The sequence below is a fragment of the Artibeus jamaicensis genome, unplaced genomic scaffold (assembly GCF_021234435.1).
Source record: "Artibeus jamaicensis isolate MK-2021 breed Jamaican fruit bat unplaced genomic scaffold, CSHL_Jam_final contig_3219, whole genome shotgun sequence".
NCBI lineage: Eukaryota > Metazoa > Chordata > Mammalia > Chiroptera > Phyllostomidae > Artibeus > Artibeus jamaicensis.
This window is the reverse complement of record NW_026521761.1, coordinates 108,995-385,976: the sequence shown is the minus strand read 5'-3', so window position 1 is coordinate 385,976 and position 276,982 is coordinate 108,995. Positions and strand designations below refer to the sequence as shown.

General features: G+C 35.9%; 1 protein-coding gene and 1 non-coding gene across 3 annotated transcripts; one reads left to right on the top strand and one right to left on the bottom strand.

The window, feature by feature from the left end:
- Positions 1–33,953: 33,953 nt before the first annotated feature.
- MDFIC2 (MyoD family inhibitor domain containing 2) lies at positions 33,954–204,002 on the bottom strand. 2 transcript variants are annotated; one of them, XM_037139833.2, is made up of 4 exons: positions 203,915–204,002; positions 100,985–101,023; positions 57,887–58,108; positions 33,954–34,213 (listed from the first exon to the last, which is right to left on the bottom strand). In XM_037139833.2, exons 1-4 carry the CDS (start codon positions 204,000–204,002, stop codon positions 33,954–33,956), a joined length of 609 nt encoding a protein of 202 aa, XP_036995728.2. The 2 variants fall into 2 exon arrangements, with proteins under 2 accessions (XP_036995728.2, XP_036995729.1); XM_037139834.2 differs by lacking the exon at positions 100,985–101,023.
- Positions 204,003–217,525: 13,523 nt separating this feature from the next.
- On the top strand, positions 217,526–217,633 carry LOC119045199 (U6 spliceosomal RNA). Its single transcript, XR_005081748.1, has one exon. It is a non-coding gene; the product is annotated as a U6 spliceosomal RNA (small nuclear RNA).
- Positions 217,634–276,982: the final 59,349 nt, after the last annotated feature.

Sequence of the window (276,982 nt, the reverse complement as noted above, 5' to 3'; positions counted from 1 at the left end):
GACAACTTTAAGCATTCCAACATGTGCAACATAGGGAAGCCAGAAGGAGAAGACAAAGAGCAAAAAATATATTTGAAAATAAAATGAAACAAAACTTCCCTAATTTGGTGAAGGAACTAGACAATCAAGTACAGAAAGCACAGAGAGTTCCAAACAAGACTGATGCAAAGAACCCCACTCCAAGTCACATCATAATTAAAATGGCAAAGATTACAGATAAGGAAAGAATCTTGAAAGCAATTAGTTACCTACAGGGGAGTTCCCAGTGTCAGTTGATTTCTCAAAAGAAACTTTGCATGCTACAAGAGATTGGCAAGAAATATCCAAAGTCATGAAAAGCATGGGCCAATACCCAATATTGTTCTACCCAGCAGAGCTATCATTTAGAATCAAAAGGCAGATGAAGAACTTCCCAGACAAGAAAAAAGCTAAAGAGTAATCATCGCCAAGCCATTATTATATGAAATATTAAAGAAAAAGAAGATCAAAACTATGAATAAGACATTAAAAGTAAGAACAATCTAACAATAACCATAGGGGTGGGGGGAGGAGACAATGGGGGAAGGGTGTTCAGGAACTACTATAAAGAACACGTGGACAAAACCAAAGGGGAGGGTGAAAGCCAGGTAGGGAGATGGGTTTGGCTGGGGTTGGCAGGAATGGTGAGGGGAAAATGCGGACAACTGTAACTGAAAAACAATTAAATAATTTTAAAAAACTATGAGCAATAAAATGGCAAAAAATACATATCTATCAACAATTGAATCTAAAAAAAATAAGCAAACAAGAACAGACATAGAATCATGGATACAGAGAACATTTTGATAGTTGCCAGATGGGAGGTGGCTGTGGGATAATGGTTGAAGAGCTGATGGTATTAAGAACAAATAGGTAGTTACAGAATAGCCATGGGGATGTAAAATATAGTATAGGAAGTGGAGTAGCCAAAGAACTTACATGCATGACACATGGATATGAACAATGGTGTGGGAATTACCTGAAAGAGTGTGGCTGCAGGGTGTAGGGGGAAAAGGAAGAAAAATTGGGACATTTCTAATAGCATAATAAATACAGTATAATTTTTAAATATCCCCAAATACTTGATTTACTTAAAAAGTGTCATTGTAAAACATTGAAAAAGAATTCTCTTTTTTTTTCACTAAATGTATTGAATTAACATTGATTAATAACAGTATATAATTTTAGGGTATACAATACTATAATCTGACATCTGTATAATCCATTGCATGCTCACCACCCAAAATCTAGGGGATTTTTTGTTTCCATATATGACCCCCTTTACTCACTTTGTACTACCCCTTAAACTTTCCCCTTTGTAACCACCATGATGTTATCTGTGTTTATGAGTTTGTTTTGTTAGTTCATTTGTTACTTTTACATTTATAATCCACATAAATTTATAGAGTTTTTGTCCTTTTCCATCTGACTTATTTCACTTAGATTGTTACTCTCAAGATCCATGTTGTCACAAATGGCAGTATTTCATTTTTTTAAAGGTGAGTAGTAATCCACTGTGTATATATGTATATATGTGTAATGTTTATATATATACACATACATATACATGATATATATTTTATATATATGGTATCTGCCTTGGTAATCAACCAACAGCCCCTTATTGTAACCATGTTGGCTATTATAAATGATGCCACAATAAACATAGGGTACATATATTTTTATGAATAAATGTTTTTATATTTTGGTTAAATACCCAGAAGTGGAGTTATTGTATCATATGGTCATTCTATTATTAATTTTTTGAGGAAACTGCATACTTTTTTCCATAGTGGTTGCACTCATTTACATTAATATGAATAGGAGAAGATATTTGCAAGTGATACTGTCAATACAGGCTAATATCCAAAAAATACAACTCAACAAGAAAAAACAAGCAATCTATTTAAAAATGGTTATAGGACCTATATAGAAACTTTCCTAGGGAAGGCATATAGATGGCCAACAGAGATGTGCTGTATTAATAAGCAAAATTTAAATATGTAAATTTGAAAATCTAATTGGCTTTATTAAAGATTCATGAATTAGCAAGGCAAAGAGACAATCTAGGAGTTATACAAGATGGAAGGCTATGATGCAAAGGACAGTGGCACACTGAAGTTATCAGAAAGAAAAAATGAAAGTTCATTGTAAAAAAGTAGGAGTTGAGGTGATAATGGTCTCATTGGCTGAGCTGTAGGATTTCCATTATCTGGGCTTCTCGCTGGGCAAGAGGAAAATTTGCCTTCCTCTGCTGGAGCTGTAAATCATCAGCTTTCTGTTTAGGAATGCAAGGTACATCTCTTTCTGTTGGGGTCAGTAACTGACTCTCTCTTCCTCTTGCAGTGTCTAATTTATGTCATCCTTTAGGAGTACTTGATGTGAAGCATTAGGGCATGAGATCTGGCTCTATAGGCCTTCTGGACTTCAATTCTAGTTGAAATTATCCTTAGTAATTTTTACCCTGTAAGTCTTTGTTGTACCAAGTCATTAGAGGAGGGGGTAGAGCAAAAGTGGCTTATGTGGGTAATATGGACAAAGTGTTTATGATGATATCAACACTTGACAGTTAAGCCTTAAAAATTTTTCATCCATATGTTGGCATGATGTGATTTGAACAATATTTTTTGTTATGTCAGTCGGGGGGGCAAGATGACAGTGGAGTAGGAAGATAAGTCCCGCACATCTTCCCAAAACCAAACTGGAAATAAACCTAAATAGGGGAGCAGTCACCTGAAATAATTGAAGACTACCTAAAAAAGAGATTTTAACCACCTCAAGACCACTAGGAAGAGCAGGGTCAGTTAAGAGGCTGGCCCTGTTCACACAGGGCATGGGCCAAAGTGGTGGCAAGGATATGGAAGTTTCCTCTTGGGAGGAGAGAAGCCAGGTCCACAAAAGGGGCTTCCAAGCACACAACACCAGTTCTGGGATCAGGCCGCCATGCAGCATGCAGCAGTGAAAGGCAGCATGGTTAACTCTTTTCGGGAAAGACGAAAACTGCTGGAGACAAAGCCATTATTTTTTTAAACTCTTTAAGGGGTCAAAGCACAGGTTTTGTACTTGTAACCACTCACCTTGGGTCCCGGAAAAGGGGAGGCAGCATGGACTACAGACACACTAGAGAGTCTGGGGTGGGAAGTACTGGGGAGGGATGTGCAAGAGCAGCTGAGGGTTTTTTGATGGCAGGATATACCTGGATTCTGCACAACCATATTGCTTGAGAAGGGCAAGCCCCTCCCAGGCTGAAAGCAATGACTTTACCCTGTGGGATGTTGGCTGCATTCCCTCTCTGGAATCCTGCTTGATCTGCTCTGCATCTTTGTTTTTCTTTTTAACTGGGTTTTTGTTTTGTTTTGTGTGAATTTTTTTTCTTTTATTCTTTCTTTTCTCCCATCTTACATCATAACCCCTGTTGAAGAGACAGCAGCTGAAGGGGTGTCAGAGACTGGCTGTAGAGCAAAGCTATACCATATACTCTTCCTAGAAATAGATGGCACACTCCCTTCATGGAAGAACCATAGAAAAACCCTCCCAGTTTCTGGCAGACCCCAAACATGGCCCCACCCATTAGCTTACTGTGGGGGCAACTTTCGACTTTGCCCTCAAGTCCCCCTGTCCACCACAGATGAAAGTAAACACTACTAAGACATGATCTACATGGGGAGGAGAGGTGGCTAGTTTCTCTGAGGAAAAAAAGGCCTTGAGCCCCTTTCTCTAGAGACTTTTATTCGGTTGTAATACATAGGAATACAGGGCAGCAAGGATCAAACAGTAGATAACATTTCAAGGAAATCTGAGGGCTTAGTCTAAGTCAGAGTCTGTCAGGAAGGGAGTTTGCAGAAACTTTATGGGTTCCTGCTCGGACCCTTAACATATGAATGAAAGCACTCTTAACAAAGCAGGTTTCACAGGATTTTTAGGAATTCTTTGTGATGCCAGATTTTCCCCTTGGGATCTGCTCTAGCAAGGCAAGGAGCTGCACCCCTCCCCATCAGGTTTTTAGGCTTAAGGGAATTAGAACTAGGAAGTGCTTCTCCCAGAGAACCTTGGGACTCAGGCTATGTCACATAGCCAGGGGGCAAGGGTCCATTGCTTGCTCTTTGTTGCAGCCCCCCAAGTCCTTCCATGATGGCCTTCCAAGTGATCGTGTCTGGCTTAGGTTGCCCCTCCTTGTGAGGAGTCTTACCTGTCATGAACTTCCAACCATGCTTTGGGGGCAGGGAGGAAACTGAGGCAGTGTTTGCTACCAGAGATAAACTTTGTCTCCTGTGGCTCGCATTCTGGAGGTCACTCACTTATCCTTAGCCATGGTGGGTAGTTACAATTCCTAAAACCAGAAAGAGAGGTCCCCAACAGCTTACTAGGGCCCCACTCTCCTGAGTACAGGAAAATAATCCCAAATAGATTCAGACTACTGGCATGGGGATAGGTGAACATAACCTCCATTTTCCCTGAAGTCTGAAAGGCATGTGCTGTGGGAGATCCAAGAGTCCTATCCCCACAATTCCAACAGAAGCACTGTAAGAAACAGGTTACAGCTAGTCTAAAGATAACAGCTAGCCAACAGAGACAGGGAGAGATGTATCTGGTGGTGACTTGTGTCGTTTGCACCCCTGGAGCCAGTGCTGACAAAATATAGCCTTACTGAGTAGTTTGGCCCATCCTGGAGTAATGAGCCAAAGTGGATGAATCAGCCACAATCTGTGAACTGCTTGTAGCTTTAAACAGGCTGTCAAGGGATAGATAGTGACAGCACCTGACATTGCCTTACACCATCCTTAGACACATCAAAGCCATATTGAAAGGAGAACCCAGAAAGCAAGCACTAAATACTGCTGAAATGAATCTAATTTCATTCTTTTAATTATTTTATTATTATTCTTTTTCATATCATTGTCATTTAAATTTTTTCTATTTTTGATGACCTATGTTTCTCTCATATCCTAATTTTACTCTTACTTTTGATTTGTTTATTGTTCCTTCCTACTTTCCTTTTCTGATTTTGTTATTCTTTCTCATTCTTTGTCTCTTTATTTCCATTTTCTTTTTTTTAAATTTTATTTAGTTATTTCTCAAGTACAGTTTTTTGTCTATTTCTCCCATCCCAGCCTCCCCCGCCCCGGGTTCCCCACCTCCCTCCCATTTCCACCCCCCTTAGTTCTCGTCCCTGTGTCCTTCCTATTTATTCCTCCAAATCCCTCCCCCTTTTTCCCCTTAAATTCCCTTCCCTCTCCCCTCTGGTCACTGTCCCCATGTTCTCTATTTCAGTGTCTTTGTTTTTATTTTACTTGATTTTTTGTTTTGTTGTTTAGCTTCCTGTTAAAGGTGAGATCATATGGTATTTGTCTTTCAACACCTGGCCTATTTCACTCAGCATAATGCTTTCCAGTTCCATCCATGTTGTTGCAAAGGGTACTAGCTCCTTCTTTCTCTCTGCTGCATAGAATTCCATTGTGTATATGTACCACAATTTTTTGATCCATTCATTTACTGATGGGCACCTAGGTTGCTTCCAAATCTTGGCTATTGTAAATTGTGCTGCTATGAACATTGGGGTGCATAGGTTCTTTTGGATTGATGTTTCAGGGTTCTTAGGATATAATCCTAGCAGTGGAATTGCTGGGTTAAAAGACAGTTCCATTTTTACTTTTCTGAGAAAATCCCATACTGTTTTCCATAATGGTTGTACCAGTCTGCAATCCCACCAACAGAGAACTAAGGACCCCTTTTCCCCACAACCTCTCCAACATTTGTTGTTGGTTGTTTTGTTTATGATAGCCATCCTGACCAGTGTAAAGTGGTATCTCATTGTGGTTTTAATTTGCATCTCTCTTATAGCTAATGATATTGAGCATCTCTTCATGTGTCCCTGGATGTTCTGAATGTCTTCCTTGGAGAAGTGTCTGTTCAAGTCCTTTTTGCATTTTTTAATTGGGTTGGTTGTCTTTTTAGAGTGTAGTCGTGTAAGTTCTTTGTATATTTTGGAGATTAAACTTTTGTCTGAGGTATCATTGGCAAATATGTTTTCCCATACAGTTGGTTGTCTTTTAAATTTAATACTGTTTTCTTTAGCCACGCAGAAGCTTTTTATTTTGATGAGATCCCATTTGTATATTCTTTCCTTTATATTCCTTGCTCTATGGGACATATCAGTAAAAATGTTGCTGTGTGAAATATCTGAGATTTTCTTGCCAATGTTCTCCTCTAGAGCTTTAATGGTGTCACAGCTTATATTTAAGTCTTTTATCCATCTTGAATTCATTTTGGTATATGGTGTAAGTTGGTGCTCAAGTTTCATTTTTTTGCATGTAGCTGTCCAGTTCTCCCAGCACCATTTGTTGAAGAGGCTATCTTTACTCCATTTTATGTTACTGCCCCCTTTGTCAAATATTAATTGACTGTAGAGAGTTGGTTTGATTTCTGGGCTCTCTGTTCTGTTCCATTGGTCTATGTGCCTGTTTTTATGCCAGTACCAGGCTGTTTTGATTACAGTGGCCTTGTAATACAGTTTGATATCAGGTATTGTGATCCCTCCTACTTTGTTCTTCTTTCTCAAAATAGCAGCTGCTATTTGGGCTCGTTTATGGTTCCATATAAATTTTTGAAGTGTTTGTTCTATGTCTGCGAAATATGCCATTGGTACTTCAATAGGTATTGCATTGAATCTGTATATTGCTTTGGGTAGTATGGACATTTTGATGATGTTAATTCTTCCAATCCATGAACAAGGTATATGTTTCCATTTATTTGTGTCTTCCCTGATTTCTTTCTTCAGGGCTGTGTAGTTTTCTGCATACAGGTTTTTTACCTCCTTAGTTAGGTTTATTCCCAGATATTTTATTTTTCTTTTCGCTATATCAAATGGGATTTTTTCCCTGATTCCTGCTTCTGCTGATTCATTGTTGGTATACAAAAATGCCTTTGATTTCTGGATATTGACTTTGTAACCAGCTGTTTTGCCAAATTCATTAATTAGTTTGAGCAGTTTTTGGGTAGAGTCTATAGAATTTTCCATGTACACTATCATGTCATCTACAAACAGTGACAGTTTTGCTTCCTCCTTTCCTATTTGGATGCCTTTTATTTCCTTTTCTTGCCTGATTGCTGTGGCTAAAACTTCCAATACTATATTGAATAGAAGTGGTGAAAGTGGACATCCTTGTCTTGTTCCTGATCTTAGTGGAAAAGCTTTTAGTTTTTCCCATTGAGTATGATATTGGCTGTAGGTCTCTTATATATGGCCTTTATTATATTGAGGAATGCTCCCTCTATTCCCACTTTGCTGAGTGTTTTTATCATAAATGGGTGTTGTACCTTATCAAAACCTTTTTCCATGTCTATTGATATGATCATGTGGTTTTTGTCTTTGCTTTTGTTTATGTGATGTATTACATTTACTGATTTGTGAATATTGAACCATCCTTGCATCCCTGGGATGAATCCCACTTGATCTTGGTGTATGATCTTTTTGATATATTGTTGGATGCGATTTGCCAATATTTTGTTGAGGATTTTAGCATCTATGTTCATCAGCGATATTGGCCTGAAGTTTTCTTTCTTTGTTGTGTCTCTATCTGGTTTTGGAATTCGGATGATGCTGGCTTCATAAAAAGAATTTCGGAGTTTTCCATCCTTCTGGATTTTTTTGAATAGTCTTTGGAGAATAGGGGTTACCTCTTCCAAATTATGGTACATATACACAATGGAATTCTATGCAGCAGAGAGAAAGAAGGAGCTACTACCCTTTGCAACAACATGGATGGAACTGGAAAGCATTATGCTGAGTGAAATAGGCCAGGTGTTGAAAGACAAATACCATATGATCTCACCTTTAACAGAAAGCTAAACAACAAAACAAACAAGCAAGCAGAATAAAAACAAAGACACTGAAATAGAGAACATGGGGACAGTGACCAGAGGGGAGAGGGAAGGGAATTTAAGGGGGAAAAGAGGGAGGGATTTGGAGGAACAAATAGGAAGGACACAGGGATGAGAACTAAGGGGGGTGAAAATGGGAGGGAGGTGGGGAGCAAGGGGTGGGGGAGGCTGGGATGGGAGAAATAGACAAAAAACTGTACTTGAAAATAAATAAATAAATAATTTTTTTAAATTTTAAAAAAGGGGGCTCTAATATGGCTAGCAGCTGATTTCTCAGCAAACATGCTTCAATGCAGGAAAGAATAGCAAGAAATATTCCAAATAATGAAAAGCAAAGACCTACGACAAAGACTACTCTATCCTGTGAGGCTCTCAATTTAAATAAGGGGAAATAAGGAGTTTCCCAGACAAAAGAAGGCTAAAATAATACATCTCCACCAAACCAGCATGTGAGAAACACTAAAGGGACAACTGTACAAAGAGGAAGGAAAAGGGTGAGAAAGAGAGGAAAATAGGTATGAACAGGAAATAATGAATAAACATACATCATTAATAACCTTAAATGTTAATGGACTAAATGCTCCAATCAAAAGACACAGAGTAGCAGAATGGATAAGAAAACATGACCCACGTGTATGCTGCCTACAAGAGACACACCTCAGAACAAAAGACCTACACAAATAGAAATGGAAGGGCTGGAAACAAATATTCCAAGCAAATGGACAGAAAAAAAAGCTGGAGTAGCACCACTCATATCAGACAAAATAGACTTGAAAAAAAAAGGGCCATAAAAAGAGACCCAGAAAGATACTTCATAGTATCCCAGGGAAGAATCCATCAAGAAGACATAAACATTATATACATATATGTACATGTTTACATGTTATATGTACATGTAGTAACACAATTACAATAAGAGATCTCAACATAGACCTTCCAAACAAAATATCAACAAAGGTATTGTGGCATTGAACAATGTTCTAAATCAAATGGCCTTAAGTGATATACATTAAGCCATCTATCACAAAGAATCAAAATACACATTCTTATCAACTGCTCATGGAATATTTTCAAAGACAGACCACATGATAGGACACAAAACAAGCCTCAACAAGTTCAATAAAATTGAAATCATATCAAGCATTTTCTCCAACCACAAGGGACTAAAATGAGAAACCAACCTCAAGGAAAAAAACTCAAAAATACTCAAATTCAAGGAGATTGAATAGCATGCTATTAAACAATGAAAGGGTTAAGAATGAGATCGAGAAAGAAATCAAAAAGTTTCTGGAAACAAATGAAAATTAAGTCACAACAGTTTAAAAGTTATGGGACACAGCGAAGGCATTCCTGAGAGTAAAGATCATAGCAATACCGGCCTACCTAAGAAAGATTGAAACATTTGAGATAAACAGCCTAACTCTACATCTACAAGAACTGGAGGAACAATAAAAAAGACAGCATAGAGCTAGTAGAAGGAAGAAAATGACCAAGATCAGAACAGAATTAAACAACAGAGACTAAAAGAACAGTTTTAAGGATCAATAAATCCAGGAGCTGATTCTTTGAAAAGATAAAAAAAAATCAACAAGCCTTTAAGCAGACTCATCAAGAAAAAAAGAGAGAGGACCCAAATAAACAAAATCAGAAATGAAAGAGGAGAGATTACAACTGATACAACAGAAATACAAAGGATTGTAAGAAATTACTATAAAGAACTATATGCCAGGAAATTTGAAACCTAGGTAAAATGGACACATTTCTAGAAAAATATAATCTTGCAAAACCAAATGAAGAAGGAGCAGAAAGCCTGAACAGGATAATAACGGCTAACAAAGTAGAAACAGTAATGAAAAATTCCCAGCACACAAAAGCCCTGGACAAGATGGTTTCACAATAGGACTTTACAAAACATTTAAGGAAGAGCTAACCCCTATCCTTCACAGAGCATTCTAAAAAATCCGAGAAGATAAAAGACTGCCAAACTCTTTTTATGCATCCTGCATCATCCTAATCCCAAAACTGGATAAAGACACAACAAAGAAAGAAAATTACAGGCCAATATCACTGATGAACATAGATGATAAAATCCTCAACAAAATATTGTCAAAGTGCATCCACAAATACATTAAAAAGATCATACACCATGATCAAGTAGGATTCATCCCATGGATGCAAAGATGATACAATATTTGCAAATCAATAAATGTAATACATCATGTAAACAAAGGAAAGACAAAAATCATATGATCATATCAATAGATGTGGGAAAAGCATTTGATAAGGTACAGCAAAGGGAGCGTTCCTCAACATAATAAAGGCCACATACGAGAGACCTACAGCCAACATCATACTCAATGGGCAAAAACTACAAGGTTTCCCACTAAGATCAGGAACAAGACAAGGGTGTCTGCTTTCACCACTTCTATTTAACATAGTATTGGAAGTCATAGTCATAGCAACCAGACAAGAAAAAGAAATATATGGCATCCAAATTGGAAAGGAGGAAGCAAAACTGTCATTATTTGCAGATGACATAGTAGTGCATATCTATATGAGTCCATAAGGTCACAGTGTAACAAAGGGAAATAGCTATAAGGGGGTAAATACAATGACAGACTTGTGCTTGAGTTATGATGGGAAATAACAAAAGGATATTAAGTTGTTGAATGGTCTAGGTGGTCATTGTATAGTATCTTGCCACTTGTTTTGTCCTCTCTTTTTTCTGAAGGACTTTGCATAGTGATAACCTGGTATGATATCTAGTGTTTATAATAGTAATATTTATTGAGATTTAACCTTGAACTAGACACTGTACTAATTGATTTATATGCACAAACCCAATTAGTCCTCACAGTTACCCTATGAGAAAGATCCCAGTATTATACACATTTTATAGTAGGAGTCAACATAGCTAGAAAAGGTAAGGCTGGAATTGAAATCCACTTGCTTGTCTTTTAAGTAATGCTCTAAAGTGTTCACTATGGTGCCTTTAACAACTGTTAGTGTAAAGATATACTTATTTGTTCATGCTATAACTTAAAATTTGTTTGAACATATGGACAATATATGTGGGTGTTTGTATGTCTGCAAAATATACAGTTGGAAGGTCTCTATATGTACTTGCTGTGAAAAATGTATGGTGTATGTATATGTCTATAAACATTCCCTCACCGTATGCTGAATGTTATATTTAGAAAGATGAACCAGTTGGCTAGTACACATGCTGGGAGGGCCATCCTAGAAGCAGTTTCTGGGGATGTAGAGTATCCCCATTATCCTAGAGGGCCATCCTATTGTCTTATGAGGCTCTTCAAAAACTGTTTCAGCTTCTTCTCCAATGCCAGCATTTCTGTAGCCAGTGGGTACTTTCTGCCCTCCTTTTAGCTGGAGATAGACATAGAAAGGAGGGGGCATTAAAATAATTTTCTGCTGTAGGCTCTGTTACACTTAAGACAACTGTCTTCCTGGAATATATAAATGCCAGCAAATCAGCATTTCTTAAGCTGGAGTATTCTTCCTGGAAATCCTGTTAAAGGACAGACCCTCCCTACTTGTCTCAGGCTGAATGAAAATATAGTGAGCTCATGATTTCCACTGCTGAGATATTAGCATAAATCTCCCACTAATGCACCTCTGCCTGCTAGTGAAAGAGCCACTGCAACCCAAGAAAATACATTAAATTGAGAAGGGTCTAATGTGCACAACTGGTGCATGGCTCTGTGAAGAAAGCTCTTGAAGGGAATTTCTAGGTCTGCAAATACCACTGGAGAGGCATTTACAAATTTTCCTTGATTGGCTCATGAGAAATGATTAGATGCCTCCCTAGGAGTTGCTTGTGGATCAATAATACAAACTTTACAGTGTATAGAGCACTTTCATCTTACATTTTCTTCTGATATTACATGTGTCATCAACCTTGTAAAGGAGACAGGGTAATTAACCCCATTTTAAAGATGATGAAATTGAGAAAAAAGAGGTTCAGTGAATCTGAAACTTAAAGGGTCAAGGCAGGAAGGGTTGTTAGAATTCTTCTAAACTCATGGTGCTCTTTCCTATGAGAACTTGCTGTCTTTTTCCTTTCTCCCTCTCCCTCTGAAAGCCCTGCTCCTCTTCCCTAGGAAGTGAATTTTTTTGGCAGCTAAACATTGCCTGAAGCCTAGAGCTCAATAATTACCTTTTGGTGTGTGTTGAGTGAATGCCACATTAGTGTAAATGAAGTCCTAGTGTGACCACTGTACCTGAAACAGAAGAGGCAGAGTTGCAGTGGCTGGCATCTTGTTTCCTCAGCCACATAGACACATCAAAACATCATGTTGACTACCCTCTGTGGTGACTGTGATCTCATTTTACTGAGGCCTACTAACTTGCTGGAGGCCAGTATCACTAGGATCTTTATCTCTAAGCTCAAGGTTTGCTTTTAAGAAAGTCCCTACTTAAGTATAAAAACGACTATGTCTTAGAGCAGTAAAAGAATTCAGAATTTACTTAACTGCCTTCTGGGTGTTGGAATACCCTTTATTATGTTTGAATAGGGCCATGAACTTTTGCTCAAACTGTTGGACGTAGTGAGCTTACTCCCAGTCCAGAGTTTTTAGGGAAAAGCTCAACTCATAAGGAAGATGTACTTCTTCGTTGGATGGGTGTATGCCAGCATGATGCTCAGTGGACAGTCTCAACAGTCTCGTGGCCTTTATTCTCCTGCTGTCCTTTTTTTCTTTCATCATAGAATAAATTTTTGTTGCTTTACTTAAGCTCGATGCATGTATGTATGTGTAAGAAGAGAGATGATACATAAAGAAGGAGAGGTTTTTTTATATTTTGGGTTTTAAAATTCAGTTGTCTTTGAAGAAAAATGGCTTTAAATATACTTAGATTTTAATCCTACATCTAAGAAATCTAAGTCAGATATCTCAATTGCTCTAAGCCCCAATTTTTCATACATAAATGAGGGTAGTAATATTTCTTTATGTAATTACTAACATATATAATACCTATATACATACATATACATACTAATATGTTACATGCTATATATATATATAATAGCTATCTAAGATATGAAATCTTTTTACAGGTTGGAGTCCCTCTTATACATATTTTATATACCTACATAGAAAAAATCTTTTTGAATCACATGAGTCTCCAATCAAGCAATTGTTCAAGTTCTTGTCAGAACTTTCAGATGTGCTATTCCTCATTTACAATCAGGGAGTCCAAGGTAGATTATGCTGCCCTGTATCCATTCATTTTTCCATAAATTATTAAATATATGCTTAATATGTACCAGGAAATATGATAGTTACGGGGCATAGATTACTGGATAAAAGACATAGTGTTTCTACCTTTAAAATAAAGAGAGAGGTACAAAGAGAGAAACAAAGGCCTCCTGGTTTAAATTTGGGTTTCAAGGGGAAAGAGATCAAAATCTGTGATCTGAATGTGAATTGGAGTTAGCCAGATGAAGGGACATTAAAAGCAAATGGACTTAGGTAGAAAGAGCTCCTTATGTTGGGGAACTGACTGTGGTCCCTGCTGAGGCTGGAAGTTCATGGTGAAAATCACAGGGAGATACTTAGAATTGATCAGGGGAATGATGGGTGAACACTGGCAGTATTAAGAAAGGAAGTGACAAGTTTCAGTTTACATTGTTTAGACAGTTCTTTGGCACTGTCTTCCCACTAGCAGCTGCTGTCCCCTTGTTCCACTCACATCCGCTGCAGCCCAGCGATGTTTCTGTTTTATTTGGTGGAACATGCCCAGAGAAAAAGATTCAGTTTTCTCCTCTTTGTTCAGGTAAAGTGGCTGATGAAGCTGTGTGTGTGTGTGTGTGTGTGTGTGTGTTTTTAATCTTGAGAGGACATTGATATTTTCAACAGAAATCCAAATTTAAAACCAGAGAAATGAATCTCTTTGTGTGACTTTTCTTGCATCAACAACCCTAAGAGCTGAAGGGGCTTCTCCTAGAGAGGGCTGTGGTTAGCCTAAAAGTTTTTGTGAACTCAGAGAGACCAGTGATGAAGTCTAAGCTCTGCTTCCTAAGAGTGTGACTTGATTTTACTTAATTGTATTAACTCTGTTTTTTTATTGGTAAATGGGGACAATAAAAGTCATCACCTCATAGGATTGTTTAATTAGCTAAGATAATGTATGGGAATAAATACATACCATCTTGGAACTCTTGATATTCATTGCTATTATATGGGATCTAAGAAGGGCCTCCCTTCCCCTGAATTCTCCTTCTTTTGAAAACATTATCACAAGGTTCCAGGATAATTTCAAATTGACTTCCTCATGATCTGTATCATGTCATCTATGTTTAGACATTTTCACACTTTCATCCTAAAACATTTTGGGTGTTCTTCCTTTAAGAAACATATACTTTCTTCCACACATATTTTAGCATGTTACAAACTGTTTCAATGTGCATATTATTTCTTTGAAATAATCAGTAATTTGTTGCCAGTGATGGACAATGGCAATTCAAATGAGAGTTCAAGAAAGAGATTTCAGACAGACTGCAGGGACAGGGCCAGGATGGGTAGTCTTCAAAATCCACAGTGACGTATGAGGGGATGAAATGAATGTCAGAGAAGTTCAGTGCTCAGAATTCCAGTACCAAGATTGGCTGGAGGTCCTAATTTTGCCTTTAGAAAGGGGACTGGGCAGGAAACAAATGTCTAATGGTGGTAACAAGTTTTTCAGTTACTATGGGATATGCCCTCAGAAAGCTGGCTTATCTCTCACTCAGTCCCTCACCCTCTCCCCACCACCTCTCTTTAAGAGAAAGTGGTAGGGGAGCTGAAAAACACTTGGCACAGGTGCAAGAAAGCTGAAAACGTCTGGCAGTGCTCACAGGCGTCTTTTTCCACTCGGCACCAAATGTTTTACAGTCTTCGTGAGCCCATATAGATCCTGGCTTCTGCCCAGTCGTTTGTTTGAAACTGTAGGCTCTGAGAAAAGGCTCCGCATTGCAGCTGGCCTTTAAACCATTTTTTACAGCGGGGAGTGTTCAGGGTACAATTGGGATGAGGAAAGCTTGCCTTTGACATTGAACGTAAAAGTAACAGATTGGAATGGGGTGGAGCTAATTCCAAGGAATTGTTGGTCTGTTCATTTTCCCAGTGAATACTAACCTTTTGGAAATTTCACCTCAATCTCAATTATTTCACAGGCTAATTTACAGTGAGCTCCCCAAATGTGACTTTTGCCCAATTTAGTTCAATTTTACTCAAACATAAATCTAACAGTTTCGAGTAATGAAGATGGCAGACTCATTCTTGGAGACGTAAATTTTTTGCTAATTTAGGGCAACTGTGGCTTAGCTCTCACCTATATGTAAGTTCATTATGAATGAACATTTGACTATTTAACATTTACCTATTTGTTAATCCCCCTATAGCCTCCTTTGGTTACATATCACACCTATGGCTCATAATTTCAAAGGACTAATGACTAATTAGAGCTTTGGTAACTATATATTAATGATGAAAAAGCAAAATACTCTAACAAAAGAGTTAATGAAAACTGAAATTTGAATGTAAAAAGTCCCTCTTACTGACAGTTTAGGAAAAAATAGTTATTTGACCCCTCCTCAGGCACTTGGATCTAAATAACTATTCTTTACTGAATACCTGCTGAGTGTCACCCAATCTCCTAAATGCTTCCAATATGTTTTTTTTTTAATTTTACCTACACAATAGTTATGTTGTCTGAGTATGATCTCCACATTTCAGGTAAGGAAAGTAAGACTTAGAAACTTTAAGTGACTTGCCCAAAGAAGTTATTATGAATGTGCATTACAAATTTATTTTCATGGTCCTTTTTAAAAAGTTTTCAGGAACAACAAAGAACAAAATATCCCACAATTCCTAGAGTAAATGTTACACCCACTTTTCTACCCTCAGTGAGTTGTGTGAAATGACTTAACCTGGAATGGAGTTGAAGGTAATCCTGATACCCCAGGAGCAGGGGGGTGTTTCTCAGATCAAGATATTTCTTTTTCAAACAGAGGAATTATTGAATATACAACTGAGTATCTCACATAACTATTAGTTAATATGGAAGTACAGGTTCTTTATTACTTTGGGAGCAGCTTTCTCTGAAATCCAGCAGATACCCAACATCCTCTCTCATGCCAGCATTGTGACAAAAAGGTAGAGCCACCTTGAAATAAGCTAGCCATCACTAGCTTATTGACGAAGTGAATGAGATCCACAAAGTCGTGACTCTATTCTACTCTTCTGAACTACATCAGTTAATAAAATGATCATTTTCTGGTTCTCAAATTGAGAACAGTTACAGAAAAAATATATATAAGAACATAGATATTACTGAGAAGGATAAAGAGGCGGAGAAAGAGAGAGAAAGCCACATGCCATGGAACAAAGAGAAACATAAGAAGGGAATGTGTCACTATTTCCCTGTGGCAGAATCAAAATCTTTTGGATGCTGTGTTGACAAGATTCCCAAATCTCACTCTGTGAGCTAAAGCAGATGGGTGCTCCATGTTGGTGTATGTTCCTATTTGAAGCAGTGTGGTTGTGAAGATGGGGTGAGTCACTTGATTTTCTCTGAAAAACTGTCTTGTGCAACTATGTAAAAGAATTATGCCCAATGAAGTGTATCCTCTACAATGCTTTAAAAATGTTAAGTAAAGGCTTAAGCCAGTAATTCAAATATATTTGCCCTTATTGATAGATGGGTTTCTTTAGTTAATTTATGTTTAAGAAGTGCTGAGTTAAACATGTATATGCAAGTTATTTTTACTGCAGGACTTCTCAGAGCCTTTAATATGCCCTATGTGTTTCCAAGAAGAAATAATATTATACCGCTTGATTTTAGAATGCTTCTTCAACAAGATACCTGCTTAAAACTGCTGTGCTGCCAAACAGCCTTAAGAAAACCCTGGCTTGCTATTGCTTAGCTAAAGAAGGGTCTTACTTTTTAATTGTATTTAGCGTAATTATGGCAAAGCTGTCATTTACATAGATGTTCAGTATGAAGAAATTTTCCACAGTTAATTCTTTTTCTTTCCCCTCTCTTTAGTCCTCTTTGGTTTCTTATCATGCTAGTGGCACATAATTTCTAAAGATTAATAACTAATTAGATTTTTATACAACCATAAATTAAAGATGTGAAAGAAGAAATGAAAACAGTGGGATAAGTCAAAACTGAAATTTGGAGTCTCAGCTCCCACTGAATAATTTAGTTGTAAGCACTTATTGGAATAAGTACATGCAATCATGTCACCTTTATGGGGAATCCTTGGAAAGAATCTTGAATTGAGCCTGGATACCTCGTGGCACACCATATTTCTAATGCACTGTGTATTGTTCTGAAGCATATTTGGCCAAGTTTGCTGTGCCCTCTTCCTGTAAGACAGGGCCATCCACACCAAAGGAAAATGCTAGCATGTGCAAATCCCCTGCAGAGGCCCTTTCTGATTAGGTGTAAAATTGTTTGTCTTTTGATGTTTAGATCCCCATCAATAGATCTCAGAAAAACTTGTTCAATTTTATCCCAAACAGAAGCAATCTACCTTGAAGCTACTGAAACTCAAGCTTCTAGAATTCTCTCTTGTGCTGAATCTCTTTCAAAATGTTAATATGAGCAACCAGGACTTTCAGCCAAAATGGAGGCATAGGTAGACATGCTTCTCCTCCTTGCAGAACAATAAGAAGGATAACAACCAATCTAAAAACAAAAAACAACCAAAATTGCCAGAAAAATCAAACTATATGAAAATCTGACAACCACAGAGTTAAATAAGAAACATTTATCCAGTTGTGTAGGAGGGGCAGACCAGGCAGACAGGGTGGCGAGGAAGCACAGCAAGGCAGTGGCAGTGGCAGCTGGCAGAATGGGTGGTCCCACATTCTCATGTGGCAGACAAAAACCACGAGGGACAACTAGGGAGCAAGCAATCCCAGCCCCAGGCCAAAGCGTGTAGCCCAGGGTTCCAGTGCCAGAACATAAAGCCTCATAACCTCTGGCTGTAAAAACCAGCAGGAGTTGCCAGGGTAGAAGAAACTGCCAGTCTATTAGCAGAGTCTATTTAAAGGGCCCAGAGGGTCCTAGAATGTACACAAACCCACCTACTCAGGAGACCAGCACCAGGGCAGCAACTAGAAGGGTGCCAGTCATTTGCAGGAAGTGGGGGAAGTGACTGAAAATAGGGCAAGAGCTGAGCAGGCAACATTGTTCCCTCTCTGACCCCTCCTGCCATACAGTGCCCACAAAGCAGTGAAATGGGTTGCCCCACCCTGGCAAATAGGTAAGGCTCCTCCCCTTATAATGTAATGGGTGCACCAACACAACACAAGGAGTCAAAGCAGAGCTACTCAATACAGAAAAATACAGGGAGGCTAATAGAGGCCTCCAAATAGAGGATACAAAGAAATAGGGCTCAAATAAAAGAAGAGAACAAAACCCCAGAAAAAGAACTAAGCAACTGAGAGATAGCCAACCTATCAGATGCAGAGTTCAAAACACTGGTTATCAGGATGCTCAGAGAAATGATTGAGTACAGCCACAAAATAAAGGAAGAAGTGAAGGCTATATCGAGTGAAATAAGAAAAAATATATGGGGAATCAACAGTGAAGGGAAAGAATCTAAGATTCAAATCAACAGTTTGAAACATAGGGAAAAAATAAACATTCACCCAGAACAAAATAAGAAATAAGAATTCAAAAAAATGAGGAGAGGTTTAGGAACCTATGGGACAACTTTAAACATTACAACATCTGAATCAAAGGGATGCAAGAAGGAGAAGAGGAAGAGCAAGAAATTAAAAACTAATTTGAAAAAATAATGAAAAAAAACTTTCCCACTTTGATTAAGGAAAGAGATATACAAGTCCAGTAAGCTCAGAGAATCCCAAATAAGTTGGAGCCAAAAAGGACCACACCAAGATATATCATAATTAAAATGCCAAAAGTTAAAGATAAAGAGGGAATCTTAGAAGAAACAAGAGAAAAGAAGAAAGTTACCTACAAAGGAATTCCCATACAACTATCAGCTGATTTCTCAAAAGAAATCTTGCAGACAAGAAGCAGCTGGAAAGAAGTATTGAAAGAAGTCATGAAAGGCAAAGACCTACATTCCAATATTACTCTAGCCAGCAAAGCTCTCATTTAGAATGGAAGGGCAGATAGAGTGCTTCTCAGATAAGGTTAAATTAAAGAAGTTCATCATCAGCAAGCCCTTATTATATGAAATGTTAAAGGGACTTATCCAAGAAAAAGAAGACCAAAACTATGAACAGTAAACTGACAATGAACTCACAATTATCAGAAACTGAACCTAAAAACAAAAACAAACTAAGCAAACAACTAGAACAGGAATAGTATCATAGAAATGGCAATCCCATGGAGAGTTATCAGTGGGGGAGAAGGGGAGGAATGGGAGAAAAGGTACAGGGAATAAAAAGTATAATTGGTACATACAAAATAGACAGGGGGAGGTTAAGAATAATACAGGAACTGGAGAAGCCAAAGAACTTGTATATATGACCCATGGACAAAACTGAGGGGGAAGATTGCTGGAGGGAATGGGAATACTGGATGGAGACGCAAAGGGGAAAAGTGGGGCAACTGTAATAGCATAATCAATAAAGTATACTTAATTTAAAAAGTAAAGTATTTATTAAACTGGAATAAAAGGAACAACTAATTAATGCATAAAGGAGTAGATCAACAAATGAATGTTTTTTTTCTCTTTCTCAAATCAATAAATAAAAATTTTTTTAAAAAGACACTAAATAATGCTGGGAGATACTACTCCCAAATGTGTAAAAGTTGATTGGATCCTAGATGCAAAAAAAAAAGAGAAATCTTTAAAAAGATATTATTGAGATAGTAGAAGAGAAGAAATTTGATTATGGAGTGGTAACTAGATAACAGTCTTATATCCATGTTAAATTTCCAACTAGGATGAGAATTGTATTGTGATCATGTAAGTTAATCTTCCTGTTCTTGGGAGAAACATGTTGAAATAAATAGGGATAAGGTGTCATTATGTCTGCAAGTAATTCTCAAATAATTTAATATTAACAAAACTAGTTGAAAAAATAACCTGGTAAAATGCATTAACTAACTGTGGGGGCAACTTTTCCCTCAAGTCCCCCGTCCACCACGAATGAAAGTAAACACTGCCAAGACATGATCTGCTTGGGGAGGAGAGGTGGCCAGTTTCCCCAAGGACAAAGAAGCCAGGAGATGGCCAGTTTCCCTGATGAAAAAGGCCTTGAGCCCCTTCCTCCAGAGGCTTTTGTTGTTATAATATACGGGAATACAAGGCGGCAAGGATCAAACAGTAGATAACATTTCAAAGAAATCTGAGGGTTTAGTCTGAGTTCGAGTCTGTCAGGAAGGGGGTTTGCAGAAACTTTAGGGTTTCCTGCTTGGACCCTTAACTTATGAATGAAAGCACCCTTAGCAAAGCAGATTTCACGGGATTTTTAGGAATTCTTTGTGATGCCAGATTTTCCCCTTGGGATCTGCTCTAGCAAGGCCAGGAGCTGCACCCCTCCTCATCAGATTTTCAGGCTTAAGTGGATTAGATCCAGGAAGTGCTTCTCCCAGAGGACATGGAGATTCAGGATATGTCAGAATAGCTGGGGGGCAAGGGTCCGTTGCAGCCCCCTGAGTCCTTCCATGATGGCCTCCCAAGTGATCGTGTCTGGCTTAGGTTGCCCCTTGCTGTGAGGAGTCTTACCCATCATGGGCATCAACCATACCTTGGGGGTAGGGGGAGGAAGCTGAGGCAGTGTTTGCTACCAGAGACAAGCTTTGTCTCCTGTGGCTCGCATTCCAGAGGTTGCTCACTCATCCTTAGCCATGGGGGGTAGTTATAATTCCTGAAACCAGTCAGAGTGGTCTCCAACAACTAAATAAATAAATAAATGCCCCAAAACATACTATGTTTTTACACAATTACAGCATTAAGATATTTTTGCATTCTGTATCTTAAAAAGATCTATCATGTTTTAAGCATCAAACCCCACAAAAATGTGGATTGCCCCCATTCTAAAGAAAGCCTTAATTGAATTTCACCACAAAAGGTGGGGCCATATGAAAATTTTTTTCATGGCACACATCTAACTGCAAACAACATAATCAAAAGGCTTAGAACCCTGTTCTATGACTGGAATGTTCACCTGAAGTTTTCACACAGGTGTTCAATGGTAGCCATGAGTGTCCATTTTGTCTTTTTTCCCCCTATAATTCTAGGACTGTAGCAGATTCAAGGACTTCAGTGATGGAAGTTTCCCACCCATCTGTAAGAAGAGTGTTGAAAACTTGGCAGAGAATACCTAAATACTGCATAAGCTTTAAAGGACAACAAAGAGCATGAGTAACCACTGCGTTGTCTCTTGCATTTGTCTTTTGAAGACTCCATTTTCACGGTGAGTAAAAGAATCAAGTTTGGCAGGTCCAGAACATACCAACTAATGTCAGCTTCTAATTGCTCCTATAAACTCTTCCACAGGACATTTAAGTAGGTGATTCCATAGTCCTGACCCACTGATTCATTCCAATATCACCTCAGTACTCCTGCCTGAAACACCAGTTCTGTTACTCAAAGCTTTGTATACTCAAATACCAGAAGATTTCTTAAAACTGTGGTTTTTCTTAACTTGTATGGCCATATATCCACCCATTGGAAAAGAAAAATCCTCATAATGTTGTCCTCATATTCAATGCTAGAATTTTTATTTAGAGAAACAATGGTTTATTTAAAAAGAAATCTAGTAGTTGGAAGGGATTTAACCAGAGTAGTGAGTTGGAAGGTTGTTAGGAGGAGAATCAGAAACCAAAACTTCTGGACCATTCTTGGATGAGTTATGACATTACTAACATGAAGGAAACCCAGAGAAGCTTCCATGGGATTGTAAGAAACAAATGTCACCAATACAGTAAATGTTATCATAAAGCAACTTGATATCTGTCTCTCACCATAGTTTATACTAATTCACCAGAGGAAAACCTTCCTTAGCCCTTGGATGTAAATTCAGGGATGCCCCAAGCATTTTGATTACTCTGCAGCAATAAACAACCTGGAAGTCACAAGCACAGTCTCAATTCATAACTTAGTTTGAGCAATAATAACCATAGTTCTGACTTTTATTCAGTCAATGTCTTTCCTGATCTGGTTGGGGATTGCATGCAGACTGGCCACTGGAGAAGAGGCCTATGGGCCTTTTCTCCTTTTCCAGCTATCATTGCTCCTTCTCAGTTGTGCACTTACTGTAGTTGCAACTTCACCAAGGCAGAAGGGACTGAGGAAAGGGAGGTGGATAAAGAAATGGAGTTAGGAGCATAGAGAATACCTAAGTTGATAGAAACCCTCAATAGTTATATCTTCTCTGAAACCAGCATATGTTTCAGATGACAATTACATTCCTGGCCGTGAAGTTTCTCTAGTCCATTGTTCCTCTGACTGGGAGAATAAAAGCAAGTCTCCTAGAAGTTGGTGTTGCATACCTACCTTTCTTTTTGCTGATATCTCATGGACACTTTGGGTGGCCCTATGAGAAATGGCTTGAGGCAGCTAATTTTCCACAGTTATTTTTCACACTCTGGAGGAACATGCTTTCTCCAATTGAAGGCCCCTTCCCTTCATTCAGTGGCCAAATCAGCTCACATCTCTGATCTCTATGTGGAGTTGACAGAGTCCATTTCTTCTCCACAAAACAGGGGTACAGGTCAAGCTCTCTGAGTGGTCATCAGATTAAGGAAAAGAACAGGTACTTCCACTGTCCCCACTTTTTTACTTCTCTAAGGGTTAAATTGGCCAACTTGACCTTCAACCCTGGTCATCTTGTAGCTTAAGTGGTGGGCTTTGCAATCAGACACACTCCTCAGTCCTCAGTTCAAATCTCCACTCTCATTGTGTTACATTGACATTAGAAAGTTATTTAAACTCTGCAAGCTCACTTTTCTCATCAGTAAAATGGAGGAGTCATTATACCTTTCTCAGAGTTTTTGAGGAGGTTCAATGACATAATACAGAAAAAGATATTCATAGTCTTCTTGACATCTAATAAGTACTTATTAAAATACCTATTGCAATGCATATGTTCCTAATCTTGGAGAAAAGAGTACAGGATCATAACAAAAGGGAAAAATATGGAAGAACTTCCAGTCAAGAAGTTGGCATAGGTAAACACAGCTCACCTTCTCACAAACCACATCAAAATTACAACTAAAATGTAGAATAATCATTACTCAGAACTGTCAGAAATTGAGCTGATAGAAATGTGACAAATGTGGAATTGAAGAAACCACATCCATCCAGGCTGTAGGAAGGGTGGAGGCTCAGAACAGGCAGGTACTACACACATGTGTGGTGGATAAAAATTGGGGAGAGTTATTTTTGGAGCAACGATTCCCAGCCCCACGCCAGGATCCCCAGTCCAGGGTCCTAGTCACATGAAGATAAGTCCCCATAACTACTGTCTGCAAAACCAGCAAGGACTGAGTCAGTGGAAGAAAATTCTGGAGTTCCAAGCAGTTCCTCTTAAAGAACCTATATGTGGGCTTACTCAGACTTACTCCCTCTGAGATTCAGCATTGGGGAAGCAGCTTGAAAGGCACCAGTGGCATAAAGGGAGAAACTGAAGTGTCTGGCATCAAGGCGAGAGCTGGGCTACAGCCTTCTCCCAGACAGAAAGGCAGGCAGAGGCCATAATCTGAACCATCCCCCCATAGAGTCACAGAGCCAGTTGGCTGGTGCCATATCTGAGACTTCATTAACCTGGCTAACACAGTTTGTCCCAAGAGATGCCATGCCACCCAACTAACAGGCTTATCCAAGCTGCTTTTTCATATGAATGGCTGCTCTTGGATCATGCTTCAAAAGTTTCTAAATCCTCTCAAACAACAACAGCTGGCCTCAGTGAGCTCCCAGTCTCAGTACCACTTACTAGTGGCCTCAGGCCTGGAACTAGAAACAAGCAGCCTAGATTCATAGCTTGGCTTCACCTGAGAATCTCTAAGCTGAAGAAAAATAGCAGCCAACTCAGATTGCTTTATAGCTCATGCAGGGTGGCCCCAGAAAAACACAGATAGGGGCTGAGCTTGGCCTGTACCACCCAGGAAAACCCGGAGCCTGCACACCCAGTGGACAGCTTCAGGTCACATCAGAGCACCACATCACTGCCCCCACACAGCTGATCCTCCACAGAGGGAAGATATTAGTAGTCAGTGGTCATGGCCAGTCCTTGCATCTGACTGAACTGGATAAATTCCTCCCATTGACCTGCCAATAGCAACCAAGACTCAACTATAAAAGGAGGGTGTACTCAGCCCAAATGAAGGACACATTTCACGTACCCAGCTTAGGTGATAAAGGAGTTTGTGCCACTGGACCCTAAAGGACACCTAATAAATTGGGTCACACTATAAAGACAGGAAATCCTGGAAACTCTACTTAATACATAGAAACAAACACAAGGAGGCTGTACATTGAGCAGATAAACATGGCTCAAATGAAAGAACAGATTAAAACTCCAGAATAAGAACTAAGCAAAATGGAGACAAGCAATCTCTCAGATGCAGAGTTCAAAACACTGGTTATAAGGATGCTCAAGGAACTTAATGAGAAACTCAACAGCATAAAAAGATCCAGTCAGAACTGAAGGATACACTAATTGAAATAAAGAACAATTTACAGGGAAACAACAGTAGAGTGGACAAAACAGAGTCAAATAGATGATTTGGAACATAAGAAAGCAAAAAAAAAAATCAACAATGAGAAGAAAAAAGAATCCCCTACCCTCACAAAAAAAAAAAAAACACAAAAATAGTATAGGTAGCCTCTGGGAGAACTTCGAATGCTCCAAGATTTGCATCATGTGGTGCCAGAAGGAGAAGAGAAAGAGCAAAAAACTGGAAATCTATTTGAGAAAATAATAAAAGAAAAATTCCCTAATTTGGTGAAGAAAAAAGTCCAGGAAGCACAGAAAGTCTCAAACAAGATGGATACAAAGAGACCCACTCCAAGACACATCATAATTTCATGTCAAGGTTAAAGACAAAGAAAAAATTTAAAGCAGCAAGAGGAAAGCAGCTAGTAATCTACAAGGGAATTCACATAAAGCTGTCAGTTAATGTCTCAAAAAAAAACTTGGCAGGCTAGAAGGGATTGGCAAGAAATATTCGGTCATGAAAATTAAGGACCTACAACCAAGATTACCCAGCAAAGCTATCATTTAGAATTGAAGGAAAATAGAAAGCTGCTCAGACAAGAAGAAACTAAAGGAGTTCATCATCACCAAACCATTATCATATGAAATGGTACACTCTTTAAGAAAAAGAAACTGAAGATCCAGAGACACATGAAAAGATGCTCAATATCACTAGCCATCAGAAAGATGCAAATTAAAACCACAATGAGATACCACTTTACACCAGTCAGGATGGCTATCATAAACAAAGCAACAAACAACAAATGTTGGAGAGGTTGTGGGGAAAAGGGGATCTGTAGTTCATTGTTGGTGGGATTGCAGACTGGTACAACCATTATGGAAAACAGTATGGGATTTTCTCAGAAAACTAAAAATGGACCTGCCTTTTGACCCAGCAATTCCACTGCTAGGATTATATCCTAAGAACCCTAAAACACCAATCTCAAAGAACCTATGCACCCCAATGTTCATAGCAGCACTATTTACAATTGCCAAGAGCTGGAAGCAACCTAGGTGCCCATCAGTAAATGAATGGATCAAAAATTATGGTACATATACACAATGGAATTCTATGCAGCAGAAAGAAAGAAGGAGCTCCTACCCTTTGCAACAGCATGGATGGAACTGGAAAGCATTATGCTGAGTGAAATAAGCCAGGCTGTGAAAGACAAATACCATATGATCTCACCTTTAACAGGAAGCTAAACAACAAAACAAACAAGCAAGCAGAATAAAAACAAAGACACTGGAATAGAGAACAAGGGGACAGTGACCAGAGGGGAGAGGGGAGGGAATTTAAGGGGAAATAAGGGAGGGATTTAGAGGAACAAGCATAAAGGACACAGGGACAATAACTAAGGGGGGTGAAAATGGGAGGGAGGTGGGGAGCACTGGGTGGGGTGGGCTGGGATGGGATAAATAGACAGAAACTGTATTTGAAAAATAATTAAATTTAAAAAAAGAAAAAGAAGGAGATCAAAACTATGAACAGTAAAATGGCAAAATATACCTATCTATCAACAATTGAAACTGAAAGTAAAACTAGGAAAACAAGAAGAACAGAGATGGAATCATGGATACAGATAATTACCAGATGGGAGGTGGTTGTGGAGGAATGGTTGAAGAGCTGATGATATTAAGAAGTACAAATAGGTAGTTTATTGAATAGCTATGGGGATGTAAAATACAGTATAATAAATAGAGTAGCCAAAGAACTTACATGTATGACCCAGGGACATGAACAAAGATGTGAGGATTGCCTAAGGGATTGGGGGTGCTGGGTGGAGGGGCGAAAGGGAAAAAATTGGGACAGCTCTAATGGAATAATGAGTAAAATATAATCTTTAAAATATCCAAAGATACTTGATTTATTTAAAAAGTGTCATTTTAAAACATTGAAAACATAGTCTTCTTTCACTATATTTATTGTAAATGAAATGTTGATATCAATAAAATAATTTATAAATAAATAAAAAATTGTTTATGAAAATAATAGATATGAGAATTAGAGATCCTCACTTTCTGAAATAGTAACGAGGGATAATGAAGAGGCAGGTATATAGATAAGTCTCAAAACTAGGTATGTGGGGCATTGCACAAGTAAAGCAGAGATATCCCTCATGTTTGTGGAAACAAATTAATTATAGCTGCAATTTAGTAAGTGTACTGTATATGCTAAATCTATACTAAAGGCTTTGCTAAATTATCTCTTTTATTACTCACAATAGGGAAGTGTTATAAACCACATTTTAATGTGAGGAAACTAAGGCCAAGAAATTTAGTTACCAGCTCAGTGCATTTAGCTAGTAAATAATGGAATCAGGATTTGAACTCATGTCTGTCTTTAGACATCAACCTTCTTATCTACTATAACATGGCTAACAGAAAGCCTTTTCATGGGATGCACTGGTGTTATAATAGAGCACGAGTTTCCTAATAGCCCAAATACCCCACAGACCACAAGGGAGGGTGCTTGGGACTGTGACCCTTTAGGATGCTCCTCTAATTCTGAGTGGCTCAGTAATATTCTGTCCCTACCCCAAAAGAAATGTAAGCCTTCTAAGATAGCTTTAAATCAAAGAATGCCTTCCAAACTCTCACCTTCCTCAACTTCCAGAAGGAATCTTGAATCACTAATAATTGCTATGTTTATAACAGATAAAACCAGAGGGATTGACAGGTACTTCTGTATAAATGGTATTTGTTATAAAATTTATACTCATTCTAAAGTTTCACAGATCATCCTCTGTTTGTCATATTGCTGTCTTCCTTATGCGGAAAGCCCTAGGTAGGGCAGAGACAAATAAATTTCAGGCAAGACCAGTAATATATGCACTCAGTTTTAAGCCAATGCAAATGTGTGGGAAGTTCATCAGATGAATCTTCACTGATTATTCCTATAGGACCAATACAGTTTGAGAAAATCAGTTTCCATTATTCTTCTCCAAACAGCAGAACTTGCCAGGGGCCTGGAATACAATTTAGGCTATAGCAGATGGGATTTACATTTTGTCCAACCCTGAAAAGTCACTCCTTGGCTATTATTTTTCACTCTGTTGTAAATAGCAAGAGACAGATAAAAAGGTGAAAAAAATGTTGTTTGGAAGATATTTATTCTCACCTACCTAGGGTAATCAAGGGGAGACATCAGCTCCAGATTTGGTTAAGTAATAACTCACATTTGACTTTAATACACTATGATAAACTTTGAGAAATATATATATTTTACATCATAAAATTCTTTACCTCTGATTTAAAGTTTGGAGGATTGGTCTTGCTCTGTGGACAGGATAGATTTAGCATCTCTGGAAATTCCAGAGCAATTTTAAACTACTCTTTTTGATCACTTGCTATAGCTGCAGGTTTCAAAGAGAATGAGATGTTTGGGGAATGAATTGTGATGGACTTATATGAAAATTTATATGGCTAAGAATTGGATTTGTTCCCCTGGAATATTATAGATTATGTTTTATGTTGGAATTACATCAGTGTGCAAAGCAGCAGAAGGCTGGCTTAATGTAGCTAAAAATATACCTTGAGTTTCCACTTGGAATAGAATTCCCCTCTCCCCAACCTGTTTCTTCCCTAATGAAAATAATGGCTTCATGACTCATATATGTGATAGACAGTAGGGAATATTTGAATCTTAAAATAAGAAGAGTTTGAGAAAAGACTAATGGTCCGTTTCTAATTTCTTTTCCATCCATCTTTTTCCTTCAGTTTTCCCTGTCACCATCCTATTTTGAGCCTTTGACAGGCCATGCCTTATAGCCATTGCTCTTTTGTCAGTCTCTAGTCTCTCCCTGCTTTAACTGTCCTGTACAGTGCTACCTGGTCAATCTTATTCCCATGCCACTTTAATCGTGCAGTAGCCTGCCATTCTTCAGAGGCTTTTCATCTGCTCCTAAATAAATTGCTAACTAGCATTCCAGGCTCTTTCTAGACATCACTCTTGCCTCTTCTTTACCCCTATAACCACTTATTTCACAACTGCCATCTTTGTCCATGCTTCTACTAGGTCTTACCTGGAATTGGGCAATAACCTACTAACAGGCCACTTCATCTTTCTCATTCTTGCTTTCATTTAACCTATTGTGTCCCATTATACAAGTACCAATGGTAGCAGGCAGGATGATTTTGGGTGCTACACACTTTTATTCTTGCAACTGTAGTATACAGTCGAAATTGTATACTACATTCTGATTATGTTATTATAAAAATGTTACTATTAGATCAAAGCTATGAATTTATGTTAAGAAGGATAATCATAAATAAAGTGAAGTGAAAGATAACTTCATGAGGTTTGTGGGCCCGTTGAAGACCATCAACATTAGAACCCCATCTTCACCTCACCTCTTGGAGTAGTTCTGCAAATTCATCCCAGAACTCAGTAGTGTAACTGCCATGCCTATATTAACAGTTGTTTGTAATGATGGCAGAGCAAAGGCATTGGCTCCATCCTACCTTCTGACCCTTCTGACCCTCCTGCCCCACTGCAGGTAGCTGCACCTGTATTGCAAAACAGTATGGCAGTGATTCGAAACATTAATGAAACTTTCTGAAGAGTCTGAATTACAAATGATGAGTAGCTTAGCTACTGGGACAATCTTGTTCAATATTCTTATTTATTTTTTTAATTTATAGGAACTTGATATTAAAAGAAGACTCATAAACAGAAAGTGATAAAAGTGGAAGCAAAGAGGGTATTGGAGAGTACTGAACCTAGTGGGAGCTCTGTATATGCAAAATAAGTTGTGGCTTTGTAAATTCACTCTAAGTTTTGTATATTTGAGGAATAATAAATCATTAAAGAGGTTACTGTGACCTTGGTTTCTGCATAGCTTTTGAGATAAAAGGTCTACATATGAGAATGCATTTTTTATTGTGTTGTTGACTGATTAAAAACACTTCATGTTCTTAGAACCTCTTGTGGAATGCTGGTTAGGGATTGGCTCGTGCCATGTGTAAGAGGGATGCTGGAGGCACCTCTCTGGATGGATCCTTCTGACCAAGACTGATTCAGAGAATGTGGTATAGATTTCAAGGCTTACATGAGAACTTCTGCTTCCTGCCCCTTGAATCAAGATAGAACTTGTGTGAGGTGCCTCCTCAGTTGCCAGTGGAGATACGAAGCAGAGAAAATGAGACATGACCAGCTAAGTTCAAGACAATCAGCCCTGTGTAAGCCTGGGATGGAAGAGAAAATGTAAGTATCCTGCTTTGGAGCTAATCTACTAGCCAAACTATGCTGTTCCACATTGTAAAATGTGGCCTAATGAACATCCTGGCCCTGACCAAAGAGGTAAATAGCTCTTTCTCTTTTGCATCCAGGGAGGGAACTGAAAATTATCACTTCTTTAGATTCCTTCTCAAAATGTGGAGTCTTCAAAATTAGAGTCACTAAATTTAACAAATAGAAATATAGGACACCCAGCTAAATTTGAATTTCATATAGGTAAAGAATCATTTTGTAATATAATAATGTCAAATGTAATATTTGGGCCATGATTATACTAATATATCATTTACTATATATCAAAAATTCAAAGTCAACTGGGCATTGGGTATTTTATCTGGCAACCCTATTGCCATTAGTTTTTTCAGGTCAGTTTCATGATGGTTTATTGAGACTGATATAACTGGATTTGCAACCTTGGCATTATTGACATTTGGGGCTGGACGCTTCATTGTCATGGGAGGTTGTCCTGTGTGTCGTAGGATATTTAGTTGCATTCTTGCCTTCTGCTCACTAAACGTCATGAGCACTTTCCCTGTCTCCACTGTGACAACCAAATATGTTTCTGGACATTGCAAATTGTCCCTTGGGGGAGGCAAAAATCACCTCCACCACTGCTTGAGAACCACTGCTTTAGAGATAGTGGCAAAAGCAGGATTGTGAAGCCTGTCAGGATGGTAATCAGAATGTGGCCCTTTATCCAAAAAATGATGCAGGTTGGTCCTGCCTTGCCTGCACTCTCACCTCCTCTTCACACTCTAGACTGCTTCCCTGTAATGTTAGGAGCTGTCTAGATCTGTGTAGAGGAGTAATGCCATATGGATTATAGTCACTAGAAAGTCATTCTCTGTTTACTTTACCTTTCTGTACAGCTCACATGAGGCTACATATAATAACTCTTTAGGTTTAACTGAGATATTTTCTTCAAAGAACATTGCATTTTATCAGAGGTCATTCCTTTGTGTAGTCTGGGTGAATTTAGCATTTAATGGGCAAAAACCTTATAGTCAAACTACCTTACCAAAGTATACATATTATTTTTTTGCTCCATTTTGTAAAAGGGGAAACTTGGAGGCAGTGGATAATAAATTTTGTTCTTCAAACATTTCCACCTACACATATAGCCTGGGAAAAATGCTGATATGTGATATTTCCTATTTGTAAGCCATCTCTGTCTAAATATGTTTTCATACTGCCTTGGAGAAAACTAAAGTGGCTTTTGCTATATTAACTTTGATTGTCCAGCATTGATAATTAATTTTGTAGGCCTATCAGCTATGCGGTAGGAAAGTTTTATTAGCAAGTTAAATGTAACTGGTTTCTTCATTGCTTTCCATATTTTGTAAGCTTTTAGAGAAGCAATGGTTTTATAAAAATCCATTGAGCAAAGCAAAGACAATGTAACTATCTGGTTATATTGCTGTGGAAAAAAAATCTCTGTCTCAGTTCTCTATAAAGGTTGTATCTCCTCAGATATCTCTTATTTAGTGTTATTCTTTAAATAAGAACATTCTTTCCCTAAGAAACCCACCTTAAAGAATAACATCTTTATTTGCAATCACAGGTCTTCATCATTGCAGAAAAATTCTGATCCTTCTCTGATTCTGATATTTGTATTTAATCAATAACCTTATTCCTTTTTCATCTGTCTTACCTCTGCAAGTGCATTTTCTCAGCCATGTACCTCTGTTGTGTAAGAATTTAATTGAAAAAGCCATTCATGTTTGCAAAAAGGATGTTTTATTATTGGTTATAAAGAAAAGAAATTTCACATTTTGTACAACCAACCCTTTTTGTTATAGCACAGTGAATTCTGAAAGTGGGGAAAAAGTTAACAGATTGGAAAGAGAGGCCACAGAAAGACCTTTCAGTATTCTGATCACCTTATAAATAAAATAAGACTTGGCAATTTTTATGTCTTTAGATAATAAGCATCCAATTCACATTTGAAATGCATAATCTTTGTAAAATTTGAGGGTATGTAGACTAGAAAGAATAAGGAGATGGTGATCAAAATATTTAACCACAATATGGCATGACCTGAGCAATGACTCCAAAGACCATACTGTTGAGAGAAGATTGCAAAGGCCTTCCGCTGGTCCAGTTGTTCTTCTTTTAGTGACTGGACCATGGGGATGTGGGTAGGAGCTTTCAGAAGGACCAGGAAGGCTGAGGGTGTGGGGGAAGCACTAAGGAGGCTCAAGGAAGTAATTGTTTATGAGCAAGTCTGGTGGTATTTTAATATTTGAACAATTGAAACAGCTGTACCACTGTATACCAGCTGGACTGAAAAGTAGAGACTTGTGGAGTGGTGCAGTGTAGTTAGAAAACTAGACCACCAGTTAGAGTTCCTGACACTGCCATTTACTTACTGCATGGTCTTGGATAAGTCAGTTCTTGAGACATCTATTTTATCTTACGAAATATGAGGATATTAGATAAGAAGAGCCTTAGGTTCCCTTCCTGTTCTAAGAATATGGTCCTCCCCCAAAATGATCTGCAAGTTCTATGCATAGAGTATAGAATTATTTCAGAGCTTCTGAAAAGCAGGGGCTGGTGTTTCATAAGGAGTGCAGGGTAGACCATGCTCTGTGATTTGTGAAGCTGTCATAGTTCAATAGGACTGAAGCCAGCAAGAACTATCATTGTACTGTGCTGTCAGAAGCAAGACAAGAACAGTTAAATACTTTTTACAGACTACAAATAATTTTTAAAGATTAATAGTTTTCAATGTTTGGAGGAATTTACTGCAAAGTAGGAAAATGTATTAGTTTACCACAGAAAACAAATAAATGTTGTTTTGTTTGAAATTAAGTCAAACAAAAGCAGGCGCTTTGAAGTTTTTGCTGTTTGCCTAGGTTGCAAAAAGTTCCTTTAAATTTTCACTTTGGTGTTCTTTGTTTGGTTATTTATATATTATATAATTTTTTACACTCAGTGAGTGTATTGCAGTATCTCCATGGGAAGATATAAGCACACATTAATAAGTAATGTCTTGCCTACAGAAAGTGAGAAGAGTCCAACATAACTTCAACCTAGATGTATTTTTCTCCAAAAATTATTTTAATTTGGTTTAGTTGACAATTACTTTCTAATCTATACCACATATTTAAAAAACATTTATATGTATGAGGAAGTGCTCAACATAATTATTACTTTAATTATCAGAAGAAAAAATATGGTTTCCAAAGCACATGCTGTATTAGAAAACTCACTGCTGAATATGTACCTGTACATGTATTTCTTTGGGTTGCCTACACACATGATAGTAAAATGAACTGATTCTGTTTTAATATCTTGTGGCTTATTGTACTAACAGAAATAAGGAAAATGAAGAATTGATTAGGTCATTTTCTTGAAACTTGCACATAATTCCCATTTATGCTTGGTAGATAAAGAAGAGCCATTCTACAACAAATTAAGAATATGCATAACCTATTATGGCATAGTCATAGACATATAGTAATATAGTTTAGAATTATAGTACTCTATCAAAGTACGTCATATTCAAAAGTCACTAGAGATGTCTTAAAGACATCTGTTATAATTATAGGAACATGGTTTCTAATTTATTTAATTCCCTTTCCTACCTAAACTGTACATATAAGTGAATTTTAAGAGACTGTATAAATAAATTTTTAATTACAAAATGATGTTATACAATACATTATTAATAATAACCAATAATGCATAATGTTTATGCATGAGTCCATTAGAAAAACAAGCTAATATATGTCAGTTATAAAGAATTCACTAATTTGTCCTGAATCTGTGAATGAAGTTGAATTGATGCTGCAAGCCAGTGAGTACAATAACACAGAGTGGTTTAGCATGCTGTTGTACAGTTAGGAAACATCTTGTAACCTGTGGCACTTAAGAAGTATTTAAGATTTGTTCAATGGTTGTGATTAAGATTTTTTTTTTCAGTGAGCCATGCAGTTGTAAAATTTGGAATAAGATCATTGAGTTGACAATACTAGTTTTCCCAAATAGGTAGAGAATAAAATGATCCACAGCATTCAAGAAATGTGCACAGTCCTTCCATTCCAGCACAGAGAAATCAGTCTTCTGGTAATAGGATTTTCCTGGGCAGCCACAGGCTCTCCCACATGATGGAAGCATCATTGTTAGCGGTAACAGATTTCTGAAATTTCCATGGCCAACTCCAGACACTCGCCGGTCTCATGGCAAGATTCAAAGAGGCTGCAGTCCATGTCACAGCTGCAGTTGCAGTCATTTCGAGAGTGGCTTTCATCTGAGGTGTGGTGATACCTGTGAGATGGGCAGCACAAAGTGGTACATACCATTTCACACGTATCGGGGAGCATCAGGAGACAATCCCAAAACTGGCAAAACAGACAGGCAAGGATAAGGGAGGCACACTCCTCTGTTTAAAGAAAAAAATAAAATTAATAGTAGAACATATGGGGACATATGAAAGGCAGGCATGTGCAGTGGCATACTTGATAACTTTATTAACTCAATTAATTTGTCCACATTAGGTGCAATGTATACCATATTCTCTCACACTCTCCCACCCCCATGCAGTACTTACTCTACTTAAGTAATGATTTTATTAACTTACTGAGCATTTCCTAATGTTTCCGCATAATCAGGTTATTTAAAGTGCTTTCACTTTTCTAAACTCCTTTATTTACTTGGCTTTCAGAGGTGCTGGGAAGCCACACAACCTGAAACCTTGTGCAACTGTCTATAAAATAGCAGGTGCACAGTTGCCACAAAATCCCCAGTGCACAAAGCATTCAGGAGCAATTAGAATTAGGGATGGCCCTGGCTGGTGTAGCTCAATGGATTGAGCGCGGGCCTGCGAACCAGACAATTGCAGTTCGATTCACAATCAGGGCACATACCGGGGTTGCAGGCCAGTTCCCAGCAGGGGAAGCATGAAAGGCAACCATACATTAATGTTTCTCTCCCTCTTTCCTTCCCTTCCCCTCTAAAGATAAATAAATAAAATCTTTAAAAAAAAAGAATTAGGGATGAAGAAGGATACAAATTTCTGGGTTGTCATCACAAGGCTTTCTTATTTGTTTGATGTTGATTTCCATAAATGTACCGCACCCATGTTAAAATGCAAGCAAACAGCACATTTCAAAACCTAGTATCAGCAATTTTGCACTAATCCTAGGTTATTTTTGTATTTTATTTTAATCTTGTGTTCTTTTTCTTCCAGTTATACAAAGCTTTGGTTTTATATTCATGTTAGAAGAATATGTCATTATATTCTAGCAGGGTATAAATCTTATCAATCCTCTTTAAGAAAATTGGTTTAAAATTTACTATGCAGACTTTTAAAATCAAAAAGTATCTCTAAGGACTTGAAGGTAATTGGTAATTCTAGCCAAACAGCTGTGATGGGTTGTAGATTATTATATTTTTGTTTTCATAAAGGGACTTAGTTAGAAGAAGTAGCAGTTCTCTTGTTAAAAATTATAAGTTTTCTTTCCTTTTTGTTAAAAACCATCTCCAAAACACATGAGGATTTTGTAAAACCTACTTAAGTGTTAGCATGACATATCCAGTTAATTAAAATCAATAGCCTGAAAATGGTTGATGGTTACAAGTAACATTCTAGCATAAATTGGAGAAAAATGTCCTACTCCTGATGGGCTTATCAATCAACTAAAGTTAGATTTTCATAAAGATTTATTTTTCCCAATAAGAATATTAATAACTTTTGTTTTTCAGACTTGAGTTGACTGAGCCTGCAGGAGAGACTTTGCTGTCTGAGTCTCTGCGTTGTCTGCTAGAGTGTGCTAAGTATTCTTAAATTCCCTCTGATTTAGTTTTAACAAATTTTCCAGAAAACTTTATATTTTATTGTTCATATCCTTGTTAAACTTTAAGAAAGAAATAAGCACATGGAAACTTTCTCTTAAAAGGAATAAATGTTCTAAAGAAAGCTATTTTAATTTCTTTAAAAAAACACTACATAGCTATATAAACAACTAAAGTGAGTCCTGCATATGGGTAAGCAGAAATCTTCCTTCCCATCTCTACCCCTCTCTTTTGACCCTCCCCCTCATTTCTTCCCAATAAAACATGGTAAAGAACCACAACATAACTTTTATGACTACTTTAATTGCCATATATTATTGCAGGTGCTGTGGCCATTACCCAATATTTATAGTGCAGGTAGCATATTCCAGAGATGAGGAGTACATTCTCATCTCTTTGGCAGACTAGGTGTATTTTTATTCACTTGGAGCCAGTTTCTAGCATGTGGCCAACTCACCCATATTTCATAAGTCACTGAAAACTACCCACAAAAATTCAGAAGTAAATTAGTACAGCACATAGACTCTATTTTGTGCATGCATTTCTTAACAGGGTGAGTTGATGGTGAAAGATCTGGGGTATAAAACCTGATCAAGTTACGCCAATGCCTCTACAGAGAACAGGCTGACAGTGACCAAAGGGGAGAGGGAAGGGAATTTCAGGGGAAAAGAGGAAGGGTTTACAGGAACAAGTATAAAGGACACACAGATAAAAAGTAGCAGGGAGTGGAAATGGGAAGGAGGTCGGGAGGGCTTTGGGGGTGGGCTGGGGTGGTAGTAAAAGACAGAAAACTGTACTTGAACAACAATTAAAATAAAATAAAAATTTAAAAACATAGTAACTCCAATGCTGACTGCTAGTACAGCACATGGCAAAGAAGAGATTCTTAGTAGAAAATATTCCTAGCAAATGCTCCATGATCCCTTAGGCTGGAGGCTCAAGAGACTTACTCAGGGCGTGACCATATAAAAATGATCCCACTAGATCTTGTCCTTTGTAGAGGAGATGTGCAAAGTTTAGTTTGGAGGTAAGTCAGGCTTGTTGCAGGGTGACTTGTCAGGGTAGAAGCTAGTGTTTCCTAGCACAAGGTGAAAAATTGTGAAATAGCCTTATAATTTCCTGAGGGCATATAACATTTCAGTTAAATTCCAATTGCCAAGGTCTCTGCAAGTTGGCAGATGCTGAAGAAAACAAAGTTTTTGCCTAATCCTTTGGTTAAATTGGCATTTGTTTTCTCCCATCCTTCTATTTTGCACTTGAGAATAGAGCCCATGTTTTCTAAGTCACTACTTTGATTATAAAAGGCAGAGCCTCTTGCCCCCCAAACATGGCAACATTAATGAATTTAAAACAGGTTTTTCCCAACTTTCGAGTGCATTCCATACTCTTCCTAAAAGACATATTAAATAATTCTATATGAGCAGGCTAAACTGTTTTGTATACTTTTGTGTGTGTGCAAAAGTAACATGAGCAGTTCAGGGAAAATTTTCCAACTTTTTGAAAACAGAGTTGTACTTCCTTTTCTCCTGAAGAGATGTATTTTCTTGGCCTACCATCTTCATTGGGGCTTTAATGTTTAATATTCACGGTATTCAAAGTCATAGCCCATGATTGCCACCCCTTCTCTCAGCCAATCCAAAGGAGATTTCTGTGCTGTCGAAGGCCTATTTCACATCTCTTATGCAGTTTCTTCAAAACATCTCACACTTACCAAGCCTAAATTGTATCAAGGATCTCCCTCTCCACCATTCCACAAACTTGTCACTCCTCCAGTTTTCTCTGGTACACCTGAACATGCAGAAAAACTTAAAGAAACCTGGGACTCATTCTTGTCATTTTCCTCTTCCTTGTCATACTCTCCTATCCTATTCTTTGCTGTGTCTTGCTGATTCTCTCAAATTCCTCTCTGAGATCCATAAGCTTCTATCCACATCCTCAATCTAGCCACCACCAGCCATCATCACATCAATAGCAATAGCCTCCTATCAAGGGCTACTTTCACATTGAACCCATCTAAAATTCATCAGCTACAATGATATGTTTAGTTATAAATTAGAATAATTTATTCTTTCTCTAAAGTCTCAAATCCTTACCATAACCTGCAAGCCCCTGCATGATCAGGGTTTTGCCTGTATCTCAATCTGCCACCCTACTTTTCTCCTTATTCACTGTACTCCAGCCCACAGGCTAAATTTTAGTTTCTGGGATGCATCTAACTCAGGGCTTCTGCACATGTTCTACCTTTGGTCTCCGTTGCACACTCTCTGCTCACAACTCAAAGTACCTATTTCTAACCCTTTGTGTCTTTAGCTGAAAATAACTTCTCTCTAAATCACATTCTTGCTGAAATGCTCACAGCACCCTAATTTATTTTTCCTAACCACAGGATGATATTAAACTAATTAGTTTCTTCCATATTAGTATGAATGAATGAATGAATAATAACAGGTAAAGTATACCACTGTGGACCAGTGATGGAAAATGGGATGGTGGGAGAAAGTGAGAACCTGAGGTCTTCCTCCTACTGTGCTCTGAGTGGAGTGAGACATTGGTTGGAATTCTCTCTCTCTCTTTTTATATAATCATTATTGTATTTTTCCCATTATCATTTAGTGCCTTTATACTGCCCTCCTCCCAGCAACCACCACATTGTTGTCCACATCCATGAGTCATTTTTCCTTTTTTGCTCCATCCCTCCACCCTCTAACCTCCCCACCCCCAGATGTCATCCTGCTCTCCCTCTATGAGTGTGCCCCCATTTTCCTTGTTAGTTAAGTTTGTTCATTAGATTCCACATATGTGTGAAATTATACAGTATTTGTCTTCTCTGACCGGCTTATGTCACATAGCATAATGTTCTCCAGGTCCATCCATATTGTCACAAAGGGTACAATTTTTGACTTTTTTTATACCTAAGTAGTATTCTATTGTGTAAATGTCCCATAGTTGTTTCATCCATTCATCTATTGATGGACACTTGGGTGGCTTCCATATCTTCACGATTGTAAATAAACCTACAATGACCATAAAGGTGCTTATGTTTTTTTCAAATTAGTGTTTTAGGTTCCTTTGTATATATTTCCAGAAGTCAGATAGCTGGGCCAAAAGGAAGATTGACTTATTCGTTTATAATTTTTGAGGTATCTCCATACTGCTTTCCACAGTGCTAGCACCAGTCTGTATTTCCAACAATGGTGCAAAAGGATTCCCCTTCTTCCACCTCCTCAACAGCATTTGCTGTTTGTTGATTTATTGATGATAGCCATTATGACAGATGTGAGATGATATTTCATTGAGGTTTTAATTTGTAATTCTCTGATGATTAGTGACATTGAGCATCTTTTCATATGTCTATTGGCTATTTGTATATTCTTTTTGGGGAAGTGTCTATTCAGGTCCTTTGCCCATTTTTTAATTAGACTCTCTTTTTGGTATTGAGTTTTGGAAGTTCTTTATAAATTATGACTAAGTCCTGATAGATGTACCAGTGAATATGTTCTCCCATACTCTGGGTCATCTTTTTTCTTTTTTATTATTGTTCAACAACAGCTGTCACCATTTATCCCCCCCACATAAGTCTCCCACAACCTAGCCATCTCTACTTCCCACCCTTTGCCTTTGTTCATGCATTCTTTATACATCTTGCATGACAATCCTTCCCATTCCCCCCCCCCCCAGTTACCGCCACACACCTCCCCTCTGGTTACTGTCAGTTTGTTCTTTATTTCAATATCTTTGGCTATATTTTGCTTGCTTGTTTGTTTTATTGATTAGGTTCCACTTATAGGTGAGATCATATGGTATTTGTCTTTCACTGCTTGGTGTATTTCACTTAGCATAATGCTCTCCAGATCCATCCATGCTGTTGTGAAGGGTAGGAACTCTTGCTTTCTTTATGCTGCATAGTATTCCATTGTGTAAGTGTACCACAATTTTTAAAAATACTCTATTTATTTTTAGAGAGAGGGGAAGGGAGGGAGAAAGAAAGGGAGAGAAACATCAATGTGTCGTTGCCTCTCATGTGCCCCCACTGGGGACCTGGCCTGCAACCAAGGAATGTGCCCTGACTGGGAATCAAACTAGCGACCCTTTGGTTCACAGCCATGCTCAATCCACTGAGCTACACCAGCAGGGCTGTACCACAGTTTTTGATCCACTCATTTACTGATGGACACTAGGGTTGCTTTCAACAGTTGACTATTGTAAATTGTGCTGCTATGAACATTGGGGTGCATAGATTCATTTGGATTGGTGTTTCAGGGCTCTTAGAGGATAGTCCCAGCAGTGAAATTGCTGGTTCAAAAGGCAGTTCTGACCTTTTGTTTCTAGAGAATATAGCAGCTAGGTAGGAGGGAGCAGATTCCACTTCCCGCTACACATGGTAGGAAAACCTGGCTGATCTACAGAAAAACAGAGCAGACAGCCAATAGTACCACAGCATATATGAAAACAGGAGATCAAAAATTATATTGGACATTGACAAAACAGACAGTAAGGAGAGTGCTTCAGGACAATAAGGGCCCAGGGATCAGTACGGGGACCAGGGAGGCTGCAGCCCCAGGCCCAGCACCTGCTGGGCTGGCCAAAGGGCTCTTGGGAGAGAGCTGGTTGACACTCTTTCCCTGGCCAAGCAGGGTCTGAGCAGCACTGGGAGAGATCTGGTTGCTTGAAGTTGCAGAGAGGGGAGTAAGGACTAAGTGGCAAACACACAGGGGCTGTGAGCACCTACACGTAGCCCTGGAAAGAGTGCACCTGAGCCTGTGTGACCAGAGGTGGCACAGCTGGGCAGGCACGCCCACAACCAGGGGAGAGAGAACTTTGTGGAACACCTGGGGACCACACTTGTGGACCCAGAGGGGGAATGTGCACCTCAGGAGGCCTGGAGCTTGCACTGGTGAACCTGGACTGAGCACCTGCAAAAGCCTCAGGAAATTCTTAGCCCAAGACTGTAAACCACCCCTCAGCCTGCTGTAGCCAGCAAGAACAGAAAAACTGGTTTTTCCAGTTTGAAACCAGCAAGTTTTTTTTGTGGTTTTGGTTTTGGTTTATTTGGTTTTTTTAAGTAATTTTTAATTATTTTCATTATTTTTTATCTCTCAATTCCTTTTGCTTCTCTTTCCTTCTTTTTTGTTTTATTCCTTCTTCCTTTCTTTCCAAATTTACCTCTTCTTCCTTCCTTAGTCTGCTTTAAAAAAAATACCCACTAATGAGACAAAAACAAAACAAAACCCAGAACTGTGAAAAGACCAGAGTTGGACCCAAAGAGGGGGCATTCCCAACAGCTGAGACAGTGAGACAGATCTCACTTCGCTATTACAGAGAACCTGCAAGATATTGCATATTTGTATTATTATTTTTTAGTATTGTTACATCTTCTATTTGAATAATATTTTTGTATTCCTCTTCTTGCTGTTAAGTCTTCTTTGCTTGTCTGGTTATATTGTATCATTTGTCAGGTTTCCCCTGTCCCCTCATTCATAGTGTATTGCTAATTTACTGTCTCTCACTTCACCTGTGCTCCATTAGCACACTACTGAAGGTCTGATACTCCCTGTTCTTGGTATCTAGATCTCATAGATTCTGACATATGATTGTTGCTCTAATATTATTGTAAATAATAGCTGTTTCATACTATTGTAAATACTACACAACACCCCTCCCAGATCTTAGCCCACTCCACGGTTTCCTCAACTCTATTACTGTAATGGTTAACTCTAGTCTCTCACATATTATACCTATTTACTATCTTTTATTCTCACCTTACCTCAGAATCTGACCTTCCACATGCTCACTGCTTTCTAGATCCAACTCACAAAGCTTCTCTCTCCAACAAAAGTTTCATCTTCTTTCCATCCTTTCTAAAAAAGTGGCTAGTTGGGTGGTATATCACAGTTAACACTATACATGGACAAAGGATCTCCTATCTCTTCTTTACCAACTGCTATTATAAATAACATAGAATACTTTCTTGGTGTCTTAAACCATTTTGTCCTACCCCTCCAACTGATCACAAAAAAGAATAGGTGGAAGCAGTGAACATCAGGATACCTAAAGGAGAAGACACCACTGAATATCATAGGTATTCTACCACAGAAGTTCATACAATAAACCCAGGGATTCAGACAGGTGAATTTAAGAAACTGAGGCCGACGAGAAGAGTCTCAGAAAAAAAAAAAAAGGAAGGCAAAGAAACAATCCCTAAATGAGAGGAAAGGAGGAAGCCTCAAAAATGCTAAATAAAATAAAGGCAACTCAACTATCAGATATTGAGTTCAATTAAATGGTTATCAGGAAGTTCCATGAGCTCACAGTGAATTGCCAGAAACTACAGGGAAACTACAATGAATTCACTGCAAACTATATCTACATGAAAAAGAAAATAGAAACTATTAATAAGGGTCAAGAGGAAATGGAAAATACAATTTCTGAACTGAAAAACACAGTAGAAGGAATCAAAAGCAGGATAGATAAAGCAGAAGATCATATCAGCGAATTGGAGGACAAAGTAGAAAAAAACAGCCAGAAAGAGCAAGAAAAGGAAAAGAGGCTCAGAAAGAATGAAGAGGGATTAAGAGAAATGCAAGACAATATGAAATGTAATAATATCCAAATAATAGGAACACCAGAAAAGAAGAGCAAGGGACAGAAAACGTATTTGAAAGAATAATGAAAGAAAATTTCCCTAATTTGATGAGAGAAAAAGTCACACAAATCCAGGAATCACAGAGAGTCCCAATCAACAGGAACACAAAGAGGCCCACTTCAAGACACATTATCATTAAAATGGCAAAATTCCAAGAAAAAGAGAGAATCTTAAAGGCAGCAATAGAGAAAAGGAAAATAACATACAAGGGAACCCCAATAAGGTTAGCAACTTACTTCTCAACACAAATGCTCCAAGTCAGAGGACAATGGCCAGAAATATTCCAAGTAATGAGAACCAGAGGTCTACAACCAAAGCTACTTTACTCAACAAGGCTCTCAATCAAAATAGAAGGCCAAATAAGGAGCTTTCCAGACAAAAGAAATCTAAAAGAATACACATCCACCAAAACAGCTCTGTAAGAAATGCTAAAGGGACTGCTTTAAGGAAAGGAAGGAAAAGAGAGACAGAGAGAGAGGAACACAGGTACAAAAATGACAATGAATAATTATCTATCAATAATTCCACAGTGGCTGTACCAGTCTGCATTCCCACCACCAGTGCACTAAGGTTACTTTTTCTCCACAATCTCACTAGCACTTGTTGTTTCTTGATTTGGTTATGATGGCCAGTCTCACTGTTGTGAAGTGGTATCCATTGTGGGTTTAATTTGCATGTCTCTGATGGCTAGTGATGCTGAGCATCCTTTCATAGGTCTTGGGCCCTCTGTATGTCTTCCTTAGAGAAGTGTCTATTCAGGTTCTTTCCTACTTATTAATTGGTTTGTTTGCCCTCCTGCAATGAAGTCATGTGAATTCTTTATATATTTTGGAGATCAAACCCTTGTCTGAAATATCATTTGCAAATATATTTTCCCATACGTGTTGTTCCCTTTTCATTTTGCTGATGTTTTCTTTAGCTGTGCAGAAGCTTTTTATTTTGATGAAGTCTCATTTGTTTATTCTTTCCTAGTTTCCCTTGTTCTAGGGGACATATTGGTAAAAATATTGCTGTGTGGAACATGAAATTTTCCTTCCTATGATCTCCTGTAAGACTTTATGGTGTCACAACTTATATTTAAGTTTTTTATCTATCTTAGCTTAGTTTTGTGTATGGTGTAAGTTGGTGGTTGAGTTTCATTTTTTTTTTTTTTTGCATGTAGCTGTCCAGTTCTCCCAACACTATTTTTGAAGAGACTATTTTTACTCCATTTTATGCTCCTTCCCCCTTTGTTGAATATTAATTGACCATAGAGAACTGGGTTTAATTCTGGGCTTTCTATTCTGTTCCATTGGTCTATGGGTCTATACACCAGTACCAGAATGTTTTTATTATTCTAGCCTTATAATATACTTTGACATCAGGTATTGTGATTCCTCTTACTTTGTTCTTGTTTCTCAAAATAGTTGCAGCTATTCTGGGTCATTTATGTTTTATATAAATTTTTGAAATGTTTGTTCCATATCTGTGAAATATCATAGATATTTTAATAGGGATTACATTGAATCTATAAATTGCATTTTGCTGATGTTAATTCTTCCAGCCCATGAAAATGGTACATGCTTTCTTTTGTTTGTGTCTTCATTAATTTCTTTCTTCAGTGTGGCACAGTTTTCTGAGTACAGGTCTTTTACCTCCTTGGTTTATACCTAGGTATTTTAATTTTCTTTTTGCTATATCAAGTGGGATTTTTTTCCTGATTCCTGTTTTTGATATTTCATTCTTGATATACAAAAATACCTATGATTTCTGAATATTGACTTTGCATCCTCATGTTTTGCCTAATTCACTTATTGTGTCAAGTGGTTTTTTGGTGGAATCTATATGATTTTCTCTTTACAGTATCATGTCATCATGATAGTGTAAAGCAGACAATGACAGTTCTGCTTCCTGATTGCAGATTGTCTGATTGCTGTGGCTGGGACTTTCAATAATATGTTGAACAGAGGTGGCAAAAGTGGACACCCTTGTGTTGTTCCTGGTCTTAGTGGGAAAGCTTTTAGTTTTTGTCCATTGAGTATAATGTTTGCTGTAGGTTTCTTGTATATGGCTTTTATCATGTTCAGCTATGCTCCCTCTACTGCCACTTTGCTGAGAGTTTTTATCATAAATGGGTGCTGTACCTTATCAAATGTTTTTTCCACATCTTGGTATGGTCATGTGATTTTTGTCTTTCCTTTTGTTTATGTGATATATTGTGTTTATTGATTGTGAATATTATACCATCCTTGCAAAACTGGTATGAATTCCACTTGATCATTATGTATGATCTTCTTAATGTATTTCTGGGTGCAGTTTGCTAATATTCTGTTGAGGATTTTAGTGTCTATGTTCATCAGTGATATTGACATTTTCTCTTCTCTCTTTGTTTTGTCTCTATCTGATTTTGGGATTGGGATGATGCTGCTTCATAAAAAGAGTTCAGGAGTTTTCCTTCTTCTTGAATTTTTTTGAATAGTTTCAGAAGTTTAGGGGTTAGCTATTCCTTAAATGTGTTGTAAAATTCTCCTGTGAAACTGCCCAGTCCAGGGTTTTCATGTGCCAAGAGTTTTTGATTACTGCTTCAATTTCATCAGCTGTTATAGGTCTGCACAGGCTTTCTGCTTCTTCTTTTTTTAATTTTATTTAGTTATTTTTCAAGTACAGTTTTTTTGTCTATTTCTCCCATCCCAGCCTCCCCCACCCCTTGCTCCCCACCTCCCTCCCATTTCCACCCCTCTTTGTTCTCATTTCTGTGTCCTTCCTATTTGTTCCTCCAAATCCATACCACTTTTCCCCCTTAAATTCCCTCCCCTGTCCCCTCTGGTCACTGTCCCCTTGTTCTCTATTTCAGTGTCTTTGTTTTTATTCTGCTTGCTTGTTTGTTTTGTTGTTTAGCTTCCTGTTAAAGGTGAGATCATATGGTATTTGTCTTTCAACACCTGGCCTATTTCACTCAGCATAATGCTTTCCAGTTCCATCCATGTTGTTGCAAAGAGTAGTAGCTCCTTCTTTCTCTCTGCTGCATAGAATTCCATTGTGTATATGTACCACAATTTTTTGATCCATTCATTTACTGATGGGCACCTAGGTTAATGAATTTGGCAAAATGGCAGGTTACAAAATCAATATCAGGAAATCAAAGGCATTTTTGTATACCAACAATGAATCGGCAGAAGCAGGAATCAAGGAAAAATCCCATTCCATATAGCAAAAAGAAAAATAAAATATCTGGGAATAAACCTAACTAAGGAGGTAAAAAACCTGTATGCAGAAAACTACACAGTCCTGAAGAAAGAAATCAAGGAAGACACAAACAAATGGAAACATATACCTTGTTCATGGATTGGAAGAATCAGCATCATCAAAATGTCCATACTCCTTCTTCTTGATTCAGTTTAGAAGATTATGTTTTTCTAGATTTTTTCCATTTCACCTAGGTTTTAAAATTTTTGGCATATAGTTGTTCATAATAATTTTTTTACATTTTTTTTGTATTTCTGTGATCAGTTGTAATGTTTCCTCTTTCATTTTGGATTGTGTTTGAGTAATCTCTCTTTTTTTTCTTGATGAGTCTACTTAAAGCCTTGTTAATTGTATTTATCTTTCCAAAGAACCAGCTCCTGGATTTATTGATTCTTAGAATTGTTCTTTAGTCTCTATGTCTTTTAATTTTTGTCTGATCTTTGTTATATCCTCCCTCTATTGTCTCTGGGTTTTGTATGTTGTTGCTTGTCAGGTTCTTGTAGATGTCAGATTAGGTTGTTTATATGAGCCCTGGGTAAGTGGCTCCAAATGAAAATTTGTGTGTTGGCCCTTAAATGGCTCTTTGCTTCTCCAGTTCTGCATCTCTGGTGGAAAGCATCTCTGCCATATTTCACTTCTCATTGTTATCTGTGTACTTTTGGGGCTCTGATGCTCTAGACTTGGGAACCCAGCTTAGGGTTTAGACTCCATTCCTCTCAGGGGGATCCAACCAGCTTCTTAATTATCCTCTGGTGCTGCCACCTGTAGGCACTTAGCCAGCCCTCTCAAGTATCCACCTCATTCCTTACCAGTCAGAGCCAGCCCTCTCAAGTATCCACCTCACTCCTTACCAGTGAGTTAGTACTCAAGCTGTTTTTTCCATCTTTCCGAGGTTATAAGGCTTCTCTCTCACTGTTGTTCAGTTGTTTGTTGTGAGTGATTTCTGGACAATTTAGTTGTAATTCCAGATTTGTCTTGGGAGGAGGTTAGTGTGGCTTCCACTCATTCCTCCATCATCTTGCCTTTCCCCCTTGTGAATTTTCTTTGTATTTTGTTGATGATTTCCTTAGCTGCGCTAAAACTTTTCACTTTGATATAATCTCATTTGTTTATTTTTTCTTTTATTGCCCTTACCAACGGATATATATATATATATATATATATATATATATATATATATATATAATCAAATATTGCCACAAGCAATGTCCTAGATATTGCTGTTTTCTTTACAGTTTTTATGGTTTCAGGTCTAAGGCTTACCTCTTTAATCCATTTTGAATTTATTCTTGTGTCTGGTGCAAGAAAGTGGTCTAGTTTTATTTATCTGAAACTAGATATCTGTCCAGTTTTTTAAACACAATTTGTTGAAATAATTGTCTATAGCCCATTGTATGTGCTTGCTTCTGGAGTCTTTGTTCTGTTCCATTGCCAGTCTGTTTTTATGCCAGTGCTATACTGTTTTGATTACTATAGACTTATAGTATAGTTTGATACTAGGTAGTGTGATTCCTTCAACATGTTCTGTTTCAGGATCACTGTTTTTTCTCTTTTTGGTATCCCAACAATACAAATATTATTATGTTTTATGTTGTACTGCAGCTCCCTTAAACTGTCTTCACTCTTTTTGAGTCTTTTTTTTTTCATTTTGTTGCTCTGTCTGGGAGTTTTTTTGTACCTTGTCCTCACAGTTGCTGATTCAATCCTCTGCTTCATCTGCTTTTAATTCCTTCTAATGTCTTCTTCCTTTCAGATATTGTATTCTCCATTTACTCCTGGCTCTTATTGATAGTTTCTATATCATTTTTTTCATGCTGGTGTCGTTCCCAGTAAGTTCCTTGCAGCTTCCCTGGAGTTCTTTGTAATTCTTACTGACCTCCCAGAGCATCCTTATAACCACTATTTTGAACTCAGTGTTTGATTGTTTGCTTGCATCAATTTCATTTAGCACTCTTTGTGGGGATTCCTCCTTTCTTTTAGATTGGGGTTGTTTCCTTGTCTCCCTACTTTAGGTGACTTTTCTTTTTTTATCTTTGCATATTAAATTGACTGCTTTGATTCCTTGCCCTCATGGTGTGACCTTCTGTGGTAGGAGGTCTGTGGGCCTCAGTGGTGCAAGATCCTTGATTTCTTGGGCTAGATGCTCTTGGGATGCCCTTTATGCCATTTATGTGAGCTTTCTGGATATAATTGGGTTTTGCTTGTTGTTGGGCCATTCTTGGTGGGTTCTTCCCTTGTCCTGACTGACTGAGAGTTAGTTATACTGCCCACCATGACTTCTATGGTGTTATACAGGTATTGCAGAACAGAACTAAACAACCTAGGAAACAAATAACTCCCTGCAAAAATAACTCCCACACCTGCAAAAATAACTCCCACTCATAACCCCATTATTGACAGAAAATGAGCAAATATTAATAAAGTTGTTAGAAGATTGAGACTATTATAAGAAAGAAAAATGAATCTGAGATGACTAACTGAAAGAAAAATTATTTTGAGTGGTTTGATGGAGGATAAATGATAAGAGTAAGGAACAGAAACAAGGCAAAGACAGAAAGAAAAGAAAATTTACATTATAAAAAAAGGGAGGGAAGAAGGTAGAATGAGGTAAAAAAGGGAAGAGTATTACATTAGGTTTAAACAAAAATTTAAAAATATATAGTGTAAAAATAGGAAGCAAATTGGAGAAAAAAGAGCCACCACAACAATATCAACAACAAATCATCAAAAATTTATACAGGTAGAATGGGAATAATAAGGAAAAAAGAAAGAAAGGCTTATGAGATGTCTAGAAGAAAGAAAAGTGATTTTGAAAGGATAGGTGGAAAAAGAATATTAAGAGTAAAGAATGAAAACCAGGCTAAGACCACAAAAATTAAAATTTAAAACAACAAAAAGTGACAGGGCAGGAGACATGCAAAAAATGGCATAGGGAGGGAAACATTAAAATTTGAGATTAGAAGTACAAAAATAGTGAAGATAGAAATAAAATTGAAGAAATTCCACAACGACCACCATATTAACAACCAACCAGCAAAGTTGATAAAGGTGGAGAGAGAATAAGGGTATTTTAAGACTGGGAAAAAGAATGTGAGATGACTAATGACAAAAAAATGGTTTTGAGAGGTAGAGCAGGGACAAATAGAGTATGGAATAGAAACAAGTCATAACAAGAGAAATAAATAAATTTTAAAAGAAAAATAAGAAGATGGAACAAGGTAAAATGAAGTAATTGAATGGAAGATCAAAATATGAGATTTGAAATAAACTAAAATATGAAAACTAATGAAATAATAGGCACAAACTGAAGGAAAAGAAATGAATGCAGGAGAGGAAATAATGCAAATAAAGAAAAGCACAGTGTAATTCATCTCAGTAGGACCCAATGTTTACCACCCTCTTCTCTTTCTGGATCTGTGTCTGGTAATGTCAGATGGTGTCCTAGTCTACCCTAGGCAGCCTATTCGAGGCTATAAGTGATCCACAGTCTGTGACTCCTGCTTCAGATTTGGCTGGTCCCCACTGTTCTGCCCTGCCAGCTTTCCATCAGCCCAGGGCCCAGGAGTGGTTTCTTAATGACCCAAGATGGCTGTCAATACCTTCTCCACCTGCACTGAAGGGGTCCTCTGGTGTGATGGAGAAGGTGGGAACCCTGGGTCACCCTCTGGGGGCACTCTTCAGTCTTAAGGGAAGATGTTAGGAGCATTTCCCTACCCTCTTACAATAGCTGTGGTCTGTCCCATCTTCCTTCCAATTATGTATGGTTTCTGCTGAATTAGCTGTCCATTTCCTGTGAGGGGCCAAACTGTGTAAAAGGGGCAGCTCTTTCCTTATTTTGTAGACAGCAGCTCTGTGTAGGTGCCAGTACTGGCTGTGAACACCCCTTGTTGTGACTTTCTCTAATCTCTCTGCTCTGCTGGTTTCAGTGGATCAGGGCCCAGGGAAGAGTGTAGCTCATAGTGTCTGGTAGAAAGGGCTCTTTCAGAGCTTTCCCCTGAAAATATGTCCCCAGAAGGCGGGTTCCTGAGCCTGGCTTCACTGACAGCAGAGCCTGTAATCCCACAGGTGGGGGTTGGGCTCACCAGTCTGTGAGGGGACCTGCCTGGCTGCAGCAAATCTCAGGTGTTCAGCTCCTGGCCATCCAGTCCCCAGACTTCTGCTCTCTTAATGGAGATTTGGCTTAAATCTCCACTCTGAAGAGCGTCCTGCTCACCAGCCATGCTGGATTGGGCTCCACAGTCCCTTTGGTGATAACCTAGCCCTCTTCATTCTTGACTTGCATAGCCACTGCACAAAGCACTCATGCAGACATGAGTACCAGTTCCGTGCTGAGTCTTGGGTCTTGCCCCAGCTCCTTTTTTTAAAAAGAGTTTCTGTGTGGCCCCCACACTGCAGCAGAAAACCCTGGGGGTCCTGTTCTACATGCACTCCCTCCCCCCCTTTTTTACCAAGTCTCTTAACCTGTAGTGTCTTTATCCCATTCTGAAATTAGGGTAGTGCTGGCTTCATACAATGAGTCTCAGAGCCTTTCCTCCTCTTGAATTTTATGAAATAGTTTGAGGAAGAGGGGGTTTAGTTCTCAAAATGTTTGGTAAAACTCACCTGTGAAACCATACAATCCACAACTTTTGTTTGTTGGGAAGATTTTTTGTTGTTATTGTTTTTTGTTTTGATTATTGCTTCAATTTCAGTAGGTGTAGTCTGTCTATTCATATTCTCTGGTTCTTTCGGACTGCATTTTGGAAGATTGTGTGTTTCTAGGAATTTATCCATTTCATTCACGTTGCCCAGTTTGTTGGCATATCACTGTTCACTATATTTTCTTACAATGTTTTGTATTTGTTTGGTGTCAGTTGCTATTTCTACTCTTTCATTTCTAATTCTATTTATTTGGGCCCTCTCTATTTTTCCCCTGATGAGTCTAAGGAAAGGTTTGCCAATCTTGTTTATCTTAGAAAAGAACCAACTGTTGAATTCATTCGTCTTTTGTATCATTATTTAGACTTTATTTCATTTCTTTCTGCTCTGATCTTTATTATTTCCTTCCTTCAACTCACTTTGGGCTTTGTTTGTTGTTCTTTTTCAAGTTCCATTAAGTGCAAACTTAGATTGTATATTTGAGTTGTTTCTTGTTTTTTGAGTTAGGGCTGTAACACTGAATTTCCCTCTTAGGATTGTTTTCTCTGTGTGTCATGGATTTTGGATTGTTGTGTTCTCAAATTCACTTGTTTCAAGGTATTTTTTTTATTTCTTCCTTGATCTATTTGTGGACCCATCATTGTTTAATTACAGCATGTTATTTAGCTTCCATATCTTTGTGTATTTTTTGGTATTCTTCTGATTGACATCTAGTTTTAAAGCATTGTGGTCAGAGAAGATGCTTGGTATGATTTCAATGTTCTTAAATTTATTAACACTTGTTTTGTTTCCTAACATGTGGTCTATCCTAGAAAACATTCCATGTACACCTGAAAAGTACATACATTCTGCTGCTTTGGACTGAAACACTCTGATTATATCAATTGAAACCATTTGTTGTAGTGTGTCATTTAAGGCTGCTATCTCCTTGTTGATTTTCTGCTTGGAAGATCTATCCATAAAAGTCTATAGGGTGTTAAAATCCTCAACTATGACTGTATTTTTGTTTATCTTTCCCTTTATTTCCATTAGGATTTGCTTCACATATACTAGTTATATCCTCTTGTTAGATTGTTCTCTTTATCATTATGAAGTGTCTTTCTTTATTTATAGTCTTAGTTTTAAATTCTATTTATTTATATATAAGTACTGCTACCGAAGCTCTATTTTTCCTTTCAATTTGCATGAAATATCTTTTCCCATCCCTTTACTTTTAGTCTGTGTTTATCTTTTGATCTGAGATGTATTTCTTTGAGGCAGCATTTAGATGAATCTTGTTTTCTAATCCATTCAGCTACCCTCTGTCTTTTGGTTGCAGCATTTAAGCCATTTACATTTAAGGGGATTATTGACAGACAGGTATTTAGTTCCATTTTACTGTTATACTATTTTCCTCTTTTCTCCTTCTCCCCCCACCCCTTCTACTTCTTCTCTGTCTTCTTTTTAAAGCAAGCCTGTGAACATTTGTTGCATTACTGGTTTGATGTTAACAAGATCATTTAGCTTTTTCTTGTCTGGGAAGCTCTTTATTTCTCCTTCAATTTTAAATGATAGCCTTGCTGGGTTACTTAGCCTTGGTGTAGGTCCTTGCTTTTCACCATCTTGAATATTTCATGCCACTCCTTTCTGATCTGAAATGTTTTTGTTCAGAAATCAGATTACAATCTAATTGGTGCTTCCTTGTATGTAACAACCCACTTTTCTCTTGTGGTTTTTTAGGAGTCTCTCCTTGTCTTTGAACCTTATCATTTTAATTATGATGTGTCTCAGAGTAGGCCTATTTGGGTTCAACTTATTTGGGACTCTCTGAGCTTCCTGAACTTTTGTTTCTTTTTTCTTCACCAGTTACAGAAATTTGCAGTCATTATTTCTTTAAATAGGTTCTTGATACCTTTCTCACTGTCTTCTGCTTTGGGTAGTCCCATGATGCACATGTTATGCTTCATGCTGTGTAAAATGTTTCTTAAGTTCTCATTTTTTAAAATCCTTTTTTCCTTTTCTGCCTTGGTGTTTTTTTTTTTTTCCTGACCTTGTCTTCCAAATCACTGATTTAATCCTGTGCTTCATCTAACTTTTTGTTTATTCCTTCCAGTGTATTATTTAGCTTAGGTAATACATTCTTTATGTATTCCTGGTTCTTTTTTATTGTTTCTATGTCTTCTTTCATGCTGTTGAGTATCCTTATAATCACTACTCTAAACTCTATCTGATAAATTGCTTGTCTCCATTTCATCTAGTTCTTCTTCTGGAGAATTCTCTTATTCTTTCATTTGGGATCTGTTTCTTTGTCTTCCAATTCAAGCTATCTTTTTTTATTTGTTTCTGCATATTATGTAGATCTGCAAAGAGTCTGATGTAGGCCTTTGTTGGACACTGCTTATGACTGGCACTGGTCAACCTGTTTGATGCTCTCAGTGATCCACAGCATGTGGTTCCCTCTGCTGGACCTATTAGTGTGCAGAAACAACCAGGCTGTACACTAAGCCTGAATTTTATCAGCACTGGGCCTATGGGACTATCAGTGGAAGTGTCATAGAGCTCCCAGAGATCCTCCTTAGTTGTTAAACTAATTGATGATATAGCTTCAAGCTGTCATCAGCAGCCTGGCTTAAGCTACAAAGTTGTGAGACAGAGTAATTCCTGCTGGTGGGGCTATTGCTTCCCCTAAGGCTGATACCATTTGGAGAGGAGTGCTCTGCCTGAGAAATATGGCTTCTGTAGTATGGGTTATGATTCAGTACAATGATCCTGTCAGCTGTACCTTCAGTTCTCTCACCAGAGCCACCAACCCCAGACTCTCCTCAAACATCTTCAGTCCGCCCTTCCCTACCTCTGCCAGAGCCCAGAGTAAGTGGCTGCAAACAAAATTTTGTTTGTTGCCTCTTTCAGAGTCTCTCTGAATCTTCAGCCATCTCTTCCTGGAAGACAGAAACCCTGCTGCTGTTCATAGCTGGATGTTATCTGGGTTCCTTTCCGGCACTGGCACTGTAGGCTGGGGAGCCCAGCTTGAGGTTTAGACCCCACCCTTCTCAAACTGAAGCACCTCCCCCCACTGCCCCATTGCTGAAATATCCCTCTGTAACTTCAGCTGCCACTCATGGGAGCCCAGCCAATCTCTCGTGCTTCCTCTGCACTCCCTACCAGTCTTGTTGTGGTGAAGTGGTTTCTTCCATCTGTCCTTCCTTGGTTATAAAGCTTCTCTCCAGCTAGTGTTCAGTTGGTTATTCAGGATGATTTCTCTACAATTTGTTGTAATTCTTGATTGGTCTTGAGAGGAGGTCAGTGTAGTTTCCACTTACTCCTCTACCATCTTGGATCTCCCATTGGGTCTTTCTTCCTGAATTCCCTTCTCCCTGTGGTCCCTGTTAATGAAACTCACTAGTGGTCTGTGTAGTAATGGTTACATACTGCTGGCCTGTGAGCTAATGCCAGTAGTGGCTGGGAGGAGCCAAGGGAAGAGGTGGCAGAGCTTTCATGTTGTTGGGAAGCTCTGGGTGGCCTCCCTGTTTGCTTACTTGGCTTTTCATCACTTCTACTACCTTTAATACACATTCTCTCTTATATTTTTAAACCTGAGTGAAAGAAGCTTTAAGGTAGGTCCAAGACCAGCAGGCTATATGGCCAATGGTGTTATTTAGCCATGAACAAGAAGCTATGAAAAATACTCAAGGTGGTACCATTTCTTTTTCCTATCCATAGGGTGCCTTTAGGACATCAAGGTTAAGTGATTCCCTAATAACATGGAGGACACATGCAGGTTCCACAAGTGTAAAATGTACAAGCGGGGATTGGCTAATTAAGAAAGATTGTCTGCCTTATTAGAAAGAATCATGTTTTATCATAGCAAAAAATATCACAGTACAAGGAGTTTCCACAAATGTTAGCCTCATGGTCATAGTCCTGTACTGCCTGAATTTGTTCCCCAAGCTTTCACTTCTGCCACTGTGGTGCCTATGATGAGGAGGAGGGAGGGACAGGAGGCAGCTTTAGTAGCCAGCTGTCATTTGGTAGGTTCAACTCCAGAAACTACCACCTGCTACTTTGAGAATCATTATCCAAAATAGCAAGAATATGGTTCTTCCAGAAGTGACTCCAGATAAACAATCATCCTTCTTCTTCCCCCAAAACAAAGTCAGAAAAAAAAGGCCAAATGATTCTGGTACAGATTCACTATTCTACTATATTAATAGTTCATGTATTGTCACAGAGAATTTTGCATATAATGAGACACAGGACACAGTGTCTCTGACTCATTACTAAAAGCCTTTGGTCAAAAAATATAAAAATTGGTTCCCATTCCCTTCAAATTAATTTTAAAAATGTATGTAAGGTAGAACTTGAATAAATAAAGTATGACTGAATGCCTTTTTGTAGCTGGGGTATCATCCCTGATGTTATCAATTTTAATACCTACTTAAATATGTCAAGATCTATTTAAGTTCAGACAAGCACAACTAACATTGAAGTCGGTTCTTTAGAACTAGAATGACTAGATTTGGGTGATACTTAGTAAATTTGTGCTTACGTATTTTTCTGAGCAAATGAACTGAAATAATTATAAAATTGATACATTTTATAAGGTGACACTACTGCATTTAATTGTATGAAATTTACTGTGGATAAAATGTAATCATTTTATTCAGTAGTCCATGGTGTAATTAAGACTATTCTTTGAGCTATCTTGTATTTATGATTTTTCTCTTCCACCTGGATGACACGTTTCAAATTCAAAATTATACATCAATTAGGTAAATTCTCAGGATTTGTTGTAAGGAGGCTGTTTTCTAATATCATGTGCATCCCTGGTTTTATTATCCACAGGGATGCTTTTGCAATCCGAGCCTAGAAACAGAAGCAGGGACACAGATAGTGCTCTGGACTTCCTCCATTTTATTTGGGAAAGGGACCACACAGGATGATCCATGGTTTAACAATAAGTAATGCAGCAGGATATAGTACGTGATGTGCAATAAAGATCCTCTTAAATTCCCATCAGAGCACACACCATGAACTATGCTAATGGATGAAACACATTTTACAAAATCTGCATGTATGAGGCTTTTCCATCTTGTTTTAAGTGGGGCAATGTATATAAATAATAGATATTAGCAATTAGGCATCCATTCCTATGCACTCATTTATACATTTGAAAATAAATTAACCACAAACTACATGAAAGTGGATGCAATCTACTCTTTTCCCTTCTGTTTCCCCTGCTGTTTCTGAAAGATATTTCTGTATTTATCTCAGTACGAACAATGACCCAAGCTCTCAATTTCTGTATCCTTAAATTAATTACTATAAAAATTTCTCTAAAATAAAGTGAGTCTGATTTAACTCTTGATTTGCTTGATGATTGTTCTTTCAGGTAATGAGAGTTTCTTATCAGTATTTGTGGGCCTTAGTCTGGGTTTATCACTCCTCTTTTTTTTTTTTTTTTTTAATTCAGGTATCTAAACCTCTCATTTTGATGGGAGAATTTTTTCCAATGGGAAGAAGGATAGTTGGGTTATTACCTATGTTGTTAGCTGAAAACCAGAATGTCCTGGGTGATAGTGGCCTAAGACCAGGCCTCAAGAAAGCAATAGAAACAACTGTCCTCATGGTTCTCTTATACTATTTTAAAGAAAGAGTAATCAGTTATTTCCCTGCATGACAGTCCTGTATATCAGTTACTATTTTAATGAAATAGTCATTTTGGCCCTTCCCTAAGAATGTAAGTGTTCAGGTAACATGCTAGCCACATTGACCCTTCTCACTCTCCCTTGAGCCCTGATAAGACAAATCAGAGTGGTTCTGCAGCTGCATTGTGTTACATAGTGTGAATATGTACAATGGCAATTTCTAAATCTTGGATCAAACACCAAGGTCCATTATGAGTAAGATCCGCACATTCTTGACACTATCTGATAAAATGCTCTGGCATTAAAATATTTTTGCAGAGAACTCTCCTGTGTTGCTTGTTTTCCTATCTGGCATCTCTAGGATGCTAAACCACCAAGAGATATCCCCAAACCGCCAAGGTTTTGGGTTTCATCCCTGGTCAAGTCACATGCAAGAATCAACTGATGAATGCATAAGTGGAACAACAAACTGACATCTCTCTCTGCCCTTCCCTTCCTCCCTGTCTCCTAACTAACTAACTAACTAACTAACTAACGAACTAACTAACTAAGTAAATAAATAAATAAATAAATAATAAAAAATAAAACTATGATCATCACTTAAAATTTTAAAGATTTCATATAACATTTCCTATCTGGAAGCTTTTGGCCTATAGTTTTCTCTGGCAATAATTAGTTGGAACTGAGTAGAGGCAGTGCTCTTCAACTTGCCACAATCCTCAACAAACCCTGTTTACTTTCAGTTTACTTCATTATTCACATTATCTCCTAGTGACTGTAGGCAGGGGTGTCTGTATCTTCTGGTCTAAAGCATCTACAACATTTGTATAAATTACCATGTACATAACAATAAGGAATCTTCTCTTTCTTTATTTTCTAAAACTATAATTATAAAAAAGTAAAAACCAAATAGTATTATATGACAGGTTCTATATGGTTGCTTTATACATGTTATTTCATTTGATCTTCAAAACATCTTACTGAGTGTTACTAGTTCCATTACATAACTCAGAAACTAAGATTCAGAGATAGTAACAAAAAATAAAAGAGTTTATACAGTTAATATTTTCAGAGCCATGAGTTAAACTGATGTGATTCCAAAGATCCTCTTATATAGTTTATTTTAAATTTTTTCCTAATTTTTAAAAAGTAAAGATTAATTAATTAATTAATTAATTAATTTTTAAAGGGAAGGGGAAAGAGAATTAGAGAAACATCAGTGTGTGATTGCCTCTCACATGGCCCCCACTAGGGATCTGGTCTGCAACCCAGGCATGTGCCCTAACTGGGAATTGAACCAGCAACCCTTTGGTTCACAGCCTGTGCTCAATCCATTGAGCTACACCAGCCAGGGTGTAAACATGAATTTAAATACATACAACAAACTATACCTTATTGCATGTTCCTTTGAGAAACTCCTTCTAGCTTTCTTTAAACTTTTGTGTTGTCTAATGTAAATATTAAACACTACCAAATTCTTAAACAGCTTGTTTCCTGTAGAGGTCATTGCACAGTTAACCTTAGTAAAATTCATATTTCCCGGTGCAGATTCATGACTTTGAACTTTATTGTGCTGATCATTCAAATTTATTTAAATTGGCTTTTCAAATAGAATGTACCTTTTTGTCACATGCAGGGATTGTTTGTTGTTGGTTTGCACTGATCAGAATGCTTAGGAAGTGTTATTACCTAGAAGAACCAACTCTTTTCATAGGTTGTTGATGTAAGCATCTTGATATTTTACATAATCTGTATTTATATCTTTCCGGCATTTTGATACCATTCCATTCTGTCTAAACAGTCCCAGATCTGAGAAAAAAAGCCTGCTATTTTTCATTACCCACTTCATAGCCCCACAGCAAGAATGATTACACCTCACCCCAGCTCTTTAAAACACCAGTTTCCAGCTTTGTTACCTCCAATTTCCAGCTTTGAGAGCAAACAATCTGCCAAGCACCTCATAATTGCAAAGTGACCTTGTCATGTGTCATTCACCAGGGTTTTCAAATCAAAGTTTTTCTGCCTAATATTCATGAAGCCTTTTCTCCCCCTCACAGCATATGTGATGATTTTACAGGGGCTGGGGGTTGGGGAGCTTTATTTAGAGATGAGTTGACTGTGAGAAACATACCATCAGTGTCTCTCTGATGAGCTGAAGTATCAGTTTGAAGGTAAGAAAATTTTGTCTGGCATTCTTCAAGGGAGGACAGTGATGCAGTGGATTCTGACAATTTTTTCTCAGTGGAAGTTTCCTTGGTTGGTCCATCTGTGATACTGAATTCGGATACTGAATTTATAACGATAGCATTAATGGGTTTCTCTTCTGCATGTTTTTCATTTGTGAGTTGCATATCTAGATTAAAAAAAAACAAAAACCACATACACAGTCTCACTATAGTTGATACAATCTAATGGTCTAAGAACGGACCTTTGCAGAAAATTTTACATTCTAGATTTTTATAAGAATAAAGTCTTTTAAAAGAATTGGCAGTTACAAAATAGTCTTAGGGATGTAAAGTACAACATAGGTAATACAGTCAATAATGTTGTAATAACCATGTATGCTGCCCAGTGGGTACTGTAAATATCTGGGGCAATACTTTGTAAAGTTTATGATTGTCTAAAGTCACAGTGTATACATGAAGCTAAACAACAAAACAAACAAGTAAGCAGAAAAAAAAAACCCAAAAAACAAAGACACTGAAATAGAGAACAAGGGGATAGTGACCAGAGGGGAGAAGGAAGGGAAGTTAAGGGGAAAAAGGGGGAGGGATTTGGAGGAACAAATAGGAAGGACACAGAGACGAGAACTAAGGGGAGGGGGGGAAATGGGAGGGAGGTGGGGAGCAAGGGGCAGGGGAGGCTGGGATGGGAAAAATAGACAAAAAACTGTACTTGAAAAATAACTAAATAAAATTTAAAAAAAAAAAAAGTCTACAGTGTATACTTGAAGCTATTACTAACTAACATTGAATGTAAACTATAACTGAAAAATTAAATAAATTGAAAAAATGAAGTATTTTTGAGCAGACAATTTTGAATGAAAATATAAATAAGAATGGGAGTATAATAATGATAAAATTGTACACACATTGCAATTTTTATCTATCATAGTAATTTGTAATATTTCTACTGTGGGTTTTTTAATGATGGGTGGAGAGAATTAAGGAATTTATTCACTTGGATCAAGCAAATCCTGTAGTATGTTGTCAGGTTACTGTCATAGTGTTTTATGGATCTGAGGAGAAGTGAAAGGGTCTCCAATGCTGGGCAGTACTTTACAGTAACAGCATATAATCTCAACCAAGTTGTTTTATTTCTTTGTTTCTACAAACCCTGTGTAAAGATAGTGATTATTAGTAAATAGTCTACATACTGATTTCTACTTCTGCTCTTGGAGACTCCAAGTTGCTACCCTTTCCTTTGCTTTTGTGTTTGATAGGTCCCAATTTGGGTATAGTCTATATGGCTTGGGTGGGGTGATTTTTGGACACATGCTGTATTTCCATATAAGCACCTGGAACAATTATTAGAAATGTTCAGGGAACCTTTAGCAAAGTTCTTGATTGAGATTATGGTTTATACAGGCACAGAGGAGGCTGGGAAGGCCCGGGTGCTTCACGTATTTTAAACTCCTATACTGAGTCATTCATTCCCATATAATGCTTGAGGATCTGCAATGTAGCAAGCAGTGGGCTGAGTGGGTATATGGTGGTGATTATGGTGTCGTTCTTGGCTTTCACAAACATCAGAAAAGTTAGTAAAAATAACTGCTAAAGTTACAGTATTGGAAAAGAAGCATCATGAAGTCATATTATAGAGGGAACCAGCCTGGAAAGTAGTGCAGTTAGTTTATTATTTATTTACACTCACTAAAGAAAAAATCCTAAGATTGAGAAAGGAGTTAATAGAAGATATTCTTAAACATATCGCCAGGCTTACTCCTGGGGACATCTTAAGAGCTCAACAAGCAATGGTCCTGGTGATTTGATGGTACTTTTGGGGAGTGTTGAAGATGAATTCTGGAGAATTGCATTTCCATTGATGGCCCAATGCCTGATTAAGTCAATAATGCTCATTGAGTGACTGAAATAAATAATGCAGTTGGCAACTGGGTTTGATTTTATCGTGCTCACACTGTTCAGTGAAAGAAATATGTTCTTGCTAGGTCCATATTCATCATCCTTTTAAAAGCTGCTTTTTAGTTTGGGGCAGATGGAAATCTTTACTTGGTCTTACCTCCTAGGGCAGTGATTTCCAGGCTAGTCTTGAGAGTAAAATCACCTGGGAAACCCTTTAAAACTTTGGATTTTTTTAAAGCTTAGGCAACCCATATCCTTCACCCCTCTCGACAGTCCCTGGGATATTTTTAGTTTCCCAGGTGATTACAACATGCAGACAAGTTTGGGAACTACTGGCACAGGGGTCTTCCGCTTTGGAGAGTGGAGAAAGGAGAGAGAGCAACCCACTAATCTGTGTACAAGGGATTTTCAAAAATCAGTCATGAGCTGGGTGCTCTCCAAAGGATCCTAACTGGTGTGGGAGCTGACAGTATGGTGCACACAATTGTCTTACACCATTTTTGTTTCTTTCAGCATCTCCAAAAAGCCTTGGCTTTCAACAATGTTTAATTTGTATTTCCAATTCCTTATGCTGCTGGCTTTGTGTATCTTAATTGCAGTTTGATTCACCCTAAAAAGGATTGGCAGAAATAAGCATCCAGGAAAACAACTATTGTTGATAGTAATTCATATAATATCAAATAGATATAATTAGCTCAACAGATTGGGAAGCTCTGGACTTTCTCTAAAATAATTAAATTATTTTTACTTGGATACAAAAGTGTCCACTAATCAGCTAATACCACAAACAGAAAGCCATTTAAATCATGCCTCAGAGCACTGTTGAGCAGCGTTGATATTTTGGGCCAGATAACACTTTGTCATGGGAAGATTGTGGGATGTTTAGCAGTATCCCTGCCCTCTGCCTATTATATCCCAGTAGCACCCATCACCTTAGACTGTGCCAAATAAAAATGTCTGTAGGCATTTCCCATGTCACTAAATTTCCTATATGTGGCAAATCACCCAGCTCAAAACCAAACCACTGTTTACATGTGTATACACACACAGTTGCATGCATATATGTCAAGCTCTCTGTGACCACTTTTACAGGGTGGGGCAAAAATAGGTTTATAGTTATAAGTATGCAAAGCACATGGTTTAGTCTTATATTATTGCTTATTAATTATTATATTATCTTCCATATGAACAACTGTAAACCTTCTTTTGCCCCACCCTGTATAATTAATTTAACAAAAACTTTGGGAGGTAAATATTGTCAGCCTCCCTGAACAGAGGGGAAATGTATGAATTGGTATCCTCAGTTAACAGATGAATGAGTATAACCAAGGCTCACTTTATAAATTGTCCAAAAATTCTTCTTTAGCAAATGATATACAACAGGGATTTGAATCCAGGCCTGGTGGATACAAAAAGCCTTGCTCTTATTGTCTTTTACATTATACAACATTTTCTCTGATTTGTTTGTAGCTTTTATCTCTTCTTCCTAGCCAATAAGACTGCATATCAGCAAAACCCTCTTCACCCTAAATCCCTAGATGTGTCAGTTTTCCACAGTGAAGCCTTGCCTACAGATTTATAGACATGCCTCTCATGGAAGAGTCCTAGCAAAGCAAGACTAACAGTATTGCACACTCTGGAAATCCTGACCTTCAGTTACAGAGACTTTCTACTGTGCAGTCATGAACAGCTCAGAAAGAGCTGATACGTAGTGAAACTTGATAAGTGTGGAGATTGCATCAGCTCTTTACTTACATAATTAATTAATAATCAGTTCAAATTATGACACTTAGGCTACATAGAATTCAAATTACTTTTTGCACAAAGTAATTCAGTAACAAAAAGAAGTTGGAGAGGGCTTACTGAAATGTATAAAAACACCCAGAGAATACAGTATATAGCCAAGTGGTGCATGATTCTCTTTTTATTTTTTTGCAACAATTTTAAGTATAGCATTTTGAATCTAAGTAGTTTGTTACGTTAAGCAACCATTTGGAGATACTAGGCTTGTACTGAAAGAATTTTATGGAGAACTTAAACTGCCATTCATAAAGTTCTTTTAATTCTATACCTCTGTTTATACTTTCTATTTTTTTAATTTCCTTGTAGGAACTTTCTGTTGCTCATTAGAAAATCATCTGACAAACATACATATCAGAACCCAGTCTGTTCAGTCCAGAATTCTGACATCTGAAGTGAGTCACTGTTTTTGAGTGAATGTTACTGAAGTCTTCCATCTTTTGTAGATGAAATGCTAACAATAATTTCCCCAGATTTTCTCTTTCGTGTGCTATTTAACATTGTACCCAAAGTATAAAGTAGCATGAGCTAAAAGGAGAAACACATAAAAAGTGGTATCACATCTTCTGCAGAGAAAACTATTTTGGAATTAAATAAGGAACACATGAAACTATATTTGGGATGTTATAGATAGGTCTTGACATTAACATAGAGGGAATAATTTTTAACAGAGAAAAACCCCAATGTCAAGGCAAAAATTAGAAGTTTAACTGTCTTTCTTAGGGAAGAAAATTAAGTGTATCTTGAAAGTCAGTGAAATAGAAAATTCATGTTTGGGCTAGAAGTAATTGCAGAACCAATGGGCATAAACTTAAATATCTTAAAAGACAGACAATTAATTAATCTTTTATTACCACTGTGAAAATCCTATTAATTTTATTCAATTAACATTTATTGAGTAGCCACATGCAATAGATAAACCAATGTGACAAGAATGATTAATTTATTTACTTTAAGTTATTAAGGAAATATTTTAATGATTTTTGGTTTTGCTTAATAAATCTGACTGTAATTAATTTTTTCATTCATGTGTTCACCGAGTGTATATATGTATGTTCATGTATGTATCTATATACACACACACACAAACACTCACATTCAAATTAAGAATAGCATCTTAATTTCTTTCTTCCCTAGCTCCTCTGATTCTACTCTTATTTATCCCTTCTCTTCCTTCCCCTTTTTTTCTTCCTCTCTCTTTTGGTTTAATTCTTTGATTAACCTGCCTTGTCTCTGTTACTGGCTTGTTTTTGCCCCTCTAGTTCTTCAATATATTTATTTCTCAAGACTTTGTCCTCTTATAATAATTTCTTTATTTGTACCCTACCATTGAAGATTATGTTTGTCCACACTTACAACTTAATTATTTTCTTTGTGTTGTTGGCCTCCAAATACATGCAGTCAGTCAGCCACCCCAGCAGGCCACATTTACTGAATATAAACTGTGTGTCTGACCCTGTGCTAGGTATGAGGAATTTAATGGAGTCAGGGCGGGAGGTACAGCTGGGTGGAGGGAGGCAAAAAGGGAAAGATTGGAGCAACTGCAATAGTATAATTCATAACATATAATATGAAATAATAACAAAATAGCCTTGGTCCTCAGGAGGCCTACAGTCATTACAAATAGTACTCTCAAACTTGCAACAGACAATTGGATATTTTATTTGACTTACTAACCAAACCATTAGCATTATTATGTCTCTTTCTACTAAACTTTCATTCTTTTCCCCTAACAAGGTAACTCTATATTGTGGAAGAATTCACAATTTCTTTTTACTTTTCCAGTTTCCAAAGCCTAAAAATATTTTTTGATTTGCTCCATTGATCCACCCATCCAGCTATTTAAAAGTTCTTGTTCATACATTCTTTTGATTATCTCACAAGTCCAGCTCTACTTTTTTTATTCTCAAAATTAACACTTAGGTTTAATCATTTGTGTTCTCAAATCTGAACTGTTTCAGTAGTCACATTAATCTCAACTATTTTGCCAATCCTACCCAAGACATCTTATAAACTGTAATCCAAATGATATTTCCAGCAATGTTCTTCTAATTACATTACTCATTTTAAAAAGCAAAACAGAAGATGGTGGCTTAAGTGAACATGACTCACCTCTTCACACAACCACATCAAAATTACAACTAAACTACAGAACAACCATCATTCAGAACTATCAGAAATTGAGCTGAATGAAAATCCTGCAATGACAGAAGTAAAGAAGAAACTACATTGAGACAGGTAGGAGGGGCAGAGATGCAAAACAAGCTGGTCCCACACCAATGTGTGGCAGATGAAAATCAAAGGGATATCTCAGGAACAAGGGGTCCCAGCCCCACAACAGGTCCCCCAGGCCAGGGTCCCAATGCTAGGAAGATAGGTGTCCACAAGTTTTGGCTGTGAAAACCAGAAGGGCATGAGATTGTGGAAGATAGAAACTGCTGGATTCTCAGGTAGTTTCTCTTAAAACTTATGCAGGGAATTACTCAGATCCTCTCCCTCTGAGCTCCAGCACAAGGCAGTGGCTTTAAAGGTACCAGAAGCATATGGGGAGGATCTAAGTGTATGGCATCAGGGTAAGTGCTGGGGGGGATAGCTTTCTCTCAGATAGAACTGCTGGCAGAGCCCATAGTTCCTTTTCTGAGCCCACCCACCCCCACAGGTCTGGAAGGCATGTGCCATATCTGAGACTCCAACAACCTGGCTGACATTGTTGGCTCCACCCTGGTGATTGCCTGACACTGTGCCCGACTCACGTTTCAGGTCCACTCAAGTTGGTTCCAGTGGCTTTTTCATACAAATGGCTTGTCTTGTTTCATTCTTGAGGTTTTCCTCAATCTTCTCAGACAAGTAGTATCTGGCCTCAGAAAACTCTATACTGCTAAGTGGCCCCAGACCCAGCACTAGCAGCAGCTGGCCTTAGTCCATAGCTTGGCCGTGCTTGAGCACCTCCAAACCCAGCAAAGTAGCAGCCACCTGCAGATCACTTTGCAACTTATGCCAGGTGGCGTCAGACAGAACACAGGTGGTGGATAACTGGGGTCTACACTTCCCAGGAAGCTCCAGAACCTGCACATCCAGTGGACAATAACACACCATGTTGGAGTACCACCACCCAACCACCTCAAGTGACACGCTCAAGGGGCATACTCAGCAGCCATAAGAGCACTGCTGAAGTAGCTCCTGCCCTGTGGAGCAGGCCCCTGCACAGCTAATAGTTCACAGTGGTCAGAGGTTGGTAGTTAGTGGTCATAGACAGCCCTTACAGCTAATTGGCCTGGGTTAATCCCTTTCATTGACCTGCCAACAGCAACCAAGTCTCAACTACAAGAAGAGTGTGTACTCAGCTCACATGAAGGGCTCACCTTGAGTACCCAGTTTGGGTGAGAGGGGAGGCTGTGCCAGTGGACCCTATAGGAAGCTTATGACATTAAGCCAATCTACCAAGCCAGAGAGTCATAGCAGCTCTTCTTGATAAGTAGAAACAAATACAGGGAGGCTGCCAAAATAAGGCAACAAAAAACATGGCCCAAATTAAAGGACAGAACAAATCTTCAGAAAAAGAACTAAACAGAATAGAGACAAGTGATCTACTACATGCAGAGTTCAAAACACTGTTTTATAAGGATGCTCAACAAACTTAGTGAAAAAGCAGATGAACTCAGAGAAAACTTCAACGGAATAAAAAAGAACATGAAAAGTATAAAAAACATGTCAGAAATGAAGGATGCACTAACTGAAATGAACAATTTATAGGGAATCAGCAGTAGAGTGGATGAACCTGCAAATCAAATCAATGATTTAAAATATAAGAAAGCAAAATAAACATCCAATCAGAACAGCAAAAATTCAAAATGATCTCTAAAATAAAAATAATGTAAGGAATCTCTGGGACGACTTCAGCATACCAAAATTTGAATAATGGGGGTGCCAGAAGAAGAAAAAAAATGAAAACTTGTTTGAAAAAATAATGACAGAAAACTTTCCTAACTTGATGAAAAAATAGACATACAAGTCCTGGAAGAACAGGGTCCCAAAAAAGTTGGGCCCAATGAGGCCCACTTAGACATCATAATTAAAACATCAACATTAAAGACAAAGAAAGAATCTTAAATGCAGCAGGAGAAAAGCAGTTAGTTACCCACAAGGGAGTTCCCATAAGTCTGTCAGCTGATTTCTCAAAAGAAACTTTGCAGGCTAAAAAGGGTTGGCAAGAAGTATTCAAAGTGATGAAAAGCCAGTACCCACAACCACGATTACTCTACCCGGCAAACCTATCATTTAGAATCCAAGGGCAAATAGAGTTTCCCAGACGAGAAAAAGCTAAAGAAGTTCATCATCACCAATCCATTATTATATGGAAAGTTAAAGGGTCTTCTTTAAGAAAAAGATGAAAATATGAACAATAAAATGGCAGGAAATACATATCTATCAACAGCTGAATCTAAAAACCAAATAAAGAAACAAGCAGAACAGAAACAAAATCATAGATACAAACAGCACTTTGATGGTTGCCAAAAGGGTGGAGTTTGGGAATATGGGTAAAAAAAGTGAAGGGCTTATGAAGTATAAATTCATAGTTACAGAATAGTTGTGGGGATGCAAAGTACAGTATAGGAAAAGGAGAAGCCAAAGAACATATATGCAGAACCCGTGGTCATGGACAACAGTGTGGGGATTGCCACAAGGAGTGTGGGGGGGCTGAGTAGAAGGGAGCAAATGGGGGAAATTTAGACCAACTGTAATCATATAATTAATAAAATATACATGTAAAAAGCAAAACAAAACACACACCTGCACACAAAAGCTCATTATTAACTGACCAGTTTCCCATTTTCTTATTCTCAATTAACCTATTAAATCAATTGCCAAATTGACTATTGAAAAAGGTGACTTATTGTTATGTTTTTCTTGTGAATGATAAACTCCAGAAGCCTATATAAATATTACTAGAGAAGTTTTTAAGTAAGAATGATTTTAATGTTAATTTTAGATAAAAATATATGGACCATTTTTAGAGCTATAATAATGAATTATATTTTCTCTTGTATTTCAACTATATAGTATTTTGGTTTAGAATTTAACACTGTTATTAGCAATGGTTGAAATCAAATTAAAGCAGTCAAGTGACATCAATGTTATGATACCAAACCATTAACTAATAAGTATGGCTCATGAAAGTAAATTGTTGAAAAGACATTGTAGAGAGGAAAAAAGTATTTTCTCTTGTATGTAAAGATAGTAAAGTTCACACAAATGTCAGATTTTTTTCCCTGGCTTGTGTAGCTCAGTGGATTGCATGCCAGACTGTAAACCAAAGGGCTGACAGTTCAATTCCCAGTCAGGGCACATGGCTGGGTTGCAGGGCAGGTCCCCAGTAGGGGGCTTGTAAGAGGCAACCACACATTGACCTTTCTCTCCCTCTCTTTCTGCCTCCTTTTTCCTCTGTTTAAAAATAAATAAATAAATAAATAAAATCTTAAAAAGTGATTTTTTTGTTTTGTTTTCATCAATATACATAGACTGCATTATTCCCAGCTTGGTAGGTAATAACACAATACACACACAATACCCAAAACATAGGAAACCAACCTATGTTACTGAATAAGGTGAAAATTACTAGAAAGATCTAGAATCACATTTTCTCAAATAATATAACACTATTATTCATGTGCTGAGTGAAATTGAGAACTGGGACTGGCTAAAGATAGAACAAAAGTATTTAGGTATGGGTTTCTCAGTCCTGAAAAAGCATGCTCAAAAAGGCTCTGTTTAAAAAAAATTATTTCAGAGCTGAATGGGATAATTTTTCTCAAGATGATGGATGAAAGCTTTCTAAAACATTTTCCCCTTTTTAGAATGAATGAAAATAACTAATTCATGAATGTTCCATTGCTATATTCTGTTAGTTCTACTGGACAAAACAATATCTTGCATTTATTAAATCTATTTTTTGAGGAAATAGGAATACATATGATAAATACATTGGGTATTTTTTTCTTTGATTTTCAAGTGCCAGCACTTGTTGGGAGCTGTCCTTCAAAGGCTCCACATTGAAGCAGCACTTTATCATTGTTTTACATTGTCTTCTGCGCTACTTCCACTCAAACTCCACCTTGAAAACACCGGGTGAAATGTTCATCAAGAGCCACGACAAGAAGACATTTTAAGTCTTTTCAAACAGCCTTAGTAAATCTCTCCTTTAAAAAACAAAAGAGAAAAATCAAAAGAATATTATTTCTCCAGAAATAATAGCAGTGTGTTCAAGATGAAAAGGAATTAACTGTAAGACAGAACTAAGATAAGAAGGTTGAACACAACATCCCAAATTCCTTGATACCCACAAAGATACTACAAGTCTTTTGGGGCCAAAGCGCGTTTTTTTTTTTTTTTTTTGGTGTAACTCTTCTGGATAATTACCTCAATTTTCTTCTCTCAACTATACATTACACCTGTAGACAGACATAGGCTAAGTGATATATTTTTATAGCTAGATGTAAAGCTGTAACAAGAAGCAATTCAGTCCTAGGTGGTGGTTAAATTATCTTAAGACATGAAAACAGTGTGCAATTATGAGTCTCCATTTCATTTTTATGTAGTTACCTTCAGTTTAATGTTTGTATAAAGTGTCTCAAGAAATAAAGATTATGTTATCTCAGAAAAAATTGATTAGCTGTTTTTATAGCTTGATGCACTTGGATTAGTAATAGGTTTTGCGCTCTGAAAAAACAAATGAAGCCAATAAGGCTATACACTCATGCGTATTTGGTGTTATATATGCAGTTGTGTTTAGATCCAAATAATATTTATATCTAAATATATAGTCAATGTTTAGATATAAATATTAAAACTAAACTATAACTAATCCAAATAATCTCTATATGTGAAAACCATGACAATGTATTCATCCCAACTATTTTAATGTCACTTAAAGTCTCTTACTTATATGGTCTCATTTGAGGCTCACAACAGTTTTGCAAAGAATTTATTATTGCTATAATATGAACAAGGAGGTGAATGGAGGATCAGCCATTTTAGTGGTTTGTCCAATATTACCCAGCTGGTAAGGGGCAGAGCTAGTACTTGAACTTCTATCTCCTGATTCCTATGACTTTTAAACTTTACATTCACAAATTGCTTTATGAAGCCAGGCACTCTGATATGGGATCGAGATATATTCCTGAAGTAGAACTCCTTTATCCCTTTTGACTTTGCTTCCTCCAAGTTGATTGATCTTGCTGGTATTTGATTAGGAGGCACTTTATTTGTATGCTCAAACCAGAATTACTGATTGTGTTTTCCAAACCCGCCCCTTAAAGTCCAGTGTAAGCGTCATCTCCCATGTGATGCTTCATGCAGTGCCCCTGGACTACAACTGACATTAACTCTCCTTTGGAAGCTCCCAGAGGCCTGAGTTGACATCACATAACAACCCCACTTCAGTTTATTGTACTGTGGTTATGTGTGGCTGTATTTCTCTTTCCCTTCCATTTTGAGTTCCTTGAGGAAATGCATGCTCCATTCTCCTCTGATTTCCCAGAAACTAGCACAGTGTCTAGAAGAAAGCAAGTATTTAGTACATTTTAGGATACTGAAACTGACTAACAGATTCAATGTAGGGTATCTTGGCTGTTGGTCGATAATTGATTCATCTTTCCTGGGACAGGTTTTCTGAGCACATTTTCTAGGGTCTTCCTCTCCCACTCTCAATACCCCTGTTGACCCTGGTGAGGTATGAAAATTATAAGAATTTTGCTAAAATTCATATTGATATTTGTTCTGATTTGAAAGCAAAATTTGCATTTCTAAAACTGTGAATAATATTAACAGGCATAAAGAAAATAAAATCCTTTATACTCTACCATTATTAACACATTATTATATTTGTTTTACAAAAAGAAAATGGAAATATCCAGTGTGTGTGTTTGTGTACGTGTTTGTGCATGTGTATAAAATCTGGAATATGCATATACATTATACATATGTTACAATCAGAATATATTCTATTAGATATTACATATATAACATACAATGTTAATATATAATGATACAACATGTAATTTATGATATAATATATAATCTATAATATATAGTAAATATTGTATATACATGTAATAATGTTATATATATATTACATCTGATATAAATTATATGTACAGTACTTCTGAGATATCATTCACTCTAATTCCATTGTACAGGGTCTAGTGCAAGTAACATTCATTTTTTATTACAAAATTGTAGCATGTATTTCTGTAACATAACAATATCACAGTCAAGCACACCATATGATCTTTTAGGTGAAATGTTCAAATTGCTGTCCAACTTGTGCAAGACATTCATGTACCTTGCCAATCACACTCAAGCAGGTGATACTTCCGCCAGACCCTGTATGTTATATGTATATAAGCTTGTGCACTATATACGGTATATATAGTGCTTTCAAAATGTGTCACTCTCTCTTCTCACTCTTTTATGACCTTGGTATAATTAACTTATTCAGTACTCCCAGCAACCCCACATAGTTGGTACTACTCATGCCACCCCCATTGTGGATGAGAACTTGAGAGCACAGGAATGTAACATAACATACTCAAGGTCACACATGGTAGAGGTGGGATTTAAAAAACATTTTCTGTTGTACAATTACAGTCATCTCTATTATTCCCCCACTGCTCTCCCCTCCCCTGCCCACCCCTCCACCTTCTACATTCAATCTCCTCTCCCATTATCTTTCTCCGGGGGGTGGGGTTCCTTTATAAATTCCCATTCACTTGATCCTTTCCCTTCTTTCTCCAGATACTCCCCTCACTCTTCCCCTCTGATTACTGTCAGTGTGTTCTTTATTTCAATGTCTCTGGTTATATTTTGCTCGAGGTTTATTTTATTGATTAGGTTCGACTTACAGGTGAGATTATATGGTACTTGTCTTTCACAGTCTGGCTTACTTCACTTAGCATAATGCCTTCCAGTTCCATCTATGCTGTTGTGAAGGGTAGGAGCTCCTTCTTCCTTTCTGTTGCATAGTATTTCATCATGTAAATGTACCACAGTTTTTTGATCCACTTATTTACTGATGAGCACTAGAGTTGCTTACAACAGTTGGCTAATTGTAAATTGTGCTGCTATGAACATTGGGGTGCATAGTTTCTTTTGAATTGTTGTTTCAGTTTTCTTGGGGTATAATCCCAGCAGTGGAATTGCCAGGTCAAAAAGCAGTTCCACTTTTAGTTTTCTGAAGAAACTCCATACTGTTTTCCACAGTGGCTGTGTAACAGGGCACAGCCATGAGAGGGGCTCCCAATGTGAATTTGGAATGGGGCCCAGAGCTCAGGGTGTTCAGGAAATATTAAGATGCCTCCCCCCAGGTGTCTGTTGGGGGAAGGGACAAATGGAGCAGGGCCATTGAGAATTGTTTTTAGTAGCAACAGTTTTGCAGCTAACCTCTGGAATGGTCATTTAACATATCTATAACCTTAAACTGGTTTCATAGGTATGTTAAATAGCTGTGGCCAAGCTTTGAGCCAGGGAGAAGGAAATGGCTTCTACCCAGGATGTAACTGGGGGCAAGTCCCCTGAGTTACAGCACCTGCGCAAGAGCTTGGAGTTGATTTGCTCCACACCATGGGGCCACACCTGCCCAGACTAATGATGGAAGCCCAGTAAAGCTGGGAGGATATGGAGTCCTGGCAGGTGTAACCGATTGTGGGAGGAGTTGGAAATGGGGCTGCAAGGGAGATTGGCATGGGATTTAAATGCAGACACAGCAGCCATTGGAGAGAGTTACGCAGTTTGAGGCAGAGTGGGGACCCCTGCAGCCATGTGAAGAAGAAAGCCATGCACTTTTGACAGAGTGCAGACCCCCACAGCTCTGGTAGGAGAGGCCCATGCAGCTTTGGGATGCTCCCTTTGGCCACATGGCCTGGGAAGCAAGAGAAACTTTGACTGGAAGAAGGGTGAAAGAACTTTTTGCCAGTAAGTCATGAGAAGGTGCCACATGAGTTTGGATTAATTGGAGATCCTGCTTGGACGGTGACATAGCTGATGGTGCCAGCAGCCTGAAACGTGGATGTGTGCTCTTTTCCTGAGTTACGGTACCTTGAATTAGGGCGGGGGGAAGGAAGCACTGTGGGTGTCTGTGATTATTCTAAAGGACTTTGGTATATTAATGGGGACATTGGGTCACTACTTTAAGTTTGTATAGCTTTAAATACACCTTTCCTTTCCTTTTCACAAATCTCTGGCGTTAAGAGATATCTTTCCTCTGGTGGCAGACAAGCCCTGTAGGTATTAGTATACCGTCCTTGTGAGGGGCTCCTGTTGTTCTGTAGCAGTTTTTGGCATCCCTGGGTGGGCCAAATATTGCCCCCCCACCCTTGGACCTCTGCTCTGTAACAGCTGCACCAGTCTGCGTTCCCACCAACAGTGTATTAAGGTTCCCTTTTCTCCACAACCTCACCAGAACTTGTTTCTTGATTTCTTTATGATGACCATTCCGACCAGTGCAAACTGGTATCTCATTGTGGTTTTAATCTGAATCTCTCTGATGGCTAGTAAGCTGAGCATCCTTTCATATGTCTCTGGGCCCTCTGTTTGTCCTACTTGGAGAAGTGTCTTGGATCTTTTGCCCATTTTCAAATTTGATTGTTTGTCTTCCTGGTGTGGAGTCATGTGGGTTCTTTATATATTTTCATAATCAAATCCTTGTATAAGCTATCATTGGCAAGTACATATTTTCCATACAGTTGTTTCCTCTTTTATATTGTTGATGTTTTCTTTAGCCATGCAGATGTGTTTTATTTTGTTGAAATCCCATTGGCTTATTCTTTCCTTTATTTCCCTTTCTCTGGGGAACATATCAGTGAAAATATTGCTGCATGGAATATCTGAGGTTTTCCTGCCTATTTCCTCTAGAACTTTTGTGGTGTCATAACTTATATTTAAGTTTTTATCCATTTTAGCTTATTTTTGTGTATGGTATAAGTTGGTAGTCGAGTTTCATTTTTTTTTTTTGCATGTAGCTATCCAGATCTCCTAACACCATTTGTTGAAAAGGCTATTTTTACTCCATTTTATGCTCCTGCTCACTTTGCCAAGCATTCATTGATCTTAGAGACAAGGGTTAATTTCTGGGTTCTATATTCTGTTCCATTAATCTATACATCTGTTCTTATACCAGTACCAGACTATTTTGATACAGTGGCCTTGTAATGTAGTTTCATATCAGGTATTGTGATCCTTCCCATTTTGTTCTTTCTCAAAATTGCTGTGGATATTCAATGTCATTTATAGTTGCATATAAAGTTTTGAAATATTTATTCTATCTGTGAAATGTGTCACTGGTATTTTAAAAGGGATTGTGTTGAATCTATAAATTACTTTGAGTGGTATGGACATTTTGATGATGTTAATTATTCTAATCCATGAACATGTTACATGCTTCTATTTGTATCTTCCTTAATTTCTTTCTTCAGTGTTGTGTGATTTTCTGAATTACAGGTCTTTTACCTCCTGAGTTTATTCCTAGGTACTTTTATTTTTCTTATTGCTCTAGCAAATGGGGTTATTTAACTGACATCCGTTTCTGATATTTTTTGGTGGTGTACAAAAATGTCTTTGATTTCCGAATATTGATTTTGTGCCCTGCCATTTTGCCAAAATCTCTTATTAAATCAAGTAGCTTTTTGGTGGAATCTATGGGATTTTCTATGTACACTATCATGTCATTTGCAAACAATGATGGTTTTAGTTCCTCCATTCCAATTTGGTTGCCTACTTCTTTTTCTTGTCTGATTGCTGTGGCTAGAACTTCCAGTATTATGTTGGATAGAAGTGGTGAAAGCCAACAACATTGTTTGTTCCTGATCTTAGTGGGAAAGCTTTTAGTTTTTACCCATTGAGTATGATGTATGCTGTAGGTTTCTCATATATATCCTTAATTATGTTGTGGTATGCTACCCCACTTCCACTTTGCTGAGTGTTTTTATCATAAACGCTTTTTTCTCATCTATTGATATCATCATGTGATTTTTGTCTTTCCCTTTGCTTATGTGATGTATTACATTTATTGATTTATGACTATTATACTATCCTTGCATCCCTGTATGAATCCCACTTGATCATGGTGTATGGCCATTTTAATGCATTGCTTTATGCCAAATTTGTTGAGGATTTTAGCGTTTATGCTTGTCAGAAATACTGACCTGTAGTTTTCTTTCTTTGTAGTGTCTTTATCTGGTTTTGGGATTAGCATGATGCTGGCCTCATGAAAGAGTTTGGGAATCTTCACTCTTCTTGCATATTTCATAATAGTTTCAGAAGTATAGAGGCTATTTGTTCCTTATATGTTTTGTAAAATTCTCCTGTGAAACTGTCCAGTTCAGGGCTGTTGTGTGCAGGGAGTTTTTTATTACTTCTGCAAGTTCACTAACTGTTATCAGTTTATTAAGGCTTACTGCTTCTTCTTGATTCAATTTAGGAAAATTATATGTTTCTAGAAATTTGAGCATTTTGCCCAGGTTGTCAAATTCTTCACGTGTTGTTTTTTTTTTCACAGTAATTTGTTACAATCCTTTGTATTGCTCTGGTATGGGTTATAATTTCTCATTTTTCATTTGTGGTTTAATTCATTTGGGTCTTTAATTTATTTTTAATACATCTGGCTAAAGGCTTGTCAATTTTATTTATCTTTTCAGAGAATGAGCTACTAGGTTTTTTGATCCTCAGAATTGTTCTTTTAGTCTCTATGTCATTTAATTCTGCTCTGATCTTGTTTATTTCCTTCCTTCTACTTGCTCTGGGCTTTGTTTGTTGTTCATCTAATTCTTATAGATGTTGGTTTAAGTTGTTTGTTTGAAATATTTCTATCTTTTTTAGGTAGGTCTGTATCACTATGAACTTCCCTTTGAAGACTGACTTCACTGTATCTTCATTTGTTTCCAGAAACTTATTTTATTTCTTTCTTGATCTCATTCTTAATCCATTCATGGTTTAATAGCATGCAATTAAGTCTCCATGAATATGAATCATTTTCAGTTTTTTTTATGAGGTTGGGTTCTAGTTTCAAGCACTTGTAGTCTGAGAAATTACTTGATATAATTTCAATTTTCTTGAGTTTGTTGATACTTCTTTTGTGTTCTATTGTGTGGTCTATCTTTGATAACGTTCATGTGCAATTGAAAAGAATGTAAATTTTGCTTGTTTGGGATGGTTCTCTCTCTCTCTCTAATATATATATTAGAGAACAATACAGGGCATTGTTCAATGCCACAATATCCTTGTTCATATTTTATTTGGAAGATCTATCCATTTTTGACAGTGGGGTGTTAAAATCTCCTACTATAATTGTGCTGCTGTCAATATCTTTCTTGATGTCCTCCTTGACTTTCCTTACATATTTGAGTGTTCCTATGTTGGATGCATATATGTTCATAATGTTGATGTCTTCTTGATGGATTCTTCCCTTTAGTATTATGAAGTGTCCTTCTGGGTTTCTGTTTATGGCCTTTGTTTTGAAGTCTATTTTGTCAAATATAAGTATTGCTACCCTGGTTTTTTTACCCTATCCATTTGTTTGGAGTATTTTTTTCTATCCATTCACTTTCAGTCTTTGTCAGTCTTTTGCTGTGAGGTGGGTCTGTTGTAAGCAGCACATGTATAAGTCATGTTTTCTTACCCATTCAGCTACCCTATGTCTTTTGATTGGAATATCTGATCTATTTACATTTAAGGTTATTGTTGATAGGTACTTATTCATTGCCATTTTTCCCCTTTGTACCTGTGTTCCTCTCTCTCTCACTCATTTTCTTCATCTTTTTAAAGCAGTCCCTTTAACATTTCTTTCAGTGATGGTTTGGTGGAGGTATATTCTTTGAGCCCTCTTTTCTCTAGGAAATTCCTTATTTCACCTTCCATTTTAAATGAAAATTTTTCTGGGTGGAATAATCTTGGTTGCAGGCCTTTGTTTTTCATTACTTAGAATATTTCTTGCCATCCTTCCTGACTTGTAGTGTTTCTTTCAAGAAGTCAGCTGCTAGCCTTATTGGGGATCCCTTGGATGTTATTTCTTGTTAGTCCCTTGCTACCTCTTTAAGATTCTCTCTTTGTTTTTAAATTTTGCCATTTTAAGTATGATGTTTCTTGGAGTAGGCCTCTTTGGGTTCCTCTTGATTGGGATCCTTTGTGGTTCCTGGATTTGTGTGACTTTTTGCCTCATCAAACCAGGAAAGTTTTTCATCATTACTTTTTCTAACAGATTTTCTATCCCTTGCTCCTCCTCTCCTTCTGGTATCCCAATATGTGTTTGGGATACTACTACATTTCACATTTTCCTACAGTTATATTAACCCCTCTTTGTTCATTTTGAATCTTTTTTATTGCTTATATAGCAGTTTCTGTGGCTTCTTTTCTGCCTGGTTCTCCAGTTTTCTAATTTGATACTCTGCCTTATCTAGCCTGCTTTTGATTCTTTGTACTGTGTTCTTCATTTCAGAAATTGTATCATTGATTTCTTCCTGGCTCTAGTTGATAGTTTCTATGTCCTTTTTCATACTGATATAGTTTGGAGTCAGTTTCTTGTAGGTTTCCTGTAGTTTTTTGCAATTCTCACTGACCTCATTGAGCTTTCTTATAACCATTTTTGAATTCACTATCTGATAGTTTACATGCCTCTTTCATTTAGCACTCTTTTTTGAGGATTCCTCCTTTTCTTTTAATTGGGGGGTGTTTTTCATCTCCCCATTTTTGAATACTCTTCTTGTTTGCTTCTGCTTGTTTAATTGATCTGTTTTGATTCCCTGAGTTTATGGTGTGAACTTCTATGGTAGGTGGCCTGTGAGATTCAGTAGTGTAGTCCCCTTGATCTCCTAAACTTTATGCTTTGGGGATGCCATTTATGCCATTTATGTTGACTTCCTGGATGTAATTGGGTTTTGTTGTTGTTGGGTTTTACTTTGGGTCCTTCCCTCCAGCTGGTTGACTGAGGGTTACCCCATCAATGTCTTGTATGCTATTGTATAGTTGCTGTAAGAACAAAACCACAAAGCCCAGGAAACAAATCTACATTCACTAAAATAACTCCTACCTGAAATGCCACTATCAAGAGCAAATATACCAGTATTAATAAGGGTGTAAAGAGATTAAGACTATTATAAGAGAGGAGAGCAAATATGATGACCTACTGTAAGACCAATGATTTTGAGAGGGTAGAAGGAGGAGCACTAATAAGAGTTGAGAACCAGAGCAATGTGAAGCGAGAAAGTAAAATTTATATCATAATAAAAATGGGAATGAAGAAGGCAAAATGGAGTAAGAGAAGGGAATTGTATAGTATTAGATTTAAACAAAAAATAAAATAAAATAAAGTGAAATAAAGAAAAACAAAAGATAAGTAAATAAACAATGAAAAATAGGAAACAAATTGGAGAGAAAGATCCACCTCAGTGCTGTCAACAACAAATGAACTAAAATTAATATAGGTGGGATGGAAATAAGAGGGAAGAAAGAAAGAAAATCTCAAGAGATGTCTAGAAGAAAGGGAACTGATTTTGAGGTGATAGAAAGAGGGAATACTAAGAGTGGGGAATGAAAATCAGGCTAAAACAGGGAAAAACTAAAATTTTAGAATAAAAGGAAAAGAAAAGGGAAAATAGAATGAAAGAGAAAATAAAATAAAAAGCAGGCTAAGATAGAGAAAATTAAAATTCGAGATGAAAAAAGAGTAGGAGAGGGGAACAGTAAAATTTGAGATTCAAAATACAAAATTAGTAAAGATCTAAAGATACAAGTGAAAAAATGAAAAAACAACTACCCTATCCACGACCAAAAAGCAAAGATTGCTAAAAGTGGAGAAAGAACATAGGTATTCTAAGAGTGGGAAAAAAGAATGTGAGATGACCAGTGACAAACACTGGTTTTGAGAGGCTGGACAGGGGAGAAAAAGTAAGAGTGTCCAATGGAAACAAGTTGTAGAAAAGAGAAAACAAAATTTTAAATGAAAACAATAAACAAAAAGAAGAAGGTAAAATGGAATAAGAGAAGGGAGCAGTAAAATATATGAATTGAAATAAATGATAGTATAAAATTTACTTACTTAATATGCACAAACTTGAAGGACACCAAACCTGAAGGAATGAATATTAAAGAGCTATAAAAAAAGAAAATATCAAAAATCATGGAGATCAATGTGGATTTTTGTCTTGGTATCATCTAATATTTACTACTGTTTTTTCTTTCTGGATCTGCCTCTGGTGATGTCAGATGGTGAACTCATCTGACCTTCGGCAGCCTGTTTTTTTCAGGGATCTAAGGTCTGTGGCTGACTCCTTCAGTTGTTAATTTAGTAACTCAGCAATCTGCAATCGGATTTAAGCACCATGAGGCATGGCAGAATCCTTCCTGGGGTTGGGGCTATTTTTTCCCCTCAGGTTACTGCCATTTGTAGGGGAGTGGGCTGCCTGAGCAGAATGGCTGCTGCCATATGGGGAATGACTTAGCACTGGAATCCCAGTGGCTACTCTCTCAGTTCCCTCCCCAAACCCTCTGTCTGCAGTTTCCCCTCAAGCATCTCTAGTCCACTTTGCACCCCCCACCTTTCTCAGGTCCCAAGGAAAATAACTGCAAATGAAAATTTGTGCATTGCCTCTTTAAACATTTTTTGGCCTCTCCAGCCTTCCATCTCTGACACTGAGCAATCCTGCTGCTTTTTGCCACTGGATGTTAACCATGTACTTTCTGGGCTCTGGTGTTCTAGGCTGGCGATCCCAGATTAGGGTTTAGACTCCACACTTCTCAGGGGGATCTAACCAGATGTTTAAATATCCCTCACATGGGATATATCAGCATGCTTCACATGCTGCCTGTGGGAGCTCATTCAGCCCTCTCCTGTCTCCACCGCTGTCCCTACCAGGCACATTGTGCTGAAGCTGTTTCTTCTGTCTGTTATAAGGCTTCCCTCTTGCTATTGTTTAACCATTTGTTCAAGGTGATTTCTCCACAATTTGACTGTAACTCCAGATTGGTCCTGGGAGGAGATTAGTATAACTTCCAATCATTCTCCTCTGCCATCTTGGATCTGGAACTTGGACTTAACTAAGAAAGCCTGGTGCTAGGTTCATGCTGCTAACCATTATGCTATAGTATTTGTTTACATAAAGATTTAAAAGGGAAAGTCATATTTTGATTTCATTAAATGTAATATATTTTATGTTATTATTATATCACAAGCATTTCCTATATCCTAAAGATTATTAAAAGACATACTCAGTTCTCAGCTCAAATTTCACTTGCTCAGAATAACTTTCCCTTTAAATATAAAGCAGTAGTTATCAATTAGGGCAGACTTTGTCCCCACAGTACATATGGCAATGGCTGGAGACATTTTTTATTGTCATAACTGGGATGTGTAAAATTAGTGAGTGGAGGCTGGGGATGCTGTTAAGCATCCTACAATGCACAGGAGTCCCTCCACCATACCAAAAAGAGAATATGGCTTCAAATGTCAATGTTGCCAAGGTTGAGAAATTTCTATTTAGTAGTCTGAAATCCTCATCACCAGCCACTTCCTTTACATCACTGTTTTATGGTCTTCATGATGCTTTTCAGCTTTCTGAAATTTTTCTTCATGTATTTCTTTACCTGCTTATGGAATACATGTCTCTTCTACCCTTGACTAAAATATCACCTTTATGAAAAGCTTTGTCCATATTAATTAGTTGCTAAAGAGTGCCTGGACATGGTGAGGTACTTAATAAATAAGAAATCAAATAATGAATAGAACTTCTTGCATGGTGAATCATAAATTATTTAACAATTACTCCATTCAATGAAAATGTACATTGTTTCTAAGTTTTGCTATTATAAATGCCATTAAAATTATTTTCAGGAATTTTTTCCCATGTCTATTTGCTTTTTTAGGTTTAATTTATAGGGAAGGACATATTGAGTTAATTACCGAATTTCTACAGCTCTTAATATAATTTACTAACTATCCCCCAGGAAGATCATATCAATTATATTCACACTAGCAGTGATTGGGAGGTCTCCTGCTGTTCTGTGGCCAATTCTAGGTTTTACCAATAAAACAATGTATTATATTTGATACATTTGAAAAAAGCTTTGATTCACATCTCCAGTTTTCTATATCTGAAAAGATAATCTTTCTCTATCATGAGAGGCAGAACGTTTTTATCCATATTTACTGACTTTCTGGAGAATATTTTTTCCATAACTAGGTTCATGAGAAATTATGTGATCTCCTGTATTACTTGGAATTAAACAGCTAAGGACACTCATTCTGTGTTTGTAGACCAATAAATTCTTATAGAAAAACATGTATTAGATGATTGATGACTAGATAGGGGTTTATTTAGCTGGGTCTTGCCTTGGTGTCATCAGGGCACGGGCAGACTTTGGAGGCTCCCTGCCAGCTTCTAGGCCTTGACAGGTGTTTGTCATCCATGAGATGCCTGTCTAAATGTAGCACAGGACACAATCTCTACAGAGGACTTAGTGATGCCACAAATCAAGCCACACTGTAAGAAAGGGCAAGAGAACAGGAGGGAGTGTGCGGAGAAGTAAATCACATGCTATTTATAACTCCTGTTTGCCCACTGTGTATGCCCATCATATTGTGGAACCTATCAAGGATCAACTGGTAGTTTAAGATCCATATTCCTGGTGTCCCAGCTGGTGGGATTTTAGCCCATCGACCTTCAAAGTGGCATACATACACATACCCAGTGGAGCTGCAAATATATTTAATAGGGTTAAGGCACCTATTTACAGTTATTATTTTTAAATGCTAATGCAGCTAATTTTATGCATTTTACAATGTACATAGTTAACATGGCAGTATAGGTATCCACTGTGTGTGTATACAGGTATGTAGATACATAAGGTGGCCTTGCTATTTCCCCCATTTTTACTAATGAAGGTTTATAATAAGCTAAGTTTAGACTGGATTTATTAATAGACTGCTTTTAGTAATAGACTAGGTGAGCAAAACAGACCCTACAACCAAGGGTTCCAGCACCGAAAAAGAGAGCTTCAAAACCTCAGGCTATAAAAACCCATTTGGGTTGTGGTGCCAAGAGAAACTCACAGCTACACAGAAAAATTCATCAGAGAGCACCATGAGGTCCTAGAATGTACCCAAATCCACCCACCCAGAAATCAGCACCAGAAGAGCCCAATTTGCTTATGGGTAGCTGGGGAAATGACTGTAAGCTGGCCAAGAGCTGAGCAAGTGGCATTGTTCCCTTTCAGATTCCTCCCCTACGTACAGCACCACAATGCAGAGAATGTGGTTATCGTGCCCTGGCAAATACTCAAGTCTCTGCCCCTTACAAAGTAACAGGTGGGCCAAGACAAAGAAATGTGGCCCAAATGAAAGAACAGATCAAAACTCCAGAAAAATAGCTAAGCAATGAGAGGATGGCCAATCTTTCAGAGTTTAAAACACTAGTGATCCATTGCTAGGATGCTTACTAGCAATGGTTGAGTATGGTCACAAGATGGAGGAAGAAGTGAAGGCTATGCAAAGTGAAATAAAGAAAAATATACAGGGGACCAAGAATGAAGGGAAGGAAACCAGGGTTCAAATCAGCAATTTGATACAGAAGGAAGAAATAAACATTCAACCAGAAGAGAATGAAGACACAAGAATTCAAAAAAATTAGGAGAGGCTTAGGAACCTCTGGGACAACTATAATGTTTCAACATCTGAATCATAGGGGTGCCTGAATGAAAAGAGGAAGAATATAGGGTAAACAGAGGCAGTCTGGCTTCCTCACCCAGATGTCTGGGAAACTAAGATAAGCTGTGTTCCTATAGCCTTAGGACTGGATCTGATAAATGGTTCCCATAGCCTTGAGTGGGCCCACATGCATAGAATGAAGCTCTATTGTATACTCTCCTGGCACCCTACTGGTTTTGTGTGCATGTAGTATATAAGGGAGTTGGGATTTCCCACTGAGGGACAGATGACATGCAGTGGGACACGCAGCTTGCAGCATATATGGATCACCCACCTTTGAATAAAGGCATGTCAGACATCCCAACAGCTCCATGAATATTTTGTCTGCTGGAATCTTGTGAAACTATCTGGCCTTGAAAGGTCATAACACAAAGAGCAAGGAATTAAAAACATATTTGAACAAATAATGAAGGAGAACTTCTCCAATCTGGCAAAGGAAATAGACTTTCGGGAAGTCCAGGAAGCTCAGAAAGTCCCAAAGAAGTTGGACCCAAAGAGGCACACACCAAGGCACATCATAATTATATTATCCAAGATTAAAGATAAGGAGAGACTCTTAAAAGCAACAAGAGAAAAGGAGACAGTTATCTATAAAGAAGTTCCCATAAGACTGTCACCTGATTTCTCAAAAGAAACCTTACAGGCAAGAATAGGGCTGGAAGAAAGTATGCAAAGTCATGAAAGGCAAGGACCTACACCCAAGATTACTCCATGCAGCAAAGCTATAATTTAGAATGGAAGGTCAGATAAAGTGTTTCACAGGTAAGGTCAAGTTCAAGGAGTTCATCATCACCAAGCCCTTATTATATGAAATGTTAAAGGGACTCATCTAAGAAAAAAAGAAGAGCAAAACTACAAACAGTAAAATGACAACAAACTCATAATTATCAACAACTGAACCTAAAAAAAAAAGAAAACTAAGCAAACAACTAGAATAGCTGCTCCTGTTCAATAGCTGATTCTGTTCAATCACAGAAAGGGAGATCCTATGAAGGGTTATCAATGGGGATGAGGAGGGGTGAAAATGGAGAAAGGTACAGGAAATAAGAAGCATAAATGGTAGGTACCAAATAGGGGGAGATTAAGAATAGTATAGGAAATGGAGAAGCCAAAGAACTTACTATTCATTGATATGAACTAAGTTGGGGGGACAGAATGCTGATAGAAGTGGGGGTGCAGGGTGAAAGGGAATAAAGTAGAGGAAATAATGGGACAACTGTAATAGTATAATCAATAAAATATACTTAAAAAAAGTAACAGACTGGGATCAACTCTCTACATCCCTCTTCATCTGAAGGAAATTAAACTTTTTTATGCTTCTTTGGTATCCAGGGTAGCTAGGGTATGGTTGCTGGAACATTTCCTGCCACAGCAGCTACAGTAGTGGCCTGAGTAGACTTTTTATCTGAATTTCTATAGTGGTAGCAGGATTAACAGACTCTATTCTGGAAGTATTTGGGTGGCATAACACCTCCCAGCAGAACTATTCCTGACAAGGATGTGCAGATGGAAATACATATTTATGTCACTTAAAGCCTACCAGAGACACAAGGATTTGAGCTATAACAATAAATAGAAAAAAATTTCTCCAGCATTTTTGGTAACCCATGCTCGAGCACATTGACTGTGCTTGGTGAAAGACCTGCAGATCATTCTTTGTCCAAGCATAAAATGTTCAGCATTCCAGTATGTCAAGGTGGACTATCCTAAATATATTTCAGAGTGTTAAAACAAGCTAGCACAACGTTAGGTTGAAATTTCAGGTCTTAAAAATAGCAGGATAATTCCATGAAGTGTTTGGGCCATTTTAAGAAAATGAAGTCTCCTTTTAAAAAGTGTATTCATTTGTTGCATTTTTAATAATGATCAATTATATAAAATTATTTTTAAAGTCAAATAGTCATTGTAGTGAAGGTTTCTAAGTTTAAAATAGCCTTGATAGTAATCCTTGTTTGAGCTTCCTTTGAAAACACCTCTGGCAATACAGAAAAAGAAATATGTTTATGATCTAAAAAATAAGGGATTGATAGTCCTGGGCAAAAAAAAAAAATTACACTGTATATTTACCCATTGGAATTGAGCAAAAGATCCAGTCAGTCTGGCACTTATGCTGCCTCTGCTGAGAGTAGAATGAAGAACCTTTGTTTTTCCTGTTTCTGATTCAATAATCAATATTTTGTGTCAACAAGAAAACTGGGCTGCCATCTCTTTTGAAGAGATAGGTTTTTTTAACTGACCAGAGAGCTATAGGTTTTGTCACTCTAATCAACTAGATATGACTTGTTACAAAAACAAAAAATTTTTCAGAATTATTTGAGGTTTTCATTATGTTGCATGAAGAACTCTAAAGAAAAGAAAAGATAAATTTAAGGAGCAAAATATTTTGAGATGAAAGCCTATAGGCCAGATCCAAAGGGACAGGGTGAAATAAGAGATTCTGAAGAAGTCAAATTGTGATTACAGAATTAAAATCTGTATTTGGAGCCCTAACACACAGAATGGACACTGCAAAGAATTTTGAACATAATATAGATAGCAAATATTTCAAACTTTCTCATGATTGAAAAGTCAAGAACAAAGGATTAAAGTTGATAAAATTGATGCTAAATTCAGAGATTCGGGCACACAGATCTCACCGAAAAGATCGAGTTTCATAAAAAAGAAACTAAGACAATTTAAACATAAGTAAGCTTTGTTCAAAGATAATCCTAAAGTATAGGCCTGAGTAGGAACAGTTTTTGAGAGCAAACCTCACTGCCTAAAATCTAGTAAAAAAGAGATCACAGTCTTGGAGAGTATTTTTTTTTAATTTTTATTTAGTTATTTTTCAAGTACATTTTTTGTCTGTTTCTCCCATCCCAGCCCCCCCCCGACCCTGTCTCCCCCCTCTCTCCCATTCCCTTCCCCCAGTCCTCATCCCTGTGTCTTTCATACTTGTTCCTCAAAATCCCTCTCCATTTTTCCCCTTAAATTCCCTTCTCTCTCTCCTCTGGTCGCTGCCCCCTTGTTCTCTATTTCAGTGTCTTTGTTTTTATTCTGTTTGCTTGTTTGTTTTATTGTTTAGCTTCCTGTCAAAGGTGAGATCATATGGTATTTGTCCTTCAATGCCTGGCCTATTTCACTCAGCATAATGCTTTCCAGTTCCATCCATGTTGTTGCAAAGGGTAGTAGCTCCTTCTTCCTTTCTGCTGCATAGAATTCCATTGTGTATATGTACCACAATTTTTTGATCCATTCGTTTACTGATGGGCACCTAGGTTGCTTCCAACTCTTGGCTATTGTAAATTGTGCTGCTATGAACATTGTGGTGCATAGGTTCTTTGAAATTGATGTTTTAGGATTCTTGGGGTATAATCCTAGCAGTGGAATTGCTGGGTCAAAAGGCAGGTCCATATTTATTTTTCTGAGAAAATTCCATACTGTTTTCCATAATGGTTGTACCATTCTGCAATCCCATCAACAGTGAACTAAGGTCCCCTTTTCCCCACAACCTCTTGGAGAGTATTTTGAATTATAATAATAAAGATCTTTTTCAAGCACTCAGATAAGAAAAACTTGATCATGTGAGAGAGAACTGTACTGAGGTTGTCCTCATATTGTTCTTGCACAAAACTAAATGCTAAAAACAGTGATTCAACATTTTTAAAATTTTGAGGGAATAAAAATATTCTTTGGTAATTTTATCCTCAATCAACTTGTCTTCCATGAGGTATGATAAGATAGTCTCATCACCCACTGTCAGAAGAAATGGAACTGGAGAGCATTATGCTAAGTGAAATAAGCCAGGCAGTGAGGGACAAATACCATATGATCTCACCTTTAACTGGAACATAATCAACAAAAGAAAAAAAACAAACAAGATATAATCAGAGTCACTAAAATTAAAAACAATCTAACAATAGCCAGAGGGGAGGGGGAAGGGGACAATGGGTAGAAGGATTTTCAAGAATTATGATAAAGGAGACATGGACAAAACCAAAGAGGAGGGTGAAAGCAAGGGAGGGAGGGGGGTTTGGAGGTGATAGAAGGAAGGGGTGGGGAGAAAATGCAGACAACTGTAATTGAACAATAATAAAATAATTTAAATAAAAAATCCTTCTTAAAATATTTAAAGACATATTTTCATTTAATGAAAGAGAAAAACAATATAGAGCCCAAGTTTTACATGCTGTGGCAAGGAAAGAATAACTGTCTTGAGGGACCACCAACTGGAGCAAAATCAACTACAATGAAAGCCTTTAGGTGAATTTTGGCATTGAAAACTAACTTGGATTAGAGGTGGCACAGCCAGAAATCAGGAAGTGTGCAGAAGTGTTGGAAGTTCTATAAGGATGGTATCTGGGTACAATGTATAAGGAAATCTTTTTATTATGAATTTTGCTCTTCATTATGACAATAACCTGGAAATTACATGTAATGAAAATTCTCTGATAAAACCTCCACTCACAAATTGTTCTCTGAATTTTCCATGTGTTTGTAATGAGCATGAGTTTTCCAAATGTTTAGAATATTTCAGGTTTTCTTAAATGAGCATTTCAGTGCAAAAGGCCTTCATAAACTAAGGAAAATATATATCTTCAGTGAAGAAATATTCCTTCTCAAAATGACAAATTAAAAATAGAAATCTTTAAAATGAGTGCTACGAAGTACTAATGTGATGATGTGGATTAAAAAGCAAGACAAATAGAAATATTGGTGGCAAAGTGTCACTGTGCCTACACTGGTAATTTTATTCCTTGCAAAGTATTATATTACCTTTGTTTAATAGAAGGAACAATGAAAGCAACTATTATATACCTTTATTCTTTAACGATTCCCTAAAATATTTTCAGAAAGAAAGGAGGACAAGAGAATTAGGACATGTTACAGAACAGTGTGGAGCTAGTGAAAGCTTGAATGAGGAGCCCATCTAGAACTCTGTGGGATGCCAAAGAGGTGAGGGTGAGGGTGGAGATCACCATGATAATATGAAGCTGTACAGAGCTTTCAGTTCACACAAGGTTTTCATAGCCTCCACCTTGTTCAATCTGTACTGCCTACCCTCCTGACAATACCACCCCCACACACATTTGCATCCCCCAATTTGTGTATGCCTTTACTAGTGCCCTTCTCTCTGCTTAGGGATCCTTTCTTCTTGTCTTACTGGACTTCTAACTACCACTCACAGCTTGCCAGAAATGATAGTTTATTTATTCAACAAATATTTGTCAACTACTACTTACTATACTTTGAAACTCTGCAAGGTCCTGGAACTACAGAGATGAATGAAACCCTTTTCCTACCCTCATGGACATTTCAGTTTCTCTGAAACCATCCTTGATGTATGAAAAAGGAGGTCATTTCTGTGCTTCTCTGACATGCTATCATAAGGATATCTTTTCCATTTTGAGGAAAGGGGGGCCCATATTTTGTCATTCCTAAATTTAGCCAGTGCTTGACATAAGGTTGAATGAATGTAGGTATGTATCAGTTTACTAAGTAGTAGGTAAAGAAATATTTCAATTTTGGTTCTCTGGCTTCTAGGCCTACACACTTTCCTCTATATTATATTGCATCTAAACACACAAATAAACAGCACTGCTGAAATATTTTCAGATAAGAAGTTTTCAGATATGGACTTCTCTGGTAACTAAATAGAATTATAGAATTTTAGATTTGGAATAAAACATAGATGTCAGGTTCATCTCCTACACACCAATTTCTTCCTTCATTCATTTGTTTAGCACCTATTATAATAATAAAAATAATGAGAGCTAACATTCACTTAACACTATGGGAATCTTTGGCTAAGTGCTTTAAATAAATTATCATTTAATTCTCACAATAACCCATGAGGAAGTTATTTTAAGTTCAGTTTTCCTAGTGAGGAAATGTAACTTAGAGTGGAAAGGCACTGTGCCTTATTCATTATTGTATTCCTAAGCTAGTAAAGATTGGAGTAAGAATTTGAATTTAGACATTTCAAGTTCTTTCTCTCAATCAGTTTAATATGTACAAGAGATATAAAGATGGCTGAGGAATAGTTGTACCTTTGGGAACTTTATGGTCTATTTAAAGGAGACAGATATGTCAATAGAGAGATTTCACACAGGTATTTTTTCTATGGACCTCCAACCTGATTTCCCTACCAGTGTAATTCTCCTCATAGACTTATGGCTGGTCAGAATTACCCAATGAGGCCAAGGTTAAAATGAAGGGAGAGGAAGGACACTGAGATGGACCTTCTATGATAGGAGATAAGTCCATTTGAAACATACGATTATGTCAAGCAATCATTGTTGAGGCATTTTAAAAAATATTTACAGGGTATTGCTATATTAGATGATGAGTGTTGGTTCACATTCCATCAATTGGGTAGTTTAGTCACCTGATTCCCCTTTAAGAGCCTCTATCAATTAGGTTGTCAGAGAAAAACAACAATTGAGCCTGGCTGAAATCCTGTGTCTAGTAGGTAAGTGCCCTGGCTCTATCCCACTTGGTCGATAACAACACAATTTTAACCATTACTATATCCACCCTTTATGATTTAGATTTTTCAAACTGCTTTTATGTTCCATACTCCCTCCCTCCACGATTGCAGAACAAAGAAGTTCTGCTAGTCTCTTTCTCTGAACACCTAAAATCTTAGGTGGGAAAACAGTCAATGAAATGGAGAATTGAAGTTTTGGGTAAAATATTGAGTTTTTCTTAGCAACTGGAGATTGTGGCTCTTTGAAATTCTAGGTCCTAAGCTTATAGAAATAATTTTATGTTGCCATAAAGAGAAAACTAGTCATTTTAGCACATTATTAAGAGCTTGTTGGCATTTGTATTTTTCAAATAAATTATATAAAACTATGCATTTTTAATCATTTTAAATAATTGATATTTATGGATTTATTTGTGTCTATGTACTTATAATTTAGTACTTAGGATGGTGGGGTTTCAACAATGTAGTTATTTACTACAGAAGCATTTGCTTTGGATTAATCTCAATTTATTTGAATGCCAAATACATTTACAGAAGCTCAAAAGGTTGAAAACAGTGACAGAAACTCCAAAAGGAATAATACTTAAGATGGAACCATTGAGCCTACTGTGCCATTTGGACTTCTCTACCGCTTAGCTAATGGATTTAAACCTAAAATGAGCCAGCCATACTTTGTTTGAAGTTATCCTCTAGTGATACAAACAAGTATGAATGTACCAGGTGATTTCAGTTCAGTAATGGTGACAGACTAGAAAGAGTATTTTTTTTCCTTCTCTATAGGAGAGCTCCATAAGTCATCAGAAGATACTAATGATGTTTTAAAAGAAGTATACTTGCTAATGTTAAGGTCTCTCTGAGAGGTATACATTTACAGGGCATAAGCTTCCTGAATCTTACTGCTTTAATTTATACATCATATTGGCAAGAACCCACTTAGAATTTGTTTTATAATACCTAGGACTGTGGTTCTGAAATGCTAGCACTCATCAGAATCACCTGGCTTGATTGTTAAAACCTAAATTGCTGTGTTAGGCTCTCAGAGTTCCTGGTTCTGTAAGTCTGAGTTAGGAGCAGACTTCTAATTTCAAATCCATTAAAGTTGACCTTTGAACAATGCAGTCACAAATCCGTATAGTGAAAGTCAGCTTTCTTCATCCATAGATTCTCATCTGAGTGTTGAAAATATATCCATTAGTCAGTCAGTGATGGAAAAATTGGCATATCTTATGGCCAAACTCTGTTTCAAATGAAACCTGCTTCAAATGATTCTCATTATTCTGTACTATCATTTTAGTCTGACTATTTGCAGCAGGATGGTAATATGTGAAAACAACACTTTGTTCAAAGATTTTTATTTATTTTGCACCTGTTACAAGCCATGAGGCAACTGAAACTCTGAGAGTTGAAGCAACTTACTTAATGTCACACAGCCAAGACTCAAACCCAGTTTGTAGTTAGAACCTTAAAATCAACTGGGATAAGTGAGGAGCATTATAAAACATTGGTGTCCAGTACTTTGGGTCCACATATCCTGACAATAAGTTCGAGTTAGAATTAGACAAGATTACATTTTTCTGAGCAAAAGTTACTTCATTAGATTTCAAGCAAATTAGGTGAGTGCCTCAATACAGAAAGCCTGAAGTTTTCTCCCGCTAGAAAATGAGAAATCTACGGACAATTTCTTGTACTCTGACCTCACATAGTGAGTCATAAAGGCTATTTCCTGGTGCCGCCCTGCCAGGTTCATCTTCGAAACTTAAGTCTGAGATTTTTTTTTCCCAACATGTTACCCAATTTTAAAAGCATTCTAGAGCCGAAACAGATTAACAACATGGTTGCATGCAATCAATTTAATTCGCATACAAATGAATCTTAGGCTGTTTTAGGGTTCTTTCAGTGTATTTTTTCCTCGGAGGTGAATTTGTTATTCTCTTAGAGCTAATTTTTGATCCTCTTTTTATTGTGCTCTATCTCTGATACCACTTCTATCAACCTGACTTTTGACTTGGGCTTTCCCCACAACACTGGTTTTCTTTTCTTTTTTTCTGGACTATAACCTGATATGCTATCTGCATTGCATGTATACAAGAGTGCACTATCTTTAGTCTTTATAGATTTCTAGTGAATCTTAATCTTTTTTCTTTATCACAATAGATAGTATAGAAAATACCAGGTTAGTGTAAAAATCAAATTCCCTTGTGTATCTTTATCACTAACAGAAATAATTGATTGTGGATAAAACTGGATTAGTGAACTGCAAGAAAGAGCCACAATATATTTTCTTCTAAGTTTGTAACTGGCTCAAAGTCACAATTAAAGGCACTGCATGGACCAAATATAGTGCATTCTGCCTCAGTCTTCCAAGCACATTGTAATACCTATGTGCACATGTAGAAAGGACTCCATGCATCAGCTGACTGAGGATGTCTGAGCCATTTGGCTTTATTTTGTTCCATTACCTATCTTGTAAGCCCTTTGGATGGGCTCCAGATGTTCCATAAAAGGTGCCAGTTTTTATAAAGAAAAATGCTTACTTTCCTTGTTGGCAGCACTTAATGAGTGTGTTCTCTGAAGATAGGAAAGCACCCTGCTGAGGATACATTAACACAATGCTATAATTTCCTAAATGCTCACTAAGTGTCTGATTTTACAACTGCCCCTTTACATTGACAGGTGCTGGAGGTAGTAAAGGGGTTAGCTAGAAAGCTCCCTTCCACACTCCCCAGTCAGCCCTCTGAGATTTCACCCCTTTGTTGTTATTGGGGTTCTTTTCATTCATTTCCAAGTTCACACAGCAAATGCCATTCCCAGTTCTGTCCTTTAAAAATAATGCTGTTGATCACATCACTATATTTTTTATTTTCCCCCCTTAACCATCCAACAAAAAAGGAGATAGATGAAAATACATGTTAAACAGAAAAAAAGATGTATCTTCTTTTACTTTCACAAAGGGTGTTAAAACAGACTCATTAGTTTGACTAAATACAAGGTTTCCATGAGGATTTTCGATAAGTGACATGACAATGTTGATACATGTGTTCAAGACAGTGGAGGTTAAAACTATTTTGAAACTATATTTCTATAATACATCTTGTGTGTTGAGAAAGTTGCAGAATAAATATGTGGTAAATATTTTTCAACATATGAAAAGGATTTTCAAGGCAAGGATGTCTGTTCATAAAACACCCTTCGTGTTGTGATAAGATAGCCAACAAAATAAATTTTTTGGAATTTTTAATACTAATATGTCAATATGTTTTTCAATAAACTTTCCCCCAGATTTTCTTGAATCCTCGTCAGTGTAAGAATTGTAATTATATGTCTTCCTCCCACTTTGAAAGTGGCACAAGGTGCTCATTTGCAGTTCTGCTGTTCAAGTCATCACTAGAATAGAAATGTCATGACTCAGTTAACAATGCTTTATTATTCACATTGATCTTTTTTTATAGTGTTCTTTATCTCAAAAACATTGTAAATCAGATATCTACCTCCCACTCTTTTGTTCACATGCAAATTTTTATTATTCTAGTTTAAGAAGGCAATGGTGTGTCAAGAGTCATTGTATACTGTTTATATATTCACCTTCCTTCAAAATTCTTGCTCTTCATAAAGTGAAGATACCAGAAGCATGCCTAATTCCAGATTCTTTATACATATTTGTAAGAAAATTTTGTTTCTCTTTTGGATCAAAAGAGGTTTGATGTTTCTTAAATTCACAAAAATAAAACAATGGATTGAAATATATTTTAGTGATAAGTATTTAGATTTATGCCTTTTAAATAGTACGATTTGTTTCTGCCTTAGTTTCTCCCTCTTCATGTGGCTTTTATGGCAGTAATACTATATTTCAGCACAAAATATATGATAGTTCTATTATTGAAATAATTTTGCAGTGAGTACCATTCAGACAACTATTATTAGTGGAAAGAGTGCAGGGCTCCTAAGGCTTAAAAATCATGGTATCAAATCTTTGTTCCATTACCAACTACTAACGTATTTTTTTTATTTGATGCTTATATGATCTAAAACAATTTAGAAAAAGTGTGAAACAGCAGATTATTTCTAAATTCATCTCTGTGTGGAAGAATATGGTAGTCATATGGATTCACCAACATTTATTTTTAAAAACAGATTCCTTGGGAAACTTTTTTACCCCACCTAACAGATGCATTTGAAGCAATACAATAATTAGTAATTCATTCACTCAGTCAGGAAACATTTATGAACTCTGTATATATAACCAGAGGTATGCTAACTATTGGTAAGATATACAATAATCCATAAGACCTGGCCCCTGCCTTCAGGCTTTCCTCCTCAGTAGGTAACTGGCACTCAGACAGCTTGAACACCAGATGATAAATAGATAATAGAGGTTATTCACACAGTTCTTTGGGTGCAAAATTCACGAATTTCCAATTATGCTTGGTGTAATGCAGAAAGATAGCTAAGAAGAGATGAAATTTTCACAGGATCTCCAATGATTAATATTCAATTGCCAGGTAGCAATTAAAAGCAAACATATTCCAGGAAGAAGAAAAAAATGTTTGTAAAACAAGGAAGTATAGAAAAGCATTTAGCAGAGCATGGATAGGGAGGGAAGAGAAGAGGGACCAGTGGAAATTAAGGTGAAGCTTTGTGTCTTTACTATGGATTTTAAACTGTAGTCACTGGTGTACTAGTTCTTCATTTAGGGGGAACAGACTCCGAAGAAATATGTGGCTTCTCTCCTTGGAAAAATAAACCATGCCAGACATTTGATACACATTCCCCACTCCAAACACACAAACTATATATAAATTCCCTGAATTCCTGTTTGAGACCCTGAAATAAAGTGTTAAAGCAGGAATAAGACAAGATCATATTTTTGTGTTAGAAATTCCAGTATAAAGGATGAATATTGGGAAAGCAGACTGGATTCCAGTTATTCTTATACTATCTCTACTCTTCAAATTAATTTGTAAACCAATTACAACCTTCTCCTTACACTGATTTTCTTTTTTCAACCTGGGCTACTATGTTATCAGTATCTCTGAATTTGTCTATATCTCTTCTCCTTATCTAAGAAATGAGAGAATTTAAAAATAATAAAAAGGTGTGATTAAAACAATTAAATGCTACAAAGAAGGCAAAGATACTTCAGGATGGGAAACAAATCACTAAGTTTGGCAATTTGGTAACATTTGCTAGAATAATTTCAATAGATAGGTAAGGCAAGGAGGCAGATTAAAGTAGGATGAGTGAGAGAAAGCAGAAGTAAGAAGTAAAGCTGACCATATATGTGCCAGACAACACTCTATAAAACTTTAAATGTGCAAGCTTATATAAATCTGCACTGTTACCCTAGGTCAGGGGTGTCAAACTCATTGTCACTGGGAGCCACATCAGTCTCACGGTTGCCTTCAAAGGGCTGGATGTAGTTTTAGGACTGTACAAATGTAACTACCCCTTACCAGTTAAGAGAGAGCTTAGCAGAGCCACTGGGTAGAAACAAGGTACCAGGCCAGATAAAACAAGGTGGAGGGCCAAATTCAGCCCACAGGCCTTGTGTTTGCCACCTGTGCCCTATGAGCTAAACACTATTATTATTCACACTTATTAAAAATATGAGGAGTCCATGGCACAGACAAGTAATATAAATTGTTAATTATAATTGCATATAATAAGTGGCAGAGCTGGGATTTAAACCCAGGAAGTCAGGTTTTAGAAAAAATGATGAGCTTTTAATTACTACTGTGCACTGCCTATTATAAAATGGACTTATTACTAGGTAAATAATAACATTCCTAGTACATATAAAATAATAAGTAACATTGACAACAGTGATTTTATAATAGTACTATGGTAAGGAATATAAATTATGTGCAAAGGAGGAATTGTAAGGATAATCAGTTTGAATTAGCCAACACTACTATTACAATAATGTGCTAAATATCTCAGTATTTTGAACTGGATAAGGTGCTGTCTTTACTACTTCCAAGTTTTAGAAGGTCTTATATGAAGACTTTTATATGTTAATGTTTATAATAACATCTATAATTTTACAATAATGTAAAAATACTGGGTAAAATATAATACTATATTATTTTGTGTTTTACTGTGAATGAAAAAGGCTAGACAAAAACATCTTTTTCTAATCAAACTTGAATTTGAAAAGCAATCCATCTTTAGCATGAGTATTCTTTCCCACCTCTCAGAAGAAACTGTTTGCCTTTTAGCTGATGCTAGGCTGCCAAAAAAAATTATATCTCACTAACAGAGGTCCGGAGACAGTCTCTGTTGTTAATGTAGCACAATAGTTTTGAGGAAAGGATCCCTGGTATGCTTGTTCTAAGCTGCCCTTTCTCTCTCCTAGTCATAGCGAATGAACACACATGGGAAAGGAAAATGTTTCCAAAGTCAATATACTGGTGAAACACTCAAGGTTGCTTATGTTTTTAAACACTGGTGCCAAATGTTGAAAATTTAAAAGTTTTATAATTTTATAATGGAAAATATATTCTTCCCATTAATTATTTTATGAATCATTTGTGTTTTTGACAAATAGCACTAAATTCATCTGTGTTTTGGTTTTCTTTACTAAGATGTACAGCTGGATTATACCTTGAAATTTTTTAACTCATTCAGCAGATGGTATTGAATATCTACTCTGTGCCAGACACTGTACTAGATGAGGAGAAACTTAGATAAAAGATGTAAGTTCATTTTTGAGTAGCTTGTAGTCCAATAGCAGTCCAATGAGGAGACACTGAGAATTCCATGTAACAAATGCTGTGACTTAATTTATAGGGACAGCAGTGAGGGGCACCAGCTCAGGCTCCATAATAGAAAAGATCTTCCCAGAGAAGACCAATCAAGAGTTGAATCTAGAGGGAAATTAGGAAGATGCATATTTTCTTTTGTAAAAAGTATAAAAGTTTATGTGAAAAAAATTTTTCAGTTATAGCACCCTGGTATGCATGTTAGAAGAGCAACTAACAGAGACTGAAGAAGAACAGATAGGACACAGAGAAAAAAACCTGAATGCCAAGGAAGGTGAGTATGTGAAAGAATTCATGGTCACTAGTGCTAGTACATGTGGCAGGGCCATGAAATACTCAGAAAGCTCCTTTTTGGCATATATTGGTGTATCCACTCCTTCACATGTGGCTAAAGAAAATATCCTGAAATGTATTATCTTTATAGCTCACAAAGATTTATATTGGTGATAGAGACTGGCTGGACTCATACTAAGCCTAATCTACTTCTCTGTAATATGTCACCTGCATTTCCCCACCTTTTTGCATCAAGGTAGGGTCATGCAAAAAGTTCTGGTCAAAGGGATGTGGGCAGAAATGGGACATGCCTCACTTCTGGGTTTGTCACCTAAAATATGCCACACAGTTCTCATTTTATTCTTTACTTAATGGGCTTTAGGTAAAGAATGGACATTTGAATAACAACAGAAATCTCTCTTCAGATTGGCTGATAGAAGTTGACCTGTGATAACAGCAAGCTTTAATTTATGAGTCAAGGATTCTTGTTCTTGTTTGTATGTGGATACTCCATCTAAGCAGTGGTTTATCTATAAAATAATTTATCCCATTCCTTCACTTCAGCCTATTTGAAATTTGAAGAAAATGATGAACCCAAAGGCCAAATATTTTTCCTCATTTAAATATGAGGATGCTTTGTGCCCACTTCACCTTGCTTGTGTTATGATCCTTCTTCCATGTTGGAAGAGGAGGTCTGAACAAACAAAGGTCTTTATTAAAATGATAAACACAAATTCTAATACAAAGACTACAGTGTCATCACATTTTGCTACTTTTTCCTTCTGGCCAGAGCTGGACTGACCTCTCTTGAGGGAACAGCAGTCAAGAAGCACAGGAAACCTGGCTTGGTGTATCTTGTCATTGTTCTGCATTTGAAACAAATATCATTTTTATCTTTCCTGACAAAACAGCCCCATTGTCATCAACTATAGGTATATTAAAACCCACAAGGATATTTTAAAAGTGTTTCATGCATGCAAAATATTATTGCCTGGCACAATCCAAATTGGCAAGTGAAAGATGTTTCATTGAAAGAAACAGCAGAACTAAAGAGTGAGCCATGCACAGGAAGGCAATTGTTTCTTTAACATGGGTGAGGACCCCTACCTCTATCTCCTCCACACCCAGAGGACCTGCTAGACAAGCAGCCGTCTGCCTCTCTCCAGAATCTGGCTGTCAAGGCAAACTTGCATTCTTTCCCTTTTTGAACCCCAAAGCTCCCACCGCCTTTCTGAGTGAAAGCTCTCACAGAGCTCCCTTCTAAATTGCATCACGCACTGCACTCTTCAAACTGACAGAACAAAAGATCTAAATTCCAAAAATGTGGTCTGAATGACTTGTTAGTTGTGCTGGATGATTGCCTCTTAGCTGAGTTCTGATAATCCACTACCATTGGACCAGCCAGCCTGGATGATTGCCTCTTAATGGGCTCTGAGAACAGACTGTGGTCATTTGGACACTGCTTAACCAAACCTTTCAGAGTCCTTTTTTAGTTAGTTATGAATTAAGGTTGATTTGTTTAATCAGTGAAACATACTCTAAGCACAGAGAGAGACAGAGAGAGTGAGAGAATCCCCACTACTCTCCCTTAGTGGCAATGAGATTACTTGGACCAGAGGTAACAAAAATAAATTCTCTTCTGGAAGGACTAAATGGGCAGGCCTGCTGTGATGTGTGTGTGTGTGCATGTGCATGTGTCTTTCCATGGGTCTATTTCCCTTCCAAAAATGATGTTACACCAAATAATAGTCCTGTTCTCTTGACAGCTATTTAACACTGTAAGCTCCCAAAACCTTACTGTCTGCTCCTTCCTCCCTGCTCCCCTAACCATTAATGAATGCGTTCAGCTGGTCAGGGTCACTTTATTATTTTGACATAATGAACTGGGGATGTGATTGCCAAGTTCCTGAGCTGACATTGGCCAGGCGATGCCCTCGCCCAGAGGTGTCCTGACTGTATGTAGTCGACACACTGGAAAGAATAAATGGTGATCTTCTTCTGAGAATATACACCATGTGAAATGTTAATGCCTTTAAATGGCTTTGCACATACAAAGTAGCTATTATTACCACTATTATTACAAGGTATAAAATCTCAGAGAGCATCTCCTCTTCACCCTCTATCCTCATGATGAGTGCACATGTCTTGAGTGCCCACTGTATTCATACCACCTCTCGTGTAAGTGGATTCAGTGATGACATTATAAGACAATGACATCAATTATACACAATAATAATGTGAATACATATTGCTTTGTAGACTTCTAATGAGTGTTTATTCCATCATGCAAGCCTCATTTGTTATTATTGGGTCAGAGATTATCCACTTGTCTCTCTGAGTGATTCATTCTTTTGTGTAGAGAAACTGAAAAAAAATGCACATTTATAATCATAATTGGCTATAAATTTTGGGGTCAAAAAGGGATAGGACACTTTTCTCAGAAACTTTGGGTACTAGAACTGAATTTTCTCCAAGCCCCAGCATAGGAGATAGCCATAGTGAAATTGCTGTACACAGGGAAAAGCAGAAACCTGTGGTTTGGGTAGTACTGGTGAAGCTCAAGGGAAATAGGAGCATAGCATGATGGTAGATCACAAAGTCTTTGCATGGAGTAATGGCCAAGGAAAATGGCTAAGTGGCACAGTTAACAAAATGGCTATCTAATATTTCATTTTAAACCACTTGCTAACTGATGCTGGGATGACGAAGCCCTTCTCCCTATTGCTGTCTGACTTTTGTCAAACTTTAGTAAAAATGTATTACACATACTCTACTATTGATGGTATTAAGAAAAATAATAAAGAGATTGAAGTCATGGCCAATGAAGTCAGCTGAAGCCTAGGTAGATCTGAATAAGGCACGGAAAAGTATTCTCAGTGGGTGACTTGGGATTGGGTATGAGATAATTCCACTTTTCTCAAGGATCCTAGACACATGAAGAGAGGGCTGGGCTGACATATGAATTATGCCTCTGTTCATTTGTTAAGTTATTTATTCAACTAATGTTTATTGAGTATCTACAAACTTTACAATGTCTTCACCATGAACTGTAAAGAGATTGGAAATACAAAAGTGAACAGTACTGAAAAGATCCCTGCACTTGGTACAGCTTCTGGTCATGAGTAATGGGATGAACACATATTTATTCTGCAGTATTTTGGAAATTTATATGCATCCTTTCTGATCTTCCCATGGACTAGCCTTTATATTTTTCTTATTTCTCCCTTCTTTTTTTGTATTCAAATTAATTTCTTTATTGTTTCCAAGGTTTTTACATTTTATCCAAGTTATTCTCACATATAATGTCTTCCCATTTTCCTACCTAGTCAATCATATCTCTTTAAAGCCTGCCATGGACATCCTCAGGCTGAAGAAATCTGAATTTTTTAAAAAATTTAATTGTCCTGGAGTGCAACTTGAGCATCACAACTCGCAACAATTGCCACTGTGATTCTAATGTGAAGCCAGGGATGTGAAACATTGTCCAAAAGGGTCTAAATAAAGTCTGACTTGTACAGTTTCCTATGGTTGCCTTTTACTGCAAAATGTGTCTGTCCCTGTAAATTTTCTTCTATCTTCTATTGAAGGAGAAGGGACTTCCTCCTATTAAAGACGATCCTCTGCATCAAGAGTTTGCATCCCTCTCTTTCTCCAGCCACAAGAGGTGTCTTTAGCCACCATCATTCTCTTTCCCTGTGTTTTCAGTCTCACTCTACTGAGTCTTTTGTCCTTCTGCTTGCACATTTAGGTGTACCATAGCCTAAAATTCTTGTGCAGATTTTTCCATCACCCAGTTCCTCACAAGAGTCTGTAATACATACTATTTCATTACTTACCCATTACTTAATCCTTCACAATTGGTTTCTATCCCCCTACACACAAAGAAACCCTAATCTTCCAAACATTATGTAGTACTACATACTAGTATAACAAATATATATTTGTTTAGTAAATAAACAAATTAGTATATGTCTTTGTAATTACCAAATCAATGATCTTTAACCAGTTTCCCTCATTCTTGGTACATGATTAGTCATGCCCATGACTGTCCATGGTTACTTTAATGTAGAATTCTGTTTTTTCTCTTGTTCTGATCTTTCTTTCATGACCCTTTGGATAGCCACTTTTCAGAAGGCAGTGTTACAAGTATTTATGGGTTGTGCTAGGAGATAAACCTGGAGTTCAAATTCAGTCCCTGTCAGTTGATAGCTGTATGACTCAGGGGAAATTGCTTTCCTCACTCAGCCTCAATTCTTCTTTCACAGAAAAAAGATGGGGATAGTATTGTTCTAAAGGTTTATGTGATACTTTGGCAATAAATGTTCAGTTAATGTCAATAAACATTTGCATTTCCAGTGGATACAAGCTCCCTATGGGCAGTAACCATATCCTTTTTTTCCTGCCGTTCCATTCTGTCCTCAAAACCTATAACAATAGGCCTGGGGGGGGTTCAAAAAATATTAGTTTTAAATGAATAAGTGAATGCATTCTTTCCCTTCTCTTAATGGATGATTCTTTCAAAAGCCTCTGCTTCAGCTCTCTTCACTCTTTTCCTTGCTGACTTCATTTAAGCCCTGATGAGCTTCTGACCTCATTTATGTTTTCAGCTATCTTCCTCTTATAAATGATTGCCAAATCTAACCTAAAATCAGACTGAGCTCTTTGTAACCTCCAGAGCCAGATTTGCTGCCCTAAGACACTTCTCAAAAGACTGGCCTCATGACTTTTCTTTGGTGTCTTAACCTCCCTACACTTAAAGAAGAACTAGTCTTCTTTCCCTCTCTTAATATTCATTTATATAAATATTAACTGTTTATTCACTCTGATATGTAGTATTATACATGTATATTTAGAATAGCCTATTATATAAAAATATGTATGTTGAATGCATATATTTGTTTACATACATGTATATATACCATATGTATATATATATATATATATATATATATATATATATATATATATATAATAACCTCCAAAGAGTTCTATCTGCCTTTTTAAAATTTTTTTCTAAATTAATCCCACTCACCACTGTTGAAAAGTATTATTTTTCCTAATAGGTAAGGTATTAGCTACCTGCCCCAACAAAAAGCAAAAATAATAAAAAAATTAATTTTTAAAAGATCACACCCCTATCCTGCTAGTAATTTGACTGTCATTTTAATAGAAAACTTCCTTCTATTTAAACAATACTTATTTATTAAGAAAGTAACATGTAAATGTACTTTTCTTATAAAAATGATAACTTGGCAATCAGAAGTATGTAAAACTAAAAGCAAATCCCATTCACCATTATTGCTTGCTGGTATCATTTTGAGATAAGTTTTTTCCAGATCTCTTACTTATATTCATGAACATGTGCATGTTAGGTTTTTACTTCATGAAAATGGGCCATACTCTATTTCCTAAAGTGGAACCTATTTCCCTCGTTAGTATGACTGGAAGGGTGTTTGGCGTAGACCTTCCTGCTTCAAGAGCTACCATGAGGTGTTGCCTTGTACAGAAGCAGCACAATGTGTTAGGCAGACTCTCATTGATGAATGCTTAGGAACTACCTTGCTATTAGTTTTCTATCCCTCTCATAGGTATAATCCTTTAACTACATGAGAAATATTTCAAACTTGCCTGTTTGGGCTGTTCTTCTATTCCTTAACAGTGAAGTTTCTATTGTACTTATCCTCCAAAACCTAGCTCAGACATTAACTTATACATGGAGTCCTCTGTGCCAACTCCAGCTTAAAGTGATTTCTCATACCTTTTACTCTTCTTAGCCAATCCTTTGAGAACTGAGCGGGAGAATTTTGTATTCCCACAGAGCTTAACATAGGCTCCTACATACTATAAGCTGTGACTTCACCTATTGCATAAATGAGCACATTATTTTTAACCTTTCTTTATCTAACATGTATGCAAAAATCAGTGATAAACACTCTCAAGGAAAAAAAAGTATTTCAACATGCATTTAACCCCTGGGTGCCAGCTCTCTGGTAGTTATATTGTGGCCCTGGACAAGGGTGGACTTCTTTCATTATATTGTACCAACAGTGCCCATCAGTCAATAAAGGAGGCTATTACAAAGAAATAGAAGTGTATCTACCAGGACCTTCAAGAGGATTTTTAATTGAACTGAGAAATCCTAAAATAAGGGGAATTAAAAAGAATTATTTGTGAAAATATTTATTATTTGCTTGTTTTGCCTTTCTAGGATCCTTTACCCACTTATTTTCAGGAACCAGAACCCCACCTACTACTAGAGGACCTTGTTGATGTAGCTTGAGTGGAATGGCCTTACCCACAATGCTCCACACATAGAGACATGGTATCCTGAGTCCTCTATTTCCCACCAAGGTTTTTCTTTGTGTGTCTCTGTGTGCATAATGGTATGGAAGTCAGGTAGTAACAGTCAGGGTGTTCCCTGAGACTTGAAATTGGCATGCTGAAATGACTATCTCCTTATTTGTGAGATAGAAAGATGATGTAGGCTTGTGGCTGACAGAAGCCATCTTTCCTGTCATGTGTAAAAAATCTGAGAACAAAATCAGGGTCAAACAGCTGAGTAGATAAGCTAAAGACAAAGTTCTAAGTTCATCATTTAGGTCCCTGGATTACTTGCTGCTAAGGCTTGTCCGCTCCTGTACATCCTTGATAAGAGAATCTAAAAATTCTCTTTACCTAAATTTGCTGGGTTTCTAAGACCTATAATGGAAGGATACTTGCAGAACTATATAGGAGGTTTAATTACTTTTAAATATTTCTTCTGATACTTTATACTTCCTATCTTCTCTCAGAAGATGTATGCTGATGAAATCCTCTTTAAAAAGAAATAAATTCTATAAATTTAATTGTTTAGCCTCTTATTTTAACACCAAAATGTTCACAGAATGGAAATGTTTAATATCGTCAAGATATGACAAAAATGATCTATACAAATGGTTTAAAGTTGGAAGCTTGATCTCATGCTAAAATGAATGGTAAGAAATAAAAAAAACTGAGATGTGATTTTTTTTTTGGCTGAAATGGTCTTTCATCAATTCTATTCAAATTATATCAGAGAGAAGGAGAAACAGGAACTTATATCTATTGAGTACCTATTCAATTAAACTATTTCATGAAATTTACACCCATCATATAGATATTATTATCCTAACTAAAAGATTTTTAATAATCCAAATGATTTTTAGCATTCTATTTTTGCTTAACATCACCTAGGTGGTTAAGTATAGTAGATTTAAGATTAGAATTCAGTTGGGCCTGACTTCTAAAACCTCCCTCACCACCGTCCATCCATTTATTTAATTGGAATAAATATTGGCTTTATGCTCTGTTCCTAACTCTTAGTCAACTTTCTTGACATCATGGCTTGCTGATTATTTTTGGAAGAAAAAACAATCATTTTCTGGGAAGAAGTACATTTCTATTTATAGAGATGAGATTTGAATTTGGACACATGAACTCTAGTTTTACCAATTTTTTTTCACTAAAGAGCTCTGTGATTATAGAGCTCAGACTTTCTAGATTCTCCTTTCCTTCACCATTAAATAAAAAGCCTGAAGACTGATCATCTCTCAAGTCTATTTTACTTCTCTTTTCTTGGTAAGTACTTTGCTAGGACACTGTACTTCCCCTAGTAGAGATGTTATCCCCATATTATCATTATATGCTAGATGTAGTGATTCAACTCAGTATTCCCCAACAACAAGCCCAGAGTCTGGCAGATAGTAGATGATCAATAAATATTTATTGAATAAATAATTAAGGAACAAAGTCTATTTGCTTTTGTTTAGAGAATACTATATTTTTTCAACTAAACATAAAAGTAATCTTTGAAATTGTAGAACATATCTCTAATTTTGCAGATGAAAAGTAAAAATTGGTTCATAAAAGATTTGAGTAATATGATGTGCTATATATCAGCCCAGATTTTAAAGAAGAGTTTCCTTTAAGTTGAAATTTAAAACAAGCAAAGAGTTAACTCAATTTTTAAAAATAAGAGATGTGCTTTTAAAGTATAAAATGGTCACTTTAGATGGCCATTATAATTCAGCTTTTGAGGCTTGACAACTGAGCTTGTCTGGTGAACCCTCTGTGTGAATGAAGCCTTCCTAATCGGCTTTTCCTATATTATTTCATCCTGGGAAAGAAAAGCAGTAGCTAAGCCAGAAGCAAGCAGGATAACAACAACAAAAAAAGAGTCTATGGCCAAAACCACAGAATTACTTCTTTTTTTTTTTCATTTGTTTCTGTGAAGAGGAAGTAAAAAACATAATTTTTGTCTTTGATTGGGCTTTGGACAATACAAGTCACAGGAACATATATTTTTTATATACTATTTTTTGGTGTTCGTTGGAATTTGGACCCTAATTAAAAAATATGTGTTTCCTAGCCCTTCTTCTGTGAATATCCTTGGCAATATAAACAGATGCACTGGTTGGCTTTTTATTCTGACACCAGACTGTCTGAAATAATAGCTCTAAGAAAGTGTGAAGTGTTTCATTCCTCAAGCTTTAATTATAAGTACTTAATCTGTTTCTCTTTCCATTGCTAACTATTGTGCTGATCCACTTTATTTTTCATCTGGCTAAATATGGTACACCTGAAAAGCCTCTCATATTGAAAAGTTTATTCTGTATGCGAGGACAGAAACAAGCTAAATTTTGAATTATTTTTTTGACTCCAGGGAATGTCATTATAATTCAACAATTAAAGTACTAAGTGGTGCCTTGGCTGGTGTGGCTCAGTGGATTAAATGCTGACCTGCAACCACACTGTCTCTGGTTGGATTCCCAGCCTAGGGCACATGCCTGGGTTGTGGGCCAGGTCCCCAGCAGGAGGCACATGAGAGTCAACCACACATCGATGTTTCTCTCCCTCTCTTTCTCCCTCCCTTCCCTTCTCTAAAAAGAAATCAATAAAATCTTTGAAAATTTAAATAAAGTATTAAGTGGTGTTTTTAAGATTTTAGTAATACAGATTTGTAATATGACAGGATTTTGATAAGCAGTTTGAAAAATTGAATATTTCCCATAAGTTGACTTATTTGAAAAATGATCCAGGTTAATAGCTTACTAACTCATCTTGACCTTTAACGGTCAAAGACATTCTTACCTTTTTCATGTCCACCATTTTTTACACCAACTTGCTGCCATGGTGTTTTTAAGAATAGGACTGACTATGGGGATATGACTTCTGTAATTAGATGGGACATACCACATACGGTGCATTAGCCAAAAAACTCATCAGTTTCTGGGAGTGGAGACATTTTTAAAGAATAGCTAGGTCTGATCTTCCTGAATATTGTCATATTTCTGATTTTAAAACTTCATTAGGTAGAGATGAGTTTTATTTTCTAAGGGAAAAAATAAATGGACATTTCACACAAATGAAAATCATTGCTGTAAGTCATGATAAACATAATGGAGTCTCATACCCTTCCTCCAAGTGATTTCTAAAATCTTTAGTATATGTGCATCTACACGTTGAGATACTTTCACCAACTGTTATGGAGCCTAGTACGAAAGATGTTTATATCCACTCTGTAAATATAACGGAAAGACTAACTATGGCTAAAATGTAATGACCTTTAAATTAGAAATTACTCATTAAGCCCTTTATTTTTATTATACCTATTTTGCAGACAGAGAAACTGAAAGTCTAAGAGTTATTTGACCAAGTTCATTCACTTCATAGGTAGTGGAAATGAGCTAAGAATTGAGGTCTGTTTGATTCCAATAACCTTGTGTTCAAAAAACAAACAAAAAATACATTTGTTTAGGGCTTTGAATTTATTACCTAAATCTAGTAGATAACACTAAAAGAAAACGATTCTTCAGAGTGCAGTGAGTGAATTATCTATATTAGATGTGGGGAAGATCAAAGTAAGGATAAGAACCAATGACATATATTGCTGGTTTTGACACTTTTATAAGAGTAATAGGACAGTTGGTGAATATGTATTTCAAGTGGCTGAGTATTTGGGCTTATGAATTATCTTCCTAACTCTTTTATGTAATCATTTAATTAATCTCCCCTAAAATCAAGTTATTCATGATAACATCTTATTAGGAATGGAGAAAAAACACATAGTGACACTCTGAACTTTTTGCAAAAACACAACTACTATTCTGTCCATTTTTAATTTTTTTCTCCTCAGTAGTAATTTGATTATGTAAAATGAAACTTCTGATCATATGAAATCTCAGTGGCCTTTGGTTCTATGATCATGCTTTGAGACAATAGCTTGGACAGCAATGATAAGTCTTAGTTTCCTCTTGTGTGTTTTTTGTTTGTTTGTTTGTTCTCATTGCAATCCTTGCCAGAGCTTCTCTCCTTCTCTCCTGCATTAGTAATACAAAATGAAAGTCATTGTGCCCATTTTATCTGTTAAATGGTTTCCATTTTAACTTGAGAAAAATGTATTGATGTTCATATGTTTGGCATGGAAAATGTGTATATCTAAGAAGATAGCAACTTGTCTGTTGGAATTACAGTGCATTATGTATAATGCTGCTTTTAGTCATGCATGTACATTTTCTGGAATCTTATTGTGTCAGAGATTGGAAAGTTTACACAAGCATTGGTAATCTAATTTTTGTCTGGTGGGTGGCTGTGGAAATATGGAGTATTTGAAAAAGCAAATGTCCTAGCCATCTGTGCCAGGGAGTGGGTTTGGTGGTGGGGGTGTCTAGTCAGGTGGGGGATAAAGCATTCATAAAAAAAAAAGGTTTTATAAATATTGCTCCAGGCCTAAACTAAATATTAATTTCCTAAGAGCAGAAAGATATAACAGTTATTGTGACATTTTTTAGCACATTTCTGGTTATTCTTTTTAGGAGTTCTAATTGTAAGTTTAAGGAGTCTGTTTTATCATTGTCCCGCCTCTTAATGATAATCCTTCTCTAGACTGTATTGTTTCCTGTCTTTTGTCTTCTGCAGACATGGGTCTTTGGCTCATGAACATCTTGTTAAGGTCTGTTGAGGATTAGAGACCATGACATGATTTTTCTTGCCGAGTCTTTTTATTGGGGATTTTTCCAGTTGGTTTATTTTCGGGGTCTTTGAAATGTCTTCTCCAAGCAATGATTTTCATTTTTCTTTGCTTTCCTCAAAATTGGGGTTGTATTTTGCTCCACTCTTCCTTGAGTCCAGGTAATGAATGATGTTATTTAATAAGCAAATGTGGAATTCTATATGCAGCAACATCCTGCTCTGTCTCTCAGATTAGTATAAATCTTACTGCACTGCCACTGAGCTCTGATGTAGTTTTGGTTTTTTTTTAGTTTTAAGTATATGTCAGCCATCCATCTAAAGCAGGGTTTCTTAACTTCAGCACTGTTGTCATTGGGTTGGGTACATCCTTTTTGAGGGGCTGTCCTGTCTGTTGTGGGTGTGCAGTACGATCCTCTGTTCACCAAAAAGCAATAGCACCTCCCCACAAAGTCTCTAGATATCCCTAATGCTGCCTAGGGGAGGGGGCGTGAAATCAGCTCATTTGAGAATCACTGATCAGAAGCAAACTGGAAAGGCAAGGCTGGCATGATGTAAGGGAATTTCCATAAAAAGCAATACAGTGACAATGCTGGGAGAGCTTTGTGTCTTGGACGACATGTGGAAGTACTGTATCCCACATCCCTGTAGAAAAAACTGTCATAATTGTCTATAGTTTCTTAGACTGAGTAACAGAGGAGGTAAGGGTCACCTTTTTACTGCTTTGCTTCTGATCTGCTAATTATCTGCTCACACTGTGATGCCTTTTATCTCCCCTCTATGCAACTTGGCTCACATAAGGAAGATTCTAATTCTTTTCAGATTTTCTACTTTAACTATTTTTCTACCCTAACCTCCCTGCTCTTCTGTTTCTCCCACTGGTTTTCTTTGGCTTAAATGGGAACATGGTGCCCATTTATTTCTTTAATCCACTTCACCACCTAATAGTACATTCTTTTCGGATGCAAAATATTAACAAGATGCTTTCTCCTCTGTAATACACTTCAGTAAAGAACTGATGCTTACCCTGATAAGAATCCTCTGTCCCAACTAAAAGCAGGCATGCTACTACCCATTGCAGTGTAGGCTTTTTCATTTTTCACTTTTTCTAAATGCCCCTTTATAAGTGAGTCACATCTATTATATTTAATGGCAAAATTACAGGCCTATCAAAAGGGCATCTGTTTGCTCCTAAAATAAGAATTAAGATAACATGCAAATAAATGAACTAATCAAATGCATCTGATGGTAATAACAAAATTAATTTATATTTTTAAATGCTATGAAAGCACAGAGATATGCTAACAAATCTGTTTGATCAATGTATGGGACATGAAAAGAAGAGGAGACAAAACTGATGAATAAAATGAAATTGACACAAACAGGCTGACAGCCAGCTATAAGTCTCTTTAGGGAAAATGCAATTAATGTAGAATAATAGAATCAAGTTCGGTGGTTAGAAGTGCATTTTTATTAAGAATTACAGGCTGAGTCATTATGCTCTTATGAATATTATGGTACCTATATTTTGTGCATGTATGGGCATGCATATATAAATACATATACATGTGTCTCTGTACATATATATCCATGCCTCACTCACATGCCTATTTGCTCTGGTTAAATTTTGGGTAGAAAAAATTTATTTCTTTAATCATGTGCTTTAAAAAGAAAATTCATTCATAAACTATCTCTAAGACTATAAATTTTGAATATTCTCACAAATTACATATGTAAAAATCATGTTACTTATCAGATACTATTAGACATGAAGTCAGGGATCCCTGGTCCCAGAACTTCTTGTCCTTTGGGGATTCAGAATTGTGATCAGGGATTTACAGATTTCATTTTGAAGAGAAGTCATTACTAGAAACCTAAGCTCATTTCCTCTCCTTTAATAGCTATTTTAAATCATTCATTTAGAAAATACATTAACTATTTAAGGTGCTAGCCATGCATTTCTCTTGGCATTAAGTCTATAGTTTTTAAAGAGGTTTTTTTTTTTCCTTCTAAAATTATTTCAAAAGGAGATGAGAATTAGAAAAAAAGACCAAATGATGTTTTGGTGATATAAAATTACTTTTTGGATAGCATTTTTCTCTCTCATTGCCTAAGAGGAAATTACTTAAAAATTCATGAAATGTTAGAATATTAGCAAACTCTTTTAATGTCATAAAAATAAAAAAGTGAGACCCTTGCAACATTACAAACTGGACTTTGAATATGATTAAGAAATGGCATATGGTCAATGTCCTCTTTAAATAAATTTGTTCATAATTTAAATAGAAAACAGTTGTAATTCTGTACTACTTACTTAATATTAATGTGAACCTTAACTAGTAATTGGGCCATAAAGTGAAAAAAGATTATAATAAAAAATAAGTAATTTCTGCAGAGAATTCAGAATATGGAGCCTTGCATAACACGGCAAAGTGCTATACACACATATTTCAAATGCAAAATAAAGCTTCTTGGTTATGCAATTCTATTCTTTAAAAGGACATCATGAAGGTTGACAATTTAAAATGTACTCTTCCTGTCAGCATCCAATTTTTTTTTAAATGTCTACTTATGGTGTTAAAAACAATCTCTGCAGAAGAGGGCTGCCATTGCCAATTTAGGACACTGGCTTTATTATTCGCGTAGGCATGTTGGATCATCCTTTTGCTCCTCCTGCCTGCTCCATTCTTTTGATATGACAGGGAACTGAAATTGACAACAGCCTACATTTTGTAACAATAACTTGCATTGTTAAATATATATGTGTAGATAGACAGATAGAGAATTCTTTTATTCCCTAAAGATATCAAAGTTCATACACACCATCAAAAAAAAAACCCCACAGAAATATGCAGATGTTTCTGGGGTGAACCATGGCAGTTACTTAAAAGCACCAAGTATCGACAGCCTCAAGATTCTCAAGCAGTTCACAGTCATTTTTAATTTTTGATATTTTTACTCCTTTGGAAAATTTGTTTTCTTCAGGAAGAGGAAAGAAAAAGGTCATATTTTATTACTTATTTGATAAACCAGAAACAGTTTGGGAAAGTAAGCTGAGAATATGGTTGTCTAAGTCTACATGCTTGAAAATCAGTGCTTTTGAACACAAGGCAGAGCAGGCTGCTTTGTTCCTCCACTCTATCCATTAAAACCACATCCAGTGGGTCTGTGGCAGACCAGTATTGGGATGGGCACTACTATAAAGAGGATTACCAGATTTAGCAAATAAAAATATAGGATGCTCAGTTAAATTTGAATTTCAGATAAACAATGCATAAGTTTTAGTATGATTATGTGGAAACACTTAATACCAAAAATTATGCATCATTTATCTGAAATTTAAATTTAATTGGGCATCTGTGTTTAATCTGGCAGTCCTAATGATAAAAGCAAGGCTTTGCGTACTCTTTAGAAAATAGATTATAATTGGGATGTAGAAAGTTTAGAGAAAAAACAATAGAACTTTAATATTTTGTTATCCTTAAAACAACTTTATCATCTTAAAAATTTGTAAATTTTTTTCTTTCTCAAAGAATAGTAATTTATAATATATTTAAACATAACTCTTTCCTCAATAATTCATGATTATTGGTCTTTAGCAGAATATTCTTAAACAATATAAAGCTCAGGTCATATCACACTAATTGGTAGGTATCTGTCTGTCTCCCTGACTACCCTTGAAGGACAGGGAATTTTTTAGTTTATTTTCCTGTGTGTCAGATATGGTGTCAAGCAGATGGTAGAAGCTCAATTCATATTGATTGAATGAATTTGTTCTCTGACCATTAAATTAAACATTTTCCCTCCATTCTTCTAATTTTTTGTCATTTTACTTCTTTTCCAGACATAATGATAATGTTCCCTCTAAAGTTTCATTTTTATTTCAATATATTCTTCAGTGTATATAGGGTGAAATTTCCTTTTTATGTTTTTTACAATGAGATACCATTTTTAATTTAGCAGATTGGCCATAATCAAAAATTTACACAGGTAACAAGAGTGATAACATCCTTCAATGGTGAAAAGTAAGCACTTTGGTAAACACTATGTTCTCCTATTGGTGGGAATATAAATTATGTAACCTTTTTGGAAGAGCAATTAACTAGAATCTATATAAATTTAAAGTGTACATACCTACTAAAGGGTCTATGGACAAAGCCAAAGGGGGGTAGGATTGTCAGTGGGAAGTGGGGGTAGGTGGGGCAGGGGGAAGTGGTGTCAGGAAAATGGAGACAACAATAAAAAATAAGAAAAAAAGAAAAATGCAAAAATATTAAGTTTTACCTATCTATTGTTCCAAAGATTAAATCACAGAACATTTCCAGAACCCCCTTCCAGAATCCCTCCACAGTCAATAACAGTCCCTGCTTCTCTGCCCCAGAGATTAATTCTGCCAGTTATTGAACTTCATATAAGTTGAATCATATAATATTTAATTTAAAAAATCATAAATCTAAATGTAAGAGGTAAAACTCTTTAAGTCTAGAAGAAAACAGGAAAAATACCGATGTGACACTGGGAAATTTCACACCATAAGACATTAGGTATAGGCACTATTCTTCTGGCAGCATTTCTAATAAGAATGAGACTAGATTAAATCTGGATGGTTGAGGGTGACTCTCCTCAAGATGAGAATTAGGGGAATATTTTTCTTTAAGCCTACCAAAAAAAGTTATAGAATCATTTAATTTAAAATACTTAACTGTACTCTTGAGCCCTTCACATGTATTCATGTTTGCCTTTAAACTTTTTCAATTATGGTTAGCATTTAATATTACTTTATATTAATTTTAGATATACAGCATGGTGGTTAGGCATTTACATAATTTATAGAGTCATCTTGTTGATAAGTCTAGCACTCTCCTGGCACCAATATAGTCACTACAGTATTAATGACTATATTCCCTATGCTGTACTATATATCATCCATTATATAACTACCAATTTGTACTTCTTAATCCCTTCACCTTTTTCATGGAGCCCTCTGACCACCCCACATAGTAATCATCAGTCTGTTGTTTTCTTTATCTGTGAATTGGTTTCTGATTTATTTGTTCATTTCTTTCATTCTTTCGATTCCACATATAAGTGAGATCATATGGCATTTGTCTTTCTCTGTCTGACTTATTTCACTTAGCTTAATATCCTCTAAGTCTATCCATGTTGTTGCACATTGTAAGAGTTCATTCTTTTTTATGGCTGAGTAATATTCCATTGTATGTATGTACCACATCTTTATTCAATTGTCCATTGATAAAACACTTAGGCTGCTTCTGTATCCTGGCTATTGTAAATATTGCTGGTTTCATGTGTACTTGAAAAAATGTGTATTATACTATTTTGGGGTGAAATTATTTAAAAATATCAATTATTTCTATCTGGTCTAATGTGTCATTTAATACCACTGTTTGTTTCCTTAGTAGTTTTCTGTCTGGAAAATCCATCAAATGATGTTAAAGTCCTCTACTAAAACTGTATTACTGCCAATTTCTCCCTTTATGCCTATCAATATTTGCTTTATATATTTACATGCTCTTATTTTAAGTGCATAAACGCTTACAAGGATTATATTCTCTTTTTCTCCCAAAATAGTATTTTTATTTAAAGATTTGGTTTTTATATTTTCTTTTTAAAAATATATTTTATTGATTATGTTATTGCATTTGTACCAGTTTTCCTCATTTAGCCTTTTCCATCCCATACCCCTGTTCTCTCCAGCAATACCCCTTGCTTAGTTCATGTCCATGGGTCATGCATGTAAGTTCTTTGGCTATGCCATTTCCTATACTGTTCTTAACATTTCCTTTTGTATTTTGTACCTACCAATTTGTATTTCTTTTTAAATTTTTTTCATGTTCAATTATAGTTGTTCCTACTTTCACCCCATTGCTCTCCCTTTTCCTGCCCACTCTCCTCTCCCACATTCAATCCTCCCCACCCCCACTGTCCTTGTCCATGGGTCCTTTATACATGTTCCTTAGTTAATCTTTGCACCTTTCCCCTCATTCTCCCCCTTCACCCTCCCAGCTTATAACCCTCCAAATGATCTCCATATATCCTCTTTTTAAACTATTCCTTTATCATTATAAAATACCCTTCTGTTTCTTTAATTATAGCCTTTGTTTTAAAGTCTCTTTTGCTCCAGCTTTTTTCCCCATTTTCATGAAATATCTTTTTCTGTCTTGTAGTCTGTGTTGGTCTTTGGATCTGAAGTAGGTCTCTTGTAGATAACATATGTGTGGCTCTTGTTTTCTTACCCTCAACAGCCCTATGTCTTTTGATTGGAGCATTAAATCTATTTACATTTAAAGTGGTTATTGATAGCTATGCAGTTATTGTCATTTTATTATTCATGTTTATGTTCTTTCTTTCCTTCTTAAAAAATCCCTTTAACATTCCTTGTAATACTGTTTTGTGGGAATGAACTCACTAATACTGTTTTTCTTGTATGGGAACATCTTTTACTCTCCATAATTTAAATGATAACTTTGTTGTGTAGAGTAGTCTTGGGTTTTGGCTCTTGCTTTTTATTTCTTTGAGTATTTCATGTCAATCCCTTCTGGTCTGGAAATCTTCTGTTGAGAAATCATCTGAGAGTCTTATGGGAGCTTCCTTATAAGGAAGTAACTACCTTCTCTTGCTTCTTTTAAGATTCTTTCTTTATCTTTAATCTTTGGCATGTTAATTATGATGTGTCTTGGTGTGGGTATCTTTGTGTTTATCTTATTTGGGATTCTCTAAGTCCTGGACTTGTATCTCATTTGCTAGCTTAGGGAAGTTTTTGTCATAATTTTTTCAAATAGGTTCTCAATCCCTTGCTCTCTCTCTTCCTCTTCTGGTACACCTATGATATAGATGTTGTTAAACTCGATGTTGTCTCAGAGGTCCATTAAAATATTCTCATTTTTTAAAATTCTTTTTCTTTTTGCTATTTAAGTTATGTAGCATCTGCTACCTTGCCTTTCAAATATCTGATTCAGTCCTCTGTTTCATCTAATTTGTTATTGATTCCTTCTACTGTATTCTTCATATAAGTTATTATATTCATTTGACTGATTTTTTGTTATGACTTCTATATCTTTTTTAAAAAATATTTTATTTATTTATTTATTTTTAGAGGGGAAGGGAAGGAGAGAGGGAGAGAAACATCAATGTATGGTTGCCTCTGGTGTGTCCTCTGAGGGGAACTGGCCCGAAACCCAGGCATGTGCCTGCCCTGACTGGGAATCAAACCGCGGTTGTTTGGTTTGCAGGCCTGCGTTCAATCCACTGAGCTACACCAGCCAGGGCTCTATGTCCTTTTTAATGCTTATATCTTGGCTGAAGTTTTCACTAAGTTCCTTGAACATCTCTATAACCAGAGTTTTGAACTCTGCATCCGATAGCTTGCCTTTATTTCATTTATTTTTTTTCTAGAGTTATTTTTTTTCCAGTTTGGAACATGTTTCTTTTTCTCCTTATTTAGGCTGCCTCTCTGTGTTTGTTTCTATGTATTAGATACCTATTCTATATCTCTTAGTCTTGGCAGAGCAGCCTAACATAGCAGGTGTATTTGGAGACCCAGTGGTGCAGTCTCCTTGCCTTCATGACCAGATGCTCCAAGAGTATACCTTGTGTGGGTTTTGTATGCCCTCCTGTTGTAGTTGAGCCTTTATTGCTGTTGGCACATCACTGAGATGGGATTGTCCCTCAAGCTACTAGTTGTGAGGACAGATTATGACCACATTTTATGAACTGCTGTGCAAAGCCTGACCTCACAGAGCTGGATTTGTTCCAGTGGGCTCTAGTGCCTTCTGAGACAGCCTTTTGGGTATACCACTTGTGAAGCTAATCAGATAGTGTTCTGTTGTGGTCTGAAGTATGCTGCTGGGTGCATTGTTCTGGATTCTCCTGGGAAGGGCTCCAGTGCAGGCCAAGGTCAGCTGTTGAGTGTGATTAGCCCTGGGCTACCTGGTAGAAGCTACAAAGTGATCCACAGTTGGTAGCTGCTTGAACTGGTCCTGGAGGTATGTGGCAGTGCCTATGCTATGAACTGAGCCAGGCTGCCAACAGTACTGGGCCTAGAACTGTTCAGCAAAAGTGTACATTGAGGCCTGCTGCTGGACACCTCTAAGGCTCAGTCACTGCAAGATCCTTAGGCAGTACTTGAGTTTGGTAAGGTGGGAGTCTCAAGGAGTCACCTGAGTGATAGGATAAGTCATGTTTACCAGGTTCATAAAGATTCAAATTTGGTAGTGTGGAGGCAGGGATCAACATATGGATAATGGTGGCTGTCCCTCCAGCCCATGCCCTGGATCCAAACAACTCAGTTTCTTTCTCCATGTCTCTGGTGTCTTTCTCCTCCAGCTGCTGTTTTTCCACTAGAAGGGTGAGTCCACATGAGTGAGGCTGTGCATTAGCTCTTTAAGAGGATGCCTGTGTTTCCAGCAGCCCTCTGTCTCACCCAGATATACAAGATCCTTGCCAATTTCACAGCCAGATACTGTGGGGGGGGGGTCTCCTCTCTCTGGCACTAGTGCTCTGAGCCAGGGCACCTAGTGTGGAGCTACAACCACGTGCTCCTCAGAGGGGACCTCTGCCAGCCAAGATATTCCTCCATATTCTCAAGTACAAAATGTGAATGAGAGGCCAGCTCACTTTCCACCTCTGCTTCTCCTACCAGTCTTATAGCTTCTTCTGTAAATCCTTAGTTGTAGCACTACTTGTCAGCTAGTGTTCAGGCTATCCAGGTAGATTGCTCTAATATTTAGTTGTAATTTTAATGTGCCCATGAGAGGAGGTGAGCATAGCATTTACATAACCCACCACTGTTTAATGTATATTATCTGTTATACGAATGAGTTAAGAATTTTCTTGGGAGATTCTTTAAACTTATATAATTTTTCCCTGGCTGGGTGGTTCAGTTGGTTCGAGTATCATCCTGTACACCAAAAGTTTGCAGGTTTGATCACTGCTCAGGGCATGTACCTAGGCTGTGGGTTTAACCCTCTCACTCTTTCACTTCCTCTCCTCCATGAAATGAAGAAATATATCCTTGGGTGAGACTAAGTATTATATACGTTTATATATCTATATCTATGTCTATATCTGTATCCACTTACATATAAAATCTTAGGTACTACACCAACTTTTGAACTATAGACCCACAGTACAACTCCATTGTGTTAGAATTTTAATATATAATGTTATATGTCTTTTAAAACTCAAAGTTTTAAAAGCAAGTGGTATGACTTCTATCTACATCATCATTATCATTGGTTTCATTTTTATCAGATACATACTGTGGGCATTTGCCAAGAAAATATAAAGCAAGATGAGTGTGGGGTGCAAGTAACAAGACTCAAAGTGATGTAAAGTCTTAAGGGATATTTAATGTTACAAACCACAAAAATGGGATTATAGTAATCAAGAAAACAATAATAAGAGGTATTCACCAAGCACAAAAATAACATAAAAACATTTTCTAAGTGTAAGTTTCTGTTTCTGTGGTAAAGAGGTGATTACTGTTATTTTAGATTATATTATACATTGCCTAACAAATGAAAATTTTCAGCTAATATGATCAAAATACAAGTCTAAGCAAGTCATTTTATTTATTTTTTAATTTTATTTACTTATTTTTCAAGTACAGTTTTCTGTCTATTTCTCCCATCCCAGCCCAACCTGCACTGTGCTCCCCACCTCCCTCTCATTTCCACCCCCCTTAGTTCTTGTCCTTGTGTCCTTCATACTTGTTCCTCCAAATCCCTCCCCATTTTTCCCCTTAAATCCCCTCCCCTCTCCCCTTGGGTCACTGTCCCCCTATTCTCTTTCAGTATCTTTTGTTTTTATTCTGCTTGCTTCTTTGTTTTGTTGTTTAGCTTCCTGTTAAAGGTGAGATCATATGGTATTTGTCTTTCAACACCTGGCCTATTTCACTCAGCATAATGCTTTCCAGTTCCATCCATGTTGTTGCAAAGGGTAGTAGCTCCTTCTTTCTCTCTGCTGCATAGAATTCCATTGTGTATATGTACCACATTTTTTTTATCCATTCATTTACTGATGGGCACCTAGGTTGCCTCCAACTCTTGGCTATTATAAATTGTGCTGCTATGAACATTGTGGTGCATAGGTTCTTTGAAATTGATGTTTTAGGATTCTTAGGGTATAATCCTAGCAGTGGAATTGTTGGGTCAAAAGGCAGGTCGATTTTTATTTTTCTGAGAAAATTCCATACTGTTTTCCATAATGGCTGCACCAGCCTGCAATCCCACCAACAGTGAACTAGGGTCCCCTTTTCCCCCACAACCTCTCCAATATGTGTTGTTTGTTGCTTTGGTTATGATAGCCATCCTGACCAGTGTAAAGCGGTATCTCATTGTAGTTTTAATTTGCATCTCTCTGATAGCTAATGATATTAAGCATCTTTTCATGTGTCTCTAGATCCTCCTTAGGTCCTCCTTGGTGAAGTGTCTGTTCAAATCCTTTTCCCATTTTTTAATTGGGTTGGTTGTCTTCTTAGAGTGGAGTTGTGTAAGTTCTTTGTATATTTTGGAGATTAAACCTTTGTCTGTGGTATTGTTGGCAAATATATTTTCCCATACAGTTGGTTGTCTTGCTAATTTAATACTGTTTTCTTTAGCCACGCAGAAGCTTTTTATTTTGATGAGATCCCATTTGTTTATTCTTTCCTTTATATTTCTTGCTCTAGGGGACATATCAGTAAATATGCTGCTGTGTGAAATATCTGAGATTTTCCTGCCTATGTTCTCCTCTAGGACTTTAGTGGTTTCAAGGCTTATATTTAAGTCTTTTATTCACCTTGAATTTATTTTGGTGTATGGTGTAAGTTGGTGCTCAAGTTTCATTTTTTTGCCCTTAGCTGTCCAGTTCTCCCAACACCATTTGTTGAAAAGGCTATCTTTACTCCATTTTATGTTACTGCCCCCTTTGTCGAATAATAATTGACTGTAGAGAGTTGGGTTGATTTCTGGGCTCTCTGTTCTGATCCATTGGTCTATGTGCCTGTTTTTATGCCCGTACCAGGCTGTTTTGATTACAGTGGCCTTGTAATACAGTTTGATATCAGGTATTGTGATTCCCTCCTACTTTGCTCTTCTTTCTCAAAATAGCAGCTGCTATTTGGGTTCATTTATGGTTCCATATAAATTTTTGAAGTGTTTGTTCTATGTCTGTGAAATATGCCATTGGTATTTTAATAGGTATTGCATTGAATCTGTAAATTTAAGCAAGTCAATTTAATTAATCTTATTATTTGGAGGTTAAGAAGGTAAGTGGTAAAGGGGAAGGGCTAACATTTATGGAGCACCTACTATATTCAGGTATTATGCGAGTCAGTGGGAATACTAAAACATAATCTGTACTGTTAGGTCTCTGACTCTCTGACTCATCGTCTAATAAAAGAGACACACAAGGAAATAAATCATTGCAATGTATTATAATTAGGTGCCATGAAGACATAGTACATTGTACTGACAATCCTATGTAAAATGTTATCAATATTCTAAAGCGATTTCAGGAATGTCTTCACTAGGGATATAATACTTTAGTTGAGTTCTGAAGGAGTTTACCAACTGAGCAAAAAAACATTTTATGTAGATAGTATAAGAGTTGCCAAAATGTTGAGTCATGAAGCAACTTTAAAGTAGACTTATTTGACTAGTAAGGTTCAGGGTAAGAGGAATTACAGGAAATGAAACTTGATATTTATGGGTAGCTCAGAAATTGGAGGCCTCATATGTCATAAGGGCAGAATTTTTTTTTAATAAGGGCAGAATTTAAGGAAGAAAAATACTAAGGCAAATTTAAAAATAGAATGCTGGCAGTGGATTAGAAGATTAGATTAGATGCACGATGTTGGGCTCTTGCAATCAAGTAAGAGCTAATGAAGCCTTGAACAAAATACCAATTTATAATCAGAGGTGGACAGGATGAAACAGATTCAAGAATTAATGAACCAAAGAACTTAACAGCTAAATATACTGGGGAGTGGTATACTAAATCTGGTTAGTATACAGCAGGATAGTGTTGAGTAGCTGCCATATCTGATATGTTTGCTGATGGAGGCCTTTATGACTCAGATGAAAAGAAACCAAGAAGAAGTAAAGTAACTGTGTTGACAATAAATCTACTTCCAAGGAAATGGGCTAGAAAAATTTACATACATCACTCCAATTGACAATTTTACCACCATCTTTTTCCTTAGAGCATTTTATTCCATTTCACTAAAAAGAAACTGAAACTCAGAGATATTAGATGTAATGTAAGTTCACAGAGCTAGGAAATGATGCTATAATGGTCCCCTGTGAAGTCCATTTAACCAAAGTCCCTGACCATTCTTTTTTTTAATTAGATAATTTTTACTGCTATTATATTACACTTGTCCCAAAGTTCTCCCCCTTTGCCCTCCTCTGACAATCCCACCCCCCACCACTCCCTCAGTCAATTCCAACACTCTTGTCCGTGTCTGTGAGTCATTCATACACATGTTTTGTTTAGTCCCTTCCCTTTCTTCTTGTAAATTGTATTGCCTCATGCTGACTTTAGATTGATATGGGTGTTGGACCATGATGAACAAGAATTTAGTTCTATATGAGGAACACTTTAAGCACTCTATCCAAGGGTATGAAATAGGTTTCAATAGCTTTTTGTCTTGAATATTTCCTAACCAGTTTGAGAGGACAGAAGTAGATTTATTAATTCATTCACTAAAAATTTGTTTAGTGCCTTCTCTCTTACTTTGGTCATAATTTGGGACTATATCAGGCTTTAGTGTCTAAGGAAAGGAGCTTATCAGGCTGTGCATATATAAACATTGGTATGAGTACAATTAGAATAAAACAAGCAGGTATCCCCACTGTTGTGATGACCATGTCCCAGAAGAAAAAAAAGCAAAAATAATTTTCTTTTTCCCCTCACATCTTTCTTTTTTCAAAAAAATCATCCATTTTCCTTTCTCCCTCATGTCTGTACTTGTAGGACTAGGTGAACTGCAGGTGTCCCTGCTGTGAAATGGAAAGTAGTGTCATGGTTTTGGCTATGGAAGAGCTGCCAATTCTAGCACACCAGCACAATGAGAGTCATTCTATGTTCATTTCCCCCTTCTTTTCTCTGGAAGTTGATGAGCCACTAGTATGGCGTGAAGCTCATTTGCTCTTTACTGTATTTATTTTGCTAAGATATGGTAGTTATTTCAAATTGTAACCACTGATGCCAGTGGTCATAAACTAAAATTTCTTTATTTTCTAAATCTAACAAAAACCATTCTTGAGAGTGCAAGGGAGTTTTCTGGAAGAAACAAACAAACAAACAAAAAAACAGTGCACCAAGTGGCCTATTTTCTAGCACATAATTACATCCCCTAGTCCAACTGATGTTGAGCTATTTTGGTTGAAAATCAAGAGAGAGTTTCTGGCTTTGAGTTGTTTATTAAATGATTGTTTTTAAACAAAGGGAGTGGTCAGGATTTTATCTTGTGCAAATTTTATATCCTCTACTCTAGTTAGTGGTTTAAGCCAAGGGATTTCTTTTTCAATTTGTTGTTAGTTATCTTTTGTTAGTGCAATAAATATTTTGAGGAATTTGGTATTTTAATGCTTTCATGCAACTTCTTGAGTTGGACCTCTTGAGTATTTTATCTTGTGTAGCTAAAGCCATAATGTAACTCATTTTATTTATTAGTTCTACCCTTAGTACATAATTTGTAAATTACTTGTAACTTTATTGTTGTCAATGGCATTTTTTAGGTAATTGAGAAAAGGCCACATCTTATGTTTCAGATTTTGTTAGTGACAAGAAAACATTCTGTATTTTTCTTCATAATGAATCATTTTTAAAAACTTAGAATGTTTCCAACCAAATATTAATCAACTCCAAGTCAGTCCTTTGAGCTTGTAGGTAAATATTTTCAACTAATACTTAAAAGAAAAGCCATTAAACCATGTAGGTGGAAAAACAATCTCTGAGCAGCCAGTTTGGCAAAGGTTTGTTCTGTGAATGTGTGTAATTTGAAATTACTGTGTGTTTTTATTTCACAAAAATTTCCAGCTTCCCCAGAACACTTGAAATACTAATATCCAGAGTTTCCACTGGCAATCCTTTGTTTGTCCTGGAAGAATCTTGCAATTTGAGACCAAGAAAATGTTGTGTTCCCTTTGGATTTATAGACATAAATATATGTATTTCTTCTTCAGCACACAGTCCTTTTTAGGTGAAGCCAGGTTTAGTGGGCAATTTGTCAAATAATAAGAAAGTTTTATAAAAACCGTACAGCATGTTTGCCTGAAAAAGTGAACTTTGATAAAATTTCATCTATTTAAAGAAAAACTCTAAAATAATTATATGTACCAATGTGATTTCATTAAAAGTAATATTTTGTGAAATCACCATTTAAATATCTTTCCAGAGAGACTTAGAAAATATGCTGTACACTATTGAATTGTTTTCATTAATCCAAACTTGTAATACCCAGGGGAGCCTTATTCAACAACAAGCCTGTGGTTAATTGTAATTCCATTAGAGAAATTGCAAAAAGGTTGTTTCTGCCCACATCTTTGGAGACAGAATGACTCCTCAGGTTCTGTGGTTATTGCTGTCTCAAGCTTTCGAGATGCCAGTGCTTTGTAGTTTCAATTCTAACATCCAAGTTCTAAGAACTTCATGTCCAGAAGGTAAAGTGCTTTACCACAGTCTTCAGTCTTCATATTTTATGTTGTGAGTTCATCTTTGCCTTAAAGGGCACCATATGCATTTTGTACCTGACTATACTGAAGTCTGCATACTGAAGTATAAGACTAAATAAAATGGGCCTCTGTCTACTTGCATGTAATAGTGGGTGTATATCAGATTGATTTATTGCTCTAAAACTTTCACTACCCTAATGCATCTACTGTGGAAAACAGCATGGAATTTCCTCAAAAAACTAAAAATAGAACTGGCTTTTGACCTGGTAATTTCACTGCTGGGATTATACCCTAAGAATCCTGAAACACCCATTCAAAAGAACCTATGCACCCCAATATTCATAGCAGTACAATTTATAATAGCCAAGTGCTGGAAGAAACCTAAGTGCCCATCAGTAAATGAATGGATCAAAAAACTATGGTACATTTACACAATGGAATACTATGCAGCAGAAAGAAAAAAGGAGCTTCTACTCTTCATGCAGCATGGATGGATCTGGAGAGCATTATGCTAAGTGAAATAAGCCAGTCAGTAAAAGACAAATATGATGTGACCTTATCTATAAGTAAAACCTAATAAAAAAACAAGTAAGCAAAATACAACCAAAGACACTGAGACAAAGGACAAACTGACAGTAAATAGAGAAGAGAGGTAGAGAGATCACAGGGGATGAGAGAGGAAGGGCCATCAAGGAACATGTATAAAGAATACATGGACAAAGTCAAATGGGGTAGATTTGAGGGTGGGAAGCAGAGATGGGTAGGTTGGGGGAGCATGGTGGAATGAAAATGGAGACAATTGTGCTTGAATAACAATAAAAATAAATAAATAAATAGAATATTCCATAAAGGAGGGACAGACAGAAGAACCAGCTTCAGCACAAACTGTCTGGTAAGGAATGTAGTAGCTACTCAATGGGCTATCTGGGTGCCACCAGGCGGCAGCACCCAAGAGATAATTAAATGGCTGGTCAGATCCCCCTGAGATGAATGGGGTCTAAATCCTAAGCTAGGATTTCCATCCTAGAGAATGGAGTCCAAAAAGTACAGTTAACAACCAGAAGCAAAAAGTGGCAGGGCTGCAGAGCCAGGTGGCTGGAGATGCAAGAGCCATTGAAAGGGACAACACACAGATTTGCATTTGGAGCCACTTGCCCTGTGCTCTGGCAGAGTGGGCTGGTGACACCAGAAGAGAGACTAAGGACTGAAGCTTGGAGGAGAGAACTGAGAAGCTGGGGTCCCGGTGCTGAGTCATCCCCCATCATGCTCAGGCAGACCACTCCTTTCCAAGCAGCAGTAGCCTGAGAGGAAACAATAGGCCCAACCCCAGGATGGTATCTGCCCTGGCCAAGTGGAGCTTAAGCCTGACTGCTGAGTGGAGAGTGACCATATTAACAACCTAAGGAAATAGCCAGAGACAGCAGATCCCTGGCAAAGTGGAGCAGAGTGGACTAGAGAGATGATGAGAAACTGGGGATAGAGGCTTTAGGGAGAGAATTGAGAGAGTTGGCACCAGGATCCCAGTGCTTAGCCAACCCCCACACGCTGCAACCATCTTGCTCAGGCAGACCACTCCCTTCCAAGCAGCAGCAGCCTGAGGGAAAACACACCCCCGACCTCAGGAGGATTCAGCCTTGCCCTAAGTGCTTAGACCTGACTGCTTAGTGCAGAGTAAACAGATTAAATGTTGAAGGAGATAGCCAGAGTCTGTATCCAACAGGCTGCCTAAGGTCAGATTGGATGAACATCTGACATCACCAGAGACAGATCCAGAAAGAAAAATACAGTGGTAAACACTAGAGGTTACTGAGAAGAAAGCCGCTGTGGTCTTCTTCATTATTTGAGATTATTTTCTTTCCTGCATAGCTTTTTAATATTCATTTCTTGTCCAACAAATTTGTATACATTAAGTCACTAGATTTTATACTATAGTATATTTCAATTCACATATTTTGTCTCTCCCTTTTCTTAGTCCATTTTACCTTCCTCTTTCCTCACATTATTTTCATTTCAATTTTTGTTTTCTCTCTAGCTACAACTTGGTTGCATTCTACAATCTTACTATTTCTTTCCCATCTGGATACACAAAAACAATTTTCTTCTCAAGGGTCATTTTACATAGTTTTGCCCTGCCCTTAAAATACCTGCATTTTCTCTCCACCTTTAGCAATCTTTGCTAGTTGGTTGTGATAGGATGGTTGTTGTATTGATTTTTTTTCAATTTTATCTCTAGAGCTTCACTAATTCTGTATTTCAAATATCAAATTTTACTGGTCCTTCTCCTACTCTTTTTTTCATTTCAAATTTTAATTCTGCCATGTTAGCCTGTTGTTTTTTTCTTTTTTGTCTTTTTTCTCTCTCTTTCATCCTGCCATTTTACTTTTCTTTATTCTCATTTCTGTTTTCTTTTTCCTTTTCCCTTACATCCCAAATTTTAATTTTTCCCTCTCTGGTTTTTGTTCTTCACTCTTAGTATTCCCTTTCCTGCCATCATTTCAAAATCACTTCCCACTACTCTAAACATCTCTTAGACTTTTCTTTGTTTCTTTTTTCCCTCTTATTCCCATACCACCTACATTAATTTTAGCTGTCTTGTTGTTGATAATACTGTGTGGATCTTTTTCTCCAATGTGGTTCCTATAGTTTTATTAATTATTTAGTATTTCTTCTTCCTTTTTCATTATTTCTCTCACTTTATATTATTTTATATTATTCTAATTTCTGTTTAAACCTAATATTATAAGCTGCCCTTCTCATATTCCATTACACATTCTTCATTTCCCTTTTTATTCATGAGGTAAATTTTACCTTTTCTCTTTCCATTGTTCCAACTCCCAACTCTTATTAGTGCTCCTACCTTTACCCTCTCAAAATGATTTTTCTCCCTCTTTTCTTATAATAGTCTTAATCTCATTATGCACTTATTAATACTAGTTCATTTGGTGTTTATAGTGGGACTGTGGGAGAGAGTGGGTGTGGGTTTGTTCCCTGGGCTTTGTGGTTTTGTTCTGGCAGCACCTGCACAACAGCACACAAGATGTGGTGGGCAGAGTGACTCTCAGTCAACCAGCTGGAAGGAAGGACCCACCAAAGAAAGACTCAACAACAATAAAAATCCAATTATATTCAGAGAATTAGCATAAAAGACATAAAGGGCATCCCAAGAATATCACATTCAGGTGATCAAGGAGACTGAACCACTGAATCTCACAGGCCTCCCACTACAGAAGTTCAGAACTTCACAAGTTCACAACTTCAAGGTCATGGTGACCTTGTGACCATGTTCACAAGGTCAGAACGTTGAAACAGATCCACTTAAGAAGCAGAAGCAAGCAAGAAGAATCCCACAAATAATGGAAAGAAAAGGAAAAAAACATTTAAAAGGAAAGGAGGAATACTCAGAAAGGATGCTAAATGAAAAGAGGCAAGTCAACTATCAGATATGGAATTCAAAACAATTTATAAGGAAGCACAATGAGCTCAGTGTGAATTACCAAAAACTACAGGGAAACTATGAGGAACCTACTACAAACTATATCAGCATAGAAAGGATATAGAAACAATCAACAAGGACCAAGAGGAAATGAAGAATACAGTTTCTGAATTAAAGGACACAGTAGAAGGTATCAAAAGCAGGCTCAGTGAAGCAGAGGATCGAATCCATGAGCTGGTAGAAAATGTAGTAAAACTCCCAAAAAGAGGAAGGAAAGGAAAAAAGAATAAAAAAGAATGAAGAGGGGTTAAGGAACATGCTGGAGACATGAAACAGAAGAATAGCCATGTAATAGAGATATGGGCAGAAGAAGAGAAGCAGAAAGGAATAGATAAACTGTTAGAAAAAGTAAAGATGAAAAATTTTTCTAATTTGATGTGAGAAAAAGTCATACAAGTCCAGGAAGCAATGAGGGTCCCAATCAAGAGGAACCTAAAGAGGCCTGCTCCAAGACACATCACAATTAAAATTCCAAATGTTAAAGACAAAGAGAGAATCTTCAAGGCAGCGAGGGTGAAACAGGAAGTAACATACAAGGGAGCCCCAATAAGACTAGCAGCTGACTTCTCAGTGGGAATACTTCAAGCCAGAAGGAATTGGCAAGAAATATTCCAAGTAATGAAAAGCAAAGGCCTGCAACTGAGACTTCTCTGTCCAGCAAGGCTCTCAGTTAAAATGGAAGGAGAAACAAGGAGTTTCCAAGACAAAAGAAGCCTCAAAGAATACACCTCCTCCAAACCAGCACTGCAAGAGATGCTAAAGGGTCTGCTTTAAGAGAAAGAAGAAAAAGAGTGAGAGAGAGAGGACCATGGGTACAAAGAAAGTAAAATGGCAATGAATAAGTATCTATCAATAATAATCTTAAATGTAAATGGATTAAATGCTCCAATCAAAAGACATAGAATAACTGAATCAATAAATCATGACCCACACATATGCTGCCTACAAGAGACCCACCTCAGAACAAAAGACCTACACAGAATGAAAGTGAAAGGTTGGAAAAAAATATTCCAAGCAAATTAACAGGAAAATATCCAGGGTTGCACTACTCATATCAGATAAAATAGACTGAAAAATAATACTAAACTGTCATGTGTACACCAACAATGAAATATCAGAAACAGAATTCATGAAAAAATCTCATTTGCTATAGCAAGAAGAAAAATAAAGTATCTAGAAATAAACCTAACCAAGCAGGTAAAAAACCTGTACTCGGGAAACTACACAACACTGAAGAAAACAAATTAAGGAAGACACAAACATATGGAAGCATATACCATGCTCATGGATTGGAAGAATTAACATCAAAATGGCCATACTGTTCAAAACAATTTATAGGTTCAATGCAATCTCTATTAAAATACTAATGACATATTTCACAGATATAGAATAAACATTTCAAAAATTAAATGGAATCACAAAACTACTGCAGCAGTTTTGAGAAAGAAGAACAAAGTCGAAGGGATGACCATACCTGACATCAAACTATATTACAAGTCCATGGTACTCATAACAGTCTGGTGCTGGCATAAGAACAGACACATCCATCAATGGAACAGAATAGAGAGCCCAGCAATAAACCCAAGTCTCTATGGTCAATTAATCTTTGACAAAGGAGGCAGAAGCATTAAATAGAGTAAACATACTCTCTTCAACAAATGGTGTTGGGACATCTGGGCTGCTACATATGAAGAAAATGAAATATGACCACCAACTCACACCATACACAAAACTAAACTCAAGATTGGTAAAATACTTAAATATAAGCCATGATACCATAAAAGTTCTAGAGAACATAGGCAGGAAAACCTCAGATATTCCATCCAGCAATATTTTCATAGATATGTCCCCTAGAGAAGGGGTGTCAAACTCCTTTTTGCCAGGGGCCACATCAGCCTTGCAGTTGCCTTCAAAGGGCCAAAATAATTGTAGAACTGTATAAATGTAAATGTAACTACTCCTTAACTGTTAAGAAGTTGAAATTACATTTGGCCTTTTGAAAGCAACTACAAGGCTGATGTGGCCCTCAGTGAAGATGAGTTTGACACCCCTGCCTATAGCAAATCACATAAAGGAAAGAATAAACAAATGGGACTTCATCAAAATAAAAAGCTTCTGCACAACTAAAGGAAAGATTAGCAAAGTGAAAAGGGAACAAACTATATGGGAAAATAACATATTTACCAATGATATCTCAGACAAGGGTTTGTTCTTCATTACATATAATAAACACACATGAAGCCCTGGCTGGTGTAGCTCAGTGGATAGAGTGTGGGCCTGCAAATCAAAGGATCGCGGTTCGATTCCCAGCCAGGTGACATGCCTGGGTTGCAGACTGCTTCCCTGCAGGCCAGTTTCCAGCAGGGGATGCACAAAAGGCAACCATACATTGATGTTTCTCTCCCTCTCTCCTTCCCCTCTATAAATAAATAAATAAAATCTTAAAAAATAAAAATAAATAAACACACATGAACCAATACCAGGAAGAAAAATATTCCAATTAGTAAATGGGCAAAACATCTGAACAGACACTTCTCCAAGAAGGACATACAGAGGGCCCAGAGATATATGAAAGGATGCTCAGCATCACTAGCCCTTAGAGAGATGCCAATTAAAACCACAATGAGATACCACTTCACACCAGTGAGAATGGCCATCATAAACAAATCAACAAACAATTAGTGTTGGCATGGTTGTGGAGAAAAGGGAATCCTAGTACATTGTTGGTGGCAATACAGATTGGTGTAGCCACTGTGGAACACAGTATGGAATTTCATTAGAAAACTAAAAATGGAACTGTCTTTTGACCTGGCAATTCCACTGCTGGGATTATACCCTAAGAATCCTGAAACACTAATTGAAAAAATCATGTGCACCCCAGTGTTAATAGCAGAACAATTCACAATAGCCAAGTGCTAGAAGCAGCCTAGGTGCCCATCAGTAAATGAGTGAATCAAAAAACTATGGTACATTTACACAATGAAATAATACACAACAGAAAGAAAGAAGGAGCTCCTACCATTCATGACAGCATGGATGGAACTGGAAAGGATTATTCTAAGTGAAGCAAGCCAGGTGGTAATAGACAAATACCATATGATCTCAACTATAAGTGGAGTGTAATTAATAAAAGAAACAAACAAACAAGCAAAATATAACCAGAGACATTGAAATTTAGAACAAACTGACAGTAACAAGAGGAGAAGATGGAGGGAAATAACGGGGGGAAGAAGGGAAAGGATAACTGATGATCATGTATAAAGGATCCATGGACAAAACCAAATGGGGGTACGATGGAGGCTAGGAAGTGAGGGTGGGTGGAGCCAAGGAAGCCGTGGTGGGGAAATGCAGACAACTGTATTTGAATATTAATAAGAGAGAAAGTTATATAGCTATATCTATTTATATGAATAAATGTAAAAATATATTAAGTGAAAAAACATTTGAGAACCTACATATATAAACAAATAAACAAACATATAAAGAAAGAAAACTTTTACTTCCCTAAATACCATTTTACATGCACATCCTTGCTCTAACTCAGGATGAGTGGATCATATATTCTTTCTTCTTTTTGGAGAGTTTAGTGTTATGACTTGACCAAGATAAAGAATATGAGAAGAACAGTGTGCTTGCATACATAGGCTTTTGAATTATATGTCCAGATAGTGGCTGGTCCAAGAAAGATGAGACACATATAGCACATACCTAGACCTAACATGCACTTTCATTTGAGCCTTGATGCACCTAGTTTAAATAGGACAAACTGTAGCTGACTCACAGATATGAAAGCAAGAAATAAATGCTCATTGTCATTTGTGGCTGAAATTTAGAGTGGTCTTTTGCACAATACTCTTAGAGCAATATAGTGTGCCCGATTCTAGTACCTGAACCTGTGTCTTCAAAACAAGTCTGCATAGGTGAGAAAGTGCTGATTCAAAGAATGACATTGCCTCTGTTCTTAATTAATTCTTTTGGTTTTAGTAAATCTTTGAAGCTGCAGTTTCAGCTCACATCAATTTTAAAACTTCAGTAAAGTTATGAATTATGTGTAATTGATCATTGCCCTAACATATTATATGGTGAAATAGAACAAAATTGAAGGTTTTTACAAGTTGAAAATAATTTTGAAATGGAGATACACATAGCTTGAGTAGAGTCTTTACCCTATATGTCACTTAGGCTTATATATGGATTATATGCTGTGATTTTCTCCTGGAGTATGGTGGGGCATATCAGTGTCCCATGAACCTTTCATAGGTGCTACTTCATTTGCATCAATGTATGACTTTTTTCAATGAGTGGAGGGGGTCATGAGTCCCAAGTGAGGACATAAGCTATTATAGTTATATCAGAGAAATTGATTATTGATCTATGTATTGCACTTAAGATAAGTTAGAGAGTAATATACTGGAAGCATGATTCAAAGGTTACAATCTCAAAATTAAGCAAAGCCATTTAAAGAACATGTCAATAAAGTGGGCTATGTAATAGGAATGAGGCCTCCATTGTAAACTTAGGAATATGTACTGTAGTAGTTGTTTGGCTTCAAACTGGTTTTGTTATTCAGGCACTGCCTCTCATTTATTAAAAAAAAAATTTGAGCACACACTACATACCAGGTACTGTTCTACTTTCTGTAGCTATAACAGGAAACAAAACAAATAAATTTTCATGGAATTAACATTCTAGTTCATGAGGCAGGCCATAAAAAACCTAAATAAGTACAATGAAAAGTATTCTAGATTTTCATAAGAAGACCTAAAAGAAAATCAAGATGACATAAAACATCCAACAAGACCATGACCCACTTAGAGAAATTTAGCATTCTTGTATAAAATAAGCCTAAAAGAAAAAAATTCTGTTTCAGGAAATGAAAATACTTATACACATTAAAACTGTGCAATCACATATAAAAACAAAACAAAATTCAGAAACTGGTGTATTGTGGTTATCGGTATAATATAGCTAGTTCAGCAGAAGTTTTTAATAAAAGGGGTTAACAAATGCAGATATAAGATTAATTGTGAATCTGTAAAATTTGATTCAAATTATGGATATTTAGCCATATTTATATTTTTAACATTATTTTATGAACACTAAATATTTTCGGTAATTGTACATATCAAAACCTAGTTCCAATTACAAAATAAATGCTAAGTAGTAATAATGAAATAGTGTCAATTTCATGATTTCTACAGCTGTAGAGTCTGTATTTGAACTCTGTTGAATTTAACAGATATATTAAAGTCATTTTAAGACTACTTAAATACAATAGTTTTTAAAAGTTCAACTTGGAACATTATAAGACTACTTACTTTTATTTAACTGTACAATTAATTATTCTCAATTATCTTGTTTTATATTTTTAAATTATTATAAACAGGTAAGAATACAAACTAATCATGATCCATCTTAGACACAAAAGCTATAAAAATGAAAACAGACTTTCACTATCTATACTTTTCTTCTACTAACCATGAAGGAAAATTAATTTTTACATGCAAGGCTTTGGAACAATAAATACAAGCCTATTTTTTCTAATGGTGAGGTAACAGAGGTGGACATACTTAGAAACCAAAAATGGAAAGCAGTTTTCTTCTATGAAATGAGAATTATAAAAATATTAATACATTAAGTTTATTACAGTGGTTAAAAATGAAAATTCGAGATTATAAGAAGAAAATTAGAAGTCCTATTATCACTCACCCACTCCACCTAAATGGATACATCTAATAACTTCCCCACAGTAGTTAAGTCATAGGTAGTTTCTTATATATTTTTCTGTACCTGATTTATGCCTAGACAGCATCCCCATTTTTATTTAACAAGTGAGAGCTTGTTATATTCAATGGTCTTTGTTTTTTCCACATGAACATATCACTTCCATGCTTTTTTAATATCCTCATGCATTTTTTAGAATTACTTGAAAGGTTTTATTTATTTTTATTGTATTTTTTCCATTTCCATTTAGTCTCTCTATAATCCCCTCAACCCCACAACACTACACTATTGTCCATGTCCATGAGTCTCTTTCCTTATTGCTCAATCCTTCTCCCCCATAACCTTTCACCGCCCCCACTTAGCTGTCATCCTGTTCTCTATGAATGAATCTGTTTTACTTGTTCAGTTTATTCATTAGATTCCACAAAGGAATGAAGTCCTATGGTATTTTACTTTCAATGACTGCCTTACTTAAAGTTAGCATAATGTTCTCCATCTCAGTCCATATTGTTGCAAAGGGTAAAATTTTCTTCTTTCATATGGCCAAGTAGTATTCCATTGTGTAAACATCTCATAGCTGTTTTAACCACTCATCGAATGATGGTCACGCGGGCCGCTTCCATATGTTGATGATTGTAAACAATATTACAATGCACATATGGGTGCTTATGTTCTTTTAAACTAGTGTTTTCAGTTCCTTAGAATATATTCCCAGAAGTGGAATCACAGGGTCAAAAGGCATAGTCATTTTTAATTTTTTGAGGTATCTCTATACTGCTTTCCACAGTGGTCACACCAACCTGCATTCTCATCAACAGTGCAAAAGGGTCTCCCTTTCTCCACATCCTCACCAGTACTTATTGTTTCTTGATTTCCTGATAATAGCCATTCTGATATCTGTGAGATGATATCTCACTGTGGTTTTAATTTGCATTTGTCTGATGATTAGTGACATTGAGCATATTTTCACATGTTTATTGGCCATTTGCATATCCTCTTTGGAGAAGTGTGAATTTAGTTCCATTGTCCATTTTTTTATTGGATTGTTTGTTTTTTCAGTGTTGAGTTTTGTAAGTTCTTTACAGATTTTGGTTAATAACTGCTCATCAGATGTACTGGTTAATATGTTCTGTCATTCTGTGGCACTAAATATGTATGTATCAATATCACCTTAAATGTAAATGAATTAAATTATCCAACAAAAAGACACAGGGTAACTGAATGGATAACAAAACAAGACTTGTATATATGCTGCCAACAAGACACCCACCTCAAATTAAAAGATACACACAGACTAAAAGTAAAGGGATGGAAAAAGATATTTCATGAAAGTAGAAAGGAAAAAAAACCTTGAGTAGCAGTACTTGTATCAGACAAATAGATTTTAAAACCAAGGTTATAGTAAGAGACAAAGAAGGACACTACATAATGATAAAGAGAATAATACAACAAGAGAATATAACCATAGTAAACATTTACACATCCAACATACAAGCACCTAAATATGTGAAGCAAATCTTGATGGATATAAAGGGAGAGATTGACAAAAATTAGTCATAATTGGGGATTTTAATACTTCATTGACTTCAATGGATAGATCTTGCAGGCAGAAAATCAAGAAGACAGTAGCCTTAAATGATACACTAGATCAAATGGAATTAATTGGTATCTTCAATCATTTTATCCCAAAGCAGCAGAACATACATAAATTTCAAGTGCGCCTGGAACAATTTTTAGCATAGGCCATGTGTTAGTATGTAAAACAAGTCTCAATAAATTTAAGGAGATTGAAATAGTATCAAGCGTCTTCTGTGACCACAATGCTATGAAACTAGAAATCAATCTCAAGAACACTGAAAAGCATGCAAAGACATGGAAGATAAATAACATGTTATTAAACAATGAATGGGTCAACATGAAATCAAGGAAGAAATCAAAAGATACCTTGAAACAAATGAACAGAAGAATACAACAATACAAAACCTGCATGACACAGGGAAAGCAATTCTAAGAGGGAAATTCATAGCATTACAGGCTTATCTCAAAAACCAAGGAAAAGCTCAAATAAGCAACTTTATGCATTTCACTAGTAATAATTTGATGAATATTATAATTGTCTCCTGTAATTTTATAATAATTTTTATAATAAGTGGGGATTCAACCTGAGGAAGAAATAAGGGCAGGTGAAAGTTATGGCCCAATTAAAAGTGCATTGTTCACTTAGTGAAAGCAGAAGACAGGCGAAGTTCTTCAACTAACTGGATTTTTTGGTAACACTGATGTTATTTTGAGATTGTTATTAAAACAAAAGTAAAAGGAATTTTATTTTTTCCTTTTTAAAAAAAATGTTATTTATTTATATTTAGAGAGAGAGGAAGGGAGGGAGAAGGAGAGGGAAAGAAACATCAATGTATGGTTGCCTCTCACACACACCCTACTGGGGACCTAGCCTGCAACCCAGGAATGTGACCTGACAGAGAATCAAACCCATGACCCTTTGGTTCTCAGGCTGGCACTCAATCCACCAGGCTGCACCAGCCATGTCAAGGAATTTTAAATAGTAGCAAACTATAGGGTGAAAAATTAATTTTACTAATTACTGGTATATTTTTGGTAAATACTACTACAAAAAAATTATAATTTTATAGACATCATGAATACACAAATAAATTATGAGTCTAGGCTGATGAGTCTGGCCAAAGATGAGTCTGGGATGAACCATTTGTTCAGTAAGAAGCAGCTCTGCAATAAGCATGTTGGTTCTGTCATTCAGGAGAATACACACAGGCCTATTCCTCAAATGTGCCTCAGGTATATCTTCTGAACATTGGGAACTGGGGAGCAACGCACACCAAGTGATAGAAGTGCCTGTCACTTTGGATGCTTTAACTCCTTGGTTATATGTACATTTTAGATCCTGAACATTTTATGAAAAAATTCTTAATTACATGGAGAATTCATAAAAAAATTTAAATGTGTAACTTAAAATCAGGATCTTGCCCCTACCTCTGCAATTAGAATCGAATCAATTTACTGGTGTAATAATACTACCTACTCTTAATTTAGTAAAAATAGTAATAACACTAAGAATTCATGTTTGTAGGTAATATAACAAGAACCAGCAAGATCAAAAAAATAATTGTATCTATTAGTTTCCTCATGGTAAGGAATAAAAATTTTCAAGATAGATTTTTTCAATTCAGATAGAAACACTAACATATTAATTGCATTATAAGCTATTTGTTGTTAGTAAAAATAAAGCCTCTTTTCTGGGAATGTATATCTATGTTACTGGTTCTCTGAATTGTACAAAGAGAGAAATATGCTCGTTATTTGAGAGGCATGGCTGGCCTTTTTATCAACCCTCTTTGGGATGATCCATTGTATAAACTAATTGTTAAGTTTTCTTTAAGATGAAGTGTTGACTGTAAAGTGTAGCTAATAACACCTTATGATCCCAATTCAAATTTAGAAAGGCTCCCAGGACCCAATTGTTAATTAGTTCTTCTAATTGTTGAATTATGGACCTGAGAAACTTTAAATAAATTAATATTAGAAAATCTATGTCATTATCTGTTCTATCAGTAAAATAAATAATAGAAAGCCTAGTTGTTAGATACGCTCCTCTTTTTTTTAGAAGTACGAAGAGACATCGGAAAGGGTCAAATTATAATATTGGTCTCTTAGTTTATTCTGACTGTGGGAATTTCTACTATTAATTTCTTTCTAAATCAACAGACAACAAGTGCTGATGAGGTTGTGGAGAAAAGGGAACCCTAGTAAATTGTTGGTGGGAATACAGATTGGTGAATCACTGTGGAACACAGTATGGAATTTCCTTAGAAAACTAAAAATGGAACTGCCTTCGGACCTGGCAATTCCACTGCTGGGATTATATCCTAATAACCCTAAAACACCACTTCAGAAGAACCTATGCATCCCAATATTTATAGCAGCACAATTTATAATAGCTAAATGTTGGAAGCAACATAAGTGCCCATCAGTAAATGAATGGATCAAAAAACCATGGATCTGGAGAGCATTATGCTAAGTGAAATAAGCCAGGAGGTGGAAGACAAATACCATATGATCTCACCTATGAGTGGAACCTAATCAACCAAAAAAACAAGCAACAAAAATATAACCAGAGACATTGAAATTAAAAACAAACTGACAGTAACCAGAGGGGAGGTGGGATGAAAAATTAATTTTACTAATTACTGTACATTTTTGGTGAAATACTACTATGAAAAATTTTATAATTTTGTAGACATCATGAATACACAAATAAATTATGAGTCTGGGCTGATGAGTCTGGCCAAAGATGAGTCTGGGCTGAACCATTTGTTCAGTAAGAAGCAGCTCTGCAATGAGCATGTTGGTTCTGTCATTCTGTCAGGGGATAATGGGGGCAGAATGGGGAAAAGTTCTCAGCAACATATATGAAGGCCACATGGACAAAACCAAAGGGGGATAGAATTAAAGGTGAGAGGTGGGGATGGGTGTGGCAGTGGGGGGAAAGGGAGACAACAATAAAACTAAATAAATAATTTCCTTCTGAGTTAAAAGTTTTCCAAACATACTTAGCATACTAACATTATAACTCAAAGTAGGTGGGGTATTTTCTCTATGTTGGCAACTAGAAGCTTACACAAACTTTTTTAGATGGATACTTGGGATTTTAGAAGATCATTCCAGTTCCCCAGGAAAAGTATTAAAATTCATCCTTAATTGTGAAGCCTAAGAAAAAGCCAAAGTTTGTGGGCTAAGGAAGACAAATCAGTAGTTAGAATAATTCAGAGATTTCATGGTGAAAATCAACATTTAGGAAACAGTTTATTAAAAGGAAAGAACATATTTGCACAGTGTATAAAATAGTAAAATCAGCACAAGTTTTCTAGAAAGTGACTTGATAATAAAATGTATGTCATGGTTATTGTAGAGGACTTGGTTAATTATAATTTTTGTCTTCCCAGTACCCTTAATATTTGGAGAGAGTTAGGCAAACTCTTCCCAACTCCTAAACCTGGTACACCTGGCACAAGGAAGTTCAAGGATAGACTTTTGGAATTTCTCAATGGAACTAATAGGAAAAAATTATTATTTTTTTAGATTATGAGCTATAGATGTAGGAATGTCAGTGGCCATATTTTCTTTTGAACAGAAATTGTGGCAGGAAAGAATGTGGCCAAGAGGCCAAAAAAGTATAACAGGTAAGCAGAGCACTAAGATGGAAGGTGAAAAATTTGGAAAATAAATTTGAAGAAAAAACCACTTACAATAGTGTCAAAAAACATAAAATACTGATGGATAAATTTAAGAAAATACATGTAAGACCTGTACACTAAAATCTACCCAAAAATGGTGAGATAAGTTGAAGACTACCTAGAGACATACACCATGTTCATGGAATGAAAGATTCAATATTGTTAAGGTGGCAATTCTCTGCAAATTGACCTATGGATTCAATGCAGTCATAATTGAAATCCATGCAGGAGGACATTATAGAAATGCAATGGACCTAAAAAGACTGAATCATTTTGAAACAGTATAATTGGAAAACTTTTAATACCTGACTTCAAGATTTATAATAATGCAGCTCTACTACTCAACAGTGTGGTATTGGTATAAAGATAGATATTTAGGTCAATGGTGGGCCCCTTGTAGTGCGGGCTTCCTCCATGAGATAAGTGTTCTAGGAAGCCATCTGTATCAGTGAAACAGCTAGGGTTGTTGTGAGGGCTTTGTTGGGCTTCAGTGAATTTTTCTGAAGACTCTTTTCAACACATTTGCCCATTTCACAATGGGTGATTTACAAGCACACCTGCCCACACTGTTCTGAGTGTTCAGAAGTTTTTGGCCAAACACAGCATGACCCTTATGCCCTATTTTCTCTATGCACCTGATCTTGCCCTGAGCAACTTTCTTGTTTGTTTCTCCACATGAAAAAATTCCTCAAAAGGAAATGTTTTGCTGAGGTGGAAGAGGTGAAACAAAAACAGCAAACACACTAAAAGGCATCTGAATTAACAAGTTCAAAAACTGTTTTTAGCAGTGGAAAAAATATCTCAGTAGGTGTATTGCATCAAATGGAGAGTGCTTTGAAGATGACTGAAGTTTAAAATCATGTAAGAATAAATGTACAATTTTTAATAAATAATTCTATCTTTGGGTCCCTTATATATATATTTAATTAATATTTGGCAAAGGTGCAAAGGTGCCAGGGTCATTCAATGGGGAAATGGATCATCTTTTTAAAAATTAATACTAGAACATCCAGATATTCACATAGACAAATTAAAAAAAACAACTTTCATCTCACATAATACTAAATTTCAAGTTGAAATGGATCATGTATCTAATGTAAATGTAAAGGTATAATTTTCTAGAATAAATCATAGGAAAAAAATATTTGCAACTTGAAGATTAGCATTGGCAAAGATTTCTTAGGACATCAAAAGCACAAACCATAAATGTTTAATAAATTAAGCTTATTAAAGTTTAAAACATTTGTTTTTTGAAAGATACCTTAAGAAAACAAAAAAAGCAAATTGTCCTATGGAGAAAATATTTAAAGTATATGTATTTGAAAAATAAATACAATTGAGAATACACACACACAGATACTTATAAACTTTAGATGCAGATATAAATGAGGATAAATCATTCCCTAGACTACCCAGACATAAGGGCCAAAAAAGTATCATTTTTTAAGTTAGCACTATCTGAATTTCCATCCATTGCAGATGGAGAGAACGGATTGGCACAATCTTTAAAAATATGCATATGCTCTAACCCAGTTCTCACATTACCGGAAATTTATAGAAAGTAAAAAGAAACTATGCAGTCAAAGATTTATGTATAAGAGTATACACTGAAGCATGTTTAAATAATTAAAACTTTAATATTATAGTAATAGTTATCACTAGGAAAATGAAAACTACAATAAAATGGTATGTATCCAATAAAATTTAAGACAAGAAGGAAGCACACAAAAATGCTAAGAATGGGTGATGGTTGTAGTTGACTATTTTCTTTTAAAATTTTTTGGCTTGCCCTGGCTGGTGTGGCTCAGTGGTTGAGTGCTGGCCTGTGAATCAAAGGGTCACTGGTTTGATTCCCAGTCTAGGGCACATGCCTGGTTTGCAGGTCAGGTCCCTGGTAGGGGGTGTGTGAGAGGCAACCACACATTGATATTTCTCTCCCTCTTTCTCCCTTCATTCCCCTCTTTAAAAAAAGTAAATAAGTAAAATAATTTAAAAATAAACATTTTCAGGCTTATTCTAACATTAACCTATTATTGTATAATTAAAATTTAAATATAAAACTGGGAACAATTAAAAAGGTAAAGAAAGCCATAAATGATATAACAGAAAAAGATCCTGAAGTTAGTGCTAACTAGATCAAGAAAATGTACATATCAGGCAATCCCCTAGATAATTATCCAGTGGCTCCCAGTAGTTCTCAGTTTATATTCTAAATGTCTTACAATGGGAGACAGGATGCACTGTCATGTGTTGCTTTGTCCAGATCTATGGTTTCAGCTCTAGCCATTTCCCAGAACACACTCTTTGTAGTCAATGCTGGAATTCTAAAGAAGAGAGTTAGGGTTGGAATTTCATAGTATCATTCAAGAAAACCAACCTTTATCAGCCTAAAGAAAGTAATCAATTAAGTATTCACTCAGGTCTGGGTCATGTTGGAAGTAGCATGGAAGCACTTGGAGGGCAGAGCTTTCTAGCTTATCCCTCTGGCAGTTACTTTTTTCTTTTTACTTTTTTATCTCATTCCTAGAACATTTAGAATCACACAGATGTATAATTGTTGACACCATTACATTTGTCCCCCAATTTGTTCCACTTTGCCCTTCTCCCCTGGCCTTCACCTTACTATTGTCTATGTCCGTGGTCTAGGAGTATATGTTCTTTGGATAATCTCTTCACTTTCTTTATCCAGTTTCCCCCACTTTCTTCCCCTCTGTGATCTGTCAGTCTATTTCATGTATCTATGCCTCTGGTTTTATTTTTTTCATCAGTTTATTTTGTTCAAGAGTCCAAATGTAAATGAGATAATATGGTATTTGTCTTTCTCTGATTAGCTTGTTTTGCTTAGCATAATAATCTCCAGGTCCATCCATACTGTCACATAGGTTAAGAGTTCCTTCTCTTTTACAGCCATGTGGTATCCCATAGTGTAAATGTACCACAGCTTTTTTATCCACTCATCTACTTATGGACACTTGGGCTGTTTCTGGATTTTGGCTATTGTAAATAACACTGTAATGGACATAGTGATGCACATATTCTTTCTGATTGGTGTTTTGGGATTCTTAGAACATATTCCCAGAAATGGGATTACTGGATGAAAAGGCAGTTCCATTTTTAATTTTTTGAGAAAACTCCATACTCTTTTACACAGTGGCTGTACCAGTCTGCATTCCCACCAACAGTACACTAGGGTTCCCTTTTTTCCACATCCTCTCCAGCACTTGCTGTTTGTTAATTTATTGATGATAGCCTTTCTGAGAGGCATGAGTTAATAGCTCATTGTGACTTTAGTTTTCACTTCTCTGATGATTAGTGTTGTTGAGCATTTTTCACATCTATTGGCCATGTGTATGGCCAATCTGGAGAAGTGTCTATTCAGGTCCTTGGCCCATTTTTTAAAATTGGCTTTTTGTCTTCCTATTAGTGAGTTAGTTTTTATTCATTCATCCAGATTCACTTTCTACTCTATTCTAAGCTTCTCTGCACCCTGAAAGTCCGATATGTAAAAACTGCATCAGTGGGCTCCTTATTAGTTTACTATGGCTACCATAACCACAAACTGTGTGGCAAAAAAATAACAAAAGTTTATTTTCACATAGTTCTGGAGGCTAGAAGTCCAAACTCAAGGTGTCAGCAGGCCATGGTGTCTCAGAAACCTGAAGGGGAATCTCTCCTTACTTCTCCTTACTCCTTGGTTTGCAATTTTTGGCATTCTTGGCTTGTGGCTGCATAACTTTAATAACTGTCTTCATTATCACATGTTTCCCATGTGTGTTTGTATCTTCACATGGCTTTTTTTTTATAAGGACATCAAAAATATTGGATTTAGGGACCTACCCTACTCCTGTATGACCTCATTTTAATGATTTGCATCTACACGTTCTTACCTCCGAATGATGTCACATTCTGAGATGCTGGGAATGAAGACCTCAATGTATATTTGGGGATATACAAGTGAAGTCATAACAGTTTCCTTGCTTTTTGCCACCTTATTATGTTAAGATAATGGCAAGAGTCCCTATCATGATAATAGAGGTAGAAGATAAAAGGAGAGAAATGTCTGGTGTTTTGGTTATTCTTCAGTCTTTCTTTTTATGTTCTCTGGGCTTCAGCCCTCCATGAAAGGTTACAGTCTGTCAGACCACCCTCTCTGTACAGCTGCCCTCTCCAGATGTGCTGTCTGGCATTCTCACAACTGCTGTTTCTCCTTTCACTTCCTTACTGTGGCTAACTCTAAGGAAATATACTCACTTGCTGGTTTTCCTGACATCTTTCTACACTTTTGAAATAGTATTTTTAGGAAACTCTCCTCCATTTAGAGGATGTGCCATGTTTTCCCTGCCGGAACCCTGACTCAGATATTCTCATCTGATAGGTAATAAGTCAAGATAAGAGTAGTGATTTTCTCAAGGTCGTGAAACTTGTGGATCCTAGAGCTCTTGAAAAATTCCTTTGGTACCAAACAGACCTCACAGAAGGATTTACTCAGACAGGATATAAACACTTGAGTTATACTGAAAGTTCATTTTCATTAATTTTGAATAAGTGCACAAAAATTCTATGTCTGAAATTTCCTCAGAAAAATGAAAATGAAACTGCCTTTTGACCTGGCAAGTCCACTGCTGGGATTATACCCTAAGAATCCTGAATCACCAATTCCAAAGAACCTATGAACCCCAATGTTCATAGCAACACAATTTACAATAGCCAAGTTTTGGAAGCAACCTGAGTGCTCCTCAGTAAATGAGTGGATCAAAAAACTATGGTAACTTATACAATGGAATACTGCACAGCAGAAAGAAAGGAGTTCCTGCCCTTCACAACAGCATGGATGGGTCTGGAGAGCATTATGCTGAGTAAAATAAGCCAGGTGGTGAAAGACGAATACCATATGATCTCACCTATAAGTGGAACCTAATCAACAAAATAAACAAGCAAGCAAAATATAACCAGAGACATGGAAATTAAGAACAAACTAATAGTAACCAGAGGGAAGGTGAGAGGGGATAATGGGGGGGGGAAGGGGGAAGATTTTCATTAATGAACATGTATAAAGGACACTGGACAAAGCCAAATGGTGCAGGATTCAGGGTGGGAGGTGGGGATGACTGGGGTGGCGGGGGTCATGGGGACAAAATGGAAACAACTGTACTTGTACTTGAACAACAATATAAAAAAGTAAAATAAATCTGTCATTGGGAAAAAATCATATGTTCACAAGCAGAAAATATTATATGTTAATTTGGTTTTCTTTTTCACTGTTTGAAATTTACTCAAAGAACTAGGGTGGTCAAAACTTGGAATCATTCACAAAAGTCAATCCTAATTCTGAAGATCAAAACCATGATTATTGCTTTTAAATGAAGGGAGTGAGCAAAGTGTGGCTTTCTTTTAACTGCTCTGCTGCCTCCTTTCTTGTTCATCACACTCTAACATCTACATTTCAAACAAGTACACATGGAACATGTAAGCTAGATCTGAAACTTCAGCCAGTTCACTCTCTCCATTAGCCATGTCCTTTCAGCATCTCAGATATAATATTTTTGTGGTTGTGAGTGCATTTTTATGGTTTACCACCTTCTTACTGTTAACATAGATTTGGACCCTCTTCTCTTGGTAGTGATCCCACCATTCACCTTTGATGTTTTGTGATCATCACACTAAAGAACCCAGAATATAGAGAGACTGGATAAGATGGTGATTAAAAGCATGGACATTGGACTCAAATATCAGTTTGAGCCCTATGACCTTGGAAAGTCATACTTCCAAGAGAAGTATGAAGAAGACATACTTCTCTGTAGGTGGATGACAGATATAATGCCACTTACAGTGTTTTCATGGGAATTAATGAGATGCTTCATATAGTCAGTCCTCAGCACAGTCTTTGGTACATAGAGGAGGTCAGTGAATGAAAGCTGTTTACATAAAGTGGTATTAAATGAGCTTTCTTTACTTTTAACAATTTGTACTTTCAGTAGAATCATCAAATAAAAATGAAAGAACAAAAGCCATGTCAGGAAAGGATGAAAATGGGTAATAGTTGTACCCATAACTTTAGGCTGAAAATAAGCACTGGAATTTAGAGAGAACTTTTAACTCTAAGATTCCTGAAAATGAAAGCACAATGAAAATGATGCGTTATTGAAACTTATTATCTCATAAAGTAAGTTGTGATGAGTAAAAAATTCTAAGTGGAAATTAAGTATCAATTTATATATAGGTTGTTAAAAACTAAGGGAAATAATAATGGGAGGGAGGTGGGGAGCCCTGGGGTGGTGGACTAGGATGGGAGTAAAAGACAGAAAACTGTACTTGAACAACAATTAAAATAATTTTTTCCAATTAAAAAATCATAATGGATATGACTTCAATAAAAGCTCTTTAAATAATATAGAAACATTTTTAATAAGTCTTGCTCTGTAGAATTGAGAAAAGACTACCTTAGTAAATGCGAAGAAGTTTACTATAAGGGATGACTGAGGGATACCAAAAGCCATTTCACGTGGGCTTTATTTACTGTCAACATAAAGTAATTCAAAAGTTACCTGTAGGCCCTGGCTGGCATAGCTCAGTGGATTGAGCGCGGGCCTGTGAATCAAAGGATCATGGTTCGATTCCCAGTCAGGGCACATGCCTGGGTTGCAGGCCAGTTCCCAGTAGGGAATACATGAGAGGCAACCGTACACTGATATTTCTCTCCCTCTCTCCTTCCCTTCTCCTCTAAAGATAAATAAATAAAATCTTTTTTTAAAAAGTTACCTGTAACATATAGTGTCACTTACTGCCAGGTTCAAAACAAGTTTTCATTCATTCTACAGTTCACACCAGTGTCACAGAACTGAACTTTATGATTTGAGCATACATTGTGTCTATCCTGCTTGGGGTTATTTCAGATCCTTGGATCTGTGACTTTAAACTTTTGTCAAATTTTGAAAATATTAGGTTATTATTTCAAATATGTTTTCTATGTCCCATCTCTCTCTTCTCCTTTTGTAACTCCAATTATACTTATGTTAGACTGCTTGATATTGTCCTAAGGTTAATGAGGCTCTGTTTTCTGTTACAGTATTTTTTCTCCATGTTTTGCTTTAGAGAGTTTCTGTCATTATATCTTCAAGTCCACTGTTCTTTTATCTCCAGTGTCTAATCTGCTATTATTCCCATCATGAAAATTTTATTTTAGGTATTGCATATTTTACCTATAAAATTTTCCTTTAATTTCTATGAAATTCATGTCTCCTCTAATTAATTTTGTGTTTTTCTTTACATCTTTGGTCATGTGAAGCAAACTTATTATTGGTTTAGCACCTTCACTGCAAATTATCTTATTTGTCATTTATGGTTCTCTTATTAATCAACTTTTTTTCTGGTTAAAGATCACATTTTCCTACTTCTTCATGTATCTAACAACTTTTACTTTCTGATGGACATTTTAAATTTTATGTTTTTCAGTACTGTATACTTTCATATCTCTTTAAGTGTGTTAGACTTGTTCTAATAGCAATTACATTAATTGGGATCAGGATCATTCTTCTACCTCTAAGCTTTTTTAATATGACCTATATTAATATCTACTCTAGTGCTCTAATTTAGCCCTTCTTCTCCAGGTTGTGACCCTTCTGATCTTTTTTTCTGAATGACCATGTAATTACATAATTTTCTCTCCATTCTGGCTGGTAGGAATTCAAGTAATTCTCAGCTTTATGTAATCTCTGGAAAATATTTGGCTTACAAATATGTGGTAATTGTTTTGTCCAAAAGAGTTTGTCATGCTTAGCATCATGGGATTTCATGGTACATAGTGCAGAACTTTGTCATTTTTACATTGTTAAAAATCTGCTTTTATTTAACCAAAGACCAACTCACAGCAACCAGGTTCATCAAGTGAACATCTAAGAACTGAATATCAGTTTGCTAATTTACAGAACCACAAGAACTAAAATGCCTGAGTCCATATGACCAGTGACTTCTCTTGCTGTAAGAGAAACAACCTGAAAACTCATTGTTGAGTAGAGAATTTGAACAACATGAGTTAAGTGAATAAAATAATTATTGGCATCAGGTCATATATTCTGTCATTCATCTATTCAGCAAATATTTCCTGAGCACCTATGACATGTCATTAATATTTTTAAAAACTCACTTTGCTAAATGCAGTGAACATAGGCAAATGCAGTAACATGCCATCACAGTTATTGGTAAAATATTAAGCAGGCAGTAATAGCAGTATGATGGATCTTATGATACAGAAAGTACAAGAAGATATGGCAGCTCTTGGAGTTGTGTATTGAGGAATAAACTAAAGTAGGCTAGGATTCAGGTAAGGCTCACTGAGAAAGTTATATTCAAGCTGAGATATACAGGATTAATAATAATTGTCCATTGAAGAAGGCAGAAAAACTAACCTAGTAAAGTATTTCCAAAAATGTAATATTCTTTTTACTGGTAGTTGGAAAGACAAAGGAAGGATCTAGGTTTTGGAGCAGGTTGAAGGAAGAAATGAAGAGGGCATCTCTTTTGATTTTGCAACTTTAATGAACACACCTCCACATTCACTCCAGTCCTGCCTAATGCCATCCCACTTCAAAACTTTGCATAGCCACACAAATACATAGCTCATGTTTAATCTTCCCGATATTGTGACTTTTGAATTGGACCATCAAAAGTTGACAGAATTGGAAACAGTAGTTTTTGGATATCTTTACTTCAGTGGACCCCAGTACATATATTCATTCTTTTGGTTCTGAGGGGTTGGAAAGCCTGGAAGTGTTATTCAGCTGGGAGCAGTAGATAAGGTCATAAGTCTGGAGTTAAACTAATCTATATGTGTTGCATGTCCTTAGGCACATCTTGGACTCAGTTTACTGAGGTGTATAGTGGCAATAATAATGATTCATATCTCCTACAGTTATGGTGCGATTTATTTTTTTAATTTATCTTAATTAAATTTGTTGGGATGACACTGGCTAACAATATTATACAGGTTTCAGGTGTATTATTCTACAACACATCAATAGTACACTGTACTCTGGGGTGTTCACTACCCCAGTCAAGTCTCTGGTCCATCACCATTTATCCCTCATTTATTCTCCTCCAAAGTACCCCATCCTACCTGCTCCCACTGTTGTTTGTGTCCATGAGTTTTTTCTCTTTCTTGGTCTGCCCACAGCACATCTCCTCCCAATAGCTGTCAGCCTGCTGTCTATTTAGCAGTCTGTCTGTATTTTGCTTATTAGATAATTTTGTTCATTAGGTTCCACATATAAGTGAGACCATATGGTACTTGTCTTAGTCTGACTCAATTATTTCACTTAACATAACGGTCTCCAGGTCTATCCATGTTATTGCAAAGAGTAAAATTTCATTGTTTTTTTTATGGCTGAGTAGTATTCCATTGGGTCTACTGTATTCCACTATTGTTTTATCAATTCACCTGAGGATACCTTTACTAATTTTAGAGAAAAATGATGGGAGAAAGAAAAAGAGAGAGTAGGAGAGAGAAACTTCAATGTGAGAGATAACCATCAATAGGTTGCCTCTTGTATACCTATTCGCCTGGTGGGTGAAGAATCATGCAACATAGGTATGTGCCCTTACTGAACAGCAAACTAACAACTTTTTGATGCATGGAAATCCTTTATCAACTGAGCCCCATGAGGGCATACCACTGCATTTTTATCCACTCACCTACTGATGGACAATTGGATTGCTCCCAAAGCTTGGCTATTGTAAATAATACTGTGATGAACATAAAGGTGCATATATTCTTTTGAATTAATGCTTCAGGTCTCTTCTGATAATTTCCCACAAGTGGAATCACTGGGTCATAAGATAGTTCCATTTTTAGTTTTTTGAAGTAACATCATAATGCTTTTCACAATAACTGCACCAATCTGCATCCCCACACACAATGCACAAGGGTTCTCTTTTCTCCACATCCTCACCAACACTTGTTTGTTGATTTATTGAGGATAGCCATTCTGACAGGTATGAGTAATTATCTCAGTGTGGTTTCTATTTCTATTTCACTGATAATTAGTAATGTTGAGCGTCTTTTCATATGTCTACTGGCCATCTCTATGTTCTCTTTGGCGAAGTGTCTATTCAGGTTCTTTGCACATTTTTTAAAAAAAGATTTTATTTATTTTTTAGACAGAGAGGGAGAGAAACATCAATGTTTGGTAGCCTCTCATATGCCCCCTACTGGGGACCTGGCTTGCAATCCAGGCATGTGCCCTGACTGGGAATCAAACACACAACCTTTTTGCTCAGAGGCTGGTGCTCAGTCCACTGAGCCATAGCAGCCAGAGCATCTTTGCCCATTTTTTAAATGTGTTTTTTTGGTGTTGGTATTTGTTTTTTTATAAATTTTGTATATTAGACCATTATCAGATCTATCACTGATGAATATATTCTCCCATTCAGTAAGCTGCCTTCATTTTGTCGATGACTCCCTTTGCTGTGCAAAAACTTTTTAGTTCAATGTAGCCCCGTTTGTTTATTTTTCCTTCTTTTGTTTTCATTGCCTAAGGAGATCTATCAGAAAAAATATTGCTATAAGAATAGTCTAAGATTTTACTGCCTATGGTTTCTGCTAGAATATTCATGGTTTTTAGTCTAAACATTTAAGTCCTTGACCCATTTTGAGTTTATTATTGTATATGGTGTAAGAAGGTGATCTGGTTTCATTTTATTGAACATATCTGTCCAATTTTCCCATCACCATTTACTGAATAGACCATCTTTACCCTATGGTATGTTTTTGCCTCCTTTGTCAAATATTAACTGACTCTAAAGGCATGGGTTTATTTCTTGGCTCTGTATTCTGTTCTATTGTTTATAGATATATATAGTTCGATATCAGATAGTATAATTTTTTCCAACATTGTTCCTCTTTCTCAAGGCTATTTGGGATCTTTAGTGGTTCCATAACATTTTTGGAACATTTGTTTTAATTCTATGAATACACTTTTGATACTTTGATAAGAATTGCATTGAATCTATAAATTGCTTTGTGTAGTACGAACATTTTAATTATGTTAATTCTTTTTATCCATACCAGAAGTGTCCAATCTGCAGCCCAGAGCCTACATGCAGCTCAGGATGGCTATGAATATAGCCTGACACAAAATTGTAAATTTACTTAAAATATTATGAGATTTTTGGTGTGATTACCTGTCAGAATGTATTTAATGTGAGGCCTCAGACAACTCCTCTTCCAGTGTGGCTCATAGACACCAAAAGTTTGGACACCCCTGATGTACACAGTATATGTTTCCACTTATTTATATCTTTTTAAATTTCTTTCTTCAGTGTCTTACTATTTTCTGAGTACAGGTCTTTTGCACCTTTAGTTAAATTTATTCCTAAGTATTTTATTCTTTGTGGAGCAATTGTGAATGGCTTGTTTTATCTGCATCTCTATTTGTTTGTTAATGGCATATAAAAATGCAATTGATTTTCAGATATTTATTTTGTATCCCGACACTTTACTGAATTCATAACTCACTTCTAGTAGTTTTTTGGTGGTATATTTCGGGTACTTTATATACAGTATCATTTCCCCTGAAACTAATAACAGTTTTACTTTTCTTTTCCAATTTGGATGACTTTTATAGTCATCCAAATTTGTTTGATTGCTGTAGCTAGGACTTCCAGTACTATGTTGAGTAAGAGTGGTGAAAGTGGACATCCCTGTCTTGTTTCCAATGTTAAGGGAAAAACTTGTGCTTTTGCCCATTGAGCATGATATTGACTTTGGGTTTCTCATATATTGCCTTTATTACATTGAGGTATAATTGCTGTATTCCCAGTTTGCTGAGAGTTTTATGATAACTATGTTCTGGTTTTTATCAAATCCTCTTTCTCCATCTCTTGATATAATTATATAGTTTTTATCCTTCATTATGTGGTATATCACTTTTATTGATTTGTGAATATTGTACCAAACTTGCACTACCAAAACAAATCCCACTTTATCATGGTGTGTGATCTTCATAATGTATTACTAAATTTGATTTGCTAATATTTTGCTGAGGATTTCAGTATCTGTGATCATCAGATATTGGCCTCTAATTTTCTTTCTTTGTAGTTTCTTTACTTGGCTAGGGAATTAGGATAATTCTGGCCTCATAAAATGAGCTTGGGCCCTTCGCTGGAGACCAAGGCTGCCACAGGAGCTTTTGAGTGGAGCCAGGTCAGAGGTGTAACTTACCACCTCCATCCCCGCCCAGAGTGTGGAAGTCACAGATCTGCTCTAGGAGATACCTGGATGCTTAAAGTCACTGGGGGATAAAGACCCAGTAAGAGACACACAGAAAGTGGCATACCCCAGCTGGGACTGGAGTCAGTGGTTGGGACAGTACCAGAGAAATTGGGGAGCTGAGTGACAGCTGGAGATAGGAGAAAAGATAGGTCATGACTGGCCATGACCCAGATAGTCTCTGAACTTGTCAGAGAGTTGGTCTGACTAGAAAGCCCCACGCTTGCTGGGAATGGCCAGCTGTAGCCAAGGGAAATTAGCTAAAAAAAAGTCTCTCAGCCACTGTGCAAGGATCTCTGGTGCATAGCATCTGGGGCAGTGAAGAGGTTGGGGGAATGGTTTGCTACCACTCAGGGCACCTAATGTATTGCTTAAAAGGGGACAGCAAGGGCTCAGAGAGGTAGCAGCACCCAGAAAGACATAATGCAATAGGTGAACTAAACTGTCCTGAAGGGACTTTGTGCTTTCGCAGTGCCAGGCCAACAAAGAGGGAGGAGGAGGGGTGCAATTTGATCCCACTCATTGCACCTCACAGACTAATCAAAGGGTTGTGGATTATAGGTGCCAGCCTGGCACATATGTGCAGAGTGGACAGTGTGGGCTGCACAGTGCTCTGAGGGTGTGGGATGGAAACTGGGCACCTGTGATTATTGTAGCCCAGACCAAGCCCTCATTTCAAGGAACTGCAGGAAAGGAATAAAACAGAGCACAGCTCCCACTCTGCCTGCAGCATCCAGGAAGGCCAGCAAAATCTGCTTGGCAGGTTTAAAGTCAGCAGGAGGCTTTTTTCCCCAAAGTGTAAGACAATAAGAACTGAAGCTGTGAGAAGACCAAAGACAGATCCAGAAAGAAGTCAGAAGGAGACACATTTCACTTTACTGTCCTTTAGAATTTGCATTTTATGTTTTTTATTGTTTTTATTTTAGTTTTTATTTCTCTTCCTTTCATTTAGTTTTTTTGTTTTGTTTCTTTGTTTAATTTCATTGTTTGGTTTTCTTTATTCTTCCTTTCATATTGCATTTTCATTTTTCTTGTTTCACTTCACTCATATTTTAATAACACACTACTCTTGGTCTTTTACTTTTTTTTATTTGTATTATATACTTCTTATCCTGTTATTGTTATTCAAAAATCCCACACAGCACCCCTTCCTAGTCTTAATCCATTTCATCTTGCTGAACTTTATCACTATCGTGATTAACTTTATTCTCTCACACACTACGCCAAATTTTTATCCTTCACTCTCTCACTGTATCTCACCATCTAACCTCTCATAAATGCTCTGCTTTCTGGAGTCAGCTGACATTCTTTTTCCATTCAATTAAGGGTCTTATATTTTTTCACATTTTATGAGAAGCAGATAGTTGGGTAAAATATTATGGTTATTACTGTACCTCTCCAAAGGATCTCCTATCTGTTCTCTACTTGTTAGTACTTTAAATGGCATAGAATACTCTCCCACTGTCTTACTTCATTTTACCTTTACCCTACTTCTGATCATATATGAGATAAGGTGGGAGTTGGGAATACCAGTAAACTCTTTAGAGGGAAGAACCCACCAGCAAAGGAACCACCAACAGGTAAAGCCCAAGTATAACAGAGCCCATGCAAATGGAGGAAAGAGCAATTCTAGCGCATCTAAACAAGGATATCAGAGAGACTGCACTACTGAGTCCCACAGAACTCCTACCACAAAAGTTCACCCTACAAAGACAGTGGGAAAAGCAGAGTATTGGAAAATGCACAAATAGAGTGAGTCACCTAAAATGGGGAGATAAAGAAAAGACCCACAATTGAAAGGAATGGAAAACTCCCCAGTAAAAGAGCTAAATGAAATGGAGGCAAGCAAACTATCAGATATAGAATTCAAAAGAATGGTGTTAAGGATGCTCAAAGAACTCACAGACAACAACAAGAAACAGTAGGAACTACAACAGTATGAAAAAGGAAATAGAAACTATAAACAAAAACCAGGAAAAATGAATAATACAATTTGTGAAATAAAAAACACACTAGAAGTAACTAAAAGCAGGCTGGATAAAGCAGAGAAAGAAAGTAATGAGCTGGAAGACAAGGTGGAAGAAAACACCCAGGTACAACAGCTGCACAAAAAAAATGAGCAAAAAAAAATGATGCTAACTGAAGGGATCTACAAGAAAAAATGAAATACAATCACATTTGAATCATAGGAATATCAGAAGGGAAGAAAAGGAGCAAGGGATAGAAACACTTTATGAAAAAATAATGACAGAAAACTTCCCTAACCTGCAGAGGAGAAAAGCCATGCAAGTTCAGAAAACACAGATGGTTCCAATCAAGACAAACCCAAAAAGGCCTACTCCAAAACACATCATAATTAAAACATGCATTTTTAAGACAATGAGAGAATCTTAACAGCAGCAAGGGGAAAAAAAGAAGTAACATACGTGGGAACTCCAATAAGGCTAGCAGCTGAAGGAGTTGATTTCTCAACAGATACATTCCAATCCAGAAGAGAATGGCAAGAAATATTCCAAGTAATAAAAAGCAAAGACCTGCAACTGGGACTATTCTATCCATCAAGGCTCTCAATTAAAATGTGAAATAAGGAGTTTCCTGTACAAAAGAAGGCTGAAACAATACACCTCCTTCAAACCAGCAATGCAAGATATACTAAAGGCACTGCTGTAAGAAAAGGAAGAAAAAGAGTGAGAGAGAGAGGAACACAGGTGCAAAGGAAGTAAAATGAAAACGAATAAGTACATATTGACAATAACCTTAAATGTAAATGGATTAAATGCTCCAAGCAAAAGACATAGGTAAACTGAATGGATAAGAAAATATGACCCACACATATGCTGCCTACAAGAGATACACCTCAGAACAAAAGATCTAGATAGACTGAAAGTGAAGGGTTAAAAAAATTATTCCAAGCCAATAGACAGGAAAAAAAGCCAGGGTAGCAATACTCATAGCAGACAAAATAGACTTCAAAACAAGGACCATAAAAAGAGACCCAGAAAGACATTTCATAATACTCAAGAGAAGAATCCATCAAGAAGATGTAAACATTATAAACATATATGCATCCAATGTAGGAGCACCCAATACATTAAAAAAAATCTTGGAGGACTTCAAGAAAGATGTAAATAGCAACACACTTATACTAGGAGATTTTAACACCCCACTGTCAAAAATGAATAGATCTTCCAAAAAATATCAATGATATAGTGGCATTTACAATTCCCTACATGAAATGTAATTAACTGAAATGTATATAGAAACTTTTACCCCTAAGAATCAAAATTCACATTCTTTTCAAATGCACATGGAATATTTTCAAAGACAGACCACATGACAGAACACAAAATGAGAATGAACAAATTCAAGAAAATTGAAATCATATCAAGCATCTTTTCAGACCAAAAGAGCCTGAAACTAGGAACCAAACTCAAGGAAAAAACTCAAAAACACTCAAACTCATGGAGATTGAATAGCATGCTATTAAACAATGAATGGGTTAAGAATAAGATCAAGGAAGAAATCAAAATGTTTCTGGAAACAAATGAAAATGAACTCACAATAACCCACAACTTATGGGACACAGCAAATACAGCCCTGAGAGGGAGGTTCATAGGGATGCTGGCCTACCTAAAAAAGATAGAAACATTTCAAATAAAAAACATAACCCTGCATTTACGGGAACTTGAGGAACAACACCAAACAAAGCCCAAAGCAAGTAGAATGAAGGAAATATCCAAGATCACAGACAGATTGAACAACATAGAGACTATCAATAAATCCAGGAGCTGGTTTTTTGAAGATAAACAAAATAAACAAGTATTTAAGCAGTCTCATCGACATAAAAACAGAAAGGATCCTTGTAAATACAATCAGAAATGAAAGATGAGAGATTACAAATGATACCACAGAAATTCAAAGGGTGGTAAAAAATTACTATGAATAATTATATGCCAAGAAATTTGAACACCTGGGTGAAAAGGAAAAATTTCTAGAAAAATATAATCTTTCAACACTGAATCAAGAAGATACAGAAAGCCTGAACAGACTGATAACAGCTGGTGAAATCAAAGCAGTAATAAAAAAACTTCCAGCACACAAAAGCCTTGGACTGGATGGTTCCATAGGAGAATTCTATAAAATATTTAAAGAAAACCTAACCTCTACCTTTCTCAAACTATTCCAAAACCTCCAAGAAAAGGGAAGATTCCCAAACTCATTTTTTGAAACCAGCATCATCCTAACCCCAAACCCAAATAAAGACACAACAAAGAAAGAAAATGACAAGCCAATGTCACTGATGAACATAGAAGCTAAAATCCTCAACAAAATATTGGCAAAACACATCCAGCAATATATTAAAAAGATTATACACCATAATCAAGTGGAATTCATCCCAGGTATGGGAGGATGGTTCAATATTTGCAAATCAATAAACATACATCACATAAACAAAAGAAAAGAAAAAAAATCACATGATCATATCCATAGATGCAGAAAAAGGAACCATTTGATAAGGTACAGCATCCATTTATGATAAGACTCTCAGCAAAGTGAGAGTAGAGGGATTATATCTCACCATAATGAAGGCCATATATGAAAACCTGCAGCCAACATCATACTCAATGGGCAAAAACTAAGAGCTTTCCCACTAAGATTGGAAACAAGACAAGGATGACCATTTTCATCACTTCTATTCAACATAGTATTGGAAGTTCTAGCCACAGTAATCACACACAAAAAAGAAATAAAAGGTATCAAATTGGAATGGAGGAAGTAAAACTGTCACTGTTTTCAGATGACATGATAGTATACATAGAAAACCCTATAGACTCCACCAAAAATATACTTGATTTAATAAGTGATTTTGGCAAAACAGTGGGATACAAAGTCAATATTCAGAAATCAAAGACATTTTTGTACACCAAAAATGAAATATCAGAAACAGAGACCAGGAAAAAATCCCATTTGATATAGCCACAAGAAAAAATAAAATACCTGGTAATAAACTTAACCAAGGAGGTAAAAGACCTATACTAGTAAAATGACACAATGAAGAAAAAATTGAGGAAGACACAAAAAATGCAAGAATATACTGTGGTCATGGATCTGCAGAATGAGCATCATGTAAATGGCCATAGTTACCAAAGCAATTTATAGAATCAATGTAATCCTTATTAAAATACCAAGGTATAGATCACACAAGGTATATTTTACAGATATAGAACAAACATTTAAAAAATTTATATGGAACCATAAATTACCCTGAATAGCCACAATAAATTTTAAAAAGAACAAAGTAGGAGGGATCACAATGCCAAATACCAAACTATATACAAGGCCACGGTAATCAAATAAGTTTGGTACTAGCATAAGTACAGATGCGTACATCAGTGGAAGAGAATAGGGAGCCAAGAAAGAAACAAATGTCTGTATAGTAAATTAATATTCAACAAAAAGGGCAGAAGCATAAAATGCACTAAAAATAGCCTCTTCAACAAATGGTGTTGGGAGAGCTGGACAGCTACATGCAAAAAAATGAAACTCAGCCACCAATTTATACCATACACAAAAATAAACTCAAGATAAATAAAAGACTTAAGTATAAGTTGTGACACCATAAAAGTCCTAGAGGAGAACATAGGCAGGAAAATATCAGATATTTCATGCAGCAATATTTTCACAAATATATCTCCTTGGCCAAAAGACATAAAGGAAATAATATAGAAATGGGACTTGATCGAAATAAAAAGCTTCTGCAGGCTAGGAAAAAATCAGCAAAATGAAAAGTAAACCAACTGTATGGGAAAATATTTTTGTAGATGATACCTCAGACAAGGGTTTGATCTCCAAAACATATAAAGAACTCACAGGACTCCACTCCAGGAAGACAAACAACCCAATGAAAAAATAAGCAAAGGACCTGAACAGACACTTCTCCAAGGAGGAAAACAGAAGGCCCAGAGACATATGAAAGGATGCTCACTATCACTAGACATCAGAGAGATGCAATTTAAAACCACAATGAGATACCAGTTCATACTAGTCAGAATGGCCACCATAACCAAATCAACAAATAATATGTACTGGTGAGATTGTATAGAAAAGAGAACCCTAGTGCACTGTTGGTAGGAATTCAGACTGGAGCAGCCACTGTGGAAAGCAATATGGAATTCCCTCAGAAAACTAAAAATAGAATTGCCTTTTGACCTGGGAATTCCATTGCAACCCAGTGTTCATAGCAGCACAATTTGTAATAGCCAAGTGCTGGAAACAGCCTAAATGTCCATCAGTAAATGAGTGCATAAAAAAAGGTACATTTACGCAGTGGAATACTATGCAGCAGAAAGAAAGAAGAAACTCCTGCAGTTTGTGACAGCATGGATGGAACTGGAGAGCGTTATACTAAGTGAAATAAACTAGCTAAGTTCTGTGTTTCATTCACATGTAGATCAGTGGCTGACTATCATAATCTAAATCTGGATACTCTAATTACTGAAGCTTTCTCCACCGTAAGTAAGACTGTTTCCTTAGTCTGACTCAAGTGTTTGCTTGCATAAGGCTGGCTGAAATTTCACAGCTTGCCAGGGATTCCTCTACGTATATACATATGAGGGAGTGACTGCACAGAACTGAATTTTAGTACATAAAATTTTATTTTCGAATGGCATCACAGGTAATTTATCAAAACTGGGAAGTCATTTATATCCTGAGGATTCAAATTACTGATGAGTGATCTAGCTCAGTTTCCAAACTGGAAATGACCAGGGACTAATCTGGTATGTCCAAGCTAAAAATGCCTGGTAGGAACCAAGAAGAACTGGAGAGTATTATGCATGGACAAATGGTTTGCACCTTCTGTTATAGCTAGTTGATGCCATTTAGGATGCAGATTAAATATCAGATAATCATTTTTTAGGAAACATCAGAAGTCTAACATTTCTATAAAATTTTTCTTACTTTTAAATATTAGTAGTTAAGGCTTCTGGTCAAGATGGTGGTATAGGTAAATGTGGTACTTGCATCATCCCACAACCACAACAAAATTACAATTAAACTGCAGAAAAAACATCATGCAGAACCACCTTAAATCTAGCTGAATGGAAATCCTACAACTACAACTAGGAATGTGAAGAAGCTGCCATATCAAGACAAGTAGGGGGTGTGGAGATGAGGAATGGACTGTTCCCACATCCATGTGTGGCAGATAAATATCAGGAGGGATGTCTCAGCTGAAGAGGTCCAGCCTGAAAAGGAAGGATACCATCCCCATCATAAGTTCCCTAGCCCATAGTTCCAGTGACAGAAAGAGAAGTCTCCTGCTATAAAAAAACAGTGGGGACTGGGGTTGAGTGAGATGTAAGGCTGCTGGAGTTCCAGGCATTTCCTCTTAAAGGACTTGCGCATGGGCTTACTTTGATTCATTCCTTCTGAGTTCCAACAATGGGGCAGCATTTCAAGAGGCACCAAGGACATATGAAGAAGAGTTGAATTTTCTGGTGCCAGGGTGAGAGCTGGAGGGGAAGATTTCCCTCAGACAGGGCTGGCAGATGCCATTGTTCCTTTCCTGAGCCCCCCCACTGAGAGCCAACAGGAGGGCACCATATCTGAGTTCTCATCAACATGGCTCATGGCATTTGCTTTGCCTGACTAATTCCATGAGACCTCACTCCACCAACTTTCAGGCCCATCCAAGCAGTTTCAGGTAGCTTTTCCATGTAAATAACCTGTCTTGCCTCACACTTCAGATTTTCCTAAAATCTTTCAAACAATCAGCATCTGGACTCAGTGGCCCTGTACCTATAGCTAAGTGACCGCAGGCTGGGCACTAGCAGCATCTGGACTTGGTTCCCAGCTTGGCCTCTACTGGACATCTCTAAGCCCAGCACTAGTAGCAGCTGTCTGTAGATGGTTTTATAGTTAATACTAGGGGATTGCAGAAAGAACACAGGTGGTACCTGACCTTTGCCTGTACCTCCCAGGAAGTTCCAGAGCCATTGCAGCTGGTAGACAGTTTTAGACCAGGTTAAAACACCACCCAAATACCTCCACCTCCCCAAATGGTACACTCACAGGGGTAAACTCAGTGAGCAACAGAGTCCCACTGAAGTTAAGTCCTGCTTGATGGAATAGGCCCCTGTACATCTAACGTTCCATGGTGGTTGAAGCCAGTCCTTGCAGCTGATGGGCCTAATGGTAAATCCCTCCTATTGACATGCCAACATAAATCAAGGCTCAACTACAACAGGAAAGTAAACACAGCCTGCATGATGAGTGTACCTAGACTGCTTAACTCTGGTTAATGGGGAATATGTGTCACTGGACCCTACAAGATGTCTACTACATCAGAGCACTCTACTGAGCCCAGGAAATGTAGCAGCTTTACCTGATACATAGAAACAAACAGAGGGAGGCTGCTAAAATGAGGAGACAAAGAAAGGTTCTAAATAAAAGAACAGAGCAAAACTCCTGAAAAAGAACTAAACAAAATCAAGACAAGCAATCTACAAGATGTACAGTTTAAAACACTTAAAGGTTGCTCATTGAACTTAAGGGGAGAACAGATGAACTTAGAACTTCAACAGCATAAATAAAGAATATGGAAGCCATACAAAAGAATCAGTCAGAAATGAAGGAAACTAATTGAAACAAAGAATGATTTATGGAGAATCAACATTACAGTAGAAGAAACAAGAATCAAATTAGTGATTTAGAATATAGGAAGAAATCACACCCAATCACAATAGCAAAAAGAAAAAAAGAAGTTTACAAAATGAGTATAGTGTAAGTTGCCTTTGGGAAACTTCAAGTGCACCACCATTCATATTGTGGAGAAACCAGAAGAAGGGAGTAAGAAATTAAAAACTTATTTGAAAAAAAATAATGACAGAAAACTTCTCTAACCTGGTGGAGGAAATAGACATACAAGTCAAGGAAGCACAGAAAGTCCTAAACAAGATAAACTCAATAAGGCCCACACAAGACACATTTTAGTTAAAATGAAAAATCTTAAGAGAAAGAGAATGTTAAAGGCAGCAAGAGAAAAGCAGTTAGTTATCTATAAGGGAACTCCTGGTAGGGATTGGAAAGAAACATTTAAAGTGATGCAAAGCAAGGACCTCCAACCAAGATTACCCAGCAAAGCTATCATTTATTTTTAGGACTGAAGGACATATACAGCTTCCCAGACAAGAAAAGGTTAAAGGACTTCATTATCACCAAAACAGTATTACATGAAATATTAAAGGGTCTTCTTGAAAAACAATAAAAAAGATCTAAAATATTAAATATAAAATAGCAATACATGCATATCTATCAACAGTTGAAGCTAAAAAAAAACAAAATAAACAAACAAGCAGATCAGAAACAGATTCATATACAGAGAACATTGTTATAGTTCCCAGATGGGAAAGGTATTGCAGAGATGGGTGAAAAGGTGAAGGGGTTAAGAGGTGCAAATTCATAGATACAGAATAGTCATAGGGATATAAAATAAGCATAGAAAATATAGTAACATTCTAATAACTAAGTATGGTGTCAAATGGGTATGAGGTTTATTGAGATGATCACTTATTAAGTTATATAAATATCTAGTATTATAATGTATGTCAACAGTAAATGAAAAATAAAAATGACTTAAACATATATTGGTAATTAATTTAAATATTTAACAATTATTGTACTAAATAAATTATTTCATACTAGACTTGCAAATGTTGATCCAATATGATCCTTGGGCTACCAGTTTGCAAATTTGGGCCAGGCCCATTGCTTTCATTTTATAGCTGAGAAAGGTGAAGCAATTAAGAAGCACAAATTGACAGTTATAAAATAGTCATAGGGATATAAAGTAGAGTACAGAGAATATAGGCAATAATATTGTGATTAACTATGTATGATGTCAGAGGGATACTAGATTTATCAGTGGGGGATCACTTTGTAAGTTATAAGTGTCTAACCACTGTGCTGTACATGTGAAACTAATATAATATTGACAGGAAACTCTAACTGAAAATAAATTAAAAAATAACTTAAAAATAATAACAATCCCCATTACAAGCTGAGGGTTATTCAGCACATTTATTTTGCTCAACTATTCTGAAGTATAATTTACATACAATATAATGTATCTATGCTAAATGATGTATCATGGAGTCTTGGCCAAAGAAAACACCACCATGACCAAGACACAGAACCTTTCCATTTTCCCCAAAGTTCCCTCCTGCCCCTCCAGGGTCACCTCACCCTTCACCAGCCAGCACAGAGAAACACTAATTTGTTTTCTATCACTATACATTGTTTGCCTTATCTCAAATCTCATATAAATGGAGCTGTGCAGAGTGTTCTGTGTCTATTTTCTATCACTCCACATAAGGTATCTGAGTTTCATCCATGTTTTTTAGTTCATTGATCTGTAATGCTGAGGTGTAAACCACTGTACAAACAAACCAGAATTTCTTTATCTTCCTCTAATGGAAACTTGGATGTTTCCTGTTTTGTGCTAATATGAAGAAAGCTACTATGAACATTCATGTGCAGGTCTTTTGTGGACAAGTCTTCATTTCCCTTGGGTACATACTTAGGGGTATAATTGCTGAGCTAGATATGGTAGTGCTCAGCAAATTTTAAATTGTGAGTTTAGGTTAAATATGTAGCATTACTGGGGTGCAGAAACTCTATAATATTTCCTCAAAAGTTTTCCATGTTTTCCTCCAGGTTCTCACAGAAAAGTGTAAATGAATATGCCATGTCAACAAGTTAGAATCTTCTTTTGGCAAGATTTTGAGAAGGATATAAAAGAGATCAGAGGTGATCACAGAAATTAATAATGCAAGAGACAGCTAGCAAGGAATATTGTGTAGAAACTCCTTGAAGAACCCTTTATGGGCATGTGTCTTCTAACTAGTGCCAGTAGGCCTCAGTCCAGGTCAAACGGTATTCTCCCTCCTCATTATCCTCCAACTATTCTTCTCACGGTCCTGTCTACCTATTGTCAAAAGAAATCTAACAAGACATCCGAGTTTTGTCTGAGAAAGATTTTCTGTGCAAGGAAGATGAAAAAGATACTAAGAGGATTGACAAATCTAAGATTTGCCCCAGTGGTCAGTGAGACATGAAAGGTATGCATGAAGTTTCCTGCTTGTCCCAGAGGTGAAATCACAAGTGTGCCAAGACTAGCTAGTTCCTTAAAACTTACTGGACTCAACAATTTCTCTGAAGAGTCCTCTAAAGTAAATAGGTGTTTATATAGTACTTATCACCTCTTTTTTTTTCCTCCTTAAAAATGATATACTAAGACCTTTAATCAAAAGGGAAGTCTTAAAAGCTTCAGGATGAGATCACAGAATTGTTTCTCTCCAAGAGCATTTTAGGATGATAGCTATCATCTGGGAGATGCTCCAGAATAATCTTCCCTAAAACAGTAAATGCCAGATAATTCAATAATACCATCTAACTGGGAAAAAGTCAATCTTTGTGTAATGGCTGAGTTATGAGAATATTTTTTAAAAGAGAAGTTCAGGGTCTTGTTTTTGCTTTATAAGACCATCTTGATAGTGTCAGAGGGAAAAAGGCAAAGCATAGGAACACTTGGCAGACACATTGTAATTTTCTATGTACTGTCCCAATGGAAGGCATTACTAATTGATCATAGTTTTTAAAGTGTAACTTTTTTCAGAGTTATTAAATAGTTAAATGTACAATGGTGGCCAGAATTTGCTTTTCTTATCAAAATGTGTTGACACTTCAGGAGAATGAAAAAGATAGAGAGACAGAGAAGCAGAAAGACAAAGAAAAAGGAGAGAGAGGGAGAGAGAGCCGACTTGTTTTAATTTTAGGTATTTTAAGTAGGCAATTCAGATTATAATATTTTGGTGCTTTTAAATGCAGATAAATTATGATTGATGAAAGTAAAACAAAGTTTTAAATCATTTCAACAAAATAAACATAAGTCTTGAAATATTGAATAAATACCTGACAGAAATGAATACTGAATATAATTTTTAAATGACATGGTTTATCAATTTAGTGTTATAATATGCTTTTAAAAATATTTTCTGCAAATAACTAACACTAAACTGGCTGAAGACTTAGGAGCCTCCAAATTAATAGATATTATAAAAATTATTCAATATTACCAGTGATTTAACTTTAAAACCCAAAGTTTTTGCTATTTTTCTCCATGAAAGATCTGGGTTATTTTTTTAAAGATTTTTATAGTCTTGCAAAATGAGTCAAATAAAAAGAGAGAATAAAATATATTATCATTTGAAACTATTATCTGTGAGAATAAAAATTTTCAGTACTTTGTCTTTCAAGCAAAGTGCAGAAATAGGCCACCTATTCAGGGTGATGTCTGTAACTGTCATTCATAACTTCCAAACAAAAAATTCTATCTTATCAAAGACACCTCCTCATCTTTCTCACTGATTTTATAATGATATAAATGTTAGAAGTTTTAACTTACAAAAAAGCTGATATTAACAAATTATTATCTGTTTTCTATGTTTCCAAATAGTATTCATGTTGACTGAAAATACAGGCCCCGGAACCGTACAACTTGGGTTTAAATCCTGGCCTTGCTGTTAGTTAGTTTTGCAACCTCAGGGAATTCACTTCCTCACCTCCCCCTTGCCTCAGGTTTTTCATCTGTAAACCAGGGATAATACTAATACTTATCTCATACAGTTGTTGCAAGGATTAGAAGTCAATATTGTTGAAGTACTTAGAGCAGTGTCTAGAATATATATTTATATATCACATAACATATAAAATAGCATATATATGATACATCACATATTACAAAAAGATACATTATACTACAAAAGTATGATAAATAAGTGCTATATGAGGATATGGTAAATAGTATAAATTTCATTGGAAATAAAAACTTCTTTTAAAAGATTCTAAAACCCATTTCTTACCCTGTGAGTATTTAATTAGGCAATAATTACTTAAAATCAAATTATTCATTCTTGATGCAACTCATGTTAACTAATCAGCTTTCATATTCTTAATTAAAATGACAGATAAAATTACCCATGATTTTATTCTCCCACAATAATTTTGTTTTAATTTTAATCCTCACCTGAGTAGATGTTTATTGACTTTAGAGAGAGAAAAGGAGAGAGCAAGGCAGAGAGAGAGAGAGAAACATCAAAGTGAGAGAGAAACATTGATCTGTTGCTTCCTGTATGCACCCGAACCAAGGGTTGAACCCACAACCTAGGTATGTGCCCTGACCTGGGGTCAAACCTGCAAACTTTTTGTGGATGGGATGACACTCTGACCAACTGAATCACCTGGCCAGTGCCTCCACAATAAATTTTTAATAATTTTTGATGAAAAGCAACATTTCAAACTTTTAAAAAACATTTATATATAGTACTCTTTTTTTAACAAAAATACAATAAGCCTTGGCTGGTGTAGCACAGCGGATTGAGCACAGACCTGAGAACCAAAAAATCTCGGTTCGATTCCCAGTCAGGGCACATGCCTGGGTTGCAGGCCAGTTCCCAGCAGGGGATGCATGAGAAGCAACCGTACATTGATATTTCTCTCCCTCTCTCTTTCCTTTCCCTTCTAAAGATAAATAGATAAAAATTTTAAAAAAGACATAGGTCATTGTTTCACAGTTGCTTGTATCAGAAAAATCTGTTTAGGTTTAAAAAAAATACAACGAGGCCTATTTAAGATAGTAGGATTTAAATTCTATTTGGACAGCTTTTGCCAGTTTTGTGTCTGCTGTATTTCAGTGTCTAGAATGGTTATTGGCACATGTAGGTGTTTAATAAATATTTATTCAATGGAAAATGTGCATTTCTAATAAAATTATTACTTAATACATTTGAAAATATTTTAAATGTGCTAAATATTTTCTTAAAATAGTATGTAATATTATAATTAATGAATCATCAATGTACACTTTCTTCATCCACTCCCCATGGTTAGACATTTATGTTCATTTTACTGTCTTATATTTGTAAACAAATATTGTGACAAGTGCTCATAGAAATTATGTGAATTTACCTCTGATTATTTTCTTAGGGTAAAGACTGGCAGTGGCTGGCTAAGTAATTATATGAAATTTTAAGAATTATGATTTATTCACTATTTATTCAGTAAATACAGGGTTTTGCAAAAGTAGGTATGTAATTGTGAATATATAAAATAGTTGATTTTTATACTATTATTTATTAGTTTCCATATGAACAACTATAAAGCCACTTTTACCCACCCTGGTATTTACCAAATACCTAATCTGTGCTCTGGGGATACCATGAAGGAAAAAGCAGATGCAGTACTGTCAAATGAATTTTCTAGTCTACTACAGAGGTTGGTAAACTATGGCCATGGGTCAAATACAGCCTAATACATTTTATTTAACTTTTAGTAACTGAAATTTTATTGGAATATAGGCACACTTACTAGTTTATGTATTATATATGGTCTCCCACTGTAAGGGCAGAGTTGGATAGGTGTGACAGAGATTGTGTGCCCTGTAAAGCTGAAAATATTTACTCTCTGGCTCTTACAGAAAAAGTTTGCCAACCCCAGGTTGTAATTTTGTCTAACTGTAATCCTGAAGATGTCTTCATATTAACAGAGCAAACATGTCTTAGATTTCACTTCATTTATTTATTTTTTCTTAGGAAACTTTATGTAAAGCAAGTCATTTTGAGCATGGCATGCATGAGTAATAACCAAGTCTGAAATTAGTGAAATAAAAATTATTGAGATTTACTTTAAATGAGACATGAACAATATTAGCAGTCTGTGTGATTGAATGAGCCCTCAGCAGTTTTATTGAACTTTCCTTACATGTTCATAAGGTTGAGAAGCTTTGAATAACTAAGTCACTCATGTTTTCAGCTACTTGGAAATAATATGTTAAAAAATGCTGAAATTTTTGAAAGCAATGGTATATCATTTTTCATATGACTCCATTTTGTTTATTCTGGAACTAAATAACATTACCTTAATGACTTATATAAAGAGAAATATTAGTTATTTGACTTCTTCTCCCAGCACTGGCCTCACTTGAGTACTATAATAATTATTTGTCAAAGTCACACTGTTTGCTTACAAGATATGAAGGCTGTTTAGACACTATAATTACAGCTCTTGATTTATTTGATAATATCTAGAATACTCCATAAAAGTCGATCTCTGAATGAACAGACCACTTTCATTGGCTTTTAGTATCATTGCTATCATAAGTAGAAAATTAACCTAATGCAAGTGATACTGCTGCGTCATACTACAAAACTGTTGCTTCATTTAATGGTTTATTTCTTCTAATGAACATGTGGCCAAGTATGGGGATGGTTCCACCATCTTCCTGTGGGGCAGAACCAGATACCACCACAGCCTATGGTTCACCTGAGGAACAGGAAGGGATGTACTTAAAGACACATAGAAACTTTCTTAAAGCCATAAGCATGTCCTTATTTGTTGTATAAAGGCTTCTTGAGTTCTACTATGTGCCTGGTGCAGGGGATGAAAGGATGAGACAAATGTAATTTAGATGGAACTCAGATTTAATCAGAGGTTAATAATTGTGCATGTGCTGGCCAGATTTTATCAGCCCCCTCATATTGTAAATTTTCATTGAGCTATGACTTACACAGAATAAATTATAAAATTTTTAATTGTATAGATTAATTTTTTTGTGTACACCCATGTAACCACTACCCATCAAGATATAAAACAATTTCAGCACCCCAGACAGCTCCCTTGGCCCTCACAACCCTCAGTTCTGGGAACCTTTATCTCAAGAATAACTGTTATTTTGACTTCTATTACTATAGATTATTTTGCCTGTTCTTCATATAAATGAGATCATACAATGTGTATTTTTATATTTAATTTTATTTGTTCAACATCATATCTGTGAGATTTATTCATGTTTATTTATGTACCAGTAAGTCATTCTTTTTATTGCTGCATTTGTGCTATTGCAAGACGCAATTTACTTACTCATTATATTGTTGGGGATATTGAGGCTATTTCCACTGATTGGCTGTTTTAAACAATGCCATGCATATTTTTGCATATGAAACATACACACTCATTTCTGTTGGGCATAAACCCAGGAGTACAATTTTGGGGTGGTAGAATAGGTGTATTTTAGCTTTAGGTAGATATGCTTATCATGTTTCTAAAATTGCTCCAGTATGTAAATCTGTTATCAGCATAATACAGTTGCTCTGTGTTATTGTCAGCACTTGATATTGTCAGTGGCAGTATGGTTTTAATAGATAAATGTCTTTATATGCTACATGTACAGACAGCCCAAGAATAATATACTCATTTTTGGAATAAGTTTTCTATGTCCACTTGAGCATGTGTGGAGAATATGGCAGGCCAAGGGGAAGTAGTGAGAATACAAGTTTTGGAATCAGAGGGATTTAGGTTGACGTTTCTATGTCTGCCAATTCTTTTTTTTTAATTATATCTTATTGATTATGCCATTACAGTTCTCCTTCCCATCTTCATTCCCCTCCAATTCTTAATGAGTACCTAGGTAAAGTTATATGTTCTATGCCTCAGATTCTGCTTCTGTATAGCATAGCAAAACATCCCAAATAAAAAGTTGTCATAAAGACAAATGAAATGACATGTAAAGTAACAAGCTAGTGTCTGACACATAGATGAAACTCAATAAATAAGTCCATTTTCCTTTTTCATGTGATCTGGATGGTGAAGCAAAACAGTGAAGCAGCTTTGAGAAAATTCATTTATATATAGTTACCAGTCTGCTCTCATTTTCTACCTTGCCAAGGTTTCTCCCCTCCCTACCATCCTCTCAGTTGCCCATGCCAGACTCCTGAATGTGATCCTTCATCCTTTCCTCTGCTCCTTCACTCCAGGTAATGATAACAATGAGTATCATTCCAATTTTTTATTTGTGCTATGTGCCAGACACTATGATAAATGCTTTACATATCATTTCTCGTTAGAACCGTAAAAAATGCATATTATTCCTTCCATTTACAGATAGAAAGAAACTGAGACTGAAAGATCTAATTATCCTTGATCACATACATAGTTGGTGGTAGGATTACGATTTTAAGTCAAATCACTTTGATCAATGCTCATTTGATTAACTACAGTTCTATACAGCAAACTTGTCATAAAGCCCTTCTGGTTTTATCTTCTATGTTCTTCTGAATATATAATTTCATTTTTATCCCCTATTTTGCATGCAATTCTTGTGCCCCTTCTCAGGTTCTCTTGACAATGTTCTTGTCAAATGTTTCACCCCACCATTGCCTTTACTGGCACCCTTGGTGAGCTCCCAATCCAGACAGAATCAGAGTTAAAGGTTCAAATTTGCATGGGTCTCTTCTACCACATGCTGAGTCCTTTTTGCATTAAGTAGCTCCTCCATTTCTATATTTACCTGAAAGGCACACCATGGAGTATGGAATAGAGTTTACTGAGTAGTTTCCAAGGGACTGAATGATGTAATCAGCAGATAAATTCCTACTTCTTGTCCTCTCATGGGCTACTCTAAAGTACTCTTTCTTCATGTATACCTTCTCCAGAAGTCTCTTGGGCTTCACATTCCACCTGCCAACCCACCTTCTATGTCATGATATTGTTCTTTGTGAAATGGTGGCCAGCATCATAATAAATTACATAACATTGCTTTGCAGCCTCTCTTTCCAGGCCTAGTACATTAGCTTCTTGGGGTTACTATAAAAATTATAACCTTTGTGTCTTGAAATAATGTGAATTAATTTTATCAAATTCTTAAAGCCAAAAGTCTAAAATCAGTTTTATTGGAACAATGTCAGGGTGGTAGCAGGGCTGTACTCCCTTTGGAGGCTCCAGGAGAGCATCTAGCCCATGCTTCTAGCTCCTGGTGAGTCCAGCATTTCTTAACAAGTAGCTCTCTCACTCCCACCTCTGTCTCCATGTTTACAACACCTCTGCTTCTGTGTGTATCCCATCTCCTTCTGCCCCTCTCTTATAAGGACACTTATGATTGAATTTAGGGTCCATATAAGTAATCCAAGTTCATCTCCAAGCTCAATGTCCTTAAGTTAACAATATCTGCAAAGGCCCTTTTCTCTTACAAGGTGACATTTATAGGTTCCAGAAATTAGGACCTGCTATCTTTGGGTGGCCATTATTCAGACTAATCCATTTAATTATTTTCCCACCCTCCCCACCCTGGGCATGTACCTCTAAAATAAACCATCAATACTTTTACCCTTGCATTAAGATCTTTCTAAAGAATCTGAGTGAAGGCATTATCTTTGCATTAACTTAATTCTAGCCATTACCACTTCTTCCTGCAGCCAGAGGTCACATGCCCAAACTCATATCTAGTCATGTCATTCCTTGTATACATTTCTTCAAGGAAACTCCCCTATGGATTTGATGTCAATATTCAAAATCTGTGCTTATAGGAAGGCTTTCAAGCACCTCTTGATTTTTTTCTATTATCTCTCAAACTTCATTTTTGGACTCTCTTCAGTCTAATGGTTAAGATCACACAGTTCAGAATTAAACCACATTTGTTGAATTCACCTTTTCCATTTATTAGCTGAGGAATCTTGGATAAGCTGCTTAGGTTCTCTCACCCTTTTCTCCCTTAGAGTCTCTCTCACAATAACTGGGACCACATATGCACCTGGCACAGGGTAGAATTTCAAAAGAAAACCTGCTCCAGTTACATCAAATTGAATCTAGGAATCTAAATGTTGAATGATATTTCATGTTTCTAGGTATTTCCCCATTATGGTTCCTTCCCCACAGGGATCCTCACCATCATTGCTCTTTGTCCCTGCCCCAGAAGTTAACTCTTTCCTTTTTTTCAACACTGTTCAATAATTCTCTTTTCTGCAAAGCTTTCCCTGACTCCAGTAACTGCTCAAACTTCTTGCACAAATTAAGTCACCATATACAGTTTGTTTGAAATGCAGGTTCTTTAAATCTAATCACAAAATTCTGGCTCATCATATCTTGTGGGGCAGGTATCTCATAAAAAATCTTTTGGTGATTCCAGTGTGGGTGGCCCCTTGTCCTACTCTCACACCATTTTCATTGCACATGGCAAGTCCTGGCTTGGAATGGAAGCACTCTTGGACAGATACATCAAAAATATACCCCACCAATTTCCCAAGTGGCCATGTCTCCTATCCACAAAACCTAAATTTTGTAAATCATATCATGTTATTTATACATGTTAATTATTTCCCATTCCTCTGTAACTAAAATTTATAACCTTCTATGATCCAGACTTTGGTCCTCTCTTGATTCAGCTCTTATCACTTAGCCTGGTTCATTCTACCTCAGTGGGCTTGAAAGTGGCAAACATCCTTGTGATTCAGACTTTGTGATTATCATTTCCCATGCCAGGATTAATAAAAGAATGAATAGGGCATGGATTTAGCAGAAACTGAGACTGTGTGTTTTCTGCTGAGACTGAGGGATATCATTATTCCTCCCAGGAACTATACATATGTGCAAAGAGAAGGACTGTGAAGACAGGCAGAGCAGAGTTCAAATCCCACATGTGTCACTTAGGGTCTGTCCTAGTCCCTGTTGCCTCACTGCTAAAATGGGCATAACTGTGTAACCACTTTAGTGCTACTTGCCCAGATGAAAGGGACTGATGCTTGGGACAAGCTCTTCATAGCTATTATCACACTAAGAGCTAGGGTTTGGATATCTAAATTTCAGGAGGGGTTTAAGTAAGCATTTGGGCTTCATGTAGAAACAGAGAGAAAAAAGAATATGTGATATTAATTTCTTTAAAAAGGGTCTAAGGCAAATATGGACAAATGTTGATATCTAATTTTATCTGGGTAGTAAGTAATAAATATTTTTAAATGTGTAAAATGTCAAAAATCAACTAGTTAGTATATGTGCTATTAATAAATTGTAAGACTATTCACTCACCTTCTGATTCCTGATGTCTAGCCTTCTTGCCATCCCATCTTCAAACAAAAAGGGTCTTTGGGTGACAGAGATACTGGCTAATGCCTTTTTTAACTTCCTGTAAAAAACTTGGTTTTAAAGCCCAATTATACTGTTTTTCATGAGTATGGCTCTTGAAACTGATCATGTTCCAGTTAAAATTCTATGAAAGTAAAGGTCGTGTTGTACTTAATTTACAATTTTATCTAAGTAGGTGGACTTAATGAAAATTAACTAGCAGGTAAAATGACAAAGCCAGGATATTTGTACCTTTTAATTGTTATGATTTATTTCTGTAATCCTGCCCTACAATTATTTATAGGTTGAAGTTACCTGATTCTAAATAGTAAACTATCAAAATTTGTATTTGTGTTATATATTCCCTGCCAAATTTTGTTAACTTTTCTGAAAACAAAAACAAAAAAGAATTCTTTAAAGAATAACAAACATCAAGAGTAAATGAAATTGGTATAGATAATCTATATTTTTAAAGTTTCATTGGCAATATTAGGGTTGAATGTAAATCACTGTGGTTTCAAATTACTTGTTTTTTACTGAGGAACAGAATGCTCTTCAAGTAATTTTACTTAACTATATAGGAAACACACCCAGTACAAAAAAGTTTTTTTTCACATATTTTTAATAATTTACATCTAGGGCATCTGGGGTTTACGCCTAGCTTCTTCACCTGCCATGTACTGATCTTGGGCAGGTTATCTTATCTAGAGCTCAGTTTTTCATCTGTAAATTGGGGATAATAATAGCAGCCATCTCATATGAATATTGAGAAAATTTAGTGAATTAAAACATGTAAGTACTCAGGAAACTGCTGGGAAAATTATAAGCACATGATGTATGTACACTGTTTATTATTATTATAAATAATAGAGTTACTAATTTTATTAAGCAGCATTCCTATCTACCTTCTCTAGTCTAACAAAAAATCTTGAACACAGCTCTGTTTTTGTACTTGCCACAGTGTATTATGCCTTTTCTCTTTCTTTGACCTTATCTCCCACTACACTCTGAGATTCTGAGAAGGGTCAATACCCTTAGCACAGTGCTGGAAACAGCAGGGCTGAGAATGACCAAATTTTGGCAAACGTGCTATCATCCCCACTGGTACTGAGGGCAGCATTGCTACCTTTACCCTGCAGAATCCATTTTAGCACAACATTCCTAGAAGCCACTAAAAACATATTAGAACCAAAGACTTCAAGATGCAATGTATACTTCCAGTTATAAAATAAATCATAGGGATTTACAGCATAGAAAATATAGTCAGTAATATTGTAATAACTCTATGGTGATAGATGCTAACTAGACTTATTATGGGGATCATTTTGTGATGTATGTAACTATTATTATTATGATGTAACTGAACCTTGGATATCATATGCCAATTATGTGCCAATGGAAATATATAAAAATCACTGAGTTTTACACTATAAATATATTAATTCTATCAAATGTGATTAGATCTCAATAAAGCTATTATATTAAAAAGATGCAATGTCTTTGTTACTCATATAATAGATGTTCATCAAATATTAAATAATATATACTATATCCATACTCTTTATTATTTATTGTTTAAAATTAAAAAGACAATTTTTGAGCAGTTTCAAATTTTTTTTTTTACTTTTTTATTGTTCAAGTACAGTTGTCTTCATTTTTTCCCAAAACTTCCCCCAACTGCAGCCACCCACACATCCCACCTTTGATGCTACCCAGCTTTGGTTTTGTCCATGTGTCCTTTATACATGTTCCTGAAAACTTTCCCCTTTTTCTCCCCCATTATCCCCAGCCAACTCCCTTCTGGTCACTGTCAGTTTGTTCTTTTTTAAAAAATATATTTCATTGATTATGCTATTATAGTTGTCCAATTTTTCCTCTTTTATTTCTCTACATCCTGCACACACCCTCCCACCCACATTCCCCCCACCCTTTAGTCCATGTCTGTGGGTCATAATATAAGTTCTTTGGTTTCTGTATTTCCTATACTATTCTTAACCTCCCCCTGTCTATTTTCTACCTACCATTTATGCTCCTTATTCTCTGTACCTTTCCCCCCTCTCTTACCCTCCCATTCCCCTGCTGATAAACCTCCATGTGACCTCCATTTCTGTGACTCTGTTCCTGTTCTAGTTGTTTGTTAGCTATTTTTTTTAGGTTTGGTTGTTGATAGTTGTGAGTTTGTTGTAATTTTAGTGTTCATCCTTTGGATCTTCTTTTTCTTAGATAAGTCCCTTTAACATTTCAAATGATAAGGACTAGGTGATAATGAACTCCTTTAACTTGACATTATCTGGGAAGCACTTTATCTGCCCTTCCATTCTAAAGGATAGCTTTGCTGGATAGAGTAATCTTGGGTGTAGGTCCTTGCCTTCCATGATTTGAATACCTTTTTTCCACCCCCTTCTTGCCTGTAAGATTTCTTTTGAGAAATCAGGTGACAGTCTTATGGGAACTCCTTTATAGGTAACTGTCTCTTTTTCTCTTGCTGCTTTCAAGAGTCTCTCTTTATCTTTAATCTTGGCTAATGTAATTATGATGTGCCTCGGTGTGTTCCCCCTTGGGTCCAACTTCTTTGGGACTCTCTGGGCTTCCTGGACTTCCTGGAAGTCCATTTTATTTGGCAGATTGAGGAAGTTCTCCTTCATCATTATTTTGAATGAGTTTTCAATTTCTTGCTCTTCCTCTTCTCTTTCTAACACCCCTATATTTGGATGTTGGGAAATTTAAAGTTGTCCTTGAGGTTCCTAAGCCTCTCCGCATTTTTTGAACTTTTCTTTCTTCATTCTATTCTGGTTGAATGTTTATTTCTTCATTCTTCTCCAAACCATTGATTTGAGTTGCAGTTTCTTTTCTGTCACTTTTGTTTTCCTGTACATTTTCCTTTATTTCACTTTTCATAGCCTTGATTTTTTCCTCTAATTTGTGACCATATTCAACCAATTCTGTGAGCATCCTGATTACCAGTATTTTGAACTGTGTATCTGATAGGTTGGCTATCTCTTCATCATTTAGTTGTATTTTTCTCTGGAGCTTTGATCTGTTCTTTCATTTGGGCCATTTGGGGCAGGGGGTCTAGGCTCATGTGTTAAGTAGTAAGAGCCTTAGTTGTTCATCAGGGCAGGGCAACTCATGTCGCCGTGTTGTGACACTGTATGTGGGGGAGGGGTCTGAGAGGGAATAGTGCTGCTTGCTCTGTTCTCTGGCGGTTTTCAGTCACTTCCCCCACTACCCACAAGCAAATTGGGCTCTTCAGGTCTAATTCCTAGGTGGGTGGGTTTGTGTATGTTCCAGGACCCTGTGGGTCTCTCCAACAAACTCTCCTGTGAGGCTGAGAGTTTCTTCCACTGTCGCCTCAAGCCCCACAGTTGTTTTAGTCAGAGGCTTTGAAGCTTTATTTCCCTGCACTGGAGCCCTGGGTTGTGCGGTCTGTCTTGCTCCTTAGTTGTTCATCATGTTTTATCTACATGTAAATGTGGGGCTGCCCAGTCTACAAGCTGCTGTGGATTTGCCTCAAGTCCTCTCTGCCTGGCTGCTATTCTCCACTACTCCTAAGGGACTGGATGAATATTTCTTCTTTAATTCCTTGGTAGTTCATCTTCCATACAGTTAGATTTTTTTATCACTTTGAATTGTGTTTTATTTTTAAATTTGTTTTTCTTTTGTTTGTGCAAGGAGGCACAATGTGTCTACCTACCCCTTCATTTTGGCCGGCAGTCAGTTTGCTCTTTATTTCAATGTCTCTGTTATATTTTGCTTGCTTGTTTCTTTTGTTGATTAGGTTCCACTTAAAAGTAACATCATATAATACTTGTCTTTCGGTGCCTGGCTTACTTTACTTAGCATAATGCTCTCCAGTGCCATCCATGCTGTTGCAAAGGGTAGGAGCTCCTTCTTTCTTTCTGCTGCACAGAATTCCATTGTGTAAATGTACCATAGTTTTTGAATCCATTCATTTACTGATGGGCACCTAGGTTGCTTCTAGCACTTGGCTATTGTAAATTGTGCAGCTATTAACATTGGGGTACATAGGTCTTTTTGAATTAGAGTTTCAGGATTCTTAGGATATAATCCCAGCAGTGGAACTGTCTAGTCAAAAGGCAGTTCTATTTTTAGGTTTTTTTAGGAAATTCCATACTGTTTTCCATAGTGGCTGTACCAGTTTGCATCTCCCCCAAAAGTGTACTCCACAACCTCATCAGCACGCGTTGTTCCTTGATTTCTTTATGATGGCCATTCTGACCAGTGTGAAGTGGCATCTCATTGTGGTTTTAATTTGCATCTCTCTGATGGCCAGTGATGCTGAACATTCTTTCATATGTCTCTAGACCCTCTGTATGGCCCCCTTGGAGAATTCTCTGTTCAGGTCCTTTACCTATGTTTAATTTTATTGCTTGTTTTCCTGCAGTGGAGTTGTGTATATTGTTAATATATTTTGGAGATCAAACCCTTGTTCAAGGTATTATTGAAAAATATGTATTTCCCATACAGTTGGTTCCCTTTTCATTTTGCTGATTTTTCATTAGCTGTGCAGAAGATTTTTATTTTGATGAAGTCCCATTTGTTTATTCTTTCCTTTATGTCTCTTGCTCTAGGAGATGTATTGGTGAAAGTATTGCTGCATGGATTATCTGAAATTTTTCTGTCTATGTTCTCAAGAACTTTGATAGGGTTGTGACTTATACTTAAGTCTTTTATCCATCTTGAGTTTGTTTTTGTATATGGTATAAAATGGTGGTCAAGTTTCATTTTTTTGCATGTAGCTGTCCAGGTCTCCCAAAACCATTTGTTGAAGACGCTATTTTTACTGAATTTTATGCTGCTGCCCCCTTTGTCAAATATTACTTGCCAATAGACACTTGGGTTTGTTTCTGGGCTCTCTATTCTCTTCCAATGGTCTGTGTCTGTTCTTATGCCAGCACCAGACCATATTGATTACTGTAGTTTTGAAACACAGTTTGATATCAGTTATGATGATCCTTCCTACTTTGTTCTTTCTCAAAACTACTGTGGCTAGCCCTGGCTGGTGTAGTTCAGTGGACTGAACACGGGTCTCTGAAGCAAAGGGTTGCTGATTCAATTTCCAGTCAGGGCACATGCCTGGGTTGCAGGCCAGGTCCTCAGTAGGGGACACACGAGAGGCAACCACACATTGATGTTTCTCTCCCACTCTTTCTCCTTCCCTTCTCCTCTCTCTAAAAGTAAATAAATAAAATATTTTTTAAAACTACTGTGGCTATTCAGGGTCATTTATAGTTTCATATAATTTTTGAAGTATTTGTTCTATATCTGTAAAATATATCATTAGTATTTTAATAGGGATTGCATTGAATCTATAAAATTGCTTTGGGTAGTATAGACATTTTGATGACATTAATTCTTCCAAGCCATGAACATGATATATGCTTCCATTTATTTGAGTCTTCCTTAATTTATTTCTTCAGTGTTTTGTAGATTTCTGAGTACAGGTCTTTTACCTCCTCTCATACTTAATTTGTTTTATTTTAAAATAAAAAATAAGATGTTTTATCTTGATTGAGCCATTCATTTGTTAACTTTTACTTACAATATGCAAGACATGATTGTTTCAAAGATTAATAAACATTTATTTAATATTTACCTCTTCCCCCAAGAATGAAAACACTAATGTATAAAATGCTTATTTTACTATTTATTTTGCATATTTTAAATTCTTCTTTTATAGTAATAGCTTTTTTTGCCACTTTATGACAAGAGCTCCATGACTCCACATCTCAGAATTCAAGTTTTTCTAAATTTCAAAATAAGGATAATAATACCTATCTCTTAGTGTTGTAAGAATTGAGGTAATACACCCTATGATTTTCTTTCACAATATTGAAACAATTGTATTTAACCATTTTTTTGTGATATGCAATTTTTATCTTACCAGACTGGAGCCTCTACATGTTGATAATCTGCTTGCCTTGTCCCCTTGATAGTTTCAGTTTCATGCACAGGGCCAAGCAAATAATAATTTTAATTATACTGTAATTAATTGGTCAATACGAACTATAGTGAGGGTCAATCTGGATGCTATTGCAAGATGGATTCAGGCTTTGTGTGTCTGGCTTCTTTAGTTTGAAAAACATTGAGAAATTAAAGTTTATAACCTTAAAATTTTTAATGTTAGAGAATTTTGTATCTGTATGTATATTTATTTTTTGTAAAACTACTTTGTCTCTTTGAGCAACAACTTTTTTAAAGCATCTAGTAATCTAACAAAAACAAAATTCTTTTCCAGTGTGATAGCTTGTAAAATGTTCTCTTTAATGATGTGTAAATGTTTAAAACTATACATTTGTTGATGTATGTACATATCACATATATCTCTATACATCTACCATCTATCTCTCTACCTTTCTATCTATGTTTTCAAAAATAAAGGAAAGAATAGTTTTTCATGTTTACACAATGGAATTATACTTTTTCCTGCCTTTTTCCTCATTTCTCTCCCTTACCCTGTCTCCCTTCCACAATCCCCTTGCATTGTCTGTGCCCATGAGTCCTCTGTGTGTGTTCCTTTGCCTGTACCTTCCCCTTCTTTCCACTATTATCCTCCTCCTCCTCCCCTAGGTCACTGTCAGTTTGTTCTTTATCCCCACGTCTCTGGTTCTATTTAGCTCATTGGTTTGTTTCTTGAGTAGGTTCCACTTATAAGTGAGATCATATGGTGTTTGTGTTTCATTGTCTGCTTATTTCTCTTAGCATAATGCTCTCCAGTTTCATCCATGTTGTTGTGAAGGTTACAAGCCCCTTCTTTATGCTGCAAACTATTCCATTGTTTAAATGTACCACAGTTTTCTCATCCACTCATTTACTGTGGGGCACTTAGGCTGTTTCCAGAACTTGGCTATTATAAACAACATTGCTATGAGCATTGGGGTGCATAGGTTATTTTGAATTGGTGATTCAGAATTCTCAGGACATAATACCAATAGTGGGGTTACTGAATTAAAAGGCAGTTCCATCTTTAGGTTTTTTAGGAAACTCCATACTCTTTTCCAAAATCACTGTACCAGTATGGATTCCCACTAACAGTGCACTAGGATCCTCTTTCTCCACATACTTATCAGCATTTATTGATTTTTGATTTGTTAACAATAGCCATTCTGACTCATGTGAAGTAGTATCTCATTGTGATTTGCATCTCTCTAGTGGCTAGTGATTTTTATCATTTTTCATGTGTTTATGGGCCATCTGTATGTCCCCTTGAAGAAGTGTCTGTTCAAGTCCTTTGCCCATTTTTTAAATTGGATCATTTGTCTTCCTAGTGTGGAGTCTTTATACATTTTGGAGATCAAACCCTTGTCCAAGGTATTACTGGCAAATATATTTTCCTTATGGCTGGTCCCCATTCCATTTTGTTGATGTATTCCTCAGCAATACATTAAAAAGTTCATATACCATGATCAAGTGGGATTCATCTCAGGGATGCAAGGATGGTGCAATATATGCAAATCAGTAAATGTAATAAACCACATAAATAATATGAAAGACAAATACCACATGATCATACCAGCAGATGCTGATAAAGCATTTGATAAAGTACAGTACTCATTTATAATAAAATTACTCAACATATTGGCAGTTGGGAGCATACCTCAACATAATAAAGGCCCCACATGAGAAACCCACAGACAACATCATATTCAATAGGCAAACACTAAAAGCTTTCCCCCCTAAGATCAAGCACAAGACAAGGGTATCCACCTTCATCACTTCTATTCAACACAATATTGGATGTTCTAGCCACAGTGATCAGACAAGAAAAAGAAATAAAAGGCATCCAGATTAGAAAGGAGGAAGTAAAACTGTCATTGTTTGCAGATAACATGATAGTGTACATAGAAAATTCTGTAGACTCCACCAAAAAACTACTGGACCTAATAAATGAATTTGGTAAAATGGCATTATATAAATTAATATTCAGAAATCAAAATATCAGAAACAGAAATTAAGAAAAAATCCCATTTGCTATAGTAACAAGAAAAACAAAATAGGAATAAATTTAACTAAAGAGATAAAAATCCTGTATTGAGAAAACTACAATATGTTGAAGAAAAACATTAAGGAAGGCACAAATAAATGGAAGCATATAATGTGTTCATGGGTTGGAAAAATTAGCATAATTAAAATGGACATACTACCCAAAGAAATATATAGATTCAATGCAATCCTTATCAAAATACCAAGAACATATTTCACAGATATAGAACAAATATTTCAAAAATTTATATGGAACCAAAAATGACCCCAAATAGCCTCAGCAATTTTGAGAAAAAAAAAAAAGGACAAAACAGGAGAGATCACAATACCTGATTTCAAACTATATTACAAGGCCACTGTAATCAAAACAGTCTTGTACTGGCATAAAAACAGACACAGACCATTGGAAGAGAATAGAGAGCCAATAAATAAACCCATGTCAATGTGGTCAGTTAATATTTGACAAAGGGGACAGGAGCATAAAATGGAGTAATTATAGCCTCTTCAATAAATGATTTTGGGAGAACTGGAAAGCACATGTGAAAAAATGAAACTAGATCACAAACTTACACCATACACAAAAATAAACTCAAGATGGATAAAAGACTTAAATATAAGTTGTGACACCATAAAAGTCCTAGAGGAAAACATAAGCAGGAAAATTTCAAATATCCCATGCAGCAATATTTTCACCAATACATCCTATAGGGCAAGGTATATAAAGGAAAGAATAAACAAATGGACTACATCAAACTAAAAAGCTTCTACACTGATGGCTAAAGGACTTTAAATTTTTTATAGCAGTTTTGTTTAAATTTTTTTGAAGTAGAATTACCCTGGTAGATATAAATCCTATATAATCAGTTTCTTCAAAATAAGCTTAGAATATTTATAATCATATTGTAAGGCATAAACATATTAAATCACTATATTGTATACCTGCAACTAATATAATATTGTATACCAACTATTTTTGAATCTTAAAGAAGATTCAAAATGGTCTAAGGAAAAAATATGTAAAATTAATCAAAGATTTAAGTGTTTGTTTTTGAGAGAAGTAAAGACTCTTTGTTGGCAGTACAATCACAGGACTTAATTTTTGTTGTTTGACAGAAAATAAGTAGTTCATTAAATGATGGTTCAGCAGAGGTTCAGTGTTAGCCATCCCACCCCCTGCCCCTTGCTTTTTGGGTTTCTGGAAGTGCTCTACTCTTGTTTTCCTATAATTCAGTGGTCCTCAACTTTTAAAATCATTTTCCCATAGAACCTGGTGAGACCTATGGACCCCTTCTTAAAATAATGTTTGAGATACATAACATAAAATTTTATAAGGGATTACAAGGATTATAAGTATTATAAGAAATTATAAGGATTGTAAAAAATTATTAATATTATAAGAAAAGCAATTACATTCATTTATCAAAATGTTTTGAAATTTTTTTATAATATATGTGCATCTTTATCAATAAATTAAATAAACTCTAGATATTGAATAACTAATGGTGAGATAAGGAGAAACAATATCTTGAGATATCAGTAATGATTATAATGTAATATGAAAATATCTATGATTTCTGTTTTTCACAAAAGGACACTTGTTTTCAAAACTACTATTGTGAAAAAAACTACTATTGTATATAACATTAGTGAGAGATTAGTGATTATATCACCTCTCTGCTACAGTGACATGATATGGTGCTAGCTTGTTTTTTGTTCCCAACTAAGACATTTTTCTGTAGATCTCCTCCTTTTCTTTCCAGTTTCTCCTAACATAACACTGAACTTCACAGTAACAGGATTTCTTTATATCACATTAGTATTCATTTGGAGAATCTTAAACTAAAAATAAAAAAAAGATAAATAAGTATCTGAACCTTACTGAAAAGAAAAAAAAACCTCTTTTTTTGAACTTGGTTACATCTGCTAAAGGTAAAATTAATGGTACCACTTCCTATTTCATCACTTTATTTATTTTGCCTAATAGAGTAAGCCCTAAACAGACTTTTGGAGCCAGGGAAAGAGCAAAATTATCTCATGAAAGAGGGAGCATACAAACATATAAGGCTCTTGCTCTCACTCAGGAATATGCATGTGAGTTTAAGGATGGTACTTTATTCAACAGTTTAATTAATTTTTAATATTTATCAACTTTTATTAAGGACACAAGCATGATTGTACAAAGACATTATCATGTCTTAATATTTTTCATCTTAATTTCTTTTTCTCAGTGCTTGAAAATGTTATTGTTCAAAACAATATTGCCTTAGCATTTAAAACTCAGTTCATGGAAATAATTTATCTTTAAAATGAAAAATACACCATTCTTTAAAATAATAATTATATTGATTTTTCTTATACTATTCTTTATAAAACATTTTCTCTTTTTGCTAATGAAATCTGGCCATGCTAGCTCATTAATAGACCTTTTAATACAATGATAAAGCTCAGATTCAATTTTGTTTCAATTTGACAATGTTTATAAGCACTTACTGCTGGTTTCAAATGGCCAGGTAAAGAGAAAGAAAATTAAAAAGTAACTGTGAGAAAAAAAGTAAATTAATAATAGTAGTTATTGTGGGGTGTTTAGTACTTTTCACTTGGTATTGCTTATTCTGGAAGGTAGCTTTCAGCTTCAAATAGCAAAAAATTCCAACTCAAACTGTCTTAGAAATAAGGTAATTTAGTTCTTCCATGTCAATTTCAGAAGCAGGATGGCTACAGGATTGATCAAATCAATGGTTCAACAACACTTGTAAGAACACACACTGTTTTTCCATTGTTTTTGGTGTTTAAGGTTCTGTTTGGGGCTTTGTATCAGTTTCCTTCCCTTTATGATAATAAGATGGCTTCCCTACCTTCATTCATCACATAAAGACTTGACAATGTGCCAACGAGGAAAGAATATTTTCTTGAGAACACACTTAGGATCAAAAGAATTGGCACACACAAATAGCAATCAAACAACCCAGCTTCCCCAAAACAAAATAAAACAAAACAAAAACCTTTACTGGAAGTCCACAAGAGACAACCTCTCCTGCCACATTATTCTGCATTACTTCACAAACTATTCTCTAAATTAATCACTAGCAATGAAAATGAGACCACTAGAATTGAGTTAAATGAATCAGATTTCTCCCCACTTCTGTGACTGATGATAGAATTAGCCTTCTTAAAATGCGTGGATGCACTGTAAGTGGGTTTCTGATGAAAATTGATATTTGATACAAAGAAGAGGAGAATAACTATGGTTAGGCAATCAACTGTGTCTGCTGCAACAGTGTTTATTTTTTTGCTTTGTAGCTTTGGTAACTGCAGCTCAATGATGTTAAGTGATTTGACTAAGATAAATTTTTAATTAGTAGTAAATCTAGATTTAAATACAGATAAGTGTGATTCCAAGGACTTGTTTTTTGACTGCTTAATTTCAGTGACATATATAAAGCAATAAAAATATTTAAAGTGCTGTATCTTTTATATATGATAAATATATTGCATTTTTATATCCCCGATGAATATAGATGCAAAAATCTTCAAAAAGTATTTGCAAACTATATTCAGAAACACATTAAAAAGATCATACACTATGATTAAGTAGGATTTGTTCATCAAATGCAAGGTTGGTTCAATATTCACCAATCAAGCAATGTGATATACCACATAAATAAAATGAAGGATAAAACCATATGATCCTTTCAATAAATGCAGAAAAAGCATTTGACAAAATCCAGCAAACATTTATGATAAAAGCTCTCAGAAAAGTATAAATAGATGGAACATACCTCAACATCATAAACGCCATATATGACAAACCCTCTGATTGCATTGTAATCAACAGTGAAAACATATAAGCACTTTCTTTAAGAAACAAGATAATATGTCTACTTTCTTCACTTTTATTCAACATATAGTGGAAATTCTAGCCATAACAATCACACAAGAAAGAAAAAATCATCCAAATTGTAAAGGAAGAAATAATAGCATTATTGTTTTCAGATACCATGATACTATACAGACAGATACCCTAAAATTTCACCAAGTAATATTAGAAATGACAAGTAAATTAAGTAAAAAGATACAAAATTAATATTCAGAAATTAGTTGCACTTTTAGACACCAATAGCAAACAGAAAGAGAAATTGAGAAAACAATACCACTTTAAATTGCATAAAAATACCTAGAAATAAATTAAACCAAGGAGTTAAAAGACATGTTATTGGAAAATTATAAGACATTAAACAAATCAATAAAGTATCCAGCCTTGGTAATATGAAAAACAGAGATATTTATTGAAGAAGGTACAAGAAATATTGTATATAGGGGAATGACATCTCAGTCCCCTTTAAAGTAGGCACCTTGGGACCTCACACAGTTCTCCCAGTGTCTGCTCCACTGTTTAAAACATTGAAAAATCTTTATGGAATTGCCATCAGCTGCCCAACAGCTGAATCTCACTGATGGTCTGAAATGTCTTTCCTTTCAAAGGTTGTTTTAGTTTTGCAAAAAGCCAGAAGTCACAGGGTACCAAATCTGGGCTGTAGGGGGACTGAGTCACCTGGGTGATTTGATGTGTCACCAAAAAAACTCTGTACAAAACGTAATGCATGAATGGGTTCATTGTGATGATGAAGCTGCCATTTACCGATTGCCCATAGATGTGGCCATTTTATTCATATTGCATTTCTCAACCAATGAAAAATATTGAGGGAGTACTCCTTATTAATTATTTGGCCCAGAGGGACATACTGGACAACACCTTCCCAGTCAAAAGGCACAGTTGACATGGTCTTGTTGCGACTTTGCTGTGCCATTTTTGGGCATGGAGAACAAGATGACTTCTAATGGGATGACTGGGCCTTCATTTCCCAATCACAATCATAGACCCACCATTCATCTCTGGTTATGACTTCCCTGAGGAATTCTGGTTCATTGGTAGTGGTTTGAATCAAATCATTAGCAATTACAGTATGATGTTCCTTTGTCCCTGGTGGCAGAAGCCATGGAACAAAGTTTGCCATACATGTTTCATGCCAAGATTATGGGTCAAAATCTCAGACACAGTAATTTTTGGAATCACCAGATCAGTTTCTAGTTCTTGCACTGCCAGTCACCAATCTTTGTTGATTGCAACCTATACACATTCAATATTCTTAGGTGTTCTGCTTGTTGCAGGCCTTCCAGAACGTGTATCATTTTAAACAGATTCTTGACCATCTTAAAAAAAACATGGCATTGTGTCACACTTTTATTTTTGCTGCACTCATTGTGTCATCTCCAAAAGGCTTTTGAATCATTCAAATAGTTTCTTTGGAGAAATGTCCAGTTTTAACACAAAATTTGATGCAGATTTGTTGCTCTACTTGCTCAGTCATTTTGAATGTGATGGCCACACAGTGCATATGCTCACTCAACAGCATCTATCACCTCCAGTGATTAGTACAGTGAAGTTGTCATTGTTCACTGTGCAAATTCCACTCTCATGAAAGTCCACTCTCCTTGGCTGCCAGGTTTCACTGATGGCATGTAAATTGTTCTCATTATATTAACAATGGCTGGGCCTTTTCCAGACAGACCTCACATATCATGCATGCTCATGGATAGAAAAACTGACATTGTTAAAATGTCCATACTTTTCAAAGCAATCTACAGATTTAATGCAATCCCTATCAAAATACCAGTGAGATTTTTCACAGAACTAGAAAAAATAATCCTAAAACATATATGGAACCACAAAAATGCCAAATATGAGAAGCATCCTTGAGGAAAAAGAATAACTATAAAGGAATATGCTTCCTGATATCACAGTATACTACAAGGCTATAGTAACCAAAAAAGCATGGTACTGACATAAAAACAGACACACTGATCAATGGAACGGAATAGAGAACCCAGAAATAAATCCACACCCATCAATTAATTTATGATGAAAAAGACAAGAGCATACAACTGGGTAAAGACAATCTTTTCAGTAAATGATTTTGGAAAAACTGCATAGATACATGCAAAAATTAAAACTAGACCACATTCTCACACCCTACAGAAGAATAGATTCAAAATGCATTAAAGACTTAGACGTAATACACCACACCATAAAACTTCTTGAAGGAAACATAAGCAGTAAACTCTCTGATATTGCTCTTAGCAATATTTTCCCCTGTATATCTTCTCAGGCAAGGGAAACAACAATGAAAATATAAACAAAAGGGACTATATTAAACTAAATAGATTTTTCACAGCAAATGAAGCCATTAACCAAATTAAAAAAACAGCCTACTGATTCAAAGAATATATTTGGAGATACAGATATATCCAGATGAGGAGTTAATATCAGAAACTTATAAAGAACTCCTACAACTTAAAAGAAAAGAATTTAATTAAAAATTGGGCAGAGATGCCTTAACCTGACCAGTGTGGCTCAGTTAGTTGGGCATCATCGAGCAAAGCAAAAGGGTAACAGTTCAATTCTCGGTCAGGGCACATGCCTGAGTTGTGAGTTTGGTCCCCAGACAGGACATGTAGGAGAGGCAACTAATCAATGTTTCTCTCTCACATCAATGTTTCTCACCCTCTCTCTCTCCCTCCATTTCACTCTCTTTAAAACTGACTAAATAAAATCTTTTTTAAAAGTGGGACCTGAGTAGACATTTCTCCAAACAGGACATACACACAGCCAGTAGATATATAAAGAGATGTCCAACATTAGTAATAATCAGAGAAATGTAAATTAACACACGTACATGTCACCTCACACTTGTCAGAATAGGTATCATCAATAAATAAACAAGTGTTGATGAGGATGTGGAGGAAAGGGAACCCTTGTATACTGTTGGTGATATTGCAAACTGATGCAACCACTGTAAAAGTTTCTCAAAAAAATTAAAAATGGAACTATGAGCTGGTGATCGTAGTGATGGAATATTATTCAGTCATCAAAAAGAACTAAATCTTACCATTTGTGACAGTGTGGATAAACTTAGAGGGTTTTATGCTAAGTGAAATAGGTCAGAGAAGGAAAGACAAATACCATAAGATTTTACTTACATGTGGAATCTTAAAAAAATAAATAAGCAAACAAACAAAATGGGAACCTACACATAGATCAGAAAACAAGCTAATGGTTGCCAGATGAGAAAGGGGTTGGAGGAGTTGGGTGGAAAAGGTAAAGAGATTAAGAAACACAGGTTGGTAGTTATAAAATAGTCCTGGGGATATACATAGAGCTTCAGGGAATATATTCAGTGATATTGTGATAACTGTGTATGATATCAGGTGGGTATTAGACTTAATTTGTGACTATAATTTGTATAAATATCTAACTACTATGCTGTACACCTGAAAGTACTATAATGTTGAATGTCAACTCTAATTAAACATAAATTTTAAAAAGTTAAAAAAAAGTGAACATATGTACAATCGAATATCACCCACCCTAAAAAAGAATGAAATTTCGCCATTTGCAACAACATAATTAGATGTAGAGGATATTATGCTAATGAAATAAGTCAAAAAAGATAAATACTGTATGATTTTGCTTATGTGTGGAATCTAAAAAAGAAAATAAATAAACAAATAAAACAGGAACAAACTCCCAGATTCAGAGAACAAACAGATAGTTGCCAGATGGGAGGAGGGTTGAAAAGCCTGGATGAAAAAGGTGAAAGGGATTAAGTACAAATTGCTAGTTACAAAAGCAGTCATGGGAATGTAAAGTACAGCATAGAGGACATAGTTAATAATATTGTAATGATTATGTATGGTGTCAGGGATGATAATTTCATTTGGTCAAGTGTATATACATCTAATCACTATGTTGTAAATCTGAAACTAATATAACATTGTATGTCAATTATAACTGAAAATGAATTAATAAGTTTTCAAAATCAAGTTTTATTTTACTCATTTTAAAGATTTTATTTATTTATTTTTAGACAGAAGGAAGGGTAGGAGAAAGAAAGGGAGAGAAACATCAGTGTGTGGTAGCCTCTCACATGTCCCCTAATGGGGACCTTGCCCACAACCCAGGCATATGCCATGACTGGGAATAGAACCAGAGATCCTTTGATTCACAGGCTGGCACTCAATCCACTGGGTCACACAAGCCAGGACTGAAAAATAAATTAATAATTTAAAAAGAAGAATATACAAAAATGTTTCATTTTGTTGACAACATAAGGCCTTATTCTTTTCTTTTTTATTGCCTTTACTGGGGGACACTGGTTAAGAAAATTATTTTATGAAACTGAATACGCCTTAATAAAAATACATAATCCATATTTTACTTTCTCCTTGTTTCCTATATACATGTTTATTTTTCTTCATCTTCATGGCAATGACAAAGCTAAACTATATGTAAAAATAGAAAGAATTCTGATCTGCAAACTTCACAGCTTCTTTGAACACTATTGAAGATTGTGTCTAATGTATGTATCAACTTGTTGGATCTGTCAATAGAATTCTAAATGTTTTTTTACATCTTATAAAGCATTCAAGCCAGCAGCATTTCTACTGGTGGGGAAAGCTTTTCTTCATTTTATAATATGGTGAAGATAAAATGAATTAGTTGTTTACACCTATTATTAACCTTTAATTTCCTTTCTCCATAAACCTCCAAGTTGTAGTTTAAAACATGAGATGCTATGAAATTTAATTTAAATGCTATTCTTCATTTTCCTCCCCAAATCATCAGATATTTGTCTAAGATACTGAAACAAACTTTAACCATGATACTTTTCTCCCTAAAACTACTGCTTCCAGAGCCTACCAGAATATGTGATAGACCTCATTTTGATTAACCAAAGTCCAAGAAATACTCAGCTTCAATTTCTAGAACCTATTACTTCTAACATTTTGACATTAGTTAACATACTTTCCCAAATAACATAACTTAAAAAATATTTTGTTATTTAACACATATCATGTGGAGTATACAGGTTGATTTCCTGTGTTTTCAATTGAGCTAATAGCATGATCATTTACCCAGCAGGCTGGATGCTGTCTCTGATGTCTCTGTCTTCTTCATCCATGAAATCAATGTACTAGGAAGTTCTGACAATTCTAATTTTCAACAAATGCTCAAAATTTCTCCTCTCACTCACAATGTCATCCCTTCAACTCTTACTTCAGCTATGGCAACCCCCCTACCTGCATTCCACCAGCTCATTTTATCTCCTCTCCAATCCACACTGCTTGCCAATGTTCTTTTAAAAGACAGATCCTAATGGTGGCCTCTTTGTGCTTAATATCATTTAATATTTTTTCCCATTGCCTTTAGAGTAACTTTATTCACAGGAAGTTAGTACTTTGTGATCTGCCTCTCTGATCTAGTCAATTGCCAGGATCTGGTCCAATACCTCCCAGTGTATTATGGCTGTACCAATGTTTGTTGGTTGACTATCAGGGTTTGTGTTATTTCTTATCAAAAGTTTCTTCTAAAGTAATAGGAACATATTTCTCTCCAAACCCTGCTTACTTTAAAAAGGAGAACAAACTAAATTTATATTTAATCACAATTCTCTGCTTGTTGAGTTTAATATTGGGCAATTTTAATAATCGTACAAATTATTTTGCTTGGCTTTGGGTAATTAGTCATTATAAAATAAGTCCTTGCAAATACAAATCAAAATAACCAAAGAGCCTACCTGTTTACTTAAATATGCTAGCATAACTTGAAATGGAGGTTGTAAGACAATTGCTGCGGAACACAAAAAGACTGGATGTTTTGGTGAAACTTAACAGTTTAGATATTTGAGCCACTACAAAGCTGTAATTAAACTATACTTTGTTTGTCTCCAAAGTTATTTATTTATTAACTAAAGAACATTTGTGCAAAACCAAAGGACATGAAAAACAATATGGGGATATCTTTGGAGTGGGAAGAAGATGGGACTGGGTGAGGGAGGAGAAGAGGAAAAAAGTGGGAACAACTGTAACAGCTTAAACAATAATAAGCAATTCATTAAGTATTTAATTAAAAACAAGTTATTTATTTAGTTTATCTTATTACTAATGCCAAATTTATATAATCTCTATAGTTTCAATTGGTTAGACTGAAATATGAATGCTTACTATTCCATATGTCTGGATTCCTTTTGCAGCAATAAGTATATTGTGTAATCAGAAGTTTCTGAGTTGCATTAAACTTCTTCTTGGGGGGTAGAGAAATATTTAACTTAGTTTCTTAAACTCCTTCCTTAAACATTTTTTATTATTTTTCTTTTAAAGGGTAGATGTTAAGAAATCAGGTAAATTGTAAAGCATCACTTGATAACCTAAAATAGTTTTACAATTTTCATTAAAATATTACTATAAACTCATTGGACTCTGATAAGCAAAGTATAACCAAATTTAATTCATGACTGAAAAATACAGTGGATGCAATATTGGTAGTGACTATCTGAAAGATATTGTTTGTTTCTAGCTTAAATAAAGCTTTTACAGAGTGTCTTATTCTTTGCTAAATCCTACCGCTTAAAAATTTAAGGGGACAAATTTTTTAAAAATTCTAAATATAACAAAGATAATCAAGGCCACATCTAAGTTTGATGGTTGGGTGCTACTTGCTCAATACTAAAAAGCAGGGCTATATGTAATATGATTTTCTTGCCAGAGAGATGGTATGACCAGATAGAAATATTTGAAAGTTAAAGTTAAATTTGGCATCCAAATACCCTTAGGTTTGCAGGTTTTTGATCTGTCTATTAGCCATGCAAAAATATATTGCTGTTTCTTAATCTGATCATAGTTTACTCTGCCACTGGAATTATTCTCCTCTACACACACTTTGATATGCTTTACTTTCAAGTACTTGTTTCACAAAGATCAGCAAACAAAATAATATTTTTACTTCCCTTCTTTATCAGCCTTGTTTTTGTTTAGTTAGCCCACTTCTGTGGGAAGATATTAAAATGACTGATCCTTATAACTTACTGTGTCTTAAATGACTGGATATTATAGAAGCTGAACTTCAACTTTTATTTTTTAAATATGAGTATAGTAATATTACAAAGTTGTAATTCATTTGATCACTACATTCTATGGATAAATCGGCTTCTGAATCTTCCTCTTTCCCACTCAAATCCCAGTATATTCACTGCACCATGGCTACACTGAATATATTGTTTAGAAGATCCAACTAAATGAATATTATAGGTTTAAAGAGGCATCATCTGCATTACTTCCCCAAACTTTATCAGCCTCCTTTAACTGTCAAAATCAGTGCAGAGTAAGGGTTTTTGGTTATCTACCTTCAAGTGTATTTCAAAGCAGAGTCTGTGATTGAAAAGCCCTGGATTACGGATCAGAACACCTGACTCACAACTTGGCCCTTGTGTATTACCCATTGACTTGGACCAAATTATTTAAACTTCTCTGACCTTTATTTTCTTCATCTGTAGAACTTTCTGCACATGGCTATTATGAAAATAAACTGAAGCGAATGTGCAACACAGTGTAAACTGTCACCTGAAAGCTGAGGTAAGGTATGAGAACTCCAACTTGGTGCTTTTTCTTAGTCTGCTTATAAGAAATTCCTATAGATTTTGTAGTGCATTCCTCAGATTTAAAAGCAAAAAAAATGGAACAATCTGAATATTCAAGAATGGGGAATGGGTTACTTATATTTTATTACTTTAATAGTGGAATACTATGTGTATAACAGTTTAAATGATGCTATTAATCTATATTTATTAACCAGAAAAGATATTTGCATTCATTTATGGGTAAGAAAAACACGTTTTTAAATACATTACATAAACAGATATTATTAAAGTTTGTAAATTATGTGTATGTGTATATAAACACCCACACACACATTGATACACAAGTATGAGACATATAAGAAAAGATGTATGGTGGCTATCTTCAGGTGAGGGAATTTGGAGTAATTTTTTCCATCTGTATTTTTAAAATTTTTCTAAGGTAAATAAATTACTTACATAAGGATACATACAATTTCTGTTTCGGTCCAGTGGCTTTCTTTAATCTATGGCAACTCTTTCTCTCTCTTACCCTTTAATATCCAGTCCATGGTCAAGGCCTTGGGATCAGCACTTTTTTGGGTGCCATTTTCTGTATCCATTGGCTTGGCAACCATTATCCCAACTTAGAAATCATTCCTTCTTACCTGTAGATGCGTTTAACTAGTCACTCTTTTTCCATCCTTCTCTTCTATTTTACCTCTAACTTTATAAAGATTCTCAAATCATAAATGTTTCCTAGAACAGAGGTAATTCTTCTATCTATATTCCCACCTAACCCTGGATGTATTCAGTGGCTTTCTCTTGTCTTAGAACATTCAGCTGATACTCTTCAGCCTAGTGTGAAAAGCCACTTACAGTATAGCCAAAATTTATTTCTTACTCCCTGACTTTCAAGTCAAATATAACTACTGTTCTCTGAACACCCCAGACTTCTCTGTCTCCACTTCAGACCATCTCATTTTGCTAGTTCATAATGTTACTGCCTATTGAAACTCTACTCATGATTTATAGCCCAACTACATTCCCAATTTTTTGAATTATAGGTGTGCTCTTTCCTACCTCTGGACTTCATATCATCCTCAATATTTATTTATTTATTTATTCACTTATTTATATAATTTTTGAGCATCTGTTACCCCAGGGGTTATTTGGATGCTCAAAAATATGGAGGCAACAAGCCAAATACATCCATGCCCTTAAGCAATTAACAAGCTAATACTCAATATTCCTCCTCTTTAAACCTATTGACTTAAAATAAACTTGCCTTAACTACCACCTCCTCCTGCAACAACACACATTTATTGATTGTAGGCACTTTGAGTGTTATGTGTGGATTATAGTGGATTATCTTGTTGAAACTATATTCTCTTACAAATAGGAGACAATCAATAAATATATTGTTTGAAGGCCAGAGAGAAGGATGGAATCAAATATTATGTTCCATAACAGAGTTACATATAAAATCTATATATGTATTTTGCATATGTATTTTTAAACCATGGGGCTTTTTTCTATTTACTGTTTTTGAAAATTAAAATGGGTTCCTAATTAGCATTATTAATTTGTTTCCTATAATTCTCCAAAATTATAGGAACAACTTATTTCTGCTCATTATATCCAGAGAGAAAAAAATGAGACTATTTCCTTAGGTAAAACTGAGACAAAGAGTACATTTTGCTATTAGAGAACATGTTATAGAACTCAGACTTGGTCATTTCACCTGGAATTTGAAGGCCTGAGAGTTGCTTCCTAATTAATGGGCATTGACCTACAGAATTTAGAGATTTAACATTATACTGAATTTGAACACACCAGTGCATTACTGACTTATAAATACATCGTGTCTCCAATTTATATTACTTTTTGTTTGTCTTTAGTGCATTTTTCCTCTTTATTAAATAAATTAGCCACTTAAAATTTTTTCTTGGAAAAGTGAAGTTCCTTACTACCTATTAAGTATCTCTATCTTTTTATGGTAATGTTTTCCTCATTTTAAAATGAGGATATTCATTGTTTTTTATTTTAAATAAAAAGACTGATTAATAAATAATGAATATGTATTAAAAAGGTCTTTTAAGATATGTAAAAAATCTGAGTTAATATTTTTAAATGAATCCTATTGTTTTCAACTGACTCTTCAGAATAGTAGTTTTAGCCCAAATATGCTAAATTATTTAAAAACAAAGCAAACCAATAAGCTCTGTTTTAATCTTAAAAGAAATATGCATCTATCTAAGAAATTGGGTATATCCATATGGCTTGGTGTGTAAGATTTGATACTGAAAACAATTTATCCAAATTGGTTGTGTACATTTTACTATATTTTGAATATATCTTAAGAGCTTGCTTTTGTCTGAATCATATGGCAAACTGGATGTGTTGCTGTTACTTTGTTTCCCCAACTGAATTATAAGATCCTTGGTCATGTGAATCATGGTATATTATTTGTGTAAGTCTGTGCTTTATGAGAAATCCAAACATTTGTTGATTTGATTTACTTATTTTATATTATTTTGTAAAAAAAATGCTTTCTGTGTTATGAATGGTTTGCCATATCAAACTGAATTTTATATATTGGTCTAAGAAATTAGTTTTAAGACATGTGTACAGTGGAATATTTTCTTTTTTATTAGTTATAGTCTGTATATAATGTTTTGTGTACTTTTATTCTCCTGAAGAGTATCTTTATATATTTTTATATTTTTATATATATACTTCTTATATTTTTATGAAAACTACATTCAAAATGTTTTAGTACTCACATATATATTTTGGTAATTCTAGTAGAAATTTGATTATCTGTTTAAGACTGAATATTCTAAATATAGAACAGAAAATAAAATTGGTACATGAAAGGAAAGCAAAAATGTAAATTTTCCTCTCCTGTTGTTTATCGTTTGAGATTATTAAAGCACCTTCCTTACCTTCAGTAATATAGCAATTTCTTTTAGAATCTATGTTGGTATGGAAATTCAACTCAAGAAGAATATTTTCCTGACATCTTATTTAATACTACACATCCTCTGTAAGTTTTCCTATCTATTTTTTTCTTAAAGTTATACTCTGGCAAAACTACTGTCATTGCCCTTGATTTTTGTCTTTGTTGCACATTTACTTTTCCACAGGTTTGAATAATGGCTAAAATGGTTGAAATGATTTATGCCTGAAGAGCGATATCTTCATTTGCTCTGTTCACATTTCTTTTTTTAACTAATGGTCTGGTGAAAACCTAGTATAGATGCATTTTATTAGAGAGCATTCCCTCTAAATGCTGTTCCTAAGCTGAAAGAAATGGGCTATAATCATATAAAAATAAAGTATCTCTTTGTAGAATTTACAAGAAATGGTATGTTCTTATTCCTGATGCATAGAACGTAAAGGACTTTTTTTTCTCACTATAGGAGTGCTCTTTATACTAACATTGGTTAAGTGTATCACATCAACAATTATTTTGACTTATAGGAAAATGAGTGTCTACTGAATAACTCAATTAAAAAAAGGAAATCTCTTGACGTTTCCAGTTCTCTATAGTTTTCTTCTTCCTGTTGAGACAGGAGAGATTGGTTCTCAGTCTTTACAGATTGCTTCACTATAAGTTCATAAAATTTCATTAATAATGGTGATCTAAGACCATTCCTGATTTGATGTAGTGCCCTATCTTCATTGAAAGAGAGTATTTAAATCTGCTCCTTAACAACTTGTAGGGACTTTGTACTGATTAATTCATCTGGTCATAGTGTCAGGCTGACATGGCATCTTCTAGGACTTCAATTCCATTGGGATCAACATTAATTTATAAGAAATGAACTTACTATTTTATAGGCTTACTTGTCAGCTATAGGCTATGGCACTGAAATTTAATTTGTTGACCTATAGAACACAGAAAATCTTATATTTTACTGAATTTTTTAAACATAAAATAAGGTTATCAGAGAATCATAATGATTCTGACATTTGACCTTCAATAAAAGGGCAATACATTTAACCTAAGTACTCTCCTTCCAGAAATGTTCAGCACTCCATCAACAACACATGTCACATTCTTAAGAAATTATCCCTTAAAGGGAAAAGCACTGAAGACTGGGTCATGGGTATTGACTTTTAGAGTAGACATTATTTGCAGGCCACACAGCAGCTGTTCTCTCTGCATTCTGGTGTTAGAACCTTGAATATCCTCTGAAGAAGCATCTCCCATCCACTGTGAAGCCTTGTGGTACTATCAGTTAAGGTTCCCGGCCCTCTCTATTAAGCTTTCTTTTTTGAGGTTTGGAGTCTTGACTATAGTGGATGAGAGGACAGAAAAAATATGTGGAGCTAATTTGTTGTAGGATTGGTGACCCGAATATATTTGTTGTCTTACTATTTAGAGCTCCACAGCTAGATTAGTTTCTGTCCCTTCTATACCTGGATTTTTCTTCTTGACTTTCAGAAATGGATTAATATTTGAATTTATAGTCGGATTTTTAAAAAATCACTTCCACCAGTGTGAATGGGCATCATCCAATCTGCTACAGAATAAACAGAACAAAAGTTGGAAGAAGGACAAATTCGCTCCCTCCACTTGAGCTAAGACACACGTTTTCCTGCACTTAGACATTAACACTCCTGCTTATTTGTATGTCTTACAGCAAGATTTATGCCATTGGCTCACAGCTCTTGGGTCTTGAACTGAAACTAGACCACTTGCTTTCTTCAGCCTCCAGCTTGCACACAGCTTATTGTAGGACTTTGCAGCCTCCATAAATATCTGACCTAGTCACTCATAATAAACCTATAATCTATCTATTTATCTATCTATCTACTATCTAATTGATCTATCCTACCTATCAACCAATCTATCATCTATCCATCTATTGATTCTTTTCCTCAGAACCTAATACAAACTATTAAAGTTTTATATTAAAATACTTAAATTTTGATAGTAATGTTATCCATTGATATTCCTAACCTTCTGCTCTTTTGAGAATAAAATGTAGTGGAATATATTTTAGTACAATGTAAAATATAGAGTAAGTAGGCATTTCCAGGCTAAAGAGTTTATTAGAATCCAAAGTGCTGACCTAGGTCTGTAAAAGGTTCTTGGCTCTATTCCAGGGCAAATTCCCCACATCTTTGAATGCCAACCTTCATTTGAGTCAAGATGCTTCAGCCACTCTTGTTTTCATTCACTTTTTGAAATATGACATGTTTCCTGCCTCATTCCTTCTATTTGAAATTTTATTTCATTGCCTTTACTCTTTCAATCAACAAAGGCCCTCTCAATCTTCAAGACTAAGCAAAATCTCAAGCAGGTATTCCCTGTCAACAACTGATCTCATATGTCCTATTGCTTAGCTGATAATGTTCATTTGGGATGCCTCATAGACATCTCACACTTAACGTGACTCACCCAGATCTGATAATCTCCTCTCCAGTGTGTTTTTCTCCTTCTCTGGTCAGCATCACCATCATGCAGTGCCTCCTCCCTCCTTTCCTTCTTTCCCATTCAGTCATTCTGAATTCTGAGCCACGTTATCCTTGCACAAGCTCTTCTTCCTGTTGAAATGTTCTTCCGAGATTTTTGCACAGCTGGCTTCTTCTCATAATTTAAGTCTCAACACAAGTCTCTCCCTCCCCACATAAATCTCTATCACATCATCTTATTTCGAAGCACAGACAACCACTCCTGTAAAAGTATCTTGTTCTTATACTTGCTTTACTTACTTATATGATTTGCAAAGTCATGTTTTCCCACCTAATTTCTCTTTTCAACTATGTTTAAACACAAAGCAACATTCTATTTGGCTGTTACTTTTTCCTCACCTGTTTTAGTTATCAGTAACACATTTTCACAAGTTAAGGAAGACTAATGAAGTAAGAGCTAATTATCCTGTTTCCTGTGTATACACAATAACAGGAATCTCAAAATATGCTATTTGTGAAAATTAACTATTTAAAATAAGCATTACTGTAGCTTAATTTTTAAACTAGTCATAAAAAGGAGCCCTTCTAAAAATAAGAATTATCTGAGTGAAAGACTTAGTATGAATTAATATTTAGTCATTATAATAAACAAAGCACTTAAATACATGAGCTCCTTGAGGACATAAACTGGCATTTTCATTGACTGACATCTTTGTTTCTTTGTCTAACACATTGTTTGTCAGTTCAAGAGTAGTCCATTCAAATGGTTGCTGAGTTGAATAAAATACATATTTTGAAATTGCGTTAATGTTTATAATCTGAAATTATGTTTGATCAAATGAAGGACATTTTATTTATTTAGAATTTTTTAAAGTCCAATAAATTTATGAATGTCAATAGAAGATTCTTACTTTTTCTATCTTACTTGCAAACAAATAATAATAATAAATGAGATGTGATTCTTGTATTATAGATTGGAATTTTTGCATTTTATTAAGAAGAAAATTTTTGTAACATGACATCACATTTGGGAGCTCTAGACTATTTTCCAGTATCATGAAAAATCAGTTCATCATATTTATTAATTCTGATTAAATATTAAACTAGTATTCAAGAAGCGTTGATGACCCAACTTTGCTACATTAATACTAAATAAATTTAGGGGAATTTCCTCCAAAATGTATTTAAATAACAGTTTTGAAATCATCAAACACTGTACTCACCATATGACTGCTTATACTTAGTGAAAAATTACTGTACAATTCTCAACATCCAAGATGTTGAGATGTTTTTTTCTTTCTGGCATTTTGGAAGATGAGACAACACTTGTTCATTGCCCCATTCTTCTTCTTTTTTTTTTTTTAAAAAAGGAAAACACATCTCTTTTCTAAGTATGAATTTTCCAATTAAGGCCCACCAAATTCAGTAGTTATTGAACAGAGTCAACACCTGATGAGATGATTAAAAAACATTGATGGCACACTTGTAACATAGGGTTATTTAGCTTTACTCTCTGTGAATTATAACCATAAGAGAATGCTTCACTGAAACAAATACAGGTAATTATAGAACAAGTGGTTTAATTTCAGTGGTCTTATTGTCACATTTTTAAAAGTTAGACAATTGAATTGACTTTGCCTATATATATAAACATGTGCATACATGTGTATATATGTATGTGTGTGTGCATGTGCATGCCAATGAAGCAATTTTTATGGAAAACTGGTTTGGGGTAGTTGTAATAGGTTTTGTTCAGGTACATGAGCTTTTAGAACAGAAGTTACAAACTGGTAGCCTATGGACTGAAATAGTCATAGAACCTGGTTTTATTTGTTCCACATTGTGCTTTACTATTGTTGTTATTACTTAACCTTTAGAAATTAGATTTCACATGGAAATTCAGATCTTCAGCTTTTCCTGAAAAATTAGGAGGCACTGTAAGAAATTGTGTGCAGTTCAAACACTAGTGATACTACAATTTTAAACTGCAAATGGCAACAATTTAAAAGCTCCCATTCCCTGGCCCTGATATTTCTCTTCCGTATCAAATGGTGTAAGCCTTAAGTGCTGAAATGCTTACCCAGAATGTTCCCTGGCTAATGGGGTATTACATGCCATCTTATTCCACCTGTAATTTCTCTCCAATTTCTCTGTTATATCAATTTTTCCTTCATAAAGTTTTTCACATTTGGGCCTATTTTCCTCTATTCTTGGTTATGGTTTTTACCCAGGTCATTTTTTTCTCACTTCAGTGCCACTGGATGTGTCTCTGCCTTAGCTATCACACCACTCCTGCCCATCTTTCCTCTACCTTCCCCATGTCACTCTGCAAACTAGTTATAAACATATATATACACCCTAATCATGCCTTAATATATTAGTCTCTGCCCTCAGTCCTATAGTGACAATCCAGAACTATGTCCAAATACTTAACCTATAGTGTGATCTCAGTCTGTTTGTCCCTTTTACTCTGTGTGAAGCCATACACAAATAACTAGCCACTATGCCCATGTTCATAGCACCAAAGCAGGTATCTTTCTGTCTCTGTCTACTCCCAACATTTTCTCCTCCTCTTCACCTATGCAAACAGATGGTGATCACCTTAAAAACTGGATTTTCTAGACCACTTTGGTCAACAATTGCATGATATAACTCATCAGTTACCTGGTACATATTCAAAGTCATATTTTATTTCCCTGGTTGTCTTTAAACATTATTTTTCCAAGTATGATCCCTGGACTACTTACTTCTTACTTCAGGATTACTTATCCTATTCTTAAGAATTTATTTCTGGGATCCACCTATATCCTTTTGAGTTCCTTAAGTTGAGACCTAAGAATGTGATAGATCTAATCATGATAGAATTTAAAGGCATCATGAAAAACAGTGATACAGGATTGCCTGATGGTTTGTAAAATAAAATTCAATTAAGTTTCCAATGAGTGCATTTCAGATCTACAGGGTGCCTCTCAAACACTATACACCCTAATTGTTGATAATAGCTCTGGGTGTGGCTTTACACAGCTCTTTGAACCACTGCTGAGGCAATCAAGCCTGTGAGCCATTGGACAGAAAGTGGACAGTAATTAAAGCTTCATCTTTTAGGCAAAAGCAAGCCAATAAGTTAGTAAATTTCTGGAGTGCAGAACTGTGTTGCTTTTATTTTTTAATTGTTTTCTGCCCCCTTGTACCTTATCTCCAGTAACACCGTGGTTAATAAATATTTAATTGCATTGAGTAAATTGGCTGAGTGTTTGAAGAACATCAGTACTCAGGTTGGCAATGGTGGTGATAACTTATTGGTCATATGCTCACTGTGGGGTCAAGCACTGTGTTCAGTGTTTTACATAGATTACCCAGTAAGTGGTTTTGCTTCAACCCTAATACTAAAGCAGTGCTATGATAGCCTACATTTTAACAATAGGGATTATTTAGCTTGAGTTACAGAAGGAGGAAAGACACATTGTGATAAGAATAACAATTACTTTTGTCATTCAAGAAAAATTTTTTGAAGAAATTTAAACCATTAATTTCATTTTAGATTGGAGGCAAGATGGCAGAAGAGTGAATAGAAGCCACAACAACCTTCTCCCAGGACTATTCTGGAATTACAGCTAACTTGTGGAGAAATCACCCAGAACAAACAACTGAACAATAGTGAGAGAGAAGACTTATAACCCTGGACAGACAAGAAGAAATAGCTTCAGCATAAACTGTTTGGTAAGGGGTGTGGTGGAGATTCCAGAGGGCTGTCTGGGTGCCCGTAGGCAGCAGTGCTGGATGGGTAATTAAGCAGCTGGTTGGATTCCCCTGAGAAGGATGAGGTCTAAACTCTAAGCTGGGATCCCCTGCCTAGAACACTGCAGCCCTGAAAAGTACACAGAAAACAACTGGTGGCAAAAAGCAGCAGAAAGGCTCTCCACCAGAGATGGCTGCTGTTTAAAGGGCCAATGCACAAACTTTTATTTGTAGACATTTACCTGGGGCTCCAACACAGGGTGGTCAGGGTGAGCTAGAGACACCTGAGGAGAGACTGGGGACAGAAACTTTAGGGAAAGAGCTGAGAGAGTAGCCATAGGAATCCTGGTGCTGAGTCATTATCCCTATGACAGCAGCCATCCTGATCAGGCAAACCACTCTCCTTCAATCAGCAACAGCCTGATGAAAAACAACAGCCCTGCCCCCAGGAGAGGCTCTGCCCCACCCTAAGGGGCTTAAGTGTCACTGCTGAGTACAGAGTGACTAGATTAACAACTGAAGAAAACAACCATAGACAGCAGATCTCCACCACTATCAGAGCAGGCTGCCTAAGGTCAGATGGGGTCAACATCTGACATCACCAGAGAAGGATTCAGAAAGAAAAAACAGTGGTGAATTCTAGAGACTACCTAGACAAAATCCACTGTAGTCTTCTCTATGATTAGTGATATTTTCTATCCTCCATAGCTTTCTAACATTCATTTCTTACCCAGCAAGTCTGTGCCTATTAAGTCACTAGAATTTATACTATTCTTGTCTCTCCATTCTTGTAATGGTCTTAATCTCTGTGCACCCTTATTATACTGGTTCATCTGCTATTAGTAGGATTGTGGGGGAGGGGTATATTTTTGAGGATGTTGGTTTCTTCCCTGGGCTTTGTAGTTTTGTACTGGCAGCACCTGAGCAACAGCACACAAGATGTGGTGGGCAGAGTGATAGTCAACCAGCTGGAGGGAAAGATTCACCAAATAATGACCATATAACGATCAAAACACAATTACATCTAGAGAGACAACATAAATAGCATAAAGGCCATCCCAAGAGCATATAGTCCAGGAGATCAAGGAGATTGCGCCACTGAATCTCAAGGGCTCCTAACATAGAAGTTCACACCACAAACTTAGGAAGTCAAAACAAATCAAGTTAAGCAGCAGAGACAAACAAGAAGAGTCTCACAAACATTAGAAAGACAGAGAAACAAACACCAAACAAAAGGAAAAGAGGAACCCTCATAAATAATGCTAAATGAAAGAGAGGCAAGTCAATGATCAGATATTGAGTTCAAAACAATGGTTTTAAGGAAGCTCAGTGAGCTCACAGAAAATTACCAAAACTCCAGGGAAGCTACATGGAGATTACTGAGAATTATACCAGCATGAGAAAGAACATAGAAACTATCAAAAAAATTCAAGAGAAAATGAAGAATATAATTTCTGAATTGAAGAGCAAAGTAGAAGGAATAAAAATCAGGCTAGATGAAGCAGAATATCAAATCAGTGAGCCACATAACAAGGTAGAAAAAAACTCCCAGAAAGATCAAGAAATGAATAGACTCAGAAGAATGAAGAGGTGTTAAGGGAACTGAAGGACAACATGAAATGTAATAATATCCATATAATAGGGATACCAGAAGGAGAAGAAGAAAAACAAGGGTTGAAAAATCTGTTTGAAAGACTAATGATGGAAAACTTCCCCAATTTGATGAAAAAAAAAGTAACATGAAACTAGGAAGCACAGAAAGTCCCAATCAAGAGGAACCCAAAGAGGCCAGCTCCAAGACACATCATAATTAAAATGGCAAAATTCCAAGATAAAGATAGAATCTAAAAGGCAGCAAGGGAGAAACAGGAAGTAACATACAAGGGAGCTCTAATAAAGCTAGCAGCCGACTTCTCAATAAAAATTCTACAAGCCAGAAGGGAATGGCCAAAAATACTACAAGTAATGAAAAGCAAAGGCCCACAACTGAGACTACTTTATCAAGCAAGTCTCTCAATTATAATGGAATGAAAAGTAAGGACTTTACTAAACAAAAGAAAGCTCAAAGAATACACACCCACCAAACTGCACTGCAAGAGAAAATATAGTGACTTCTTTAAGAAAAGGAAAAAAGAAAGTGAGAAAATGAGAAACACATGTACAAAGGGAGTAAAATGGCAATGAATAAGTACCTATCAATAGTAACCATAAATATAAATGGATTAAATGCTCAATCAAAAGACATAGAGTAGCTAAATGGAAAACAAAATTTGACCCATCCTGACTGGTGTGGTTCAGTGGTTTAAGTGCCAGCCAGCAAACCAAAGCATCCTTGGTTCGATTTCCAGTCAGGTCACATGATTGGGTTGTGGGCCAGGTCCCCTCTATGGGTTGCACAAGACTCAATCACACATTGATGCTTCTTTCCTTCCCTTTCTCCCTCCTTTTCTCTCTGTCTAAAATAAACAAATAAACAAACAAGCCATGACCTACACATATGCTGCCTACAAGAGACACACCTCAGCAATAAAAAGGCCTACACATACTGAAAATGAAGGTTTGAAAAAATTTCAAGCAAATGGACAACAACAACAAAAAAGCCAAGGTAGCACTATCAGACAAAAGATATTGAAAAATAAGAGCCATAAAAAGAGACCAGAAGGGCACTTCATAATATTCAAGGGAATAATCCATCAAGAAGACATAAACATTATAAACATATGCATACAATATAACAGCACCCAAATATATAAGGAAAAATCTTGGAGGACTTCAAGAAAAAAATATAGACAGAAAGGCACATACTAGAGGATTTTAACACCCCACTTGAAAAATGGATAGACCTTCCAAACAAAACATCAAGGCTGCAAGGATATTGCAGCATTGAACAATGCTCTAGATCAAATGGACTTAACTGATATATGTAGAACCTTTCATCCCAAAGAAACAAACTACACATTCTTTCAAATGAACGAGGAACATTTTCAAAGATAGACTGACCACATTACACTATACAAAACAAGCCTCAACAAACCAAGAAAATTGAAAGCATATCAAGCATTTTCTCAAACCATAAGAGCCTGAAACTAGAAACCAACCTTAAAAAAAAACTCAAAAACACTCAAATTCAAGGAGATTGAATAGCATGCTATTAAACAATGAATGAGTTAAGAATAATATCAAAGAAGAAATAAAAAACAAATTTCTGGAAACAAATGAAAATGAACTCACAACAATCTAAAACTTGTGGGACACAGCAAAGGCAGTCCTGAAAGGGAAGTTAGTGATACAGGCCTACCTAGAAAAGATAGAAACATTTCCAACAAACAACCTAACCATGCATCTACAAGGACTGGAAGAACAACAACAAAGACAGCCCAGAGCAAATATAAGGAAGGAAATAACTGAGATCAGAGTAGAATGAAATGGCATTGAGGCTAAGAGAACAATTCTGAAGATGAATAATTCCAGGTGCTGGTTCATTCAAAAGATAATATCAACTAGCTTTTAAGCAGACTCATTTTTAAAAAAAAGGGAGAGAGGACCCAAATAACAAAATCAGAAATGAAAGAGGAGAGATTACAACAGATACCACAGAAATTCAAAGGATTCTAAGAACTTACTATGAAGAACTACATGCCAAAAAAATTTGAAAACTTATGTGAAATGGACAAATTTCTAGAAAAATATAGTCATCCAAAACTGAATGAAGAAGAAGCAGAAAGCCTGAACAGACTGATAACAGCTGATGAAACTGAAGCAGTAATAAAGAAACTCTGGGCACACAAAAACCCTGGACTGGATGGTTCAACAGGAGAATTTTACAAAATGTTTAAGGAAGAGCTGACACCTATCTTTCACAAAGTATCCCAAAAAAATCCAACAAAAGGCATGACTCCTAAGCTCTTTTTATGAAGCAAGCATCATCTTAATCCTCAAACCAGATACACAACAAAGAAAAGCTACAGACCATTATCGCTGATGAACATGGACTCTGAAATCCTGAACCAAATATTGGCCAACCACATCCTGCAACATGTTAAAAAGTTCATTCACCATGATCAAGTACAATTCATCCCTGGGATACAAGGATGGTACAATATTTGCAAAGCAATAAATGTAATACATCACATGAACAAAAGAAAAGACAAAAATCCTTCATCAAATCAATAGATTTGGAAAAAGCATTTGATGAGATACAGAACCCATTTATGATAAAAAACACTCAGCAAAGTGGGAGTAGAAGGAACATACCTAAACATAATAAAGCCTGTAAATGAGAAAGCCACAGCCAACATCATATTCAGTAGGCAAAAACCTAAAGCTTTCTCACTAAGATCAGGAATAACACAAGGATGTTCGCTTTCACCACTTCTATTAAACATAGTGTGGAAGTCATGGACATAGAAACCAGATAAGAAAATGAAATAAAAGGCATCCAAATTGGAAAGGAGGAAGCAAAACTGTCATTATTTGCAGATGACATGATAGTGTACATAGAAAATACTGTAAACTCCACCAAAAAACTACTCAACCTAATAAGTGAATTTGGCAAAACGGTAGGACACACAGTCACTATTCAAAAATTGAAGGCATTTTTAAATACCAACAATGAACTATCAGAAACAGAAATCAGAAAATAAAATCCTATTTGCTATAGCAACAAGAAAAATAAAGTTGCTAGGAATAAACCTAATCGAGGGGGTAAAATATCTGCACTCAGAAATTACACAACACCGAATAAAGAAATGAAGGAAGATTCAAATAAATGAAAGCATGTACCATGTTCATAGATTGAAAAAATTGACATGACCGAAATGTATATACTACCCAAAGCAATTAATATATTCAACAAAATTCCTATTAAAATACCAATGACATATTTCACAGATATAGAACAAACATTTCAAAAATATATATAAAATTACAAAAAAACATTTTGCCAGAGAAGAACAATGTAGAAGGGATCGCAATGCCTGATATTAAACTGTATTACAAAGCCACAGTAATCAAAACATTCTTGTGTTGGCATAAGAACAGATACAATGTAACAGAATGGAGAGTCCAGAAATAAATTCAGGACTCTATGGTCAATTAATATTTGACAAAGTGGGCAGGAACATAGGTAGAGTAAAAATAGCTTTTTCAACAAATGGTTTTGGGAGACCTAGATAGCTATATGCAAAAAAAAATGAAACTTGACCACCAAGTTACAGCATACACAGAAATAAACTCAAGATGGATAAAAGACTTAAGGATAAGTCACAACTTCATCAAAATCCTAGAGGAGAACATAGACAGGAAAATCTCCGATATTTCACAGAGCAATATTTTTACTGATATATCTCCTAAACCAAGGGACATAAAGGTAAGAATAAACAAATAGGACTTCACCAAAATATAACGCTTCTGTAGGCTAAAGAAAACATCAGCAAAATGAAAGAGGAACTAGCCATAGGGGAAAATATATTTCCCAATGATACCCCAGACAAAGGTTTGATCTCTAAAATATATTAAGAACCCACATGATTCCACTCCATGAAGACAAAAAATCCAATTTAAAAAATGGGCAAAGGACCTGAACAGATACTTCTCTAAGGAGGACACACAGAGGGCCCAGAGGCATATGAAAATATGCTCAGTGTCACTGGCCATCAGAGAGATACAAATTAAAACAACAATGAGATACCAGTTCACACCGGTCAGAATGGCTACTGTAAAGAAATTAAGAAACAACTAGTGCTGGTGAGGTTGTGGGGAAAAGGGAACCCTAGTGCACTGTTGGTAGAAATTCAGACTGGTGTAGCCATTGTGGAAAACAGTATGGAATTTCCTCAGAAAACTAAAAATGGAACTGCCTTTTGACCCAGCCATTCCATTGCTTGGTGTATACCCTAAGAATCCTGAAATACAAGTTCAAAAGTTCTATGCACCCCAATGTTCACAGCAGCAGTTACTATAGCCAAGTGCTGGAAGCAATGAAAGTGCCCATTAGTAAATAAGTGGATCAATATACTGTGGTACATTTGCACAATGGAATACTATGCAACAGAAAGAAAGAAGGAGCTCCTATCCTTTGAGTCAGCTTGGATATATTTGGATAGCATTATGCTGAGTGAAAATAGCCAGGCGGTAAATGGCAAATACCATATGATCTCACCTATAAGTTGTGCCTTATCAACAAAATAAACAAGCATGCAAAATATAACTAGAGACGTTGAAATTAAGAACTAACTGACAGTAACCAGACAGGAGGTGGGAGGGGATAATAGAAGGTAAAGGGAAGGTAAAGGTAAAATACTGATTAATAACCATTGAGGAAGTCACTGTAATCATGTTGTTTAAGCTTGATTTAAACTGGCTCAATTTCCTTTTATGAAATATTGTAAACATAATTTGAGTGTAGCTTAAACAAAGTATCTAAATAGGATAAAGCACGTTACTTGGGAAATTTGATTTTATAGACTACAAGAATTTAATGCCTAAACTGTACTTAATGGACACAAATTTTTGAAAAAGAAAATACTTCAGTAAACAATTGACTGGTCTATTAATTTCATCATTGTTTCTATATAAGAATGGAGTAATTATAGCAAAAACAAATAATATAAACTTCACTATAACTAGTAGTGAAGATCACATTTGTCTTCATGGATTTGGGTTCACAAGAAATACAGAGGGAAATTTTTGACCTAGGTGTAATTTTACTTCCACAGTGTTTTTAAAATTCTTCTATTTAAAGAAGGTAGAGAATTCTCTTTCCCCATGGCTTTCTGGAAAAAAAAGGTTCTGAGAAAACTTTAGGTCTACATCAAATTTTATCCTGAAATAGAATCTCTAGTAGAGATGAACTCCAACTCTTAATTTTGATTACTGAAGAACGGGGTAGAGGGAATATTGTAATAAAGGTCAGGACAGGACAGGATTAAGGAGGAAAGATGTATGCAGGTGGAGGTGCTGACTTAAACACTCGAAAAACTTCTGAGCACAGATCATGCCCTGACAAGTACTGCAAACATCTTTTCTTTGAAATATTGTATAAGGTGGTGGTTAAATTCATGTGCCATGGAATCATGCACTCCAGGATCAAATTGCAGCTCTATCACAACTCCTAATCTTATAATTTTAGGCCATTTACTTAAACCATTTGTGACTCTGCTTTCTCATCTGAAAATTAGGAATAATTAGTACTGCATAGGGTTATTAATGATGATTCAGCATAATCATCAATGCACATTGTCAACGTGGTTGATGCTATTATTATTTTGGTGTTATAGAACTTACTTGACATATATATTAAAGTCTCGCATAAATTAATAAAATAATTTTGAGAAATGGCAACTACTTAAGAGCTGTTTCTTTACCATTGAATAAATTCATGAAATAGTATAAAAGACACACCTATTCTGATAAAATATCAAGTCTGTTTAAGAAACATTAAGATGTTTATAAAATTAAAAGATTATAAAACCAAACCTTCTAGTAAATAATTATGAGCCTATACATATTTTCAAAAGTGCAAAAATTTGTACTCAACATAGGAGGACATATTGATTTGTGTGTATATTTCAAGCAACCATCTCACGCACGCTCTGCCTGTGGCTGACAGCATCCTCTCCTGGGAAGGTGGCTTCTCTAATTGCAGTGAATGGTGATTCTATTTGTAGACATTCCTTCCTACAGCATGCCTTCCTTTCTGTGATTATTATTTAAAAAATACTTGTCCTCAAATTATTTAGTCTCCTTGACTAAAGAGAGAATTCTACAGCACAACAAGAACCACACAGATAATGTATATCTGAATTGAAAATGTATATTCTCTCACCAGCAAAATAATCTGTATTTACTGCCACATAGGGAATACAAAAAGCATTTTAATACTGCACATCCTCGAACTACCAGTTAGTCCAAGAGAACAAAAAGAAAAAATCAGAAGTACTAATATAATTTAATTGCCAGGGCATTTTTCCACCTCCCACACTTTCTCTTGCTTATAAACAAAATCACTATTTTCATACTGATAGAAAGTTGAAAGCAAGAGGACTTACCTTCTTTCAACCAAGAAACGTTATTTTTATCATTTTCAAAATTCTCAGCTGTTCTTACTTTTATCTTTTCCAGCTCAGTTTCTGACATCTAAGTGAAAACAAAATTTGTGATATAAAAAATTCATTAAGAGCCCAAATTTATGACATTGAGCTTTATATTTAGAGACTACTGCTATATTATAGGAAAATGTTTTCTCTATAGTTCTGTAGTTCACTATCTAATGTTATCTTACATTTTATCCATTTGTAGTATTTTAAAATATTAACATTGAAAACTAAACTTTATATAGTATTTCATTTTCCAGTAGTAAAAATTGCTATAAGATTTTATAATTTATAATATAAAAGACTAACAGATCCACTAGCCACAGATTTGTAAAAAACATCAGTTTCTGTTTTAATGTTTTTAAATAGTCTATAGAAAAGCATGTTGCAAACTGATATACAAAGGTATAAATAATAATAAAACATAAAAGGACCTTTTCAGCAGTTTATTGTGGTGAATGAGAACCTTATGGTCTGAGACAGGCCTGGTTGAGCTCCCTGAAGTTGAGGAGATCTATTATGCACCTTTACTCACTGCACTTGACTTTCATTGCCTCTCTAATGAGCAAAGGGTGCTGCACTTGAACCAGCACCTCATTGTACTTACCTGTGTGTTACAATAGCAGAAGGCCCAGATGGGACTGGTGAGCAGTGTGCGATGTGCTGGACAGCCTTCCTGGTAGCCTCTCGATGTCCAGCATTCCTCTCCCTGCCAGAAATAAGCAAAGAAGCAAATGCACTCCCTGCCTGGGTGGTGCTACATCTGTAATGCTGCCAAAAGCATCCAACTTGTGGCTGAGAGGTTTTTTTTTTTTTTTTTTTAAGGTAATATAAAGCCTGTGGTTCAAAACAATGAAAACCTTCTCCAGGCTCGCACTTATTTAAAATGACACTCCACAAAATTGGGTAAAAATAATGAACCTTTTTCAAATTGACAGAGTTTCTTCAGCCCTCTTTCTTCTACACCTGCCACTCATCACTTAGGGTTAGTATTAAAAGATGATGGAAAATATATTGAAATTTATACCTAGACTACTTGGGTTAAAAGAAAAAGAAGAGACCTCTGAAGCTATATTCTCTAGAAGTTCATCCTGTAGCTAACATTTTGAAAAACAAGTTTTTCTAATAGTTTATAGTAAACAAGAAAAAGATAAGAGTCTTCAGATGTTCCAAAAAGTATTTAAAATAACATTTCAAAGGGGATTTGTCATTATATTTTCAGTCAGTACTATACTGTGTTCAACAGAAGGTTAACAAGCAAAAGCATGACCCAATCAATGGATATGCATAATAATAAATAGTCCAACATCTCTAAATGTTGTCATATTTTTCATCATAGAATATAATCTTATGTTTTGGCCCAAAATAGTTTGCCTTTTCTGATGTATTCACCTAGACAACTGCCTGTACTCTGATTACCTTGTACCCATTTCACCTTATTTCCCAACATCATTTTTTGTACTTTGCTCCCAGTTTCACTGTTTTTAAAAACTACCTTGATCAACCAATTTTCATACAAGATAAGTTTCAGTTTCTCCCATTACCAATAAGATAAATTTAAGATTCCTTAGACAGCTAGGAAAACATTGAATGGTTAGATTCTTTAACATGATTTTTAAACTGTGGCCAAAAGTCTTAAGATTTCTCTGAGGTGCTTAACATTTTACTCCACCCTAATTGTAATGTTGCTCTTCCTTGAATTTACCTGCTTCCATTACTAACACTCCAGAAATGTTTTCTCAAAATCTCATCTCTGCCCCCACTGTGAAGCCTTATGGATTACTCTCATCTGGAAATGATCATTACCTTCTCTAATCCCACTTGGGACTCCTGGTGTAACCCTCTCCATTTGGTTCTTATAGGAACCTTTCCTACATTCTGGACAAGACTCTAAACCACCCCCTCAGGGCTCAACCTCTATATCCACATGCATTTTGTGCATTTTGCTCAGTGTGACATGATCACAAACAGATCATTAATGGTTAGATAAACAAAATCAGGATATCAAAAAGCTAGGGTGTTCTTTGTCTCAAAGTGCGGTCAGCAGGGGTCTATCAGGCAGATTATCTCACCAGTGCTGACCATATCATTTCAGATTAACTGATTTATAGTCCATTCCTGGGAGAGGTTAAACTGTAATTAACTTAAGTTTTAAGTCTTGATTTGGTGATGGAGCTTAGCACAAGTGGCTCCACGTTGGGTCTATTTCGTGTGTGTAATTATCTGAATTTTCTATATGGAATTTTCTTTCATTTTGAAGAGCACCATTTTTTTGAATTTAGACAATTTATTCTTAATTCTATTCCTGTTTTCATTTTGCAATCATTCTCTAAGAGAGCCGTACATGTTAATAAGCATCATTCAATTTTTTCACCTGCTTCATCAATAAAGATGACAAGAATAGGCACCAAGTACCTTTTCATGAATCAATTGTATATCATTAGTGCCTTTATTGGACATTGCATTAAGTGTACTCTATATGAGTGCCAACCTTTAATCCATTTATCCAACCACCTAGAGATGTACTTTGGCCAAAATTTTTTTTAGCTGGGTGATGGATTCTGATTTAGACCGAGATTTTAGTCTTTTAGGATTCGGGATGGATGAGATAAACTATAGCTGATGAGAGGAAGTAAAGAGATACCAAGTCTGGCGAAGCCCAGGCAGAATAGACTGAGACAATCAATGGTCTAAAATAAAGCTCAAAATTTATGGTCCAGCCTCAGAAGTCAGGCTAGTCTGATTAGAACCCAAGGAGAATAAATACATTTTTAAAAACACTTTCCTGTCTAAATTATGTTCATTGTATATAAATTATGAAGACCCAGGGATATGGTCTCAAGACTCAAGTTTTCTTCATAAATTCTGTTTTTGTTTTCTATGTGAAGATAGTTTGAATATACTCTTATTTTATAACCCCATTCCTTTACTTCGACTCATACATCAGTATATCTAGTTCCTAATAAAAATGTGATCCAGAGATAAAACCTCTAAAGTCGAATTATTCAGGGAAAGGCAATCTTTGCCAAGACAAGAGCTGACAAGATCATCATATGTTTCATGTTCTCATTTCTATTAAAATAAAATCAACTTGTTTAAGCTAGAGATTTTTTAAGAAACAAATAATTATGTGTTATAATATTAGTCCTTTTATTATCTTCAAAATCACTGCATTGTCACTTGCCATTAATTATAAAATAATGAAATTACATGTATAATATGTAAGATGATATTAATCACTGTGTAAAGAAGTCACCAACTCAGATTATTAGATTTGAGGACTATAATTTGTACAATCGAGCTATCTGAAGAATTAGTGAATTGGATCCAAATGGACATGGTATGAGAAATGGAATACCACTCCTATGAAAGTATATATTCTGATGCAGAATGAAATCACTATATTATATAGTATAGTTAATTAATTACTCTAATTATTTTTTTCTAATGACCAATATATGCCTTCACATATTTTACATTTAAAAGTTGTTTGGGGGATTTCATGGTTTTGGTACAAAAATATACATAGAGTAAATAAACATTGACCTAAAGTGCTAGAGGCAAAATTAAATAAAAGAAAAATAAAATTTTGAATTTGCAACCCAAGCTTCCCCAGAAGAAGGTTACAGCTAATCCCACAAGGCATGCAGCATGTTATTACAGCATAACTTTTGTAAAATTATTATACTTTGCATGAATTAGAACAATATTTATAACTAGTTAAATTGACCCAACCCCAACAAAATATAAACCAAGCCTGAAAGGATCCTAAGAATATATAAAAAATTTAACTGTTAGAAAAAAATTAACACCCTTTGAAAAATGCAACATAATTCACCTGTCTACAATACATTATCCAAAATGTCCAGTACACAATAAAAAATTATTAAATATTTGGAGAATCAATAAAATGTAACCCAACCAAGAAAGTTAGCAGTCAGTAGGAGATCCAGATGTTGGAGATGTTGGATAATGACTTTAAACTAGCTATAACAAATATGATCAAGAAACTAAAGGAAAAGATGGTGATATTGAATAATAAATGATGGGTGGATATTATCTGCAAACAAGTAGGAACTATTAGAAACAACCAAATGTAATGTAACATAAAAATGTGGAGCTGAAAGTAATCTAAAATAAAAAATAATCAGAGCCTCTGTAACTTGTGTGAAAAATTTAAGTGAATTAACATGTACAATTGGAATGCTACAGGGAGAGAAGAGATAGAAGGAGGATGGAAAAATATCTGAAGAAATAATGGGCCTAAATGGTCCAAATTTAGTGAAAAATATCAATTGCAGATTTATAATCCCTCAAAACCCAAGTGGAAAAAAAATACAAAGAAAACTACATCTATACACATTATAGTTAAGTTCCTAAAATACCAAAGAGAAAAAATCAAAGTGACTAGAAAAATGGAAATGAATACAATAAATAGAGGGGGGAAATTATAGGAATGATGACAAAATTAAAAAGGAAGGGGAAAGGAAGGAAGGAAAGAAGGAACAAAGCAATCAAGGGAAGAAAATGGCAATCAAGAATTCTATATTCAGTATACTGGTAAATATCCTTTACAAATGAGAGTGAAATAAAGACAGTTTTAGGTAAACAAAAGCTGGAAGAGTTTGTAATCAGCAAGCCTGAACTTCAAGAGATGATAAAAGAATTTCTTTTGGGTGAAAAATAATGAAATCAAATGAAACTTCAGGTCTACCAGAAAGAACTGAGGAGAACCCAAAGTGGCAACTATGGGGGCAAACATTAAAAAAATTCTTTTTTTCTCCCAATTACTTTAAAATACAACTGATGTTTAAACACACACATATATACCCATAGTGCCTGATAGATTTTAACATTTGTACATGTACAATATTTAAGAATAATAGTTCAAAGAAGAGAATGTATAAATAGAATTATACAGTTATAAAGTTATTATATTTTGTATAAAGTATAGCAAAATTTATACCTAGTTAAGAATGCATACTATAACCCTGAGGAACCAAAAATCTCTGTAATGAACATACTAATAAGTGTCATTCACCTGTTTATTCTTATACCTTTGTTCAAAGCCAGTCAACATCTACATCAGTAAAAGCAGCTTTATAAGGTGTAAAAATAATTTGGTCAAGGTCAACAGCTTTTTCTTACATGAAAATGTTATAAAAATTAATTCATTTTATATTATTCAGTATTTCTTAAAACTAAACTTTGATGAGTTCTAACATCTAATAAATCCTTTAATTTGTATGCTGTAGTTCATGCTAATGAATCTGATTATTATGTCCAAAGCATATTCTTTCATAGTTCTCATGTACATGCCCAGGGTGCTCAGTGAGAAATCTCCATTCTGATTGGGCCAGAGTGTCTTCTAGAGCTATATGAACTATGGTACCTATAGTCAGTGCTCACAGAAGTTACTTTCTACAAGATATTTCAAGTCTCATTCTATGTATATATGATTGAATCCAGGCTTCATTCCAGAATACTTGTGGTGAACTCTGTCTTTTTCCATTTTGTGTAGCAACCTTCTTCTCCAGAATCCTGCACTGAAAGCTGTAGCAACTTTCTAACAGCCCAAACACCTGTCTCTGCCTCTTTTGCTCAACAAGCCTACTACTCTACTTGTGTTCCATCTACTTGAACAATGGTAGAAAAAGTGTTGACTTTGGTACTCTACTTCCATCTCAATACTTGAAGCAAATGTGCAGCTCATCATTTGCATTTACCTGCTCTCAAGAATAACAGTACTGTCCTGACTATTGTACAATGCTTAAAAATGACTTCCTCATTAATTTTGCTATATTTTACAACTATGTATTAAGATATAGAATTCCAGTACCATTTCCTCCTTTGTGATCGAAAGTAGAAAGAATTTAAAAATTTTCTTTACCCCTATTCCTTTACTCAATCAGGCATCAGAGATAGCATTCTTCCAAAATCCCCTGGTGCACAACAAATGAACCTCAAATTAAGGGTGGCTATCTTTGAAATTCAAATTTCACTTTATTTTAAGTTTGTAGGAGAAATAGACTCTTGGTACTTTTTAATGATAAGTACCAAAGAATTGAGATTATATTTAAATCATAAATTATATATTAGCTAAGAATATAAAATTGTTTAAAAGTAGTGTTCAAACTAATTACCTTATGAAATTAAATTTTGATTAGTAAGTTGGAAGGGAATTTAAAAGGGGTATGTGACAATGACTTAGATGCTGGATATTCATTAAAAAAGGAACGTGGTACACTATTGTTTTAAATAATCCTGGAAAGATTAGGAGAATAGGTCGCCAGATAATCTGGGGAATACTAGAAAAGAATAAATCTTTTCCCAGGTTCCTACAAGTACCTTAGTAATTCCCAAGACTTAGAGACAATCTCTGCATCCTACATAATATCTAAGTGTCAGTAGCAGATGGAAAAACTATGTGGAAAGACTTCAGTTATGTGCATAATACAATGGAATATGACTTGAGGACAGTTAGTGAGACTCCCAAACTTCTCTAATTTTGAGAGAAGTACAGAGGGCCAAGCAAACAAGAACAAGTTCTTGGTCACAAAAAGAGGTGCTATTAGTGGATACTGCATAGACAATACATACTAGAGGCAATGAAGTGGTTATTGATTTAGGGAGAAGAAATAGTGGGGATAGAGATGATCCACAAAGGCTAACAGGAAATGTTCTCCCTAAGTGAAGGCCAGCAATGTCAGAGGATTATAACACACTAGATTTTCTCCCCAGGGGGAAAACAAGGGAGAATTATATATAACCTGAAACTCTGCCTTTAAACCTGGAGGAAATTGAGTTAACTTTAATTTGTAAGTTTCTTTTCCACCATCAGCAGATGAGTGTACTCAAATGCTAAGTTAATAATCAGTTATAGAGAAATAAAAACACTATATGTTTTGATTATCTGAACACATAGCCATGCTCTATACTTTTGTTCTTTTGACTCTTTATAACTTGAGTTCAATGTAGTCAACAGGATTTTAGGATACAAAGAGAAATTCCAACATTTGATCAACTATTCACAAATGATATCCTTGTATCCTTTAAAGAACTATAAAACAAATAAAATTGTAAGCTGTTTTATTTGATGTTAACTGAGATAAAGTAATTCTTTTAAAAGCCAAAGAAGCTAATTGGAAAAGAATATCATTATATTCATAAATTATAAAATTAATAAAGTTAAAATAACACAGACCCCAGGTAGTCAATGTCATGGTGTTCTAGGACTACACAGTTATTAACATTGTGTAATTCTAAGGGGGAAATGGGTTTTCTGAAGAAGAGATGAGAAAATCTCAGTGGGTAGAGGTTAAAAAAATAATGGTTGAATATGAGAAAGGAATACAGTGAAGAAAATAAAAGGGTAAATTCATGCTTTCACAAATTAGGTTTAAAAATGTCATTTTCTTGACCATTCTGATAAATAAATAGCACCAGACTATTTTTTCTTGAATTGTGAACCTCCTCTAGTAGCACAGTACATAGGAAGAAGAAAAGCTATCCTTTCTTTCATATATCTTATTTGAAATTAGGAAAAAAGTAAGAGTACTGCAAGATTTTTCGTTATTGAGAAAGCTGGGATAGGGCAAAATAATTATGAATATGTTCATTACATACTAATAAGTGGCAGGATTGGGATCTTCAAGCAAGCTGTCACACAATAGTCTGTTACATCATCATGTATTTTACAGTTATCATTGAGGTGGGAATGATCCTGTGGTTGCTGAGTTCCTATTCTCAGGCTGGCTCACACGGGTAAGTGGACATAACTCCAGGATGGGTGAGGAGACTTTGTAAACTACGTTTTCCAAAGTTTCTTTCCTTGTATATTTCCAGTTAGCATATGCCCCCCCATATATATATATGTGTGTGTGTGTGTATGTGTATGTATGTATGTATATGTATACATTGTATATGATTTTACATACATAGTGATATATATATATATATATTATAATTTGTGTGTGTGAGATTAGAAAGACATAGGTTTAGTAACAGCCATATTGTCTTCTACACTAGAAAGGTTGGAGTTCCTGCACTTTGGTCCTTATCTGCTGGCTCACTTTCTCAGTGTGGACAGCAGCTGGCATGCACTTTCCATCTTTCCTGCTTCCTCCTTCAGCTTCTCCATCTCTGGCTCTGGCTGTGTGTTTCATTCCATGATGAAGTGCACCAGCTTCTCCTGCAGACAACCACATCAGGATTGGAGGTAGTGAGAACCCACAGGTTCCAATTCAAACTCATAAGTTCTAGGTTAAGCTCAGGGGTTTCAGCCTATCCTTACCATCTTCCACTTTGTATGCATTCTTGAATTCTTGAAGACCTGCTCTGGCAATTTGAAGCTCCAGCCTCTGAAGCAAAACAACAGTTTTAAAGACATTAACCAGCTTTCAAAATTACATAATGTTAAATTCTTGTAACAAATCCCTTAATATATGAACCTTCAAGTTGCTCTGCTTCTATGATTGAACTCTGATTCACAGAGTGGATTATTCACGTTGCACCATGTAAATGTTACCACCCCTTAGAGTCTTACAGTGCATTGCCTGAGGGCCAAATCAGCAACTGAAAGTCTGTATTCCCATAGGTTAAGTGGTATAAAATCAAGAAATCAACAGAAGGCTGAGACTCAGAAGGGCAGCAATGGAAGAATTAGGGCAGACCAGCACAAGCAAACATATGTCATTAGAGACCAAGATCATCCACAGCCTCACATTTCCAATTACTATGTATGAATACTAAAGCTGTACAGGAAAGAAAAAAAATTGATTCATTTGAAATATGGTGTTGGAGAGCTCTACTAATATCTCAGACCACCAAAAAACAAACAAGTGGGTCCTAGATCAGATTAACCCCAAAACATCACTGGCAGAAAAATGACAAAACTGAGGTTATCTTACTTCAGGCATATCGTGAGAAGACATGGTTGTTTGAAAAAGAAAAAATGCTGGGAAAAATAAAAGGCAACAGTAAAAGAGGAAGATCTTCAGTATGAGATGAACTGACTCCATAAAAGAAGCCACAAGCATGAGCCTATAGGAGCTGAGCAGGATCCTTGAGGAAAAGTTGTGCAAAACACTCATTCGTAGAGTTGCCAGCAGTTGGAACCAACTCAACGGTTCATAACGTGTAAGTGGCATGAAGGCTAGAATCATTTGTTTCTTGTATATTGCTCTAGTAATCTTTGAAAACATTGCCTCCATGGATAAGTATATTTAGGAAATACTAAACTCACTCCCCACCCCAGCACTGAGATCCTGCTGCATTCACACAGTAAAGGCTCTGTAAATTTATGTACTAAAATAATTAGTCCCACCATCTCGAAACTTATTTGACCTTTGAATCATTTTTTTAGGTAATGTCTGTTTACGTAGCTCTGGAACCAGTGGTTTACAAAGCACATTTTGAGAAACACTGTAATATAGTCTTATAAGCTCAGTCATTTAACATTTGACTCTCATAATTTCTAAGTGCTATACAAATACAAAGTTAATGTAACTTAAAAACCCATTTAGGCAATCAAAATTAAATGCAACCAGGAGATGTGTAAATAAGAATGCAATAAAGAAAAACACTTGCTGGTAAACAGAGTAATTCATCCTAGCAGTTTTTAGAGTGTCTTGAACTTTAAAAAAGAGTCTGGTGGCAGAAAATGCACCATGGCTAGCGAAGCACAGTGTTGTGCATCATGACAATAAGTTGAAAAAGGAAATGTTATTTCTTCTCCATTTCTCTTCCTCCTAGTTATAAGTTAGAAGGTGAGTATGTGAATAGCAAAAAGGGAATATGATCAGGAAGAAAGGCATTGGATATTGGATGGTGGGAAACAGATCAGCCTTGAGTGCAATGGAAGAAAATCAGGCTTAGAGCAGAACATGTACATGCATGTCATTTGCATCTTAACTCAAATATTTGCATGTAGATGAGATATTTAAGTGGTACACTAGCTGCTGCAGGGCTAACCCAGACAAAATCATCATCATCATCATCATCATCATCAAGGTTTATTTTTAAAAATGTTTATCCTCAACTGAGGTTATGTTTTTATTGATTTTAGAGAGAAGAGAGAGAAAGAAACATCAAACCAAGAGAGAAACATCAATCGGTTGCCTCCTGTAAACCGTACATGTTCTGACTGGGGAACTGAACCCACAACCTTAGGTATGTACCCTGACTGGGGATCCAACCCACAACTTTTTGGTGTCCTGGACAGTGCTCCAACGAGCAGAGCTACTCAGCCAGGATTAAACAAGGTTAGTTTTTGAGGCACTCTTTTCTCTTGGTAAAGCAAGCAGTGGTTCTCAAAAGGAGGTTTTGGGTTGCCATAATAACTGGGAAACGTCAGTGGCATATTGAAGACAGGAGCCTAGGATATTAAACATACTGTTAAGTGAGGAGAAACCTGCATGATGAAGAAATAACCTACCCAAAATAAATTACGCCTTTGCTGAGACACACTAAGTATACTTCATCTGGTTCCATATATTTCCTTTTCAAATCCAGGCTTCTTACCATATAGGCTGTATGTATCTCAACTAATTGTGGATCTGATTAACTGATAAAAGTTATTGAAAACATATTAGATAAAGCTCAAATTTCAAGTGTTCATTTACATTTCAATGGAGGAAATAATCAACTCCAAAGAGTCTCTAACTAATTGATGTTCTGAGAGACAAAAAATATTAAGATATTTTATTGGAATAACAATGTAATCCTCTTATATGAAGAGAAAGTTTGAGACATGTCCTTTTTCAATTTGCTCATTTCAAATTCTACTATCTCCTTCTCCATCCCTATTCAAAATACCACTTTTCCAAGATGGTTAATATTACATGGGCACATCAGACTTTAACATTTGCATATACATGTTTAAAAAACAAAGACCAGTACTTGAAGAAAACTGGCAGGCACATCAGTTTGTAAACCAATTTTTAAAATAAAAGTAAAGGAAGTCTTGTTGGAGCTATTAATTTTAATCCTCTATAAAAATAGATGACCAGAAAAAATGTCAGCCTCCTATTTTTCTTACCTCTATATAACCAAAACAAAAATATTTAATTTTCTTTTCTGGCTCATGGTATAATAATACCCTTCTAAATTATTATTTCATATCTTGGAGTACACACTCCAAAGGTAAAAGAATACGAGTAGTTAATGAGTTGTAGTACTTGCTACTTTATATATGTGTACAGGGTGGGCAAAAGTAGGCTTACAATTTTGAGTACATGAAATACAAAATTTATCCTTGTGCTATTAGTTATTGTAATATTTTCCAGATGAACAACTCTTTGTTGTACCCTGTATATGGAAGCCTTGCACTCAGAAATGTACCATTATCTCCATCCTAAAGACTGGAACTTACAAAGCTCAGAAGGCTTAAACATCTAATGGATTTAACACTAAGAAACAGTGGAAGTCAGAATTGGCCCCAGGTCAGCTTAGCACCTAGGCTCATACTTTATTGCTATACCCTGCAGTATACAGGTCTTTTTTATTTTGCTTATGAGCACTCCTGCATGAGTATGCATGTTCTGGATAGCTTGGACTATAACCAGGTGTTTAACAGGCTACTTTAGAGGAAATATATATAATCCCTACCATCAGGGAGGTTTCACTTTAGTTGAAAAGATGTCATACATACAATGGCACATGCACATGGAAAGACAGCCAACAAAATATGGCATTATATTAAGTCGTACCAGCTAAGATACACATTCAATAATTCTGCATGATTTTAGCAGTGAAGAGCTATGAATTGAGGTAGTCAAGAAGGAAACCGAGGTTGATTTTCAGACTTGAAATGTGACTAGTAGTAGTTGTAATTTATTCATTAAAAGAAAAAGTGTGGCAAACATTCATTATATATAAGTACCTGGACTAGGCACTGGGAATTCAATGGTAAAGGGTATAGACAGAGACCATCTTTATCTTGTGACCCTGTCCTCCCCAGTCCCTAACATCTTATATGCCTACTGAGTCATCCTATCAAAATGCAATTTCTGACTTGCATTTTCAAATGCAAGTTCTGGAACAGGACCTGAGACTCTGAATTTCTAATAAGGTCTGAGTCATGGCCATGCTGCTGCTCCACAGACTATACCATAAGTAACAGAAATCTAGAGGGTGTGGATAAGTAAATGATAAACTGAATGGTGAGCACATAACTTTAGCAAAAGTAACTGAAAACATGCAACCATCTGTGCTAGCCTTCAGTTCCTATATCCAGAAACATACTAGGTTACTACTGCTGCCTTGCCATAGCCTGCATAGGCTTAAAATATTAGATAATATAATGTTGACTTATTTTTCTCTAGATCTAAATAGACATCTTTCCTTCATTGAACTGTTTTCCTTCACATATTTACAATGCCATTGATTGTCATCACTTTTTTTTATATCACCTTTTCACACTTGCTTTCCTAGTATCATTCTCCAAGTTCTAGCAAAACTGAATTGACTTCAGCCACTCTTTGGTCTTCTTAGGATCAGTACAACTTCAGAGCATTTCTGAATTCTATGAATTTCTAATCCCATTTCTAAAGTACTCTCTCTCTTTCTTTTCCCTCTCTCCCTCTCTAATCTTTTCTGTTCCATCTGTGTGTCTCTGTCTTCCTTCTATTTTTCTTGGTTTTCTTTCTGTCATTCTTTTTTATTTTTCTTATTTACCCTCATAGTGTAATATTTGCAAATTAGTGGGGATTCTTACTATAGCCTGAAAATGTTGAGTTTGATGTCCAGCTCTGCCACTTTTTAATTACCTCACTTTAAGTATGTTATCCAACCACTCTGCTGCACTTTCCTCATTTATTACATAGAGATTAACAATAGTATTAATCTCATAGTGTCATTCTAGGAATGAATGGTTACTAACTGTTAAGGGTTTAGGACAATTGCTAGAACATAATAAATATTATTTACATGTTGGTGGCTATTATTATGCAATCTTATCTTCATCCCTGCCTGCAGGACAAGAAACTTTATTTTTGACTTGACAGTACAAAAGTCCATGACACTTAGGCCAGTACACTGGCCTAAGTCCAGTACACTGATTGTCTCATGTTCTGAGCAGACCCTGGAAGAGTTAGAGTTATGATAACCAGAGACATTGAAATAAAGAACTGACAGTTACCAGAGGAGAGGGGGTATGGGGGTAATGGGAGAAAAAGGGTAAGGGTCATCAAGGAACATACGTAAAGGACACATGGACAAATCCAAAGGTAAGGATCAAGGGTAGGTTAGGTGAGGTGGGGGATAGGGGTGGGGGAAATGGAGGCAACTATACTTGAACAACAGTAAACAAATATTTTCATTAAAAAAACAAATCATGCCACAGTTTATTCTTTCATGCCATCTTCTTTCTCATCAAATTTTGGACATTTTTGCCCTGTCTCATATATATTGCCTTTCATTTACTCTCTCTCAATATTCAATTATTTCATAAGTGTATATTTCATGATCATTCCATGATAGCAAGACAATCATGGATGAAAGTTGTTTTACTATTTTAGACATTGTTGTACATTGTTTTATGATGATAATTAAAACTACTAGTATTAAGTGCTCACTTTGGCAGCAGATATACTAAAATTGGAAGAATACAGAGAAGAATTAGTATGGCCCCTGCGTAAGGATGACATGCAAATTCATGAAGTGTTTCATATTTTTAGTACCAATGACATATTTCATAGCTATATAACATACATTTCAAAAATTTATACGGAACCATAAATGACCCCCAATACCTGCAGCAATTTTGAGAAAGAAGAATAAAGTGTAAGGGAATAATAATACCTGATATCAGACTGTATTACCAGGCCAGTGTAATCAAAACAGCCTGGTAATGGCCTAAAAACAGACACATAGACCAACAGAAGAGAATAGAGAGCCCAGAAATAAACCCAAGTTTCTATCAGCAAGTAGTGTTTGAAAAAGGGGGCAGCAGCATAAGAGGGAGTAAAAATAGCCTCTCCAACAAATGGTTTTGGGAGACCTGGACAGCTACATAGAGAAAAATGAAACTCAATCACTAACTTAGACGATACACAAAAATAAACTCAAGGTGGATAAAAGACTTAAATATGTCATGACACCATAAAAAATATAGGCAGAAAAATCTTAGGCATTCCATGCAGCAATATTTTCACTGATACATCCCCTAGGACAAGGGACATAAAGAAAAGAATAAATAAAAGGGACTTCAACAAAATAAAAATCTTCTGGATGGCTAAAGAAAACAGCATTAAAATGAAAAGAGAACCAACTGTATGGGAAAACATATATGCCAATGATACCATAGACAAGGGGTTAATCTCCAAAATATATAAAGAACTTATATGACTCCACTTCAGGAAGGCAAACAATGTAATTGAAAAAATGGGCAAAGGACCTGAACAGACACTTCTCTGTGGAGGACACACAGAGGGCCCAGAGACATATGAAAAGAGCTTAGCATCACCAGCCATCAGAGAGATGCAAATTAAAACCACAATGAGATACCATTTTGTACTGGTCAGAATGGCTATCATAAATCAAGAAACAGCAAGTGTTTATGAGGTTCTGGAGAAAAGGGGACCTTATTGTACCGTTGGCGAAATGTCGACTGGTATAGTCACTGTGGAAAACAGTATGGAATTTCCTCAGAAACCTAAAAATGGAACTGCCTTTGACCTAGAAATTCCACTGCTGGGATTATATCCTAAGAAGCCTGACACACCAATTCATAAGAACCTATACACCCCAATGTTCATAGCAGCACCATTTACAACAGCCAAGTTCTGGAAGCAACCTATGTGCCCGTCAGTAAATGAATGAATCAAAAAACTATGATATATTTACCCAGTGGAATACTATGCAGCAGAAAGAAAGGATTCTCACCCTTTGCAAGAGCATGGATGAAATGGGAGAGCATTATGCTAAGTGAAATAAGCCAGGCACTAAAAGACAAATGCCACATGATCTCACCTATAAGTGGAGCCTAATCAAAAAAACAAGCAAGCAAACTTGCCTTTTTTCATTCAAAAAACTAAAAATGCCATCCATGGGCTATTTTATAGTAAGCTGCCTAAGTGTTAACCTTACTTATTTTTTCAAAACACTATTGAATTAGGAATACTGTAAGAGAGGTTTGTAACTCAATTTATGTCTGGTTGCATTATCAATTAGTAGTAACATGATCCTACATACTGAACCTCAGTAAGATTCAGTGCAAAATCATCATTAAAGTGTTGTGTCATAGAGAAGATCATGGGCTTAGTCATTGGAAATATAACTTCCACTCAAGAAGTTTTTATTTTAACAAAAAAATGTAATTCTGATAGGCTAGAAAAACCAGAAAACACTGCCTACGAAAGAAAAAAATGATAATATAAAATTTAGCATGTCTCATAAAACTCATTTGTAGACACATTACCTGGGATTAAATGAAAATCACATGATTAAAAGATTTTTTTTAATTTTTTGCTTGATTTTAAATTTTGAGGGAACAAACAAGACCAATTGTCTCATAGTTTGCGTGCTTGAAGTTTCTCAAAAGTAACAGAAATAAAGGTTTAATTGAATAATAAAAAGTATTTTGAGTAGAGACCTTCATCTTTGTCCTTTAAAAATTACCAAAACTACTTAGATTATAATTCATACACACAGATCAAGTATTGGTGAAATCTGAAATAATTTGATAAGCAATAAAAAGTAAGTAGATATTTAAATTTTTTTTAATTGGGAAAAATCATAACCTAACTACATACAAAGAAAGCTATAATACTTGATTCCATGTCAAAAAGCATTATTAACTGTCTTCAAGAAGAAAATGAATAATCTGTAAATAAATTTATAAAGCCCTTAATCAATATTAACTGAACACAAGCCTAATTCAGGAAGAATATAAAATTCAGGTGTGTCCTACCTTTTGGCATATTTGGGCCACACTGGAAGAAAAAGAATTGTCTTAGGCCACTCATTAAATACTCAAACGTTAATGAAAAACTGATGAGAAAAAAAGTTTTAAGTAACTTTATGATTTTCTTTGGCTGCATTCATAGTCATCTTGGGCCATGGGTTGGACACCCCTGGGGGATGAAATTTAAAAGTGCTAAAAAGGATAACTAATATTGTTAATATTTATGTGTTTTTACATTTTTAAAAAGTCAAATTACTTTAAAAGCTTAATGATGAACTGATAGTTGATCTAAATCTTTGAAAACTCACATACTTTTCCCTATAATTATAGAACTTTGAGAATATATCAGTAAACTGATGTACTTGAAAAGCGAAATGAATAACTAACATTTAATTGCATATTCAGACTATTTTTATCTATGTGATATATCTGTATTTGTCTTTATATAATACCATGGAATATAGCATTTAGATCCCCTTTTATAGGTAAGAGAAAATACCAGAAAAGAATCAAAGGAGAAAAAAACCCCAATATTTGCTTACTTATCTGTTCAATCACTCTTTGATTTCTAATGTTTTGATACCAGTGAAAATAGTTGTTTATGTTACCATAATGATAATAATGTACTATACTATATCATTATTCTCTTTGAGTCAGCGATGCTTGTTTAAAACTAAGACAATTGAAAGAAAGAAAATGTTTGGGATTTTTAATTAAATACAAAAATAATAGTAAATATAGAGAATGGTTAATTTAATCTTGTAACTCCTATCTCAATAAAATATTCCAAAGGGAATCTAAACAAATTATTCGTATAAAAATACTATAAAAACATTTAAAGTACAGAATCTGAATTATTGGAGTAATTAAAAGTGAATTATTATATGATTTTATATACTTATGAGTGAAAACAAAGCATAATTACTTTTAAATTAGAATGACTTAAATTTTATATATCCTAATTTATTTTTATTTTTATAACAATATGCATAATTTCATATGGTGAAATGAAATGGAAAAATTAAGATCCAAAAATTGTTTCTCCTCTGAAACAAAACACAAATACCTCAAAGTGTGAGTTCTTAAGAGTGTTCAGCCCTGGCTGGTGTAGCTCAGTGGATTGAGCATGGGCCTGTGAACCAGATGATCACAGTTCGATTCCCAGTCAGGGCACATGCCTAGGTTGCCAGCCAGTTCCCAATGGGAGATGCACAAGAGGCAACCATACATCGATGTTTCTTTCCCTCTCTCCTTCCCTTACTCTCTAAAGATAAATAAATAAAATCTTTAAAAAATAATGTTCAAATGTACCAAGTGAACCTCATCCTACTTGTCAGGAATAACTTATATAGCATTATGTTTATTTTCATTGCTATTCTATATATTTTTCTCTTTGTTGAATGAATTCCTGCTACTGACAGCCCTCCCACTTGGCCCAATCAAATCTTAGTTCTATGAAGTAATTGGTACTGGTGGGTGATCAAATCATGTGAGTTACTGGAGCTTATGTGCAGCTTATCACATTGTGGGACTCCAGGGGGAGAAATGTTTTCAGTTTCCTTCTTAATCAGAACAAGACTTAGAGCCTCCTGCTATCAGACCTTTGATTTTACCTTCTCCACAAATTCAATTTATCCAATCTATTTTAGACTTAACCATTCCACATCCCTCTCCACACCTCAGTATACTTTGTGATAGATAAGGTAGAAAATTCGAGGCACTGTTGGTGAAAATAAAATGACAATGTCTGGACACACAAATCTCGCCAGAGAAGTACATTTAATCATTTTAGAATACAGAATCCATTTACTACATTTTCTAAGCAGCTTATTTATATAAATGCAGAGTAAGGCACAGTTGTTTTTGTTTCTAAAATTGTCAGGTAATTTGCATTCCTGCCTTTTATCTACACTATTATTGAAGTATTAGGGGAATAAATTTCATTTGCTTCTATTCACAGAAGACTGTTATATTCAGGTAATGGTACAATTCAGAATTTATCAAATGCCAGGAGATTATAAAAGTTAATGCAACAAAATAGTATTAGTGTGAGATTTGGAGAAAATCTCATGAGATTTGGTTCAGTAAGTTCACAGTTAGATCACTATATCACTACACATGTACAGACAGAAGGAAGTGTGACATTGTGAATTCAGTATTGGTAGATACTATGAATGATCTAGAAATGAAAAGCTCCATCGTGGAGAGAGATGTGAATTTTTTCACAGTGTTGCTTTCTCTTTCACTATACAAATACTCAACATGAAGAAATGAGCAATGTCAAGCCAACTATGCAGACATTTTGGGCTTACTTTCTTTAATTTAAAGTTCACTATTCAAAATAAAAAAGATGTGTTTGGAGACACAAGTACTATTACCAAATGTTCACTCTACATTTTTTTCCTCTTCACTAAAGCTCTCCCATAAATAGTCTGACTCTTGTAGAATTTATTCATTATGTGGAAATGACTCTATTTTCTTTCTTGGCACTCCAGACTAGTAGACCATACCTGGTTTAAGTGCCTTGTGAATGAGTGACTTCTAGGCACCTCCCTCTAGTCCTCATCTTGGCTGCAAGCCACAGTGTCTGTCTTCACTTTCCTCCAGGGTGTTCAGGTGTCATCTCAGATATAATGTTTCCAAAGTGAGCTCATTACCTTGTATGGGAAGAAGTTATTTGAAATATATCATCAAAAAGATAAAAGAGAAAATTAAATGAGACAATGAGAGACTGGCACTGTGTAAAATTTTTGTTTGTTTTTATTTTTTTATTCTAATTGTTGTTCAAGTACAGTTTTCTGCCTGTGTAATATTTTAATACCACTTAAGTGATACCATTATGAGTAATGATATTCATTGACATAGTGGACTCTCCTGACTTGTCTGCAGTATCCATATTATTATATTTCCTTGACCACACGGCTTGAAACACTTGAAGTCATTTTCATCCTTTTGTCATTCTCAGGCTGTTCTACTTGGTCACAAATTGCTCTACATTCTATCTTTTGGGAAATGGAAATTTTTTTATTTTGTCACTGTGACTATGATGATATAACTTCTTTGTCAAATTTTGCCTACCTAATCACCAGACCCACTCCTTTTTCCTTGTTGGCAGAGCCTATTTTTCACTGTAGAGATTGAAACACCATATATTGACATTCCCATCCTCCTTTGCACCCAACAGAGTCATGTGACCCAATCCACAAATGACACATGAGAGAGACTTATAGCAAGAGTATTATTTTATTTCAAATATAAATTAATAATTAATAATTGCAAATAATAATAAAATAATTTAAAATAACTATATAATCAAAAACAATATAGAAATGACTTATATGTGGAAGACTATTTTTAAAAGAATTACACGTAAAAATTCCATTGTTTTTTTCATTGGAAATTGTCACATTGACATCACATGTCATCCTGGAACTGCTACAGTCATCCTGATACTATGCAAGAACACATCAACTTTATATGAGGTGACTGGGGCATACATGGAAGCCAACTGGGTCTTGATTTTATTTTATTCCTTCAAATCTTTATATAGAATCTAAAATCTAAGTTGTTCTTCCAAATGATCTGCTTGTTTATTCTTTCATCTTTCCAACCTCTCCTACACATTGCTGCTAAATAGTATTCTGCAAACCTTCTTTTAATTTTATTTCAATTCTGATTAAATACCTTTAACAGTTTTTGGTTTTTATAATAGTAGTCTCCAAATGGAGTAGGGAGGGCAGGGTAACTGTAGAGCTTGGGAAGAAATTATCAGAAATTAAATATAAACAAGAGACATTAAACTTTACTAGTATTTTACATGTTAATTGACAATGGATTTTTCACTGGTTCATTTTCTGATGGTCACGGATCATACATAGTGAAAATTTTATGTTGGGGAGCTATAGACAAGACATTCTCAATGGTTAAATTGCTTTAAAAATATTTTGAGATATTGTAGGTGACCTGATTTAGTTAACTGGATTTAGACATTATACAAATTAATTTTTATAACTAAAACTAAAAAGTGGCTTAACAGAAATATTGAAGTACTTGAAGATAGTATAGTTATGCAAGCATCCTCCCACTATTCAGGACATGAGCTCTGTCAGCCCCACAGTAGGATACAAACAGCATTCATCTAATCATACTCAACATGAATCAGCCAGACAAATTCAGAATTATCAAGAACATTTAAAATATGGATTATTTGCTCATTGTTATCAATAGTGCTGTGGTGGGTCTTTTTCTACAATTTGGTTCATATTTTTTTCTTTTCTCTCTCACACTATTTATTTCTTATTTTTATTTATTTATTTATTTTTAATTTTTATATAGTTATTTTTCAAGTACAGTTTTGTTTATTTCTCCCATCCCTGCCCACCCCTCCCCCATGCACCCCACCTCCCTCCCATTTCCACCCCCTTAGTTATTGTCCCTGTGTCCTTCATACTTGTTCCTCTAAATCCCCCCTTTTTCCCCTTAAATTCCCTGCTTTCCTTCTCTTACTCCATTCCACCTTCTTTTCTCCCTTTTTTATTTATGCTGTCAATTTATCTTTCTCTTTTTGTCTAGTCCCTATTCTCTACTCTTAATATCGCTCCTCCCTCTACCCTTGCAAAATAATTTTTCCTTCAGTTAGTCATCTCATATTCACTTTTCCTTTCTTATAATAGTCTTAACATCCTTACATCTTTATTAACACTGGTTCATTTGCTGTTGATAGTATGATTGTGGCTGGAGGGTTAATTGCAGGTATGGGTTTGTCTGAACAGTGTGATTTTATTCTGACTACATCTGTAATACAGCATATAAAACATAGTGGGCAGACAGACTCTCGGTCAGCCAGCCAGAAGAAATAACATACCAAAGAATGACCCAACAACAACCAAAGCCCAACTACACCAGAAAGCCCATGTAAATGATATAAAGTGCTTCCCAAGAACATCAAACTCAGGCAGTCTAGGAACCTGCACCACTAAATCCCACAGTTCTCCTACCACAGAAGGTAATATCATGAGACAGAGTCAAAGCAAATCAATCTAAGGCATAGAAACAAACAAGAAGAGTCACCTAAAATGGGAAGACAAAGAAATATCTCTCAACTGAAAGGAAAGGACCAGACTCCAAAAAAAATGCTAAATAAAATTGGGGTAAGCAAACTATGAGACATTGAGTTCAAAATAATGGTTATAAGGACATTCAAGGAGCTTCGTGAGAACATCAGAGAACTCCAGGGAAGCTACAAGAAACTTGGTGTAAACTACAACAACATGAAAACTTACATAGAAACTATTAATAAGACTCAGGAGGAAATGAAGAATAAAATATCTGAAATGAACAACACAGTAAAAGGAATTAAAAGCAGTCTAGATGAAGCAGAGGATTGAATCAGCAAGCTGGAAGACAAGGTGGAAAAAAATCCCAGACAGAACAACAAAATGAAAAAAGACTCAAAAATAACATAGAAGTTTATGGGAGCTGAAGGACAACATGAAATGTAATAATATTCATATCATAGGGATACTAGAAGGAGAAGAGGATAAAAGGCTAGAAAACCTTTATGAAAAAATTATAACAGAAAACTTCCCTAACATGTTGAAACAAAAGCTCATAGAAGTCCAGGAAGCACAGAGGGTCCCAATCAAGATGAATGGAAAGAGACCCAAAAAACAAAGACACTGAAATAGAGAACAAGGGGATAGTGACCAGAGGGGAGAAGGAAGGGAAGTTAAGGGGAAAAAGGGGGAGGGATTTGGAGGAACAAATAGGAAGGACACAGGGACGAGAACTAAGGGGGGGGGGAGGAAATGGGAGGGAGGTGGGGAGTAAGGGGCAGGGGAGGCTGGGATGGGAAAAATAGACAAAAAACTGTACTTGAAAAAATAACTAAATAAAATTTAAAAAATAAATAAATAAATAAATATTTAAAAACAACAAAAAAAAAAAAAAAGAAAGAAAGAGGCCCACTCCAAGACACATCATGATAAAAATGGAAAAATTTAGGGACAAAGAGAATCTGAAAGGCAGCAAGGAAGAAACAGCTAGTAACATACAAGTGATTTCTGATAAAGATATCAGCTAATTACTCAACAGAAACAGTGCAAACCAGAAGGGAATATCAAGAAATATCCCACTTAAGAAAAAGCAAAGGCCTGCAAACAAGATCTATCTTCCCAGCGAGACTTTCATTTAACATGGGAGGCAAAATGAGAAGTCTCCCAGGCAAGAAAAAAAAAAGGCTAAAAGAATGCATCTCCACAAACCAGCATGGCAAGAAATGCTAAAGGGACTGCTTTAAGAAGATAAGGAAAAATTGAGAGAGGGATAAGAACACATGTACAAAGGAAAAAATGGCAATGAATAAGTACTTATCAATAATAACTTTAAATGTAAATGGATTAAATGCTCCAATCAAAAGACATAGGGTAGCTGAATGGATAAAAAAAAAATGACCTGCATATATGTTGTCTACAGAGACCCACCTCAGAACAAAAGATCTGCACAGACTGAAAGTGAAAGGATGAAAAAAAATATTCCAAGCAAACAGACATCAAAAATAAAAAGCTGGGGCAGCAATACTTGTATCATATAAAGTAGATTTTTAAGAAGGCCATAAAAAAGACAAAGAAGAACTCTTCATTACACTAAAGGGAATCAGACATTAAGAAGATATAACCCTTTTAATCATCTATGCACCCAAAATAAGAGCACCTGAATATATAAGAAAAATCTTGGATGATTTCAAGAAAGATATCAACAGCAACACACTTATACTAGGGGATTTTAACATACCTAGTCGACAATGGATAAATTTTCCCAGCAATGAATCAACAAGGATATGGTAGCACTGAACAACACTCTAGATTAACTGACTTAATTGACATATACAGAAACATTCACCCCAAAGAAGCAAAATATACATTCTTTTCAAGTTCACATTGAATACTTTCAAAGATAGACCACATGATAGGACACAAAACAAGCCTCAACAGGTTCAAGAAAAGTGATCATATTGAGCATCTTCTCAGATCATAATGTCTTAAAACTAGAAACCAACTGCAAGGAAAAAACTCAAAAACATTCAAATTCAAGGAGAGAGAATAACATGCTATTAATTTATGAATGAGTTAACAAGGATATCAAAAAAAGAAACAAAGTTTCTGAAATAAATAAAAATGAACACACAGCAGCCTAAAACCTATGGGACTCAGTAAAGGCAGTCCTGAGAAGGAAGTTCAGAGCAATACAAGCCTAACTAAAAAAAATAGAAAAACTTAAACATCCTAACCAAACATCTACAAGAACTAGAGGAACAAAAACAAAGATAGCCCAGAGCAAGTAGAAGGAAGGAAATAATCAATATAGCATAATTAAGTGACATAGGTACTAAAAGCACAAGTCAAAGGATCAATACATTGAGGAGATGGTTCTATGAAAAGATAAACAAAATCAACAAGCCTTTAACCATACTTATCAAGAAAAAAAGAGAAGATTCAAATAAATAAAATAAAAAATGAAAGGAGAAATTACAACTGACACCACAGAAATACAAATGATTGTAAGAAATTACTACAAACAACTATATGCCAATATAATTGACAACCTAGGTGAAATGGACAAATTTCTAGAAACATGTAATCTTCCAAAACTGAATCAAGAAAAAGCAAATAGCCTGAATAGACCAATAACAACTAGTGAAATTGAAGCAGTAACCAAAAAACTGCAGGCAAATAAAAGCCCTGGCCTACAATGGCTTGAAAGGCAAATTTTACCAAACATTTACGGAACAACTGACTCCTATTCTTTTCAAACTATTCTAAAAATTTCAGAAAGAGAGAAGACTCCAAAAAATCATTTTATGAGGCCAATATCATCCTAATTCCAAAGCCAGGTAAAGACACAACAAAGAAAGACAACTACAGGCAAATATCACCGATGAACAGAGATGCTAAAATATACAACAAAATATTGTCAAACCAGATCCAGCAATTTTTGAAACAGATCATAAACCACGATCAAGTGGAATTTATCTCAGGGATAGTATAATGTTCACAAATTAATAAATGTAATTCACATAAATGAAAGAAAATACAAAAATCACATGGTCATGTCAAAACATGTTGAATGTGCATTTGATAAGGTACAGCACCCATTTATGATAAAACCTCAGCAAGGTGAGAATACAGGGAGCATTCCTCAATGTAATAAAGACCATATATGAGAAACCTACAGCCAAAATCATATTCAACATGCAAAAACTAAAATCTTTCCCCCAAATATCTGGAAACAAAGGTTTCCACTTTCACCACTTTTATTCAACATAGCATTGAAAGTTATAGCCACAGAGATCACAGAAGAAAAAGAAATAAAAGACATCCAGATTGAAAAGGATAAACAAAAAGGGTCATTATTTGCAGATAACATGACAATGTACATATAACATTCTACAGGCTCCACCAAAAAACTACTCGACCTTCAGGGAATTTGGCAAAATAGCAAGATACAAAGTCAATATTCAGAAATATAAAGCATTTTAATGTATCAACAATGGAATACCAGTAGGAAACGGAAAATATTCTATTTACAATAGCAACAAGAAAAATAAAGTAGCTAGGAATAAACTTTACCAAGAGGTAAAATACTTGTACTCAGAAAACTACACAACAATAAAGAAAGAAATTAAGAAAAATACAAATAAATGGAAGCATAGACTGTGTTCATGGATTTGAAGAATTAAAATTAATTCTTCATAATACCATAATAACATAACATAAATGTGCATACTACCCAAAGCAATGTATAGATTCAATGCAATTCCTATTATAATACCAATGACATACTTCACAATTTTAGAACAAATATTTCAAAAATTAATATGGAACCATAAAAGGCCCTGTATAGATTCAGCAATCTTGAGGAAGAACAACAAAGTAGGAAGGATCACATTACCTAATGTCAAACTATACTACAAGGCCGCTGTAATCAAAACAGTCCTGTCATGGTATAAGTATAGACACATAGATCAATGGATCAGAATAGAAATAAACCCATGTGTCTATGGTCAATCAGTATTTGACAAAAGGAGCAGGAACATAAAATGGAGTAAAAATAACCTTTTAAAAAATGGTGTTGGGAGAACTGGAATGATACATTAAAAAAATAAAACTAGGCCACCAAATAACAACATACACCAGAAAAATAATGGTCACATAACTTAAACGTAAGCCAGGAAACCATAAAAGTACTAGAGGAAAACATAGACAGAAAAATTTCAAAATTCCACCCAGCAATATTTTCACTGATGTATCCTCTAAGGCAAGTGAAAGAATAAAAAGACTAAACAAACGGAACTACATCAAATTAAAAAGCTTCTGCATGGCTAACGAAAACAGCATTAAAATGAAAAGGGAACCAACTATATAGGAAAACACACTTGCCAATGATACCTCAGATGAGGGTTTGATCTCCAAAATATAGAAAGAACTCACAGGACTCCACTTCAGGAAGACAAACAACTCAATTTAAAAAATGGGCAAAAGACCTGAACAGACACTTCTCCAAGGAAGACATACAGATGAACCACAGGAATGTGAAAGGATGCTCAATATCACTAGCCATCAAAGAGATGCAAATTCAAACCACAATGACATACCACTGCAGACTGGCCAGAATGTCCATCATAAAAAAAAATAAACAACCACTCCCTGGCAAGGCTGTGGAGAAAAAGGAACCCTAGTGCAGTGTTGGTGGAAATGCTGGCTGGTGCAGCCACTGTGGAAAACAGTATGGAATTTCCTCAGAAAAATAAAAATGGAACTGACTTTTGACCAGGCAGTTCCACTGCTGAGATAATACCATAAGAATCCTGTGAAAGGACAGCAAACTCACAGTTATTAAGAACCACACCTAAAACAAAAGCAAACTAAGAGGACAGCTAGATCAGGAGAAAACCATAGAAATGATTACATGGAGGGTTAGCAACAGGGGAGTGGGAGGAGAAGGGGGGAGAAGGTACAGAAAATAAGTAGCATAGATGGTAGGTAGAAAATAGAGGGGAGGGCAAGAATAGTATGGGAAATATACAATCTAAAGAACTTGAGAAACGTGGTCATAAACTAAAGGGGGGAATGTTGGGGGAGGGGGTATGCAGGGTAGAGGGGAATGAAGGGGGGAAATAGAACAACTGTAATGGCATAATCAATAAAATATATATTTTAAAAAAGAATCCTGAAACACCAATTCAAAAGAACTTATGTACCTTAATGTTCCTCACAGCATTATCCACTAGCCAAATGCTGGAAACAGCCTAAGTGCCCTTCAGTAAATGAGTGGATTGAAAAACTGTGGTACCTTTACACAATGGAATACTATGCAGCAGAAGGAAAGAAGGAGATCTTCACTTTCATGTCAGCATGGATGGAACTGGAGAGTATTGTGCTAAATAACATAAGCCAACTAGTGAAAGACAATGTCTTTCATACCATATGATCTCACCTATACAAGCAATCTAATGAGCAAGGAAAATTAGCAAAATAGAATCAGAGGCATGGAGACAGGAACAGACTGATAGTGACCAGAGGAAAGCAGGGAAGGGCCTACATGGGGAAAGAAGAGTCAGTATCTAATCAGTGAACAGGTATAAATGACCCATAGATATGGTCAACAAGGTAAGGACTGACCATGGGAGTGGTGGGAGGTGCCCACAAGGTAGGGGAGAGCAATGGGGGGGATTGGGACAACTGTAATAGCAGAACAGTAAAAATATAAAATAAAATAAAGATTAGTATTCAGTATGAATAAAGATGGCACTATCTTTTGAAAAAGAATGCTTTGAGATATTAGCTCATGACAGATGTATATGGATGCAATATATAAATAAATGTATGTACGTTGGGAGTCTAAGATCGAGATAGTGTTTTATTAGTATAGACTTCAATGAAAATAAGTTGGACACCGATATCTCCCTTTTGCTACTTAAATCCTGCGCCTTCTTCAATATTACAAAATGATTATGACTAAGTTCTCCCACTTACTGAATGCATAATTGTATGCCTAGCAATTTGCTAAGCCTTGTGCAAGATAATTTTATTTTCTTCAGTATTCTTTGTAAACCATCTTGTAAACTCAATATTGTCCTCCCATTTTATAGATGAAGAAACTATGATTTGAAAAACTTTTTCATAGCTATCCTACTTGGAAGTTAAATAACCAGGATCCAGTTAACATTTAAGCCCTGAATACTTTAAACGATGTCTTATTTCAAATCATATTACTCCCAGGAGAGGCATCAAATAAACCAACAAAACTAGTCAAATAAAACTAAGCATATACTATGCATTAAAGAGTATACTAAGTATTTTACACATTTTCAGTAATCCAGTTGGCCAGCTGGCATTCTCCCCCATTTCTTTCTGCTTGAAGAAAACTGCAATGCTTTCTATTCCACTATAATTATTCCTTCTGAAAATTTTGCACATCTACCAATTGTTTGGCACTTAATAGTATTCTTTCTTGTAACATAAATTTAGAACAGCAAGCCCTAAAATAATGTAATTTCATTAAACATTTCTTTCTCTCTATATATATTTTGTTGTCCAAGTACAGTTGTCTCCATTTTTTTCCCCACCCCAGCTATCCTCACCACCCACCCTCAATCCTACCCCCCTTTGGCTTTGTCCATGTGCCCTTCATACATATTCTTTGATAACACTTTCCCCTTTTTCATCTGTTATTCCCTCCCATTGTCTCTCTGGTTACTGTCAGTTTGTTCTTTATTTCAATGTCTCTGGTATATTTTGCTTGCTTATTTGTTTTGTTGATTAGGTTCTACTTATAGGTGAGATCATGTGGTATTTGTTTTTTTGCTGCCTAGTTTATTTCACTTAGCATAATTCTCTTCAGTTCCATCCATACTCTCCTGAATGTTAGGAGCTCCTTCTTTCTGCTGTGTAGTATTCCATGGTGTCAATGTACCATAGTTTTTTGATCCACTCATTTATTCATAGGCGCTTAGGTTGCTTTCAACACTTGACTATTGTAAATTATGCCATTATAAACATTGGGGTGCATAGGTTCTCTTGAATTGGTGTTTCAAGGTTCTTAGGGTACAATCCCAGCCCTGGAATTGCCAGGTCAAAAAGCAGTTCCATTTTTATTTTTCTGAGGAAATTTCATACTGTTTTCCACATTAGCTGCACCAGTCTGCATTCTTATCAACAGTTTACTAAGATTCCTTTTTCTCCACAGCCTTGCCAGAACTTGTTAATGTTGATTTGTTTATGATGGCCATTCTGACTGGTGTGAGGTGGTATCTCATCATGGTTTTAATCTGCATCTCTCTGATAGCTAGTGATGTTGAGTATCTTTTCATATTTCTCTGGGCCCTCATTAAATGGAGTGAAAATAGTCTCTTTGACAAATGTTGTTGGGGCAGATGGACAGCTACATGCAAAAATGTAACTTGACCACCAACTTAAACCATACACAAAAATAAACTCAAGATGGATAAAAGACTTAAATATAATTTGCAACTCCATTAAAGTACTAGAGGAGAACATAGGAAAATTTCATATATTCCACACAGCAATATTTTGACTGATATGAACCCTAGACCAAGGGTCATAAAGAAAGACTAAACAAATGAGACCTCATCAAAATAGAAAGCTTGCGCATGACTAAAGAAAACAACAGTAAAATGAAAAGAGAATAGAGTATATAGAAAAATGTATTTGCCAATGATACATCAGACAAGGGTTTGATCTCCAAAATATATAAAGAATTCACATGACTCTACTCCAGGAAGACAAACGTTCCAATTTAAACATGGGCGAAGGACTTGAACAGACATTAAGCACCTTTTTTATTATAACATTGAGGAGAAAAAAGCCTTTGCAAGAAGGGTTGTGGGGGCACATTGTGCGTAGAGTTTGCACATTCTCCCTATGTTTTTGGAAGAGACTCCAGTTTCCTCCCACACCCCAAAGATGTACACATTAGTTAAAGCCGTGTCTCCACTGACCCTTTCTGAGTGAGTGTGTGTGCTAGGGGCCCTGTGCTAGAGGGGCTTCCCATGCAGGGTGAACCCCAGCTTGTACCCAGAACTGCTCAGACAGTCTCCAGCCACCAAAAAACCTAAACCGGAATAAGCAGGTGGGAAATAATTCTCTTATATTATTAATGGTATTTTTCCATTATTATTCAGTTCCCTATACTCCCCTTCCCCAGCAGTCACCGCACTGTTGTTCATGTGTCCTTTTTCCTTTTTGCTCAAACCCTCCAGCTTTTCCCATTCCTCATCCCCTTATCTGTCATCCTGCTCTTTATCCATTAGTCTGTGTCTATTTTGCTTGTTAGTTCAATTTGTTCATTAGATTCCACATATGAGTGAAATCATGTGGTATATTTTTCTTTCTCTGAATGGCTTATTTCACTTAGCATGATGTTCTTTAGGTCCACCAATACTGTCTCAAAGGGTAATTTTTCTTTATGGCTGGGTAGTAAATCCCATATTTATTTTATCCATTCATCTACTGATGGACACTTGGGCTGCTTCCTTATCTTGGTGATTATAAATAACTGCAATAGATATAGGAGTTCTTATGTTTTTTGAATTAGAGTTTGAGATGATTTGTATATATTTTGAGTCAGGGATTTGGATCACTGACTTAAAAGGCAGATCCATTTTTTTTTATTTTTTGAGGTATCTTCATACTGCCTTCCACAGTGGCTGCACCAATCTTCATTCCCACCAACAGTGCAAAAGTCTTCTTTCTCCACATCCTCTCCAGCATTTGTGTTTTTTTTGTTTGTTTGTTTGTTTTACTGATGACAGCCAGTCTGACAAATGTGAGATGATGTTTCATTTTGGTTTTAATTTGCATTTTTCTGATGGTTAGTGATGTTGGGCATTTTTTCATGTGTCTATTGTGTCTACTTGCTTTTATACAGCTGTTTCAGTGTTTTTTTATTGTTGTTCAAGTACAGTTGTCTTCATTTTTCCTCCACCATTCCCCCCCACCCCAGCTATTCATTTTCCACCCTTGATCCTACCTTCCTTTTGTTTTGTCCATGCATCCTTTACACAAGTTCCTGAAATCCCTTCCCCCTTTCTCCCTCGTTGTTCTCTCCCACCTCCTCTCTGGTTACTGTTAGTTTGTTCTTAATTTCACTGTCTCTGATTATATTTTTCTTGCTTGTTTTATTGATTAGGTTTCACTTATAGGTGAGATCACATGGTATTTGTCTTTTGCATTCTGGCTTATTTCACTCAGTGTAATGCTCTCCAGATCCATCCATGCCGTCACAAAGGATAGCAGCTCCCTGCTTCTTTCTGCTGGGCGGTATTCCATCATGACAATGTTTAATATCAGATGCAGTTGGGTTTTTATTTTAAAGTTTGGTGGTGTGTTTGCTATCAGAAATCTGTCATAAGAATTTAACTCTTATTTATATCAATTAGTCTAATGTGAAATTGGTATCATTATGTGTCATTTTGCTGAAAGTCATTTTCCAAGAACCAATGTTAAGTAAATACTTAACTGTACCTGATTTTACTCATCAGAGCCAGGGTGATGTAATGAGGGAAAATAGATTTGGTTCCAGGCTGACCCGGAATCTAATCTCAGTGTCTCACCCATAAGTAAGTCATTTAGGGTAAGAAACCACAGTTTATTCCTGTATAGAATGGGCAATAAGACATTCTTCAGATAAGAAAACACCTAGCACAATGAAAATACACTTATATTTAATGAATGTTATTTTTTACCAATGTGTATACCTCATTTCCAACTAGCACACAAGTCCCTTGGGACTGCATTGTGGATGTTTTAGGATTTTATTTCATTCACAATATTATGTGCAGAGTAAATACTCAATACCTATTAGATTGAAATACTGTGAGTAGCTCCTGGATTCCTCAAATCTCCAAACATCGTTTTGCTTTACTTGGGATTGGTTGTAAAAGAGAATAAAATATACATGCATTCTTCTAGAATAATAGCAGTTTCAGGCTAATGTTAGAAATTGGCATTACCCCCAAAAGTGAATGTTCTTCCTAAAAAGGGAGACTCAAATTTGAAATTAATATACCCCCCCCCAATCATGGTCTTTTATACTTAAAAGAATCACTATGCAAAAAAGTGATCACCCAGAAAACATGAGCTTGGACGTCTTCTACTCTTGCAATTGGATTTGTTAATAGATACATATTGTGGCTTTAACATGAAAATTGTGATCAACTGCTTTGACTACCTAAAAACTGCATGGTATATATGAAAGTAAAAGGTAAACAGAGCCTGAGTTTTTGAAAGCAAGGGCAAATTAGACGACTTTCTACAATTTTATTGTAGTTTCTTTGGAAACTGAGTGCTTCACAAGTACTCTTTTATATCGACAGTTGTAAGACAAAAGTATCAGTGGGTATCTCTAAAATTAAACAAGAATTTACTTCCTTTGTCCTAATCTGCATGGCTCAGTGAATTGGACATTGCCCCATGAAGCAAAATATTTCTGAGTTAGATTCCCAGTCAGGGCACATACCTGGGTCAAAGGCCAGGTCCCCAGTTGGGGGCATGTGAGAGGCAACCGATTGATGTCTCCTTCATACATAGATGTTTCTCTCCCTCTCCCTCCCCTCCCCTCTCTCTAAAAATATATAATAAGATGTCTTTTTCCAAAAGAATTTACTTTATTTCTGGATTCCCTTTTATACAGAATTCCCTTTTCCCACTCAAGGACATATCTGTCAATCCTGGAGTTTTGTGGGAGAAAATTGTGGGAGTCAGAAAAGATGAAGTTTCAGGAAACTAACATTTTCTGACTCTTTTGATTGATATAGACATCTATTTATGAACAGCTTTTGCTACTCATCAGTGTTGTAAAAGATAAATAAACCACAGCAGTGGGATGCTGAGGTGGGACTTGGTATAAGAAGTCAGAAGTTGAGTTTATGAGCAGCATTTCAATTTTTTTGATGTGAATATCTAACAAATCCTTTCTCTAGAGAGATCCATCATCTCTCCTTGGGAATATGTCATTGCAGGAGTCAAACATAATGGACAGTTTTGTGGTGCATGCTGTTTTGTGAGTACTATGGGTGTGTGTATGTTTGTGACAGAGGGAGGAAAAGAGAGAGAGAGAGAGAGAGAGAGAGAGAGAGATTTCACTGAAAAATAGTCCTTTCTAGTAGATAACACTTCATCTCTTGCTAAGTCTTCCATGACCACCACCAGTAATATTCTTCATGTTACAGAAAATTAGAATGACTTAATAATATCTAAAATTAATAGGGAGTTTTATATTTCTTGCTCTTAGGTATTTAATTTAAAAATAATTGTTTTGGTGTTCCAGGACTTAGAACCATAAGGAGAGTACTAATTACTCTTTGAGTTATAGCTTCCTGCTCTGAGTGGGCCAGTAAGACAGCTCCCCTGATAAGTGCTTGTTTTCCCTGTTGTATATTCTGCACTATGCCAAATTTCAGCTATTAGTTTTCCCCAAGGAAAAAGAAGCAAGCAACAAATATAAATAAGTAAGTGCTCAACATCTTGGTTGTGGAGACTTTATTGTAATTTCTTGCAATGACGATAGACATTTTGTAGGCTTTATTTAGGGAGATTTTGTCATCACTTGGCATAACCACATGCCATAAGTGATATTTGAAGGTGCCCCATTACTTCTAAGATATAGATTTGTATGCTAATTTAATAATTATTGTGCAGCTCATATATAATTCCTTAAATGGAATTTCACTCATCATGTACTCAATAAAAACTTACATAGCTAAAATTTATATACTTTATTTTTATTTAATAATTACTTTTGTTTTTTTCCACATATCACATTGCATATTCTAACTTTTAAAAAGTAAATTAATTATTTTGTCTTGTTTTTATTTAAAATGAAATTTTATTTCTCTAGTTCTGTCAAAAGGCACTAATTGGTAGATATCAACAACTATAGTTAAAGTGTAAATAAACCCATTTGCTTGTATACTTGCCAATATGTAAAGATTATATTTATATATTTTTATTATTATTAACCAAAATTTATAATATATTTTATATATTTATATGATTAATTTCATAAAGTAGTGTTTTTTAATTAGGAAAATTCAACTTTAACACTTGAACAAGTCTGTGTTAGCATCCCAGTTTTGTAGCTCCCTCACAGAATTTACTTTTTGATCCTGAGCATGATATAAGGAACTATCTGACCCCATACTTTTTCATAGTCATGATTAGATATACATATTCCTCCATTCCTGTTCTTTTTATTTTATTTATTTTTAGGAGGGTGTTGTACCCCGGGCCGTGGCGTTGGTTCCAGGCCTGTTCTGTACACACGCCTGTCTTTTAATATTATAAATTCCCTTTATTGTATTTGAAAAGAAAAAAGAGGAGTTACATGTGGAATCAGAAGGCCCAGGTTTGAGTCCAAGTTACTATACTCTCAATATGTGAGTATGCAGAAAAGAGCTACTGTCAGGCCTGACAGTGCTGTTCTAAGAAATTCCTATGGAAAATGTTGGCCTTTGACTGACATATGGGAACTTCATTTGGGGAGGCTTTCTACCATCTTCTCAGATTAGAGTTTCTGGCTGTGTCTGCATTGTTTATACAAATATAAATATTGTGGTTTTCACTGAACACCTGCTTTCCTTCAGTGAGACTGGAGTTTTGGTGTGTGCTAGACAGAGAGTGTCAATGTAACCAGCTCCCAGTAAAACTCTGGTCATGAGTCTGTGATGAATTTCCCGGAAGACACTATTTCACAACTTGTTGATGGAGGAATCAAACACAAACTCTGTGATTTTACGATGATATGACTCTTGGAAGCTGGAACTTGGTTTCCTACATATTTCACTTATGTGCATTTTCCTTCACTGATTTTGCTTTGTATCCCCTTGCTGTAAAAATGATAGTTGAGAGTATACGCTGAGTCCTATGAGTCCTCCTGGAAAATAATTAAACCTACAGTGGATTAGGGATGTCTGACAGTGATCTTGAACAAGCTAATAAACTTTCCTGAGTCTGTTCCTTCTTCTAGTAAATGTGTATGATGCTGACATCTCACTTTCATGATGATTGTGAAGTTATAATGTGGTTGTGTATATCTACAAAGTGTCATATGTGACTTGTTGCCCTTGTTCCCATTATGATCAGCAGCAGCATCTTCTTCATCACACTTGTCATCATGCCCTTAATGGAAGAACTCTTTCTGGTGCTTTGTGATGCACTTTCTTGAGGCTTTATGAGAGGAGGGGAGAGGCATCCAGGTTACTCCCTTTCTCAGCCTGGCAGTACTATAATTCTACAATTAGCCCATAAAAGATCACAGTGGAGCTGAAAGGGCTTTGAAACACTTCCACCAGTTCTCCCCAGTAGCATCTAGAAATGTGTGACAGACCTATTTTAATTTTGCCTGCTTCACAGGCAGATAATGATATCCTCATTTCCATCTGTCAGAGCCCCAGATTTTTTCACGGAGAGAAAAAGACTGCTTAATATCATTGAAGAAAAGTTTCTACCCCAGCCTAGAGGATGAATCCTGGTTGGTTAAAACAAATCATGATAAGATAATCTCATTTCTTTGATCACTGACTAGTCTAAGAGTAAACAGTGACAATGTTCTGATGTATGAGATAGAAGAATAAGACAGCTCAAAAGTATTTCTCTTCCTATGTAAGAAGACACAGACTCATCAGGCAAAGACTTTTTCTTACTTGACTCTTTCTTGCCCAAAATGTGGTGATGACTGGAGGTGCAGTGACCATGTTGTGTCCATGAGGATACTAGTCAACAAAGTTAAAGGATGTCAAAGCAGGAGGAGAGAAATTGCTTTGCCTTTAATGGTGTCATGGAGCATCACATTGTCTCCTCATTGAGACATAGTGCCCAACATATGATAGGCACTCCAATAAGAGATACCTTTAAGATATCACTTTATTGATATTGTATGCATGTGATTTTTATAATATATCGGTGATATATAAAACCCATTAATAGAAATTCCTATAAATTAATAAAAGTGTCAAATCAACATGTGCATACAAGATTATTGAAAACTTGCTGGAAAACTGTCCTTGCATTAAATCCAAAACAGACTTTTTTTTTGGAGTATTGCAAGGAAATAGAGCCATAGCAACAAAGTATATTTTAAAATATACCCTTTAATAGAAATACTTCATTCTGTTTATGTCATTTCTGGTTATAAAATACTATTACCATTGGGAGTTTGGGATCAGTTTGTTTGAAGCAGAAAGAGTGATGACAGAAAGCACATTTTTCTTTGCAAAAACTGGGGAGAAGATCATGTGTCTATAATAAGAAACTTCAGGTTCTTTTCTTCAAACTCATATCTTCAGGAGCTTCAATAAACACCTGATGTAATTTTAGACACTGCTTGTTAAGAAGTGGAAAATTTTGAAAATGTCTTACATGACTGCTTATCTAGCTTAGAAGTTGTGAATAATAGATGACAATTTTGAGTTGAGATATAGCTACGGTGCACACAAGTCATGGTTGACTTTGCGTTGACTGGTACAACTATTGTTGGTTGACTATTGTACCAGTTCATTTTTATCGTACCAGAATGCTATCAATTTCTGAAATTTTAACTTGTATCCCACTTCTTTGCTGAATTCAATTATTAGTTTGAATATATTTGGTAGTGACTTTAGGATTTTCTATGTACACTATCATATCATCCTTGAATAATGACACTTTTACTTCCTTCTTGCCAATTTGGAGGAATTGGCATGTCTTTCTTTCTTTCTTTCTTTCTTTCTTTCTTTCTTTCTTTCTTTCTTTCTTTCTTTCTTTCTTCTTTTCTTTTATTTTCTTCTTCTCTTTCTCCTCCTTCTTCTCCTTCTTCTCCTCCTCCTTCTTGTCTAATCACTGTGGCTAGAACTTCCAGTATTATATTGCATAAGAGTAATGAAATGCAGAAGATTAGGAACCCATGACTTGTTCCTAATCTTAAGGGAAATGCCTTTAATTTTTGTCCACTGAGCATAATGTTGGCGGTAGGTTTCCCATATATGACCTTTATTATGTTATGGTATGCTCCCTCTATTCCCACTATGCCAAGTATTTTTATAGTAGATGTGTGCTGGATTTTTGTCAAATGCTTTTTCAGCATTGGTTAATATGATGTTATTTTTTGTTTTTATTTAGTTTATATGATATACTACATTTATTGATTTGTAAATTTTATACAATTCTTGAATTCCTGAGATGTCCCAGCTGATTGTGGTATATGATCTGTTTTGTGGTGTATAATCAATATTTTGTTGAGGATTTTTAGCATCTATGTTCATCAGGGGTATTGATCTGTAGTTTTCTTTCTTTGTTGTATCTTTACCTGTTTTTTTGAATTAGGATAATACTGGCCTTATAAAAAAAGTTTTGGAGTCTTCCCTCTTCTTGACTTTTTTTAATTGAGAAGGATATGTATTAGTTCTTCTTTGAATGTTTGGTAAAATTCACCTGTGAAGCCATCTGGTACTGGGTTTGTTTGCCATAATTTATTGATTAGTACTTCAATTTTGCTGTTTGTTATTGACCTGCTCATGTTTTTTTCTTCTTCTTTATTCAGTTTTGGAAAATCATATGTTTCCATAAATTTGTCCATTTCACCCAGGTTGCCCAATTCCTTGGCATACAGTTGCTCATAATAATTTCTTACTATCCTTTGTATTTCTGTGGTATCAGTTTTTACTTCTTTCTTTTCTGACTTTATTTACTTGTGTTCTACCCATTTTTTCTTGATGAGTCTGGTTGAAGTTTGTAAATTTTGTTTATTTTTTTAAAGAGCCATGTCCTGGATTTATTGATTCTCAGAATTTTTTAAGATTCTTGGACATTCAATTCTGTTATGTTCTGTATTATTTCCTTTTTGAAAAAAATTACAATTTTTTATTTAATTATATTTCAGTACAGTTTTCTGTCTATTTCTCCCATCCCAGCCCACCCTGCCCCGTGCTCCCCACCTCCCTCTTATTTCCACCCCCCTTAGTTAGTGTCCCTGTGTTTTTTATACTTGTTCCTCTAAATCCCTCCCCTTTTTCCACTTAAATTCCCTCCCCTCCTCCCTCTGGTTGCTGTCCCCCTGTTCTCTATTTTAGTGTTTTTATTTTGCTTGCTTGTTTGTTTTGTTGTTTAGCTTCCTGTTAAAGGTGAGATCATATGGTATTTGTCTTTCACCACCTGGCTTATTTCACTCAGCATAATGCTTTCCAGTTCCATCCATGCTGTTGCAAAGGGTAGTAGTTCCTTCTTTATCTCTGCTGCATAGAATTCCATTGTGTATATGCACCATCATTTTTTATCCATTCATTTACTGACGGGCACCTAGGTTGCTTCCGACTTGAACAATCATCACTAGCTATCAAGAGATGCAAATTAAAACCACAATGAGATACCACTTTACACTAGTCAGGATGTCTATCATAAACAAAGCAACAAACAACAAATGTTGGAGAGGTTGTGGGGAAAAGGGGACCCTAGTTCACTGTTGGTGGGATTGCAAACTGGTACAACCATTATGGAAAACAAGTTTGCAATTTTCTCAGAAAACTAAAAATGGACCTGCCTTTTGACCCAGCAATTCCACTGCTAGGATTATATCCTAAGAACCCTAAAACACCAATCTCAAAGAACCTATGCCCCAATGTTCATAGCAGCACAATTTACAATAGCCAAGAGTTGGAAGCAACCTGTTATTTTCTTTTTTCTACTAGTTCTGGGCTTTGTTTGTTGTTGTTCCTCTGATGCTTTTAGATACAGGGTTAGGTTGTTTATTTGAGGTTTTTCTATCTTCTTTGTTAGGCCAGTATTACTATGAATTTCCCTCTCAGGACTGCATTTGCTGTGTCCCATTGGTTTTGGAGTTTTTGTGTGTTCATTTTCATTGTTACCACTTTTTGATTTCTTTCTTGATTTCATTGTTAGCCCATTCATTACTTGATAACAAGTTATTCAATCTCCTTGTATTTGAATATTTTGAGATATTTTTTCCTTGAGGTTTCTAGTTTCAAGCTATTGTGATCCAAGATGTTTCATATGATTTCAATTTTTTTTAACTTGCGGAGGCTTATTTTGTGTCCTACCATGTGGTCTGTCTTTGAAAATGATCCATATGTGTTTGAAAAGAATTTGCACTTTGCTTCTTTTGGATGAAATGTTATGCAAATATCCATTAATTATATTTAATCTAGTGTTGTTCCATGCCTCCATATCCTTGTTGATTCTTTTTTTTTTTGGAAGATTTATTTATTATTGACAGTGGGTTGTTAAAATCCCCTATGATGTCTGTATTGTTGTCATTCACCTTCTTCAAGCCTCCCAAGATTTTCCTTATATATTTGGGTGCTCCTATATTGTGTGTATATGTTTACAAGGGTTATATTCTTCTGTTGGACAACCCCCTTAAGTATTATGTAGTGTCCTTCGTTGTCTTTTGTATGGCCTTTGTTTTGAAGTCTATTTTTTCTGATATAGGTATTGTTCCCCCAGCTTTTTTTTCCCATGTACATTTGCTTGGAATATTTTTTTCATCCCTTCACTTTTGGATTGTGTAGAAGAGGTATCTATTTTAGACAGTGTGTATCCAGAATGTGCTTTCTTATCAGCTACCCTATACCTTTCTATTGGAGCATAATCCATTTACATTTAAGGTTATTATCAATAAGTACTTGTTCATTGTCATTTTCCCCTTTGTACCTGTGTTCTTCTTCCTCTCTTTCTTCACCTTTTTAAAACAGTCTCTTTAGCATCTCTTGCAGTGCTGGCTTGATGGAGATGTACTCTTTTAGCCTTTTTTTTTTTAGTTTAGAAAGCACTTTATTTCACCTTCCATTTCAAATAAGATCAATGCTAGATAGAGTATTCTTGTTTGCAGATTCTTGCTTATCATTATTTGGAATATTTCATGTTAATCCCTTCTGGCTTGTAGTGTTTCTGTTGACAAATCAGCTCATAGCCTTATTGGGGCTCCCTTGAATGTTACTATCTGTTTCTCCCTTGCTGCCTTTCATATTCTCTCTTTGTCTTTAAATTTTGTCATTTTAATTATGATGTGTCTTGTAGTGGGCCTCTTTAGGTTGATCTTGATTGGGACTCTCTCTGTTTCTTGAGTTTGCATGAGGTTTTGTCTTGGCAAGTTCAAGATGTTTTCTGTCATTATTTTTTTCAAACATGTTTTTTTCCTTTGCTGCTTTTCTTTCTCCTTCTGATATTCCTATATTGTTAATGTTGTTACCTTTCATGTTGTCTTGAGGCTCCCTTTATCCATCCTCCTTCTCTATGAGTCTTTTTTCATTCTGTTGTTCTGACTAGGTGTTGTTTTTTTTTTCTATCTTGTCTTCCAGCTTGCTGATTTAGTACTCTGCTTCATCTAGCCTACTTGTAATTTCTTCTAGTGTATTCTTTATTCCCTCCTGGTTCTCATTTATAGTTTCTATGTCCTTTCTTCATGCTGTTACAGTTCCCACTAAGTTCTTCATAGCTCCCATCAAGTTCTTTGTAGTTTTCCCTGAGTTCTTGGGCATCCTTAGAATGATTATTTTAAACTCTTTGTCTGAGAGATTGCTTGCCTCAATTTCAGTTAGTTCTTTTTCTGAGAATCCTCATTTTTTTCAACTGAGTGCTGTTTCTTTGTTTACCTACTTTAGGTGACTCTTTTTGTTTGTTTCTTAGATTGATTAGAGATTAATTGTAGATTAGATTGGTCTACATTGACTCCCCATCTTTGTGGTTTGGACTTCTGTGGTAGGAGTCCTGTGGGACTCAGTGGTGCAGTCTCCTTGATCTCCTGAGATGGATGCTGTAGGGACACCCTTTGTATAGTTTTTGTGGGCTGCCCTGATGTATTTGGGTTTTGATTACTGTTGGCTCCTTCGTTAGTGGGTTCTTCCCTCTGGTTGGCTGACTGACAGTCTCAATCCCTTCCTTGTCTTATATGCTGTAGTACTGGTGCTGACAGAAGAAAGTGAAACTACCCGGAAGATCAAACCCATGTCAGCAAAAATGGCCCCTATACATCAGCAATATCAACAACAATTGAGCAAAGATTGTTAAAGATGAGAAAAGATTAAGAATATTACAATATAGAAAAAACATCTAAGACAACTAAAGGAGAGAAAAATGACTTTGAGAGGGAAGCAGGAAGGAAATAATAAGAGTAGGAAATAACTACAAGATGAAGAAAGAGAGCAAATAGAATTTAAAATGTAAGTAGCAGTGGGAATGGCAATGGAAAATGGAGTAAGAAAAGGGAAGAGTAAAATATGAGGTTTGAAATAAAATTTAAAAATTAGTGAACCAATAGGAACAAAAGTAAAAAATAAACATAACAGGGTCAATAATAATGACAGATGAGCAAAGATTAATTAAGTTGGAAATAGAATAAGAATATTACAAGAAAGAGAAATAATACAAGATATCTACAGTAAAGAAAAATGATTTTTAAATCATAGGTGTAGGAAAAATAATAAAAGTAAGGAATAAAATTCAGTCTAAGCAAGGAAAAAAAATAAAATTCCAAACTCAAATAAGCAATTGCAAGAGAAAGAAAAAATGTAGTAAGATAGGGGGAAAGTAACCTATGAGCTTTGAAAATTTAAAAAGTGAACAAGTAGTAATAAAAATGAAGAAAAATCAGCAATAACACCAATATCTATGCCAAGCAAGCAATGGTTAATAACAGTAGAAAGAAAATAGGAAACTACAAGAAAGGAGAGAAGAATGTGAACTGACTAAAGGAAAGAAAAATTATTTTGAGAGAATAGAGGGTGGAGAAATAGTGTATGTATGGAATTGGAACAAGGCATAGAAAGGGGGAAAATAAAATTTACAATGAAAATAAGAAAGGACAGAAAGAAGATAAAATGGGGTAAAACAAGTAAGATAATGTGAGCTTTGGAATCAAATGAAATAAAAATATTAAAAAGTCAATAAAAAGAATAAAAATAGACAAAAATAGTGAATTAGTTGGAATACAATGAAAGAAAGAGAAGTGTTAAAAGGTTATCCAAGAGAAAAAAAGTAATGCAAATTCTGTGTTCCCCCTGCTCCTACGCCACCATCCTGGTGTGTCCCAGCTTATTTCCAATAATGTATATTTTCTGATGAACTACCTGTCCATTTCAAGGGAGGGGCCAATTTGTGAAAGATGGTCAGTTATTTTTTGCTTGGTGCTCATGGCAGCTCTGGGTGAGAGTTGTGGCTGGGCAGGGCCCTCTTTCTGATCTGCGTGCTGTGCTGGCCTCAGTGGAATAGGGCCCTAATAATCAGTGTGTTTTGTCTCCCTGAAAAAGATACAAAATGGACCCTTTTGGTGTTTCTCATCCTGGCTGTAAATAATGTCAGGTACTCAACTGCTGCCCATCCAGTTCCCAGTTCACTGCACTTGCAGCAGACACAGTCCCAAATTCTCCACTCAGTGCAGACCCCTGGCCTGCTAGCTGCAGCAGGCTGGGGCTCAGAAATTCCCTTGATGTGCAACTTTCTGATCACTCTGCCCAAATGTATTCAGTGGGAGCAAACTGTGCTTTCAATATTGTCTCTTTTCTAGCAGGTCAGCTGCACACAGGGTCCCTGCCCAGCATGTTTCAGGTTACCTTTTAAAAAGTCTCTCTGTGGCACACCCAAAGAAGTATCAAGTCACTGTCCAGTTTTCCAAACACGCAACCTATACAAAAAGCCAAAAGTCTTTCATGGTCATGGCTAGCTGCAGTGTGCTTCCAGCTGACTCAGGTGTGGCTCCTGATCCTTTCAGGAGATAGAGTTCCTTACTCTCTCTGGCTATCTCCTGGTTGGCATTTGGTGCTGTAGCTATGGATATGCTACTTGCTGTTTGTGTGTAGCTTGGATCTCCTTGATTTCATATATCTTCCCAATTTACTTCCAGCCCAGGTCAGGGGTTCCCTGACCTGGGACGGGAGGGAGCTTCAAAGCTCCGGATTCTGACTAGTCTCTCCATGGTTGCAGGTTCCACACATTGGGTACTTCCCCTTCCACCTATAAAATTTCCTTACCACCTGTTTCAAAGCATCTTCTGTACTCATTGGCTTACATACGTCATATCAGCTAAGATTCCATAGGTTGTTCAGGTTATTTGTCAGACAATCAGCTGAGAATCCAAGATGAAGCAAGAGCAAGTGGATGCAGCTTCCACCTACTTGGGCACCATCTTCTAAGACTAATTCCTATTTTTTAAATGTATGTTTTTTTCATCTAGTAAAACAAATGATTTTTGTTTATTAATCTTGTATTTTAGAACCCGGTCATACTCACCTATTAGTTCCAGAAGTGTTTGGTAAAATATTTGGGATTTTCTAGATAGACAGTCATGTCATCTGTGAATAAAGACAATTTTATTTCTTCACTTTACAACTTTTTAACACTAGAATATCAAAAACTCTTAGAATATAACAGAAAGACGCAAAAAACTTTTAAAAATTCATGTTTTCTCTGAAGTAATTTTTTTTCAAGAACTATCAGCACAGCTAATTTTAAATGTTTCTCTATATAAGGTACATTGCAAAAATAGAAAAAGTTTTATATATTTATTTAAGGAAGAACATTTTCTCAAACAGAAATATATAGGGAATAAATGAAAGGTGATTCAATATTCCAAGTTCTCCCTTTTGACAGACTAACAACAATATTTTTATAATACAATTTTAATCCTAAAATTCTTACAAAACATAGCCTTTGTCTTCAACAACAAAATTGAACATTATAAATGTACTGTTAGTGTTATGGGTAACTGTAATCCAGTGTGCAACATCTGTTTATCAAGGGCAAGGTAATAATCTCTGGTGTGTCATGTTTTAGTGTTAAGTCACTGACTCCTTTCAGGAATGCACAAGTAGGTCTTGCAATGAAATTAATTCATAACCATTACAAAAAGATATGTGCTGATTACACACTGATGACATATTGATTACTGATCTAAGCAGAATAGAAATGGATATCACCACCCAAAACATGAACTGGGCCATTAGTTGAATTGCAACACACTAAAATAAGATCCACAAACACTGACCTCCAATGTGTAGAATTTAATTTAATAGAAAACCAGAATAAGATAACACAGGGAGGTAAATACATCATCAGTCTGAATTTCTAACTGGAAGTGATGGCAATATAAGAATTTCTTACTGTGGAGCAAATAGCTTAGCAGGTTAGATGTCATTTAAACCAAGTTGCATTTATTCATTTAACATAAAATGTATGCAAGGCATTGTAAAAAAATAGGGAGAGTGGTTAAAAGACAGAAATAAATGAATTTGGCTTTTGCCTTCTGAAATGTGTTAATTAAACATGTAAGCCAAACCATAATTTTTTAAGATTTTATTTATCTTCAGAGGAGAAGGGAAGGAAAAAGGAGAGAAAATATCAATGTATGGTTTTCTCTTGTGTGTCCCCTGCTGGGAACTGGCCTGCGACCCAGGCATGTGCCCTAACTGGGAATCGAACTGCGATCCTTTGGTTCTCAGGCCCGCACTCAATCTACTGAGTTACATCAGCCAGGGCCATAATAATTTTTTGAATTGACTTAAATAGAGAAAGTATTTTATTTCATAAGAGTGTCTTTTACAACAAGAGTAAAAGTGGAGAACCTCAGTAAACCATGAGGACACTAAAGGACTGTCTATTCTCTTTCTCTGTTATCTCTGATTCTCAAAGCTACCTTTTCTGCTCCCTTGCCTACACACTAGGAAATAGTTGTCTATTCACTCATCCAACAAATATTTAGTGAGAGCTCATCATTCAAAACACCGTTCTAGGTACTGAATACAAACAGCAATGAAGTGACAAAAAACACCTGCCTTCATCAAGCTTGTACCCTAGTACACAGAAATAGGAAACAGACAACAAACATTAAGAAAGATATAAGAAAAGGATTAGAAATTAATGCTAAAGGTAAAAATAGTTAGATGCAGTATTCTGGGAACAGGGGAGGGAGGTTGCAATACAGAATGTCACAATAGGCCTTGTTGATAGTATTACATTTGCAGACAGACTGGGATAAATGTGAGATGTGGCCATGCCATCTTGGGGAAGAATGTCATAGATAGAAAGAATGATGAAGGCATAGGTACTGAGGTAGAGCATGCCAAGGGTGTCATGGAACAGCATGCAAGCCCCTGTGCCAGGGGTAAGGAAGGTGGGGGGACAAAAGGACTAAGAAATGAAAGCAGAGAGGGACCTGGGCACAGGTCACATAGAACTTGGAGGTGATATAAATACTATTTTGCCCCCTGAAGAGGATAAAAACCACAAAGTTTTCAGGTAGTACACAGTAAGATTTACTCGTAAGGTTATTTACTGTCTGAGATATATGAAGACAGATTTGTGAAGTATTCGATCTCTCCACCTACTCCTCTTCAGTCTGTGTTACAGAAGGTAGAGGTCATATGCCCACCCCAGGCTAATCACCTCTTCCCCAGGAGCTGTCACTTGGCAGTTGTGCTTAATGGCCAGATCATATTTTATTTGATTCCTTGGGAGTCCTGTGCCTGAAAGATGGGGTCATGGCATAGGACAATAGTTTTCAGAAAGTGAGGCACAGTTGGAAAAAAGAGTGTAAGGAGGGACAATGCATTAGTTGTTTACTACTGACAATTATAATTTAATAGAACAAAATATGTGTATAAGTATTTTCTCACACATATTATAACTGTAATAATAGGGGTAATGGTAAAGTTTGAAGGGACATTGGATCATGAGCACATGTCCCTTAAGGCACATGAGCTTGAAAGAAAGCTTTGATTTGGCCATACAGAGAATGGGGTGGAGGTGAGGATGGGGGAAACAGTTATTTAACATAGGGGAAACAGTATGAGCAAGAAACTTCCAACATTTCATCCCCCAGGCAGAGGTAGGTAAAGTACAGTAGACAGTATATTATGTACAAACAAATTATGCATTGGTTTACTCAGGAGACAGCTAAGCTTCTCCACAATAATGCACAATTGTCTTAGCAACTGCACCATCCTTTCATGTATGCACCTCAACATTAAAAGGAAAAGGTATTAAGAACAAATGTCAATGTGAAACATTAGTTTTATTAATGTAACTCTCTCACTGAGCTGTTGCAAAGTACTGAGCTGTTGCAAAGTACAAGCACAATTCTAAGCATCAATGAATCCAGGAGTTGGTTTTTTTGAAAAGATAAACAAGATAGACAAGGCTTTAAGCAGGCTCATCAAGAAAAGAAGACAGAAAACCCAAATAAACACAATCAGAAATGAAAGAGGGGAGATTACAACTGACACCACAGAAATACAAAGGGTTGTTAGAAATTACTATGAAGAACTGCATGCCAAGAAATTTGAAAACCTAAGGGAAATGGACACATTTCTAGAAAAATACAATCTTCCAAAACTCAGTGAAAAAGAAACAGAAAATCTAAATACACCAATAACAGCAAAAATAAATCAAAGCAGTAATCAAAAAACTCCCATCACACAAAAGCCCTGGACCAGATGGTTTCACAAGAGAATTCTACAAAGCATTTAAGGAAGAGCTAATCCCTATCCTTCACAGACTATTCCAAAAAGTCCAAAATGATGGAAGACTCCCAAACTCTTTTTACGAAGCCAGCATCATCCTAATTCCAAAACCAGATAAAGACAAAACAAAGAAAGAAAACTTCAGGCCAATATCACTGATGAACATAGAAGCTAAAATCCTCAACAAAATATTGGCAAACCACATCCAATAACACATTAGAAAGATCATACACCATGACCAAATGGGATTCATCCCAGGGATGCAAGGATGGTTCAACATTCACAAATTAGTAAATGTAATACACCACGTATACAAAAGACATATAGCAAAGACAAAAAACACATGATCATATCAATAGAAGCAGAAAAAGCATTTGATAAGGTACAGCACCCATTTATGATAAAAACACTCAGCAAAGTGAGAATAGAGGGAACATTCCTCAACATAATAAAGGTCATATATGAGAAACCTACAGCCAACATCATATTCAATGGGCAAAAACTAAAAGCTTTTCCACTACAATCAGGAAGAAAACAAGGTTGTCCACTTTCACCACTTCTAGAATATATTATTGGAAGTTTTAGCCACAACAATCAGACAAGAAGAGGAAATACAAGGCATCCAAATTGGAAAGGAGAAAACAAAACTGTCATTGTTTGCAGATGACATGATAGTGTACAAAGAAAATCCTAGACTCCACCCCAAAACTGCTTGACATAATAAATAAATTTGGCAAAATAGTGTGTGATACAAAGTCAATATTCAGAAATGAAAGACATTTTTGTATACCAACAATAAAACAGCAAAAGCAGAAATTAAGAAAAAATCCCATTTGATATAGCAAAAAGAAAAATAAAATGCCTAGGAATAAACTTAACAAAAGAGGTAAAAGACCTGTATGCAGAAAGCTACACAACACTAAAGAAAGAATTCAAGGAAGACACAAACAGAGGGAAACATATACTGTGTTTATGGATCGGAAGAAATAACATCATCAAAATGTCCACAGTACATTTAATTGTTAAAGCAATTAACAGATCCCATGCAATACCTATTAAAGTACCAATGGCATACTTCAGAGACAAAGAACAAACACTTAAAAAATTTATATGGAACCATAAACGACCCCGAATAGCTGCTGCAATTTTGAGAAAGAAGAACAAAGTAGGAGGGATCACAATACCTGATATCAAACTGTATTACAAGGCCAGTGTAATCAAAACAGCCTGGTGCCAGCATAAAAACAGACAAATGGACCAGTGGAACAGAATAGAGAGCCAAGAAATAAACCCAAGTTTATATGATCAATTAATATTCAACAAGTGGTGTTGGGAGAATAGGAGAGCTATGTGCAAAAAAATGAAACTCTAGCACCAACTTACACCATACACCAAAATAAATTCAAGCTGGATAAAAGACTTAAATGTAGGCTGTAGCACCATTAAAGTCCTAGAGGAGAACATAGGCAGGAAAATCTCGATATTTCATGCAGCAACATTTTTACTGATATGTCCCCTAGAACAAGGGACATAAAGAAAAGAATAAACAAATGGCATTTCATCAAAATGAAAAGCTTCTGTGTGGCTAAAGAAAACAGCATTAAAATGAAAAGAGAACCAACTGTATGGGAAAACATATTTGCCAGTTATACCTTGGACAAGGGTTTGATCTCCAAAATATATAAAAAACTCACACAACTCTGCTCCAGGAACACAAACAGCCCAACTGAAAAATGGGGAAAGGAGCCCTGGCTGGTGTAGCTCACTGGATTGATCACGGTCCTGTGAACCGGAGGATCGCAGTTCGATTCCCAGTCAGGGCACATGCCTGGGTTGTAGGCAGGTTCCCTGCAGGTCAGTTCCCTGCAGGGGATGCACTAGAGGCAACCATACATTGATATTTCTCTCTCTCTCTCCTTCCCTTCCCCTCTAAAGATAAATAAATAACTCTTCTAAAAAAATGGGAAAAGGACTTGAACAGACACTTCTCCAAGGAGGACATAAAGAGGATCTAGAGATACAGGAAAAGATGCTCAATATCACTAGGTATCAGAGAGATGCAAATTAAAACCACAATGAAATACCACTTTACACCAGTCAGAATGGCCATCATAAAGAAAGCAACAAACAACAAGTGTTGAAGAGGTTATGGAAAAAAGGGACCCCTAGTGCACTGTTGGTGGGAATGAAGACTAGTGCAGCCACTGTAAAAAACAGTATGGAATTTTCTCAGGAAACTAAAAATAGATTTGCCTTTTGACCCAGAAATTCCACTGCTAGGATTATACCCTAAGAAACCTGAAACACCAAGCTAAAAGAACCTATGCACCCCAATATTCACAGCAGCACAATTTACAATAGCCAAGAGTTGAAAGCAACCTATGTGCCCATCAGTAAATGAATGGATCCAAAAACTATGGTACATTTACACAATGGAATTCTATGCAACAGAAAGAAAGAAGGAGCTCCTACCCTTTGCAACAGAATGGATAGAACTGGAAAGCATTATGCTGAGTGAAATAAGCCAGGTGGTGGCGATGAAAGACAAATACCATATGATATCACCTTCAACAAGAACCGAAACAAAACAATCAAACAAGCAAAATATAACCAAAGGCACCAAAATAGAGAACAGGCTCACAGTGTCTGGAGGGGAGAGGGGAGGAAATTTCAGGGGAAAAGGGGAAGGGTTTACAGGAACAAGTATAAAGGACACATGGACAAAAACTAGGGGAGGTGGAAATGAGTGGGAGCTGATAGGGCTGGGTGGGTGGCCTGGAGTGGGAGTTAAAGACAAAAAACTGTACTTGAACAACAATTTAAAAATAAATAAATGAATGAATGAATGAATAAATAAATAAATAAGTATCAGTGAATATCAAGTACTGGCGAGAATGTAGAGAAGAGGGAACTTTTGCACACTCTTGGTAGAGTTGTAAGATGATGTAGCCATTATGAGAAACAATATGAAGTTTCCTCAAAAAATTTAAAATAGAACTACCATAAACCCAGAAGTTCTACATCTGGGTATTTATCCAAAGAAAATGAAAACCCTAATTTGAAAAGATGTGCATCAAAATATGTTCATCATAGCTTTATTTACAATAGCCCAGATAAGAAAGCAACCTAGGTGTCTACCAATAGATAAGTGGATAAAGAAGCTGTGGTCTCTCTCTATATATATATACAATGGAATATTACTCAGCCATAAAAAGAATGAAATCTTGCCACTTGCAACAACATGGATGGACTTAGAGGGTAATTATGCTAAGTGATTAAGGTAGACAGAGAAAGACATATACTGTACGATTTCACATATATGTGGAATATAGAACAAAATAAATGAACAAGCAAAACTAAGCAGAAACTGACTCATAGATACAGAGAACAAACTGATGGCTGCCAGAGGGTAGGGGGGAAAGGGGATGAATGAGAAAGGTGAGGGGGGATAAGAGGAACAAATTTCCAGTTGTAAAATAAACAAGCCATGAGGATGACTACATCCGTACAGCCTAGAGAAGAATAGTCAATAACAGCATACTTTTGTATGGTAACAGGCTGTTACTAGAGTTATTATGGTGATCACATTGTAAAGCATATAAATGTCAAATCACTTTGTTGTACACAGAAAATAATATAATATTATATGTCAATTATATTTTAATAAACACTAAATTTAAAAAATAAAAAAGGAAATACCTCCTAATCATGATCTGTGATCTTTTTAAAGTGTTAGGGAATTAGGTTTGCTAATATTTTGTTGAGTATTTTGCCACCCATGTTCATCAGAGATATTGGTCTATAACTATTTTTTTGTAGTATCTTGATCTGGTTTTGGAATTAGGATAATGCTGGTCTCATGAAATGACACTGGGAGTCTTCCCTCTTATTATATTTTTTGAAATAGTTTTTGAAGGATAGGTGTTATTTCTTCTTTGAATGTTTGGTCAAATTCACCTGTGAAGCCATCTGGTTCAGGGCTTTTGTTTGTTGGAAGTTTTTTGATTAGTGTTTCAATTTTGTTGGTTTTAATTGGTCTGTTCACATTTTCTGTTTATACTTGATTCAGTCTTGGAATATGTTGTCTTTATAGGAATTCCTCCATGTCTTCTAATTGTCCAGTTTGTTGGCACATAATTGGCTATAGTATTTTTGTGATCAACTGTTACTTCTCCTCTTTCATTTAAGATTTTGTTTATTTGGGTCCTCTTTTTTTCTTAATAACTTTAATTTAAATTCATTATTTTTGTTATCTTTCTAAAGAACTGTCTTTTGGTTTTACTAATCTTTTCTATTGTTTTTTTCTGGCTTTATTTCATTTATTCTAGTCTGATTTCTATTATTTTCTTCCTTCTATTCACTTTGGACTTTCTTCATTATTCTTTTTCTAGTTCCTTAAGGTGTATATTAAATTGCTTATTGCAAACTTTTCTTATTTCTTGAGGTAGGCTTGTATCACTACTGATTTCCCTTTTAGGATTGCTTTCACTGTGTCCCATAGTGTTTTCGTGATTGTGTTTTTACTTGCATTTATCTCATGTTCAATTTCTTCCTTAATTTCATTGTTATCCCATTTGTTGTTTAGTAGCATGTTATTTAGCCTCCATGTATTTGTGTGCTTTTCAGAGTGTTTTTTTTTGTAATTTATTACTTATTTTACACCATGGTAGTCAGAGAAGATGCTTGATATGATTTCAGTCTTCTTAAATATACTGAGACTTGTTTTGTGACCTAACAAAATTTATCCTAAAAAAGCATTCATGTGCCCTTGAAAAAATATATATATCACTTTCAGCCAAGATGGAGGAGTAGGTAAATATACTTTGCCTCCTTGTACAACCAAAAGAAGGAGAACAAAAAATTTAAAAACAAAAAATAACCAGAACTTCCAGAAAATCTAACTGTATGGAAGTCTGACAACCAAGGAGTTAAAGAAGAAACATTCATTCAGATTGGTAGGATTTGGGGGCCACAGGCAGCTGGTGTGGAGAGGACCTCGTACAAGGTGGCGCTAGAGGACCAGATGGGCAAGGTAGCAGCTGGTAGGCCAGGTTGTCCCACATTTGCGTGTGGATAACTAGATAACCTGGAGAAACAACTGGGGAGTGATACAGACTATGCAGCCCAGGGTACAGCATGGGGAAATAAAGCCTCAAAACCTCTGGCTGTAAAATGCTATGGTAGGATTGTAAAAGCAGTGGTAGGAGAAATTCCTAGCTTCACATGTGAGTTTGTTGGAGAGACCCATAGGGTCTTAGAATACACACAGGCCCACCCACTTGGGAATCAGCACCAGAAGGGTCCAATTTGCTTGTGGGAAGCAGAGGAAGTGACTGAAAGTTTGCAGAGAGCCAAGTAATGGACATTGTTACCTCTATGACCCTTCCCCCACATACAGCACCACAGAGCAGCAATGTGGGTTTCTGCCCTGATGAATACCTAAGGCTCCACCCCTTACATCAGAACAGCTGCACAGAGACAAAAAAAAAAAAAAAAAAGAGTCCCTGGTGAAAGAACAGATCAAAGCTCCAAAAATAAAACTAAACAATTAAGAGATAGCCAACCTATCGGATGTAGAATTCAAAACACTGGTAATTGGTATGCTCACAGAAATGGTTGAATATGTTGTAAAATAGAGGTAAAAGTGAAGGTTATACAGAGTGAAATGAAAATAAATGTATAGGGAACCAAGAAAGAAGGGAAGGAAACTGGGGCTCAAATCAATGATTTGAAGGAGAAGGAAGAAATAAACATTCAACCAGAACACAATGAAGAAACAAGAATTCAAAAAAGTAAGGAAGGCTTAGGAACCTCCAGGATAAATTTAAATGTTTCAACATCTGAATCATAGGGGGTGTCAGAAGGAGAAGAGGGAGAGGAAGAAATTGAACACTTATTTGAAAAAATAATAAAGAAAAACCTCCTTAATCTGGCAAAGGAAATAGATTTCCAGGAAGTCCAGGAAGCTCAGAGTCCTAAAGAAGTTGGACCTAAGAAGAAACACACCAAGGTACATCATGTTTAAGCTACCCAAGATTAAAGATAAGGAGAGAAACTTAAAAGCAACAAGAGAAAAGGAAACAGTTACCTACAAAGGAGTTCCCATTAGCTGATTTCTGAAAAGAAACCTTACAGGTTTGGTGGTGATGAACTCCATTAGCTTTTTCTTGTCTGGGAAGCTGTTTATCTCTCTTTCAATTTGAACTGATAGTCATGGTAGATAAGGTAGTCTGGAGGTAGGTCCTTGGTTTACATTACTTTGAATATTTTGTGCCTTCTGTCATGCAAAGTTTTTGTTGAAATAATCTGATATTCTTAGGGAGCTCTCTTGTAGGTAACTAACTGCCTTTCTGTTGCTGCTTTTAAGATTTTTTCCCATTCTTTAACCTTTGCAACTTTAATTATTGTGTGTCTTATGATGAGCTTGTTTGGGTTCATCACGTTTGGAACTCTCTGTGCTTCCCAGAATTGTATATCTATTTCCTTCAGCAAGTTACGGAAGTTTTCAATCATTATTTCTTCAAGAAGCTCTAAATCTTTTGCTCTTCTATTCTTCTGGTAACCTTAAGATGTAAATGTTATTATTCTTAATGCTGTCCTAGAGATCCCTTAAACTATCCTCATTTTTTATTTTTTATTTTTCTTGATGTCCTCATTGTGTTTTCTGCTACCTTGTCTTCCAAATCTGAGATTTGATCCTCTGCTTAATCTAGTCAGCTATTGATTTTTTGTGTATTTTTCATTTCAGTTATTATATTCTTTATTTATTTTTTAATTAAAAAATTTCCATTGCCTTTTATGCCCCACATGGCCTCTTCCACTTTCATTTTCCTCTGCACTCACCCCACTGTTGTCCATGTCCAAGAGTCCTTTCTTTTTTTCTTCTTGCTCAAACCTTCTGTTTCTCTAGCTACCACTCTTCTGCCCGTAGAGCTATCAGCCTACTCTCTATCTCTGAGTCTGTCTCTATTTTTACTTGTTACTACATTTTGTTCATTAGACTTCACATATGAGTGAAATAATATGGTACTTGATTTCTCTGACTGGCTTATTTCACTTATAGTGTTCTCCAGGTCCATCTGTGCTTCCAGGTGCCTATGAGGCTCAGCCACTGAAAGAGCCTTGGAAGTATATGAGTTGGGTAGGCCAGGGTTTCACAGTCTTCAGGAAAGAGCAAATGATGTGTACCAGGCTAATTCAGATTCAGATTTGGTGCCTGCCTGCCTCCTGCAGGCTGGTTGAAGGGAAAGCCCATCACAGGAAAGATAGTACTTCTATCCTGCTGTGTGGGAGGAGAGCTCAACACTGGGTCAATGGCATCTCTCCCTCCAGCCCTCACCCTGAAGCCACACAACTCAGTTTCCCCCTGTATGTCTCTGGCACACCCTGAGCTATGGTCCTTTATCTAGAGTCCAGCATGAGTGCCTCTGAGCAAGTAAGTCTGTGTGCAGGATCATTAAAGGGCTTTCTGCAGTCTTCTATCTCACCTGGATGTATAGAATCTTGGTTGATTTTCACAGCCAGGTGTTGTGGGCACCGTTCTTCCCGACACTGGTGATCTGAGATGGGTAGCAAAATAAGGGGCTCAGTCCCTTGCTCCCCAGGTAAGAACTCTGCAACTGAGATATCCCTACCAGTTCTCTCAATTTTCACAAATGGTTGTGGGGCCAGACAGTTTGGTGTCTGTGCCCCTCCTACCAGTCTCAATGTGACTTCTTCTTTGTATCCTTAGTTGTAGGACTTCAGTTCAGCTAGTATTCAGGTGGTTCTCCAAGTTGATTGTTCTATAATTTAGTGGTAATTCCAATGTGTTGTGTGAGTAGGTCAGCACAGCATTTATCTACTCCCTCATCTTGACCAAAAGTGTCTATTTTTTTTTTTTTACTTTTTTTCTCAATTATATGATTTGGGATTTTCTGGACATTACTAAAATTAGAGAAAATATTACTAACACCTCACTTATATAAGAAGCTTTATCTGACAGTATCTTCAATTCAAGAGACAGGTACAAACCCAAAAATTAAAATCCAAGAGCTTTAGAAGTAAACCAAATATATGACAATAATAATACTAATTGGCATTGTTTTATGATAGTGTTTATAAATCAAATAGCCATAACTTTATTTGATTTTTTAACAATCTTTTGAGTTATGTAATCCAGGTTCTCTTAGTACATTTTACTTGTAATTCTTCATATGTTCTATGAAAACCTCAACAGAAAAGTTCTTAGCAAAGAATGACAAAAATATATAAATCTGTCATAATCATAAAAATGAGTTTAATTCAATGTTTGTCAATGGGAATAGTTCTGAAATGATATGTTTCTTATATTTATATAAATCTAGATTATTAACATTTGACTGAAGATTTCACAATAACAACTTTATCAATGGCATTAAATGGGAGCAGAATGTAATTTTGAACATAAGTTTCTGAACTGAAGTTTTTCCTTTAAAATTTTTTATAGAGCACAAAAACCATGCTGTTTTTAGAAAAATTAGAAACTATCACACAAATGAATGTAAAAACCAACTATAATCCAAAATCCAGAAATAAATATTAAAATTTCAGTGTCTTTTTAAAATTGTCTAGTCTAAAAATATCATCAAATTATATATATTGAACTTTATATATAAACCAATGTTAATAAATTTAAACATATTAATAAGATTTCAAAAATGTGCAATACACCAGCCTGCTAAATACAGATAAGTGAATACATTGTAAACTTTCCTTGATATCTCTGGGTCCTGATTACAAGGCTGAATTGTTAATGATGTTCTCAAGATGTGTTCAGAGACATCAACTACCAGGGATGGCACTCCATGGTTCCTCACTGCTCTTACTTTTTTTTGGTCACTTATTTTTTTTAATATATTTTATTGATTATGCCATTACAGTTGTTATATTCCCCTCCTACATTCCCCTTCACCCTGCACTATTCCCCCCTTTAGTTTATGACCATGTGTCTCAAGTTCTTTAGATTCTATATTTCCCCTACTATTCTTACCCTCCCCTCTATCTATTTTCTACCTACCATCTATGCTACTTATTCTCTGTACCTTCTCCCCCCTTCTCCTTCTCCCACTCCCCTGTTGCTAACCCTCCATGTGATCTCCATTTCTATGATTTGCTCCTGATCTAGCTGTCCTCTTAGTTTGCTTTTGTTTTAGGTGTGGTTATTAATAACTGTGAGTTTGCTGTCCTTTCACTGTTCACCTTTTTTTAACTTTTCCTTAGGTAAGTCCCTTTAACATTTCATATAATAAGGGCTTGGTGATGATGAACTCCTTGAATTTGATTTTATCTGAGAAGCACTTTATCTGCCCTTCCATTCTAAATGAAAGCTTTGCTGGATAGATCAATCTTGGTTGTAGGTCCTTGTCTTTCATGACTTGGAATACTTCTTTCCAGCCCCTTCTTGTGGGTAAGGTCTCTTTTGAGAAATCTGCTGACAGTCTGATGGGAACTCCTTTGTAGGTGACTGTTCCCTTATCTCTTGCTGCTTCTAGGATTCTCTCCTTCATTTCAATCTTGGCTAATATAATGATGATGTGCCTTGGTGTGTTCCTTCTTGGATCCAACTTCTTTAGGATTCTCTGAGCTTTCTGCATTTCCTGGAAGTCTATTTCCTTTGCCAGATTGGGGAAGTTCTCCTTTATTATTTGTTCAAATAAGTTTTCCACTGTTGGCTGTTCCTTTCCCCCTTCTGGTACCCCTATAATTCAGATGTTGGAGTGTTTAAAGATGTCCTGGAGGTTCCTAAGCCTCTCCTCATTTTTTTGAATTCTTGTTTCTTCATTCTTTTCTGTTTGGTCATTTTTTTCTCCCTTCTGGTCCACTCCCTTGATTTGAGCCCCAGTTTCCTTTCCATTACTATTGGTTTCCTGTGCGTTTCCCTTCATTTCAATTAGTTTAGCCTTCATATGTTCCTCTAATTTGGGACTAAAATCAACCAGTTCTGTGAGCATCCTGATCACCAGTGTTTTGAACTGTGCATCTGAAAGTTTAGCTATCTCTTCATTGCTTAGAGTTATTGGGTCTGGGGCTTTGAGCTGTTCTTCTTGAGCCATAATGTTTTGCTCTGTTCACACCTATTAGCTATGAGGAGTGGAGCCTTAGGTGGTCACCAGGGTGGGGCCACCCAGATCACTGGTTTGTGAAGCTTTATGTGGGGGCGGGGGTCAGTGAGGAACAATGGTGGTCCTCTCTGCCGCTTGATCTGAGTAGGAATGTGTAACCAAGATCAACCTGCTGCCTTGCTCCCTCAGTGGATCCATCCTCTGCTACTCCATATCTGGGATCTGCCCACTGCCTGTGCACCTGGGTCACATGCTCAGGTTGGTCCAGTTGATCTTTCCTGCCCAACCCCGCTCTGCTGCTGGCTCTGCCCCTATTACCAGTTTGGCTAAATGGTTTGTGGTTGTCAGAGTTCTGTATAGTTCAACTTTCTGTAGTTTGGCTGCATTTTTGTTGCTAAAACTTTGTTATTTTTAAACTTGGTTGTGAGAGAAGGCAGAGTGTTTCTACCTATGGCTCCATCTTAGCAGAAGTTCTCCTGCTCTTACTTTTAAAGCACCCATTCATGATTTTGTTTATTTATACACTGTTGTTTTTTTTATGATGAACAATTAACTGATGTTACTTTGTGCCCAAAACATATTAATCCTGGGTAGCATTTTAATTTTTAATTTAATGCTTCTAATTTGCTGTGGAGTTCTAAACCACATAGCTAAGCCTATTAATAATCATAACTCTACCCAGAGCAGTAATTATGTTTTTGGAGCACTTAACTTCATCTCAGGCAAGTGCTTCTATGATAACTGAGTGGGGAAATTCAGGATTAGTAGAAATTAAGTAATTCACCTAAACTCACACAAAGACACTGATTTCTGAAGCAGAATTAAAAGAGCCTGAAATCTGGGAAAGAAAAATTATATTCTAAGGATTTCAAGGCTGTTTGACTGGTAAGATGATTGTGCTTTTCAGAACTAGGAATATGCACCCCTAGTGGGAGGCAAAATCTACATGATTTTGTATACGAGGACATGAACATAAATATAAACAACACTGAATTTTGCAATGACCTTAATTCAGCTTCATTTTGATTATGTCAAGGAGGAAGTCTCAGTGAGTACTAATACATTTTTAATAGCTTATTTAAACTTGCTAAAGTATCTTTTTGACAAAAAGAGAGCAGGCCTCTGGTATATAAAGCTTTCACTAAGTAGTAGTATCTAGCTAGACTTTACTAACAATTTGTTTTCATCATTAATTTGTAGGGTTAATGTCTATTTATAAACATGATGATAATTTTTTTAGGAGTGTGCTGTTCTTCTTCTTTTTAAAAAGATTTTATTTATTTATCTTTAGAGGGGAAGGGAAGGAGATAGGGAGAGAAATATCAGTGTATGGTTGCCTTTCATGTGTCCCCTGCTGGGAATTGGCCTGCAACCCAGGCATGTGCCCTGCCTGGGAATCAAACCGTGATTGTTTGGTTCACAGGCCCGGGCTCAATCCACTGAGCTACACCAACCAGGGCTGTTCTTCTTTTTAAATAAAATTATTTAAATTTTAAAAGTTTAGTTGATTTTTTGAGTTAAATAATAGTAGATATTCACAAATATGGCAGAAGAAACATGAAGGTGGCATATAAATTAAATAGAAAATACATATGTACTATAAAAATAATTTTTTAATTGGAGTATAATCCATTAAAGGGTTAGGATTTTCAGTGCCTGAAGAACTTGAGTATAAGGAATGATGTGATTATTGAAATAAACAAACACTGATTCTCACTCTTGATTGCCATATGTTTTTTGTCCTTCTTTTCTTAGTTCTAAGAACTGGAAGGTCTGGAGTATTTATGGTGCTGCAGTCATTTCATACCAGCTCCTAAGAGTTAATTGTTGAATTTTCAGTACTCTTGTGAGCCAGTTGTTAAACATAGCCATTACTAAAAATTAAATTATACAAACTTACAATTAAATAAATTATATTAAAAACAAAGGTAATAAATATTAGAAACTCATCACTTCCCAATTACTTTACTACATTTATTCTTGAGGTTTTTATATCTGTCGTGTCTCTAGTTTGGAAATATGATTTAATGGTGTGCTACAGGGCATCTCTTCCCCCAACTCCATATCCAATCACTTTATATTAGTACTTTGAAATGAATCAGGTGGGAGTATTTACACTATGGAAATTGGCAAAACTAAAATTAGGAGAGGTAATTTTAAAAATTTTACCAGCATACCACTTCATGTAAAAGTAAAAGCAACTGAACTTCCTTATCTATGGAATAGATATTACATTACACCACATGATTCCTGGTGTAACACTAGTAGTTTTCAGTGGAAGGCCTCCTTGAAAAGGTATAGATGGGAAGTGATTGAAAAAGCATTGGCCAAGGTTAGGAGGTTGGATTTGTTTGTTAATCATGTTATATCTGAGCATGTTGTGCATGAGAAATTCTACCTCTTATCTCCTAAATAAGGATAGAGAATACATATTCTAATTTTTTCTTGTGAAAACTGAAGCCAACTTATTTTTTTCTTCTATTATTATTTTTAATTAAAATGTGTTATTTCAATACTTTCTTGGGAAGAAGTAGTATTCTTCATAAGTTTGATTACTTTTCTCAATGATGTGAACTTATTCTTAAAATGCATAAACTGTAAAAGAAGCCAAAATAGAGTGATAAAAATGTCAGTTGTTGTAACAGAATTTGTGGCTTTGGGTTTAATACTAAGAGTGTTTTGAAAATATCTTGTTTCCTATCTCATGCACAGAGTGTATCTTATCTTATTCAGCCGAGAAAGAGGTTAAGTGAGAAATGAGTTGGCTCACCAAGGATACATTTGTTCCACCCGCCCCCAGCCCCCAACACACATATTCACTGACACACACATACACTGATGTTAATTTGATTTGAAAAAATAGAAAACATCATCATCAATTTCTCCTCTTCCTAAAGTGATTATTCTTGCTTGACTGCCCTCTGCTGGAATTCCTGAAATATACACTTAGTCTTTACTACAAGTTGTAGGCAGTATGTAACTTAATAATGCGTGCAGTTTTTCAAAGCAAATTTTGTACATAAGTTCAGGTATGCAAGATTAGAAATAAAACTTAGTAAAGCATAAAATTCAATGGTCAATTGTTGATTTAATTTGCCATGAAAAATAGCCAAGTTTTTAATGGATCAAAGAAAACAATTATATATAATGGGTGAATTAAAAACAATTGACTATTACTGAAAGAAAGAAATGCTTTAATTAAACTAAAAGATATACCTGATGTTAAATGAACTGGCTACAAAACCTTCACAAATCAAGCTGCTTAACTGCTGAGTGTGACATAAGAGAGCAGAGGAGTGTTTAAACGTACATAATACAAAATGCAACCTTATTAAAATTATATTGTTATTATTCAAAACTATAGTAGCCTTGTCTCTGTTCTATAAAATAAACTACCACATTTAAAGATATGAAGTTAATTGTTTAAGATATTAGGTTTTTCATTTATTACTAATTCTGATACAAAGATACTGTTTTGTGGACTTCATAAGAATGTACTTCTTAGAATATTTAAGGAAATCACTTTAGAAAGAACAGTCATTGTGCATATCATACCTTATTATGTACTAGTTTTTCATATAGTTATCTCTATATTTGTAAGGCTGTCCAGGGTTAGGAGAATAGAGATCAGCTGTCAAATAGGTTGAGTGGGTGTTGAATTGGCACTGTGGGACTCACATTTGAACAGTATTTCTATGAAATATTTTTGCTGTAAAAATCAAGTCCTTTATCTGAGGAATTTGAGCTAGTAAATGGAATGTGCATTTGCTGTTTCAAATCCTGAATCTTTATTTCCTTCACCATATCTCTTTATGTCGTCCTTATAGAAAACAAACAAGGAGATTAGAGGGAAAGGAAGAGAGAACAGAGGATGATGAGAAGTCAAAGGATAAATAGAACAAAGAAGAGCAAAATAGCCTTTCTCTCTCCAAACCATTTTTGTATCATTCTTGTCCCTCATATGGATTAGATTCTGTAACATTAAGCTTGTAAAAAGCCAAGTTTTCCAAATTCAAGGCAAGGGTTCTGTATCATTAAACATTACAGCTTAGATATACAATAAGGACAGGACCTTTTGGGAAACAATGCTAATCAAGTGGATATGGATGTTGATTCTTTTGCAGTAAAAGTTGATAACTACATAAGTAAGTCATTTTTCCTATTGTAAAAAATGACAGTTACATGCTTTAAACTGAAGCAGCAAAATAACAAAGTTTCAGAAACTTCTTCATCTCACCACTTTTCCTCACCAGCAACCACACATCTAGCATGTTTTTAAGGTTAATTTGAAAGAAAAATGTGAAGGCAGCGTAGGATGGTAGTCATGGAATTTGATTTAAGTTTTGAATGTCATGAGATGAACTCTTAATCATTAAAGTTTTGAATGGGACAAACCATCTGAGACTTCTCAGAGTAAGATATGATAAAACTTTGTGCTATAAATGGAAAAAATCCAGATTTTGGGGAAAGTCTGTGTGTGCTAAGCTTTTTGGAATTATACATTCATATTGCATAGTGAGACTATTAAAATATATTTACTCTAAAGTTATTCTGAACGAAGAAGTAAACCTTATTTCATCCAAATAAGAATATTGGTGCATAAACTAAGGCATAGCTGCAGTGCATTGCATGTGAAAATGCTTTGTCACTGTGCTGAAAATTTTACCAGCCTTATATCACTTAATTTTTAAATACTCCACTATGAGGTGAGAACTTAATCATGCCTGTATTACAGTTACAAAAACAAACAAACAAAAAACACTATAAACTTGAACTTGGAGGCCCAAGATGAAAGAGTCACTTAGTGCTAAAATCAGGACTTTTAATTCTGATTTTTCACTCTAAAGGCAAAGCACTTAAATACATACTGCATCAGTGATATCAACATTCTATCTTAGTCTTCTTTGGAGTTGCTCTCCCAGATATGGACAAGAAATAAGCAGAGATTCCACATCTTTATGCACTTGGGAAATTAGGGTGCTTGGATTCTTTTAACTAAAAACAACTGTGTGTAACATGGACAAAACCAAGAAGGGTAGGATCAAGGGTGGGAAGTGGAGATGGCTGGGGTTGGAGGGATTGTGGGGGGAAATGGAGACAACTATACTTGAACAACAATAAAAAACGTGGGAAAGAAAATAAACACATAACCTCAAAAAACAAACTGTAAAAACTATGTATAACATTTCTAGATTACCAATTTTCAAAGAATTATAGGAAATTATACACAATACTGAAACACTATGGGAAAAAAATCATTCCCTTTGGATAAATTTCTGTTGTCTGTGGGCATCTTTGTTCATGTTTCCAGAGAACCATTCTGGGGAACGATCTGACAGACAGCCACTCCCAGCACAGCACATCCTCCCCACCCACGTCTCTCTGCAGCATCTGCCCTGGGCACAAGGCCGAATCCATACTTATGAGACATATGTAAACACTTTTCCTTCTCTTGTAAATGCATAAATAGAATCCTAACATCTACATGTAGGTACTATATAAGTATAAAGTTGTGCATAGTCTGTGGCTGTCATGCATCATTTATCCAAGTATTTTTAGATCACCAACACATTTACATACGTTGTCACATTTCAAACTGCACCTCAATATAGAGTTTTTTCAACATGAACTCCAGCAGGCAACATCTTTTTTTCTAACTTTTTCACCACAAGTGAAGGTCAAAAAATAAGAAAATATGTCCAAAAATAGAAGAAAAACTTAAAATAGGTTTCTAATATGTTCTGAAGGCAGTATAGAACTATCTAGAGCAGAGGACTGAATATTTTGCTCTATAGTTAGATTTATGCCATCATTTTAATGTCCCTATTATACCAATATTTTGCAAGAAGAATGTTTACACATTGGCTGTTGCTTAGAGGAGATATATATGTGTAAACTATCATTTATGATTCTATGTTAAATGCCTTTTATGTATAGTACAAAAAGGGAAGGGTTCTTTAAATTAAAGAAATCAGATGGTCCTCATTTGGAGATATAATATGTGAATTGACTCTTTGAGCATAGTTATCCTCCAAGAGGTTTGGATTTTCATTTGTATCAAACATTAAAAAAGGTAGAAGTCAGCTGACCTAACAGATGAAGTTCAAGGTCAAGTATTAGAAATTAATTAGTATTAACACATAAAGACCAAGATGTCTAGATTTCTCAACAAGAAGCAATCTTAAATTTCAAAAATCTACAAGTAAGCAGACAATTTACTGTCTATTCTCTTTTGAGCCCTTAACATGTCTTTTCTTAACTTTACATTTCTGTGTACTGTGGATATGGCAAGTCAGTTTCAGAGGTTCATGCTAGCACTATACTGATTATTCAAAATATCTTTCCTTTGAGAAGCAGAAAATTTCATTAAATTCAATATTATATAGAATACTAAGTGTGAAATGGATTAAAGCAGAAAAACTAGTCTGGCTGCAGTGAGGGATAGGGAACAAAGACCACTTACCTGTAATGTTTGAAAACCTCTGGATTTTGTAAAATGTGTGTGTGTGTGTGATTTCTATGATCCCCAAATTACTTTAATTTCTTTTTACTCACAAATTGTATCTGAAGGACTTTGAGTCTAACCTCATATGCTTACCCTGATCCATGGAGTAAATTTGGAGACAGAGACAGGTAAGATCTGTGATGTCTCTCTTTTCTCTTTCTTTCCAAGGCTACTTCAGTAGCAAATGTTACATATTGAGTTCAACAGTAATTTTCAAAGTGTGGTGTGAGAAACAATCACTTAGGAAACACATTAGATGCAGATTCCTTGACCATCTCCAATGATACTGATACCAATAAGCTCTAGATAGAGCCCAGGTAATTCTGATGTAGTGGTCTATCAGCTGTATGGACTAAAAATGAGATTGAAGTAATAAAATAATAAATTGAAAGAAAAAAGAATAGAAAAGAGAGAAAAGGAGGGCATATATTAACTGCAGAATGCCAACAGAAGAATGCCACATGGTGAAATTAACACCAGTTTGCTACCTCTGCTTTAGAACAGTATTAAAACAAACCTATAAAGGTTCTGAGGTGCTTTTCTGAATTACAAGCATTTAGTCTTGCTGTATGCATCTGTTTTTCTTTTTTTCTCTCTCCCTCTTTCCCTACCAGCTTTTAAGAGACATTACTGGAATTTTATAAAGAAAATTTTGCAAAGTTTTGGTAAATATGTTCCAGAGTTTTAGTACTACATGGTCCTTTGTTAGATGTTTTATATAGCCCCAATCATAGAATATAGCTATACATGTTCGCTATACTCTGGTTTGTTCTCTTACATTTTTCATAAGCATTTCTTTATTGTTACATATCTTTTTATAGTGCTTATTATAGTACCATAGAGGAATGAGAATTGAAACATTTAGTAAAACAATGGAATGAATGGCACACAGTTAGTATTCAATAAATCATAACATTCTTATATGACTTTTTCCAGCTTGGAATTATCTTTCTTTTTAATTTTTTATTGTTGTTCAAGTATAGTTGTCTCCATTCCCCTCCCCCCACAACTGAATTATCCTTTTATAGACACCCAGAGAAGAGTTACTGGTCTATGTGTATGAATAGTTCTTGTATGAACATTTAAAGATCTTAGTACAAGTTGTTTTTTTTTATATTTGACATATCACTTTTCTTTTTTTATTGTTTAAGTACAATTGTCTCCATTTTTACCCCACCATGTCCCCTCACCCGATCTATCTTTGCCTCCCGCCCTTGAACCCACCCCCTTTGGCTTTGTTCATATGTCCTTCATACATGTTCCTTGATGGCCCCCCTATTATCCTGTTATCCCTCTCCCCACTCCTCTCTGGTTACTGTCAGATTATTCTTTATTTCAATGTCTCTTGTTGTATTTTGTTTGCATGTTGCTCTTCAAAGAGTTATTTTAATTTACAATGACACTAGCTCTGTTTGAGAGTATCCATTTCATTGACCCCCATATGCATGTACAATTCATCTTTTTTTAATGATCAAAATTTCATTTTTTTCTTTTTTTATTGTTGTTCAAATACAGTTGTCTCCATTTCCCCCCACAACACCACTCCACCCCAGCTATCCCCACCTCCCACCCTCAATCCTATCCCTCTTTGGCTTTGTCCATGTGTCCTTTATACATGTTCAAAAATATCATTTTTATCATATTTTTTTGTTTTATGATTTAGCCCCTTTATATTTCTCTCCCCATCTCAATTACCACTTTGTTGTTTATGTCCATGAATCCTTTTTCCTTTCTGCTTGATCCCTATACACCCATACCCCCCACCCTGCAGCTCTCACCCTGCTCTCTATCTATGAGTCTGTCTCTATTTTGCTTTTTAGTTCAGTTTGTTCATTAGATTCCACATATGAGTGAAACCATATGGCATTTTTTTTCTCTGACTGATTTATTTCACTTAGCTTAATATTCTCCAGGTCCATCCATGCTGTTGCGATGGTAAAATTTTCTTGTTTTTCAGTTGAGTAGTATCCCATTGTGTAACTATCTAATAATTATTTTATCCTCTCATTTACTAGTCGACACTTGGGCTGCTTCCTTATCCCGGTGATTGTAAATAACACTGCAGTGAACATAGGGGTAGTTAAGTTCTTTCAAATTAGTGTTTTGGGCTTCTTCAGATATTTTCCCAGAAGTGGGATCACTGGGTCAAAAGGCAGATTCATTTTTAATTTGAGGTATCTCAATACCACTTTCTGTACTGGCTGCTCCAGTCTGCATTTCCACCAACAGTGTAAAAGGGTTCCACTTTCTCCACATCCTTGCTAGCACTTGTGGTTTGTTTATTTATTGGTGATGGCCATCCTGAGAGGTGTGAGGTGATATCTCATTGTGGTTTTAGTTGGCATTTCTCTGATGGCTAGGGACAGTGAGCAGCTTTTCATATGTTTATTGGCCATCTCTATATACTCTTTAAATAAGTGTCTATTCAAGTCCTTTGCCCATTTTAAAATTAAATTATTTGGAATTTTTTTGCGTTGAGTTTTAAAACAGCCTTGTACTGGCATAAAAACAGACACATAGATCAATGAAACAGAGTACAGAGCCCAGAAATAAACCCACACCTTTATATTCATGTAATATTTGACAGAGGAAGAAAGCATATACAATGGTCTAAAGATAGTTTATTCAGTAAATGGTGTTGGGAAAATAGGACAGATACATGTAGAAAAATGAAACTAGACCGTCTTCTTATACCACACACCAGAACACTTTTAAAATAGATCAAAGATTTAAATATTAGACCTGAAATCATAAAATCTTACAAAAAACATAGGTAGCAAAATCTTGAACATTACTCATAGCAATATTTTCTCAGGTATATCTCCCCAGGCAAGGGAAACAAAAGAAAAATAGAAACAAAAGGGACTACATCAAACTAAACAGTTTTTGCATTGCAAAGGAAATCATCAACAAAATAAAAAGAAGACCCACAAAATGGGAAAACATATTCACCAATACATCTAATAAGGTGTTAATATCCCAAATTTATAAAGAACTTACAAAACAACACCAAAATAATTTATCATTTCTTAAAAAGCCAGTATTTTTAAATTGCATCGTACACTTATGCATGGCATGGGGCAGGGGGCATTGTCTGTTTGTGACCTATTCCCATATATTTGTTGTAATTTTACTATTTTATTACCCCCACACTGTGTCCCCTTGATGAGAACACAGATTGGGATAGCCAGTATGGAAAGCAGTATACAGTACCTCAAAAAATTAAAAGTGGAACTGCCTTATGATCTAGCAATTCAACTTCTTGGAATTTATCCAAAGAAACCTGAAACACTAATTTGAAAGAATATATGTACCCTTATGTTCACTGCAGAATTATTTATAGGAGCCAAGATCTGGAAACAGCCCAAGTACCTGTCTGTAGATGAGTGGATAAAAAAGCTGTGGTACATTTACATGATGGAATACTACTTGGTTGTAAAAAAATAATAATAATCTTACCTTTTGTGAGGTAATCTCTGAGTTCTTGAATGTTCAATATTGTATTTATTGGTGTGTATGGGTTTAATAGCTTTATTCTTAAAGGATGTTGCTCAACCCTCTTCTATATTAAAAAATTATCTCCATTATATGTGGAACCTAAAGAACAAATAAACTGACAAACAACATAGGACCAGAGGCATTGGATACATGAATAGACTGACATATCTCAGAGGTGAAGGGGTAGGGGAGACTGGCAGAGATTAGCCAAAGAACATATATGCATATATGCATATGCATGCCCCATGGACACAGACAACGATGGAGTGAAAGAGGAGGTGGGGCTGGGTGGAGGGGACGAAGGGGGAGAAATTAGGGGGCATCTCTAATAATGTCAACAATAAAAAATAAAAAGAAGCTTGGTCTGCTTCAGGTGTTTGTACTGGCTCGCTGGTACTCTTCACTGCTACCTGTCATTTTCTTTCCCATTTTGTAACATGGATGACATCAGTGTAACATTTTAGATATTTCTGAACTACTGTTGTAAATGACTAAAATTACATAAACATTTGTGGCATAAATAAATACATAAATAAATGTGAAGAAATTTGAAGCCAATTTTATTTCTTCCCCCTTTACCTCATGGTTGACATTTTTATCTTACTGCCCCAAGGATTCTTTTTTTAAAAAAAATCTATCTTTAAAATTCAAAATTTGCAAAGATATGTCTTTAGTGTTGACTGTTTCTGGCCAGCTTTCTATGGCTGATGGTATGCTTTCTTTCTTTTCGGAGATTTAAGTCATTCTATCCAGGACATTTTTCTTGCATAAAACCTTTAAATATGTTAATTTCTCAGTTCTGAATTTCCTTGGGGGACTCTAAAAATATAAATGTTGCATCTATTTTCCTACATTCAATAGCTACTATTTTTTGACCTAAGCTTTATTTTTCCTTCGTTTTGTTTATTTTCTTTCTGTCCTCCATATATCTTGCCATGTTTTCTACAGTGACCATCTCCCTTGTATTCCTTCCTACTTCATATTTACTTCTCCTGTAATTTTATGGGGGATTTGTGGGGTATTTTATAAACTAAATCTTTATTTTGAGATAATTGTAGATTCACATGCAGCTGTAAGAAATAACAGAGAGGACCCATGTAAACTTTACCCAGATTCCTCTATGATAACACCTTGCAAACTGTAATATAATACTGTAACCAGGATATGGGCATTGATATAGTTAAGATATAGAAAGTTTCCATCACCATAAAGATCCTTCCTGTTTTCCTTGTATAGCCATACTCACTTCATTCTAGACCTACATGCCCCCCATCAACCTTATCCCAGGCAACACTAACCTGCTATTAGCCTCCATAATTTTGTCATTACTAGCAAGTTATATAAACAATATAAAACAGTATGAAACCTATTAAAATTGGCTTTTTGCCTCAGCATTATTTTTTGTAAAGTCATCCAAATTGTTGCATGTGTCAATGGCTTATTTTTTTTTATTGCTCAGTAGTATTTAATGATATAGATATTCTACAGTTATTTCATTTTTAGCTATTACAAATAAAGCTGCTAAAAACATTGACATACAGTTTTTATGACATAAAATTTTATTTCTCCCAGAAAAATTAATGCCCAAGAATGCAATTGCTGGGTCTTATGGTAATTGCATGTTTAGTTTTTTTTAACAAGTTGCTGAACTGTTTCCCAGAGTGGCTGTACCATTTTAGATTTCCACTAGCAATGTAAGAGTGACCCAGTTTCTCCATATCCTTGCTGGTACTAGGGATATTAGTCAATATTTTTACTTTAACCATTCTGATAGGTGCGTAGTTATATCTCATTGTGATTTTATTTTGCATTTCCCTAATAGATGAGATTGAACACCTTTTCATGTGCTTATTTGCCATTTGTGTATCCTTTTCAGTGTAATGTCTGTTTATATCTTTTGCCCATTTTAAAATTGTATTGTTTGATTAATTTTACATCTCTGGAATTTTTAGATGAACCTTTTAATTTAGGAACCATTTAAATTTAAGGAAAAATTATAGAGAATTTCCAGATTCTCCACACCAGTTTTCCCCATTATTAGTATCATTCATGAATATGGTACATTTTCACAATTAATGAACAAATGTGATATATTATTATTAAGTGAAGTCTGTACTTTATTAAGATTTCTTTGGCTTATATGCAATGTCCCTACTGTTCTAGGGTTTGATCCAAGATATCATATTTAGTCCTTATGTCTCTTGAGCATGGCAATTTCTCAGACTTTTCTCATATATAACAACTTTGACAGTTTTAAAGAGTACTACTCAAGTATTTAATTGAATGTTGCACAGTTAGAATTTTCTCATGACTAGACTAGGTTTGAAGAGGAAGATTACAGAAGTAAATTGCCATTTTTATCACATTGTGTCAAGGGTACATATGATCAGCAGATGATTTTGACCTTGCTCACCTGGCTGAAGTGGTGACTCAGGTTCTCCACTGTAAAAGTACTCCTCTTGATTCCATTTAAGACCAAAGTGACAGTAACCAGAGAGGAGGTGGGAGGGGATAAAAGAGGGCAAAGGGGGAGGGGTTTTTAGGGACATGTATAAAGGATACATGGACAAAACCAAAGGTGGGTAGGATCAAGGGTGGGAAGTAGGGATGGCTGGAGTGAGGGGGGAGGGGAAAATGTAGACAACTATACTTGAACAACAATAGAAAAATAAAAATAATAAAAAGATATAATTCCAAAAAAGTAAAAATAAAATGTCATCTTAGCTTTTCTCCCTTATTTATGCATTGAATGATTTATCTATAACTGTATAGACACAAAAATGTGTCTTTTATATTTTGGGCTACAAGTCAATATGACTTTTCTATTTTGCTGCTTGGCCGTTGGGAGCTCTTTCACTTGGCTCTTATATCCCTTTGACATACCTCCATCACTGTGTAATTTTTTATGTTTTTGTTTTGTTTTTTAGCACTTTTGTATTTTCTAAAATTACAACGGGTTCCAGGTTGTGTTTTTGTGTATTTAGCATCCAAGTACTAGCATCAGCTGCTCCTTCAAGGATTGCTGGTTCCTTTCATTGGAGAAAGGCATTAAAAACCAAGATCTGTGTGCTAGTTGTACTCACTGCTACAGGGGTATTGCTTCATATGTTGATATATTAATACCTGCATGTATACATACCTAAAATGCCTACATGTGACTACCTATATCTGTATTGGATAACATAAATTCATGCTAATGTGTGCAACTGTAATTCACTACCAAGTATATCATTAGAGTCTCCTCCCCTTTCTTTTCTCAAAAATCCCCTTTCAACAGAAAAACACTTGACATTACATTTTGCCATCCACTTAATTTATGTTATTGTTATTCCAGTACACATAAGGTATCAGAATTGTTTACCATGTCCTTATAGAAAATAACTGAATCAACTAAACCATAGTACCTATGTATAGTTTCTCTTGTCTTTCATTGTAAAGGGCTCATGCTTTTCCTGTTACCTAGATTATCACCTTTCCCCAATGTCCTCACTAAATTTTTTAAACATTTATAATTCACCCAGATAGTTCTGTTACATCCTTAATTCTATTCTTTGATGTCCTGACCTCTTACATTTTTATGAGCATATATCAAGTTTCATTTGTTGTACTGAAAATTTTTGTGTTTTGAAAAATACTGTGTGATCTATATCTACCACTACAGTGTGGGACAGAAAAGTTTTATCTTCAGGGGTTTAAGGAGATTCTTTGACCTTCAAGATGGGGAGAGCTTCTCATTGTTGCTGGGTGGTTGTAGAATTTCTAGTTCTTTGCAATACCCGAAATGATAAAACCCTTGTTGGGAGAGTGCCTTGTTACTACTGTCCATGTATCCTCAACTGACACCACAACATGGGGAGGAGGCTCCCTGTTACATAAGGAGAATAAGAATCCTGACACTACTCTGCTACTAGTCCAACATGGACATTGTGTTGTCTTGTAAAGATGGAAGTCTAGTTTTCTCACTTGGCATTGCTCTCAGGGCTAGTGCTGGAGCCACAGCTTTTTCCTTTGTTATTTAGCTGAAGCATATTGGTTATTGCTTAAATGTTTCTGTCTTGCAAAATTGTCCCTTTTCCTCATCCTTTAACTAGAGAGAGCAGGTTTTTGTTGGGTCTTATTTTGCCTGTACACTTTGACATTTCTGGGTTACTGGCTTCTTCAATATTCAGCCTGATTTTTATGAGGCAAAAAAATCATCAAGCCAAAACTTAAACAAAAACAAAGAAACAAAAAACACTACAACACAACAAAAGAAGTACAAAACAATCAGGGGATTCACCACTATGTTATTCCTTGGAACCTAAGGCCCCTAATGAGTCTTCCTTCTTCTCTCCAATTTTCATAGTCTCTTTATAATTATAGATAGATGATAGATAGTATGGAGACATTATACACATGTATAATATATATTCACATATACATTCATACTCATATTCATACACACACACACACACACAAAATCCAGAGGTTTTAGTTGTACTTAGTGGGAAGAATAGTTAAAAGTACATCTATTTCATCTTGTCATAAGTGGAAGTCCCTCCCAAATTTTTGTTTTTACCTTATACTTCTATCCTATGTTCCATCCATACACATATTTTATATCCTATTTTTATCTCTCAGTGTCTCCTCTAATTCTTGTTCTTATGTTATGAATAATGTTCTCTTATTTATGCAGGTTTTCTTTTGTGATTTTCTTAGTGGTAATTGCTACTTGATATTTTCAGAGCACTCAGTGATATTTTTAGTTGTATTTTTCTGCTCCATAGCTATATCTTATGCTAAACATTTTTTTAATCTATTGAACAGTTTGCTGTCCTTTGCCACAGCTTTCATGTTACACCTTTGTGTGATGTTCTAGAATCTTTCTTATTACTCATCCATAAGTGAGTCAGCAATTTGCAAGAGATTTGTTTTGGTGGGAGTGTTCAGAATGGGGAAGAGCTTGTGAAGTCCTCTAGGTTCACAACCTGAAAGCTCTTTCCTCTGCTACCACAGGAACACAAAAATGACATTTTAAAATATACGGCACATCAATGTGATTCTTTGTGTAGGCTCACTTCTTCTGCTTCTCTGAACTAAACCAGGTCAAAGTGTCTTTCTATTGGCAGCCCTGTCTACTTCACTTTCTTCCCATTTGTTGCTAATACTGGGTATAATACTTTTAGCACAGGGTATGCCTCTCACCTTCAGTAAGTATGTTATTGCTAACTCCAATATCCACTGTTGCCTCTCACTAGCCTTTAGAAAAATTCTCTACACATTTCCCAATCTAAACTGTTTTTGGAAGATCATATTAATTTCCCTGGGTTGTATTTTTACCTTGAATTCATTGTAAATGGGGTTTCAGGCTTTTTTGTGTCTTCTTGTTGCTGTTACTTGATTTCCAACAGGAGACATTATAAAAATGATGACTAAAGGGACACTTTTATACTGGAAAATTTGAAATTATATTTATCGAATACCTAATGTTTCAATCACTTATTTTCATATTTCAAACAAATCAAAAGAAGACATATATTAGAAGATGGCACAACAAAGAACATGTGGAGAGGGGTTGTTCAGGAGTAACTGTTTTTAATTGGTAATTTAGCTTTCATCAAAATACTTTCTAGGAAAGTCACAGAAATTTCCTGAGTTAACTAGGCATTGTCTCCAGTTTATTCTTTGACTAGTTGGTAAAGCATTCTCAAAATTTCTGTGTGAAGCATTTATTATACGTTGGAATGAAATTATAAATGCCCTATAGGCTAATTGCTATTACTTCCTATGAACTACAACATAATGCTTACATTGGAAAACAGAACTTGCATGCTTATTTTAGAGTTTCTGCTTTATAAAGAAAGAAACATTCCACACATGCAATTATGCTATGTTATTTGACTGAATCCATCAGACACATCTTTTAGAAGGTTTATTGTAAGTTATTCTGTAACAAAATGGGACTGGCAAACAGCAAAAGATGCCTCTTATTTTTCACTATTGAGTCTAGTATTCCTACTTCACTACCACTTACAGTAGACAAAATAAGACTGTTTATATGCTTTCTTCATCCACAGCCATCCTCTGGGTCCAGCCTACTATTAAAAAATTTGGAAATTAAATAAAAGTTATACGTGGTAAATAAAAATCATCTACAAATTTTTCACTCAGACCTGTCATATTATTACTGTTTTTAAATATTTCCTGTGAGTTTTTCTGCGCATTTTAACTTAATTGGCACCATACTGCCCATGTAATTTTATTTATATGCTTTTATTTTGTTTACTATTACATGTTATTCAATGCCATTAAAAATCTTATCAGATATCATTCCAATCATTGAAAATTTTTATGCAATCTTGTTGAAGTATATAAAAGTAAACCACAAGAAATAAAAGACACAGCATTCTTGGATGGCAAAGATGTAAAATAAAAGTGTCAATCATCCAAAATTTAATATATAAGTAAATTACAATGTCAGGAGTGCAAATGTTGTTTTAAACTATTTTTGCAAATAGTGGAATAGAAAGATGAAATGATCTTAATATCAGTGAGGTAGAATGAATGTTCAAATATGTAAAAATTATATCAAAAGAAAAATTGCATCCGGTGATTAATTTCTAGAAATTAAAACCTACTGTAACTTGATGGTAGATAATTTGATAATCAAAATAGTAAGGAATTAGCATAAGAACATAAAAAGATATCTGGGTATACTCAGAAAATTAAAATATAATGAAGATGGTACTTTGATTCAGTAGAGAAAGAGTGGCTTGTTTACTAAATGTGTTTTCACAACTGGTTATCCACCAGAAAAACAATTTTGAACTAGTGTATCAAACAACAAACAAAATAAATGTCAGATGAATAAAGAGGTTAAATTCTTTTTTAAAATAAAACTAAAAACCTGATAAAATTTTAAGATTATTTTTATAAATTTCAGGTGAAGAAAAGCAATTTGAACAATACAGAAAACTCAGCCATAAAAGAGACATTTAAATCCATAAGACAGTTTTTTTATGTTAAAGTATATGAAAAACCAAGTCAATAGATAAATGATAAGCTGGAGGAAAATATTACACCACATATGACAGAAAAATCATTTTAGTCATATTATTATAAAATGTCTACAATTATACGAGCAAAAGGCAAGAGCCACAACAAAAACTTGTTTATAGAATATGAATAAGCAGTTGACAGAAGAGACATTTAGAGGCCAATAAACATATGAAAGAATGCTTTATTTTATTAGCAACAATGAGATACTATATTTTAATCATGATATTGACAAAAATGCAACAAAATGCTGGCAAGTACAGGGGTAGAGGGCACTTTCCTACCTTGCGGGCGGGACTGTTTATTGGAACTTTAAAAAGTCGTATGAAAATATGAGTGTCAAATTTAAAATTGCATCCTCTTTAACCTAGCAACTCCACTCCTGAGAATCTTTTCTACCAAAATAAAGCTCTCACATGTAATAATTTGCATAAGATGTTTATTTTAGCCTAGAGTGGCAAAACAAAACCCAAAACAC

Bases quoted from the DNA above. Each gene is read 5' to 3' on its own strand.
- MDFIC2 (XM_037139833.2), bottom strand. From the start codon at position 204,002: ATGTCAGAAACTGAGCTGGAAAAGATAAAAGTAAGAACAGCTGAGAAT. The intron at 101,024-203,914 runs GTAAGTCCTCTT...CCCTTATTTTAG, and splicing joins CGTTTCTTGGTTGAAAGAAG to GATTTCTCAGTTCAATTAAA. The intron at 58,109-100,984 runs GTAGATACACTT...TTTTTAATCTAG, and splicing joins AAATCCTCTTGAAGGTCCTG to ATATGCAACTCACAAATGAA.